General features: G+C 40.5%; 4 protein-coding genes across 19 annotated transcripts in view; 2 read left to right on the forward strand and 2 right to left on the reverse strand.

Annotated features, from left to right (window-relative positions):
• Positions 1 to 15,022: 15,022 nt before the first annotated feature.
• Positions 15,023 to 147,296, forward strand: LOC126483719 (membrane-bound transcription factor site-1 protease). 4 transcript variants are annotated; one of them, XM_050106818.1, is made up of 17 exons: positions 15,023 to 15,693; positions 28,128 to 28,279; positions 59,607 to 59,816; positions 81,681 to 81,798; positions 94,216 to 94,436; positions 94,882 to 95,066; positions 98,278 to 98,394; positions 98,632 to 98,769; positions 106,682 to 106,858; positions 117,563 to 117,952; positions 143,301 to 143,427; positions 143,655 to 143,896; positions 144,054 to 144,256; positions 144,339 to 144,482; positions 144,885 to 145,023; positions 145,096 to 145,206; positions 145,329 to 146,011. In XM_050106818.1, exons 1-17 carry the CDS (start codon positions 15,480 to 15,482, stop codon positions 145,663 to 145,665), a joined length of 3,225 nt encoding a protein of 1,074 aa, XP_049962775.1. In that variant the 5' UTR covers positions 15,023 to 15,479; the 3' UTR covers positions 145,666 to 146,011. The 4 variants fall into 4 exon arrangements, with proteins under 4 accessions (XP_049962775.1, XP_049962778.1, XP_049962777.1 ...); XM_050106821.1 differs by lacking the exon at positions 145,329 to 146,011 and adding an exon at positions 146,039 to 147,296 and having other exon boundaries at positions 15,026 to 15,693; positions 145,096 to 145,210; XM_050106820.1 differs by lacking the exon at positions 145,329 to 146,011 and adding an exon at positions 146,039 to 147,296 and having other exon boundaries at positions 15,026 to 15,693.
• A 27,207-nt stretch (positions 147,297 to 174,503) lies between these two features.
• On the reverse strand, positions 174,504 to 255,338 carry LOC126483674 (acyl-coenzyme A diphosphatase NUDT19). 7 transcript variants are annotated; one of them, XM_050106747.1, is made up of 7 exons: positions 255,194 to 255,338; positions 245,658 to 245,717; positions 239,797 to 239,972; positions 208,693 to 209,327; positions 208,391 to 208,598; positions 175,329 to 175,530; positions 174,504 to 174,875 (listed from the first exon to the last, which is right to left on the reverse strand). In XM_050106747.1, the coding sequence occupies exons 4-7, from the start codon at positions 209,323 to 209,325 to the stop codon at positions 174,863 to 174,865; spliced, it is 1,056 nt and encodes a 351-aa protein (XP_049962704.1). In that variant the 5' UTR covers positions 209,326 to 209,327; positions 239,797 to 239,972; positions 245,658 to 245,717; positions 255,194 to 255,338; the 3' UTR covers positions 174,504 to 174,862. The 7 variants fall into 7 exon arrangements, with proteins under 7 accessions (XP_049962704.1, XP_049962705.1, XP_049962702.1 ...); XM_050106748.1 differs by lacking the exon at positions 255,194 to 255,338 and adding an exon at positions 254,920 to 255,021; XM_050106745.1 differs by lacking the exon at positions 255,194 to 255,338 and adding an exon at positions 254,920 to 255,021 and having other exon boundaries at positions 239,797 to 240,023.
• Positions 254,488 to 266,646, forward strand: LOC126483673 (homocysteine-responsive endoplasmic reticulum-resident ubiquitin-like domain member 2 protein). 5 transcript variants are annotated; one of them, XM_050106740.1, is made up of 7 exons: positions 254,488 to 254,628; positions 261,541 to 261,726; positions 261,839 to 262,037; positions 262,301 to 262,628; positions 264,738 to 264,889; positions 265,071 to 265,218; positions 265,374 to 266,646. In XM_050106740.1, exons 2-7 carry the CDS (start codon positions 261,586 to 261,588, stop codon positions 265,672 to 265,674), a joined length of 1,269 nt encoding a protein of 422 aa, XP_049962697.1. In that variant the 5' UTR covers positions 254,488 to 254,628; positions 261,541 to 261,585; the 3' UTR covers positions 265,675 to 266,646. The 5 variants fall into 5 exon arrangements, with proteins under 5 accessions (XP_049962697.1, XP_049962694.1, XP_049962698.1 ...); XM_050106737.1 differs by lacking the exon at positions 254,488 to 254,628 and adding an exon at positions 255,398 to 255,600; XM_050106741.1 differs by lacking the exon at positions 254,488 to 254,628 and adding an exon at positions 255,665 to 255,798.
• A 15,301-nt stretch (positions 266,647 to 281,947) lies between these two features.
• LOC126484468 (uncharacterized) overlaps positions 281,948 to 288,358 on the reverse strand; it is a 17,318-nt gene continuing 10,907 nt past the window's right edge. For all 3 annotated transcript variants that reach the window (XM_050107994.1, XM_050107993.1, XM_050107995.1), the window contains one exon: positions 281,948 to 282,708. In XM_050107994.1, coding sequence (XP_049963951.1) covers positions 282,591 to 282,708 — 118 coding nt within the window. In that variant the 3' untranslated portion in view covers positions 281,948 to 282,590. The remainder of the gene's footprint in view (positions 282,709 to 288,358) is intronic.

Below are 288,358 nucleotides of genomic sequence, written 5' to 3' on the forward strand. Positions count from 1 at the left end.
ACTGTATAGCTCTGCAGTGAATTATATCAAATCTGGTAATTAAATAATCTTAAGGGCTCAAATAATTATTTTTTTGGTGGGTCAGCAGTTTAGTTACGAACAATTTCTTAGTTAATGTGTTTTTGGAAAATGTAAACTGGTGCCTGTTAAGAGTGACATTACGGCTATTCAGTAAGACAGGTCTCTTTATGGATAAACTGTTGTTATCTCCCCATATTTTCACAGTCAGGTAGCATGGGAACAACTTCATCTACATTTTAATCTTAAAAAGAAAGTATTTTATGGAAAAATAACTATGCCATTTATGGAAAAATAACTATGCAGCTTGTAAACTATAATGTGAATAATAAGATTACATAAAATACTTCTTGGCATCTGTCCATCCACAAAGGATGATGACATAGCACACTTGGTTCAGAGTTTGCAACATCTGCTGTAGCTGAAAAGTCCCATTCGAGAGTGGCAGTCCCTACTGCAGATTGGGCACATGAAATGTGAGGATTTTTTAACAGAAACTGCTCTCCCTTTATCATCTGACCTCTTCCTGATTTGTACTTGTGCATGTTCAATCTCTGCAAACTTGACCCCAATTCGCACAATTTGTCGCCACTTGACAAAGTCATCAACAGTACTTTCTCAGTGACTTGGATTAATACTGGCTTTGGTCAGGTCTCTCTCACAGACATCCTGGAAGTGAAGGTGTGGACTTCCCACTGGCCTTGCACCCTCCTGAAGTTCTCCGTGTAGTAGTATTTTCAGTATTCACACAGGATCCATGTGTTTGGCCTCTCCCAGCCACCTTAGCTGTTGGTGACCCAGGAGTGCATGAATTTTGGTTGTGCTTGCAAGCTGTAAGACTTCGGTGTTGGGTACCCTATCTCTCCAAGAGATGTGAAGGATCTTCCAGAGATAGCGCAGATGCTGTTCAGTCGAGATTCATGCTTAGCAATTGTTGTCCATGTCTTACAGCTATAGAGAAAGTTGCTAATAACTCAAACATCATATACTTAGTAATTTAATTTCGTGAACAGTCCATTGTTCCATACATTGTTTTTCAATCTAGTCAAGATAGGTGATGGTTTTGTGATTCTGTTAGTGATCTTAGTGTCCACAAACATGTTACTACATAAAATGGTTATAATAGAGGGAAACATTCCACGTAGGAAATATATATCTAAAAACAAAGATGATGTGACTTACCAAATGAAAGTGCTGGCAGGTCGACAGACACACAAACAAACACAAACATACACACAAAATTCAAGCTTTTGCAACAAACTGTTGCCTCATCAGGAAAGAGGGAAGGAGAGGGAAAGACGAAGGGATGTGGGTTTTAAGGGAGAGGGTAAGGAGTCATTCCAATCCCGGGAGCGGAAAGACTTACCTTAGGGGGAAAAAAGGACGGGTATACACTCGCACACACCCACATATTCATCCACACATATACAGACACAAGCAGACTTATTTAAAGACATATGTGCGAGTGTATACCCGTCCTTTTTTCCCCCCTAAGGTAAGTCTTTCCGCTCCCGGGATTGGAATGACTCCTTACCCTCTCCCTTAAAACCCACATCCTTTCGTCTTTCCCTCTCCTTGCCTCTTTCCTGATGAGGCAACAGTTTGTTGCGAAAGCTTGAATTTTGTGTGTATGTTTGTGTTTGTTTGTGTGTCTGTCGACCTGCCAGCGCTTTCATTTGGTAAGTCGCATCATCTTTGTTTTTACTGCATAAAATATTACATAAATAAGAATTTAGCAATTTTGCATTATGAATGTAGTGGAAAGCAGAAGACAGAGGAAAAATCTATTGTCTAAAGGAGCAGAGTGATAGCAGATGGTGTAAATCCATCCTGCTGCATTTCATTAGCCAACCCCCTCCACTCCCCCCCCCCCCCCCCCCCCCCAATACACATACACACTGAATTACACACAAAAGTAATGAATATAATGTACTGTGGAACATGGCCACTAAGCGGTGACACCTCGTGCATCTGACACTGCATGGTGACCGCGCATACACAGCCCAGTGCCACCTGCAACTCACTGTCTATGTATGCAATTGTGTCCCGACGATTGTCCTGATTCTGTTCTCACTCCACATGCTATTCACTACATTTGCTGAGCTGTTGTGTATTTGTCCATCATGTGGCATTTCCAGCATTTTGTCTGTGGGTCGTGATGTACTGTATACGTGTTAACTACATTTGTTCTGGAAGTTGTGTCTCACGTTTTTATGCGAGTTACAACATAATTGACGATGATCTCGGGCATTTTTTTCGTGTTTCTCTCATAACTATGGACCTTGTGCCAGAAGCTACCTTACTGGATGCATCGATGGAACTCAAGTTTCAGCATTTCCTCCATCAGCAGTTAAAAGGACTGGAATGTCGTGACGCTTTGATGTTCACTTTGCCCTTCTGGCAGTCAGCTGCATATCCACTATCATTTCCTCCATATGATAAATCAGTTGACGGTTAGGAGGCATATAAGAAAGCCTCCAGCAGCATCTCGTCATGTTCCAGGTGATGGATCCAGCTGTGGTCAAATCATTTTTCCTGTCATGGATATTGCCTAGTACATACCATTTTTTCTGCAAACTGGCCCCTCTTACAGAACTGGCACACCTGAATTTTGACAAAATGTGTGCTCTGTTAACCACCTACTTTCATTGCTACTACCTTGACATTGAATCCTGTGTGTTTTACTAGTGACATAAACAGTCAACCAGCCCTATCACACATGGGCAGCTGAAATGCACGGACTCGGTAGGAATTTCCATTTTGTGACTCATGCCACTAAAGAATCATATGCAGAAGTGATGATTAGGGATGTCATCATTCAGGCAGTCTGGATAAGGAGTTGCATCAAAAAGATCTACAATTCGAGAACCCTTCTTTGGAGGACATTTTAAAATGGACCCAGTCTTTGAAAGCTCCCCAGCCTTTGGTTAGAGTCCTTGGGCAAGGTGGCAGCAGTTACATCAGACCTGGGAGAGGGGTTCACTACGGCTGCCACAGCCAGTGTGACACTGGTAGGGTGCAAACACCATCACCCTCTTTTGGAAGCTTACTTACATCTACCCATGGACGAAGAACCACAGAAGATCTCAGTGCTCAACACTCACATGGATTGTATAGGTTCAAATGCTTAGTTTTCAGAGTGATCAGTCCCCCAGCTACTTTTCAAAGATTTCTTGAGCAACTGCTACAGGACATTGTGGACTCCATTAATTATCTGGACGACACAGTGGTAGCAGGAGCCACAACTGCGCAGCGCTTAGAGAACTTGCGGAAGCTTTTCCACACCCTCCAGTCCACGAGGCTGAAATGCAGTCTTGTGAAATCTCTCTTTTTTCATCCATCAGTGGAATACCTGGGTAACATCTTTTCCTGCAATGGTATTAAGCAGGTAATACACACATCCGACCATAACTACCAAAGAAAACTCTTGATCATATGGTTCTCTTTGGCAAATATTTATGCAAACACAGAGATTGAAGCTGCTTAGAGACTATTACAGAAAGCGCAGGGAAAACTATCTTTTAACATGTCCAACTAACACTAGAAAAGGCTATTATGATAGATACATTTATGATAATATAAGGCATAACAATGTTAGCTTCCTTTGTTGCCTGCATGCTGCTCTGGCATCACTCTCCCTCCCACTTGCGGCAGGTATTTAGTGCATCGATTCTTACAAGAAATAAATGTAAAAGGAATTAAACCTGCAATAAATTATAATTATTAGCCAGTAATCACTGTTCTTAGTACAAGGCAGTTTGACACTTTGTCCATTCACTACGGCTGTTGGCCAGCATAAATATCAGTACACATACCAGTAACTGCTAGTTATTCACATAATTGCAGCTTGGATTCAGAAAACAGCAAGCAGGAATGTCAGCACCCAAAGAAACACTCTGTATGCTTTAATACAGGGACATAGTTCTTTGGTGGACTCAATACAACCCATTGCCATCCAAGACAGAACTCAGCAAATATAACAATACCTTTTAGCACAAAGAGCAAGTGCAACCCAGGCTACATATACCACAAATGCACACTCTTCCGTTGAACAGACCTGGAAAAATATGCACATCCAACAGCCAATCTTTCAGAGCATAAAATTAAGGACACATGCCAAACCAGCTGTAACGTCTGTTTACATAAAAAGCCATCACAACTGTCTGCCTCCTCCTTCCACCGATCTTGTAAGTGACAGATGGTGGAAGTATTGCCAACTTAGGTCATATGTTGGAACTGTGCCAACCATAATGTGTACTCCCCCGCCTTTATTTCAGTGATCAGCAGAAGCAACCCATTTAACTGTCTTTAGCACCTGGCTTAATTTGAGTCAGTTGAGCTCTTAGGTCCTTACCCACTCATCAGTTACTTAACAACACTGTAATGGCAGTAAGAAATTTCCTTATTTGAAACAGATCTTTATACATTGGTAACAACTTACTAGTAACCCTCTCAGAAGCCTTGTTCTTAGTGTAGACCTCATCCTCAACTCTGTAAAAACTTGGCTGGTGCTCTTTATTATACTGCATTGCTTCTCTCCTGTGTGTCTCTCAAATGTTTTCTCACCTAATCTACACTGAGCAATCACCTGACACTTATTCTTGCCTGCAGGCAAAATATCCTCTATTCAACATAAATTGCAAACTGGAGTGGCTGCCTCATACTTGAGAAGTAACCTGGCTGGTGTCGATTTATGACTCTCAGTGTGAGCAGTGTAATAGCCATGGTCAACCAGGGAATCAAATGGTCCCAGCCACCCTGCTCCTTACTCTGATAAGCATAAAGCCTGGTCTTAGATTCCAGTTAATTTGTTTGGAATACAATGAATTGGGATAATATAGTGTTATTGCCATATGCCACACTTCCATTACTAAGAAAATTGCTTGAAGTTATTTCAGTGAATCTGCTGGCATTATTTGCCACTCTCAGCTGTGGTGATCCAAAAACCCCGCTCAAGTTCTGTATTACTATTTGCACTGTTCCTCCCCGGGTGGTTGGTGGAAGTGGGGTAGAAGGGTGTCCCCAAACAGGAGTACTGTGCTCCCCACATGGTTGCTGCAGCGTTCAACAGATTTAAAACAAAAACACAATTTTATTAAGAACAATAGCTAACAAATACTATTTAAACAGTTGGTGAGCACCCCTGCAAGCCTCAACAGGTTGAAGGCTATTACTGAACAAGGAGGAGGAAGAACCACACACAGACCAAGACATGAAACAACCAATAATAATGCTAACTACAGACAAAGAGGAAATATGCTACACTTACTTTTCTGCTTCTTCCTAGTCTGCTCAGCTGTGCTGGATCTCAAATGCTGCTGCTGATGCTTCATGACTCATCTTCCACTGCTGCTAGCTGACTGAGTAAGACTGAGGCTGAGGAAGTGCTGAGTCTACTTTATACCACCTCTGATGACGTCACCAAATACTGCATTACGTCATCAGAGGGGTGTGGGGAGGGCTAGAAGAGCCCTCTGGATGGGGGTGTTGTGAACTAGCCTAGTCGGTATCCAAACCTCAAGATGAACACACAAAATTTGATATTCCCAACATAAATTTGAATTTCCCGCCATTTTATTTACTACCACGCCAAAAATTCAATTTCCCGCATTGTCCAGTGTGCAGGGGGGGGGGGTAGTTAATTGATCAGTTTAATTAATTTGACATCAAAAGTGGCGCAAAACAGGCTTTGTTGTACTACTTGTATGCTCCTCTATACACCCATCCAGTGACGCATATCAGCTCAGGATAACACTGGGGTCCGTCAGTACCATTGGGCTTTCTGAAGTCCGTTCAGATAGGGATTAGTTTCAGTTATTTATTGACAAGCCTCCTCTTTTTTGCCTTGCTAGAACAATATTTAGCAATATGACCAGGTTCATTGGACTTGTAGCATTTAATAATACACATTTTATGACTTTATTTGTGTGTAACGCCAGTTCTTCATTTCCATTTGCATCTTCAGGTCTGACATAGTACTTTTACTTTAAGGGGCTCCGGAACGCCCTATACTTGCAATGTTAAAATAACGCTTATAAATTACATCTTTCCTCACAAAGTATTTGAGGTAGGAAGTTGAACTTTTTACAGATTATTTATTGGAATATGGGCTACAACTTAACACAGGGAATTTACAAAATTTTAGTTCAGTTATTAAAGATGATTTTTTTTCAATTGTAATGAAAATTCACAACTTTTTTTGCAATTTTTTATTTATATATTCAAAAATATACAGTTTTTTGGAAAAAGGCTGTGTTAAATTATGCAGAAGGTACTGTGTAACATTTACTGAAAGTTTGAAACAAATATGTTTGGAAGATCCTTAGAAAATATGTAATTAGTATGAGAAACTAAAAGTTTCGGGAATCGAGTGACAAAGATTGAATTAACTTTTTAGTGCATTCCAGGTCCATAGGATGGATTATCTTCATCCTCTGCAAACTCCTCCTCCAGCTTCCTCTTGTTCCTCCTCCTGTTTACTCTCGCTTGTATTTCTAGACTCTTTACAGCCCTGTCTGCAGCCTGAAGGCGTTCCTTGTCTAAAGCAAGCATCGCTCGTTGTTGTGTTCGTAGATTTTGCTACCATTTTCTTCAGTTGCAGTTACTGCAACACTGTTCCAAAAGGTGGTCATGTATGAACACTTATCACATTTCAGTTGTATTTCACTAGCAAGTCCTACGTGCTTTATTATGGAGAGTTCCAGACCAACTTCACTACAATGAATACATCTTATACAGTTTGAAAAAATTCCTTTGAGAATCGACATATCAAAAATTTCATTCACATCCGATTCGCCCATAAAACATTCATAGTTTTCACTCATTGAACCACGCTTCTTCTGTGAAGTATTTTCTTTCCCACTTTGACTGCTATGGGCAGGTGTACTTCAGAGGTTAGGTTCACTCACTTGGTTATCGTCCTTTATTATTTACAGTAATAACACATACCTTTGGCTTTCCAACATTTCTCCTTTTCTTAAAAGCCTTCAGAGGATTTCTAATAACTTTACTTTTACTCATTATTATACTTCAACAAAACAGAGACTCAAGAAACATTATTAATTACGAATATTTTCGAGATAACTAAAGAGTAAATAAACAAGAAACAATCGAGAATCACACCAGCGATATATATTGAACCATCACAGGTTAGCCACAACACATACTTAATCTCACATCACTAAAATGTACCTGATGAACACGGACGTTAATAATAACACCATTTGACAGCAGTTGAACAGCGCCACAGTGGGTCACGCCCATGTAGAACACATTTCAAAAAAAAAAATTAAAAATAGTTGTAGTCTTCGGAATTGAATAAATTATATATCTATTAAAAGGTAAGTCTACAGATTCAGAAAACGCAAAAAAGTAAAAATTGAACTTTTCATGATTTTGAGCCTTTCCGGAGCCCCTTAATAGAATCTTCAGTGATGTGCATATCACTGTTTTCGAGTCACATAATCATAGGTTGATAATGATCGGGTAATCCAGCGCAAATTCCTTATCCAGTCTCCACTCATGGGAATTTCATTTCATTTACAACTGGTCATATGATTTCATCAAACTAGTCGTCTACCGATTTGCGTTTTTCTAATTGGGTTCTGGTTAATATTCTAAGAAACCCACACTATGTTTAAGTCCAGAGTCTTCCAAGCTTTTTGCAGGGCCCTCCAAGCTTCTGCTGTAGTCACAAACTATTTTGTATTCCTGGCAAACGCAGCTGTTGAAAAGCATAACGTTAGGAAGGACTCCGCTCACAGGTGGCAAAATTGTTGTTCATTAAAATAGGACTGCTTTCGCGGCTTTAAGTTGCATCATCAGGTGAACAATGTTCAAAGATCATAGGCATACACATAGCTCCTAGTTAAAAGATACTATTCAGAGGATATCGTCAATATTATAGCGATATTACCCGAATATTAACTTTTGACTAGGAGCGATGTGTATGCCTATGATCTTTTAACATTGTTCATCTTATGATGCGGCTTAAAGCTGCGAGAGCAGTTCTATTTTAATGAACAAAAGATTTACCATCTGTGAACAGAGTTCTTCCTAACTTTCTGCTGTAGTATTTGTGTCCTATACATGGGAATAATTCGTCAGATTACAATCTGGGGATGTGCTTTTCAGTCTCTTTTCTTCCGATAATCGTCCAGTTTCGTCGGATCCAAAGGAGAATTCTCTGCAATATTGTACAGTTTCATCGGATCCAAAGGAGAATTTTCTACAATATTGTACAGTCCATTATGAACTAAATACTCCTTCATGGCAAATTTGCATGTCGAATGATTTTCTCGTCCAATCAACTTCTCGAACTAACGAGAGTTCAGATGACGTTGTATCACTCAAGTTTAAACCTGACCTTATAAAATTAATGGCAGTCTCGACTTGCGAACAATGAACTGACGAAAACAAAAGAAAAAAAAAGCTATCAGTACACACGTAACTTACAGACTCCGGATTTTCGCGCACGACATATGCTTTTAACATTTATTAAATGTTGCTTTCATACCTAGTCCTGGGTCCATAAATATTTATTGGGCATTTTAATTTTAGCAATGGTGAAAGCTTTGTGAAAGGACTGTTTCTTTAATGAAAATCTATACGTGCACTGCTGTGACGAAAAACACATGATCACATAACAACCACAGAGTGACTGTAACAAGAACAAGTGAAGAGTAAGCTATGGGTATCAATTTAAATGTCCTAACAAAAAGCACAAAATGCACTACTGCAGCATGAGTGAGCGAGGCGGAAATAAGTTAACTTCCAGTTTTAACAGACGACGGCACTATCAGAACTTTCATCTTGAGAGACGTTGACGTGACGTAACGTAACGACTTGTTTTATGCCGCCATTTGAAATGTATTGTGAAATGTTTTGACGTGACATGACGAGATTGGACAGCCAGTATGTGTTCAACGAAATTGCTCATATCTGTGTGTCAAATCACATCTGTACAGACAAGTTGGAGTATGTGAACAGGAAATCGTCGCAAATCTGGTGCTAAAACGTGTTTGAGTCAGTCGTTTGTTCAGTCAGGGTTTCTCATCTTGCCACAGAATAAATTTTAATAGGCAGATACACGCCAGTGTTCTAGATAGTTCATTGTCGAATTACCCCGAACGGAATAGGAGTTATACATGTTTGTGGAAAACTAAAAGAAGAGAGTATAGCAGTTGCTTACATTTCTTTAACAGAGAAATTACGAGCGGTTGACTCTACAGCAAACAGGGAATGGTACATAATAAAAAGAGTCGTTGCGGGACTGTTTGCCACACAGAGCTAAGGAAAGTAACGAAACCTATTCGATCTGGTGCCAAGGGATTGCTAGCATACTTTCACTCAGTGCTGTCATATGCCATAATTTAATGTGATTAGAGATTAAATAAGATTAGTACTTGTTCCATAGATCATGAAACCGACACTTTGTAATGATGTGGAACGTGTCAGTTGTGACAGCGTAGCAATAAAAAGTAAGCCCTATTTGATCTAAAGAAGAGTGCAGTCAGAATGTTGTGTATAAGCTAATAATGGAAGATCTTGGGGTAGTTTCCAAGAATGATTGCCTATCGAAGTCGCAGGGGTCCAAACGATACATATCGAACGTGAGATCTTAAATCGATCATGTGACTCTGGTGGCGAGAGCTATGAGTCTGTTTCCGGTTGTCACTACAGAAACAACAAAAGAAGAGCGTTACAAAAATACCTGTAATTGCAAAGGAGACGACTTACCTTACTCGTCGTCGGTGTTGTTGTCAAGTGAAAGTCCATGTGATGTGCACGTTACGGGAAGCATTCCCTTTTTGCAGTAACCTAGGTAAACTCTGCCAATATCATGCAAAAATATGAGTAGAGTATCACATTCTTTAACTTTTCCTTGCAAACGCAAGTTGTGGAACTAGAGGTACTGAAACAAGTATAGTTCGTCTCTTTGTAGTGGACGCTCTTCTCTTTTAATGGAAGACTTCACAGATTTCCATAGCCGCTCGATGTTCTACGTGTGCAGAGTAGGGTCATCCGAAAACACCAACTCTACAGCGTGGTTGACGAACTCGTGGTCGAATCCCTCTGCTTTGAGTGTCTTGTAGGACTGAAACCCGCCTGTGATGAGCTTTCTACCAGGCAGTATGAAGTGCTTTATCAGACACACTAAAGTGACCTTGTCTCTGGACAGTATTCTCTCAATAAAACACTTCCAGGTCTCTTGTTCAATTCCACCAAATATCCAAATACGATGGATTTCACTCTTTGAAGGTCATCCTCTCTGGTTCTTCCTTCTTGCTATGTGAGATTCGTCCACTTCCACAACTTCACTCCGTGCACCAATTGGTACACTGTCGCTCCACTACCACATAACACACTTCTCTGCAAAACCCGAAATAGTCGCACACGGTATTAGCAGATAAGTCACTTTCCGATGCTGTTGCTTACAAGGTGTACTCTCGAATCCAGCAAGATAGAAGAATTATGCTGGTCTGTATGAAGAATTTGGAAGAGTCGAATCATGTATTCTTCCTGATACCCGTTCGTTTCCCGCACTATCGGCAATGAAACTGTAACGATGTCACCATCGAAACTCTTCTTACGGAGTTTTATACACTTAGCATCACCACAGTCTACATAGTCCCTCGTTTCCTAGTCCGGTAGTACTCCATATTTGCGACAAAGACTCAAACAATTTTCTACCCTGGAGAAGCATGGAATTAGATTTTTCCATGTCAGAGAAGCAGCTGAAGAAATGTCAAGAACACCAGACATCCCACTCACTACCGACATAAATCGTCTGGGTTTCCCTTGCAACTCACAAATAACTCTCGGAAGTATGTAATTTAGAGCAACTGAGGGAACGACGGAAACAGATGAAAATGACGGTCACAAATAATTGATCATAAGGCCCGCCACCAGAGCTGCATTATCGGTTTATGATCGCACGTTCGATATGTATCGTTTGGAACGCGCGATTTCGATAGGCAGTCATTCTTGGAAATTACCGATCTTGCAACTGTGCCTTCACGGACATACCTATTATTACACTTCTTTATGCAATATGTGGTTTATAAGAAGAGTTAATCAGAGGTGAACTATAGAATTCAATAACATAGTACTACAAGTAAAACTTTCCAGTTATGCTATGAGTCCCAGTGTAGAGTTCAGATTGGAACTTTATATTCTGGAGCAAAAGTTGCTAGTAGACTTTAGACAAGGAAATGAAAATCTCGCATTAAAAACAAACTGATCTATAGGTCACTGGCCACATTTATAACTACAAAGAATATACCTTGTCTCAAACATGACTAAGACAGTAAAAATATTATCCGTAACTTATCAGTATAGAGGTACATTACTTTACTTTGTGAAATCTCCTTCAGGACAGCATAAATAGCTCATGTGTGTTGGGTACGATTTCACTTAATTCTTGGTTTGAAATTGCAGAAGCAAATTCTGGAACCTAGTAGCTCCTATTGCCAGAAATATTAACGTTACCGTCAGCCGCTTGTGTGGACAAATGGCTCTCCTCATACAAGTTCTTTTCCGTATTATACTAGGAGTTATGAGCATCAAAAGATAATTATACTTTTCTAAATTGATTCTCGAATAACTGCGCAAGTCGTCGATTTCGCACTCCAACTCGTGAAGTAAATTTATGTGAGGAAACTACTTTCCCTTAAGTAGACAATTTTGTTCTGTCTTTCTTTTTCTGGCATTTTGTCTGCTTTTTCTTTTTTAAAAACACAATTTGCGAACACAGACCGTAATACATTTTCCTCTGTTTCTGAATAAATGAAATAAACGTTGAGGTTTTTATTTGCGAAATAGTAGTTGAACCTGTTCGTATAAACACACCTCATTTGCAGCGAATCAAGACAATTAGGTAGATGCAGTATTCCTCGATTTCTGAAAAGCATTTGGCTCAGTACCACACCTACGCTTACTCTCGAAAGTACGATCACATGGGTTATTACGTGAAATTTTGACTGGACTGTGGACTTTCGTGGGGAGGATGCAGCGTTCAGATGTAGAAGTAACTTTGGATGTGCCCGTGGAGGTGTGTTGGGATCCTTGCTGTTCATGAAGTACACTCCTGGAAATTGAAATAAGAACACCGTGAATTCATTGTCCCAGGAAGGGGAAACTTTATTGACACATTCCTGGGGTCAGATACATCACATGATCACACTGACAGAACCACAGGCACATAGACACAGGCAACAGAGCATGCACAATGTCGGCACTAGTACAGTGTATATCCACCTTTCGCAGCAATGCAGGCTGCTATTCTCCCATGGAGACGATCGTAGAGATGCTGGATGTAGTCCTGTGGAACGGCTTGCCATGCCATTTCCACCTGGCGCCTCAGTTGGACCAGCGTTCGTGCTGGACGTGCAGACCGCGTGAGACGACGCTTCATCCAGTCCCAAACATGCTCAATGGGGGACAGATCCGGAGATCTTGCTGGCCAGGGTAGTTGACTTACACCTTCTAGAGCACGTTGGGTGGCACGGGATACATGCGGACGTGCATTGTCCTGTTGGAACAGCAAGTTCCCTTGCCGGTCTAGGAGTGGTAGAACGATGGGTTCGATAACGGTTTGGATGTACCGTGCACTATTCAGTGTCCCCTCGACGATCACCAGTGGTGTACGGCCAGTGTAGGAGATCGCTCCCCACACCATGATGCCGGGTGTTGGCCCTGTGTGCCTCGGTCGTATGCAGTCCTGATTGTGGCGCTCACCAGCACGGCGCCAAACACGCATACGACCATCATTGGCACCAAGGCAGAAGCGACTCTCATCGCTGAAGACGACACGTCTCCATTCGTCCCTCCATTCACGCCTGTCGCGACACCACTGGAGGCGGGCTGAACGATGTTGGGGCGTGAGCGGAAGACGGCCTAACGGTGTGCGGACCGTAGCCCAGTTTCATGGAGACAGTTGCGAATGGTCCTCACCGATACCCCAGGAGCAACAGTGTCCCTAATTTGCTGGGAAGTGGCGGTGCGGTCCCCTACGGCACTGCGTAGGATCCTACGGTCTTGGCGTGCATCCGTGCGTCGCTGCGGTCCGGTCCCAGGTCGACGGGCACGTGCACCTTCCGCCGACCACTGGCGACAACATCGATGTACTGTGGAGACCTCACGCCCTACGTGTTGAGCAATTCGGCGGTACGTCCACCCGGCCTCCCGCATGCCCACTATACGCCCTCGCTCAAAGTCCGTCAACTGCACATACGGTTCACGTCCACGCTGTCGCGGCATGCTACCAGTGTTAAAGACTGCGATGGAGCTCCGTATGCCACGGCAAACTGGCTGACACTGACAGCGGCGGTGCACAAATGCTGCGCAGCTAGCGCCATTCGACGGCCAACACCGCGGTTCCTGGTGTGTCCGCTGTGCCGTGCGTGTGATCATTGCTTGTACAGCCCTCTCGCAGTGTCCGGAGCAAGTATGGTGGGTCTGACACACCGGTGTCAATGTGTTCTTTTTTCCATTTCCAGGAGTGTATATTAATGACTTTGCAGACAATATTAATAGTAAAATCAGGCTTCGTGCAGATGATGCAGCTTCTATAATAAAGTCTCTGGATAAACATTGAGTTAGATCTTGACAAGGTTTCAGAATGGAACAAATATTGGCAACTTTTTCTAAATGTTCAGAAATGTAAAATTTTGCACTTCACGAAACGAAAAAATGTAGTATCCTATCGATAAGTAATTGTTGGAATTGGTCAACTCATACAAATACCTGGGAGTAACACTTTGTACGGATATGAAATGGAATGATCACACAGGGTCAGTCGTAGGCAAAGTGGGTGATAGACTTTGCTTCATTGGTAGAATACTGGGGAAGTGCAATCAGTATAGAAAGGAGATTGCTTACAAATCACTTGTGCTACCAGTTCTAGAATGTCGCTCAAGTGTGTAGGATCCATACCAGATAGTACTAGTAGGGGTGTTGAATTTATACCATATACAGAAGAGCAGCACAAATGGTCAAGTGTTTGTTTAATCTGTGGGTGAGTGTCACAGAGATATTGAAGAAACTGAACAGGAACGCTCTTGAAGATACACGTTAACAATCCCGAGAAAGACTATTAAAAAGTTTCAAGAACCGGCTTAAATTACGGCTCTAGTAATATACTACAATCCCCTACGGATCGCTCACATAGGGATTGTGAGGATAAAATTAGAATAATTACTGCGTACACAGAGGCATTCTTCCCACTCTCCATACGTGAATTGAACAGAGAGAAACCCTAGTAACATTTACAATGGGACATATCCTCTGCCATGCACCTTACGGTGATTTGCAGAGTGTAGATGTAGGTGTGGAGCTACTGCATGCATATCCATTTGCACTGAGTTCTGCGCAAACAGATCGTTACGTGCGGACGGGTCTTAATTAGATGTAAAAGTACAATATCCACTGCTGTGAAGGCAGTGAAAATAGATTTATTGCCTATGTTAGTAAACGACGACCCCGTTCCCTACACCAACAACAACTTCAAAACTATATTCCCGAGAAACGTGCCCTGGCCATTACTTTCCGTTCCGTCCCGCTCCATTCCATTGAAGGTTTGTGTGAATGTCCGTCATTTGAAAGTCATTGTAGAATGGTTTGACGTTTCGGTAACTGTAAATCGACATTAACGTATTAGGTGTTCAAAGCTGACCGCAGTGTTTGCAGTGAATATTTCTGCATTCTCAATCATTAATGTACGTATTAAACGGGTGGTCGTCGTTCTCATAACGCACGTGGGCTACTTAATCCTAATAGGAAGGACAGAAATCGCAGAATGATGGCTTCCTCAAGCTCGCTGTAGCTTGCCTCACGTTTGAAAACTCCAATGGACTGGAATTTAATAATATGACTGTAAATAAAAACACTGATGATGAGAAAACATCCCTTTGGCTCATACATAGGGGAACATGTAGTAAGCCCCACTCGACTACGCAAGAAACAGTTGTATGTCTGCACTGTTATATTAATAATCTTCATTGTGTAAAGGAAGAGCGTCGTCGTCGTGATGGAATACAAGCAAACAACAGTAAAAAGAACTGTTATAGTCTGTGGCAAGAGATAATAAAGTGGAGACTAAATTGTGGTCACGTGCCCTGTTTTTTTCCGTACTTGCCTTGTGTTTATAAAACACAAAAACAGTGGATGGACATGGCCGATTGCGTGTGGTAGTGTGAGAGGGTGTGTGTGTCTGAGAAGTGCATTAGTAAAACATGATGGCCCTCGCAAATGTTACAGCATGAATTCCGAGAAGCGTATATTTCTGAAATGTAACTGCAGTTACGCACAAACGACTCGTAAGAAAAGGACGCTATTACCCATATAGACATGACTGCAAGAGGAAAACAGTGATACACATTATCATAGTGCCTTCAAACGACGCCAATAACCCCGTAGAAAACAAGATGTTCTCCAGTCTGTAGCCGAATTGTGATACAAGAATGAAACTGAAAGTGAGGTTAAGGCAGAGACACTTCCGATGTATCCCATTTCTTCTACTTCTCCTTACTCATTTTTGGTCTGTGGAAACGTTTCAAAATAAACAAAACTCAACGATTGGCGAAAAGAGCGAAACCCGTGTTGGTGTCTGCTGCAACGATACGACTCCACCACAGTTGGTTAACATTAAATTTTCGTCACACATTGTACGAAATGGTAAGTTTGAAATTAGTTTATTTACCTTAAATTTAATTCTTTGGTGCTTTCCAAAACTGCCCATTACACTACATTAAACGCCACTCAGACAGTAAAGTTCTACTTAGGCTAATATTTGTTGGATGAAATGAGCATTTGCCGTATATTATAAGTATACTGTGAATTATATAGGCCTAGTCAAATGGGATCAAACAAATATCAGTAAATCACTGTGCTTTCCAAGCTACAGTTTCGAATAGAACGTACTGTGTCAGTCTGTCATTATGGCAGTGAAAGTTATTTTTTTTCTGAAGTATGTACTTTTAATATTGGAGGAAATTTTCATTAATGTTAATAGTTATAGAGTTGTATGCCCAACTTAACTGCAGGTGAATCGTTTACATCTAATTTGCATTAATTGTTCCTTCAATTTTTGTGTAATCTTACATTAATCACAGTTTTCTAGCCAATTCTCTGTCACTAAACTTTGAAAAAACACACTACATGCAGTTCAGAACTTGGAAGGGGTGTCCCACAAGTATGACTAACATATGATAACAAGCAGATAGAAGAAGTTGACAGTGTTAAATTCTTGGGATTACAGCTTCATAATAAAGTCAACTGGGAGGAGCACAGCACAGAACTGCTGAAGCATCTAAACAAATCTCTGTTTGTAATGGAAATTCTGTCAGACATATGGGATATGAAAATGAAAAAGCTAGCATACTATGCTTATTTTCACTGCATAATGTCATATGGTATTATTGTTTGTGGTAATTCATCAAGCCAAGCTAAAGTTTTCTGGGCACAAAAATGCAGTAAGAGTTATATGTGGTGTGAACTTGAGAACAGCCTGCAGAGGCCCTGTTTTAGGAAAGTAGGGATAGTAAGTACTGCTTCCCAATATATTTATTGCTTAGTGAAAATTGTGATTAAAAATATATCACTTTTTGAAACCGACAGCTCAGTTCATGGAATCAATATGAGAAATAAGAGTGATATTCACAAGGATTTAAAGTCACTTACTGTTGTACAAAAAGCTGTACATTATTCAGGAACACACATTATCAATAACTTGCCAGCAGCCATAAAAAGCTTAACAACCAATGAAATTCGGTGTAAGAAAAGCCTTAGGGATTTATTGGTGGTCAACTCTTACTCCATTGATGAATATCTCATTAGAACCAACTGCTTTGTGTGTGTGTGTGTGTGTGTGTGTGTGTGTGTGTGTGTGTATTATTTTCGATTATTCCCTTTTGAGAGAGCGATCGTACTTTGATTTTTTTGCTTCGCTTCATACGTTCACTGTGTTCTCTCTTGCGTTCTTCTGACCATCTTTACCCGTTCTGTTCTCCGTACGTCCTTGTTTAAGTGTGTGTTTCTTTATGATGTTTCTAAACTGTTCTCTATTGTTTATGTTGTCTTGTGTGAACCCCAGTTCTTTAACACACACACACACACACACACACACACACACACACACAATACTCTCTACACCATTTCAGTGCAGTAATGTGTTCATTGTAAATAAGTATTGTAGTAATTCTATTATATTTTTTTACCTTATAAAAAAAAAAAACTTTTTTAAAATTTTAAATTCAGCGCATTAATCCGCTCTTAGTAAATGAGTGCTGTAAAATTATCATTTCATATAGCTCGCATTTATTAAGAAAAAAGGAAAAATGACCATCATTCCACTTGGGACCTGTGGTAGGTACATTAGCTTATTTGTTTTAATTGTAAATATTTGTGATGTATTATTGTTTTTCGGGCATGTTCTACGTCCTGGAGGACCTCCTCACTATGGATCAGTTGGAATGAAGGTAAATCTAATCTAATCTAAAAAGTGGAGTATGTATTCTCATAAGAGCATTTGTCATGACAACAGGTGGGTTCTCTTTCTGGAGTCTTGAGTGACGAACTCCTTCCTAACCTTCCCCAACTTATCCATATTTCATCTCTGAAGAAGGAATTACAGTTTTAAATCTATCAGTAACATTTAGATTTTTGTCTCCTGAATGTGCTGCCCAGGTGTTGCCTCCTTGCAGATTATAGTTTTCCCACGTGAAAGTGTCATTTGATAAAAATCTAATGTTAACTTATGTATATAGGTAAACATAGGAATGTGTCTGTTAGTATTGCTTAGTTGAAAAGTTGAAACACATCATTAATGGACTAACATTTAAGTGGAGCCATGACTTGAATCCGAATTGAACGTTTGCAGTATTTCTCATTATCGAGCTAGACTGTAAAGCTTCACATTAGTGAGTGACCTCATTACAGCTACCCATAAAGAATGAGCTGCTAATCCCAAGGAAATTTTTCACCTTTTAACAGACAGACTTGAAAGAGCTAAGGCTGGAGGACAGTCTTTATCACACAGTTATTCTTTAGTTAGTTTCATGGACCATTTGCTCAATAAATTGCAATGAGGTCATTCCATACTAAGTCATCCAGGGACCCTCGTGTCACACATGTTTATGAAAATTTATAATTGAATTGTATGCATAAAGATAAGAAAATATTCAAAGTTTCATCAAATTCTAACAAGTTGTCTCTGAGTTATCACCGTTTAAAGTTTCGGCCACTTGTATTTCCGAGGGCGATTAAGACGTAACTAAAGCATGCATGCTTTTACAGAATTTGAAGCAAAATAGTTAGTTTTGAAGCTAGAGCCTTGAAATTTTCACTGTTTTGTTCTAAATTAAACACTGAAACTGACAGAGCTACAAAAATTTTTTGAAAACAGCATAAAATTACCTTTCAAATGGTGGTGGGGGGGGGGGGGGGGGGGGGGGGGGAAGAAATTGTTGGGGTTCTGAGTTGTAACAATTTTATATTGAAGTCAAAACAAGTTTTATCTATTCAAAACATATAGAACGGCTGTTTTAAGATTCAGAATGGTTTATAACAGAGGTTATGAGATTATATAGAAGTAAAAGGCTTTAATACTATAATTTGCAAGATCAGCTACTTAAAACAGTAATTTATTAGTACATTTTTTTTGTTATGTATTTTTGAATTAGGACAAAGATTTTTTTATGTAACTGAAGTTAAAGTCAAGAAACATACAACTTTTTTGGAGTCATGATAAGTGTTTTGAAGTTCAGATGAGGCAGTATTACTATGCAAGTATGCACCTTTATGCTGATTGTTTACAAACAGATGTGACTTCGTAATTCCTACCCACTGCCTCTTCCACATTACAATAATGGAAATTCATTTCTGGTGTTGTCAAGGAGGAACTTTTTCAGTTTGTTTCCTAATTTTATTTTGCTGTCTGTCAGAGATTGTATATCACTGGATAAATGGTAAATAATTTTGCTTGCCACATTGTTCACCAGGTTTTGTGCTATAAAGACACTTTAATGTGACGTAATTAATGTCATGTTTTCTTCTGATATTATAAATTATGTACAGCATTATTCCTTTTGAACTGTATTGGATTATTTACAACAAACTTTATGAGGTAATAAATATGCCTTGAAGCAACAGTCAGAGCTGGCCGGTGTGGCAGTGTGGTTCTAGGGGTTTCAATCTGAAACTGGGTGACCGCTACGGTCGCAGGTTCGAATCCTGCCTCGGGCATGGATGTGTGTGATGCCCTTAGGTTAGTTGGGTTAAGTAGTTCTAAGTGACTGATGACCACAGATGTTAAGTCCTGTAGTGCTCAGAGCCAAGCAGCAGTCAGAATGCCTAACTCTTTAAACTGATGTCTACTAAATAATCATGGCTGAGCATTAGTAGTTTCATCACTGTTTTTTACGTGTATGAAGAAATTCCAACAGTGTCAGGTTTGTTCCTTGTTGTCTTAATAATTGAAGGTGGTCCTACGAATATGTTTACTCTCTACTGGAATCATTCAGAAGTGTTGAATTTGCTTATGCAGCACTAGTCATATTTTCTTTTTAAATTTTATTTTAGCGTCAAGGTGGTGTGTTTCTGGTGGTATTTTTTTGTCTTCTCACTATACTTTTGTAAGGAACACTACCTCATGTTGCATTTGCTGTGATGTTTATTATCAGGCCTACTGTTTATAACAGCACGTGGAATTGCTCAGTCCCTGTGTCTCCCCCCCCCCTTCCTGCCCAGCCCCAATTTTTTTCTCTGGTATTGTGCTATAAAGTGTGTCTATTGAGGAAAAATTGAAATTGTTGCAGTTGTTATTATTATCTTCAGCCTGAAGACTGGTTTGATGCAGCCCTCCATGCTGCTCTATCCTGTGTGAGCCTCTTCATCTCTGAATGACTACTACAACCTACAGCTTTCTGAATCTGCTTACAGTATTTGTGTGTTGGTCTCCCTCGAGGACCCCCCCCCCCCCCCCCCCCCCCCCTACTCCCCTGCCCCCCGATGCACATGCACGTTTCCCCCCAGTACTAATGGTGATCTTTTGATGTCTCAGAATGTGTTCTATCAACCGATCCCTTCTTTTGGTCAAGTTATACCACAAATTTCTTGTCTCCCAATTCTGTTCAGCCTCATTAGTTACATGAATTGACCCATCTAATCTTCAACATTCTTCTACAGTATCACATTTCAAAAGCTTCTACTCTCTTTTTGTGTAAGCTGTTTATCATCCGTGTTTCACTTCCGTACGTGGCTACACTCCAGACAAATGTCTTCGGAAAATATTCCCTAACACTTAAATCTATATTTGAAATTAACCTATTTCTCTTCTTCAGAAATGTATTACTTGCCACCGCTAGTTTGCATTTTATATCCTCTCTACAATGGCCATCATCAGTTATTTTGCTGCCCAAATAGCAAAACTCAACTACTACTTTAAGTGGTTTGTTTCCTAATCTGATTCCCTTAGCATCAACTGATCCAATTAGACTACATTCCATCATCATTGTTTTGTTTTTGTTAATGTTTGTCTTACATCCCCCTTTCAAGACATGTCCATTCTCCAAGCAACTGCTCTTCCAAGTCCTTTGCAGTATCTGACAGAATCACAATGTCATCGGCAAACCTCAAAGTTTTTATTTATTCTCCCTGAATTTTAATTCCTACTCCAAATTTGTCTTTGGTTTCCATTATTGCTTGTTCAATGTACATCTTGATTAACATCAGGGATAGGCTCCAACCCTGTCTCACTCCCTTCTGAACCACTGCTTCCCTTTCATACCCTTCAACCTTTATAACTGCTGCCTGTGTTCTGTACAGGTTGTAAATAGCTCTTTGCTCCTGTATTTTAGCCCTGCTACCTTCAGAACTTCAAAGAGAGTGTTTCAGTCAACATTGTCAAACTCTTTCTCTAAGTCTGCAAGTTCTATAAATATAGGTTTGTAGGAAGAAAAGTTGCTACTCATCATATTGTGGAGATGCGTATTACATTCCATCCTGGATTTTCCATTGTTTGATAAATGTAGGTCTGCATTTCCTTCACCTATCTTCTAAGATAAGTTGTAGGGTAAGTACTGCCTCGTGTGCTCTTACATTTCTGCAGTATCCAGACTGGTCATGCCTGAGGTCAGCCTCTAGCAGTTTTTTCCATTCTTCAGTAAAGAATTCATGTTATTATTTTGCGGCCATGACTTATTAAACTGATAGTTCAGTAATTTTCACACCTGTCAGCAATTGCTTTCTTTGGAATGGGAATTACTACATTCTTCTTGAACTCCAACAGTATTTCACCTGTCTGGTACATCTTGCAGACCAGATGGAAGAGTGCTCCATTAAATTTCGGGAATGCAGCCGCATAAATTCTGCTTCTTCTTCTAATATTTCGGCTGTATATCTTTCAGCCATCTTCAGAGAGAGTCGTACGGCTCTCTCTGAAGATGGCTGAAAGATATACAGCCGAAATATTAGAAGAAGAAGCAGAATTTATGCGGCTGCATTCCCGAAATTTAATGGAGCAGTCTTTGCGCTGCGAAAACCTGAAGATTCACATCAGATGGAAGAGTTTTGTCATGGCTGGCTCTCCCAAGGCTATCAGTAGTTCTGATGGAATATCGTCTGCCCAGAGGCCTTGTTTTAACTTAGGTCTTTTAGAGCTTTGTCAGATTCTTCTGTCAGTATCATATCTCTCATCTCATGTTCTTCAATGTCCACTTCCCTTTCTATAATATTGCTTTCAAGTTCATCTCCTTTGTGTACATCCTCTATGTGGTGTCACCGCCAGACACCACACTTGCTAGGTGGTAGCCTTTAAATCGGCCGCGGTCCATTAGTATACGTCGGACCCGCGTGTCGCCACTATCAGTGATTGCAGACCGAGCGCCGCCACACGGCAGGTCTAGAGAGACTAACTAGCACTCGCCCCAGTTGTACAGCCAACTTTGCTAGCGATGGTTCACTGGCAAATTACGCTCTCATTTGCCGAGACGACAGTTAGCATAGCCTTCAGCTACGTCAATTGCTAGGACCTAGCAAGGCGCCATTATCATTTGCTATTTATCTTGTGATGCATGTACCGTCAGACCAATGTTCACAAATTATGGATTAAAGTTAAGTATTCCAGAAGCTCCGTACTTTTTTTTACTAGACTCAATTCCTTTAACTGTTCCAGACCTCACGCCAGCCTGCGTGAGCTTAAACGCGTACCTTTCGGCTATCTCTTAGTGGCTTGGCTGTCTTGCCAAGTCACAACACTCTATATATTCCTTCCACCTTTCAACTTCCCCTTCTTTGCTTTGGACTGGTTTTCCATCTGAGCTCTTGATATTCATACAGCAGTCTCTCTTTTTCCCAAAGGTCTCTAATTAGTTTTTGTACAGGTGGTAACTATTTGACCTCTAGCCATTCCTGCTTAGCCGCTTTACTCTTCTTGTCAGTCTCATTATTTAAATGTTTGTTTTCTCTTTCATCTGCTTCATTTGCTGCATTTTTAAATTTTGCTCCTTTCATCAATTAAATTCAATATCTCTTGTGTTATCTGAGGATTTCTATTAGGCCTTGTGTTTTTACTTATTTGATCCTGTGTTGCCTTCACTATTTTATTTGTTAAAGATACCCATTCATCTTCTAAGTATTCCTTTCCCCTGTTCTAATGAACCGTTGCCTAATGCTCCCTAAATTCCCAACAACCTCTGGTTCTTTCAACTTATCCAACTCCCATCTCCTTAATTCCATTTTTTCCCCCCTCTCAGTTTTAGTCTACACTTCATAACCAATAAAATGTATTCAAAGTCCACATCTGCCCCTAGAAATGTCTCATTTTAAAATCTGGTTGTGCAAAAATACAACAGAATGTAGAGAATGCTCCACCGAACAATTTGAGGTAGGGAACTCGGGATCGGAGAAGCCAGCATAAAGAGATATGGAAGTAAACTTGTCTACTGCTTTGTCTAACGCTACTGTTTTCCAGCTTATTTACAATTAATATGCTTACAAGCTTACACATACTGTGCTGTTTATTTACAAGTGCATCCTTTATTTCCTGCAAGGAAACAAGGAGAGTGAGTCTGATTACCAGGAATCCATGATGCAGATTTTGTTTACTTTCCTCGTCCATAAGGTGGCTCTGTTGTATTGCATTTACATTGTCCCATGACGGAGTGTGTTGTGAATCAACAACTGATCCATTCATTACTCACTACTATTCAGAGACATACACTACAATACAATGGAGCAGTACCACTACAGTTTGTCATAACTCACTGACATGCACCTATGTATGGTGAAGTACGTTGCAATGCTCTTGCTGCTGAAAGGCGTACAGGGAAAAATTCCCTAACAGGCATCATCTGTCGTGACGAGTGTTCATTCCTTTCAATCGACGAATGCAGGACCTGGCAACAGGCCGACCACTCGCACACCCGATTTTGAAGAGGAGGTGATGGAACATTTTGCACTGGACCCCATTACAAGTATTAGTCATATTGCATGTGAAATGGGCACTGCACATACTGGCATGCAGCGATATGGTACGAATAACAGTTACACCCATATCATTCACGAGTCCATGCAATGATTGTGACTGACTTTGCATCTAGGGTTGCTTTGTGTCAGTGGTTGTTCCAACAATGGATTGATCGACCAGATTTCCGCCAAATCGTGCTGTTTACTGATGAGGTCTCATTTATCATGATGGTGTTTCAAGCAGCAGGAACAACTATATGTGGGATGAGTCACATCATCAAGTACGTTTTGCTGTGAATATCTGAACTGGCATTCTACATCTGCATCTACATGGTTTCTCTGCAGTTCACACTTAAGTGCCTGGCAGAGGGTTCATCGAACCATTTTTATGCTACTTCTCTACCATTCCACTCTCAAATGGCTCATGGGAAAAAGGAACACCTAAATCTTTACGGTCGAGCTTTGAGTTCTCATATTTTATTATGATGATCATTTCTCCCTACGTAGGTGGTGTCAACAAAATATTTTCGCATTCGGATGAGAAAGTTGGTGATTGAAATTTCGTAAATAGATCTCGCCACAAAGAAAACCGCCTTTATTTTAGTGACTGCCACCCCAACTCACGTACCATATCTGTGACACTCTCACTCCTATTGCGTGGTAACACGAAACGAGCTGCCCTTCTTTGCACTTTTTCAGTGTCCTCCGTCAATCCTACCTGGTAAGGATCCCACACTGCACAGCAATATTCCAGCAGAGGACGGACAAGAGTAATGTAGGCTGTCTCTTTAGTGGGCTTGTCACATCTTCTAAGTGCTCTGCCAGCAAAGTGCAGTCTTTGTTTCGTCTTCCCCACAATATTTTCTATGAGGTCTTTCCAATTTAAGTTGCTCGTAATTGTAATTCCTAGATATTTAGTCAAACTGACAGCCCTTAGATTGTGCGATTTATCGTATACCCAAAATTTATCGGATTTCTTTTAGTATCCATGCGGATGACATTACACTTTTTTTTGTTTAGTGCCAATTGCCACTTTTCACACCATACAGAAATTCTCTCTAGATCATTTTGTAATTGGAATTGATTGTCTGATGATTTTACTAGACGGTAAATTACAGTGTCATCTGTAAACAATCTAAAGGGGCTGCTTATATTATCACCCAGATCATTTATGTAAATCGGGAACAGCAGAGGTCCTATGACACTACCTTGCAGGACACCAGATATCACTTCTGTTCTACTCGATGATTTACCATCTATCACTATGAATTGTGACCTCTGTGAGAGGAAATCACGAATCCAGTCACACAACTGAGACGATACTTCATATGCATGCAATTTGATTAGTAGTCACTTGCGAGGAACGATATCAAAAGCCTTCTGGAAATCTAGGAATATGGAATCGATCTGAGATTTCTTGTCGACAGTACTCATTACTTCGTGGGAATAAAGAGCTAGATGTGGTGCACAAGAACAATATTTTCAGAATCTGTGTTGTGTATCAATAAGTCATTTTCTTCGAAGTGATTCATAATGTTCGAGTACAGTATGTGCTCCAAAATCCTACTGCAAATTGAGGTCGGTGATATGGGTCTGTAATTCAATGGGTTACTCCTGTTTCCTTTATTGAATATTGGTGTGACCTGTGTTGCTTTCCAGTCTTTAGGAACAGATATTTCGTCAAGTAAGCTGTTGTATATGATTGCTAAGAAAGGCGCTATTGTGTCTGCATGCTCTGAAACGAACCTGATTGGTACCATCTGGACCGGAAGACTTGCCTTTCCTAAGTGATTTGAGTTGTTTCGCAACACCTAAGGTATCTACTTTTATGTCACTCATGCTAACAGCTGTTCTGAGATTTTAGCATTGTAGCCAACAATGTCATTTGGCCATATCTACTACATGGCCATCTGAATGGTCATTTGCACTTAAGGTTCATGCAGAGTTCTCTATATGAGTAGTTGGAAAATGTACCCTCGGCTGTTCATGAGAGGATGTGGATACAACATGATGGTGCACCACCTCACTTCAGTGTGGATGCCCACAATCATCTCAATGTTGTATTCCCTGGTCATTGGATTGGAAGGATAGGTCCTATTCTATGTCCTTGCAAGGTCATCTGACCTAAATCCCCTTGATTATTTCCTATGGGTATATGTAAAGCCACCTGTGTATGAGGCCCCAGTCGATACAGAGATGGAATTAGTTTTCAGAATTGTAGCTGCCTGTGATGTGATACAAAACACAACAGGGATATTTGTCAGTGTGTGTCGGAATATTGTTCACCAGTGTCATGCTTGTATTGAGGTTGATGGTCATCAGTTTCAGCATATTTTGTAAGATGTAGTACAAATGGTATGTTCCTTGTATCATTGATGATATTTACAGTTAACTGTAACTAATGTAGACAAAAAATTACACACTAATGTAATTTTATTCCTATTATCACCTGAAATGGGCATGGGCTTCCCAACCCCTGGTTCTCTACCTCAAATTGTTCAGTGGAGTATTCTCAATGTCCTTTTAAATTTTTGTACGCTCTTACTGAAACACCCTGTATACTCAGTCTGAAACCTTCCAATGTCTCCAGGTCCCTTCCACATATACAGTCTTCTTTTATGATTCTTAAACCATGTGTTAGCGTTGATTGAATTATGCTGTGTGCAAAACTACTAGTCGGCTTCCTCTTTCAATCCTTTCCCTCAGTCCATATTCAGCTAGCCTACTATTTTGCCTTCTCTTCCTTTTCCTACTATTTATTTCCAGTCCCCACTCACAATTAAATTTTCCTCTCGTTTAACTATCTGAATAATTTCTTTTATCTCATCATACATTTCTTCAGTCTCTTCATCATCTGCGGGGCTGGTTGGCATGTAAACATGTAGCTACAATGGTAGGAATAGGCTTCATGTATGTCTAGGCTGTGATAATGTGCTTACTATACTGTCCATAGTAGCTTACCCAAATTCCTATTTTCTTATTCATTATTAAACCCACTCCTGCATTACCTCTGTTGACCATGTATTTATAACCCTGTATTCACCAGACCAGAAGTCTTGTTCTTCCTGCCACCGAACTTCACTAATTTCCACTATATCTAACTTCAGCCTATCCATTTCCCTGTTTAAATTTTCTAACCTACCTCTCCAATTAAGAGATCTAACATTCCACACTCCAATCTGCAGAATATCAGTTTTGTTTCTCCGAAAATAATCTGTTTTTGACAGTATAATATAATTGGATAGATAAAAAGTCTACTCACCAAGCGGCAACAGGGGAACGCAGTATAAAAAAAGGTTTTACTTACTCAAGCTTTTCTAACCATTGGCTCATTCTTCCAACAGAAGGAGTGAAGGGGAAGGAAGAGGAATGAAGGGAAATGAACTGGAGAAGTTTAAGAAAAGGGGTAGAGTCCAAAAAGTTACCCAGCACCCCATGTCAGCTGAGACTTATTGGATGGGATGAGATAACAACATCCTCCTGAGTAGTCTCTTCTCGAAGATCTGAATAGGGACTCTGTTACCTCTGGAATATTTTACCCAGGAGAATGCCAACATTATTTGACCATACAGTAGAGCTGATGTCCTTGGTAAAAATTATGGCTGTAGTTTCTCCTTGCTTTTAGCCGTTCACAGTACCAGCGCAACAGGGCTGTTTTGGATGATGTTACAAGGCCAGATCAGTAATCATCCAGACTGCTGCCCCTGCAACTACTGTAAAGTCTGCCACACCTCTGCAGGAATCGCACAGTTGTCTGGCCTCTCAACAGATTCTCCTTCATTGTGGTTGCAGCTTTGGCATGACTATCTGTATCATAGAGGCATGCAAGTCACCTTGCTGACAGCAAGATCCATGGCTCATGGGGCTTATTACTTCACAAGTATAGTCCAACTGTTGTGCATATTTATCTTTGGAAACTGTAAAAGTTTCTTATTCTGTTTGTGTTTCATACACTCTCTGTCAGTGTTTGTTAATACGAAAAATGCCAATTTCCACTGAGGTTCAGAGTCCATTGTAAACTGTAGGTTCCTTATAAATGAATGAGCATGTCAGTTCGACAGTAGAGTGAGGCAAGGACATACCGCCTCCAATACTACCTTGGCTAGGTAAGCACTGTGGCATTCAAACCAACTTTGGGTTGGTGACAGCTTCACATTCTTAAATAGACGTATGACATTAAAAAAAAAATTCATTTTTTGGTAAAAGTTACAGAATGTACAACCTCTTCCTACTTTGCTCTTCCTTGCATTTTTACTGTTTATGTATGATACTTGTGTATAATATGGATCAAAAGACTTGTTCATTACCTAAAATATGTTTACTGAAACTATGTTGCGCAACAATTTTTTTTTAAGATGAAAAGCATGTTAATATGCCAAAGTGCATTTAACCATTGAACTGACATAAACATTAGGCTATGATATAGGTCAGTATTTTAGCAAACCTTTTTTGGCGTTCACATTCATTGACTTAACCAATTCACAATGAAATATGAAATTCTCACATTTCAACCTAACTTAGACATCAGGCTATACCACTCATCAATCTGTCACCACAAACCAAGATTTCAGGAGGGGGGGATTCTAGTCACACTGAAGTCCATTTTAAGTTGTGTTAAGCAATGTGTAATGCTCTTTTGTTCACAGAATACATTGTGGCATTTGATGGTTACTACAAGACAACTACAAGAGAAAAATTCATAGCTGCTGCACTGAATAATTCTGGCATTGAAAACTGGAAGATACTGCCTCGAAACAACCCAGCAAGTGACTTCCCTAGTGATTTTGATGTAGTATTGGTAAGTGTGTGAATTAATATTGAGTATGTGAAATGTTAGCATTAACCATTTAGGCTAGATTAAACACATCATATTAAACGCGTCATTTTCTTGTAATGTATTCTACTATTCAAAAGTCAGTGGTTCTAATTATTTCGTACTAGGAATTAAATTAGTTTGCATTTTTGAAAAAATGCAGGTTTTAGATGGTTCAGAATTCAAGAGGTCGGCAGGAGAAAGTGTTAATCTTCAATTTAGTAAGGATTAAGCTGATAGCATCTGTTGTGTTCCTGAATTCACCACATTTTGGTGACCAGTATTTCCACATGCACCACTGAAAAGAACTCCTTGCTAAATGAACTGTTTTGTCTTATTGCATCTACATTCTTGTCTTTTATTGCATTTACAGTCTTGTTTTTGAATGTAACAAAACGTATAACATGCAGAGTCTCAAAAATGCTCTTTTGTATTAGTGCCTTCTGCTATAGGAGAATGTTTAGTATAAGTCATTGACTTTGACAAGAGACATAGGAAATATGCGACAAACACTGTAAACAATATGACAACGATAAAATGACGTTATTGGTGATTTTTTTTTTTTTCAAATGGTTAAGCTACAGATCAGTCTGTCAACATAAGCAGTTTTTTCCCTCATATTTGTTGGCTTTGCCAACTAACAACAAAACTGTGAGTATATGCACAAAAAGGTAATTTGACAGTAACCATTAACATTACCTAATTGGCCAAAGCTGATGACTGTTATTGAACTTCCCTCTTGATACGCACCTTGTTCCACTGGTCCCTTCAGTTGCTGTAGGCATTTGCTTATAGTGCAGTATAATTATTTATGTTGATACAATTTCAATGTGGCGCAGAGGGTGGTGACTTGCTTTTAATATCCAGAAATGTAAATTTGTGCTCTTCACGAAATGCAGAAATTGTCATTTGAGTACAACATCAGTGAGTCCCAATCATGATTAGTCACCTCTTATGAATAACAGTGTTTAACAATTTTTGGGGATGTTAAGTGGAATGATTACATAGATTCAGTTGTAGGATAGCAGGTGACAGACTTTCGTTCAGTGGTAGAATACAGGAAAGTAGCAATCAGTCTGCAAGGAGATTGCTTACAAAACTCTCGCATAAGCAGTCCTACAATATTGCTCAAGTTTGCGGGACTCGCCGACTAGGACTAACTGGTAATGTTTAACATATACGAAGAAACAGTACAAATGGTGAATAGTTTCTCATCCATGTGACAGTGTGTTGGAAATTATATATAAATTGAAGGTGGAGAAGGAACGAAAAGAAAAGAAAGGAAAGGAAAGGGATTGCTGCTGTCAGCTGCATCAGGAAATTACATGAAATCAATGACCCTGAATGGAAACGTGTACTGCATCAGGATTCAAACCTGGGATCTCCTGCTTACTGAGCAGGTACATTAACCACTGTGCCATCCATGATGCAGCATTGTCGCAACTGCGCGGACTATCTCAGCACACCTCATGGCCTATTCACATTCCCATCGAGCTCCACGTATCTGCAGTCTGTGCCCATTTCCTCCATGAAGAAGGCGGATCCATTGCTGAGATAGGTGCATTAATTATGTGAATGCAAGGTGTCTGTTCTTTCGGATATGTCTGCCTTCTTCAGTGTGGATGCACAAATACGTCCGACCTCCAGTGGGAATCTCAGAGTAGCGAACATGGAGGAAATAGACAGGGACTGCAGGTAGGTGACGCTTGATGGGAGTGTAAATCGGCCGTGAGGTCTCCTGAAATAGTCTGTGCAGTGGTGATAACGCTGTGTCCCGGATGGTGTGGTGGTTAATGTGCCTGCCTAGTAAGTAGGAGACCCCAGGTTTGAATCCTGGTCTGGTACACATTTTCGTCCCTTGCCACTGATTGTGTGTAATGTCCCGATGCGGCTGACAGCAGTGATCCCCTCCCTTTCCTTTCTTCCCCTCTCCACTTTCAATTTACATATAATGTATCACAGCTGTGGATTGTGTGTGGTGTCTGTTCTTTTGGACATGTTTGAAAGAACAGACAATACGCTTTCATATAATGTCATGGAAATACTAAATAAGTGACTTAGCATACTCTTGCAACCGTATGCCAACTATTCTACGAAAACCTACTTATAAAGTTTCAAGAACTACCATTAAGTGAGGAATCTACGAATTTACTACTTCCTTATACTTACCATTCCCTTATGGACCACAGAGACAAGATTAGACTAATTACAGCATGCACAGAGGTGCTAAAGCAATCATTAATCCCAAGCTCTGTAAATAAATGGAACGTAGAGGGTCACCAATGTATGAATCAATGGAAAGTATCCTCTGTTTTGCACTTCATGTGGCTTTCAGAGTATAAATGTAGATGTAGTTGTTTCGTTGTATATTAGAGGAGAGATTAAAGTTCTAGAAGAGATAATAAAGATGTTGGAAATTTGTGGATGAAACAATTGCATAAAATAAGGAGAAGGCAACCACTCACCTATATGCGTGGAAACACATAACAGAAAACAGAATCCACACTAGTTTTCAAGCTCTTGCTCTTTTTCTAGCAAAAATACACACATTCATGCACACAACCACACAGGCATCCTAATGTATACTCCCTTGGCCATGATGAGACTAATTATTGAAAGCAGTTGCCTGGGCTGATGGAGGTGGAGAGGGGGTATAGACACATGAAGCAAGGAATGGCAGTGAGACAGAGGTAGGTGGACCATTTGGCAGATGAGTCATTGGCTGCACAACAAGACCGGAGAAGTTCACAGGGTGGAGCATTTAAGTGGTGTAGAGGGGAGAATTGAAAAACAGAACAACATCCATTCCCTAAGATGAGGGATCTACTTCCCAAAATCCTACCCATATCTAGTGTCCTACTGCTCACACTACAGAATACCCTTGTCGATCCCCATTCCAGTCCTGCTGCCAATCTTGCACCCCACGGTTCTTCTCCTTTTGGTTGACCCAGGTGCCAGACCTGTCCCATAAATACACCAGTCACTTCCTATCACAGTCCAGTCACAGGGATTTCCTACCCAGTAAAAGGTATGGCCATCTGTGTGATGTATCAGCTACGTTGCAATTCCTGCACAGCATTGCATGTGGACATGACAAGTAACCAACTGTCTTGTGTGTACGAATGACCACTGCCAGGTTGTGGCAAATCACAGACTTGATCCTCCAGTTTCTGAACGTGCTGCACACAACAAAACAAATTACTACAACAGCTACTTGACTATGCGGGCCAGCTGGATACTCCCTTCCAGCACCGGATTCCCTGAACTACACAGGTGGGAATTGGCTCTCCAGCATATCCTGCACTCTCACAGTCCCCTTGGAAAAAGTCCACTAACCTGTTTCCCACTGACTCACCTAACCTTTTCCTTCACTCCTCTGTCCACATCACTCCTTTCCCACCCTCTCCTACCAGTCTTCCCCACCCACATGCGGTCACCCACCATCCCTCCCCCTCTTTCAGTCCCTCCCTTTCTCTCTCCCCTCTGTGTCTCCTTCATCCACTTTCCTGTCATTTTTTCCCCTCTCCTGCTCTCCCTCACTCTATATCCCCTATCCTCTGAACTCCTTTCATCTTGTACAGTACCGAGCCAGGTGGCGCAGTGGTTAGCACACTGGACTCGCATTCGGGAGGACGACGGTTCAATCCCGCGTCCGGCCATCCTGATTTAGGTTTTCCGTGATTTCCCTAGATCACTCCAGGCAAATGCCGGGATGGTTCCTTTCAAAGGGCACGGCCGACTTCCTTCCCCATCCTTCCCTAATCCGAGCTTGTGCTCCGTCTCTAATGACCTCGTTGTCGACGGGACGTTAAACACCAATATCCTCCTCCATCTTGTACAGCCACTGAGTCATCTGTCAAAAGACCTGCATCACTCTACCTTGCTACCCCCTCCTTGCCTCTTGCATACTTCCATACTCTCTCCCCACCTCCTTCATCCCAGGCAGGAGCAGCTTTCAATAATCAGCCTCATTATGGCTGCAGGAGTGTACGTTTGGGTGTCTGTGTAGTTGTGTGTGAAAATGTGTGAAGTTTTACTAGAAAATGGGCAAGAGCTTGAAAGTTGGTCTGAACACTGTTTTCTGCTAATGTGTTTCTATGCTCCACACATCAGTCATCAGTAGGTGAGTTGTTGCCTTTTCCTTATTATACATACTGAATGAAGTTCATGATTGCAGTTAACACATGAGCAATAGAAACAACTGACAAGGAGAAAAGCATACAGAAATTGTTAGATGGGAGATCAAAAAAATATAATTCAATCTGACGGTAAGTTACCAATTGTGAAGTAGAAGGTCCAGAGGTTAGACACATGGAAATACAGACCAATATAATTTACACTAATTTTTGTAGAATTGCGGAATATGTGTTATGTTTACATATGACTTTTCTGAAGAGTGAACAACTGCTCTGTAAGAATAAAGATTAGTTGTGGAAATGCCATTCATCTGAAATGTTTGTTGCAGGGCAGTAATAAATATGTAATTCTCAATGAGAAGTTAGAAACATCAAGTGTAGTGCAAACAAATGTGATCGGGTCATTAGTTTTCACAACATAAATAAACAGTTTGATGAGTAATGTCAGCAACTCTCAGGGACTGTTCATGGACTATGCAATTGCACAATGGGAGGTCTGATCATTAGAAAAGTGTTGGAAAATGCTGAAAGATCTGCAGTTGGTCAGTGGTTGATGCATAGGCCGGGAGATGGTGCAAAACACACACAAATGTAATACCTTGGAAGTACATGATATGTAAGTAATTACCGTATTTACTCGAATCTAAGCCGCACTTTTTTTCTGGTTTTTGTAATCCAAAAAACCGCCTGCGGCTTAGAATCGAGTGCAAAGTAAGGGGAAGTTCTGAAAAATGTTGGTAGGTGCCGCCACAACTAACTTCTGCCGTCGAATATATGTAGTGCTACACAGGCATGCTTCGCAGGCACAAAGATAAATACTGGAGCCAAAACCTCTGCATCAGTAAATAAATTTAAAAAAAAGGTGGAAGACAAGTTTTTTCTCCGCCCCGAGTTTCGACCATTGCATTTTTATACATTATCCAACGAAGTAAGTACAAATTCCGTATTGTTCATCTTCGAATGTGGCAGCATTTCAATGTACTACGAAAATCTGACTGGCAAGACCTGTTTGGGGTGTTTGTCAATATGGCCAACTCTACGTTCTGAATTTTTTCCTACATGTGAGAAGAGATGGTTGCAGATAGGAACTTTTATGAATTGTGAATCACATGCAGTATTCTCTTCACCATAAGAATAATACTAATATAAACATTTTGCCATGTATTCTTTCATGTTTGCTGCTATCTCATTTAAATCCTGTCTGCCTAATAAACTACGAAACTAGAGTGAGACAACAGCAAACGCGGAAGAATATACATATCATGTCATGTTTGTATTCATATTATTCTTATGCCTAATAGTGATACCGTCAGAAATGAAGCACGACAATTGACTAGATTTTTAAATCTAAGACGACTCTAATTTCTGTGCAGAATGTAATGTACGAAGGAGTCGTCTGCAAAGATTTTCAAACGGAGAAAATTTTTCGCTAAACTCTCATTCAGAACATCTTCTATCATATGCAGTCTATTATTTGGTTCTTGTTGATCATTATCAAAGAAAGCAGCAAAGAAAACAAATAGCAGTCTCTTGCCATTGTTTCGCTAATGAGACGATTCCTTTTTTTTTTTTAATTGTAAGCGGCGGTAGCTCGCACAAAAGCAAGCCATGCCGCGAGCTGCGGCAGGTCATAAACACTCATTATCAGAATGCGACAAACAATGCATGACACAGTACAATAATGCATTTTCAGCTTAGAGTGACGTAAACACCTATATAACAAAGAGAACGGCACTTATCAGATCAAAGAAAAATAAGCAATCAATTCAAACCAGACGAAGCACGTGAAAATGGAAGGGTACCCGTATAAATATGGACAGAGCGCCTGACGCATAGCAAACCTGGTAAAGCTTAACTGCTAAGCTTACTACTCGAACCAAACTACTGTAGCTGTATCGTCATTCATTCGACCTAAATTGTGTCTCATATTACTATGGACCAACTTTGTTTCGATTTGGAGGTGCGGCCTAAAACTTTTCTCTCCCCTTGAATTTCGAGTCTCAAATTTCAGGTGTGGCTTAGATTCGGAAAATTTTTTTTTTCCTTGATTTCGAGTCTCATTTTTCAGGTGCGGCATAGATTCGAGTAAATACGGTACTAATATAATGGCACAGGCATCCCAGAACCACCTCTGCTCCCTCCTCAAGATACGACTACTCTGCAGTCCCTACACCATAGTCACATCTTTGACATTGAATCACTTGCTCACCAGCACCTGGAGGGGCATTCCAGATACCACCTCCATAAGTTATCCAATCTGCTGCCTCGGGGCACCACTATTCAACCCCTGTCATACCCACGGTGTTCCTCCTCATCCACCTCTCATAGCAGCTAAACCCTACCTAGCTGACCTTTTCAACTTGCCACATCCCTCAAAAATTCCTAACAACTCTCCATCAAATCTAGAGCCAAAACATTCCCACAGTAATGTTGTTAAGCCGGCCGAAGTGGCCGTGCGGTTAAAGGCGCTGCAGTCTGGAACCGCAAGACCGCTACGGTCGCAGGTTCGAATCCTGCCTCGGGCGTGGATGTTTGTGATGTCCTTAGGTTAGTTAGGTTTAACTAGTTCTAAGTTCTAGGGGACTAATGACCTCAGCAGTTGAGTCCCATAGTGCTCAGAGCCATTTGAACCATTTTTTAATGTTGTTAATCTTTCCACAAAAACCCTCAGCTCTGCAGAAGTTTCTGTCATATCCAAAGACCTCACCTTCTGCTCCACACCCAAATTTAACCATGCTGGACTTGTCAAATACCTACTCTCTTTCTCCCAATCTGTGCAATGGAAGCATTTCTTTGCCACCACCCTAATTCCAACATTGAACCCTGCCTATTCCAGTTCATACCACCATACAGCCATGATTCCCCCCCCCCCCCCCCTCCCCCATCTAACCACCTGCTGGTCACCTCCTAGGAATTCCTTACCTCCAACGTGGTCTCACCATCTCCCCAGGTCCCTTCTTCAGACCACCAACCTTTCAATAGAAGAAAGGACAGCATACACAACCATAAAACAAACCCTTACATAATCATCCTACCTTCAGACAAAGGTTCCACTGTTGCTGTTATGAATCACAGTGATTACCTGGCAAAAGGCCCCTGCCAATTATCTGATTCCTCCACCTATAAACTCTGCCAGAGTGATGCTATCCCAGAAGTACAACACAAACTCCAGTCTCTGCTTAAAGCCTTGGGCACTTCCCCATAACATCTTCCCTGAATCCATTTCCCTCCTCACCCCTATGACACCTCGCATATCCACCTTCTACATGCTCCCCAAAATCCAACAATCTTGGATGTCCCATTGTGGCTGGTTACTGTGCCCCCAATGAAAGAATTTTGGCCATCATTGACCAATACATCCAACCAATTGCCCATAATCTAGCCTCCCTTTCAAGACACCAACCACTTCCTTCACCATCTCTCCACTAACCCCACCCCTTTATCTCCTGGATCCGTGCACAATGCGTTGACACCACCTCCCTATACAGCAGCATTCCTCATGCCCATTGTTTTACCGCTATTGAACACTACCTTTCCGCAATGCCCTTATGACTCCAAACCCACTACGACATTTCTCATAGACCTTACCAACTTTATCCTAATCCACAACTACTAATCATTTGAAGGGGAGGTATATAAACAAATCAGCGGCACAGCTAAGGGCACCCACATGGCACCCTCCTATGCCAACCTTTTTGTGGGGAATCTAGAGGAGACCTTCCTAGCCTCCCAAAACACCAAACCTCTAGTCTGATTCTGGTTCATTGATGATATCTTCATGATCTGGACTCAGGGCCAAGGCACTCTATCTTCGTTACTTCACAATCTCAACACAATCTGTCCCATTCTCTTCACATTGTCCTCCTCAACCCAGTGTGCCACCTTCCCAGATGTTGACCTCCTCCACTCTGATGGCTCCATCTGCACCTCTGTCCACATTAAACCCACCAAACACCAACAGTACCTGAATTTTGACAGCTGTCATCCCTTTCCCACCAATAAGCCCCTCCCATACAACCTGGCCGCCCAGGGATGGTGTATCTGCAGTGACAAGAACTCCCGTGCTCAATATGGTGAGGGTATCACCAAGGCCTTTACAGACAGGCACTGCCCCCCAGATCTAATCTGCAAACAGCCCTATAAGTTCAGGTCCCATTTTGTGGTTTAACTTTCCATTTTACAAATTCTACAGAAGTGCAGGCTATATGGGGAAAGATGCCTTACGTGGTGCATGAGTTATCCATAGTGCCCTTAGATTCAATCTCCAGAACCTCTTGTCATGGCTTTGCATCTCCACTTGCAGTTCAACTATTTGGGCGGGGACACTTTCTGGGGTATGTCATCTTCTTCTGTTGTCCGCTGTCATCTTTTGCCCCCATGACAGTATTGGATTTCTCTGTGCCAGTAGCCATCCATTGGGTGGGGCCGTCATATACCCATTTGGCCATTTGGTGGCAGCCCCCTGAGAAAACAGGGATTGTACTGCTGATGCCTGAGCTGAAAACTCCCCATGTATGCCAAAGAATAGAAGCCTGTCTTCCTGGGGCATCAGGACTCTTGCCAGGTGGCCTTTGCTGTGGCTGGGTGGTGCCAGTGGGGAGAGCCCCTGATCAGAGTCGGTGCCATCAGGGCAGATGACCCGCAATGAAGCAGACTAAGTCCTCTCTTGCTGGTGACTGTATGGCACCAGCAGTCTCTAAAAGGGCAAGATCGAGTACAATGATGACAGATATGACTCTAAATCATTTCCCTCAATCGCTACACCATGGGAGGAACGTAGGGCTACAGAAAGAAGAGAGCCATGTTCGCCTCGGTATTTAGTCTGTAGCAGAATGGACAGGGACTCGCTTTCTGCCTATGAAGCCTCAGTCTGTTGTTGAACATCTTGAGGATAAGTTTGGGGGTGACAGTGTTGTCCAAGATGAGAAGCGGAGCAGTCTTGATTCAGACAGCATCCCCAGCCCAATCCCGGGCGTTACTCACCTGTGACCATTTGGGTGATACTCCTGTTTCTGTCACTCCCCATAAAAGCCTCAACATGGTCCAGGGGATTATTTTCCATCACGACCTCCTCTTGCAGTCTGACGATGAGCTCAGCACCAATCTAGAACGGTGGGGTGTTCATTTCATCCGGCGCGTTTATAGGGGACCCAAAGACATCAGGTTTGCTACTGGTGCCTTCATCTTGATCTTTGAGGGTGATTCATTACCTGAAAGGTCAACGTTATGGATTACCACTGTGACATTAATCCATAGCGGTGCTTTAAGTGCTGGAAACTTGAGCACATGTCTTCCTGCTGCACTTCCAACGCCACCTGTCAAGACTGTGGCCGTGCACTGCATCCAGATACTCCCTGTGCGCCTCCTCCCACTTGTATCAACTGCGGAGAGCAGCCCTCCCCCTGCTTACTAGACTGCACAGTACTCCAAAAGGAGCAGAAAATCGTGGAGTAAAAGACCCTGGTGTGGTTGACTTAGCAAGAGGCTAAACATAAATTTGAATGATTACACCCGGCTCGGTTGACATACACACACACACTGCAGCTACATTACCATCGCCATCACAAGTACCAGTCATACCACATCTATGCCACGAAAAGTGGGCCCTCTGTGCCTCCAGAATACATCTGCTCTTTGGTGGTAAGGGGAAAATCTCCTTCCATTGCTCCCAAAGTAGGTACTTTGGGAGCAAGTCCTCCCCAAATGCAGGGGACATCAGTCCCCTCCCCTCAGCTGGAGAAGCAACACCTTCTCCGGCTCCTCATGTGGAAGAGGTCTCTTGGGACCCTCTCTCCCAAGGTCTCCACTAATGCCACAGCAGACACTCGCCAGTGGCTAAAGGAGCCAAAAGCTGCTGGACGAAGAGCTTCATGGTCTTCCTCCATGCCTGAAGCTACTTCAGAGAAGTCCTCCCAGCAAGCCCCTAAAGAGAAGCAAGAGGACAAGCAAACAAAGAAGTCTGCTAAGAAAAAGAACCCTCCGGTGGTCCCAGTACCACCACTTCCTACCAGTTCTGCACCTGCAGATGAGGTGGAGATCTCAGTGTCCCCTGAGGACCTGGATCTCACTGATGCCTCATCCGCAATAGGAATGGATGCAAATACTCAGTCGGTGGCAGCAGATGACCTTGAGGAATAACCTGCCTCCTTGCATTCTTCATGCCTTCCCAGCCTCATGATAACATCATTCTCCAGTGGAATTGCTGCGGTTTTATCCACCACCTGGCTGAGCTACGGTAACTGTTAAGCTTTACACCTGCTTTCTGCATTGCCCTCCAGGAAACCTGGTTCCTGGCAATGCAGACCCCTGCCCTCCGTGGCTGTAGGGGATATTTCAAGAACCATAGCGACTATAGCAGTGTCAGGTGGAGTTTGTGACTATGTCCTGAACTCAGTATGCAGTGAACCCGTGCCTTCAAACCCCTCTTGAAGCTGTGGCTGTCAGGATAAGGACGACACAGGAAATAACTGTCTCCAACAAATATCTTCCTCCAGATGGTGCACTACCCCTGAACGTATTGTCTGCACCGATTCAACAACTCCCTAAACCTTTCCTACTTTTTGGGAGATTTTAACGCCGATAACCCCTTGTGGGGTGGCACTGTGCTTACTGGCCGAGGTAGAGATGTTGAAACTTTCCTGTCTCAACTTGACCTCTGACTCTTAAATACTGGGGCCCCCACACATTTCAGTGTGGCTCACGGCACTTACTCGGCCATTGATTTATTCCTCTGACCCCTTTCCCATTGTCCTGTCACTCCCCAAGTGCCATTCCCCAGGACGTCTACTAAGATGGGCTTTAAACAAGGCAGACTGGGAAGCTTTCACTTCTGCTTCACCATTGAATCTCCCCTACATGGTACCATTGATATGGTAGTTGAGCAGGTCACTAGATTGATTGTTTCTGCGGTGGAAAACATGATCCCTTGAGTTCTTTAGGGTGCCCCCGGCAAAAGTCAGTACCTTGGTGGTCGCCGGAAATCGCTGAATCCATTAAAGAGCGTCGGCGGGCTCTACAGCGACATAAGCGGCATCCTTCCCTAGAGCAGCTAATAGCTTTTAAATGACTCAAGCATGCCTGCATTCGACAGCTTATAAAAAGATGGAAACAAGCGTGTTGGGAGAGGTACGTCTCGACCATTGGGTACCATGTGTCACTTTCCCAAGTCTCGACGAAGATCAGACGTGTTTGTGGATACCAGACTCCGACTTGTGTTCCTGGCATTAGCCTCAATGGCGTGTTATCTACCAACACAAACACAATTGCCAAGCACTTTGCTGAGCGCTGTGATTGAGCCTCCACATCAGAGAATTATCTCCCAAAATTTTGTACCCTCAAATGGCGGATGGAAAGGAAAGCCCTCTCATTCACTGAATGTCACAGTGAATCCTATAATGCTCCATTTTGTAGAGTAGGAGCTCCTCAGCACCATTGCACATTGCCCCGTCACAGCTCCTGAGTCAGATCGGATCCAGAGCCAGATGATCAAATATCTCTTGTCTGACTACAAGCGTCATCTCCTTGTCATCTTGAACCGGATCTGGTGCAGTGGCGTCTTTCCATCGCAATGGTGGGAGAGCACCATCATTGCAGTGCTCAAACCTGGAAAAAACCTGCTTGATGTGGATAGCTATTGGCCCATCAGCCTCAGCAATGTTCTTTGTAAGCTGTTAGAACGTATGGTAAATCAGCAGTTGTGTTGGGTCCTGGAGTCACGTGGCCTAATGGCTCCATGCCAGGGCAGTTTCTGCCAGGGTCACTCTAACATTGACAATCTAGTTTCCCTCGAATCTGCCATCTGAACAGCCTTTTCCAGACGCCGACACCTGGTTGCCATCTTTTTTGATTTATGGAAAGCTTACAACACGACCTGGCCACATCATATCCTTGCCACGTTATACGGGTGGGGTCTCTGAGGCCCACTCCTGATTTTTATCCAGAATTTCCTGTTGCTCCATACTTTGTGTGTCCAAGTTGGTGCCTCCCATAGTTCCCCCCGTATCCAGGAGAATGGGGTCCAGCAGGGCTCTGTATTGAGTGTATCTCTATTTTTAGTGGCCATTAATGATCTAGCAGCAGCTGTCAGGCCATTGGTCTCACCTTCTCTGTATGCAGACGACTTCTGCATTTCGTACTGCTCCTCCGGTACTGGTGTTGCCGAGTGGCGGCTACAGGGAGCCATCCACAAGGTGCGGTCGTGGGCTCTATTTCACGGCTTCCGGTTTTCAGCCTCGAAGTCGTGTGTCATGCATTTCTGTCGGCGTCGTACCATTCATCCGGAACCAGAACTTTACCTTAATGACGATCCACTTACTGTAGTGGAGACATATCGATTATTTGGGCTGGTTTTCGACACCCGATTGACATGGCTTCCTCATCTTCATCTGCTGAAGCTGAAGTGCTGGCAGCACCTCAATGCCCTCTGCTGCCTGAGCAAACCAATTGGGGTGCAGATCGCTCTATGCTGCTGCCGCTCTACAGAGCCCTTGTTCAATCCTGAATTGACAATGGCAGTGTGGTTTATGGTTGCGCTTACTTGACCCATTGCACCAATGTGGCGTTCAACTGGCAATACCGGGACCAAGAAGTAGTTTACACTGACTGCTCGATGGCTGATATTCACGTTGGCTTCGCGTGTGGAGGACATATTGAACAGCACTCCTTGCCATATGGCTGCAGTGTTTTCACAGCAGAGCTGGTGGCCATTTCTCATGTCCTTGAGTGCATCTGCTCATGTCTTGATGAGTCTTTTCTTCTCTGTACTGACTCCTTGAGCGCCCTACAAGCTATCAACCAGTGATACCCCTGCCATCCTTTGGTAGCAACCATCCAGGAGTCCATGTATGACCTGGAATGGTCCAGCCTTTCATGGTGTTTGTGTGGACCCCAGGCCACGTCAGAATCCCAGGAAATGAACTTGCCGACAGGCTGCCCAAACGCGCTACACGGAAACCGCTTCTGGAGATCGGCATTCCTGTAACTGATGTGCAGTCACTATTATGCCGCAAGGTTTTTCAGCTTTGGGAGACGGAATGGCATAATCTCAGTACGCACAATGAACTGCGTGCCCTTAAGGAGACTACGAATGTGTGGAAGACCTCCATGCAGGTCTCTCACAGGGACTCCGTGGTTCTCTGCCGGCTTCACATTGGCCATACGTGGCTAACACATGGCTACCTCCTCCGCCATGAGGACCCTCCTCGGTGTCACTGTGGCTCATATATTACTGTCGTCCACGTCTTGCTGGTCTGCCCACTTTTAGCCGCTCTGCGATAGACTTTTAACCTTCCCAGCACCCTACCTTCGGTGTTGGGCGCCGCAACAGCAGATTTAGTTTTACATTTTAATTTGTGAGGGGAGGTTTTTTCTTTTCCCTATATGTGTTCATCTCGCCTTGTCTTTTTGGGGTGGACATTTTAATGTGTTGCAGAGTGGCTGGCTCATCCTCTTTCATTATTGTAATCAACCAGCCCAGACCATATGCTCTGTGGTTTTAATACCTTCTTCCACTTTTCCTTGTGTTGTATGTTTTCCCCGTTTTCTGTTTGTTCCATTTGTTTTCTCTTTAGGTGTGGTGTTTGGTGTTTTTATACCTTGCACCTTGCTTGTGCCAGGAAAAAGGGACTGATAACCCTGTAGTTTGGTCCCTTTATACCCCAAACCAACCACTTCCTATTCCAGTCTTGTCCATGTTTATCCTACCCTATCATGGCCCAGGTCACCTGTGAAAGCAGCCATGTCATTTACCAGCTCTGCTGCAATGATTGCACAGCTTTTTATGAGGGTCATTCAAATTAAACCTGGTCAGTGCATCTACCTTTGCCTTACACTTAAGATGGCACGATGTAATTGCGGGTATGATGGGGCGATCTGTTGGTAGAGAGACCGACGCTTGCGCACTGTTTGATGTTGCATAGTGCCAGTGTGGTTTCACGCCGAAGAGCCGAAGAGAAGGTGGTCCACTACTGAATATGCAGGCGAGTAAGCAGGGACAATGAGAATTTTTGGCGGTGGAGGGAATTGGAAGCCGTGAAATGTATCGACGGATGAAGGTTGTGTACGGTGAGTACAGTCAGAGTTGTTAAAGTGTTGTGAAGTGGCGCAAACTATTCCTTGAGGGGCGCGAGTCACTGGAAGACGATTTGCTCGTCCTGGACAGGCTCATCATGGTATCACACCAGAAATGGTTGCAGAAGTGAATACTTTAGTCTTGGACCACCGTGGACGAGATCCATTGGTTACTGGGTATTAGCGTGTGCGCCGCCCACACCATAATGCATCAACACTTGAACTTTCAAAAAATCTGTGCTCATGAGGAGGAATACATCTTTCTGTCGCAAATTGTTTCTGTGACGAAACGTGGTGTCACCATTTTGAACCTATAACGTTCTACTCAGATCGTTATATTTAACTTTACTTTCTGTTGCCTGGAGATCATTTGATGAAGAATATAACAGTTTCCAACTTCACAAAATTTATTGAAACTGAACTGCATACTCGTTACGTTAACAAAACACTGACTGACATAATTCACAGATGTCTTTGACTGACAAAACAACTCAACAACTGACTCTCTTGCAGCATCGCTGCTTTGCTTTATATAGAATTTTAACAGTAAATTTCAAAATAACCCATTATTAAATTTGTTCAATTTCTATGTTACAATTAAAATTTACAAAAAGTAAGGAAACTGATGTTAAAGCCAAATAAGGTATAGAATACAATATTAATTGACATAATTTTTTATAGTATCATCATTAGTTTTAAATACGAAAATCGATGTGAACAGTATTGTCTCTTGTATTATTTATGTAATTAAACAGTTTGGATTTGGTTATAACATTCAATGACTGTAAAACTCTGGTGCTTTATCCAACTAAATACATAAAATTTACAAATAAGGCCTCAAATTCTGAAAATGGGAAAGTTATGTGATGTAAAAAATTGGAGAGATAGTTAGAAATGTAATTACAAAGGATATTAATTCTGTGGAGGACTTAAAAATAGATAACAAATGAAAATACATTGCTTGGTAATAACTTTTAAGCTGTTTCTCAAGATAATGAGGTTCTCTGTGTCAACACATCAATCAACTGCAATTAAGGTAATTAGAGGCACCAGCCGCTTATGCCAGTATTTCCACAGTCTCTTAATATTTGCCGCCAAATATTTAACCCTTCAATTTCTTGATTAAACATCTAGCTCTGCACCTGTACATAATTTTGTTAATGACAACAATCCCCTGACAATCACGATAATATATGTCCTTCCAGAATAGTGTATATGGTTTCACAATGAATATCAAGTGTTATAGCAAATTGGACAGAATGTTATATATAAAGGCACGCATACAAGTCCCTAGGAAGCACTGACTCGTCCGACAGCCACCCAGCTGCATACAAAAAAGGCGGGATCAGTCTCTTCATAAGAGTCTTGGGGAAGGCTGTATTGTTATACACCACCCCAGCCACTCTTCCAAGTATTTCTTGTATGAATGGCTGCTAAATGCATATACATAATTTTTTAAAAAATCAAAAAAGTTTTCTTTTCTTAACTGTTACTCCAGTCACTGGGTCACATTGCGCATCTTAAGGAATTGGCAGCTCACAATCATCAGTCCTTTAGTGCTGTCCATCTTGTGTTTGCAACCTCTCTTTTTTTCTGGCTCTCTACGCTGCTGTAGCACAGTCCAATATTAGTTTTACAGTTTTTAATTTTTTCATCCAGATCGGGTACGGATTTGGATACAGTTCTCTCGATACGAACAGGAATGAACTCATTACTCAAGGTACTCGTGCAGGTTACAATTAAGGTCACATCTGGTATAAATATGTCAAAATCATTCACATAATATCCTATACTATTAGCATATTTATGAACAAAATCACACAAAGATAAGTATCTCTAAACTGTAAAGATTTAGCTATATACAGATTAAAGTCAATGAACAAAAACAAATTGTATATGTATCCTTTCTTTTTGATTAATATTTCAGTATATTCCCCTATACAGTATATTTGACCCCCCCAGATCTCATTTAACTCTTTATCATATCAAACATAAACTTACAGATTGTTCATTATCACGCCGTCTTGTAATGACAAACTTTTCACAAAATGTCTTTTGTCACAGTGCAACTTGTGCATTCAGTAACACGTGTACATCTTTAATATTGTCCATTTGTATATCTCACTAGCAAATTCATAAAATCATGAGGATGCTTCTAATTCTTAAAGAACCACCCATAAAATCAAATACATGCTCTACAGAGTATAGCTACAACAACTGGTCAATTACTGCTGTAGAAAAGGCAAATTCAGTACACAGTTTACATTTTCAAATTATTCCTCAAATAATGTCACTCAATAGTCATATTACGTACAGAAAACTTGTACTACAGAGAATGGGTTTTATTTACAGTAAATAACTTCATTACAGGTTTATAGATGAGTAAAAGATGTAGCATCTGAAAACAATAAGAAGAAAATAGAACGCTGCATAGCTCGGAGACCTAGTGCTCGCCACGCACTTGACACAAAGATGTGTCCTCCTGAGGGCTTTTTCATCATCTCATTTTTTCTTGGTGTTTGACATTTGCTTATAGGGTTGCAGTTCAGTTATGTTATGTAGACCAAATAACATTCCAGACTTTGGATACACTAACCTGTATGCATTTGGGTGTGGCATAGACTGAATTTGAATGGACCAATATAGATATCAAAGAATTTCTTTAATTTGTTACTTATAGCCTTGGATTTTTCATGTGTCTTCACCAGGATCAGATCATCGATTTTAAAATTTGTAGGTTTCAACTTCGTATCATTTTTGTTTTGCCTCAATTTCCCTTGTTCCATTACTTCCTTGACTATTTCTTCTCTTTCCTGTGGACTCATAGCCTTACATGCTGGGAATCCAACTAATTCATTGATCATATTTGGTGGTTTCTTGTGGTAGATTATTTCATGTGGGCAGAACCTTCAAAGCTGTCTACATACTCTTGCATGATTTTTGTTGCAATAAGTTCTAAATAATCTCCCTATTTCTCTCATGTAATGCTCAGCCGGATTGCTTGACGGGTGATAAGCAGATATCAGAATATGGTTTATGTTCTTATCCTCAACAAATGTTTTCCAAAGTTTAGAAGTAAATTGTGCTCCATTGTCAGAAAGTATGCTCTTCGGTTTTCCTACCTTTGTGAAATAGTCTCTTCTAATTTTCAAAATGACTTGTTGCTTTCTTCAACGGATATAGTTTAATGAATTTTGAAAAAAGATCAACCATGACAAATATGTAACAAAATCCTCTTTTAGCCTTAGGCAATGATCCATAAAGATCAACTGCTACAAGTTGTGGTTGTTCTTGTGGCAAGATGTTTTGCATATATCCTTTGCAGGTTTGATTACTAACTTTTACCATCTCTAAGGCTGATTGGGGTGCCTTCTCCTCTGCTCCCATCCCCCCTGTATTGCCACACAACAGTGTTGATGAATTTACACAGACTTTGACTGCCGCCATCCTTTCAGCAGTTCTTTCAGCAATCCCTTCTTCCTTAGGTTCCCCCCGCCGGAAGATGGTCCCTTGGTGGACTCTGTAAATTGCTGCAGCCATAAAAGACCGAAACGGATTTGCTGGGAACAATATGTAGCTGCCATAGGCCCACACACCCCCTTTTCACAAGTCTGGGCAAAACTCTGGTGAATTTTTGGCCACCATCCTCCCACCGGGGATTCAGGAATTTCTGTGCATGGTGTTGTCCTTACCAATCCGGACTTTGTAGTAGAAAATTTCGCTCAACACTTTGCTCAAGCATCAGCATCGACTCAGTATCCACCCACATTCCTTCTGCTGAAGGAGTGCTCAGAACTACTGCCTTTGTCTTTTGTTTCTCGCTGCTTGGAGCCATATCATGCCCCATTCAGCGAGTGGGAATTTGCCAGCACCCTCACCCTTGTCCTGGCACTGCTCCTGGACTGGATCGGATACATAACCAAATGCTCCAACACTTATCGGTGGCTGGCCACCATTGTATACTGACCCTCTTCAACCGTCTGTGAAGTGAGGCAGTCTTTTCTACCTTGTGGCAAGGCAAGCATTGTTGTTCCAGTGTTGAAGCCAGGAAGGCACCTCTTCAGTTGGATAGCTACTGTTCAATTAGCCTTACTAACATCCTCTGCAAGCTCCTTGAACGCATGGTGAGTCAACGGCTGTTTTGGATCCTTGAATCACGCGGCCTTTGGTCATCGACTCAAAAGTTGCTTTTGCAGTGGCCGCTCTATGATGTATAACTTGATCCACCTGGAGTCTGCTATCTGGTCAGCTTTTGCCCATCGGCAACACCTCCTTGCAGTCTTCTTTGATCTGCATAAATCCTATAACACCACCTTGCACCACCACATCCTCACCGCCCTTCACAAATGGGACCTTCGTGGCACTCTGCCAATTTTCACCTGTAATTTCCTTTCTTGTCGCTCTTTTCGGGTCCAAGTTGGCTCCTCCTACAGCACTCCCCATCGGCAAGAAAATGGGGTTCCACAGTGTTCTGTGCTGAGTGTCTCTCTCTTTCTCGTAGCCATTAATGGTCTGGTGACAGCTATTGGGCCAACAGTATCCCCCTCTTTGTATGCTGACAATTTTTGTATCTACGTCGCTTCCTCCATAATGGACGCTGTAGGACGCCGTCTAAAGGGGGGGGGGGGGGGGCGGCGCAATCTACCGGGGTTCTCTCCCATGGCTTTCAGTTTTCGGCAGCCAAGTCATGTGTCATGCATTTCTGCCATTGCTGCACAGTCGATCCCCTTCCCCACTCCATCCCCATTCCATGGCCAGCCCCTTGAGGTGGTGCACACCCATCGCTTCTTGGGGCTGGTCTTCTCCAGCTGAAGAGGACATGCTGGTCCAATCTCAATGTTCTTAGGTGTTTGTGCAATACCCTCTGAGGTGCCAACCGCTCTGTTCTCCTGTGATTGTATCGGGTGTTGGGCCGGTCTCGTTTAGACTATGGAAGTCCTGTCTATGGTTCTGCGTCGCCTTTGACATTGCAGATACTAGACACCATCGACCACTGTGGGATCCGACTTGCGACTGGTGCCTTCCAGATTAGCCCCGTACTTAGCCTTCTGGCAAAGGCAGGGATTCCACCACTGCGAGTTTTTCGCCAACAACAGCTAATATCTTATGCACTCTGCATTCGCTGCACCCCAAAGCACCCTAATTATGGTCTCCTTTATCCAGACATGGTGATCACCCTGCCGCGGCAGCAGCCACGATGTGGGCTTACCATGGCTGTCCCCATTCAGTCTCTCTTTTCTGAGCTCCAGCAATTCCCTTTACCACCTCTTTTCTCCCCTCACACACGTGCCCTTCCATAGTGTGTCTCTTGGCCGCAGTTCTGTCTTGATCTCTCACTCGATTCAAAGGATTCCGCCCCTCCGATGGCTTTTCGCCACCAGTTCTACTGTCTCCTCAGTTCTCTTCAGAGTTCAGAAGTGATCTATACTGATGGCTCCATGGTTGCTGGTCACACTGGTTTTGCTTACACCTATGTGCGATGCACGGAACTCCATTCCTTGCCAGATGGCTGTAGTGTCTTTACTGCAGAATTGGTAGCCGTTTTGCACACACTGGACCATAATCGCTCTTGCTTCATTATCTGTAGTGACTCGTTGAGCGGTTTTCACGCTATCGGCCAGTGCTTCCCCCGCTGGTCATTGCTATCCAGGACTCCCTTTCTCTCCTTCCTCAACGTGGATGTTCAGTGGTTTTCATTTGGACCCCAGGCCATGTTGGGATTCCCGTCAATGAACTTGCTGATTGACTGGCTAAATTAGCTACTACCAGGCCATCTCCTGCTATTGGCATTCCAGAAATAGACCTTTGCTCAGCATTACGTTGTCAGGTTTTGGGCCTTTGGGATGCAGAAAGGCACACTCTTTCTTCGCCGAACAAGCTCAGAACGATTTAGGATTCTACAATTCCGTGGCGGTCCTCCTTCCAGGCCTCTCGTAAGGCCTCTGTCGTACTGTGCCATCTCCGTATCAGCCATACTTGGCTAACTCATAGTTATCTGCTCCGTCGTGAGGACCCCCCTCTTTGTCATTGTGGATTGATGTTGACTGTGGCTCACATCTTATTGGACTGCCCCAACTTAGTCACCGTGCGGACTTTTAGCCTTCTAGACTTGTTACTCCTGGTGTTGGCTGACAATGCCTCAGGGTGGATCTCGTTTTACGTTTTATTTGTGATGGGGCTTTTTATCGCTTTATTTAAGGGAGGGACCTTCCACCCTAGCGGTGAGTGGAGGGGCTGGCGGGCTCTCTTGCTCCCCCCTTCGCCCTGAATGGATTGGCTTCAACTGGGTTTGGTGGTTCACCGTGGCCCTCTGCCTTTCCACTTCTTTCCTTATGGGGTCTGTTATGTCTTGATCATCTCTCTTGTCTCCTGTGTGTCTTCCTTCACACCCCTGTCATTAGTCACTGTCTTTCCCTCACCTTTTCTTCCACCCTTTTCCTTCCTTCCCTGTCAATAGTTTATCATTTTATGGACATTGTAGTTCCCTTTTCTAATGTGGGATTTTATCAGTTTTAGCTAATCCAAGGTCGGAGGGACTGATGACCACGTAGCTTGGTCCCTTCTACACCCTACCACCCAACTAACTTTTACCCTCTGGCACCTGTCACATGTAGATAATTGCTTCATCTTTCTCCTGGCAATGTTGTAAAAGTACACATTTTCTTGGATCTTTTGGGTACATTTCAGTGTCCCACAATGTCCGAAACTCTCACGTACATACTTTATCAATTTCAATATACTGCTCTTGCCAACACAATCTCCAAGCATCATTGTCTGCACTGTATCTCCTGAAAGTATACCCTTGTGCACTTTATAATACTGCTCTACTTTTTCATATGCTCTCTTATCCAGATAACTTTTAACTAATTTCCAATTGGAATCATGATTCCAATATCTACAGAGGTCATTACAAATTTTCCTGATTTCATTCTTATCTTTCACCCCTTTTTGATACATAATCCGAAATTCCCTTTCACACTCATCACTGTTATTTTCACCTTCTCAACCCACTGGCAATCTTGATAGAGCATCAGGAATTAGATTTTCTTCACCTTTTATATACTTTACTGTATAGTTGAACTGCTGGAGGAATAGCACCCACCTGGTTATCCTGCTGCGATGCAAAGTACACTTTTGTATATAGATCAAAGCCTTATGGTCTGTGTGTACTACTACTTGATGTCCTAATAAGTAATTCTTGAACGTGGTGAAAGCCCATATACTGCTAACAATTCTTTTTCAGTTACGGTATATGACTTCTCATGTTTTGTAAAGTTCTACTGGCAAAAGCTATTGATATATGCTCCATAACACCATCTACAATCTTTTCTTGGAACAAATGAACTCGCGGTCCATAGTCACTGCTTTCGGTCATAATGCAAAATGGCTCTGTAAGATCAAATCTGTATAAAATTTTGCTATTGCACCTCTGTTTCTTGATGTTGTCCAATGCTTCCTGACAATCCTTGTCTGATAACCAAATGGTGTTCTTTTTCAACAAGTTGTTCAAACATGGTGCATTTAAAGCTTGATTGCTGACAAACTTCCGGTAGTAGCCACAAATTCCATAGAACGAATTAAGTTGTTTCCTAGTCTTGGGCGCAGGAAATTTTGCAATGTCTTCAAGTTTTTCTTCATCAGGCAAGATTCCTTCTTCTGAGATGGTATGGCCTCAAAATTTGAGCTGTTTAACTTCAAATTTGCACTTTTCTAGTTTTAATGACATGACTCCCTGTCTCAATCTGTAACACACTTCACCCAACAAACGTATATGTTCTCCCCAAATCTTTCCTGTTACAAGTATGTCATCAACATAATGGATTAGTTTGCTGAACAGTTCTTTTCCTAGAACAGAATCCAATGCTCGGATAAATTCTGCATCTGATATATTAAGGCCAAATGGTACAACACAATAGCAATAACATCTTCCTCCATACAAAAATGCAGTATATTTTCTAGGCTGAATCTCCGATGGTACCTGATGGAAACCTGCTGTTAAGTCTAAACTAGACATGTACTTCATATGTTCAAACTTATATAATAACTCGTCTATGTTCTCAGGGTGATCAGTTTCCCTCTCAAGGTATTTTTTAAATGTCTTGAATCGAGCACAAGTCTTATTCCACCATCACGTTTGGAGACTACCAGCAACGAGTTATTGTGTGCACTATTGCACCTTTCAATTATTTCCCACTCTTCCATCTTTTGTAGTTATTTCTCCACAGCTTTTCTTTTTGAGATGGCTACTCCATATGGTTTGATGAAAAATGGTTTTAGATTAAGTCTACATTCACAGTTTTTCACTTTTCCAGGTTTCTCACTAAACACATATTTGCATTCCACAACAAACTACCTAATTGACCTGTCTGTTCTTTATCTAGACTTTACCAGCTTCTTTTAGTTTGAGTGGCCACTAATTCAGCATACTTGTCCTCACTGCATTCTTCTTCATTGTCTTCCTTGTTAACATCAATCTTTTCATTTGCACAAATCACTGTTCTCTAGGCAATTTTGGATGATTAGTTCAGTTATATGTGTTACATCTGTCTTTGGGTTCGTAAGCCTTAACTTTTTTGTTGTTCCAGTCAAAATCTGCATTTACTCCGTGTATCCAATTCATTCCAAACAAAATATTTTCATTGAGGTCAGGTACTACAAAATATCCTTGGTTATACTGTACATCATTAATGGCGAAAGACATTAAGGCTTGGCTGTTTACAACTTTGCTGTGCCTACCAGTTGCTCCATTAATTTTGATTTCAATAACAGGATATTCTTCAAAGTCAGCACTGTGTCTTATCTGGTCTCTAAATTTTTCAGAAATGGCACAAACAGGACTACCTGTGTCTAAGGGGCAAACTCCCTCATAATTTACAACTTTTATATGTATATACGGGCAACCTAAAACTGTTTTCTTCCTCCTTTCCTCATCTTCATGCAACAGATCATCCTCAATATCTATAAAGTCGAAGTCGTTTATACCATTTTTGCGTGCACAATTCCTCTTACTTGTCTGAATTTTACTTAGAGCTACATCAGATGATTGCTTGATTTCATGTCCCTCTTTTACACATTGTCTGATTTTCCTGGAACTGATCTCACTGTAAGCTTGCTGATTGGCTCTACCTTCCCAGTTGGAATACAGTTCTTCACAAATAATCTTGATGACCCTTTTTACTCTGTCATTGTCACTATAATCCTTGTAAGTATCCCATAAAGTTTCTAGCATCACATCTAAATCATAATGGCTGTCCACATGTTCCTTATCTGATGAACCTTCCCAGTTTTCATTGGCACAATCTGGTTCTCATATTCTTCACCAATAGTACTGACATCATCTTCTTCACTGTTAATTAAATCTTCTTTAACCTCCGTATACACCATGCCACAATTCTTCTTCCCATTCATCATTACTACTGACACTTTCACTATCAATATTACCACACATGCTATCATCTCCAATACTAGACACTTCTACAACATCTTTACAAGGTTCATTGGAATTGTTGACAAGTACACTAGTACAAGTATCATCACTTAAGTGCTTAACACGCATAGATTCTTCCTCCATTAATTTACTTTATCCAAACTCATCAAGACTACCATCAGAACCAACATTTTCTTCGCAAACTTCTTCACCACATTGATTATATAGACTTTAGATAGTTTCCTCATGTAATGGAACTTCAACATTCTTGCAGATGCTAATACATTCGATCTTCCACACTTTCATTCATACTTTTCCAGTATTTATTGTCAAACTGTAATTTGCTAATCTGATGTGCTCTTCTTACATTAGTTCTGTCATTTCCACTCCAATATCTTCGATTACTCTGTCTTGTGTAATTATTTTCAGTGTCTCTAGGCCAGTGGTGTTTAGCCTGATTTCGGTACTTATTTCTCGCCCCAAACTGACAGGCTTCCGATGAGGCGTCCATCAGTTTAAATTGCCTCATCTTGATTGGTGATTATCTAATTGTCTGTAACTATTTTCCCAAGGTCTCTCCCTGTCCTCTGTTCCCATTCCCATTACTATGGTTGATCCATCTGTTATCACTTCTATTGTAACCACTATTATTATTATGATTTTCATTATCATCCTGCCTTGATTCCTGCACTGATTCCACCTCCCAGATGGTTGATTGCCAAATCTGCCATTATTTAACCTCTCATTTCTCTCAAAGGCTCTATCCAATGTATCTACTTATCTCAAGAACTGATCTACAGAGTCGTCTGATCCTTAAATCAACTCCCACTGTACTCTTTTCGGCAATCTCCTTTTTAAGGCATCTATTTGTATTAGTTCATCAAAAGGTTTGTCTAAGTATACTAATTTCCTCAAATGGCTTTCACAAAAACACTTCAAGCTACCATCACCTTCCCTATACATTCGACCATTCAAAAACTCACTTTTAATCCTAGCTTGCTCAGATTCTGACCAAAACTTATTTAAGAACTTTCTTTCAAATTCATTATATGACTTGGTAGAATTTACATTGTGATTGGCCCATGAGATTGCCTCACTGTCTAAAAATTGCTTAACAGATTTAATTTTAACATTTTCTGTCATGTCATTACTAAAATTGTCCTGACATCGCTATAAAAAAATCAACAGGGTGCAATTTCCCATCTCCTGGAAAGCATTTGAAAAGTATGCCTCCCCATACACAATTACTATTGCTAACAAAATTTCTTTGGGCCACACCCTCTTGCAGTTCTACAACTTTCTCACTTAAATCTACAACATTATTTTTACACAAATCTATTTTTTCATCACACTTCAGTTCTACATAACTTATTTGATTAGAAATGTCTGTAAGTTTTAACTAAGAGTTCCCTTTGTAAGTTTCTACTTTTTCTTCTAAGATTCTCCTAGTCTGAACAACCTCTACTTTAAGTTTAGAATTTTCTACTTCTACATATTCATCCAGTTTTCTGAATCTCTCCTCATTTTTGGACAACTTTTGTGTAAAATTAGTTTCCAATACATCAGCCTGTTCCTCCACTGCTCCTACATGAATACTGAGTTCACCCTGCCCTGTCTCAACAGTCATTTTTAGTGCTGCCAAACCCTCTTGGATTTTCCTTATCAGAATGGTATTTTCAGTAACAGTATCCTTTAATCCCGTCATTTGTTCAATTAATTCCTGTCTTAACTGTAGATTTTGCTGACTCAACTGTTAACCTTGCTGACCAATATCCTGCCTAATCTGTCCCATTTGTTCCTTCACTTCTTTCATATGCTGCGTTAATAACATTAATAAACCATCTCCGCCTACTCTTCCTTATGCAATTGGAGTACTCATGGTGACATTTTCACTGAAACCATCTCCACCAAAACTTTGATCTACACTTGGATTACTGTTGGACGATAGTTCACTGATACATGATCCTAGGTCCGAAGTGTTTTCTACAGATTCACCACCTACATGCTTCTCTTCGTTCATTTTCGTAGTCTCATTGTTGATCATAAAAAAAATCACACAACACTATTTAAAATTAGAAAATTAAAAGCACAGTTACTCATCTGAATTCCAGTGGCACAGTCTGAGAATCTGGTCCATTATCATCAGGTAATTATATTCAACAGATGATTGCGATCTTCCCACAGCAGTCTTACCCCTTCAGTCTTACCATAGACTGTCACCACAAATAATTAAAGTTGGCATCATTTATCTCTTGCATTGGTTTTCTACATAGCCAGAAACAGTCATTCATTAAACACAGTTCCAATTTCAATCATCGAATCCCAGCTCAACTCCACCAAATATAATGTTCCGCTCAGATCATTACATTTAACTTAACTTTCTATTGCCTGGAGATCATTTGATGAAAGAATATAACAGTTTCCAACTTCATAAAACTTATTGACAACTGAACTGCATACTCGTCACATTAACAAAACATCGACTGACATACTTCACAGATCTCTTTGACTGACAAAACAACAACTGACTCCATCACAGCATCGGTGCTTTGCTTTATATAGATTTTTAACAATAATTTTCAAAATAACCTGATGTTACAATTAAAATTTACAAAATATAAGGGAATTGATGTTAAAGCCAAATAAGGTATAAAATACAATATTAATTGACATAATTTTTTATAGTATCATCATTAGTTTTAAATATGTAAATTGATGTGAACAATATTGCCTTGTATTATTTATGTAATTAAACAGTTTGGATTTGGTTACTAACATTCAATGACAGTAATAATCTGGTACTTTATCCGACTAAATACATAAAATTTACAAATAAGGCTTCAAATTCTGTAAATGGGAAAGTTATGTGATGTAAACAAGTGGAGACTTAATTAGAAATGTGATTACAAAGGATATTAATTACAGAGGAGGACATAAAAATAGATAACAAATGAAAATACATTGCTTGGTAATAACTTTTAAGCTGTTTCTCAAGATAATGAGGTTCTCTGTGTCAACACATCAATCAACTGCAATTAAGGTAATTAGAGGCACCAGCTTATGCCAGTATTTCCACAGCCTCTTAATATTTGCTGCCAAATATGTAACACTTCAATTTCTTGTTAAATATCTTACTCTGCACCTGTACATAATTTTGTTAATGACAACAATCCCCTGACAATCACGATAATATACATCCTTCCAGAACATTCTATATGGTTTCACAATGAATATCAAGTGTTTCAGCAAATTGGACGGAATGATAGATATAAAGACACACAAACAAGTCCCTAGGAAGCACCGACTCGTCCGACAGCCACCTGGATGCATGCAAAAAAGGCAGTATCATTCTCTTCATTAGAATCTTGGGGAAGGCTGTATCGTTATAAACCAGAAAGCAAACGTGAGAGCATGCAGTGGAAACATGCGACTTCGCCACCTCCAAAGAAATCAAAAATCAAAGGTCATGCACACCAGTTCTAGTAAAGTCATGATATCATTCTTTTTTCACCACAAGGGCCCACTACCTCTTGAGTTCCTGAAATGGGGAACCGCCACCAATGTCCAACGTTATCAAGCCACTTTACAAAACCTTAGATGGGACATCAAGTTGAAACACCAAGGCATGTTGTCCAATGGCGTTATCCTCCTGCATGATAATGCCCACCCACACACAGCCAATGCGGTGAAGACAACATTGAAGCACTTTTGGTGGGAAATGCTGGGACATCCAGCACACAGTCCCGACCTTTCACTGTGTGACTTTCATGTGTTTGGACCTCTAAAACAAGCTGTTCGAGGATATCGATTCGCAACAGACGACGAAGTGTTTGACTGGGTCCAGACCTGGATCCAACAGCAGCCTACTACCTTCTTCAAGGATGGAATTGACTGGCTAGCGTCGCAATGAGATAAATGTGCCAACAGTTTTGATGACTATTTTTGAGTGTGTACTGTGTATAACTACATTTTTAAGTTAATAAAATTGTTACCCTTACTCTAGTGAGCGGGTTTCGTTTGAACGCCCTTAACATATTTGTATGACTACCAACCAGCTTTCCACCAAGATGAAAGGCCTCTGCCACACTGTGACCAATAGCAAAGTAGACCATCCTGTGGCACAACATGCTGCTGAACTTAACACACTTGATTTCAGTGGCTGCTTCACTGTCCGAGCCATCTGGATCGTTCCCTCCAACACCAGCTTTTCTGAACTGTGCACATGGGAATTATCCTTACAGTATGTTGAGGGTCACTGCCCCCATAATTATCCCGGCATCAGCCTATGGTAACATACTGTCTTCACATCCTCGACCCAACAGTTTCCACCTCCTCTGTCCTGTCATCTCCCTATTCTCATCTCCCATACTGTTTATTTGCAGCCCTCTGCCAAAGCATTTGCCCATCTTTCCCTGCTCCTCTCTTTCGTTGCTCCTTTTCTCCACCTCCCTGCTCCACAACCTCCCGATACTGCACCTCTTAGCAATCTAGTCTATGCACACTCCACCAGACAGCATTCGTCTCTCTCCCCATCTGTACACTATCATCCCTTCCCCTTCCCCACCCCTTCCAGATTGCCGCTTGCATCCCATGTGATAGTTGCATTCCAGCTCAAGAAGCTGGAGTTAGCAGCCTGTGTGTGTGTGTGTGTGTGTGTGTGTGTGTGTCGTTTTTCTTTACAGTAATCTGTCTTTTCCTACAGTGTTGATATTCCTTCCGGGAGTTTCCATTGCTTGTAATTAAAATTGTGTGTGTCGTGACTACATTTATAGGATGGAAACTGTCTACAGATGTATTAATGCATAAGTATTGTTTAATCATACCATTGCTGAGCCCTTACTGGCATCAGTTACAGGTGTCAAATATTTGATGTATTCCTCCATGGTAATTGAATGTGGTATGATAACATAGTTCCAGATTAAAGTCAGTAAGTTTCTCCTCCTCCTCCTCCTCCTCCTCCTCCTCCAGTACTGCTTACCAACCAAATACTCTCACCAAGTTTTATTAATCAAAGAAATGGAGAAAATTCAAGGAAGTTCTATACAATGTTCCGGGGGGTTTGTTTAGACAATGCAAGAGCACATCAAAAAATACTCAACAGCTTCCATTGTGATATACTAGAAAAAAGCTACAGTGTCTCACGTAAGAGCTTGTCTGATGGTTCCTTGCACATGCCTGGGATGTTCCCTATAAATCAATCCCTTCATTTTGTCAAGTTGTGCAATAAATTTCTTTTTTTCCCCAATTCAGTTCAGTACATCTTGATTGGTTATTCGATCTACCCATCTAATCTTAAGCATTCCTCTGTAGCACCCATTTCAAGACCTTCTAACCCCAGACAAGTACTTGCAGAAAATGACTTTACACTCTGTGTTAACACATTCTTATTTTTCAGGAGTTCTTTCTTGCTGTTGACAGTTTGCATTTTATATCCTCTCTCCTAATGCTGTCATCAGTTATTTTACTAGCCATATAGTGTCTCATTTCAGAATCTAAATCCCTCCACATCATCTGATTTGAGAGCACTTTGCTTTTTTGAGTGTTTGTAGCTGTTCAGATTGTTAACATGTGTTTGTGAAACAGTTGACAGGCAGTTCTAGCTGTTAAAATGTATGAGCTAGAGAATCATTGTAATATGAGTATTGTGCCCTTGTTATTTGGGTGCACTAAATTATCCTTTTGAATGGAGTCTGGTTTAATTAAAAAAAACTACTCCTAAAGAGGCACCTAATTTCCACACTGTCATTTTTTAGATGTTATCTTGTGAAGCATGGCCATCAAGTACAAGGCAAAGAGTGTGGGTGCCAGCAAAAAACCTTGGTTAAGCCTGTTTTTAGTTGGAAATTTTTGGAGCTGTCATTTTAGTACAGAGCATGACTAGTGACATCACTGTGGAGTGAGTTGATCATGTATACAAAATGTACAGTGCAGCCAAAACACCTTGGAATCATCCTTGTGGCATCTCTAGGTATGGCATCAAAGACCTTCTCTAGGTCATAGGATTTTGTGAAGAGAGATCAGAGTTGTTGTTCTACATTTCTCTTACAAGTGACTGGTGTAGAAGGTCCTGTCAGTGGTACCTCAAGTGGCACAAAAGCCACAGTTAAATCCAAGGAGAATTTAGTTGAGGCAGTCTGAAGCCTAAATTCTAGCAAACATTTTTTCTATGGTTAAGATCACAGATACGCCACAATAATTTCCACTGATGCTACAACCACATTTCTCGAAGCTGGTGGCTTATGATATTTTTCATGCCAGTGGTTACTGTCTGAGTTTCCCAAAAAGGAAAAAAGAATTAGAATAAAGGTTCTGATGTGAAGGTGTAATCCTCCAATTTGTTCGAATGCTATAGGAATGTTGACAGGGCCAGGGGTATTTTTCGATTTCTGACTTTGTTACCCTCTGTGAATGATGGTGGTCCAGCCACTCGAAATTGTGAAGGTTGTTACATTTATTCTTTTATAAAAAAAAAAATACCACTGTCACTGCCTACAACTGTTTTCGTGGAATCCAGTTTGGCTAACCAGCAGCAGAGGAGTTGTAGTTCAGTTATGAGTTAAGTTTCTTTCCAGAAACTCGGGACATCTTTGGTGTGAATTTGAATGAGAGTGGTTGTTGATTTCCATTATTTTGATCTGGCTTTTGTGTCTCAGTTTCTGAAAAACATTAAACTCTTAATCTTTAAATAGAGCCATGGCAGTCAGGTGGATTACACTGCATTCATCTCAATTCTTGTACACGGCACTTATAAAGCTCAATGTATGAACAAAACTGCAGTAAACCACTAGATCTGACAATGTCTGTTTATGCTGTTGTAACATTCAATATAAATAACACAAAATGAAGGTCCACAAGAAAACTTTCTGAGTACAATTTGTGGCACTGCTGCCAGCTGTTTCTTATTGCCTTTGCTGTGGCTTCCCGTTCATTGTTTTGTGTCTGTGGAAGGACCCTTGCTCCACCCTGTTGCTCTTTACTTCTGTTTCCTTAACCTAATCATGAATATTTTCTTCTCAGTACTCTCTATGGCATTGAGCAGTAGGAACTAACTGTCAGTATTATTTCATGGCTGTTTTCCATTCACGCAAGGAACATCAGCCTTTAACTTTTTGTAGCAGTTAATAATACCAATATTTTGTAAACAATGTCTTCTGGCATTTTCGTTGACTCTAATTGCAGGGAGCAGCAAAAGAGCTTTTATCCAGTCTCTGTATTTCTGTCAAACAAAAACTTCTGTCACATGAATTCTTAGGTTATTCCAGTTACCAATCTCATATAGTACACTTACAAAAGATTGGGAATATTTACTTTTAGAATCATACCGTTTTGTTAAAGACTAACAGCAAGAAGGAAGAAAAAGTATATAGTACTCTACCTGCATCTGAATATCAAAATTTATAGCACAAGTATGACAGAGATTGAGCTTGGACACTTCTTATCTTTTCACCATCACATTGCTCTGCTATCTTATGTGCCACTTAAAACAGTCAGTTGCACATTATTTTTTTTTGTTTACTTTGTTTCTATTTAGCATTTTTATTTAAGGTAGCAATAAAGGATAAGAATTACGACCCTGCGAAGCAAAGTCAGTACTTCATACCGATACAGAATGTATATACATATAGAGCTGTTGTGACCAAAGCTGTACTATAGGATTTATGTTTTACTTTTTAATTTTCAGCTAGATGAAACAGAGAAACTTAATGGATTGGAAGCTCTCAGTGACCATCCATCTGTGAGACGTGTAACACCACAGAGAGTAGTTCACCGTACTCTCAAATATGTGAATCTCACAGATGATCAACAGCGTAAATCTGAATGCACGGGATCAAACTGCCTTCAACCGACGTGGCAATCATCTCGTCATATGCGAAGATCAAGTCTGGCCATTGTAAGTAAAAATATAATCACAGACAACTGTTAGTAGCAGGTTTTAATGATATACAAGTCACAAACTATTTTTGTCATAAATCTACCAATGTAACATTGATGATTCATGTTTATGAAATTTCTGATGCCACTGTGAAAAGGACTCCATGTTTGAAACTGTTGACTAAACAAAATCCTGTTTGCTGCAGGGGTACATTTAGGACCACAGTTATATTTGGTGTGCACACACAATGATGCGGTGCAGATGCCCGATTAAATAATAAATTAATAAAGATAATTGTACATGGTAACAGTTTATTTATTTTGAGGAAATTCTAACATAAAATTAATTCTAGAAATGTGGCTACTAATGACATTTGTGAGGTCTTAATATAAGCACACCACACAAGAAATTAGTCACCCCAAGGAGATGTTAATACCACATAACACAACCTCTAGCCTTGACAATGGTATCAGTTTAACAGTGAAGAGTGTCCACCAATTTCTCAGGTGTCTCATGTGTCTCTGAAGACTCCTCCATGATGATAAGATCCTGTAGAGCTACCAGATTGCAAGTATGTTGCTTGCTACGTTTCACTCACTGTTCCAAATAGTCTCAGACATTTTTTATGAATTTAGGATTTGGTGATTAAGCAGACCAGTTGAGGTGCAATAGTGTGTCTGTTACTCAAACCAGGAATGTATACATGCAGGCCCACGAACATACCTCGGAAAATGGGAGTGCTCAGAGCATACTAATCCTGAAGATGTAGAACAAAGGACAACACATGATCTGCAAGGCTGCTGAAACAAACATCCTACTTGATGTTCACAGTAACATGAATGAGATGATCCAAATCATGGTACAATAAACACCCTCCAAACACCAAACAACCTCTTCTGGCATGAAGTACACACTCCAGGTTAAATGACTCATTTAGCTGCCAGGCTGTCAGTGTATTTGATAACATGCATCTATGGAAATGAGGTGAAATTGTGACTTGCCAGACAAGGTAACTTCTTAATTAATAGAACCCAGTTTGTTGTTCTCAATGGTGAGTGTTCAACAGAGATGAAGGTATTGTCAGGAGCATGCCAATGAGGTGTGATAGGACAGCTATTATTTTCGGTATAGTCTGCCTCAATAGCTGAGTGATCAGTGCGATGGAATGCCATGCAAGGGGGCTCGGGTTTGATTCCTGGTTGGGTCAGAGATTTTCTTCGCTCAGGAACTGGGTGTTGTGTTGTCGTCATCATCATCATCATCATCATCATCATCATCATCATCATCATCCGCATCAATGCCCAAGTCACCGAAGTGGCGTCAACTAAAAAGACTTGCACCAGGTGATCCAGCCGGCCGCGGTGGTCTAGTGGTTCTAGGCACGCAGTCCGGAACCGCGCGACTGCTACGGTCGCAGGTTCGAATCCTGCCTCGGGCATGGATGCGTGTGATGTCCTTAGGTTAGTTAGGTAGTTCTTAGTTCTAGGGGACTGATGACCACAGTAGTTAAGTCCCATAGTGCTCAGAGCCATTTGAACCAGGTGACCCATATACCGAACGGGAGGCCCTAGCCACATGACATTTCATTTCATTTTCTGTATACATAAATGATGTGGCAGACAGTGTAGGCAGAAGTCTGCGGTTGTTTGCCAATGATGCTGTGGTGTACAGGAAGGCGTTGAAGTTAAGTGATTGTAGGAGAATACGAGATGACACAAAATTTCCAGTTTGTGTGATGAATGGCAGCTAGCTCTAAATGTAGAAAAATGTAAGTTAATGCTGGTGAGTAGAAAAACAAACCCATAATGTTTGGTTATAGCAGTTTTAGGTTGCAGCTTGACACAGTCACATCAATTAAATATCCAGGCATAACATTGGAGAGCACATAGTCAACTTTGATTTATTGGGAGAATTTTGGGAAAGTGTGGTTCATCTGTAAAGGAGACCATATATAGGACAATAGTGTGAAATATTCTTTAGTTCTGCTCGAATGTTTGGGATCCACACCAGGTTGGATTAAAGGAAATATCGAAGCAATTCAGTGGTGAGTACTAGATTTGTTACCAATAGGTTCAAAAACCAGGCAAGTATTATGGAGATGCTTCAGGAAGTCAAATAGGTGTCCCTTGAGGGAAGACAGTGTTGTGTCTGAAGAATAATGTTGAGAAAATGTAGAGAACCGGTGTTTGAAAGTGACTGCAGAATGATTCTACTGCTATCAACATACATTTGGCATAAGGATCAGGAGGATAAGATATGAGAAATTTGGGCTTATATGAAGGCAAGCCCCATTTGTGAGTGGAACAGCAAAGGAAATGACTAGTAATGGTACAGTGTACCCTCCACCTTGCACTATATGGTGGCTTGAGGAGTCTGTATGTATGTAGATGTAGATATGTATATATACTATATGCTTCCAGTCATCTACTGTCCAGTTCCTATGTTGTTTGGTCAATTGAAGAGATACAGCTTTGTATGTTGCTGTTAGCAGTGGTCATATGCAAGGCACCCAACTTCAGAGGTCCATTGCGTGCAGTTCCCTGTGTAGTGTTTGCTCAAAAACTGGTTGAGTTTGGCTAACATTCACTGACATCCTCTCAGATTTAAAACCAATCATCATTGCAACGCAAGGCACTCATTTCCTGTCCCCCTGTAACTAGGCTCTGTTTTTAACCACTGTTCTTAAGCCATTTTACGTGGCTGGGAATGGTGTACCATTCATTAGTGGCATGTGGGACAATCTGCATGGATAGGCCAACAAATCTGGCCAGGGACACGTCCAAACACGGTAGCTCCTTCTTGACATTCTGTCATGTCTCCCCACTGGCCCAGCTTACTGTGATGATTCCATACTACCGGCCTGCACATATATGCTACTTAATTGTTACAAACATTACTTAACTGTTACAACTTATGTCAGTGGTGGAGGGTTACATGACCACCTGGTAGCAGTTCTACACCATCTGTAATGCTCAAAAGTGACCAATGTGCTATGTGAAGAGGGGGGGGGGGGGGGTGAGCATATTTGTCATACTATTTGCTAATGCACATAAGCACCGCAAATAACAGATTTTATTATGGGGGGGGGGGGGAACCTTTGTGTAATTGCCAGAGCAGCACTTAACTTCATTTTGCTCACCTTAGGAGGCCACTGAACAAATTATGAGCTTTATGAGTCTTAAGATTACAGAAGACTGATGGTACTGGCACAGTTCAGAACTCCCTCAGTTTCAACCTTTCATTTTTATTCTAAAGGTGATAACCACACTCAGTTAGCTTTAGAGTAACAGTACCTGTTAAATGTAGAAAATTCTAATAATCTGATGTTCATATTAGAGGACAAAAATCTTACATTTGTTGCTAAAATGGTGTGTAAAACTTCGCAGACTGAATGTCCTCGAATGTGAGTCTAACCTAACTGATTTATTTTTCTCAAGAATCAAATTTTGGTCTCCCTTCTTTCTGCAAGTACCTCACAAGTGACTGTGTATGCGAATGACCAATTGAATGAGAGAAATTCCCAAGGTCCATGTTGCACTCCTCTTTCCATGATGACAGCATTGACGATCTAAAACAGTAGTTGTTTAGCATAGTTTTCAGTGTGGTACCATAGATGTATGCAGAAAGGTTGAAGTCGGGTGACCTTATGTGCAAGTCTTTCTATCATTCTGACAGTATATGAGAATAATACAATGGTATTATATCTTGCTGAATGTACATATCTACTATGGGTCATTGTAAATGCATATCGATTTGCAGCAAGCTCTTTTATATTTCCCCTTGCGGGACATGACCAGATTTACCAGGTGTTCCATTCTGCTTCTGTGTACTAGTCCTTCATCATGGCTTGTCAGTCCCAGCTACCTTTTTTATTGTTCAGCTATGTGATTGTTGTTTTCTCATGCTTACTTCAAATTAAGGTTGCCAACTTTTTTGTCAAAGTAATGAAGACTTTGACCCTGCAAAATGAATAGTCCTAATGCAATTTTTTAAATTGTAAAAAAGGTTTATTGCATCAATGAACCAAAAAACTTTTTCATAACAATTATGAAGTGAATGTGTACAGAATTCTTTATTTAAAACTGTATTTGTTTACAGTTTTGCCAGTAACTTGAAGTTTGCAATCATTCTGTACAATTAACAAATTCTTCATATGTGTAACCAAAATTAACAATTATTTTTAATTCCATTTTCATTGAATCTACATTATAATGGTTCATATCATCGGACCATTTACTGTTCATCAAAGCAAAAAATACTTTGTGTGTGAGCATTAGATGGTGGTATACTGAGAACGAAGACAAGAGTCTTATTTATCTCCTGGGCATTAATACCTTTAGCACTGCCTCGGTCATCACAGATACCAACTTTTCCACTGTGATACTATCAGTGGAAGATTTTTTACTTGTCATATCTTTCAAAGAACAAAGTTCTTTGTAGGTTATCCTCATTTTTGTCAAGCTGAATGTGAGTAAGCTTGTTCTGAAAATCATTAAAATTAACAGAATTCATTAAGGATAGTGGGAACAAGGACTGAACTGTAGCATTGGCAGAAATGTTTACATTTTTTTACAATGTAAGTATGAAAGGTATCATAGAACTCAAAAGTATTGTTTTGACTTCTCCTCTTTTTGACAGGATTTTATTTATTTAAAACTTCATTTATATTGCTTCCAAAAAGAGTAATCTTTTCTTTGCAAAATTTTCTTCAACATAGCTTCAATAACATTGCAGGACTCCATTATAGTAAATCTGAGATTTTCAGATACTTTGAGGTTTCCATTAGGATATTTTCAACATAAGACAAAATTGAAGATATGCTTCAAGAATTAACATTTTGCCCAGATCTGCACCCCTAAAAACAAGAAAAATAAGAACAGGAGATGAATTTAGGCTTAAAAATTCAGAACAACATGGAAGCTCTCGGTAATACGGGAGAGTTAGCAACCCTACTTCAAAACCCATGATGTGCCGTTAGTAGTAATATGATCCTCTCAGTATATCAAAATAAGGGAAAAAGTGTTTTTGATCAAAATATTTGTGGGGAGAAAAATGAACAAGGTGAATGATAGAATTTTGAAGAGACTTTACTACATTGTTTCCTTCCTCTGTAGCTGTAAGGTACTTTCAGGTGTACACAAATGGTGACAGAGTTGTAAATCTGTCACTTTGAGACTTCTGTGTAATATGAAACGTCCACATCTGCAAGCAGTAAACCTTCATCTGGTGGCCATCATCAGCTTTCAGTTGTTTCACACCCTTACTTGGCAACAACTTGTAGATGTCATCACATTCAATGAAACACATTCCCTGTACGCAGGTGGTCCCAGACACACGTAATCCATTGCTATTACGGTTTAACAAACATGTCTGTGTTGGTGAAAGTAAAGTTCAGCATCTCCATTGCAGGAAAAGCATGATTTTTTCGAGTAACTTTTATTACTATTATTTTCCTGAAACATACGAAAGCCAGGTCTATGTGAGAAACATGTAACCACGTAAATTCCTTCAGACAAGCTTTTCTGTTTATTTTCTTTTGTGTTCATGGCTAAGTGGAAACATCACACTTCTATGTATGAGCCCAGGTAGCCCGAACAATAGAACTTGTTAAGTAAATAAACAACACAGCAATAATCTTTTGGTGCATAACTTGGTGCAAGCTTAGAGCCAGTCACTGTACACTGGGCTGTCATAGTAATGGTTGTGGGAGGCTAGTCAATGGTAGAATGAAGCAAGGCAGAGAGCTTGGAGACACTGTAAGAAGTGACGTCTCCTGAAAGCGGTGTGATGAGGCACTCGATGAGGGGCCAGCTGTGTGACACTAGGAGGGCAAAGTGCTCCTTGATCTTCAGTGGTGGACTCCGAATGAAGGGGTTGCAGTTGTGGCCATTGTTGATCCTGGAGTGAGTGGTGTGCTGGTAGAAGGAGACCCGTATTGGGGTGAGCGGACAGTCGGGACTTGAACACGGAACATCCACCAGTGTCAGCTGCTGTTGATTGACCAAGCAGTGACCTATGTAGCCAGGTTGTGCGTGGGTACATGGACCAGCACTTGGAAGCACATGACTGATGGCAATGATGTAGTGATAGTAATACAGCACCACGTCTAACAAGACTCGCACCACCAAAAATAATTTTGACTGCTGGTGACTCAGAGGAAGACAATCCTGATGTTAATGTGTATGTTGTACTTCCTGTGATTGCCAGAGCCTGTTTAGCGAACAGGTTAGTAAGCCAGCCACTTGTGGTACAGTGCTGTATGAGTGGCAAGTGGATCACAGGCATTAGTCATGCAATACAACATCCCTGCCCCCATAGAGAGAGCTGACACATAATGACACCATCTCAGAGATGATGTGGCCTTGCAAGAGAGTAGGTGCCCTGGAGTGTCGATGTGGTCCTTGGGAGGGGTAAGCATATCAGAGATGACGGAGGTCCGGTCGCAGGGAGTGGGGGCCAGAGTCAGGCTGCATGGAGGCAGCTGCGGTGGAAGGAGAGGCATGCTGGGTTGTAGTCATCGTGGAAAAATTGTCATGCTGCCAAAGGGGCTGCAGAGTCAGGCCCTAGGTTTGCAATGAAAATTCTATGAGAGTAGCACCGAAAGTGCAGGGAAAGCCAGCTGGCAGCCTGTTGGGGGCAGCTGGACATGGAAAAGTGGCTCCCCAGTGAGACGAGGAGGGCCTGGGAGGCCAGATGTGGCAGCCCCAATGAGAAATGGCTGAGAACAGCAACAAAGTTAGGGCAGTACGGGGTGTGGACCTACAGAAGCGAGTGAGTGCTGGAGACTTGCTTGTCAAACAAGAGAAACCATTAGGTACATCAGGCCCACATGGATGAAAAGACAACGGGCCTACATGAGAGAGAGAGATGTTGCCAGCATCGAGAGGGCCAGCACTGACAGGACAGATGTCCACAGGTGTTAGAGCCTGCTGTGAGGGTGTCCAGAGTAATAGCATCTGGGGTTATGGAGTACGCAACAGTTTGTCCAGGAGGAGAGGATAGATTGGAGCACCCAGTCAGGAGTCTCCAGGGGCAGAGAAGATGCCCCTTAAGAGGAAGTGGGTGCAGAAGCTAGAGATCCAGTCAGCAACATGGTAGGTCATAAGCTCATCCCTCATGGGGGCATAGGAGATTGGAAAGTTTGAACCCAAGGTTAACAAATGGAAGAATGCTATAGGCCAAATCGCCAGACCAAAAGAGGAGAAACTCTTGTCAGGAAGAGTCCTCATGAATTGCGGAGCTTGCAAAATCCTTCCACCTGGACAAGGAAGGCTGCAAGGACTCATTAAAGACCTGAAGCAGCTGGTGCAGAAGCAACCATTTCTGCGGTGAGTACTGCAGCAGAAGCTAGGTGTTGTGCTGCCTGGGCTTGGTGTTGTGCTGCATGGTCTGTCACTGGCGTAACTTTATTGAAATAACCAAAGCTGCTGTGGCTGGTCAAAAAAAAAAAAAAAAGGGGGGGGGGGGGCCATAGTCCGAAATAGTGCACCAAAACGAGGCTACCCGGAGTGCACACCAAGTGTGTCACTGCAGCCAGTTTTCTTTTCGTGACCACATGACAGTGACACACCACTAGGTATGAACCCTATTAGCCAGAAAAAAAGAACATTATTAAGTCATTTATTGACTTAACAATAGTCTTTAGGCATGTAAGTGGGTGCAAGCTTAGAGTCAATCACTGGTCGTAGGTGGTTGCAATCAGTGGCAGAATGAAGTACTTCAAGGAGGAGAGCTTGTAGACAATGATGGAGTTGATGTCCCAGAAGTGGAATGGAGGAGGCACTCAGCAAGAACTCAGTGATTTCGCACATGGCATGGCCTGTGATGTGCTCCTAGGTCTTCGGTTGTGGATAAAGTTTCTTATAAGTGGTATCCCATGAGGCAGTAGCTCGGAGACAATTACAGAGACAATGTACCACGAAGCAGTGGGGAGGAGGCATCCTATGATGTGCTCCTCAGTCTTCAGCTGTGGGGAAGGTCTGTAGTAAGCATTGTCCCATGAGGTGATAGTTCAGAGAATGAGCTGATGACAAATGCAATGTCCCATCAAGCAGTGTGGAGGAGGCACTTGGCGAGGACCCAGCAGCCCCTGAATTACTCTGTGATCTTTGGTCATGGACTGAGACTGGAGGCTCTGTGAGGTGTGGCCAGTGTTGATCATGGAGTGATCAGTGCGCTTGGTGAATGGAGTTCCATATTGATGCATCATGGATCATCAACACTTGGCCACAGAGTAACTCCCGATGTCAATTGTCACCCGAGCAGCGACCTAATATAGCTGGCTCACGGATTGATACAGGGGCCAATGTTTGAAGGCTTGTGACTGGCGGCCACCTATGGCGAGGCTCGCACCACTAGAAACGGTGGTGACTGCTGGAGACTCGGAAGAAAATAATCCCACATGTTTATGAATATGGCAGATTGTTTTCCTGTGACCACCAGAGCCCATGTAGCAAGCATGCGAGCAACATGGACTCTTGCAGTACGTTGCTGTATGGGTGGTAGTTGGATTGCAAGCACTAGTTGTACAATACAATACATACTTTAGTAGTCTGTTGTGTTTTGCATTTTCCCCTCAGCTGCACTGAGTAATAATCAGAAATTATCTGTTGACATAGAGCTATTGGGAAATTGAGGATGAATGCTAAAAAAGGTGGGAATCACAGTTCTTCAGATATATTCCAGCATTGTGTCTCCGACATTTGTCCGACAGTTAAAACAAACAGTTTCCTTTTTCTTCTTGTACGTGGCTGTATTTGCTTCATGAGTGAAACAAATTCTCTCCATCCAAGTTGTCTGCTGCTCTTTAGTGCTTAGCATTTTCATAGCAAGATCAGTGTTAAAGCAAAACTGTACTCTCCATGTTTGGAAGTGTCCATGTGAAGAAATACTCAATCTATTGTGTTGCTTCCCATTTGCTCCAGTGAACACACTCAGAGAGAACATAAACTAACAAGAGTGAAAGGCGGAGAGCACTAAATTGTATTGTAATGCAGTCTATCGAAAGCTGAGTAGGTAACAAGGTAATAAGTCATTAACTGAATACAAAATGACTTTATGATCCAAAATGATGTGTTTCAGTGTATACCACCATCAGATAATGTATCAGAAATGTAGCATTACTTATAACTATACATGAATAAAAAGTTACAAAACCAATATGCACAATTCTTCTTGACGTGTAAACATAAAGCACATACCCTGGCACTGAAGGTAACCAATGATATTAATGTAACCAACAGGAACAGACTGAACAAGAATCCTGAGTGTGTACAAAGTAAATAAATTTTAATGCCAGATGGCATTACATGAGTGGCTATGGGATATTACAGTGCCATCAAGCTTGGTGAAGATCTTATTATCAATAGCAATAATTCAGTACAATATTTCGAATTTATAATAGAAAGAGAGAATAATATTCACACACACACACACACACACACACACACACACACACACACACACACACACACGTTGCTTACAAGATGAGTTCTTATTTCTGGTAATAAAGAAGTAAACTGTGTTTTGTACACAAAGTAGCCAGAGTAGCTTTGCTCTGTGGTGTGACATTTTTTATGTGTAGCGCATATCAAATGTAAAAGACTGGAACATATTATTCCAAAGAATGCCATGTCCCACCACAACCCTAATATTTATAGCTTATTTATAATGTGTGCAAGTGCCAAATAAAAAGAATCTTTTTTACACTACACTAATCTATATCATTGTCTCTTTCCTTCACCACACTTCTTCTGTGTAACTGCTGAAAGGAAACATTTTAAACTTATTGTAATGAGATGCAAAAGAGGTTGTGGTTAAAGTGGTTATGCACAATTAATTTCAAAGGAATCAAAAATTTTCTCTTAAATTTTTTAATAAGGATGATAATTCCCTCAACCTCTAACATACACTGTGCATAATGTAAAAGTACGTCCATAGTGGCAGCACATGAGAGCCGATGCTACTCAAGTTTTATTTGTTAGTTATATTCAGATCAAGTTTTATTTGTTAGTTATATTCAGATCACCCCCCCCCCCCCTCCCCCGTGAACCATAGACCTTGCCATTGGTGGGGAGGCTTGCGCGCTTCAGCGATACAGATAGCCGTACCATAGGTGCAACCACAACGGAAGGGTATCTGTTGAGAGGCCAGACAAACGTATGGTTCCTGAAGAGGGGCAGCAGCCTTTTCAGTAGTTGCAGGGGCAACAGTGTGGATCATTGACTGATCTGGCCTTGTAACATTAACCAAAACGGCCTTGCTGTGCTGGTACTGCGAATGGCTGAAAGCAAGGGGAAACTACAGCCGTAATTTTTCCCGAGGGCATGCAGCTTTACTGTATGGATAAATGATGGTAGTAGATTAAAACTGAAGAAACTGCAGAATGGTGGGAATTTAGGGGATGGGACCTGGATAAACTGACTAAACCAGCGGTTGTACAGATTTTCAGGAAGAGCATAAGGGAACAATTGACAAGAATGGGGGAAAGAAATACAGTGGAAGAAGAATGGGTAGCTTTGAGTGATGAAGTAGTGAAGGCAGCAGAGGATCAAGTAGGTAAAAAGACAAGGGCTAGTAGAAATCCTTGGGTGACAGATGAAATACTGAATTTAATTGATGAAAGGAGAAAATATAAAAATGCAGTAAATGAAGCAGGCAAAAAGGAATACAAACGTCTCAAAAATGAGATTGACAGGAAGTGCAAAATGTTACATGAATTCCATGAAATAATCGAGGTACCAAGTTGTTTTATAGTGGTTTATTTATGACAAACTGCACCACTTCTTCTTAGCGGGAGCCCACTCCACATAACAGGCTACATAGTCACAACACTGTATTATAACAATTATATTATTGCACAGACGTACGATACAGTGGTTGAATCTCAAAACTGTCTCCAACTGACCTCCTCTTCTGAGCCTTGTGCTCCTCCTATTTATACATTTTTAACAGTGAAGACAACAAAACTACATTCCAAGTTTCTAAAATTAACAATTAAAAGTTTTACATAAATATGAATAACTATTCACATAACCTTGCTTATTTTATGCTGAAACTGGCGTCTACAATAAAAAAGATTTTTACATAGGAAACACATAATATTTTATAAAATACTGAAAAACAACAATGCTAACCTATAATCATCGTGGGGTTGAAGCTCTTTTTTTCCGTGTTTGCTTTAACAATACATATGTTTTTGTGTTTTGCTAAAGGCGGAACATTCATAATGTTAACCTAACTTTTCTGGTTTTCTTAATTATGGCTTCATTACTGAAAGCAAAATATTGTGAACATATATTTGACAAACATTACACACAAGTAAACAAGTGAAGTAATAAATTTTATGAGATATAATGTATAACGTGAAATCACTTATTAGATACAATTGGAATTACGGAACTTTCAATGAATTGTCTCTTCGGAGAGTATTTTGTTAGGGTATTGAAACAGGAATGTGAACATGGGGTTGTTTTATTTCAACATATCATGTAAACTGACTCATTCCACATCATTTAGATAAAAGAATTGTTCACATGATGTATAGAACAGTAACTAACCAAGTAAGCAACCCACGACACCTTCTAATGGTTTTCGGACAAGTGATAGTGTGGTACTGGGGTGCAAGACTCGCACGTCTCTTGCAGTTGACTCACATATTGTGTGCAGCCGATCTTCTTCTCAGGTCAGATGGCTGCATCGATCTTCACAAACTCTTCTTTTCTGAAGAGTATAGCTGGTTAAGAGAATTTATTAAAATACTCCTTTTCTACTCTTGAAATTATTCTGTGCTCTCAGGATACTTTTGATACAAATGTAAGTGTCTTTTGTTCAATACATAATTCATTTGTTCACAACAATGCAGTCATTACACCATCAAGGAATAGAGTATGCCTTCTCCTTGTACTGGACCTACTGCTTCTATGGTGTGCGCTGCAAACACTTGTCCGCACCGATCAGCTATCACTGTTGCAATATTCTCCTGATACACGTCCATCCTGCACACACAGAAATCAGCAGTGAGGTAGACACATATCCACTCTCTCACCCTCGTACTTAAAATATCGAGTGTTCGAGACAGTGTCTATAGAATTTACACCGAAATTCTTGAGGCACTACAACCTGCGGAGAAAATGTTGAGCATGTGTAAGCAAGAGGATGATGTGTTTCTCAGCTATCAGATCACAGTGGATGAATATTAATGTGAGCTCTTTAATCCAAAACTGAAAGGTACAAACAGTGGAAACAGAAATCTTCCCACCAAAGATGAAGTCCTCATATGGGAAGGTTATTCTGTCTGTCTTATAGGATAGTTGAAAAATCATTGTCAAGAAACATGCAGGAGGAACAGACAATTATAGCATTGTATTACCAAAATCTTCTGACCCATCTATGACCTGAGATGAAGCAATAGTGATGAATGACTGCAAAAGTGTACGACTCCTGCATGACAGCACCCTCAGTAATGCCTCTCAAGGTAGAGTGAATCTTTGTTCATGCCCAGGCTACAAAATTTTACCATATTCGCCCTATGTGCTTGTTCTGGGACCCATTGATTTCTTCCTCTTCTGAGAACTGAAGGAATCACTGCAAACATTTCACCAGTGATGACACAGTAAATGGCTATATGCTCCCGTTCTCGCTCCTCAACCCCATCCAAAGGTATGAACTTTATGAGTGCCACTTGTGTATGCAGTTTGAAAATCTGCACTGTTGGATTAACCCACAAATTGGCTCATTACAGAGCTAACAATAGTAATAGAATGTAACTCTATAAAAGAAATAAAAGTTCACATCAGACAGACATGTTTGCAGCAATCAGACAAGGAGAAGGTAAAGAGCACATTGGTAATGCAGTCTACCATCATCTCCAAAACCAAAGACCAAGATTAGGGACATAGAAAATCTGGTGCAAAGTTATCAGATAAGGTGACCTTCGTTTGGCTGTGTGGATTACATGATAACTATACTACTGCGCCTATCACGACTCGATACCTCCGCTATATGGTGAGTAGCAACTTTCCTTCCCTTGTATTGTATATTACTGAAGAAATGGACGTAAATGTTTGCCTAAGTAAACCAGAAAGTGATAATTCCGTCTCCCTTCCCATGTGCCAAAACTTCATATAATGGTGAAAAGACAAGTGAAAAGAAATGGAAAATCCCCACCACCAGGACATCTTTCATACTACATATGGCAGATCATCAACAGATTGAAGATGCTTGTGGGGGGGGGGGGAGAATGAAAATTATAGTTAATTGAAGACCCTTGAGTGTATATCTCCTGTACAAACAATTTAATGACATCCTTGTGCTAAAGGAGTATGTCATCTGCAAAAGAACAATCTCCCTCATGTGGCATGGCCCTTTTTTTCCCATCAGTTTTCTGACTGGTTTGATGTGGCCTGCCACAGATTACTCTCCTGTGCCAACTGCTTCATCTCAGAATAGCACTAATACTCAATGCATTCAATTATTTGTTAGATATATTCCAATCTCTGTCTTCCCCTACAGTTTTTATCCTCTACAGATCCCTATAGTACCATGGAGGTTATTCCCTGAGGTCCTGAGACATGTCCTGTCATCCAGTCCCTTCTTCTTGTCAATATTTTAGATATTTCTTTCGTCACCGATTCTGCGAGGAACTTCATCATTTCTTATCTTATCAGTCCACCTAATTTTCAACATACGTTTTTAGCACCACATCTCAGATGCTTTGACACTCTTCCTTCTCAGTATTTACAACCCTTCCTACTTGTCAGTAGCTTACAAGCAGTCACTGTATCTGTGCATGTGCATTGTAGGATTGCATATGTCCCCACATGAAGACTTAGGCTATGAGGCACTTGCTAAATTATCACACAGGTCCTCAACCCTACAACGTGCTATGGAACTAAGAGATGATCTGCTCCAGGGTATGAGCAGTTGATGACAGCCTCTTGTTACTATCAGAGGCATGTTTATTGCATAGAAGGCAGAGCATCCAATTTGGTACTGCTACAGGCTTGTTCTCACCTATTAGCCTCTCAATATTTTCACCTGTAGTGTTCAAAAGCGTGTGCTCCAGTGTTCACTCCCCCAACAGGTTATACCAAGCGGATTATACAGCTCCCAAAAGTAAGCTGCTAAATGGATGCTCAATAGGGCAAACTGGATGCTGTACAACCAATTGCTATAATGGGACATTACGACAGAATCTTGGAATGAGTAGATCATGTTACCAATATGATGGTGAAGCATCCATCCCACAAAGGGGTAGCATATCACCTAAAGGAATGACGAGTGATGCTCCACAACCAGTGACACTCTAACGTTTCCTACTTAGTGTGTGTGTGAATCTGGGTTATTTCGGTTTATTCCCCCAAGCCACCTTCCACTTCTTTACGAGTTGACTTTCTTGGAATCTGCAGCCACTCTTTTTTACTGGATAACCGGCTGCTAGAAACCCTCTTGTCTTCTTCTCCGTCAAATAACACCAGGTACAGGAATTTTTAGATTCATTGTACTTATGATATAAATAGACATACAGACTTTGCTTTTCATCAATTAACGATGTATTTGACTTTCATACACAATAAAACTCTCACTTTCAACATAAATATATAACTTCTGGTAACTCCCTCGTACAGTCGAACATCAGAAACAAAAGAAAGTTCTTCCCCCCATAAACCATGGACCTTGCCGTTGGTGGGGACACTTGCGTGCCTCAGGGATACAGATAGCCGTACCGTAGGTGCAACCACAGTGGAGGAGTATCTGTTGAGAGGCCAGACAAACGTGTGGTTCCTGGAGAGGGGCAGCAGCCTTTTCAGCAGTTGCAGGGGCAACGGTCTGGATGATTGACTGACCTGGCCTTGTAACACTAACCAAAATGGCCTTGCTGTGCTGGTACTGTGAATGGCTGAAAGCAAGGGGAAACTACAGCCGTAATTTTTCCCGTTAGTATGCAGCTTTACTGTATGGTTAAATGATGATGGCGTCCTCTTGGGTAAAATAGTCCCCCATTCGGATCTCTGGGCGGGGACTACTCAGGAGGACATTGTTATCAGGAGAAAGAAAACTGGCGTTCTAGGGGTTGGAGCATGGAATGTCAGATCCCTTAATTTGGCAGGTAGGTTACAAAATTTAAAAAGGGAAATGGATAGGTTATTAAAGTTAGATATAGTGGGAATTAGTGAAGTTCGGTGGCAGGAGAAACAAGACTTCTGTCAGGTGAATACAGGGTTATAAATAGAAAATCAAATAGGGGTAATGCAGGAGTAGGTTTAATAGTGAATTAAAAAATAGGAATGTGGGTAAGCTACTACAAACAGCATAGTGAATGAATGCATTATTGTGGCCAAAATAGATAGGAAGCCCACGCCTACCACAGTAGTACAAGTTTCCAACTAGCTCCGCATATGACGGAGAGATTGATGAAATGTATGATGAGATAAAAGAAATTGTTCAGATAGTGAAGGAAGACGAAAATTTAATAGTCATGGGTGACTGGAATTTGATAGTAGGAAAAGGAAGAGAAGGAAATGTAGTAGGTGAATATGGAATGGGGGTAAGGAATGAAAGAGGAAGCTGCCTGGTAGAATTTTGCACAGAGCATAACTTAATCATAGCTAACAATTGGTTCAAGAATCATGATAGAAGGTTGTATACATGGCAGAAGCCTGGACGTACTGGAACGTGTCAGATAGATAAGACAGAGATTTAGGGACCAAGTTTTAAACTGCAAGATGTGGACTCTGACCACAATCTGTTGATTATGAACTGTAGATTAAAACTGAAGAAACTGCAAAAAGGTGGGAATTTAGGGGGTGGGATCTGGATAAACTGACAGAACCAGAGGTTGTGGAGAGTTTCAGGAAGAGCATTAGGGAAAGATTGACAAGAATTGTGGAAAGAAATACAGTAGAAGAAGAATGGGTAGCTTTGAGAGATGAAATAATGAAAGCAGCAGAGGATCAAGTAGGTAAAAAGATGAGGGCTAATAGAAATCCATGGGTAACAGAAGAGATATTGAATTTAATTGATGAAACAAGAAAATACAAAAATGCAGTCAATGAAGCAGGCAAAAAGGAATACAAATGTCTCAAAAATGAGATCAACAGGAATTGCAAAATGGATAAGCAGGGATGGCTAGAGGACAAATGTAAGGATGTAGAGGCGTATATCACTAGGGGTAAGATAGATACTGCCTACAGGAAAATTAGAGAGACCTTTGGAGAGAAGAGAACCACTTGTATGAACATCAAGAGCTCAGAAGGAAACCCAATTCTAAGCAAAGAAGGGAAAACAGAAAGGTGGAAGGAGTATATAGAGGGTCTATACGAGGGTGGTGTTCTTGAGGACAATATTATGGAAATGGAAGAGGATGTACACTCCTGGAAATTGAAATAAGAACACCGTGAATTCATTGTCCCAGGAAGGGGAAACTTTATTGACACATTCCTGGGGTCAGATACATCACATGATCACACTGACAGAACCACAGGCACATAGACACAGGCAACAGAGCATGCACAATGTCGGCATTAGTACAGTGTATATCCACCTTTCGCAGCAATGCAGGCTGCTATTCTCCCATGGAGACAATCGTAGAGATGCTGGATGTAGTCCTGTGGAACGGCTTGCCATGCCATTTCCACCTGGCGCCTCAGTTGGACCAGCGATCGTGCTGGACGTGCAGACCGCGTGAGACGACGCTTCATCCAGTCCCAAACATGCTCAATGGGGGACAGATCCGGAGATCTTGCTGGCCAGGGTAGTTGACTTACACCTTCTAGAGTACGTTGGGTGGCACGGGATACATGCGGACGTGCATTGTCCTGTTGGAACAGCAAGTTCCCTTGCCGGTCTAGGAATGGTAGAACGATGGGTTCGATGATGGTTTGGATGTACCGTGCGCTATTCAGTGTCCCCTCGACGATCACCAGTGGTGTACGGCCAGTGTAGGAGATCGCTCCCCACACCATGATGCCGGGTGTTGGCCCTGTGTGCCTCGGTCGTATGCAGTCCTGATTGTGGCGCTCACCTGCACGGCGCCAAAGACGCATACAACCATCATTGGCACCAAGGCAGAAGCGACTCTCATCGCTGAAGACGACACGTCTCCATTCGTCCCTCCATTCACGCCTGTCGCGACACCACTGGAGGCGGGCTGCACGATGTTGGGGCGTGAGCGGAAGACGGCCTAACGGTGTGCGGGACCGTAGCCCAGCTTCATGGAGACGGTTGCGAATGGTCCTCGCCGATACCCCAGGAGCAACAGTGTCCCTAATTTGCTGGGAAGTGGCGGTGCGGTCCCCTACGGCACTGCGTAGGATCCTACGGTCTTGGCGTGCATCCGTGCGTCGCTGCGGTCCGGTCCCAGGTCGACGGGCACGTGCACCTTCCGCCGACCATTGGCGACAACATCGATGTACTGTGGAGACCTCACGCCCCACGTGTTGAGCAATTCGGCGGTACGTCCACCCGGCCTCCCCCATGCCCACTATACGCCCTCGCTCAAAGTCCGTCAACTGCACATACGGTTCACGTCCACGCTGTCGCGGCATGCTACCAGTGTTAAAGACTGCGATGGAGCTCCGTATGCCACGGCAAACTGGCTGACACTGACGGCGGCGGTGCTCAAATGCTGCGCAGCTAGCGCCATTCGACGGCCAACACTGTGGTTCCTGGTGTGTCCGGTGTGCCGTGCGTGTGATCATTGCTTGTACAGCCCTTTCGCAGTGTCCGGAGCAAGTATGGTGGGTCTGACACACCGGTGTCAATGTGTTCTTTTTTCCATTTCCAGGAGTGTAGATGAAGCTGAAATGGGAGATATGATACTGCGTGAAGAGTTTGACAGAGCACTGAAAGACCTGAGTCGAAACAAGGCCCCGGGAGTAGATAACATTCCATTAGAAGTACTGACAGCCTTGGGAGAGCCAGTCCTGACAAAACTCTACCATCTGGTGAGCAAGATGTATGAGACAGGCGAAATACCCTCAGACGTCAAGAAGAATAAAATAATTCCAATCCCAAAGAAAGCAGGTGTTGACAGATATGAAAATTACCAAACTATCAGTTTAATAAGCCACGGCTGCAAAATAATAACACGAATTCTTTACAGACAAATGGAAAAACTGGTAGAAGCCGACCTCAGGGAAGATCAGTTTGCATTCTGTAGAAATGTTGGAACACGTGAGGCAATACTGACCCTACAACTTATCATAGAAAATAGATTAAGGAAAGGCAAACGCACATTTCTAGCATTTGTAGACTCAGAGAAAGCTTTTGAAAATGTTGACTGGAATACTCTCTTTCAAATGCTTAAGGTGGCAGGGGTAAAATACAGGGAGCGAAAGACTATTTACATTTTGTACAGAAACCAGATGGCAGTTATAAGAGTCGACGGACATAAAAGGGAAGCAGTGGTTGGGAAGGGAGTGAGACAGGGCTGTAGCCTCTCCCAGATGTTATTCAATCTGTATATTGAGCAAGCAGTAAAGGAAATAAAAGAAAAATTTGGAGTAGGTATTAAAATCCATGGAGAAGAAATAAAAACTATGAGGTTCGCCGATGACATTGTAATTCTGTTAGAGACAGCAAAGGACCTGGAAGAACACCTGAACGGAATGGACAGTGTCTTGAAAGGAGCATGGAATGTAGTTGAATTAAATCAGGTGATGCTGAAGGAATTAGATTAGGAAATGAGACGCTTAAAGTAGTAAATGAGTTTTGTTATTTGGGGACCAAAATAACTGATGATGGTCGAAGTAGAGGGGATATAATATGTAGACTGGCAATAGCATGGAAAGCGTTTCTGAAGAAGAGAAATTTGTTAACATCGAGTATAGATTTAAGTGTCAGGAATTTGTTTTTGAAAGTATTTGTATGGAGTGTAGCCATGTATGGAAGGAAAATGTGGACGATAAATAGTTTGGACAAGAAGAGAATAGAAGCTTTTGAAATGTGGTGCTACAGAAGAATGCTGAAGATTAAATGGGTAGATCACATAACTAATGAGGAGGTATTGAATAGGATTGGGGAGAAGAGGAGCATGTGGCACAACTTGACTAGAAGAAGGGATCGATGGGTAGGACATTTTCTGAGGCATCAAGGGATCACCAATTTAGTATTGGAGGGCAGCGTGGAGGGTAAAAATCGTAGAGGGAGACCAAGAGATGAGTACACTAAACAGATTCAGAAGGATGTAGGTTGCAGTAGGTACTGGGAGACGAAGAAGCTTGCACAGGATAAAGTAGCATGGAGAGCTGTATCAAACCAGTCTCAGGACTGAAGACCACAACAACAACAAAAGAAAGTTGGCTTTGTTACCATAACTTTTATTAACATAAATCAGAAAATAAGTTTTGTCTATAGCAAGATTACATCAAGAGTTTTCAAGAGTTCTTTTTCAACTGCCTTTGTTTTAATAACAATAGTCAATGACCCAATAAGCACAGAGCTGCATATAAACTCCATGGTTCTTCCTTACACACTCACTAAAACATCTATGGATTGCCCGACATGTACTTGTCGGTGCCGTTCGTCCGCCGTGTGTATTTTCTTCCTGCGGCTGATTTTAAATCTGCACACACACAAACTTGAGACGCGCAGTAGGAAGGATTCTACCACCATCCCACACTCATATCTAGAGTATTGTATGTTCAAAACGGTAGAAGGCTGAGTAGTTATAGAATTTACTCAGAAATTCTCAAATCAGTACTACACATGGGTGGCTCTGTGTAGCTTGAAGTACCAGCCAACTGCAGAGAACCTTTAAGCTTGTCACATAATGAGAGAAAAATGTTATTCAGTTAGCAGTGCAAACTGGGAAAGATCATAGCAATATTTTGTGAACAGTGTTAATGTCCCACAGAGACTAAAGGAATGCGGCAGACTATTAAAAGCACTACTGAGAGAGATGTGGGGATCCAGTGCCCAGTTGTACTGTAATGTGAAACTGAAATCTCTCATCACCCCAAGACACACAACCTTGACAATAGCGGAACATTTTGCCGTGGCTACGGCTACTGGCAGTCAGGATTTAAGTTTCCAGTATCGCACAATTATCATCGAGAGGGGCTGTTGGGACCAAAGTTCGACCAACAGTGAAGCACATCTAAATTATGGATCAAAACAACAAACATAAACCAATGATATAATAATGAAGAGTTTATTTATTCTTCATCTACCTTTCCTGCATGTAGGAGTTGGATTCTGCAGTTTGTGCTCGTTCACCTGATCAAGGTTAAATCCACTACATCGTGCTGTATCACCTCACTGAAAGAAGTAAAACAAAAGCCTCCTTGTTTTGTTAAATTTTAACTGCATGGCGAGAGTTGCCTGAATTTTGTTGTGATGCTATTTTAGTCTCTCAGAATGTTCATTGCTACTGGTTTCTTTTGCTGCATGTACTTCAAGTTTGAAGTTATTCAGTCCATTCTTTTGGATTTGGCACTTTTCATGTGTACTAATGTATTTCAGCTTTTCATGGTGGCAGTTGAGAGACATGTATAGTAATGATAATTGTGATAGAAAGTTGTCAGATGTGGCATAAAAAGCATCAGATGGCAAGGAAGGCTCGTTATTTTATCATACTAAATAAGCATTTGTAATGTGGAAGTGGTTCTTATGGCTACATACTGTACTGCTTTCTAAATCTGAGTAATGGATTATGTAAGTCATCATTACTTATAGTATTGTGTTTATGAACAGTCCTGTTGTTTTTATCTGTGATCTCTTGACAGAGTGAGCTCCAAGAGGAAGAAGATGTACTGTGAGACTGTTTAAAGGGTTGTATACAAGTGTTTAGAGGATGAGCGCCACATATTATTCTCATTACACATTTCTATGTTTTTAATGCTGTCTGTATGCAGCTCTTGTTAGTGTAACTGCCTCTAGCTTGTGGGTTCCCGGGTTCGATTCCCAGTTGGGTCAGAGATTTCCTTCCCTTGGGACTGGGTCTTTGTGTTGTCATAATCATTTCATCTTGTACTCATCACAGAGTTGCACAAGTTGCCAAAGTGGTGTGAAATAGGACAACTTGTACCAGGTGGCTGACAACCCCAGTCAGGGTCTCCCAGCCAGTAACACTATACAATCATTTCATTACCATCAGTGAAGAGTTGCCCCAGGACAGTAGGCCATAAAACATCACTTGGTGGAAAAATGCAAATGTAATTAAATTGTTAACATATTACATCTTCAAAATTTGCTATTATAAACAGCACAGGAATTGCATTGCGTAGACAGTTGAGACTGACGTTATCAATAGCACAGTAGTAGCAGAAATTAAGCATTTAAGAAACTTGAAAAAGTATAGCCATCAGTTCCATTCTTCCTTGTTGTGTGCAGATTTTTTGTAATGTACACCACATTAATTAGCTGGCAAAAAGTTCTCTTTTCTTTTTAACTTTTTTTTCAGCAGCTCCATTTATACAGATCTTTGTTGATCAGTATGTGACATTCTTATAATATGTCTGTGAAAACTATTGATCTTTCTGTGATCCATTTTCACTCAAACCCTGGTCTAGTGTTTATAGTACACTGTTGTCATCAGTAGCTATCATTTTTAGAACAACTTATCTTTACTAGTAATTATATGCACTGTACTTAATGTTATATAAGCAAATTTCCTGTCAGAGTCTTTTTTTATACCTCAGTCACCCATACTGTGTTTCTCAAAATATTCTGTTCCTTATTATTTTTAATTTAATTTGATGTACTTTAATCCCAGCTTTTTTCGTTTTTGTGATGTAACTGTATACAGTCTAATTTTACTACATTTATGCCTTTTCACATTTTAATATTAAGTTGAACAAAAACTGAGCCTCTCTTTCTACCTTGTTCTGTACCCATATTTAGCATGAAACTGTTTTGCATCTTTGTTTACTTTTGTTACAGAATAATCAATTTTGGCAATCTACAGGCAGGCACACCAGTAGGAGATTATTACGAGCTGTTCCAAGACAGATTACAAGTATTCTTCAAGCTGATGCTCTTTGGAGTATGGGAATAACAGGTGAATAAAATTAAAAAGGAAACAGATTGTATCACTAACATCTGTTTGTAACAAAATTCTAAATCTGTAGTTACACTCCACAAGCCATCTTACAGTGTGTAGCAGAGGGCACAAATAGTATCACTATTAATCCCCCTCCGTTCCCCATCTCCTGGATCCTTTACGTATGCAAAGTATGTCCACCTCCACAATGCCCCAGAATGTGTCCTGAATTCACTCGTAATGACCCACATGGAAACAATTAGTTTTAATTGCTACCAGCATGCATTCCTAAACAACAAATAATGTGTAACCCAACTCATGGTCTTTAAATGTGAAATTCTCTCAGCAGTTCTTAGAGGTAGCCATATACAGGTTCCCAGATGTTTGAAAAACTTTTGATTCAGTCCCATTCTGTGCGATCAAGTACCGTAAACTGCTTTCTGTTTGATAGTATATACCTACAACATCCTTGGAATTATTGAGTGCACTTCAGTGATATACATTTATATACCTGTGGAAAATCAGTTGGTAATTTTTAAATGAAAATATGTTTAAAATTTTTGAATTATATCAAATCCTTGAGGACTATTTCATTTAGGAACTGTTAAAGAAACATTAGCATCTACCTTTCTTTATAAAAATGTGGATTATGCATTTTTTGTGTTTTTTACATTTTCCATCCTTGAGGATCTCATCGCTGTGGATCTTGGAAATAGACAGTATATCTATCAGTCTATCTATTGTCAGCATAATGTATGAGTTATCTCTCCAAGTTTGTAACTGTGTTGCAAATGCCTTGACAGGCAGAATGCCGTTTGTTGTCCTCAGTGAGTAGTCACCTTCAGACAGAAATAATCTGCATAGGCCCAACAGAAGTTCATATTACGTATTAATGACTTAACTGATAGTATTAGTTGTAAACTTATGTTTTTGAAAAATAATTTAGATTTTTGTAAGGCAGTGTTACCTGATGAACATTGTGGATTTAGCTTGGCCAAGCAAAGTGTGTGGATGACGACAACAATGACAGCAGCACAATGGCATTTTGTGGTACGGTATGAGAGCAGGTGGCTGTTAGATTACTCAGAGCAAAGGGAGAAGGCAACGGTTGAAAAGGTTCATATTGATATTATTCTACTGTTTTAAGTGATTTTTTTTCCCACCATGCACAAACTCTATGGATTGATCGTTGAGAGGGAACAAAATAGGCCTAACGAACTTATGTCCAGAAATGCATGGTTTCTATGCTAGAAACCATTTATTCAGTTATACGTCTTTACAGAGAGTGTGGTGTAATACGCACTGGACCATGCAGCCACAGTTACAGTATGTGTTAAAAGCGGTTTCAATGTACCTCAACACATGTGTATACGCGTCGTAGCATATTCTGCCTCCCACATTCACATTGGCCAGACTGCATCCAAATAGTGCCAAAGGCAACATGAATACAGTGCTCCATTGTCTCCGCATCTGGACTGGGCTCTGCATACACGATACTTTTGAGATGGTCCCATAACCAGAAATCACATAGGTTGAGATCTGGTGAACAAGCAGGCCATGCAACTGGATCCCTTCAACTGATCCATTGACCAGGGAAGACACGGTTGAGATGCGTCCCGACATTAATGGTGAAGTGGGCAGAGCACCATCCTGTAGCAGCCACATTACCTTTTGAATCATCAATGGTACTTCTTCCAGCAGGTGAGACAAAGGCCCCACAAGAAATACTGATAGTTCTGGCCTATTAGGTGATGGGAAGGAAGACTGGTCCCAAAATACAGTTGCCAATTATCCTGGCCCACACATTCCGGGTACACCAATGCTGATGATTTGCTGTCACTGTACCATGGACGTTCTGCATACTATCCCCAAGATGGCTGTTATGGTAATGGAAGATACCATTCTGCGTAAAGGCGGCCTCATCTTTGAATAGGATTGATGACACAAATGCTGAAATCGTGGTGAAGAAACCAGTGACAAAATTGCTCCCAATGTGGAAAGTCTGTCATTAGTAAGCCCTCCATGCATTGTAAGTGATAAGGGTAAAGTATTTAAAAGACCATAAATATGTCTGCTTGTGTCTGTATGTGTGGATGGATATGTGCGTGAGTGCGAGTGTATACCTGTCCTTTTTTCCCCCTAAGGTAAGTCTTTCCGCTCGCGGGATTGGAATGACTCCTTACCCTCTCCCTTAAAACCCACTTCCTTTCGTCTTCCCCTCTCCTTCCCTCTTTCCTGATGAGGCAACAGTTTGTTGCGAAAACTTGAATTTTGTGTGTATGTTTGTGTTTGTTTGTGTGTCTATCGACCTGCCAGCGCTTTCGTTCGGTAAGTCACCTCATCTTTGTTTTTATATATAATATGAGGGAATAAATATACTGTAAAGCAGTAGTTAGAAAACCCAACTCCTTTAACAGATGCCTACAAAATCATTATGGGCAGGTAGGCTGCTAGATTTGTTAATGGTAGGTTAAAACAACATGCAGGTATTATGGAGCTTCAGGAACTCAAAAATGAATCTCTGGATGGATTCTTTTAAGGAACACTACTGAGAAAATGTAGAGAACAGGCATTTGAGGCTGCCTACAGAATGATTCTGCTGCCAATAACGTACATTTCACGTGAGGACCATGAAAATAAGATTAGAGAAGTTAGGGCTCATGCAGAGGCATATAAGACAGTCTTTTTCCCTTGCTCTATTTGTGAGTGGAACAGGAAACAAAATAACTAGTAGTGAGTGGTACAGGGTACCCTTTGCCGCACAGTGTACGGTGGCTTGCGGATTGTATATGTAGATGTAGATGAAGATGAGTGAGCACTACATATTATTCTTGCAGCACATTTCTCAGCAACAGAGACTTTCTTTCTTAAAGATGAGTTACCCCAGAACATTATAGCCTATGATATTATTAAATGAAAATATGCAAAATATATCAACTTACTGATTTGTCTCTCCCCATTATTTGCAATGATTCTTAGTGCAAATGTGACGGAACTAAGTTGTTTTAGGAGTTTCAAAACACTATCTTGAGTTTAAATTCTCATCAATATGGACACCTAAGAATTTTGAAGTTTGTGCCCTATTTATTATTTCCTCACTATGTGTTGCTCTTACCATTGAAGTAGTACCCCTAGATGTGCAGAACTGAATATGTTGCACCTTTTCAAAACTGAAGATGAGACCATTTACAGAAAACCAGTCAGTGATACTTTGAAGAACATTGTTTACCATCTCTTCTGTTTCTTTATGTATGCTTGGATGGATTACAAGACTAGTGTCATCTGCAAAAGAACTAATTCTGCATCTTGTGTATTAGGCAGAAGATCATTTACACATACGAGGAACAATAGTGGAACTAAGTTTGAACTTTTGGGAACCCCATACATGATTTCTCCCCTGTCAGAATTACGTCCCCGCATTATATTAGTTGAATTACTAAGTACAACATTATGTATTCTTTTTGTTAGGTATGACACCATTCATTGGTTGTCTTTACCACTAGTGCCATAAAATCTCAGTTTATGAAGGAGACTGTTGGGATTCACACAGTCAAATGCCTTAGACAGGTCGCGGAAAATACCAACTGGCACTGTTTTATTAGTTAATGCCAGTAAAATAAGGTGAATGGACGGTAATTGGCATTCTCAATAGAGCAACTCTTCTGAAACTCAAACTGTAATTTGCTGAGGATATTATGGTTGGTAAGGTGAGATACTATTCTAGACTACATTACCTTCTCAAAAATTTTATAACTGAAGTCAGCAGTGAAACAAGTTGGTAATTATTGACATCTCTCATATCACCTTTCTTATTAAAGAGGGGTTTATTAACAGCATATTTCAATCCCTCTGGAAAAATAACTTGAATTAGTGACACATTGCATATTTGACATAATATCAGACTTAATACATTGGAACAAATCTTTAGTACTCTATTGGAAACACCATCAAAATAAGATGAGTTTTATTTTTGAGAGAATGTATGGTTTTCATCATTTCAGAAAGAGAAGTTGGTAACACATTCATACGATTGAATTTATGAAAATAGCTTTTTCCGAATGCTGCTGTGATTTTTCTCATGAACTGGTTTTCCCTATGCTTTCTACTACATTTAAGAATTGATTATTAAACGTTCATGTTAGCTGTGATTCATCATTTATAGCCCTTCCATTCAGTTCTGTAGTGATGTTATCCTGTTCTTTGGCTTGTTGTCCCGTCTCTCATTTCACTACATTTCATATAGCCTTAGGTCTGTTGTCAGAATTACTGGTTTCTGATGTTACATGCATGTTCCTTGATTTTTTAATGACAATTCTTAGTAATTTTGAGTAATTTTTGTAGTGTGCAACTGCTGCAGGATCTCTGTTTGTTCTTGCCAACAAATACATTGCCCTTATCCTTCCACAGTTTCTTTAATCTCTCTGATGAACCATGGTTTTTTATGTGACTGTTTAATGTCCTTTCTGATTAGCTTATGCAGAAAGCTGTTTTCAAATAATAATGTGGATCAGTCAAGGAATAGGTTAAATTTTATTTTAGCATTTGGTTCACTATAAATTTCATCCCAGGTCATCTCTTGTAATCTTTCTTAAAAAAGTTGTCCTGGACTTGTCAATTATTTTAACTGATTTCCACTGAGGACTATCCATACTGTAAGGCACTATACTATTTGTCATAACTAACTGTGCGTAATGATCATAGAGAGCATTTGTTACCAGGTAAACAGTTACTTTCTTGCTCTGAGATTCACCAAGAAAAATGTTATCAATTGGAGTCATACTGTCTTCATCCACCCATGTTGGAAAGTTAATTACTGAGTTCAAATTGTAGGGTCCAAATAAGTTTTAAACTCCATTTTTCATATCAGAATCCTTTAGAAAATCTACATTGAAGTCACCACAGGCTATTAATTACTTGCTGCTGTCTGACAGAAAGCACAGTTAGAAATCCAGATTTTGCATAAACAGTTCAAAACTTCCCAGTGGGGATATACACGGTTACAATTAAAAGTGAACTGTTTTTCAGTATTAATTCAAAAGTACACACTTCTATGTGCCGATGACTACGAAACTTACTTGTCTCAATAGTTTTGAACTTGTATTCTCTCTTCATATATGGAATGAACTCCTCCTTTTCCCATATTAATTCTGCATGAGTAAGCTGCTAGAGTCTATATGGAAGAGATTGCTTACAAAACACTTGTAAGACCCATACTAATGTAATTGGATTAATTCGCTTTTACACATAGAAGGGCCATATGAATAGCCATAGCTTTGCTTCCAATGTTAAGCGTGTAACAGAAATTCGAAAAAATCTCAAAAAGCAGAAAGTTGAAGGAAAACACGTATCATTTCACAAAAACTTCCTTAAGAAGTTCCAAGAGCCAATTTGTGTTGGAACTTACATGTACTCAGCCTTTGCGTTATATCCTTTGAGGCAAGCAGTCAGTTTCCTTCTGTTCCATTCCAGAATGAAATGAGGAGTTATCTTAATGGATGGGATAATTAAATTTATAGTAGTTTGTTGTAGTGTCCTTTAGAGACAAGTAATGTCCTGTATACTTCCTTTCTTCCATTATTTTAGTCAGCTGTCCTTGGAGTAGCTTAAGATGCCCACAGCGATGGTCCACACCTCGCCAAACTGTCACAGTGGGAACCGGAGGTCTTACAGAGGAAATTCATTGCCACTACTACTGCATAAAAAAGGAATGTCATGAATAACGGGTCACCTACAGTGTATTGCTCTCCCCTCTTTGACTATGCTGTATGTGTTCTGTATCAGACTGCAACTTAATGTTTCTCCAACGCCTGTTTCTCTGTGCTCTTTAGACAATTGTTTCTCTGGCTGCTTTTGGTCTGCACTGATTTGTCCAAGTATAAGATGACTCCCCTGTCCCTCTCCCCCTCCTTTTTTATATATATATATATATATATATATATATATATATATATATATATATATATATATAAAAAGAAAGGGCATCTGAGAAAATCTTATTTTTAGTTTATTCTGACTTATTAAAATTACAAACTGTTTTATTGATGTAAAGGATCTGCCTAAACAGGTTAACATTAATTCTAAACTTATGCCATTTACTGACTGTACATTTTGATAATACAAGGAGAAATAAAATAAACAAAAAGACATGGTTTACATAAAATTTTATCTTTTTTTTTTCCTTTCCAGCTTACTATCCAAGCCAGTTATCTGTGGTATCACTGTTTTTAATAATAATCACCGGTATTATATCTGAGATGATAGTATCACCTAACCAATGAGAGGTGAGAAAATAGGTGATGTATTTCTGCATATGAACAGCAAAGAAATTTATAACCTTGGTTTTTACAAATATTTATGTTTCTTCCAAATATATCACAATTTTTGGGGTGGAGATTAGTGTTGGACCTGAGAACAAAGCTTTTTTTTTTTTTTTCTGAATACACAGTGGGTTTCACACCTATATTGAAGTGAGTGTGTGGCAGCATTCCTTTGGCTCTTGCTAGCAAACGTTGTCTGCCTGCAGACCTTTCATTGGCTACATAGAACCAGCAACTGACAAACCCTCTTTCATTCTCACCAAATCTCATGGTGAACGTTGACATTGCTGCATGAAACATATAAATACGCCTCTGGCCCCTACTTAACTTCTGTCTCCTGCAGAAATGTGTATTATTATTGAATATTTATTCCAGTTGTAAACTCAGTTCTGTTCCGATTACAAATGGGATTTGGACAGACTGCTGTTTCAACAAGATTAATATTCATAAAAAGCCAAGGTATGCAACAGACATTCCCTTGGTTGGCAGCATGATGAAATTTGCTGTCCACACATCACTGACGTTGCCACATTTGACCTAATTCTCAGCCAAGCTGGTGTCACTGTCCCACTCCAACCCTTCTGAATTCTTCAAAATGAATGTGCACATGACCTCAGTTGCTAAAGCTTCATATGCTAATGTAAGAGAACCTCCTACATTAATCTGTTACACAACATAAAAACATTCACCTCAGCAGCAACAGTTTAATCTGCAAATGTAAGACAACCCTGTATTTTTTTTTAAATGATGAGTTTGGGGGGGAAAATTTTAATAATTGGGTAAATAAGGTAGTTTTGCCCATGTGTGTATTGGTTACCTCCTATGATACATTTGACCAAGCTTCTGACAACTCTGTGACTTGGACTTTACAAACACCCAATTTACAATAGCTTTAAAGGTGCATTATGATTGTGTCTAAACAGCATTAAGGCTACATCCCAATGTTTGTGGGATCCTGATTTCCAACTGTCCATAGACATGGAATTAGAAAAAGAAAAGTGAAAATTGACATACTATTTGTTCTCGGTTGGTATCTGCATTTGCTATTTTGTGTGAACAGTGCCTACACCATAAGCTACACGTTATCATGGATGACAAGGCAAGAACACATACAAAATTTGCACACCCTCTCTTCATATCTCCATAACTCCCATCAGCCTGGCTGAAATGCAGCCAACCACATTGTAATTTTTTCCAACCTTCCTTAAAGAAACTGTGATTTACCCAACAGCATCTTATTTAAGTTGGTGGTCTTGCCAAAATCCTCATATCTAAGAGCTGCAGCACTGCTGGGGAAAATAAATTATTATGCATGAGTTTTCCCAAGTAGTGGAGATTTCCCTTCCGATCAGTACACTACAAATAAAAGGAATTCAGTCCAAACGGACACCAGAATGTGACTGTGCCATCTACAGGGTGTTCCATTTATCTGCCTGTGTAGTGCAGTAGACGCCAGGCAGTGAGCACTCCATTGCCCATCGATCAGATGCCATGTCGCCCATCTACTGCTGCGGTAGAACATGACTACATTTAAAATATAGGCAAATAAATTTTGTCTCCACACATGTCATGTGAGGAGATTCGGGAACAGCCTGCCATTATTTTCTACACATTTCTGACATATGCACAAGAAATTATTGATCACAAGATGTAATTGTCTCTGAGATATTGAATTAATTGATTCATGGATATTATCCTTAAGTTCCTCTATCATGTGAGGATTTGTTGTGTACACTTTGTCCTTCAGTGCACTCCACAAATAAAAATCACACGAGAATTAAATCAGGACTTCTAGCAGGCCAGATATTGTTACTAATCATTCTTTCATCGAACACATCTTGAATTGCATGCAAAGAAACATTGGTCATATGAGCCCTTACCGAATCCTGTTGAAAAAATGTGATGCTTCATTCTCTTTCACTCAGTTCATTAAAAAAACAGTTGTTAAATGTTATGCACATTTCTTTCACTTGTAACTGTGTCATTAAAAAGAACTGGGCCTATTATTCTGTCCCCACTAACTGCACACCTCTTTGTATAGAGGTGCACGACATTTGTGTTGATGCAAAAGACGTCTAAAAGACATGTTAAGGGAATTTTCCAGATGGAATGCAATGTCATAGAGACAAGCTTCTGTGAGCACTGTATGCTGTTGTTTATGCTTCTTGTCTTGAACACTTCCCCTTTCATGAAATTTATTCACTAATTTGTGGACAGCATCATGACTCGGAGCTCGAACACCTGGAAACTTCTGTTCAAACAATCTCCTAACAGTACAAGCAAACTCTGTATGCACATATAACTTCACTGTTACTCTCGTGATGCCTGTTTCACTGCTCTAGTGACACTGGCCAACAAGGCGCATATCTCCATACGGCTTTCAGTGTAAAACCCACAAATAAGAGGGGCAGGGGGCCTAGTGCAGTCCTGAGGGACCCATTTGACCGCTAGGCGTGGCTTCTGTGGTCGGCCTGCAATGCCTCAGGCAGGCAGTCATCAGATAAATGGAACACCCTGTAGTTAGTTAAAGAGAAACTCAAATCTTACCTCTGCCTGCCCCCCGATAGCGCAGACAAAATGTCTTGGCCACCACCCCGTCACAAGAAGTTACAGGCAGACTGAAACAAATTTTTTTCTTTACAGCCAGAACTCTTCTGCTGCATGATCATCAATCTGCAAATTGAAAAAGAGATCGTATCTATATTAATGTTATCCACATGTTAGGTTTTCTTCTATGGCACTATATTACATCTCATTACTGCCAATAAGTTGATGTTGACCCATGCCCAAGAAGAAAGGTCAGAGGTTGCATCGCTAGGTATTGCCTTTAAGTAGGTATAGTTTTATGAGATTAATTTTTGTTCTTTCCAAAATGCGAATTCAGACATTCTTCCCCACCTCTCAACAGGATGGGATACTAACTCCAACTTCCCAGGAGGTCATCTATATCTATCCTTTGCATCTACCGTATTTACTCGAGTCTAAGCCGCACTCGAATCTAAGCCACACCTGAAAAATGAGACTCGAAATCAAGGAAAAAAAATTTCCCGAATCGAAGCCGCACCTGAAATTTAAGACTCGACATTCAAGGGGAGAGAAAAGTTTTAGGCCGCATCTCCAAATCGAAACAAAGTTGGTCCACTGTAATATGAGACAATTTAGGTCGAATGAATGACGATACAGCTACAGTAGTTTGGTTCGAGTCGTAAGCTTAGCAGTTAAGCTTTACCAGGTAGCCATTGCTATGCTTCAGGCGCTCCGTCCGTATTTATACGGGTACCCTTCCTTTTTCACGTGCTTCGTCTGGTTTGAATTGATTGCTTATTTTTCTTTGATCTGATAAGCGCAGTTTTCTTTGTTATAGGTGTTTACGTCACTCTACGCTGAAAATGAATTACTGTACTGTGTCATGCATTGTTTGTCGTACTCTGATACTGCGTATTTACGGCCTGTCGCCGATCGCGGCATGGCTTGCTTTTGTGCGCGCTACCGCCGCTTACAAATAAAAAAAAGAAAAAGAAAAAGAGAGAGAGAGAGAGAGAGAGGAATCGTCTCATTAGCGAAACAATGTCAAGAGACTGCTACTTCTTGTTACTTACACTGCTGCTTCCTTTCATAATGATCAACAAGAACCAAATAATAGACTGCGTATGATAGAAGATGTTCTGAACGAGAGTTTAGCGAAAATTTTTCTCCGTTTGAAAATCTTTGCAGGCGCCTCTTCAGTACATTACATTCTGCACAGAAATTAGAGTCATCTTAGATTTAAAAATCTAGTCAATTGCCTCGCTTCATTTCTGACTGTATCACTGTTTAGCATAAGAATAATACGAATATAAACATGACATGATATGTATATTCTTCCGCGTTGGCTGTTGTCTCACTCTAGTTTTGTGGTTTATTACGCAGACAGGATTTAAATGAGATAGCAGCAAACACGAAACAATACATGGCAAAATGTTTATATTCGTATTATTCTTATGGTGACGAGAATACTGCATGTGACTCGCAATTTATAAAAGTTCCTATTAGCAACCATCTCTTCTCACAGATAGGAAAAAATTCAGAACAGAGAGTTGACCATATTGACAAACATCCTAAACATTCTTGCCAGTCGGGTTTTCGTAGTACATTGAAATGCTGCTACATTCGAAGATGAACAATACGGAATTTGTATTTACTTCGTTGGATAATGTATGAAAATGCAGTGGTCGAAACTCGGTGCGGAGAAAAAAAAATTGTCTTCCACCTTTTTTTTTTTTTTTTAATTTATTTACTGACGCAGAGGTTTTGGCGCCAGTATTTATCTTTGTGCCTACAAAGCATGCCTGTGTAGCGCTACATATATTCGATGGCAGAACTAAGTTGTGGCGCCACCCACCGACATTTTTAAGAACTTCCGCTTGCTTTGCACTCGATTCTAAGCCGCAGGCGGTTTTTTGGATTACAAAAACCGGAAAAAAAGTGCGGCTTAGATTCGTGTAAATACGGTATTATTATGATGTGCAAGAAGTGGTGTTGCAATCATGTCTCAACAATCATAAATTATTTCATTTCTCTATGTGGTAATTGTCTATAAAAAAAGACTCACAGCCTTAGCTGTCTTTGCCGTGTCTTCCCTTTACTGGTTTTCCTTGGCACATCACACGGAATTAATAAGAAGAATGTTTCCTGACTAGAAATTACAATTTCGGAATTTATCATCCATTTTTACAAGAATTTGAAATGTGGCCCATAAATGAAGGACAAATTCCAAGAAAAAATAATCTGTGGGACATCTGCAGGAACCTTTCTTGGAAACGGTCCCCATAGTTTTACAGAAATGTTCTTCCATTGCTCGGTTTGCTTGATCCTCCATGCAAATGTCATCATTCTTGTCCATAATGAAAATATGGGAATCACGACAGCAGTTTTATATCAAATCATAATTTAAAGTTTGTTTTGCAATCGTGTAATACTAATCATTGCTTAATGTACCTACCAAACACTGGGGGATTTTAGGAAGGCAAAGTACAAAAAATCCTAATAAATGTGAAATTATTAAGAAATTTTGCATTACTGTGTATTAACATGTTTGTATACCAGTCAGTTCTCAACATATAGCAGAGTTGCTGAGTTGCAGACAGGCACAACAAAAAGACTGTCAGAAAGTGAGCTTTCAGCCAACGAGGTCTTCGTCGTAAATAGACAAAACACACACACGACAAGACAAGATTGAATCTGATGTCAGCAGCCACAGACAGTACTCGTGTGTTGTGTGTATAAATCTTGTCTATTTCCGACAAAGGCCTTGTTGGCAGAAAGCCCACTTTCTGACAGTTTTTTGTTTTGCCTATCTATGACTCAGCATCTCTGCTATATGGTGAGTAGCAACTGTCCTTTTCCTAATATTGTTACATTCCATCCTGGATTTTCCATTGTTTGGATTTGGTCAATTCTCGAGGTAATAAACGTTTTGTGATGCATTTAGTGCTTATTAATAATAACTTTTCTTTCTTGATGTGGACATGTGTTGTGTTATGAGGATAGGGGAGGAAAGGGTCGACAGTCTCAAGGCAGTTTACGTCGCCACAGAACAATGTATTAAGCTCACCAGGTGTCTTCCTGTTCTCGAAGGGAGCTGTTGGGTGAATGTGGGCAAACTGCAAATAAATTGTGCTCTGGGAATTGCTCTGGTGGACAACTCTGGTAAATTAGATAAAAAGAGGTGAAAGTGAAGGAAACCCATCAAAATAGATAGGTGAAGGTTGGATGTACAACTAGACAGGGGAGAATGGAATAATATTCAAATGTGTAAGTGCTCTGAAGCTTTTGGTCAGCAGTTTACTTCCATTTACAGTACTTCTGTAAATCAGTCACATTGTGCTGATACAAGGTGGTCCTGTTAATGAAACAATACCAAAGTCATTTGCATTATGAAATGCCGGAGCAAATCAGTAAGCTGCTGGAATAGTTTTACGCTCCAGCATTCATGAATTAGGCAGCTTTTTCCCGTGTCTGTTGAAAGAAAACTCATCTTTTTGAAAATGGTACACCTATCTTCCAGTTTTTTGTTTTTGGTTTGTGTGTGTGTTTTTATTTTGTTAGTTAAATTGAAATTTTTGCATTTTCACTGCAGGTACCGGAGTAAAAGTAGCTGTTTTTGATACTGGACTGGCCAAAACACATCCACACTTTCGGAAAATCAAAGAACGTACCAACTGGACTAATGAGAAGACCTTAGATGATGGCCTAGGTCATGGAACTTTTGTTGCTGGTGTAATTGCCTCAAGTCAAGATTGCCTGGGGTTTGCACCTGATTCTGAGTTACATGTTTTCAGAGTGTTTACAAACAATCAGGTATCAATATGGCTGCTTGTTATATTAAGATAATGTTGACAGTGTTTTACTGTTCACATATTGTTGCGTTGTCAATTTGCTACTCCTCCTTCACCCTTAATTTTTATTTCTTGCCTTATTTGTGATTCAATTATCAGTAAGTCCATTGATTTACACTTTTCCCATTTGTTTAATGTACTGCCCTTATTTCCTCAGCCTTTGCTGCTTTCAGATCTCAGTATTTGTAAATACTGCAGAGCAAGAGTACTTATTAATGCTTAAAATCAGAAGTCACATGATCACACTGAAAACGTTATGTTAAGGCATGCATCTATTTAATGATCAGGTGTGCCTGCTTCAACTGTCTTTGGAAATTTAGTATAACATTTTAATTTTTCTGTTAATAAGTTACAGCCTTGTTTCATTTTGCTATTTTTCTGTTGATAAGTTCCAACAATATTTTCAGGTGTCCTATACATCTTGGTTTCTGGATGCTTTTAACTATGCAATTCTAAAAAAGATTAATGTGCTGAACCTTAGCATAGGTGGACCAGATTTCATGGACCACCCATTTGTTGATAAAGTGTGGGAACTCACTGCCAACAAAGTAATTATGGTTTCTGCCATTGGAAATGATGGACCATTGTATGGGTTAGTACTGACGTATTTTGTTGTCATTGTTATCTACCTGGAGCCACTGGAAAAAGCCATGTATATGAAGAACTTTGTGAAAACATGAGAGTCTGCAATTATTTAGAGAAATACTCATTTTTACAACAAGAAAAGAAAATATTTAGCATAATGTAAATGGTTGTTTCTGAGACAGTGATGGTACAAAATCCAGATTAAATGTGCATGCAAGTAAAATGATAAGATATCAGCTTAATGATTCACGTTCAAAGCAGTTTCTTTGATTTCATATGAATTTTTGTAATCCCAGAAATCTTGTTGTGTGTTGTTAAACATTCATACTCTCTCTCTCTCTCTCTCTCTCTCTCTCTCTCTCTCTCTCTCTCTCTCTCTGATTATATGTGATTTGTATGTATACAGTATAAGTTTAAAGTGGAACATTCCCCATAAAACTGCTTTTAGGAGAGACAGATGCTAGACTGATCTCCATTGGGGAGGGAAAAAACCTAAATAAAGTAAATGTGTCATGAACATGGAGGTTGATTTGAACACCACAATGCTTCACTAGGCAATATCCCCTTGGAGTTGGTATGCCCTTACCGTCCTCTGACCTTTGAACTGGCTTACCCAAGGCAGTTATGGTGAGACCCACAGTTTAACATGGATTCCAAACCACTGTTCGACTTAGCATGTTTCATGTCGACAAACATTGCAAGAGATGGAAGAATCACTGTGACATAAAAAATTCTGTAAGTGACTGGACTGAACTCCATACCTTCGGCTCCATGGTCTGACACTCACTTACTGAACCACTGAGGGAAAAAAAATTGTATGGAATGTAACTGACACACACAAAAGAGGTAGCTTACAATGTGTAATAAGTACAAATTTTCCACAATTTTTTCTGCTGATTGAACACCTTGTTCTAAGGAATTGTTTGAACATATGTGACCATGATGTAACCATCACCATCCCTACTCTGCCATCCCTCCCCCTCCCTGCCCCAGCCTCCTCCTTACCCCCACCTGGTTGCCTCTCCCATAATGCCCTGCTGCTTGCAGTCTGGCTCTAGCTGCCAGAGACTGCAGTTGTGTGTGTGTGTGTGTGTGTGTGTGTGTGTGTGGGGGGGGGGGGGGGGTGTTTGCCTGAGTGTGTGCATGTGTGTATGTTGTCTACTTTTGACAAAGGTCGTGTTGGCCAGAAGCTAACACTCGAACTGTCTTTTTTGTTGTGCCTTTCTGCAACTCAGCATCTCACTATGTGGTGAGTAGCAACTATTCTTTTCATTATGTTGTTACCCATTAGGTTTCAGAGTTTGTTGTAATTCTGCTACAAAAATGTTATGTTTGTTGAGTGAGCAAGAAGTTTTGGAAGCTCAAGTGCAAGAAATTGCTCAGTAACTCTCATCACTCTTTTGTCTTGGTGGGAGGATGATTATACTTCCCATCATCATTATGTTAAAAGTTGTAATCTATCAAAGATCTAAAGTGAAGATCAAAAATAAATCTTGAAGCTTGGCCCTTTTTTAATATGTATTACTCTTGAAGCTACATCGTTTACATATGTGCCAGTAACACTTAAAATAACACCAGAAATGGCCAGTTTCCTAGACCCAATATGCTTCTAAGAGGCCAGTCTCCAAAGTGTTAAAGAAACAATGACATTTCTCCCTGTCACATTTTACTTACAGCCTACTCGATTGCCACACTAAAAAAAGTTGGAAGTACAGTCCCTAAAAGCACTAAACGTTTTAAAATGTGTTAGCCACAGTTCAAAGGAGTGGGTTGAACCTGTTTGCTCCAGTCTTACAGAGCCTTCATGCAATCCCACCTTTATTATGAGAGCACTGTACATGGATCTGCAAGACAGTCTTGTTTAAAAATTTTAGGTATGGTGCACTACGAGGAAATTAGTCTGACCAGTGGGCCTTTAGGACCAAATCTTTTCTGAACCTCTGTGCTGATGCTAGTAAACTGCCACTTAACATTCAGTGTCAATTCCTTATGGTGTGTTAAGCTTCTAAAATAATATTGACACCACTGACAGCTGCACTTCCACCATGGATCGACTGTAAGCAATGACACCTTTTGAAGTCTGAACAAAGGGCTGCCTCTTAGACTTAGGTGTAGTTCATATCATGTCTTCTTAAGAGGCTCAGAAGTATTTTAGATTTGACAAACTTTGAGGAGGAAAGCACTCCAGATACAACTTTTAAGTTCTTATTTAATACATTTCAGGTAAGCACTACAAATTTCGTATAGTATACACTGATGGCCCAAAGCAAGGGAACTCTCTTGGCCATTCAGTCATTTTTTCCAGTCATGTCTTCAGGATTTGCCTTCATAGTGAATACACTGCATTTAACACAGCACAAAATTTTATGTGCTGTTCTGGAGGTATAGCGAAAATATGTTTTCATTTCTCTTCTGTTCTGATTTCCTAAGTGCCATACAAGTATCATAGCAGATTTCAGTAAGGACAGTAAAGACACGACTATTATGTACACAACCCTGTATACCGTCATAAACATCACTAACACTTACAGCCACCCTGATTATTTCACTTACAGAATCTGTAATAACTCCTGTAGATGTTATTAGGTTCTTCACTGTAATGAATAAACCACCACCATCAGTGTCCAACAGAACCTTGTGACAGCTGTCTGCTCCTCTATTTGAATACAGCATGTAATTGATCATGGATGTTTTCCCTAACCATAGAAACCTACATGTACACAATGTAAGTAATCTGCTACCCAGGTGACACCTTGTGTATAGTGCACATCTGATCCATTGTCGAGGGAGGGAGCTGTATTTCCCCACTTTGCAGCAGGGGGGAGGAGGGGGTGGTGAAGAAATCCACATTTGAGATTGTCATAGAATCATCCAAGCCTCTGATTTAAACTCTCCATCCAACTCCAAACTGGAGTGATTTATTGTCAAGAAATACACATTTGATATTGTTACCGAATCACCAAGTCTCTGATTTAAGCCCTTCACCCACTTCCTATCCAAAGTCTAAGAATGACCTCTTGCCTGTATTCAAACAAATCTGATATTTAGAAAACAAATCTAATTTGAACATTACATAGCAATTAGAATATTATGTTTTCTGTTTGGTGTTTTGTTCATTAGCTCCAGTAAATGTATTGTTTTCTCACTTTTAGTATTATTTTCCAATCATTTTAATCATAATCAGACAAAGTTGTTAACCCATTGTGTGTTTCTGCTAGGACATTGAACAATCCTGCTGATCAGATGGATGTGATTGGTGTTGGTGGTATAAACTTTGAAGACCAGATAGCAAAATTTTCCTCTCGAGGAATGACAACTTGGGAATTACCACAAGGGTAATTATAAATATGCTACTTTCATATTTCTTCTTTTGAGAATTTATTGCCTTTCTTAGTACATTTGCAAGCACTGAATGTGAAGATGGAGCAGTTGTAGAAAAAGGAATTAATCATGTGCCAACACTCCCAAGGTTAATTTCAATGAAGTATATGTATCAAAGTTATTCATAAAAATTAACTGCACCACACAATATTTAGACATTGAACTGTAAATGTTAATTAAACTTTTTTTAGGTATGGACGTGTAAAACCAGACATTGTAACGTATGGATCAACTGTTCGTGGATCAAGCATCAAGGGAGGATGTCGCACTCTTTCAGGAACTAGTGTTGCCTCTCCAGTTGTAGCTGGAGCTGTAACGCTTCTCATGAGGTATTAACTCACTAGCAGTGTATTCATGTATTCTAATTATGCAATATAGGAACAGACTGTTTTAAAAAAAATGCATCATATTGGGAAAAAGTATACTAATAAGTGATATATGCTGCACATTTTCTGTTATGAAAACAGTCATGTAAGTGTAATAATTTGATACTCTCATTTACATGGTTTCATTTGGCAAGTTATTCTATTGTGAAAGAAGAAGAAAGAAAGAAAAGAGAGTGCTTGCAACCTCAAGGAAGTATACGTTGTTGCTTATTAGTGTATGACTGTTGAAATGTGTCCTTTATGCTGTGACATTTTTTTTTAATTGATTAACTAATTACTACAGATTTGCTCATGCATTCTGACGGAATGCGAATACAGTGGAGCTCCTGAGCAGCCTGACAGAAAACAACATGTTTTGAGCTGTGGAAGGAATAAATGCAGCATTTGTACTAAGAGTCTTTCCAGCCGTATTCTCATTTTTGTGTGTTATTCCTCACATATGACATTCACAGATGGAACACAAGAGCACACGTTTAGTGACTGCTCATCTATTACCACTGAGCTGCTCAGTTTAATCAAACTTTCCACAATGAAAGGTCATTGTTCAACGTAAAAATAAATCACTTTTCAGTATGCCTCAACAAATAGTTTCATTGAAATGGATTTATTGTTGATGGTAACTCACTGTCTCCATTTTGACAGCTACCACCGATTTCAGACCAAGAAGTCCCTTCCATATGCTATCTAGCCACTTGCAGTGATTGCATCTACAGTGATAAGCAGTCCTATCCAAATTTGCCGGAGCATCTTGCTGAGGACTTCACAGATTGAAATAACCCTCCATGTCCAGAAACAGACCTCCCACAACTTGTCTCCACAATCACCCACCATACACACTGACTGGCCACAAAGGAATGCCCCTTCCGCTCCCCTTTTGACTCACTAGATATCCAGGACTGATAGCAGTCATGGTGTGCTGGTCTGCAACTCATTGTGTCATCCTTCTAGTGAGGCAAGCTATCCTATTCATAACATTGTTGATATTCCATTACATATAAATACACTCCTGGAAATTGAAATAAGAACACCGTGAATTCATTGTCCCAGGAAGGGGAAACTTTATTGACACATTCCTGGGGTCAGATACATCACATGATCACACTGACAGACCCACAGGCACATAGACACAGGCAACAGAGCATGCACAATGTCGGCACTAGTACAGTGTATATCCACCTTTCGCAGGAATGCAGGCTGCTATTCTCCCATGGAGACGATCGTAGAGATGCTGGATGTAGTCCTGTGGAACGGCTTGCCATGCCATTTCCACCTGGCGCCTCAGTTGGACCAGCGTTCGTGCTGGACGTGCAGACCGCGTGAGACGACGCTTCATCCAGTCCCAAACATGCTCAATGGGGGACAGATCCGGAGATCTTGCTGGCCAGGGTAGTTGACTTACACCTTCTAGAGCACGTTGGGTGGCACGGGATACATGCGGACGTGCATTGTCCTGTTGGAACAGCAAGTTCCCTTGCCGGTCTAGGAATGGTAGAACGATGGGTTCGATGACGGTTTGGATGTACCGTGCACTATTCAGTGTCCCCTCGACGATGACCAGTGGTGTACGGCCAGTGTAGGAGATCGCTCCCCACACCATGATGCCGGGTGTTGGCCCTGTGTGCCTCGGTCGTATGCAGTCCTGATTGTGGCGCTCACCTGCACGGCGCCAAACACGCATACGACCATCATTGGCACCAAGGCAGAAGCGACTCTCATCGCTGAAGACGACACGTCTCCATTCGTCCCTCCATTCACGCCTGTCGCGACACCACTGGAGGCGGGCTGCACGATGTTGGGGCGTGAGCGGAAGACGGCCTGACGGTGTGCGGGACCGTAGCCCAGCTTCATGGAGACGGTTGCGAATGGTCCTCGCCGATACCCCAGGAGCAACAGTGTCCCTAATTTGCTGGGAAGTGGCGGTGCGGTCCCCTACGGCACTGCGTAGGATCCTACGGTCTTGGCGTGCATCCGTGCGTCGCTGCGGTCCGGTCCCAGGTCGACGGGCACGTGCACCTTCCGCCGACCACTGGCGACAACATCGATGTACTGTGGAGACCTTACGCCCCACGTGTTGAGCAATTCGGCGGTACGTCCACACGGCCTCCCGCATGCCCACTATACGCCCTCGCTCAAAGTCCGTCAACTGCACATACGGTTCACATCCACGCTGTCGCGGCATGCTACCAGTGTTAAAGACTGCGATGGAGCCCCGTATGCCACGGCAAACTGGCTGACACTGACGGCGGCGGTGCACAAATGCTGCGCAGCTAGCGCCATTCGACGGCCAACACTGTGGTTCCTGGTGTGTCCGCTGTGCCGTGCGTGTGATCATTGCTTGTACAGCCCTCTCGCAGTGTCCGGAGCAAGTATGGTGGGTCTGACACACCGGTGTCAATGTGTTCTTTTTTCCATTTCCAGGAGTGTAATATTGTCGATATCCAACTGATTCATGTTCTCAGCCTGGGTTTTGACAACTTCTTATTGTGTTCTGAAATGAGAAATATCCTCCTGTGAGTGCACCAGTGGTGTTATTTGCCATTATCATTGTTGGCTTGACTAGTTATGACGTCATAGGGGCTAGTCAAGCACCATCACTTAAAAGCCAATAAATTTAATACAGAATTGATCCTTAAACCTTCTTTAGTAAGTAGATAACTTAGTGAATATATAGATGGGTGAAATAACTGGATAAATCGATAGGGTTAATGAATCTGATGCAATCAGAGGATTGTCGTTTAAACCAAGTATATCTTTCTTGAATAATATTCACACCTACATGAATCTATAGCTGCACACACATTCCGCAAGCCACTGTATGCTGCATGGCGGAGGGTAACAGTCATTTCATTTCCTGTTCTACTTGCAAATGGAGCAAGGAAAAAATGACTGTCTAAAAGCCCCAGTATGATCCCTATTCCTTCTAACATATCCCCACGGTCTTTACGTGAAATGTACAATGATAGCAGTAGTATTGTTTTACAGTCAACTTCAAATGCTGGTCCTCTGAATTTTTTTCAGTTGTGTCACGAAAAGAACGCCATCCTCCCTCAAGGGATTCCCATTTGAGTTCACGAAACATTTCAGTAATACTCGCTTGTTGATTGAACCTACCAGTACAAATCTATTAACCCGCTTGTGAATTGCTAAACAATTACACATAATTAATGTATGTAGTGTGAGAAGAGTATGAAATGCAGAAACATTTTTGAACAAGTTCATTAAACTGCACATTGAATCATTAAAATAAACAGCAAACACTCAAAATTCACAATATCACTTGTGACATACAATAAAGTTTGTTGTGCTGATTAACCACTGTGAAAATATGCGAAAAGTCCATCACTCAGGAATATAAGTATCAGCTGCAGCAAACAGTTACAGTTTGCAGCTTCCGAAAATCCCGTAAACAAAGCTAAAGTTTGTAAAGTTGCAAAAAATCAATCACCAAAAACACAGTCAAATAATATAATTCCAGTGAAACATTAATGTACATAACTCATATTCACAAAACTATTCCAAGTCCAATGAAGTTAAAGTAGAGGGTGTATCAAATAGAATCGTCAGACTTTATAAAAATCATAACTATTATGTTACTTGAGATAGGAGCATGAACAATGTACTGTTGGAAAGAGAAAACTCTCAAGTTTCACCAGGTTCCAACTAGGTCGCAGCAGTGTGTGCCCACTTCAGTTCTAGTAAAAATGGTGTCGGGATAACAAAGCATTTTGTGTTCGACGTTTTGCACAATGCAGGTGGGTAATAACTGTTCAGCGTGACTTTCATACTAGGTGTGGTGTGATGTTCCTACAGCACAGAGTATTAGATGATGTCATGAACAGTTCCAAGAAACTGGTTGTTTGTATATAGACAAATTGCCAGGCTGCCCCCCCCGAGCGTCTGACAACCACGTCGAACACATCTGCCATAGTTTCACAAGGAGTCCGCAGAAAACCATTCGCTGTGCAGCTCGACAGCACAACATACCCTCGATGTCCATCTGGTGTGTGTTGCGTCGATGTTTACATGTGGAACCATACAAAATTCAGCTACTGCAAGCTCTTCATGACGGTGATAAATAACGACCTGTGGAGTTCTGTAATTTTGTTCTTGGCAAGATGGAGGATGACAGTTTTCTTCCATGCTTCGTGTTTAGTGACAAGGTAACAGTCCATTTAAATTGAAAGGTGAACCATCACAATGTGAGAATAAGTGGTACAGAACAACCACATGAAGTTGAACAACATGAGAGGTACTCTCCAAAATTTAATGCGTTTTGTGCAGTTTGACAGGAAAAGGTGTATGGTCAATTTTTCTTTGCTGAGAATCCGTGTCTCGATATACTTGAGAACTTTCTTTTCCCACAGTTGGAGACCGATTCAAACGACTTCATTTATCAACAGGATGGGGCACAGCCATGCGGGTATTTGGATGTGCATGAATTTTTAAATCAAAGGATTACTGAACAATGGATTGGTCGCACTGGACCAAATGATTCAGCCGTACATTACTGGCCTTCAAGGTCACTGGGCCTGACTGTATGTGATTATTTCTTGTGGGGGTTTATAAAAGATTCTGTTTATGTGCATCCATTACCATCAACAGTGAATGAACTGAGATATCACATAACAGCAGCTGTGGAAGCTGTAACTCCAGACATGCTCGCTGCAGTGTGGGAACAATTCGAATACCGCTTCGACATATGCTGTGCATCTCAAGGTGGGGCATATTAAATACTTACAAAGAGGTATGAAACAAACTATTAAACACCTACGAAAAGGTATGAAAAAATCTTTTTGTTTCCCATTCATCAAAAGACAAAATTCATTGAATATGTTTATTAGTTTCAGGGATATAGACACGCCAAATCGGAAAATTCTTTTTGATGCATTCTGTGTATAACTCGTGCAGCTTCTAAGACACACAGCCGTTTTGAACACAGCACCATGGCCACCAAGCAGCAAAAAATTACTCAAGACAAAAGACTGCCTGTGTCCTACAGCTCACTCCTAAATAACATTACTATATGTGACGTCAAACACTACTGAATCCTTGCAGGGTGCTTAAATACTGGTCACCTATTATGTCTAAAGCTTTTTGCACATATTTGTAAGATATTAGGATACAGTTAAAATGATTGCGGTCAGTATGTATCCTCTTATTAAAATAACAACACATTATTAAACAAATTATTAAAAATTTTGTAGTGTACTTCATTTTTCCTGTATCATGTTTGTAGGGTCTGTAATGTAGTTTCATTGAAAATGTAATATGCACACTTGGCCTTGGGAAAATCCCTGCATCCAGCATTTGGCAACTAGCCTGCCAGCATTTCCCAGCTCGTCAGTCGACCATCGCAAGCTATCAAAGCATTTACCACTGCCTGTACCCCCACGAGCTGACTTCTCGTCATGTCACACTCCCTACCCCTCCCACTGTGGTATTCAGCTGCCCTCCTAACCTACACAATACTATTATTCTTCCCTGTCCCATCCCTGCTCCCAGTCTGTTGCTCAAGGGGTAGTATCCTTACACATGACCAAGATGCAAGACCTGTCACAGGTGTTTCCTGTCCCATCAAAGAAAAGGCTGCCTGTGAAAGCGGCCATAGAGTCAACCAACTTAGCTGCAACTGCTGTGCAGCATTCTGTATGAACATGACCACTAGTATGTCTGTCCCCACAAAAGACCATCGCCAATTTTGCCCAAGAGACTGCCAGACCACATAGTTGCCAAGCATCCCATTCTATATTATGTGTTTGACTTCAGTGACTGCTTCACAGCCCATGCTATTTGGATTCTTCTCACCAACACCAGCTTTTCTGAATTGCACAGTTGGGAACTCTCCCTGCAACACATCCTTCATTCCCATAACCGTCTTGGCTGCAACCTGTGGTAGTCACTGCCTCTGTCGCCTTTCCTTCTCTCACTTTAGCTTCACACAAACATACATCCTTGTCCCCCTCTCCCATCTCCCCTATCTGTGCTTTCCTTATCCCCATTCTCTCCCCCCACCAGCATAGCTCTCCCGATGCTCCACCCAGCAGCCCACCATGTGTACACTCATACATGTAGTACAACAGTATCTTTCCTCACTCCCTCCTTGCCATCTCTCCTGCCACCCACCCCATGCCTCTTCTGTTCCCCCACTATCTACCCCAACTGAGATAACCACTCACTGCTGTGGTGCTACAGGGCCCAGAGACAACAGTGATAATGTATTTTGAGTTGTGCTTGTATGAATATGTGTGTTTGTCTCTCATCTGATGAAGGGCTTTATCCGAAAGCCGGTATTTTCCAACAGTCTACCTTCAAATGTGCCTGTCTGCTACTCAGTGCCTTCTGTTTGGTGAATAGCGATCTGTTATAATTCAAGGGCATAGTTTCAGTTTTAATTCTCTTGTTCTTTCTGTTTTGGCAAAATACACTAAATACTCACATGGATGACTGAACAGTAACGAACTGCAGTAGCTCAAATTACATACTCAGTGCTTGGAAAGACCCTGTAAGACAGTAGTAAAAGGGTAAGGCATTGAGTCCCCCAACAAATTTCAGTCCTCTGTACATATGCATATGAAACTTCAATTTTTGTTTTGCTGTCCTGTATCCCCTACTCAGTACTGATCTTTGTACCAATTTGTATTCCTTTGTGCTCTTCACCCTGCCTGTAATCCTGTGTTTGTTACTTCCCTATTTCTTTCATACTTACCTGCAAGTTAGTTTCCATAATCTCTACTTGCATATTTCCAAAGCTTTATTTACTAACTGGCATGACATTGTGATGAAACATTGATGGTATTTTGGTCAACTACCCTGGTTTAGGCTTTCTAATCCAAGAACATAATCAGAACAACTCCTTTAATAAAATCTGCCAGTTTTCCCTAGTCCTAGACTGAATACACTAGTGTATCACCTCATCATACCTTTCCTTTTTGTTCCTGCTACACTACTTTCCCCAAGCTTTCATTTTTCCTGCTTTTCTGTGCATTCAAGATGGAAAAAACTATCTCAGCTAACTAATTACATGTTCCGTAGATAAAAGTAGAATTTCTGTCAAAATGATGTGGAATCAATTAGTTTACAGGCTGTGTATACATGATTTGTTTGTTTGTATGAATGGTTATGTACAAATACTAATAAGCCCAGTGGCTTAAATTGACTGAAAATGTACATATTAGTTTTGTCACTTCTGATGTTAAAACTAAAACACAGATTTAAAAATAAACATATTTTTCTCTACTATACTACACATGCTACCATTGCTTAATTAAATGGCTGTCAGGTGAATATGAGTTGTCCAGAAGAAATGATTTTATTTTAGATTTATTAGACAAATGATAAAAGACTTGTAGGTGCATATTGAACTCATTTCTGAACCACTGTCAGCTTTAGTAAAGAGTAAAAAATGTCATTTTTCTTATGGTGCTGTAGCTGTATATGTTAATATTCTCCTTCTCAAATTGCAGTGGACTGCTTATGACAAATTTCGTGCAATCAATACTCTATTCTGATCTGATGAGTTACCCACATGAAATTTTACCATGAGATGTTACTGGAAATATGCAAAATATGTTAATATGTTGATTCATTTATTTTTCATACTAGTAATTATGTGAAAATCAGAAGCTGCAAAGATGAGCTGTTTGACAAGCTCAGTAACAAGTTTCTTCCAGTTCAAATTCCATCAGTGTGCAATCCGCAAAATAAAGATTAATTCATCTGTCAGCCCTATTCCCATTTTTCCCCAACTGTACAGATTGGTAACTAGGTACTTTTACTGTTTAGTTTCTGCTGTTTCATTTCTGAATTTAGAAGTACCATAATTCAGTTGAAAACATGTTTGTTCTGATTATTTCAGTGGTGTCTTACATCGAGGAAATGTAATAAACCCAGCCAGTATGAAGCAGGCGCTAATGGCATCTGCTCGTAGATTACCTGGTGTGAATATGTTCGAGCAAGGACATGGGAAGCTTGACTTGTTGAAGGCATTTCACATACTCAACAGTTACAAGCCACAGGCTAGCTTGAGTCCAAGGTATGATCTTTGTGTGACTGTGATAGTAAGAATGTTGTGATATGCTTACAATATGAAAAACTTATCAACTCAATTGTGTGTAGAATCATCCAAATGTACCTACTGGCTATACAGAAACTCTATTGAAGTTTTATTTGTTTCATTTCATGTTTATAACAATGAAAATAATCAGTTTCTGATTATATAATGTAATTGGATACATCAAATATCTACTCACCAAGTGACAGCAGAACACACACACAAAAAGGCTTAACATATGCAGACATTTGGAGCCACTGACTCCGGAAGCTTGTGTAAGTTACACCTTTTTGTGTGTGTATTTTCTTGCTGCTGCTGGGTGAGTAGAATTCCCCCCCTCCTCCCCCAAGGCAGCTACAGGTACAGATCGATAATATGCAGCATGAGACCAAATGGTCTTAACTGTATTATTTACATTTATTAACAGTGAGTGCTTATATTGATTAAATTGATGTTCAGATGTGTTCTCTCTCTCTCTCTCTCTCTCTCTCTCTCTCTCTCTCCCCCCCCCCTCTCTCCCTCTCTCTCTCTCTCTCTCTCTCTCTCACACACACACACACACACACACACACACACACACAAACACACACACGAGCACAATTTTAGTCTGTTCTTCTTCCAATGCCATATCAATTTTTGTCCATGATAATGGATTCCACACTCTAAAACAGGTCACAAATACTCCGTAACTTTGAAGGAAGGTAGAAGTCAGTGTGGGCCACACAGTCTGTTCACAAGAAGAGCGAATTGTGACGGTGGTGTGGGGAGTGGAGTAAGCTCACTTAGGTTCTCGATGAGTGAAGAACAATGAGAAAGGGAAAAGCTGTGCTAGCATCAAGCTGTGTTGGCAATGCTGTCGTAGCAGATGTCAACTGCTATGTATTGCATGTTTACGAAAGTAAATGCTGAGGCAAGGGTGTAATAAAAGTTGAATCAGAATCGATAGTTCCATGTTGAATGATGGTGCTTGTTGCTACTAATTCCATATCATTTCTCATAGGCAATTTGAAATTACGAAGAACCAGTAGTAGAACATATGTTTTGGCATTAGAAATAGTTTATTCAGATATGTAATGCTGAGTAGTAAGTACTCATGAATCACTCAGAATCAGTCTCATTATGCCCCTCATCTGTGCATGAGACATTATTGTTGTTACTGTCAGACTCAACGGTATTAATAACTTTTTGTTTGTTGCAAATTCGACAACACCCTCATGCCTCCAGTAGTATTCTTCCAGTTGTTATACCTTCCTACAGTATATTTTCCAGCTGTCAGCAGTTACCAATGGAAGAGATTCACATGCAGTCTTAAACAGAGTGTTTTTGGACATGTCACCTATAGTGTTGCACTTTATACACAAGGGTTTTATTTTTGCCCATGCAAGCTCTACTGCACTCACATCATAATTATAGGGTGGAAAGCAGACAACTGTGTGTCCTTTCTATTTTGCCATTTTGTCAATCACATTTTTTTAGCAGGTCTGTGTTCTTGACAAACCACCTTTCAGAGTTTTCAGAATACATTTAACCATGAAACTTCCTGGCAGATTAAAACTGTGTGCCGGACTGAGACTCGAACTCGGGACCTCTGCCTTTCGCAGGCAAGTGCTCTACCAACTGAGCTACCCAAGCACAACTCACGACCCATCCTCACAGCTTTAATTCCGCCAGTACCTCGTCTCCTACCTTCCAAACCTTGCAGAAGCTCTTCTGCGAACCTTGCAGAACTAGCACTCCTGGAAGAAAGGATATTGCGGAGACATGGCTTAGCCACAGCCTAGGGATGTTTCCAGACTGAGATTTTCACTCTGCAGCAGAGTGTGCACTGATATGAAACTTCCTGGCAGATTAAAATTGTGTGATGGACCGAAACTCGAACTCGGAACCTGTGCCTTTCGCGGGCAAGTACTCCACCAACTGAGCCACCCAAGCACAACTCGCGACCCGTCCTCACAGCTTTAATTCTGCCAGTACCTCATCTCCTACCTTCCAAAATTCTCAGAAACTCTTCTGTGAACCTGCAGAACTAGCACTCCTGGAAGAAAGGATATTGTGGAAACATGGCTTAGTCACAGCCTAGGGGATGTTTCCAGGATGAGATTTTCACTCTGCAGCGGAGTGTGCGCTGATATGAAACTTCCTGGCAGATTGAAACAGTGTGCCGGACCGAGACTCGAACTCGGGACCTTTGCCGTTAACCATTTGCATTTAACCATGGTAATCACTTTCTAGTAGATTCGGACTAGAATTTTAAATGAACCTCCCTGATGAACCCCTTCCATGAGCCAACATTTCCAATAATAACAACATTATGAAAAGTATAGATTGCTATTCACTGTAAAGATGACATGTTAAGTTGCAAACAGGCACTACAAAAAGACTGTTACATGTTGAACTTTCGACCAAAGCCTTCTTTAGAAAAGAAAACCGCCATTCACATAAAGAAGCACATCTCATTCGCACACGACCACTCTCTCTGACCGCTCCAGCCAGATTGCAACTGTTGTGTTGATCAAAAGCAGCAATCTGGAGATTCGGGTGGAGAAGGGGGAGAGATAACAGGCAACGGGTGGGGGAAGAGGTGTCAGCAACACCTGGTGGAGCATTCAGGGACTAGATGGCAGCAGGGGACAAGGCGGCCAGGTGCAGTGGGGCGGGGGGGGCAGTAAAAGAGAGGAACAGAGAAGAGAAAAAGACCAGTGGATTCATTGTCAGAGAGAAGTGCACAATAAGGGTGAGGGGTTGTGAATTGGAACAAGGTGATAGGGTAGAGGAAGTGGAAACTGTTTGGTGGAGGCTGTGGAGACATTAGGTTACGGTAGGTTGAGGAGAGAGAATTTTGGGAGTGGAAAATGTGTTGTGAAGATAATTCCGACCTGTGCAGGTCAGAAAAGCTAGCGGTTGAGGGGAGGATCCAGACGGCCTGGGTAGTGAAACAGAAATTTAAATCAAGCAGATTATGTTCATCCTGGTAGACTGCTGGTTGGTAGTTATGCCATTATAAAAAGTTGTGCAATGATTGGAGCAGAGTTGTTATATGACACAGCTGCTTTCACATGTGGTCTGCCCTCTGATTGGGTAGGATAAGCCTCTGACAGGACTGGAATAAGGGATACTGGGTGGGTGGATCGGGTAGTTCTTGCACCTGGGTCTTCCAAAAGAATGTGATCCTAGTGCCAAGCGGTCGAGATTGGGATTAGGAGTAGCAAAAGGATAGAGTAGGATGATGTGGATGTTGGGTGGGTGACAGAACACAACTTTTGGAGGGGAGGGAAGGATCTTAGGTAGAATGTCCTTCATTTCAAGGCATGATGATAGATAACCAAAGCCTTGATGAAGGATGTAGTTCAATTTTTCCAGTGTCTTGGTCTCAGAGAAAGTGCCTGTCTGTGAAGGCCTTTGTGAGACCTTCAGCATACTGGACAAGGGAGTTCTATTCATGGCAGATACACTGTCCCTTCATGACCAGGCTGTACAAGAGGGAATTTTTGGCGTGGAAGGGATAGCAGCTGTCAAAATGTAGGTACTGTTGATGGTAGGTGTAGGAAGGTACACAAACAAATTCACAGTAAGCCGTGGGTTGTCACATGACACCCTCCTATGCCAACCTGATCATGGGCTGTCTAGAGGAAACATTTCTAGCCTCTCAAAACCTCAAACCCCTGGTCTGGTTCAGGTTCATTGATGATATCTTCATGATCCGGACTCGGGGCCAAGACGTACTATCGTCATACCTTTACAACCTCAACACCTTCTCTCCCATCCACTTCACCTGGTCCTCCTCAACCCAGCATGCCACCTTCCTGGACGTCAGTATCCTCCTCTCTCATGGCTCCATCCACACCTCTGTCCACATTAAACCCACCAACCACAAATAGTATTTGCATTTTGACTGCTGTCCTCCCTTCCACATGAAAAAATTCCTCCATATGATATGGCCACGTGGGGATGGCATATCAACTATCTTGCCCAGTATGCTGAAGGTCTCACAAAGGCCTTTACAGACAGGCGCTATCCTACAGACCTGGTCTGCAAATAGATTTCCTGTGCCATATCCCGACCCCCCCCCCCCCCCCCCCCCAATCTTCCCATCACCCGAAGAACTAGCTGCAAAGGAGCTCCTCTTTGTCACCTGTACCATCCCAGACTGGAACAACTGAAACACATCCTTCATCTGGGCTTTGATTATCTGTAATGATGCTCTGAAATGGGGAACATCCTACCCAAGATTCTATCCTCCCCTCCTAAAGTGGTGTTCCATTTCCCATCCAACCTCCACAACATCCTAGTCCATCCCTCTCCCACTCCCATCCCAACCCCTTGCCAAGGGGATTGTATCTCTGTGAAAGGCCCAGGAGCAAGACCTGTTAAATCCACCCACCCAGTACCTATTATTCCAGTCCTGTTACAGGCTTATCCAACCCCATTAGAGGTCAAACCACCTGTGAAAGCAGCCACGTGATATACCACCTCTGCTCCAGTCATTGCACAGCTGTTTGTACATTGGTATGACTACCAAGCAGATGTCCACCAGGATGAACGGCCAGTACCGAACTATGGCCAAGAGCAGAGTGGACCACCCTGTGGCACAACATGCAGCTGAACACAACATAGGTGATTTCAATACCTGATTCACAACCTGGGCCATCTGGATCCTCCCCTCCACCACCAACTTTCCTGAACTGCGCAGATTGGTATTACCCTCACAACACACTCTCTGCTCCCAAAATTGTCACTGCTCAACCTACAGTAACCTACTGTCCCCACAACCTCCACCCAACAGTTTTTGCCCTATGTGTCCTATCACCTCCTTCTGACTCAAGTCCTCTTGCCCTCTTTGTGCGCCACTCTCTGCCAATGCCCACACCAGGCTTTCTCTCTTCTCTGCTCTCTCCTTTTCCACACCTCATTCCTCTCCCCTAAATGGTAAACTCGGTCAGTGCAGAAGCCTTACACATTGCCAAAAAATCTTATGCTCTAAGTTCTTTCAGGATAGGAACTGGACCGATGCTGCAAATTTGTGTACTTATCAAATATGTTGGTTTAGTGTTCACCATCTTCAAAGTAGAACCCATTGAACTTCATAGTAGATAGATAGCAGCTTTATTATAAAACTGAAAAGCCAGCAACTTTTCAAAGTATCAGCTTTCTTTTTGATGTAATTAGTTAAATGTAGATGGCAGAATCATAGTAACAATAAGCAATAGAGTGATAGTGTATTATTATTATTGTGTACAGATTAAGTTTCTGTGGTACCTATGCCTTACCTTGTATACCTTTACTCATTCCACATCCCCGTTGTTATGAGAGGCCCTAGCCACATGACATTTCATTTCATCCATGGAACATGATGAATGAATGAATGAATGAATGAATGTGTGTGTGTGTGTGTGTGTGTGTGTGTGTGTGTGTGTGTGTGTGTGTGTGTGAATGAACTTGTGTCCATTCCTCATACTGTTTGAAACATTCTGAGAGTCCTTTTCTGTGAGGCTGCACAGTTTTGACTTATTAGCAAGCTGTCATCAGATGATTTGAAGATGCAGACAAGTTGCTATCTGATATATTCAAATTATCTGATGACGATTTGGTAACAAGTCAAAACTGGTGTATTATACCAATAGTGCAATGTGAAGCTGAAAAACATAATAAAAAGTTCAGTAAGGTTCATTTGAACAGTTCAAGAGATCAATCAGAAACCCAAATACTTAATAACAAAAATCTGACTTTGCATGTTTTTAGCATATCTGTGCATGTTTCTGTGTGTCTTTACGTATTTTTTATTTGTCTTTCTTCTTATCCAGGGCCTCACACAACTGTCAACACCTGTTTTGCTCATTTCTGCATCATTCCCATTTCCCTTACACCATTCCTGCCACAATGGACTCCCTGCTCTGTCTTTTTGTACTAGTTCAGAAAAGTATCACTTTCCCTGGCTAAAACCCAGTCCCACATAATAACATTCTGCCAGTCCCTGGCCCTCACAAACCTGGTACTGCAAAAACACATCTCCATGGCACAGGCATCCCAGAACCACTTCTGCTTCCTTCGCAAGGTACTTTTACTGTGCAGTCCGTGCTCCATACATCACATCTCTGAAATAGAATCTGTTGTTCTCCACCACCTGGAGGAGTGTTCCAGACACCACCTCCATAAGTTACCCAACCTGCTAAACGTCCTACCTCGATGCACCACTATCCAATTCTTATCCTACCCACAGTGTTCCTCCTCATCCACCCCTCATAGCATCTAAAGCCTGCCTAGCCTACCTTTTCAACTCGTCATGTCCCCCAAAGCTCCCTACCAACACTCTACCAAGTCTGGAGCCGAAACATTCCCATAACACTTTTCACCAAAACTGTCAGCTCCACAAACTATGCAAAGGCTTCACCTTCAGCCCTGCACCCAAATTTGATCTCACTGTACTTTTCAAAGACCCACTCCCCTTCTCCTGATACCTGCAATAGAATAAATTCTTTGCCACGAATCCCTCCAACCAAACCAATGTAATTCCGGCATTGAACCCACCTCTCCCAGTTCATACCACCATCCAACCATGATCCTCCTCCCTCCCCCCTACCACCGAACCACCTGCTGTCACCTTCCAGGAATTCCTTATCTCCAAGTTGGCTTAGGCATCCTTCCCCAGGCCCATCCTTTGAATACCAACATTTCAGCAGAGGAAAGAATGGCCATAGACAACCTCAAAACAAATCCTGACCTGATCATACTATCTGCAGACAAACTTTCCACCACTGTTGTTATAAATCACAGTCACTACCTGGCAGAAGGCCTCTGCCAATTATCTGATTCCTCCACCCTTAAACTCTGCCAAAGTGATCCCATCCCAGAAGTCCATCACAAACTCCAACCTGCTTAATGCCTTAGTCCCTTCTCAGAACTCTCCACTAAATCCATTTCCCCACTCACCCCCATGACACCCTGCACATCCATCTTCTACTCCCAAATAATCCACAAACCTGACAATCCCGAATGCCCCATTGTGGCTGCTTATTGTCGCCCCACTGAAAGAATTGTAGCCCTTATTGACCAGCATCTCCAACTAGTTACCCATCTTTTAGCCTCCCACGTCATAGGTATCAACCATTTCTTTCACCATCCCCACCCCTTTACCACCTGGATCCCTACTTGTCACTGTTGATGCCATCTCCCTATACACCAACATTCCTCACGCCCGTGATCTTACCACTACTGAAACTACCTTTCCCAACATCCTTCAGAATCTAAATCCACTACCTCATTCACCTTACTAACTTTATCGTAACCCACAACTACTTCTCCTTTGAAGGGAAGGTATACAAACAAATCTGCAGCACAGCCTGGGCACCCACATGGCACTCTCCTATGCTAACCTGTTCATAGGCCATCTAAGGAGGCCCTCCTAGCCTCCCAGAACACCAAATGCTTAGCCTGGTTCAGGTTCATTTATGATATCTCCATGATCTGGGCTTGGGGCAGGAGACCCTATCTTCATTCCTTCACATCCTCAACATCTTCTCACCCACCCACTTCACCTGTGAGAGTCTTACCAAGGCCTTCACAGACAGGCACCAACTGGAACAACTGAACCACATCCTTCAACACAGCTTTGATTACCCATCATCATGCCATGAAATAAGGGACATCCTACCCAAAATCCTTCCCACCCCTCCTAAATTGGTGTTCTGTTACCCACCCTATCTCCACAACATCCTAGTCCATCCCTATGGCACTCCCAATCCCAAACCCTTGCCACAAGGATCATATACCTGTGGAAGACTCAGATACAAGACCTGCTCAAGCACTTTCTATTCCAGTCCTGTCACAGGTTCATCCTACCCCATCACAGACTGGACCACTTGCAAAAACAACCATGTCATTTACCAGCTCTGCTGCAATCATTGTACTGGTTTTTATATTTGTATGAGTACCAACCAGCTGTCTGCCGTGAGGACCAGCCACTGCCAAACTGTGTCCAAGAGCAAAGTAGATCACCCTGTGGCACAACATGCAGCTGAGCATAACACACTTGATTCCAGTGGATGCTTCACTGCCCATGTCATCTGAACCTTTCTGAACTGCGCATATGGAAGTTATCCTTACAACACATTCTCTGCTTCCACAATTACCCCAGCCTCAATCTATGTCCCCACACCCTCCACTCAACAGTTTCCATGCCCTCTATCCTGTCATCTCCTTCCCATCATAGTCTCCCAGCCTCTTTGTTTGCCACCCTCTGCCAGTGCAACCGCCCATCTTTCCCTGCTCCTTTCCTTTTCACTCTTTTTTTCCCCACCTCCCTGCCCCACAGCCTCCTGAAGCTGTACCTGTTGGCATTCTAGTCCCTGCTGGCATTCTAGTCCCTGCAAACTCTGCCAGGCAGCATTCTTCTGTCCTTTCACCCATACACTAAATCCTTTCCCCTTCCCCGCCCCCTCCAGATTGCTGCTGCCATCCCACGTAATAGTTGCATTCTGGTCTGAGCTGCCATAGTTGGCAATCATGTGGGTGTGAGGTGTGCTTGCTTGCATTTGTGAATGGTGTGTGTTTCTCTTCTGCTAATGAGGGCTGTCACCAAAATCTATTTGTAAGTGTCTTTTGACTGTGCCAGTCTGCAACTTAATGTGTCTTCTTTACAGTAAATAACAGTCTATCTTTTCCTAGATTGTTGACATTATGGATGCTGTTTAAAGAAATTTGAGCTATGAGGTAAGAAAGGTGTCATAGATGTTAGTGTTTAAGTATAAATGGCTGACTTTAGAGGCAAAGTAATTCAAATGGAATTGCCAGAATTGTTTATAGGATGTCTTTCTCTAAAGATAGTTATAAAAAAACTGGAAGAATACTTGTAATTATTCTTCAGAAGAGAAGAGACTAACAAGACACAAAAAAACTTCAACTCTTCAGTTTCCTGTCCATGATGTATAAGATATTCTCTAAAATTATCACCAAGCTAATAGAAAGAGAAATGCATTTTAATCAGGTGTAGGGACAAGCTCACTTTAGAGGTTGACAATCTGCAAGTTGTGAATGAAATCATAGAAATTGAGCAGTGACTATGAATTACTGCTTTTCCTGCCCTTTAGAGGTTTAGAGAAAGCTTTTTGACTCATTTTTGACCAAATCTGTACACACAAACCTTGTAAAACAATGCACTGATTCAACCTATGTTAGTAAACTGTGGAATATATATGTGAGTACTACAGCTTTGGTTAGACATCATCGAGATAGTAAGAAATTCAAAATTGAAATAGCAATTAGGTGGGTAGTTTCTATATCACCAAAACAATTCTCAGCAGTAGTAAAAAAAATCTTTCAGATTATTGCATTGGGAGAACACGGGACATATACAAATCGCTTTCATTTTGCTTATGTTAGTGTACTGTTTGTCTGAATACAGATGAACTTCAATGATGAGTGGTTGGACTTCATAGACCAAATATGAAAGTAGACCTGGAAAACAAGTATGACAAAATTAGATTATTATGTTGAAAAGAAGAAAGCAGAGAAAAAGTGACCTAGACTGTGTTTTATAAGCCAAATAGGGTTTTAAAAATGTAAGTTTCACTTGTTCTAAACTGAAAAGTGTACAGTTGGTATGCATTACTATTTCTGATATGTCAGTGAATCATGGACTTTGTCAGGAAACCATTCAAAACTTGAGAGTTGCTCAGAAAGAAGTGTAGATATATGATGGGAAATGGAGAAAGAGTAAAATGACCAGATGGACTAGAGAACAGATGGATGTGGAAGACATAATTATGATTGCAGTCAAAACTATATGGATGTGGGTGAGCCTTCTGTGAAGCCGAATTGATGGTGAAAAGAAAAGACAGTGACAGAATCTAAAGGAAGATACACAGATCAGATTGGAAAAAGTATGGTAGGAATATGATAAATGTAGCTGAGGGATGTAAATAAGTTTTGTAATACTTTCCTTTACTGTTCCCATCTCTTTATGTTGTGCTGTTAATCATATTCAGATGGCACAAATGGATGACACCTGTGTGCAGTACAGAGACAAGTTGGCAGTGGCTCCAGTATACTCTGGGGAACATTCACACGGACATCCACAGATCCAGTGGATCTCATGCAAGGCAACATGACGGCCAAGGAGTATCGTACACTGGTTGCAGACACCATGTAGACCCCTTCATGACAACCATTTTTCCTGACAGCAGCAGCATTTTTCAACAAGATAATGCACCATGTCACAAGGCAAGGAGTGTGATGGAATGGTTTGAGGAAAACAGTGGTGAGTTCCAATTGATGTTCTGACTCTCCAACTCACCAGATCTGAACGCAGTTGAACACATCTGGGATGTGATTGAATGTGGTGTCAGAGCTCATCGCCGCCACCCCCCCCCCCCCCCCCCCCCTCCCCAGAATTTATGGGAATTAGGTGATTTGTGTGTGCAGATGTGGTGCCAGCTCCCTCCTACCAAGGCCTCACTGCTTGCATGCCATGACACATCACTGCTGTTATTTGTACCAAAGGTGGACATACCAGCTATTAGGTAGGTGGTCATAATATTCTGGCTGATTAGTGTATAAACCATCTGAATGTTTTATGATTTTAGTCTTTCTTACTCTGTTTTTGGTACATAATTTGCTATCTGAAGAATGTCTTTCGCATCCCTAATATTGTCACAAACAAAAGTTTCCATAGATTTTGTATCTTTTTTGCAGCTACATAGATCTCAGTGAGTGCCAGTACATGTGGCCATACTGCACACAACCGCTCTACTACGGGGCCATGCCAACCATTGTAAATGTGACCATTCTTAATGGTCTGGGTGTCTCAGGTCGGGTGACAGAGGTACGGTGGCATCCGTATACTCCACAGTTTGGACACCACCTTGATGTGTCATTAACACACTCTGAACTTCTGTGGCCATGGTCCGGCTGGCTGGCAATCAGTATTTCTGTCGCAAGAGCAGCTGCAGGTTGGGAAGGAATTGCACAGGGACATATAACAGTCTCAGTAGAGTCACCACCTGAAGATGGAGAGACAGATTCTCGACATTCTTCTGTTAACCTGTCCATCAAGGCTAAAATTGTGCCAACACCACCACGTCAGTAAGTACTAAAATTCAGTAAAGAAATTACATAGATTAATTATGACATACTAAAGTCCACTGCATGTCTGAAAATACATTTCATTGTTCTTCCTGATGCTTAAGACATACCAAATCCTTTACTATACGGGAGGAGGTGCCATTGATATCAACCCAGTTTGGTTGTAGAAACATGTTCACACATGTTGCATAATAGTGTAAGTCAAGTCCACAGTTTGATACCCAGAATATTTGTTTATACAGCTAGTTAAAATAGTTCCAATAGATGAACTTGTATACAGTGCTATGATAAAATTGTTTGTTTTGGATTCATAATCACCAATGGCAGTACATCCAAAGTTCTTAAAGGCTTACAAAGAATGAACTCCATCATTTGGAACAGTTAAGAAACAGGCAGCTAAATTTAGATGTGTTAAACTTTCTCTTGGAGTAGACCCATGTGAAGGACGTCCCAAAAATTCAACCATAATGGAAAATTAATGAAGGCTGACTGTCAGAGAGTATACAGTAGTCTTAATATAATTTATTAATTTTCTTTTTAATTTAAAAAGAAATTAGTGCCTGGACCACAATTTTCCCCCCTTATGCAATTAAATCATAATAACTAGTTTCAGTTGCTTTCTGAAACCATCTTCAGTTTGCAAAAAGCAGAGGAAAATTAGCGCAAGAAAATTTTGTACAATAAAGTAGGATATAAAACAATGTATAACAGCTGAACGAAATTCATAAGGAGAGCCAATGCCAATAGCAAAAGTGAACTTGTAACAAATCCACTTAATAATATTGTATAAGTAACATGTTGTTGCTTTTACTGCTAAGTAACATATGACTTATACAATACTGTTAAATGGATTTGTTATATGTGTGGTTGATTTTCCTCTATTTGTTTAAGATCTGAAGGTGGTTTTGCAGAATGCAACTGAAACTAGTTATTGTGCTTTAACAATATTAAGGGAAAAAATTGCATCTAGGCATTAATTTTTTTTTAAATTAGAAAAATTTATTTAGTAAACAACGGAAAATATTGTGGCATCTCTACAACTGAATTAATTGAGCTTGTAATGTGACAGTCTTCTTTCTCTTTTGTACAGGCAATGTATGCTTAGTTTACTTTTTATATACACACTTGCATCAGATTTTGACTGCTATTATTAATGCCATTGTTGCTGTTGTGCCTGTGTCATTGAGCAGAGACCCACCACTTGAACCTCACCACTGAGTATTGGCAATTGGATGAGGCTGGGCTGAGGGTAATTTACTGAAAGTCATAAAAGTAATAAGTATTTCATTAAGATTGGCATAAACTAGGTGAAGAGGAAAAAAAAACCTTGAATGAATCACACTGGGAATAATTATAAAACTGTATTCACAATGCAGCTGAACTTCATTACCAAGTAGCTGCAATTGAAAGAATCATGTTTCAGTACTTGCATACCATATTCACATGCATGCAAATGGAATCATGTGAGTTAAGCTACTCATTACTAATACAAAACTTACTATTCAGTCTCTACAGCACAAAGTGGCTTTTAAGTTAAATAATGCAATGCTACTCTCATGTAATGCAGCAATACAAAACATTTAAATGATGTGGTGAAATGTTCAGCTTTATTGATGATTTTTATATTAATTTAGTTGTGACCACATTTGTTTTTTGACAGCACAGCACAGAAAGACGTATTTATGGCTCAGGTAAAATGAAAAACCATGTACACATAATTTCACTATCTTCGTTGCTTTAACTTTAAATATACAGACAAGGTTTGGGCTTGCACAGTTTGTGATTGCCCTCATAGCAGCAGTAACAATATAGACATGTTATCAAAATGCATGTAATGCAGATTTTGTGGTCATCATCTTCCTTCCTTACATTATTAACCAAGCCTGTGCTATATAGGTAAATAGGCATGTTTACATCACTGTGGACATGGTTGAAGACCAGTGAATTTAGATTTTAGGTTAACCTCAGCTTCTTATCCTGCTAGCTATACACTTGCTATACAGTTTGTAGTTTGGGGTAGGACAGTCTGCAGACTAGCAGTCAGTGGTATCGGTCCAGTAACAATGTTTTCTAGCTACAGTAAATAATGCCTTCCTGACCACTCACTTCAAGCAGGCACATTTATCATAGTTCCTTGCAAACAGTGTAAGTTTTGAATTTATAATGTTTCTGTCTACGTTGACTGTAGTAAATTTTTACACTTAACCCATTGCGGCTGCTATGTCCAAGTTTCTAGTCTGCCCGACCGGCTCTGTCTTTCTGACCAGCTAAAGGGGTGAAGGTATTGTGCACCTCACTGGCAGATGGCTGACTCAGCCCTACTACCGCTGCAGGCTTCGGCCACTGTCAGCTAATCGCATGTTCCAGTGCACATAGAACCACTCTTCAATAATATTCTTTAAATCAGTGTCACACTGTACAGTCACAGTGGTTGCTGTTTTTTATAACCAAAAAAGAGAGCTTCAAAACTAATCCAGGGTTTCTATTATAAGTTTTTTCTAGGCTAGGAAAAAGTTTGTTTAGAAAAATGGTAAGAACTTTTTTTCTTGTGATAGGAAAATTATGTAACTTAGGGTTTACACTAGAAATGTACATGCCTGCAACCCATAAAAAGCTCATTAACATTGGACCAATACTTTTCAAGATATTAAGTTTTAAAGTGACCAGTTCCTAGAGAAGTCGCCAAAAACTCAAACCGTCTTCTGTTCTGTTTAGCTGTGAGTGTTGCAGAGAAACTGCACATATTTTGCTGCACTGCTAGCCTTTTGCAACATCTGATGCATGAGATGTGTAGGATAGCTCATGCCCTTTTCCGTTATCTATGTTTGTATCACATGTACACTCGACAGAAAAAAAGTGAGTCAAGCCTGAATTCCAACGTGTAGGCTGCACCTGAATGTATGCAACCAACATAGCATATCTGTGTTGCACATCGTCGCAACCCTCAACAGTACAGTCATTGTAAGATACACAATGGGTACCGCTAGAGACTACTAGAGAACACCGGTCTTTATGACAGTCCATCCAGATGTTAAGTAACACCACGATAGTACAGAAGAGATCAGACAGTCCTTAACATTTGTAAACTAAACTTAATTACAGTAAGTGGCATTTCAAACGTTATGGGATAACTAACTTTGTCACAAATCGTTCAGTAATCCTTAGGCACAATTAAATATTTGAGACAGTATATGGATTTATAAAGTTGTGTGGCAATTGGAAACAAGTTCTTTGCTGTCTAAAAGGTTTACCCAACATATGCTGAATGTCGTTCAACATTCAACAGGGAGTGGTTTCGCATCAACTTTATGTAATACTAAGAGTTAAAAGAAAACGTGATTCACGGCGGCAAGCACTCTACGGAAATCTCAACACTAACAGCGAATCACAAGTAATATCATTGTTCACATTACTCATCAACAGTTACTTTTACAGAAAGTTGTACTTCAAATGACATGTCCAACATCTTCATTCTGGATCCGGATGCAAATCCAGAACGTAAAGCCATTGTTTACCAAGCAAAGCTTTGTGCCTTATCGAGACTCGTTCACTAGGCAGAAAGAGACGTCAAATATTGACGTTTGCAGCAGTATCAGTTATCAATTCTCAACTTGAACGTAAATGACCATATTGTTTGTACAAACCAGGAACCCTAACATGACAATTACCTTCTTGGTAATTAACCTCAAAAGACGACATATATTGTTGCATTGTCAAGGAACAAAGGATGCACATGTTTAAAGTTGAAATGCCATTATGTAATGCTGGTGACAAGGATGCGAACCCAGCACCTAATCGGATTGTTGAATAAGTACATAAAATCAGAATGTAGATATGACAGTTTGTCACCAGTAGTGAGGTTGGAACCTTAAATAACGACTGAAGTTGTATTGCCTGATCAGGATTCGAACCCAGCGCCTACCACCGTCGTTGTCTAACCAGGAACAGACGAGAAGTGTCCAATGTTGGTCCACCATTAGCGAGATGTGCACACATTTAACTAGAAATAAGGCGACGAAAACGTCTATGCTGACTGAGAGGCTGACTGAGAGTCGAACGCCACACGAGGTTATGAAGACACGTTAATAATCAAATTCTTATTCAGTAGTAGCTAGGAGTATCATGTTTTGTTGCAAACCTTTAGGCTTTTCTCATCCCTAGTAACGTGTTGCCTAATATCTGCGATATCATGGTGTTTACAAGTGGATTGACTACCGTAAAGAGCAATGTTCTCTAGTAGTCATGTATCATTGAGATGTAAATGAAGTGCCTCAGCAGAAAGTAATTTCTGTCGTGCAGCACATATTGTTTCAGAGACACTGAGTACATGTTATATGTGCACAAAACGTATATTATATACTACGTATATACTATTATTTGGAGAAGCTGCCGCCAAACCTATTTATTTTTACATTCCGCTTAGTTGTCGTGGTTGAATACATGTTTTCTTAAGGCTACATCTAATGTAGAGCGTTTACAAGAAAGAATAGTTTCCTGCATCATGCTATTGCCTGCTAGGTGAAATATTTTGTGGTAGCTATGTTTAAAATGAATGTATTTGTGAACATATTGTTCGTCAAATATTTTAATGAATCGTCATCTGTAAGTGTGCCTGCACATGTTATAGCATAATAGCTGTAGCTGTGTTAGTTTATACTACAGACTTGGGTAGGTTAGGTGTAACTCTTGATCCTTCAAGGGGTGGTCGTGGCCTTGTGGCCCGGGTCTGTACTATCCGCGGCTCACGAGCTGTGGGTCAGCCAGGCTGGCTGAGGCGAGACAGAAGTGAGCGAGCTGGCTGTGGCGTTGGTGGGCCAACAGCCCAGGACAAGCCAGCACAGTTGCGCTGCATGCCTCTGTCTGTGCCGCTCCGTTTGACATAAATATGTTTACCTCTTCTCCTGGCATCAGTACAAGAGCGGCAAGCAGAAATACACATCAGGCTTTCTGCCGTAATGGCTCACTGGGAGAGGTCTATTCGAGACAGAGTCGTCGCTCTCATTGAAGGAGGAGGATGTTCCGACAGAGAAACTGGCAGACGGTATGGTGTACCACATACCCCTGCAACGAGGTGGTGGAGGATCTGCCTTGAGAGGCACCACCAACAGGGCTCCTGGCTCAGGCAGGAAGAGAGTGAGCTCACAGCAGGAAGACAGGGACCTAGTGTCTAGGAGCAGAGAAAACCCCTTTCTGAACGCGAAGAAGTTGTGGCGGGAGACCAACTTCCCCAGCTCCAGTGACATTAGAGGGGTGCTGGACTGCATGCACGACGATCCGCCTTGAAACAAGAGCTCAGCGAAGACAACGTTTTATACCGGCTAGCATTTGCGGAGCTCCATCTGAGGGCATTGTGGGACAATGTCATTTTCACTGATGAGAAGGTGTTTTCCACCAATAACGATGGTCCACGAATCGTTTACAGGTCGCAAGGGACTCACCATCGACGCAAATATGTAACCACGACGAGAAGAAGTGGCCGGCTATCTGTTACCTGCTGAGGTTGGATTTCTGTGAGAGGGGCAGGAATTCTTCACAGGACAGAAGGAACTCTGGACAGCCTGCAGTATGCCCACATATTGGAAAATGTGATGCTTCCGTCAGTGCGAATGCTCTACGCAGAAGGGGACGTCACATTGGAAGAGCACCATTCTCCCATTCACAAGTCCGCATTTGTTGAGCAGCGGCTCTCCACGAGTGGCGTTAATGTCATGGACCGGCCGCCACGGGCGGCTCATATGAACCCCATGGAAAACATGTGGGCTGAGGTCACCAGAACATTAACAGAGAACTGGCCATGAAACCAACCAACTACTGCTTACGCTGTTTGGGATTGCATCCTGGAAGCCTGGGAGGAAGTTGTTTTTCTGGCTGTTATGTCCGATGGCTTATACATTCTATGCCAAGACGCATTATAGAAGTACAAAATAATGAAGGATTCTGAATAAAATATTAGAGTCGTTAAAATGTTTTGTTATGTCTTCTTTTTTGTCATTTTTCGTCATTGGGAGCTATTGGAAGATCACGTGGCAACAGAAAAGATACAATATGGGTTAGTTTTCCTTTGAGTTGCCTTTTTAATTCAAGTGGGTTTCTTTTGAACATGCAGTTTGTTAAATATTCTATTTTGATTTCATTTATACCCTGTCTAGATACTTCAAAACTAATCTGTGGAGATGGACTCTGCCACAGTAGTTTTCGTTATTTCACATACATCTCTCTCTTCCCCTCCATCCATGAATACACCCTCCGTCCTCCACACAATACCCAAACGATTTCATATTATGTTTACTCATTGTTAATATCTCCTTTATTCTCTCACACACTCTCTCTCTCTCTCTCTCTCTCTCTCTGACACTATCGCCGCAAGTGCCCTTCTATTCCATTCTCCCAAAACTTTATAAAGAAATCTAGCGGTTTCCATTGATGGTAAATTTCCTCTTTTAATTGCTGCTGTCTTTACTATAATTCCTCTCAACACCTATGAAACTGTATTCTTTGATCTCCCCTTCCCTATAATCCATTCTTTGTTCTGAAAACAGTCCTTCCTTATCTCTCAGTCCTAAGATAAAACAAACTGTGGCACACATCTAAGTAAGCAATACTTTGCAAGCATTTCACACTTATATTTTGCACTTCTGCTCTTCTGTCCATTCCTAGATCCCACCCTCCTTCCTGTTACCCGTCCCTTGACATCAGCATCTACATCTAAATGAATACTCTGCAATTCATAATTATGTGCTTGGCAGGGGGTTCTGTCGTCTGGTGGATTAATCTTGTATTGATGTGTAAAATGTGTGGGTTCACATCTCACGTCAGGTGGTAGATTTTTAACACACACAAGTAACTCTCCTTCACCCCTAGTAACGCCAAGTGCAGAACAGCAGCAACCTCTGTAGCTCAATATCCGCAGTAAAGACAACATCGCTTCGCTGCCGACTGGGGCAGAGTGGCATTCGTTTGAGCTGTGACAGATGGAGAAACCTCGGAAGGCAGAGACTCTGTCACCAGCAAGCCGTCGTAAACTAGAAAACATATTTCATTTAATGAACCAATGGCCATGTACGTTCACAAGGCTTTTACTTTATTTGAAACTGAGACGTTGAAAATTGTGGTGCTGGACTGGGATTCGAATTCGATTTCACTGTGTTCCCCAAGATTGCAAACTCTTCTAGGTCTCCTCGAAAGGCACCTACATGGTTTCGAATCCTGATCAGCACAAAATATTCATTATTTCATTTCAAGCCCTAGCATGTGCAGTCCGAACTACTAGTGAAAAATAGTTGCATTTTCAATGTCTCTTCGTGCGTTGTCAGCTGTAACGTGTTCGTTTCAGCTCACAGCCACATGATGAGCTTTTTATCACAACATTACAAGATCAAACGTTATCTTACTTCTTTTCAAGTTCAAACATTCCTCTCCATCCTATTGGCGAAAACAGATTTGGGTTTGATGTTGTGTTCATTGTGATCACCAACGACAATATGTTGTGGATTCAACTTCTAGCCAGCAGAGTATTTTCCATCACATCATTGTAAGTACAAACATGCCACTCCTAGCTATTATTGGAAAAGAATTTGATAGTTAAAGTGTCTTCATGACCACGTGTGCGGGGTTTGAATTCCATTCAGCACAGAACTTTTCGTCGCCTGATGTCTAGTTAAACATGCGCACATCTCGCTACTGGTGAACCAACAATAGCTATTTATCGTCTGTTCCTGGCTAGAAAACAACGGCGCTAGATGCTGGGTTCGAATCCTAGTCAGGCAAAAACAATTCTATCGTCATTTAAGGTTCCGACATCTTGCTATTGGTGAAAACATTTGATATTTAACTTCTGATTTTACGTACTTCGTTAACAGATCAATTAGGTGCTGGGTTCGCATCCTTGTCACAAGCTTTACATGATGGCATTTCTATTTTAAACATGAGCATACCTTGTTCCTTGTGAATGGCACCATATTAAACGTCGTTTGGGGGTAGTTCCCAGGAAGGTAACTGTTATGACAGGATTCCCAGTTCGGAACAAACATTTTCGTCATTTATTTTCAGTGTCTGAATTGATAACTGACATTGGTGCAAACATCTATACTTCATGTCTCTTTATGCCTAGTGATTGGGTCTCAATAAGGCACAAACAAAGCTTAGCTTAATTAGCAATGGCTATAGGTGCTGGGTTTGAATCCAGGTCCAGAACGACGATGTTGGTCATGTTATTTGAAGTTCAAATTTGTGTACACGTAGCTGTTGAGGTGTTACGAGAACAATGATATTACTGGCGATTCGCTGTTAATGTTGAGATTTCCGTAGAGTGCTTGTTGCCGTTAATCGCGATTTTTCACTGGTTCGTCCAATATCCAGTTTCAAGAGCCGCTCGCTGTTGAATGACGTTCAGCACATGGATGGAAAACCTTTTCGAGAGCGAAAAAGTTTTTTTCCAATTGTCATACAGCTTTGTAACTCCATATATTGTCTCAAGTATTTAATTTTGACTAAGGATTACTGGACGATATATGTAAAATAATCTGTTTTCTCAGAACTTTTGGAATGTCACTTGTATAATTAAAGTTAGTTTATGAGTGTTATGGGGTGTCTTATCGCTAAGAACGTGTTTTTTAATATGCTTTGTATGATGATATTAGTTGACACTGACTGCCATAAAGACCTTTGGTCTCTAGTAGTCTCTTGTGGTACCCATTGTGTGTAGTCAAACGACTGTAACCCACGGGGTTTTGGTGTTTAGAGGACCTGCAACACAGCTACATTATGTTGGTTGTATTCGGCAGTGACCCACTTTTTTTGCTGTCAAGTGTACTTTGCAGATTAGGAAATCAAATTACAGCCACTTGGCCATATGTGCCGTTGCTTGTTCTGTGTGACCGTGAGACTTGCTGAGAAACTGCAAGTATTTAACTACAGTGTTTGCCTTTTAAAACAACTGATATGCATTTCTGGGGGCAATTTCATGCCCTTTCACTTTATATGAAACCGAATTACAGTTAAAATTTTGTGGAACATTGTTCCAGGAAACAGCTCTCTAATAATATTACAATTTATTTAGTAAACACAGTCTTACTTTTATTTGTATAAGTTGTTACTTTTTATTTGCAGATGACCAGTTTTGATATCATCATCCTATCTACATTCCTTGGTTGTAGCCGGAATTGCTGGCATGGAGCCAGCCCATCCATGCTATGTTCTCAGTGCCAGCACAGATGGACCTGCTGCATGCCAGCAATTCCTACTGTCACCAAGGAATGATGATGATCTCTGTAATGTGTGCCATTTTCTGTTCCACACAGCTGCGAGAGCTGTTGAGAAACTGCAAGTATTTTGCTACTCTGTTCGTCTTTTGAAACATCTGATATGCCAGTTCTGAGGATAACTCAAGGTCTTTCAGCTTATAATACGAGGTGTGGCTAGAAAAAAACCGGACTAGTACTGGTGAAACAATAAAACGAATGCAATAAGGCTGAAAGTCGCGTGGCCTGTCACGTGACTCTCGCTCCGCCTACTGCTCGAGTTTCATCTGCCTCCTGCACTCAGTCTGCCCGTGGCGTCTGTTTTAAGTAGTTGACGTTTTGTCTGTGCGTCGGAAAATGTTGAGTGTACAGAAAGAACAGCGTGTTAACATCAAATATTGTTTCAAACTAGGAAAATCTGCAAGTGAAACGTTTGTAATGTTACAACAAGTGTACGGCGATGATTGTTTATCGCGAACACAAGTGTTTGAGTGGTTTAAACGATTTAAAGATGGCCGCGAAGACACCAGTGATGACACTCGCACTGGCAGACCATTGTCAGCAAAAACTGGTGCAAACATTGAAAAAATCGGTAAACTTGTTCGACAAGATCGCCGTTTAACAATCAGAGCAGTGTCTGAGTTAACAGGAGTTGACAAGGAAAGTGTTAGGCAGATTCTTCATGAAAGTTTCAACATGAACAAAGTGTGTTCAAAAATGGTTCCAAAGTGTCTCACAATTGAACAGAAGGAACGCCGAAGAATGATTTGTTCTGACATCGTGGAAAACATTGAAAGTGATCCCACCTTCTTACAAAATGTTATTACTTGCGATGAATCGTGGTTTTTTACTTACGATCCCGAAACTAAACGCCAATCGATGCATTGGAAAACTCCTGGTTCTCCACGACAAAAAAAAGCACGAATGTCAAAATCGAAATTCAAGGCAATGATGATTGTTTTTTTTTTTTTGACATCAAAGGGATTGTGCACATTGATTGGGTACCAGAGGGACAAACAGTGAATCAGCATTACTACATTAGCGTCCTGGCTACCCTACGTGAGAGAGTACGGAGAAAGCGGAACGATTTGTGGAGAAAAAAGTCATGGATCCTTCACCAAGACAATGCCCCAGCTCACAGTGCGTTGTCAGTGAAGACGTTTTTGGCAAAACACAACATTCCCATCTTAGATCATCCACCCTACTCACCTGATTCGGCCCCCTGTGACTTTTTTCTTTTCCCTAAAGTCAAGTCAGCTTTGAAAGGAACTAGATTTGAGACTGTTGAAGCAGTAAAAGAAAAAGCGACGGAAGTAATGTATGGACTTACCGAAAATGATCTGCAGCATTGCTATGAACAGTGGAAAATTCGTATGGAGCGGTGTAGAGACCGAGGAGGAGAGTACATTGAAGGAGATAACATGAAATTGTAAATAAATGTTTTTTCCAGCATCAGTCCGGTTTTTTTCTAGCCGCACCTCGTATATGTATGCGTCGTGTACTTTATAGATTAGGAAATCAGATTACAGTTACTTGGCCTTGCATGCTGTTTGCCGTTCCACATGATTTTGTGTTGCTGAGAATCAGCAAGTATATGCTGTACTGCTCTCATTTCATTAGGATAATTCATGCCCTTCAGATTATGTATGTTTGTGTCATTTGCTGTCTGTACATTAGGAAAGGCTGGTATTACACTGTCATATTTCTTTGACAAAGAAATACAGGGTGTACATAAAGTCTGGAACATTTTCAATTACTTATTGCACAAGAATTAAACATTGTACAGACATCATACATATTGGATTTTGAAGAGAAACTCTGAATGTTTTTTTTTTTTCAAACATTCGATATGCGAACCATGAGTTACCCAGCGGATGTCAGTAGGGTAATCAGATTCTTGCCATACCCGTCCCAGCATGGCATCGTCAGCTGTGGCAGTCACTTCCCGTATTCTCTCCCGAAGCTCTGCTACATCATGTGGTATAGGCGGTACATACACCAGATCTTTAATATGTCCCCACAGAAATAAGTCACACGGTGTGAAGTCTGGTGATTGGGGAGGTATTTAATGAAACAGCTCGCTCCACACCTGAACTCACAAATGTTTGCGACTAGCGCTGACTATCAGCAAATTACCAAACTACGCCGTAGCAGTATACATGGGAAAAAAAAAACAACTTTCATGGTTTCTCTTGAAAATGACATATGTATGATATGTGTACAATGTTTGGTTCTTGTGCAATAAATAATTGAAAGTGATCCCGGACTTCATGTACATCCTGTATGATCAAATATTTGTCAGATTTCTTTGACAAAGATCTTTGATGTGGTACTAAAAAGGGGTATTACACTGTCAACATACACAATGCTATCAAAAGTATCCAGACACCTGGCTGAAAATGACTAAAAAGTTCGTGGCACCCTCCATTGGTAATGCTGGAATTCAATGTGGTGTTGGCCCACTCTCGCAGGTATACATTCAGTCAGGTGCTGGAAGGTTTCTTGAGGAATGGCAGCCCATTCTTCATGGTATCGACATCGGTCGGTGAGGCCTGTTACAAAGTCGGTGTTCCAAAACATCCCAAAGGTGTTCTTTAGGATTCAGGTCAGGACTCTGTGCAGGCCAGTCCATAACAGGGATGTTATTGTCATTTAACCACTCCGCCATAGGCAGTGCATTATGAACAGGTGCTCGATCGTGTTGAAAGATGCAGTTGCCATCCCCAAATTGCTCTTCAATAGTGGGAAGCAAGAAAGTGCTTAAAACGTCAGTGTAGGCCTGTGCTGTGATAGTGTCATGCAAAACAATAAGGGGTGCAAGCCCCCTTCATGAAAATTACAGCCACACCATAACACCGCCACCTCAAAATTTTACTGTGGGCACTACACACACTGGCAGATGACGTTCACCAGGCATTCGCCATACCCTCACCCTGCCATCAGATCCCCACATTGCGTACCATAATTTGTCACTTCACACAACGTTTTTCCATTGTTCAATCGTCCAATGTTTACACTCCTTACACCAGGCGAGATGTCGTGTGGCATTTATCAGCGTGATGTGTGGCTTATGAGTAGCCGCTCAACCATGAAATCCTAGTTTTCTCACCTCTCGCCTAACTGTCATAGTACTTGCGGTGGAGTCTGCTGCAATTTGGAATTCATGTGTGATGGCCTGGATAGAAGTCTGCATATTCCACGTTATGACCATCTTCAACTGTCGGTGGTCTTTGTCAGTAAACAGACAAGGTCGGCTTGTATGCCTTTGTGCTGTACATGTCCCTTCACATTGGAAACAGTGGACCTAGGGATGTTTAGGAGTGTGGAAACCTCGCATGCAGATGTATGACACAAGTGACACCGAATCACCTGACCATGTTTGAAGTCTGTGAGTTCCGCGGAGCGCTTTATTCTTCTCTCTCACGATGCCTAATGACTACTGAGGCCACTGATATGGAGTATCTGGCAGTAGATGGCAGCACAAAGCACCCAATATGAAAAATGTATATTTTCGGGGGTGTCCAGATACTTTTGATCACATAGTGTAGTTTTCATCAAAGTTCAAGGTGGTGGTCAATAACAACTTATTAAGTGCTGCAGTTGCTTGTACAGCAATTGCTTTGTGTGTGCCTGTGGAAGAGAAGTGGCTAAAGAAAGGGGAACATATTTGAGTGAAGCCATGTGATTTATGTTGTGATAATTTGGTATAAGAACTGCAAGTGGAGGATGTCAGGTCTTATCTAAATTACTTATGAATGGATGAGAGTGTGTTTTAGTATTTGCTCAGTAAAGTTTCTCCTTGTATTAAAAATCCGAGTACTCACTTGAGGAAAGCTACATAACCAGAAAACATTGTCCCCATAAACACTCCGTTTTCTTACTACAGGAGAGAGCTACTCAAGCTAACAATACAGTGCACATCAACCAAAATAATTCCATAAATGTCTGAAGCGATGTATAAAGCATTGAAAGTGAAATATCTGAAGGTAAATAAATGCTTAGTACACTGTATGGGCATTAAGTACTATTTTTATTTTTGAATAAATTAATTAATAAAAATAGTGTTCCAGCAACTGGAAAATTAATTAAAAGTATGAAACAGATGAGACACTTTTTTACTTGTGCATCCATAAATCAAAATTAGACAACGTAGAATGGAAAACTCCAAGATGTTTCCAGATGCAGAGGTGGATGGATATAGCTGAAGTCACCTTTAGCATATCCCATCTGCCTATCAGCACATGATTAAAATAGCATGCACTGTGACCCTATCTCACCCCCCCCCCCCCCCCCCCCCCACACACACACACACACACACACACACACACATCAGTCACAGCAAAGTTACTAAGAAGAGACAAAGGAACACACCAACTAAACTTTTCAACCATGTTTACAAACACACTACAGATATCAAATAGCTGTAACAATGTCAGCACTCCAAGTGGTTACATTCCGCATTGCAGTGAACAGGAGACGAATGAGGCTTATGATCAAATCTACGGTGACCCCCTGGATTTGTTCGTATTTCTTTGAAGAAAGGTGAAATTTGACAAAGTTCCCTCTTACACTATCAAATTTGTGTAACATAAATATTTGATATATCAGGTTGGACTGATAAATATGATAGTGTAATACCAGCCAAATCAAACTGTATGTATTCGATCAACTTGTAAGCAAACAGGAACCAGGAGCAGGTAAAAGTTGTAGCACTTTCCGACATCACCAAGAGGAGTAGTTAATAATGGCATTGGCAGGAATGTTGGATTGTCGCCATTCCTTTGTGCACGTTTACCTCTTCCTGCGCCCAGTTGTCAGGGCTTCCTGTCTGCCAGGTGTAAATGAATGCCCGTAGCCATCTGGCTGTTCTACCTGCAGGGTGTCCATGTATGCCTGTAGCCGTCTGGGCACTCTACCTGCTTGGCATATACATATGCCCATAGCCAGAAAAGGGTTAAATAAGTAATTATGGCATTCTGTATATTAATTATTATGTGTATATTATCTAGTTCATAAATTTGATTTTAAAAATCTCATATGTTGTGTCTCACTCCTGATAGAGCAGTTAGTGTGAAGGCTTTATAGTCAGCTGATTTAATTAGGAGCATTATGTTGTGGTGGTGTTTCTGGTGGTGGTAAACTGTATTGTCACATTTATGTGACCACCTGTTGAAGGCCTGAATAACCAGTGCAGACTCCTGCGAGACTTGCAGGAAGAGAGTCAATAAGGTTCTGGAAGGTACCACCTTGGATATGGAGCCATAGTGACTCCAGTGTCATGGCCAGCTGCACTAGATTTCTTGGCTGAGAATCCATGGCACCATGGCACAAGCAGTCCTATCGAGGTGGTCACTCAGGTTCTTGATTGGGTTTTAATCCTGGGCATTTGGTGGCCATGGAAGTACAGTAAACTCATCCTGGTGCTCTTCGAACCACACACGTACGCTGCAAGCTTAACAGAGGTACGAGCATACAGAATAGGTTGCCAGATATGAGAGTGGCTCAAAGGCTCCTTAAGTAACAGAACCCAGTATGTTGTCCTCTACGCCAAGTGTTCATCAGAGACGATGATACTGTCAGGAGTGCTCAATAGAGGTGTGATAAAACCACTGTTATTTTCGTTTCAGCACAGGCTTAACATTGCTGATGGTGTCATATTGTTAGCTATGGATGATTCTGAATGCCGGATGGTAGTTCCTTCCGTGCTCTGTCCCCACATACTGGAGTTCCTCCACATAGCACATTCAGGAACATGCAGAACGGAGGCCATAGCACGGCATCGTGCGTACTGTCCTGATGTTGAACCACTGCTAGGCATGCGCCCCCCATTTAGTCCACCCCAGCACAACATTTCGAACTTGTGGCCACACCTTGACCAAACACTATCAAAGAGTGCATTCATGGAGCAATGTGATTGCTTTGGTTGCTAATTGTCGACATCCTCTGTAACCTTCCAATTGTGCCACAGGTGGCTACCTCCACCACAGCAGCTGACATTCGTGCCCTCTTCCACCATATTTCCAATAGAGGGGCATCTTCCACCCTGAGGCATTTGCTTTTCAGGATTTTTGTCACTGCAGTGGCAGTGAGCACCCAACCACCACCCATTGCTATCCCGCGACATTCGAAACACAGGTGCACAAGATAATGACTTCAGCCGACTCTGGGGAAGCATTCACCAGCTTCTTCACCATGTACCGTTTCACCTTGTAAATGGACATAGCCCAGTCAAAATTCACACCAGCACAGACCCCGCACTATCTTCAACCTGTTGCATCTTATTCGGTAGGTCCACCACCCATGACCCCATCATTATTACTCCCTGAACTTCCATTTCTTGGCTGGCACTTTCAGCTGGGGCCTGGATGGGCCCAAGATGCCACCATCAGCAAAATGGAGGGGCAAATGTTTGAGGTTGCGGGCAGCCAGGAGCATCTGATCAGGCATCAAAATCAGCTCCAACCACAACAAGACATACCGCCCCCTTCTTCCCTTCAGCTGTCGACTGGGCAAGATCTACACAACAGTGCTCAGGACAAGCCTGCTGAGCAGCCTGCCTGCTACCACTACAAACTCCGCCCTCATGATACATGTCAAAAAGAGATCGACATTGACTGGCAGTGAGAGCCAAAGGAGCTGGAACCACTTCCACTCCTGAGCCACTTTAGGCTCCCACCAACACCAGTGAACCTATTACCACATAGTCGACGAAGGTGGAGATTTTTCAGACTAAGTTGACCAGGGAGGCCGAACCATTCTTCCCATCTCCACACGTGCGGCATCCACTACCTGCAGGCAAGACCAGAATCTGTCAATTGGTCAGAAGTCCCACTGTCTGTATCTGACCTAGCCAATCACATCATGGAACTACCATGGGAGCTTTTGGCTAGGATTCTGGCAATTCTCTCTCTACTTCCTTGCTGAAGCTGGCATAAGCTGGGCAATTTTCGATCCTACATGCCAGTTAAAGGGGGGAAGGGGTTTAATATTCAATAGTGATTCCGATTCCTGGGCCAGGCTAAGTAGTGGCATGAAGGATAGGTCAGGCATTCAGGTTAGGACTACATGTTCCAACCTACATGAGCCGTGCCGCAGCAGCCACAAGCAAGCCACTGACATGACAGAGCCTGTAAATACTGCAGCCCCACTCTCGTCAGTTAGTTTCATTAGTTCCTTGAAGCCTTAGATATTTGCCATTTTTTAGTAGAGTGGTTGATCTTGCCTGTATTACATTTTCAATTCAGATTGGTCCCTGGGCTTTTTGTGAATGCTTACAGTGACTTGATATGTTCTGAACTTTGTGTTGGCCTCGGGAACTGCCTGATTGTTCCACCATTTGTTACAGCCAGTGTGAGTGATCGTAGACTGTGTTCTACCTATACACAGAGTGAGATAGAACAAATAGTGTACATACTGAAAAGATTGTCTTCACTTACACGTTAGCTTCTTGGCTGGAGGTCTGTCTGTGGGTCGCACCATGTGATCCAGTACAATGAGTCCATCATATAGCAAAATGTAACTTTGATTTAATAGAAAATCTGGAGAAAATAAGCTTACAAAGCAGGCATATAAGAGGAAAAACTGTACAGAGCTGGTAGAAGGGCCCAAGCGACAGAATCAGCTGCTTGGAGTGCCACGCTGAGAGGGGTGCCAAAGGCAAAACTAGTGAAAAATTTGTACGTAGGGTGTATCATAATTATTACCGAAAACAATCTGTTAGCACACTCACTACATTTCGATTTGTTCTTAAAGGTCATACCAAGAACCCAAGGAACAGTGACTGCAGTTAGAGGGAAGAATTGGGAGGAGGTGGGGGGGGGGGGGGGATATGCCGCTTGCATGGAAAAATGAAGGGGGAGGGGCAAATGATATTTCATGTGTGTGCAAGAATGTTCCCAAACTGATCCTGAGACTATGACACATTTTACATGAGAAAGTTTCATACCTCCTAAATTGGTAAGAGATGGAACTGATCCCCCATGGTACACAAAACAGGTCCGAATGCTGTTGCAGAGGCAACGGAAAAAGCATGCGAAGTTCAGAAGAACGCGAAATCCCGAAGGTTGGCTAAAATTTACAGGCGCGCGAACTTTGGCACAACGAAACATTGTCTCGAAATTTGGTAGAAAATCCGAAGAAATTCTGGTCGTATGTAAAGTACACAAGCGGCAAGACACAGTCGATACCTTCGCTGCGCAGTGCTGATGGTACTGTTGCCAACGACTGTGCCGCTAAAGCGGAGTTATTGAACACAGTTTTCCGAAATTCCTTCACCAGGGAAGACGAATGGAATATTCCAGAATTTGAAACATGAACAGCTTCTAGCATGAGTTTCTTAGAAGTAGATACCTTAGGGGTTGCGAAGCAACTCAAATCGCTTGATACGGGCAAGTCTTCAGGTCCAGATTGTGTACCGATTAGGTTCCTTTCAGATTACGCTGATACAATAGCTCCCTACTTAGCAATCATATACAACCGCTCGCTCACCGATAGATCTGTACCTACAGACTGGAAAATTGCGCAGGTCGCACCAGTGTTTAAGAAGGGTAGTAGGAGTAGTCCATCGAACTACAGACCTATATCATTGACGTCAGTTTGCAGTGGGGTTTTGGAGCATATACTGTATTCAAACATTATGAATCACCTCGAAGGGAACGATCTATTGATATGTAATCAGCATGGTTTCAGAAAACATCGTTCTTGTGCAACGCAGCTAGCTCTTTATTTGCATGAAGTAATGGCCACTATCGACAGAAGATCTCAGGTTGATTCGGTATTTCTGGATTTCAGGAAAGCTTTTGACACCGTTCCTCACAAGCGACTTCTAATCAAGCTGCGGGCCTATGGGGTATCGTCTCAGTTGTGCGACTGGATTCGTGATTTCCTGTCAGGAAGGCCGCACTTTGTAGTAATAGACGGCAAATCATCGAGTAAAACTGAAGTGATATCAGGTGTTCCCCAGGGAACCGTCCTGGGACCTCTGCTGTTCCTGATCTATATAAATGACCTGGGTGACAATCTGAGCAGTTCTCTTAGGTTGTTCGCAGATGATGCTGTAATTTACCGTCTAGTAAGGTCATCCAAAGACCAGTATCAGTTTCAAAGCGATTTAGAAAAGATTGCTATATGGTGTGGCAGGTGCCAGTTGACGCTAAATAACGAAAAGTGTGAGGTGATCCACATGAGTTCCAAAAGAAATCCGTTGGAATTCAATTACTCGATAAATAGTACAATCCTCAAGGCTGTCAATTCAACTAAATACCTGGGTGTTTTAAAATCACAAACAACTTCAGTTGGAAAGACCACATAGATAATATTGTGGGGAAGACGAGCCAAAGGTTGCGTTTCATTGGCAGGACACTTAGAAGATGCAACAAGTCCACTAAAGAGACAGCGTACACTACACTCGTTCGTCCTCTGTTAGAATATTGCTGTGCGGTGTGGGATCCTTACCAGGTGGGATTGACGGAGGACGTCGAAATGGTGCAAAAAAGGGCAGCTTGTTTTGTATCATCATGTAATAGGGGAGAGAGTGTGGCAGATATGGTACGCAGGTTGGGATGGAAGTCATTAAAGCAAAGATGTTTTTTGTCGCTGCGAGATCTATTTAAAAAAATTTCAGTCACCAACTTTCTCTTCCGAATGCAAAAATATTTTGTTGAGCCCAACCTACGTAGGTAGGAATGATCATCAAAATAAAATAAGAGAAATCAGAGATCAAACAGAAAGGTTTAGGTGTTCGTTTTTCCCGCGCGCTGTTCGGGAGTGGAATGGTAGAGAGATAGTATGATTGTGGTTCGATGAACCCTCTGCCAAGCACTTAAATGTGAATTGCAGAGTAGTCATGTAGATGTAGATGTAAAGTTGGTGTTCCATACTGGCCCAAAGCAAATGTTTATTTATTAGCAATATTTGAACAGTTTATTACAGAATATCTGATTCTGTGCACTGTGGATTATACTCGAGGCCACCATATCACACCAGAAATACCGTAACATTCCAAGCTGTGGATTGAAGCCAGTGACTTTCTAACTTTTCAGTTAAATGTCTTTCTATATCTTCATAGTGATGAAAATTGCTATATGTTGTTTGAAATACTAGTACTTCTTGTCTAATGTAAACATTTTGTGGCCGCCATTCCTGGGACAGTTTTGTAGAATACTGTCACCCACCTATAATGAATGAAAGTTAAATGCAGCTACAAGATAAACAGAAAACTTGCTGTCTGGTAATTAAAACTAAAAGATTGAAAGAGCCTAAAAGCTTTTTCCGACTCAAGATGAATTTGTTCTGATATTATATGTGCTACTGTATTAGATTGGAAGCTGCACTGTTACATCGTGGAGATTGTCATGATGCACGTGAACAAAGAACTACCACATATTCCATTACTATACACTGAGGTGACAGATGTCATGGGATAGCAATATATACATATACAAGTGGTAATAGTGTCGCATACACAAGGTATAAAAGAGCAGTGCATTGGCAGAGCTGTCATTTGTACTCAGGTGATACATATGAAAAGGTGTCCAAAGTGATTATGGCTGCACGATGCAAATAAACAGACTTAGAACACGGAATGGTAGTTGGATATAGATGCATGGGACATTCCATTTTGAAAATCATTAGGGAATTCAATATTCCAAGATGTTAAGAGAGTGCTGAGAATGCCAAATTTCAGGCATTACTTCCCACCACAAACAGCACAGTGGCCAACAACCTCCACTTAACGACTGAGAGCAGCATTGTTTGCATAGAGTTCTCAGTGCTAAGAGACAAGCAACACCGCATGAAATAACTGAGAAAATCGGTGTGGGGTGTACAACAAATGTACCTGTTTGGACAGCGCAGTGAAATTTGGCATTAGTGGGCAATGGCAGCAGACCGACACAACATCGCTGCAGCACCTCTTCTGGACTTGTGACAATATTGGTTGGACCCTAGATAAATGAAAAATGGTGGCCTGGTCAGATGAATCCCAATTTCAGTTGGCAAGAGTTGATGGTAGGGTTCGAGTGTGGCATACACCCCATGAAGCCATAGACCCAAGTTGTCAACAAGACACTGTAAGCTAATGGTGGCTCCATAATGGTGTGGGCTGTGTGTACATGGAGTGTACTGGGTCCTCTGTTCTAACCGACCGATTGTTGATGGAAATGATAATGTTCAGTTACTTGGAAGACCATTTGCAGCCATTCATGGACTTCATGTTCCCAGCAAACAATGGAATTTGTATGGATGACAGTGCACCATGTAACCAGGTCACAGTTGTTCGTGATTGGTTTTAAGAACATTCTGGAAAGTTTAGGCAAATAATTTGGCCATCCAGATCACATGACATGAATCCCATCGAATATTTATGGGACATAAAATCCTGCACTGGCAACAGTTTCGAAATTCTGAATGGGTAAGGAGGCAGCAATATTTCTGCAGGGGCTTCCAACAACTTGTTGTGTCCATTTCATATTGAGTTGCTGTACTAAACCAGGTGAAAGGAAGTCTGACACGATATTAGAAGGTATCCCATAACTTTTGTCACCTCTGTGTATAGTACTGTGTTCACCAAACATCAGTGCTGTGAATTGTTTTAATTGTACAATCAATTCCCTGCCAGATAAGAGGACTGAAATTAAGTCCAGCTGTCTTCTGACAATTCACAGTTGGAGGATGTTGTGGTATATGTCATTTTAGTACATGATGCCTGAAATGTCCTTTGCTGAGTGGTGGTGTACCTGGCAGTATTAAAAGACACACATTGCAGAAACAACTGTTCATTTATTAACATGAACTAACTTAAGTACAATTTTTGAGAATGAATGTACGAACAATTAGATAGCAACTGAAACATTGATCCTTGATGGCGCCTAACCGTTGCTCGCTAAGACAAAGTCCATGCACTTATGGTGAGGAGCAGGGAGGATAAATGACAACATGGTCCTACAAAGCTTGGAGCTTGTAGGCAGTCAACAGATGAGCAGCAAGGTGCCATAACAATACAGTTCCAGGAGACGGTGAGCTTGTGGACTCAGCTTCTCTGAAGCGGTGCTCTTAGGAGTAGTGGGTGGAAGTCAAGTCTCAGTACCTGTCTGATGGAAGTCTACATGCTCAGTGTCACATGGACACGTGACAGTGCCAACACGAATAGGTGCTTGTGACTGCAACACTTTGGCAACTGCAGGACCTTTGATGGTAAACAGCTCAGTCGCTCTTCTCCAGGGTGAGACAAGAGACATATCTGGTCCACAAAACACATACATAAGTATGGTGGCTAAATATGTGGGGACGCAACCACACATATACCACTCTCCTCTCCCCTTAAAATGAGATGGTGCAACCATCTCGGAGAAGTGCAGCATCCAAGTCAGGAGGCAAAACACAGCTACCAGTGCAGACTGTTGCAAAAACTGAAATGAAACGACAGTACAGCCATTGTGGAAACTTGCCTTAAAAGTTACCAAGATGCCATATACTGTAACATACCTTGCATCCCACAAGCATTGAATAAGACCAAAACAGTATCCAGAAAAAGAAACCCCAGAATTGACATGAACATCTGAATAAGACTGTAAGGTACAGCAAACAAGACTGCCAAGCATGTCGTGCTGGAGGATTGACATCTGAGACAAGAATAGAAAAAGCACATAAAAATTTCACATAGGCAGATGAATATACTGAGCTAAACTACTAAACAACACAAGAAAACGATCCCAGCGAAAGAAACATCGTGCCCTCGTAGGGGAACAGCAGCTGGCCGTCACAGATGACATAGAAGGCTGGGTGCAGGCAGTGTTTGTGGTGAAATTTCCACAAAGGCACAACCCAAGACCCAGAAGAGCAGGGGATCAGTGACACCAGTGCCGATGATGAGACCAGCAATAACGGGGAAAGTGGTGGTGGTGGTGGTGGTGGCATTGGCATCGGCATCGAGAGTGCCGCCTCTGGAGGAGTTGGTTTGATTGTCGAGAGGCCGGCTGTCACGGGACCAGCGACAACTACATAGATGAGAGAGCTGGCATCAGTGTCGACAAGGCTGCTGATGACAGGAGGGCCAGCCATAACAAGGCTGGTGACAATAGGACTGACAAGGAGTAAGTTGACATCATCAGTGACATGGTTGGTGATAACAAAAGGGCCGACTGCAACACAACTGGTAATGACAAGAGTGACGCCAAGAGAGTCAGTGTCCGATGGCATCACATGCAAGGGCAGTGCTTTTGGCATAGGAACTTCTGCCATAAAACTCTGTGAATATGAAACCGAGTGCTGCACAACACAGCAACATTGTAAACAACTCTATTGAAAGTGGCCCGTCAGGCCCCACACAAAACATGTTGACACCCAGTCTGGACTCTGTCTATGATCAAGCTCACTTGAAAACTGAGGGGAAGACTGTTTGTCAGGAACCAAGAATGTGGTGTGCGAATGGCCCAGACAGAGGGGACTGTTACTACAAAAATGCTCATCTAACTGTTCCACTAATAAATCAAAGTCTGCTGACAAGAGTCTGGAAAAAACTGACAACACAAATGAAAGATTTCCGTTCTCGCACTTCCTATAAAGTGAGTACTGTGCTGCAGACCTTGGATGTCGTATATTCTAAGTGCATCTCCAGTTGTTGACAGCGTGTGGCCCAGTTCTCTGTCTGGCTGTCAGACATCTAAAAAATTCAGTAGGAATGCTGGAGCAGCAGGCTGAGATGAAGCCTTTGTATTCAAAAACTGAGTAAGCTGAGTTACATTCTGCAACAGTTTCTGAATTTGCCGCTCCTGTAACTGAATAATGTGAGTCAGAGACAGCTCTGATGATTGGACAGACACAATAATACTAAGTGACATTTAAACCTGATGCGAATGTACACTACCAGCAAACCCAAACTTTTAGATACTGAAGACAGCCCAGACTAACAGCATTAGTGAGGGGAATCAAACTTGTACAACACATGAATGGACTGCCTAAACTGTGTAAAAAGTAGAACAGCTACTAAAATCAACTTTCACAAATTTGCAACAATTGAGAAACTATAACACCATTTGTAAAATGAACACCAGCCAAAATCGGATCAGTCAAATTGACAATGATACAATAAGCACAAATATGCCACCCCATCAAAGTGAACTAGCACACACACAAATTACCAGTGACTGGAAAAACCCTCAAACATCTTGAAAACGAAACTGCACTCCAGCAGAACTAACAAATACACTTTGAGAAACATGAAAATGCACATGAGAAACAGCTTAATCGCCATAACTGATAATGGCAGATGAGAGAAGAGCACTGATAACCACACGAAACCATTATTCTCGTCGACATTATCAAAGTGTCTTTTTGCCAAAGGTCTAGCTGGCAGTATTTAAATACACACCTTGCGATAACAATTGTTTATTTATTAACATGAACCAAGTACAACTTCCAAGAGCCAATGTCCACACTACTAGATAGTAACTGAAATGTCGATCCTTGATGATGCCTTATAGGTCCTCACTAGATGAAGTCCATGCACATAGTGGCGAGGAGCATGGAGTATAGACACTGACATGGTCCTATGAAGGTGGGAGCTTGTAGGTAGTCAACTGATGAGCAGCAAGATGCCATAAAAACACGGTCCCATGAGGCGATGAGCTCGTGGGCAGTATACATGCAGCTTCTGCAACTGATGCCCTCGGAAGCAGCAGACGGAAGTCCAGCAATGTATGGTGTTCATGGCAAGGCCAAGCCATTTTTTTTTTTTTTTTTTTTTTTTTTTTTTTTTTTTAAAGTACACTCCAAGCCCAAAGCAGAGCATCTGAGTCTCTGTGCAAAAGCATCTTAAATAAAACTTTTGAGTTTTGTTGTTGTAAACTTGTACCTTAGCTGCTTTTATTTTTAAGATTTTCTCGAAAGACAGAGTATGAGCTAATTATTATTCTTAAATACTTGTGGTGCTGTGTTGTGCCTTGGACCATTGACATTAAAAGGCATCTGGAAGACAGTGTTGTCCATCTTGTTGTTTATATGAAAGCATCTACATTCATACTCTGCAAACTACTGTGAAGTGTGCGGCAAAGTGTACTTCCCACTGTACCAGTTATTAGGGCTTCTTTCCACTCCACTCACATATGGATCATGGGAAAGATGACTGTTTAAATGCCTTGTGTGTGGTTTTATTAATCTACTCTTGTTCTCTCAAAGCCTAGAGAAATTATACATAGGAGATAGTAGTACATTTCTAGAATCATTATTTAAAGCCAGTTGCTGAAACTTTATAATTAGGCTTTCTCAGGATAGTTTGCATCTATCTTCAAGTGTGTTCCTGGTCAAATCAGTGTTTCTGTTACTTAGTTGTTGTCTTCATTTCCAAAAATAATTATTTAAAAGAGTATAATGTTCAGTTAGTATAGTCCCAATTTGCTGAAGGCTTATAGGTGTTATTGCAAATGTAGGTCTCATGATGATTACAGAACTCTATAGATGGCAAGGCAGATATGTATAGGTTTAAAGGAAGGGGTGTCAGTGCAAATCGTTGTAGAAATCAATAATTAGTTGTCTTTCTTATGAAAGTGGCAGGGAACAACCTTGTTCATGTACTGTATGACTTCTATGAGTCCCATCTCTATAAATTTGTAAATGAGCCTCTCTCTCCTCTTCAGACTGTATCATTAGCACCATTAAGGTTGTAGAAAACTGACAAAGTCTCAGTGTTTGAGTCCTCTTGCAACAAATGTTATTAGCTCAAGCAGCTGGCTACAGCAGCTGTTTGAGTAATACTAGATGTGAAAGTGCTAGATCAAATAGACATACAAATACACCATTGGTAAAATCATACCAGTGGAGGAGATTAATTGATGGAATTTGTCAGAAAACATCCAGAATTTAATAACAGAAATAATAAAGGGCAAATAATTTAATGGACATGAAGACCAATATATACAAAATACAGTATTTAAATTTTATTTGTAAACTATTTGAGGATGAAGTAATTAGCAAAAGCTTAAAATGGTGTAAGACCACACCAAATCTGTGAAAGAAAAAGAAATAGAAATGACTGAAAAACTGTATTTGCTCTTTTCAAATTTTGATCTATATCTGGTCTGGTAAAATTTAGCAAGTCATTTTTTTCTTTCCAGCAAACGTATATTGTGGGATCAGTATCATAACTTACGGTATCCCTCAGGATATTTTCCTCGTGATAATCTACGCATGAAGAATGATCCATTAGATTGGAATGGTGATCATATTCACACAAATTTCAAGGTAACTCACATAAACATTGCTTCCATTTACATATTAATGGGCTTCCTGTGTTTATAGATTTCTATACTTCATGAGAGCTATGATATTTCTCAACTTCTTAATTAAAAATAAAAACAAGACAAAAATTTTATTAAAGTTCCATTTGCACTGGATGAGCACCAGCTGTGGTACAAAATACAATATAATTCAGCTTTGTCTGGCTAAATGTGAATTATTATTGTTTTTAGGATATGTATCAACATTTACGCAACAATGGATACTATGTGGAAGTATTAGGGTCTCCTTTTACATGTTTTGATGCATCTCAGTATGGTACAGTCTTACTAGTTGATGCAGAAGAAGAATATTTCCCTGAAGAATTTGCTAAACTAAAAAGAGACGTGGATAATGGGCTTTCTCTCATTGTATTTGCAGATTGGTACAATGTTACAGTAATGAAGAAAGTAAAGTTCTATGATGAAAATACAAGGTAAGATTTTGCTTCAGGTTGTGTGCCTCATGAGTTTAATTTACAGTGAGATGTAGTTACTGTACTATTAAAGTACACGGGGATTCTAATCGTTTTCAGAATATGTTAGTAGGATACTGATTGTTCTGTTATAGTCTACTTTTCTCATTTTTCTCAGACAGTGGTGGATGCCAGACACAGGTGGAGCAAATATACCTGCAATTAATGACCTGCTGTCTTCGTGGGGAATTGCCCTTGGAGACAGAGTCTTTGAAGGCCAGTACACCATTGGTGACCATGACATGTACTATGCTTCTGGTACATCCATTATTAGGTTTCCAGAAAATGGAACTGTTGTATTTCAAAAGCTGAAAGACCAAGGTTTGTTGTTTTAATTAAACATGAATGTTTGAGCTACTATAAAAATATTTTATTATTAACTTATTATCACATTATATCATAGGGCATGAAGTACTTGTAGAAGATTCCAGTGTGTCAGAGAATGTGCCAATTCTGGGATTGCTTCAAACAAAGGCTTCAGAAAAAAGTGGCCGCATTGTGATCTACGGAGATTCAAACTGTTTAGATAACAGTCACTTGGAGAAAGGTATGCTTTTTTTTTTACATTAAATTGCACTGCTCAACCATCATTCTGTTGGTACATTTCTGTTGTGGTTTGATGTTTTTGTTGAACTTCCTTTAATAATGATTATGCTCAGCTTTGTAGATGCTGTAACAGAAGAGGTGGCTTTTATATTTGTAAATGGGCCAGATAAATATATATTTCTGGCTTCGACATACATTCCAATGTTGCATTTGAAAAAAATATTTCATCATAACTGCGTAGTAATGCTTGACATTTGCAGTAAATAAATAATGAAAAATGAGTCTTTAGCAGACACAGCTAACTCCTCAAAATGTTAAAACTTACGAGCACTAAGTTCATTTTTTTTTTTTAAAGAAAATTGTTAGAATTACATTTGAAATAAATATTTGTACTTCCATACAGATTGTTTTTGGATGTTAAGTGCTCTTCTGGAATTTACATCAACTGGGCACCTTCCCACAGTTTTCAAAGAACGCCAAACAGAATTCAGAAATAAGGCAACAGACCTTCCACAGAGAATGGAGGGAAACCATCTCCACAGGTAATAATTTGATTTATTATAATGTTCTGTGCTGGTGTGATATTTAGTTATTGATAGCAAAATTTTGTACAGGTATTCCAAAGTTCTGGAAAATCGTATGGGAAGCCTACAAACAAGAGACCTGCCACCTTGCCCAACTCTTGTTTGGGCACAGCCAGTTCCACTGAATCAATCTGCTCCAACGTACGTAAGTTCAGATATAGTTTGAATGTCGGTGCCCAAGTTTATAACAAAAAATACATAGCAATAAATTATGAGTTTGAATCAATGGATTATTGGATGTTTTATTATTCTCCTCCTCATAGCAATCTGTATAAGTCACAGAAGCTCCTCTCTTTGGCCCATGAGGACCAGCAACAGTTGTGGAACTTTGGGTTACCTCCAAGAGGTGGTCCAGGTGTTCTGTCAGACATCCTTTCTGAAGAACAAGGGGGGTGGCGAAACGACCTTTCAGGCCTTGGCAACTACGAGGAAGATGGCCTGTCATTACTGCCACCTCTTGCACTGATGTTCATGTCTTGTACAGTAGTGTTCCTAGCATTCCGATTTTACCGTCAGCGCACAAGATCTAGAAGGAAACGTCCTCTACGTCTTAGAAAATTTGCAACAGCCCTGAGTGTGAACCGTGTGCCAGCTGTATGATATGTGTAGGCAAGCAGTTAGTCTTCCAAACTGTAGTATTTTTATGACTTAAAAGTATTCTTTTGTACATACATACATATATATTTTTTAATTTGTCACGTGGAGGAAGTTTTTGATGTATATTTAACAGGCAGGATTTTTGTTAGTTATTTGGTAGGTCTCTTCTCAGTATTACTTGCCTGTGTAGGTTATTATATTAGCATAATGATATCTAGACTTCATAACATTTTCCCAAAACTCTTCTTTTTTGTGATTGCGAAATGCATACGTGTGAACTCCAAATGTATATCCTACATACATTTTTTTCGTTTTTTTCCCCCACCTATTGAATGTGTTCAGTAAAACTGATCTCGTGTTTCTTTTATTATTGCAGTAAATGAAAGTTAAGTTGGCAGAATACTTATACTGGAATGTGAGAGTAACAGTGTTCAAACCGAATGGAAAAAAAAAATAATAAAAAAAAAAAATCGTCTCCTGTGTCTGGACAAATGCAACATGAAATGGATGGAAATTAACTAAAATTGGTTACAAAACTTTGTTTGCTATGTCACAATGAAGCTTTTAGAATCAGTTTTAATAATATTGCTGAAATGGCACTGTGAAGGGAAAAATAACAAAGGTGATCTTTCCAAATAACATAAACTACACAAATATTGTAATACAAAATAAATGGAAATACACTGAAAAAGCTAAAACGTTTTGTTCATTAATGTAGTTAGTTTGGAGTCCCAGAGCTGACTATTGTATGAATCGTACACAGACTCCCCTTCGTAAATCAATCGACATCAAGAATTTATATTGTTATATTACTGCTCGACTGTAACAATCACGCATTGATGTGAAACTGATTTCATTTTATCATTAATGAGTTCCTTATAGTATTGTGTCTGTGTTTTATTCATTACTTGGTGCAAAACAGTTTTACTGTGTTTTGTGTAATAGTAACTATTGATGATAATCTTTCCTGAAGTCTGCTGAAACTTGTGAGAGAGAAATATTAGCCTTTGCTGGTATGAACATGAACATGTCCATTGGTGTTAATGCTTTGCTGGATATTTTTATTTAAGGAATATAATTTTATGCAGAAAGCTCATCAGATTTCACTTGAACTGTTTTAGACACACTAGAATTAAACTTCAGTTCTGTATTATTATTAGTTTTGAATGTTTTAATAGAAAGAAAGTTCCTATTTTTAATAGACTAATTTGCTAACTGTTCACTCAGAATAGGTTGTAAATAAATGTTTCTGTTCTTTCTTGTGTACAATGTTTTATCATCTTTAAGTGTGAAATTGTGTGCCATTATAAATCATAGCTGTCATAAGTCACCAGGAAACGTGCTTCACATCAGATGTAACAATAATTCGAAATGGAGAAAGAAGTTTTGTACAAACAATTTGTATTACATTATGTGTGAAGTTAATTCAAAAGAAGTGTTTTAGTAGAATTTTAAATGATGAAAGTTCAAGAAATTTAATCGAGAGAGTATTACCTTTAATCATACTTTTTTGTACCTCAGAACATTCCTTTACTGTACATTACAAGTTGCAAAACATCCCAGTTTTTAATGTACATTTTGGGTGATTGGGTGCTATTTCATTCTACAATATAATCATGGTTGAGCAAAATGAATTTTGCTTACCATAGCTTGGTCTGTTGTCTGGCTTGTGTTAACATACGATATATAGGATAAAATTGTGTTCTTCGTGAACATTAAAATGAATGAAACTTCCTGGCAGAATAAAACTGTGTGCCGGACTGAGACTTGAACTCGGGACCTTTGTCTTTCAATCAATTGGTAGAGCACTTGCCCGCGAAAGGCAAAGGTCCCATGTTTGAGTCTCGGTCCGGCACACAGTTTTAATCTGCCAGGAAGTTTCGTATCAGCGCACACTCTGCTGCGGAGTGAAAATCTCATTCTGCATTAAAATGAATGCTTTGAAAGTTTGGCTTAACCATTGTCAATATTTACAATATTGCATTTTTTATTAATACATATTTTCCCATAGCAACATATTTAATATAAAAGGATGATCGTTATTCATTTTACTTTTGGGTAGTGAGAGAAGAGGGCCCAGCTGTTCAAACAAAACACATATATCCTTAAGATCATTTAGGTTACTGAACATAAAATACAGTAATTTTTTTTTCTTTTAATGTCATTAGTAATGTGTTATCATTGGCTGCCAGTGACAGTTACACTGTTGCAAGTCTGAAGATACACTACTATTGATTTTGTGGCTTGTTTTTGTCACCTTTGTGGTTGAATTCTGGTTTGAGCAGGTCAGAAATCATGACAGTGGACAGTTAGTAGTATTGATGAGGAATAATTGTGAAGTGTGGTGCAACAGAGGTTTCAGGACTACTTTGCCTCACAAAATTATGTTCAGGTATGTCAAGTAATGCATTTATCAGTACAACTTTTCTTGTTGTTATAATTCAACAAATTTCCTTTGCTTTTCAGTAGTAATATAAGTACAAGAAATTCATTTTCCAATGCCCTTATTAACATGTTGTACCAAACGATTGACTTAGGTGGGAAACTTACTTTTTTTAAAAAAATATTGCTTTAAATCTCAAGAGAGACAGTCTTCAGTGTAGTTGAAGAAGGTGAATTTGGAAATTACACGTATCTAATTCCTTCAGAAGTTTTATACTGGTATTTACCATTTCATATTTTTACTTGTTATATGAAATTGGTGTCTTTATGTTTAGTTACAGCTTTTGTAACAGATTAAACAGAAGAAACAATTTATACCAACAAATGTAAAGTCCGAATGAAATACACGAGCCAAACACTATGACCACATGCTGAAAAGTGCATGGGTCCACCTTTGGAAAGTAATACAACAATGATTCTGTATGGCATGTATTTGATGAGGTTGATAGATTGCTGAAGGGATGTGGCACCAGAATGCCTGTGCACAGACCACACAATTTCTATGAATTACAGGTCAGTGGTTAGTGGGTGTGGAACTGATACCCAATAGTATCCCAGATATCTTCCATAGGTTTCAGGTCAGGTGAATTTGGTGGCCAAGACACCAACACGAGTTAAGTATCATGCTCCTCAAACTACTGTAGCATGATTCTGGCCTTGTGACACAGAGGTTATCCTGCTGGTAGTGCCCTTGCTGTTGGGGAAGACATCAGGCATGAAGGGATGCTGGTGGTCCACAATGATATTCACGTAGACCACAACTGCTATGGTTCCTTTGATTACTAATACAGATCCTGTGGAAGCCCAGACATCTCCCACAGTATAACATAGTCGACCCCCCACCCCTCCCATCCCCTACCAGCCTACATCTTTGAAGCAGTGCATGTTTCGAGCAGCCTTACACCTATATGATGGGGTATCCAGAGACAGCCATCAACCTGGTGTGTCAAGAAACATGATTCATCTTACCATGAAACACATTTATGTTGATATGTGGTCCATTTTGATGATCCCATGACCTCTGCAGTTATGAATGACGATGCTGTTGGGTCAACATGGGAACATGAAGGAGATCTGCTTTAAAGCCCCAAATTCAACAATGGGAGCTAACACCAGCATTGTACTCCATTAGTGAATCTGCCTCACATTACTGCCTGCTCTGCTTTACAGGTGATCCTGTGATCTGGTGTGGACATCCAACACCTTGTTGTCCAAGGTTTCACAGTTCTATAACTACTTTCCATGTGTGTTCACAGCAGTAGCTCGCAAACAAACAACCAGCTTCATCATTTCTGAGATGCTTGTTGCTAGGCACCAGACTATAGCAACTTGCTCTTTGTCAGTGTCACTTACATCAATAGATCTCCCTATTTGCAATCTCGGTTGTCATTAGAATGATTCTGTATTTCTCTCTGTTCCCCTTATATACTTCCCTTACCATGTTTCAAAATGTAAACAGGGTACTTGACAGTTTTTAAAAACAACAGGAGACCAAAAACAATGTACATTTATCTAGATTGGACAGTCCTGTGGTACAAGCAGATGCTCCTTTAATCTTCACAATAATTTAAAACAATCTGCAAAGATTATTATAACGATAAGGAGCCAAATGATAAGATAGTCTTGAAGTACAAAAAGGATAGCATGAACATAAGAAATGTGGAGTGAGAGGGGGAGAGTTATCTTGTAGTGGCTTGAAATCCACCACAAATTTAAGTTTCTCCCAACGCTAAAATGTTTTGTGAAGATAGTAAATACTCATTTAATTGTGTATTGTCCTTCTGAAGATATAACTGAAGTAGAATGGAACCAAAGTCTGCATATATCAGTCATATTGAGACATAATTATTCATTTAATTTATGTTGCTCATAAGAAATTTAAGTATCATAATGTTATTGATGTGTAAATGATTTTTATTAATGACTAATTAGCTGGCAGTGTACTAACTTAATGGAGAATGCGTAAAGAGCAGCAGAACTCATCTACAATTACGATTCTGGTACCAATGAAAGTATATTGTCATTTGAAAAAATGAATTTGATACTTGCATCTCTGTGGTTTGTAAGGTTACAGTAATACAGTATTTTACAAGGCAATATTGACTATTCATCAAAATGAAAACAGAACACCAGTATCTTAACATATCAAAAAGTATTTTAAGTGAAACAGATCCCACACCCTATATGGTGGGATTTGAGGAAGTGATGCTATTTTGGGACTACAGAGGCAGGGACTCTGAAATTATGTCACTCCCCGTTCAGCCAGAGCTACTCTAGGGCTCCAATTGAAATGGTGCAAAAGCTTCAGCTCTGGAAAAACCACACTGTGACAAGCAATATTAATGTATCCAGTTCCACGGAGACATCCACTAAAGAGATCCACAACGTGAACAAAATCCTCAATGTATTACGGACGTAAAATTCTTTAACTCTGAAATCAAACAAAATTATTCCAAAAGGGAACAAAGAAATAATAGTTCTTCTGTGACAAACAGACTTTAAGTGTCTGATTCCCAAAAACAAAAAATTAAGTTCCTCAACACATGGAATTTAGTATCTTGAATTCTGAATAAAGTTAACTTCAGCATGAAGCAAGTTCCTCATTTCTTGGATTTTGTAAACAAAAGTCCACAGCCTAGCTTAAGCCATGGAAACAAACACTTTCAAAGTATCTTACTGTAGTACGTCACAGTAGGAGCATTGACGGTCACACAGTTTTGAAAACTTTTTGAGTCCACCCAAGGATAGATTGGCAAAGTAAAGTCTTGGCATTATCCTGTCAGATAAGAAAACAAACATTAAAAGTTATACCAAGTCCCAGCTAGCACGTTGCTACTCATTAAGTTGAGATGGAAGAGGCAGTGTACTGTCCTGGGTGATAATGGCAAAGTCCAGAGTGAGGTATAGCTAGAAAACTTTTGTCATCATCTGCTGGTCTGGCCACCGAGTTCAAGAGTTCCCATAGCATTTGCTCCATAAAGGCAGAACTCACAGCAACCCAAATGGCTTAGAAGTTGTGCAGGGTGCTGTCGGTGCCAGATGTCTAAGGTGCTACAAATATGAGTGTGTTATTGGGATTTTCAACCATGACAATGTGTGTTGGAGACAGGCATCAAGATCCCCATCTTGAAGAGCAAACGGCACCCTCTGTGCTTTACAAAATGTAGGGACAGCTCCCCCCCCCCCCCCCCCCCCCCCCCCCCCCCCCCCCCCCCCCCCCCCCCCCATGAACCATGGATCTTGCCGTTGGTGGGGAGGCTTCTGTGCCTCAGCGATACAGATAGCCGTACCGTAGGTGCAACCACAACGGAGGGGTATCTGTTGAGAGGCCAGACAAACGTGTGGTTCCTGAAGAGGGGCAGCAGCCTTTTCAGTAGTTGCAAGGGCAACAGTCTGGATGATTGACTGATCTGGCCTCGTAACAATAACCAAAACGGCCATGCTGTGCTGGTACTGCGAACGGCTGAAAGCAAGAGGAAACTACAGCCGTAATTTATCCCGAGGGCATGCAGCTTTACTGTATGATTACATGATGATGGCGTCCTCTTGGGTAAAATATTCCGGAGGTAAAATAGTCCCCCATTCGGATCTCCGGGCAGGGACTACTCAAGAAGATGTCGTTATCAGGAGAAAGAAAACTGGTGTTCTACGGATCGGAGCAGGTAGGTTAGAAAATTTAAAAAGGGAAATGGATAGGTTGAAGTTAGATATAGTGGGAATTAGTGAAGTTCGGTGGCAGGAGGAACAAGACTTCTGGTCAGGTGACTACAGGGTTATAAACACAAAATCAAATAGGAGTAATGCAGGAGTAGGTTTAATAATGAATAGGAAAATAGGAATGCGGGTAAGCTACTACAAACAGCATAGTGAACACATTATTGTGGCCAAGATAGATACGAAGCCCACACCTACTACAGTAGTACAAGTTTATATGCCAACTAGCTCTGCAGATGACGAAGAAATTGAAGAAATGTATGATGAAATAAAAGAAATTATTCAGATTGTGAAGGGAGACGAAAATTTAATAGTCATGGGTGACTGGAATTCGAGTGTAGGAAAAGGGAGAGAAGGAAACATAGTACGTGAATATGGATTGGGGCTAAGAAATGAAAGAGGAAGCCGCCTGGTAGAATTTTGCACAGAGCACAACATAATCATAACTAACACTTGGTTTAAGAATCATAAAAGAAGGTTGTATACATGGAAGAACCCTGGAGATACTAAAAGGTATCAGATAGATTATATAATGGTAAGACAGAGATTTAGGAACCGGGTTTTAAATTGTAAGACATTTCCAGGGGCAGATGTGGACTCTGACCACAATCTATTGGTTATGACCTGTAGATTAAAACTGAAGAAACTGCAAAAAGGTGGGAATTTAAGGAGATGGGACCTGGATAAACTAAAAGAACCAGAGGTTGTACAGAGATTCAGGGAGAGCATAAGGGAGCAATTGACAGGAATGGGGGAAATAAATACAGTAGAAGAAGAATGGGTAGCTTTGAGGGATGAAGTAGTGAAGGCTGCAGAGGATCAAGTAGGTAAAAAGACGAGGGCTAGTAGAAATCCTTGGGTAACAGAAGAAATATTGAATTTAATTGATGAAAGGAGAAAATATAAAAATGCAGTAAGTGAAACAGGCAAAAAGGAATACAAACGTCTCAAAAATGAGATTGACAGGAAGTGCAAAATGGCTAAGCAGGGATGGCTGGAGGACAAATGTAAGGATGTAGAGGCCTATCTCACTAGGGGTAAGATAGATACCGCCTACAGGAAAATTAAAGAGACCTTTGGAGATAAGAGATCGACTTGTATGAATATCGAGATCTCAGATGGAAACCCAGTTCTAAGCAAAGAAGGGAAAGCAGAAAGGTGGAAGGAGTATATAGAGGGTCTATACAAGGGCGATGTACTTGAGGACAATATTATGGAAATGGAAGAGGATGCAGATGAAGATGAAATGGGAGATATGATACTGCGTGAAGAGTTTGACAGAGCACTGAAAGACCTGAGTCGAAACAAGGCCCCCGTAGTAGACAATATTCCATTGGAACTACTGACGGCCGTGGGAGAGCCAGTCCTGACAAAACTCTACCATCTGGTGAGCAAGATGTATGAAACAGGCGAAATACCCTCAGACTTCAAGAAGAATATAATTATTCCAATCCCAAAGAAAGCAGATGTTGACAGATGTGAAAATTACCGAAGTATCAGTTTAATAAGTCACAGCTGCAAAATACTAACACGAATTCTTTACAGACGAATGGAAAAAACTAGTAGAAGCCAACCTCGGGGAAGATCAGTTTGGATTCCGTAGAAACACTGGAACACGTGAGGCAATACTGACCTTACGACTTATCTTAGAAGAAAGATTAAGGAAAGGCAAACCTACGTTTCTAGCATTTGTAGACTTAGAGATAGCTTTTGACAATGTTGACTGGAATACTTTCTTTCAAATTCTAAAGGTGGCAGGGGTAAAATACAGGGAGCGAAAGGCTATTTACAATTTGTACAGAAACCAGATGGCAGTTATAAGAGTCGAGGGACATGAAAGGGAAGCAGTGGTTGGGAAGGGAGTAAGACAGGGGTTGTAGCCTCTCCCCGATGTTGTTCAATCTGTATATTGAGCAAGCAGTAAAGGAAACAAAAGAAAAATTCGGAGTAAGTATTAAGAAAGTGTATTTTTAACTGGGAAATCTGGAAAAATCCGGGATCTTTTTTTTTTTTCCCCCTTGTCCATGTGTTAGCAGTTTGCAGTAGTGTATTATTGCATCAACACATGATACATTTCTTCTCGGGTCATTGATTTTCATCTTCAATACCTGCAAAGGTGTTGGAGTATTTCTGCAATAAATGTCAGTTGTTACAGATAGCCATTTCTTCATGCACAATACTTTGTTTGGTCTATCCCATGCATGTCAACATGTGTGGAGCAAAGAAAACTTTTGTAGGATTCTGGCAGTTCACAAAATTTCACCTTCAGTAATGCTTTTTATATGTGAAGATCACATTGTATGTGGCATATTTGAAAAATAAGATGCACCATTCATTAAAAACTGGCAGTATTTATGAGTTTCAAACCCACTATTGTTTGCTTTCACCCACAGTCAAACTAATGAATCAAAACATTGACTTCTGTGACTTCATAAACATTCAATAGATGTTAGTCCTTTGGTGCAACTTTGTTCTGAGCTGCCAATATTTAAATATAAGAAACAGCCTTTAGTATTTGCATACGTATCATACTATGGCTTAGATTACTGCAGGTTCCCCAGTAACAGTGAGCCGAATCTCTAGTTACAAAAATTGTGGACACTACCTACTGATGATCTCTGGTCTTCTAATAAATTAGAGCCCAGCCATTGGCCAATGTTTTTAATGAGTTGATTCACAATAATTGAGCACAGAATCACAAGTGGTGTTACCCAACGAGTTTTGTAATTTTCACTTAAAGGCATGAAGTGCCCACTTACAGATTTTTTAAACCTTGGTAATGGGAGGCAGATATTACATGACGATTTACTGGTCACGGGTAATCACAGGTACCAATTTTTAGATTGACATCATTTTCCATAGACTTCTTAACTATGACAAATTGCTGCTCACTTCAACTCAACAAAATAGTGAAACCATTATCTTGTGCCTCCGAACACGTGCATTCTCATAAATGGCATTTATGTATTTGAACTCCCTCTGGTCCTATATTAAGATCAACAAGAATAACACCATTGTCAGTGGTATATGTAGCTCATAAATAGCTTGACATCCCACCCAAGATCCTACTCACCCCTGCTAAATTGGTGTTCCATCATCCACCCAACCTCCACATCATCCTAGTTCATCTGTCTGCTGCTTCCAGTCCCAACCCATTTCCTTGCCACAGGGCTAATATCACTGTGAAAGACATAGGTGCAAGACCTGGCCAATCCACCCACCCAGCACATCCTACTCCATGTCATATACTAGCTCTGCTGAAATCATTGCAAAAGCTTTTCATATTGGCATGACCATCAACGAGCTGTCTACCAGGATGAATGGTAATGACCAAACTGTGACACAACATGCAGCTGAACGTAACATGCTAGATTTCAATGGCTGCTTCACAACCCAAGCCAGCTGGATCCTCCGCTTTGCCACCAGCTTCCCTGTACTGCACAGATGAGAGTTATTCTTACAACACATTCTCTTCTCTCAAAAGTACCTCAGCCTTATCTATGGTAACTTACAATTCCTCCACCCTCTGCCCAAAAGCTTCTGCTATTTATGCCCTATCACGTCCTCTTAGTTCATGTTCCGTCGGCCTCATTGTGCGGTGCTCTCTGCTGACACATCCACCATTCCTCTCTTTTTCTGCTCCCTGTTTCCCTCACTCCCTCCCTTCACCACAGCCTCCTGACACTGCGCCTGGGAGCCTTGTCCTGTCACCGTCCAGTCCCTGCATGCTCCACCAGACAGTGCTAATTTCTCTTCCTCCCCTTCACCCGTAGCCTGTTATCCCCCTCCTTCCTTCACTCCACTCCACTCTGGATTGCTGCTTTCTTTAGATATGACACAGTTGCGTTATGGCCAATCATGTGTGCATGAGGTGTTCTTGCTTGTGTGAACATGTGTGTGTGTGTGTGTGTGTGTGTGTGTGTGTGTGTGTGTGTGTGGGCACGCGCGCACGTTGTGGTGGTTTCTTTTCTGAAGAAGGTTTTGTCCAAAAGTCAATGTATAACAGTCTTTTTGTTGTGCCTTTCTGCAACTCGATGTGTCATCTAAAAGGTGAGTAGCAATTTTTCCTTTTCATAATATTGTTGATATTCCAACCTGGATGTTCAATTGTTTCGTAAATAGCTTGACTTCAGCGTTCGTCTCAAGTACCCCAAATACATTTGGCAGGTAGTAAACAGTAGCACAAGAACACACGTTGTGTGGGAATAAACAAAAACCTACCGGACTTATATGTGAACCTGATATCACAAGAACACTTATGACTAGAATATTATCTTTCAATTATGTAATATATTGTTACCACCATTGGGTTATAACACATCTGCTAATTTGAGGATGTGGATAGCACTGCGTAAGCTTCAAAGATATTTTACAAACTTGTTTATTTTGCCAAAAATGAAGGTGTTGAATAATCAATGTACTGAACTCTTCAGACAGGAAATAAACATTAGAATGGTTCAAAGGGCAACTTCACAGAGCTGAAGTAAATTTGGCATTAATTCTGGTGATGTGTGCACCCTCGATATTACCTATATAATCCTCCAGAACTTACTTTGCTTTCACGAGAAATTTTCTTCAGTTGTCATGTCTACAAAATATTCTGACATCCCCCACCCCCCTCTCTCTCTCTCTCTCTCTCTCTCTCTCTCTCTCTCTCTCGACTGACTTGCAGTAAAGCAGAAATGATATTCTATGAGTAGTTTCTTTGTTGTGTCCCTCTTCTCGCATACCTGACGTACAGTTAAAAGCACTAGTGTTAGAGAGCTTCCAAGGCAAAGTTTGGATAATTTATCATGCATTACAAAAAATTCAAGCATTCTAATGTATAGAAAAGAGTATTTGTTCGTGCGCACACCCATATAGGTTTCGATGAAGATAAGAATCTCCTACCACGCATAGGGCTGGGGATGAAAAAGGTGGTGATATTGAAGCTTAATTCAGGAATTTATGGAGCGATTTCAATTAAATTTTGTATATATGTGATACATTATTTGTGTTATCATCTGTATAAAAATATTGTGTGGTGAGTATACCCCAACCGTCCCTTGGAATGGGGATGAGAAGACATGACATGGCATGTAAAAAATCTTGTAACAATCCATATTACTATCAAATTCATAGTTTTGAAGTCACTAGACTTATTACTGACAGTCACAATAACATTTCAGCTCCTAGATTTTTGTGTGTGTGTGTGTGTGTGTGTGTGTGTGTGTGTGTGTGTGTGCAGGGGGGGGGGGGGGGGGGGGGGAGCGGCACAAAAACAGTAACATATCGGCATATAGTTCTGTAACATCTGAAGGAATCTACCAAAATTGGCATAGGAGCATCATTTGCTATCTAAAACAAATTTAGTGTGACATTAAGATATCCCTAGCACTCCTATGGCTGAATGTTCCGAGATGGTAGTGTGACAAGAATGTGCAATGAACCTAGGTTCACCATCAAGAAACTGATGCCAAACATCATTGAAGTGACTGTTCTGAATGTCAAGTCAAAAGAAGCAGATGTGCTAATTCTATGTACTCCCTTCATTGACACCAATATGCCAATTGATTTCAAACAACTGCAGTTCCCTGTTTGCCTTGTTTGTTGTAATCTGAAAATGTAATCTAAGATTTCTAAACATAATTAAATCTTCCGTGGGAATGCCATTTATACTGCCCTCATGATGACAATAATTTACCAAGTGTCATTTACTTTCATACAAAATAATGCAATACTTCTAAGATAGTTCATTTTATATTCTTTGGTAACGTCAAGTATCTGCCAGGAAACAAGTACAAGTGGATGTATTAATGGTATTGTGCAATCCCTGTTACATACATTACATCTCTCAAATTGAATCCCTTGTTCTCCAGCAGTTGGAAGAGGATTCTCGACACCACCTCCATAAGTTACCCAACCTGCTAACGTCCTACTGCTGCCTTGGAGCACCACTATCCAACCCCTTATCCTACCCACAGTGTTCCTCCTTGTCAACCCCTCACAGCACCCAGACACCTTTTCAACTTCCCACTTCCCCCAAACTTCCTACCAACACTCCATTAAACACAGAGCTGAAACATTCATTGAACACTGTTGTTAACCTTTCACCAAAATCCTCTGTGCTGCAGAAGTTTCAGTCCTGTCCAAAGACCTCACCTTCAGCCCTACACCCAAATTTTACAATGTTGAACTTGTCGAAGACCTACTCTGCTTCTCTCAATCCTTACAAGGGATACCCTTGTTTGCCACAAATCTCTCCAACCTTAACCAACCTAATCGCAACATTGACTCCTGTCTCTCGCAGTTCACACCACCGTCCAACCACGACCCTCATCCACCTAACTACACCCTGGTCCTACCAAGACTCCACTAAACACAGAGCTGAAACATTCATTGAACACTATTGTTAACCTTTCACCAAAATCCTCTGTCCTGCAGAAGTTTCAGTCCTGTCCAAAGGCCTCACCTTCAGCCCTACATCCAAATTTTACAATGTTGGACTTGTTGAAGACCTACTCTGCCTCTCTCAATCCTTGCAAGTGATACACTTGTTTGCCACAAATCCCTCCAAACAAATCCAACCTAATCGCAACATTGAATCCTGCCTCTCGCAGTTCACACCACCATCCAACCACAACCCTCACCCACCTAACTATACATTGGTCACCTTCCAGGAATTTCTTACTTCCAACCAGGTCTCACCATCCTTCCCCAAGTGCATTCTTAAGAATGTCAACCTTTCAGCTGATGACAGAGTGGCCACACACAGCCTCAAAACCAATCCTGAACTAATCATCCTACCTGCAGACAAAGGTTCTAATGTTCTCATTGTGAATTGCAGTGACTGCTTGGCAGAAGTCCTCTGCCAATTGTCTGACTCCTCCACCTACAGACTCTGACAGAGTTATCCCATTTCAGAAGTCCAAGATAACCTTTAATCCCTGCTTAAGTCTTTAGCCTTTGCAGAACCTCTCCCCTGTATCCATTTCCCTTCAACACTCTGCATACCCACCTTCTTCATGCTTTCCAAAATGCACAAACCCAGCAATCCTGGACACCCCATTGTAGCTGCTTATTGTGCCCCCACCGAAAGAATTTCGGTCCTCATTGATCAGCATCTCCAACCAACTGCCCACAATTTGGCCTCCCACATTAAATATACCAACCACTTCCTTCACCGACTCTCCACCATCCCTGCCCCTCCATCTCCTTCCACCATCCCTGCCCCTGCATCTCCTAGATCTCTAATTGTCATCGTTGACACCACTGTGGTGTTGGTGATCTTTTACATATAACAAAATTTGAGTAGACCCAGTGTTGATTTGATCCTTGTGGTATACCCTTAGTGATTATTCCCCTTCTGAAGATGATGTTTCATTGTGTACACTCCTCTCTCTCTCTCTCTCTCTCTCTCTCTCTCTCTCTCTCTCTCTCTCTCTCTCTGTGACGTTCTGCATCTGTTTGGTTGGAAAGGATGAGGACCAGTAATCAGCAAGTTTTTGAATACTACTATATTTGTACTACTCTAGGGGTACTGCACAATCAGATACCTTTGATAAGTCACATAAAATTATTTTGGGATAGGTGTGTTATTAATATCTCTCGTACCACTTTTTTATAAATGGGTCACACAATGACATTTCAGTCTGCCTGACAATACATCTTGTGATAGTGGTGTCTCACATGTATGACTGAATACACTGCATATATGAGAAGAACAGGACTGTAGTAATTTACTTGACATATTATCATCCCAGTGAGACATTTTGCTTTTGAGGGATTTAATTACATTCTTAATCTCTTTGTCATAGTATGGAGTAATTGGATTTGGCTGCACATATGTTGTTTTGACATTGCTTACTGCATGTACAGGGTAAGTATAATTCCACAAAACATTTTAAAAAATCACTATAGGTAAATGGCAAAACATACATAATGAATGATACAGAACATTAAATACATGCATTATGTGATCAAAAGTATCTGGCCACCTGGCTGACAGCGACTTAAAAGTCTGTGGCGCCTTCCATCAGTAATGCTGGAATTCAATATGGTGTCGGCCCACACTTAGCCTTGATGACAGCTTCCACTCTTGCAGGCATATGTTCAATCAGGTGCTGGAAGGTTTGTTGGGAAATGGCAGCCCATGCTTCATGAAGAGCTGCACTAAGGAGAGATATCGATGTCGTTTGGGAGGCCTGGCACAAAGTCGGTGTTCCAAAACATCCCAGAGGTGTTCTGTAGGATTCAGGTCAGGACTCTGTGCAGGCCAGTCCATTACAGAGACGTTATTGTCATGTAAGCACTCCACCACAGGCCATGCATTATGAACAGGTGCTCGATAGTGTTGAAAGATGTAACTGCCATCCCTGAATGGCTCTTCAACAGTGGGAAGCAAGAAGGTGCTTAAAATGTCACTGTGATAGAGCCACACAAAACAAGGGGTGCAAGCCCCTTCCATGAAACACAAGACCACTCCATAACACCACCACCTCCGAATTTTACTGTTGGCGCTACACACACCAGCAGATGACGTTCACTGGGCGTTCGCCATACCCTGCCGTCAGATCACCACATTGTGAATCGTAATTTGTCACTCCTCACAATGTTTTTCCACTGTTCAGTTGTCCAATGTTTATGTTCCTTACACCAAGCGAGGTGTCGTTTGGCATTTACCGGCATGATGTGTGGCTTATGAGCAGCTGCTCAACCATGAAATCCAAGTTTTCTCACATCCCACCTAACTGTCATAGTACTTGCAGTGGAATTCCTGTGTGATGGTCCAGACACATGTCTGCCTATTATTCATTATGACCCTCTTCAACTATCAGCAGGCAAGGTCAGCCTGTAAGTTTCTATGCTGTATGTGTCCCTTCACATTTCCACTTCACTATCAAATTGGAAACAGTGGAACTAGGGATGTTTGGGAGTGTGAAAATCTCACATACAGATGTTTGACACAAGGGACACCCAATCACCTCACCACATTCGTAGTCCGTGAGTTCCGCGGAACGCCCTATTCTGCTCTCTCATGATGTCTAATGACTACTGGCAGTATGTGGCAGCACAATGCACCTAATATGAAAAACATTTTTTTTTAATGCTGCTGAAAAATTAGTTTGAAAAAACCCTGACAGGGGCAACACCAACTGTAGTTGTTGGAAATAGCAGTAAACCAGACAGAGAAAGCATTTTGTGTGCTACAATTTGGCTCTTGCCAATTGGTAGTGGGTTGGAAAGAGCTTTCCACAGCAGGATCACAAGGCATCACCATTACAACAATGTAGTGAAATGGTAAAAGAAATTTGAAGATGTTTGGTTGTGTGATGGAAAATATTTGGGATGATTGTTTGTGCCATAACAGACAGCAGACTGTGTGAGGAATGTGTTGTTGTGAAGTCCCACAAAGTCAAAAATATTTGAAAAGATTGTGTTCAAGTGTCTCCTTAAGCATCTGACTGGAAATGATATATTGTCCAAGTCACAGTTTGGATTTCTGAAGGGTTCTGATATAGAGAAAGCTATTTACACTTGCAGTGAGAATGTACTTAATTCATTAGATAATAAATTACAGGCTACTGGCATTTTCTGTGACCTGTCAAAAGCCTTTGACTGTGTGAACCACAGCATTCTCCTAAGTAAATTAGAGTATTATGGTGTCACCGTCCATGCTACGAAATGGTTTAAGTCTTACTTATCTAACAGGAAACAAAGGGTGTTGTTGCGAAATACCTGTGCGGTAAGCAGTCAGTCTTCATCTGACTGGGAATTAATTACATGTGTAATTAAGCACCTAAACAAGTCTGTATTTGCTGTGTAAATGATGTCAGATGTAGGAGATATAAATATAAAAAAACTTGCATTCTTTGCTTACTTTCATTCTATTATGTCATATGGGTTCATATTCTGGGACAACTCATCAAACCGAGCAAAGGTTTTTAGGATGCAAAAGCATGTGATACGAATCATTTGTGGTGTAAATTCAAGAACATCTTGTAGAAACCTGTTCAAGGAACTTTGTATTCTAACCACTGCTTCTCAGTATATTTATTCCTTAATGCAATTTGTTGCAAGTAATACATCTCTATTTCCAATCAATAGCTCAGTTTACAGTATCAATACTAGGAATAAGAAGAATCTACATTAATGCCTAAAATCGCTTACCTTGGTCCAAAAAGGGGTCCAACATTCAGGAACACACATTTTTAATAAATTGCCAGCAACCATTAAAAACTTGGTTTCAGATAAAGCACGGTTTAAACAGAATTTGAAAGACTTTTTAATAGGCAACTCCTTCTACTCCATAGTTGAATATCTTAACAGAGACTGTTAAGTCAGCTTAAGTAAAAATATCTGTTAGATTTCAGTTTTGACAACACTTCGTCACAACAGTCAAGATTAGGTATTTTACATATGATAAATTTATTAATAGTGGATAACAGTGTTTCATTCTGACAGTGTGTTAATTCTGTAAATATTAGCTGTCCCAGTTTACTGCATTGTATTAGCTTATTTTCAACTATCTCCTGACAAATGATCGGGGTAGTAAGTATTATATTCAAATGTTTTATATTTTTATGTCATACTTTCTGACATGTTCCAAACCCACGAGAATCATCTCATTTTTTGGGTCTGTGGAATGAAAACTGAATCTAATCTAATCATTGAGCTTGTGCAGAATTGGACGTCCCTCAGCCTTTGTAAACAATTGCGTGTGAAGCCATACAAATTGCAGCTCCTTCTAGCCATACGCCATGAGGACAAATTGCACTATTTTTGCATATAATAAATCTGCAACCATGAAGACACTTTTCATTTCTTGGGAAAGATCAACTGTCACAACATCCGTATATGAAGGACATGAATCCATATGCACCTGTCGAACACACCTGGGATTCTGGAAAGTTATTGTGTTCTGTGACATGTCCAACAAGACAGTCCATGGACACTTTTTCTTCACTGAGGGAACTATCAATAGTATCACCTAGCAGTCATGGCTCATGCCACAACTCAAAAATGACAGAGATTTCATCTTTCAAAAAGGAGGTGCTCCTGAACACTTCCACACTTGTGTATGAGTTTACCTGAATGGAATGTTGCCACATTGCTGGAAAGGCCGTATTGTGCCCGCTGTTTTGGTGCTATTCACATGGTCACCACAGTTGCCAGATTTGCAACCTTGCAATTTTTTTTCTTATGGGGGTTACATCAAGGATAGTGTTTATGTTCCACCCCTATCACAGATCGTCAAAGGCTTGCAACACAGGATTGCAGCAGCGGAGCTTTTTTACCGGAAATGATTATTAAATAGGTTAGCTGCTTAACTGCTATAATGTATTGTTTTACTATTTCCTTTGATTACAAAACACTCATACTCCATAACGCTTTTCCCAGTTTCCCTTTTTAATTATTTTCCATGTAGATTTAGTTTTATTATCTGAATTATTAATTTCAGTATTATACATTGTTTTTTTATAAGTACTTTTAGCCACTCTCCTTATGACAGCACAGTATTTCCTTGCAATATGCAATCAGTCCTACTTATCTATTTCTGCTAACCATTTCATATAATATTTTTTCCTGCTCATAGCAGTTTGTGTATACTCATAGATACATGTAAAGAAATGTATTTAAAACCTATTCCAAGAAATACTAACTCCACCTGAGATATAAGTCTTGTGTACAGAAGCAACATGCCATATCAAAATCTGTAATTCTAGCAGTGTATCTTAAGACAACATTCATTGATTCATGATAGTGAATCTTCCTTGAGAGCATAATGTAGATGCACACAGTTTGCTTTTTGAGCTGTGTACATTTGGCATAATTAGATTAAGGCATCTATAGGCTCTGTTGCACGTATAGTGTTTACCAAAGTATAACATCGTTAAAATGTGGCCGTTGGTCCATTCATCTCTTGCTTAGCAGGTAACCAGTTGCTGATGGTACTGCTGAGTGTTATATTTGGACTTGATGTTGTCATGCTTAGTGTTTCTGCTGACCTATGACTCAAAATGTAACAAATTATTTTCCAGTCCTGCTTAGTGAAACCCTATGAAGGGGTCTTAATAGTTATCAGATCCAACATCCAGTATCAGTGGCATCTCCAGGACATGCTTCACAGCATCATTATAATGTGGCTGCTCATCAACATTAGAAAAGTTCTAAAAGTGCATATTGATGCAGCAAGCCAAGGAGCCAAGTAGGTGACACAGAGGCTATAACAGTAGTGGATTCACATTCTTGAAGGAAACTTTTTGGATCACAGTCTAGTCACTTGGATTTAAGTTTTCCATGGCTTCCTTAGATTACTTCGGGTGAATTCTGGAATGGTTTCTTTGAAGAGGCTTCCTTTCCTATCATTACCTAACCAACTATTATTACTTCTTCAATTATCTCAAAGAAAATTCCCATTTGCTGGTTTAGAAGTTATCAAGTCCACCTGTGCCTTTACAGACTGTTACCACTGCATGTACTATCATACAGCCGTCATTTATTAATTCCTTACATAAAGCCCCTAAGTTCTCTGTCACGTGGCAGTGCCCCACACCACACTACACTATGCTGGTACACTGTGTGTAGCACTTCTTGGAACTGAAGTTGTACCTAGAAATAGTGCAGTCTGCTTCCTAACACTTTTTCTACTTTGTTCCTCCTAATTATATAGAAGCAGTCTGCTACATGTTTCCTTAGACTGCTTCTAACACAGGTTCCTCTCCACTCAATCCTAACAGCTAGTAAAATCTGGGTTCAGAATCCTAGGTAAAACTAACAGTGCAGGTTCTCTTTCCCCTTACATTGGTACTAGCTATCAGTTCACAGCCTCCATCATAATCATATGTCGTTTTTTCTACATTTTCTTTAACTTTGCCTCAATGATACAGATACCTCTTTCATGGACTTACATCATTGTAGTGTGTCCTCTACTGTTCTGGGACAGTGAGTCTGATTCCCTCACTGATCTCCTGTACATTTTTTTCAGTGAAATTACCTGTTTACGCAGTTCAGAGCATTGAAACATAACTAAACAAAGCAGCAATAACATTTTTATACTTCTTGGCTGGAGAAGTAATTTATTAAGAACATATATTAAAAGAAAACAAACATTGGAAAGTCCAGGTTGAAATATCAAGAATTATGGAATGAATAGATTGCTGCTCACTATAAAGATGACACATTGAGTTGCTGACAGACACAACAAAAAGACTATCACACATTATGCTTTCGGCCAAAACCTTCATCAGAAAAGAAAAACACACATGCATTCACATAAGCAGGTACACCTCACACATACAATCACTATTTCTGGCTGCCCTGACCAGACTGAAACTGAACGCGTCAAATGGGAGAAACAATCTGAGGTGGATGTTCAGGTTAGTTACACCAAACAACACCCATTTAACAGCAGTTCGTTTATTCACCTAAACACAAAGGCTCACAAAGAACTGACATGGCGGAACAGCCCAAAGACAATGCTCAGCATCCAAAGACGATGCTCGGAGTCTAGAGACATACATATATCGATGCTGGTGTTGACCTCATCGGCGCCACATAGCCCCCCCACAGTACTGAGTACTCTTGAGAGGCGGGGGCGGGGGGTGGGGGATGACTAAGGTGTCGGCAAGGCGGGAACCGGACCATGGTCAGCTCGACAGCATCGTCGGGGAGCTGCGTGGGTAGATGTCGTGAAGGAAGGTTCGGCCACCGAACCTGGAAGTCGTTGAAGCGCGCCGGGTGTCGTGCTGGTCGTACAGCGACAGGTAGGCCAGCAGTTTGCGGGTGGAACGGAGCGACGACGACGATGTCTCCGGTGGGCGTCGCGAACACACGAAGCATGTCCAGGTCAACGTCGGGCGAGAGGGGAACACGTTTCACCAGGTGGCAGGGAATGGCGGAGGTTGTGTCATGAGCACTGGATGAAGGTCGAAGGGCCTGGCAGCGAGGGCATGATCATAGGTAAGTTCGACGTGGGGAGCATGTGGTCACTCGACGAAGTGCGTGAGACTGGAGTAGGGGGGCGAGGTCGGAGGAGAGCTCGACGATTGAAGCTGGAAGTCACTCGACTGAGTGTGTTAAGTCCGATGTGGAGGGACTGGTCGGAGCGTCGTGAGCCACGACAGTGAATTGGGCTGTCGTGGCTGGAAGGGGAGTAGAAGAAGGCTTGACATAAGCAGGCTTAAGTCTGCTGAGAGAGACTGTGACAGCCTCGACCCAGCATAACGAAAGCCATTAGAGGGGGGGAGAGAGCCGACAATGTCAATATGAATATGCTGGAAACGCCCAGGAGGGATCGAAAAGGCGCCGAGGGGGGTGAAGTGTGCTTGTGTACTTTGCAGCGTTGGCACGCGACGCAGGAGCGTGCCCATTGCTGGCAGTCCTTGTTGACATTTCTCCACACAAAGCACTCCGCTACGAGGCGGGCGGACGCACGAACACCGGGGTGGGCTAAATTAAATTACACAATGCATTGAAGACAGCTCGATGGAGCGTGGTTGGGATGAGGGGGCGTAACATGCCTGTACTGTCGTCACACCAGATCTCACCAGAAATGCCAGGGAAGGTGGTGCGGACAAAGTGTAGTGAAGAGGTAGAGTCTGAAATCAGGTTTTGTGTTTCCTAATCGGCGGGTTGGAGGTTAGGCAGTTCAAAGAGGTCTAACAGCGAATGGACGGCGTTGACTCGTGAAAGGAAATCAGCAACTACATTGTCAGCACCCTTTATGTGTCTGACATCGGTGGTGAACTGAGGTATGAAGTCCATGTATCTGAAGCGGTGAGGAGGTGGGTCATCTGGCGGGTTTGTAATGGCCGCAGCCAGGAGTTTGTGGTCTGTTAAAACATAGAAAAGGTGTCCCTCAACGTCAGTCTTAAAATGCTTGATCGCTTCGTAGACCGTGAGCAACTCCCTGTCAAACGCAGAATATTTCCATTGTGCATTGGTGAGCTTGCGCGAGAAGAACTGCAGAGGCGAAGTCTGGCCACCGATCGTCTGGCTATGGACAGCATCAATGGCAGTATCGCTCGCATCTGTGGTGATGAAAAGCTGCGCATTGGGATGAGGATGCGCAATGATGCACGCCTCGGCAAGAAGATTTTTGAGGGCAGTCACAGATTCAGTCATAGCAGGGGTCCATGGAACGGGCCGAGATCCAGAAGTGTTGGTGCCTGCCAAGGTGCCCGTCAGTGGAGCCTGAATCTCCGCAGCCCGAGGTATATGTCGACGATAGTAATTAACCGTCCCCAGAAAGCACCGGAGCTCTTTGAATGACAAAGGTCTGGGTAGATTTAGTATTGTTTGTACTTTCTCAGGGGGCGGCGAAATGCCGTCGGCAGAGATCCAAAAACCAAGAAAAGTGACAGCGGGTTGATGTAGCTGAATTTGTCCTGGTTGGTTTCAATGCCTGCTGCCGCGAGAGTGTTCATAACAGTTTGCACATGTCGAATGTTGTCTTCGACGGAGGAGCTGAACACAAGAATGTCATCAAGATACGCAAAGCAAAATTTTAGGTCGAATAGCACTTCGTTGATGAGGCGTTGCCAGGCCTAGGTTGTGTTTTTCAGACCGAAGGGCATGAATCGAAACTAAAATAACCCGATCCGGGTGGTGATTGCTGTCTTCTCAATGTCTTCAGGTGCCATGGGGATCTGGTGGTAGGCCCGTTTGCAATCAATGACAGAGAACGTGGTCGCACCTGCGACGGAACTGGTAAAGTCGGCAATGTTGGTTATGGGGTAGGTATCCATAATTGTTATTGCATTTAGTCGACGGTAGCCTCCGCATATGCGCCAGGACCCGTCTTTCTTGAGTGTCATATGTATGGGCGTAGACCATCTACTGGCAGAGGGTTCAGTGACGCCGGAGCTCAGTAGATCAGAAATCTGATTTTTAAGGTCGGAGAGGCGCTCGGGACAAAGTCGACGTGGTTTACTGGAGATCCGGGGACCTGGCATGAGGCGAAGCTTGTGAACCGTGCCATTGGTGCCAATGGAAATGTTGCCAGCAGTGCGGGAGGCGGTCTGTTTACAATGTGCGATGGGTGGGGCAGGCAAGGTGTGGTCATGGTGTTCAGAGCCACTCGGCCAATCGAATGGGAGCCGAGGCGACAAAGTGTCCCAGGAGTTAACGTGATAAGATGGCCGCCGGCCCGAAGCAGTGGCACTGTGGTTGGGTGAGCTCGTGAGCCATTAGTGAGTCCATCGTCCGAGGGCGCGTCCTGTGGCAGCACGGTTGCGGGCGAAACGCTTGGCGCAAGTGCACTGTTTGTGTTGTCAGTGGCAGTCGCACAGCGGCACACAGGAGCCAAAGTTGCATAGTTTGAGGTGCTGTCCACGAGGGGCGCGGTAGGAGCCGTCAGTTCGGGAACACATGATGCTTGTCACGCATGCACACTTGTGTCCGGCCGAGTGTCAAACGCTGCCATGTTAGGAGGGTGTGGCCCTGCGGAGCTGTCAGTACATGTTATGGCAGTCTTGATAGCACAGTTGCGAGGGGTAGCAGGAGGTAAACACATGGAGGCTCAATTGCTGGGACTGCAAGCAGATTCGGTGCACTTACTGACCTTGCTGTAGTGTCTGTAATTCCTTTGCTGCATCAGAGAGCTGAAGCTGAGTTTCGTGGAGCTGGAGGGAGAGCTCGAAGTTTTCCTTGTGTAGGCAAGTGATGTTTTAAGCTCGATAAGGCACTTGTCCATTGTTTCTTGTAATGTCATCAACAGAGACGAGCTTGTACGGATGAGATGAGCCCGGACCGATGTGTCACGGGGGAGACGGATCTCAGGGGACGTGAGTCTTGGACGGGTGATGAAACACGGTGTTTCGCACTAGGTTCGGTGAAAGTTTGTGGTGTCTCAAGAAGTCAGTGCCTAGTATAGGTTCATTAATTTCGCACATTAAAAAAGTCCACTAGAGTTTGCAGTTTGCTGAGAGTGAGATGAAGTGGGAAGTTGAACCCGGGCATTGTAGTTTAGTTGACTTCACGGCTTGCAGTGAAGTAAGATGAGGGCAGATGTTCAACGACACTAAGGACGTAGGCAGCAGCGAAACATTGGCACCTGTGTCCACTAGGAAAAAGTATCCCGACGAAATGTCTTTAATATAAAGTTGTCCGCAATTATCCGGTCGTTCCTGGACAGAATGGAGCACTGGGGGGGTGCCTGTCATGTTGTGCACAGGAGGCGGCACCAGGACCTACCTGCGATTGGCGTTTGGGAAGTAGCAGGGTGGTCTGCAGTTCCGTGCTGCCTCACCAAACCGTGTGTGGAAGTAACAGTATGGGTAGTGCAGTTGCATTTCCTGTGGGAAGTTCGTTGCCAGAGGCAGTGGCCGAGGTTCGGTGGCTGCAGCATGTTCGGTTGCAGGAGAGAGCATGACCGTGAGTGGAGCCGGTGACATCCCAGTTGCTTGTTTACTGCTTCCCGGAGCGAGCGGAACAGTCGGTACTGTGCGGCTCCAGCCACGTCCAGCACAGGACGATGAGCCTGAACCTGAGACTTGTCAGGTAGGCAGTGGCTGGCGAAATAGAGCAGTGATGCATCATCTAGCTTGTCAGCAATTGTCATTCTTTGCTCGACAGGCTTGGGAGACCTCTGAGCCAGAGCAAAGCGGATGTGAGGAGATAGTTTATCTGACCAGATGGCGAGGAGAGCTGTGTCAGAGAGTAGATCGACGCTGACCAGGGCATGTAGCCGTCTCCAGAGCTGCGAAGGTTTGTCGTTGCCTAGTTCCTCAACGTGGAGCACTTGCCATATTGCTGCCTCAGTTGAGCGTGCAAGCCGACATAGAACTGCCTTTTTGGCTTGAGTGTACCGGGTAGCTGAGTCTGGGGCGTCGACCAGGTCGTGCAGGTGGGTGATTAGGCACAGAAACCTGGTTGACTCATCAAGTTTGTAATGGTTGAACACTTCGTCCACAATTTTGAACCAGGTTGTTGCTCTGTCGGGATTAAACGGCGGCAGCATCGGTAAGCGTTGTAGAACGTTCGTAAGAACAGGTTGAGTTGAGTTCATCAGGGCACTGCCTGAAACGAGCTTTGTTGCTTTATTATTCCAGGAGAGTGTGCATCCAGGGGATGTGGCGATGACGGCTGTTCGATGGCAGCGTGAAGGTGATGTGTTGTGGTTGAGAGCGATCCGTCACGACACAGAAGGCCGACGCGGGTGAGACACCGTAATGTGTCGATTGCAGTTGCAGAAGCTCAACATGTTGCGGGTGTGTTCAGATTGACACGGCACAGAAGACCGACGCGGATGGGGCACCGAGATGTGCCGAGAATGGTAGCGGAAGCTCAACTGGAGCTGGTGCGGGGGCGACAGGTGAGAAAAAGTTCAAAGTTTGAGAACGCATGTTAGTCCACGGAATGCTCGACATATGATCAGAGCCGGGGTCACCTGTGTTGCAGGGAGGCTGCGGAGGTGCGGGCTGTCCAGAAGCACAGCGTTGGAAATGATGTCGAACGTGGGACGGAATGTGTGAATGCTCACTGTTCATAGTCACTCCACTCAAAACGGTGTGCGGATAATGTGAATGTCGTGGCACAAAACACTGAGGCGTAGCAGTGGGACAGAGATGGAGGTCAGGCACAGATAACAAGTTATTGTTCCTGTTGCAGGCCGAGGTATCGAAGTAGGAAGGCATGTGCTGATGCTGAACTGAGGCAGGGGCGGGCGTGGTCCGATGCTGAGGAGGTTGAACTGTGAACGAAGCAGTTCCGGCCAAGTGGCAGGAATCCGCGTGGTACTGCACGGATTGCGGCATGGCAAATCATTGTCCTGGTGGTGGTACGTTGTCCAACGAAGCATTTTCAGAAATCAGCATTGGTCCCGCACTGCACGGAGATCCATAAGAGGTAACTGCACCGTCGATGAGGGAGGGCACATGTGGTGGGAACAAAGGCGTCTGATATCCGGAGTCATGCACACTCCTAACCTCACTTATTGTTGCAGACTCAAAAACGTCCAGCAAAATCAGCGTAATCGTTGAGTGAGAGGCATCATGTTGCAGTCCTGGCAGGTGTACATCGCCTGCAACATGATGCATGTCGATCACAAAATCCGGCGTTAGGCACTGGGCCGAAGCCATGTTCGAATGCTGTGTCGATGTAATACATGCGGAAATAACTGACGCGGAGGTTGCGGGTTGCGGACACAGTAAAGCAGTGAAAATGAAAGATGTTACAACTCAGGGTCACCAGTGAGGTGGGTGTTCGGGTTAGTTACACCAAACAACACCCATTTAACAGTAGTTCATTTATTCACCTAAACACATCAAAGGCTCACAAAGAACTGACATGGCGGAACAGCCCAAAGACAATGCTCAGCGTCCAAAATCGATGCTCAGAGTCTAGAGACAAACCTTATATCGATGCTGGTGTCAACCTCATCGGTGCCACAAATCCATAATGGAGTGGTGAAGAGGGAACAGTGCTGCCTGGCAAAGCATATGAGGACTATAGTTGGCAGACAAGGCTGCCTGGTGTAGCACTGGGAGGCTGATGGGGAGGGAAGGAAGGGAAAAAAGAGGAAGCAGAAAGGAGAGGAGCAGAGAATGGGAAAAGATCAGTGGGTGCATAGCGAGGGTGAGGGGATGTGAGTTGGAAGGAGGAAGTTGTTAAAGAATTTGCTCTTTATAGTCAATTTAATTAGAATTTTCAGTATTTATACACTGTAAAAATTTGGCCTAAACTGTTTCTAAGCATGCTCCAGTAATAAATATAGACTTTGAACAGAAGTCTGTAGCTAAGGTAGAATTTTCAAAATTTTTAGGTGTGTCCATTGATGAGAGGTTAAACTGGAAGCAACACATTGATGGTCTGCTGAGACGTCTGAGTTCAGCTACGTATGCTATTAGGGTTATAAGAATCTTCAGTAAATTAGCTTACTACGCCTACTTCCATTCACTGCTTTCGTATGGCATCATATTCTGGGGTAATTCATTGTTGAGTAGAAAAGTATTCATTGCTCAAAAACATGTAATCAGAATAACTGCTGGAGCCCACCCACAGTCATCCCACAGACATCTATTTTAGGATCTAGGGATCCTCACAGTAACCTCACAGTATATATATTCACTTATGAAATTTGTTGTTAATAATCCAACCCAGTTCAAAAGTAATAGCAGTGTGCATAGCTATAACACTAGGAGAAAGGATGATCTTCACTATGCAGGGTTAAATCTGACTTTGGCACAGAAAGGGGTAAATTATGCTGCCACAAAAGTCTTTGGTCACCTACCAAACAGGATCAAAAGCCTGACAGATAACCAACTAACATTTAAAAGTAAATTAAAAGAATTTCTAGATGACAACTCCTTCTACTCATTGGCTGAATTTTTAGATATAAATTAAGGGCCGGGGGGGGGGGGGGGGGGGGGGGGGGGCGTGGACAGCAACAACAACTTAAACATTAGTGTCATGCAACATTTTGTGTAATGTAATATCTTGTACAGACATCTTTTATTAACCTGACATGTTCCACATCATTACGAAGTGTCGTATTCATGATCTATGGAACAAGTATTAATCTAACCTAATCTAATCTACAACCTCCTTCCTGGTCACCATGGCCAACGACATTATTACCCACAATTACTTCTCCTTTAAAGAGATTATGTACAAGCAAATCCATATACAGCAATGGGCCACGCCAGCCTATTGATGGGCCACTTAGAGGATCCTTCTTAACCACTCAGAGTCCCAAACCTCTGACCTGGCTCATGTAATAGTCCTAATTTTATGGTTTAAATGTCCTTCTCTTAGAATTATACAATTATTAATTTTAAGAATTTGAACATATTAGCTTTGTGCCTAAATCCTTAAATGTATAATTGTAAAATGTGAGTATTTCTGAATACTTGTTGTTGTCACCGAACGATAAATAAACCTGATTCAGACTCATTGATGACATCTTCGTGATGTGGGCTTTCAACAGCTGCCTCCCATTCCGTACCGAGAAGTCCCTTCCATACAGCCTAATCACCCATGGTTGCACATCTGTAGTGACAAGCAGTCCCTCTCCAATTATATCAAGGGTCTCACCTTCACAGACAGAAATTGCCCTCCCAACCTTGACGAGAAACAGATGTCCTGTGCCTTGTCTTTCCAGTCACCAGTCACCTCCCACATACCCAATGTCCAGCCACAAAGGAGCACTCCTCTCATTACTTAGCACTACCTGGAACTGGAGAAACTGAATCACATTATCAGCCAGCATTTCCAATACCTTTCATTGTGTTCTGAAATGAGGGATATCTTCCCCATCCATCCTACAGCTGTATTCTGCCACCCACAGTAACTACACAATATCCTTGTCCATCACTACTCCACCACTTTTCTCAACCCCTTGCCTCATGGCTCATATCCCTGCAATAGACATATATGCAATTCCTGACCCATACATGCTCCTACTGTACTCCAATCCCATCACAGGCAACTCTTCAAAGGCAGGGCACCTGTAAAAGCAACCATGTGATCTACAAAATAAACTGTAACCACTGCCTCACTTTCTATGTGGACATGACAACTAACAAGCTGTCTGTCTGCATGAATATCCACCAACAAACTGAGGTCAAGCTGATGAACATGCCACCCAACACAATGTTTACTTTAATGACTGCTTCACAGTGTGTGCCATATGGATTCTTCTCATCAACAATAGGTTTTCTGAACTGCATAGATGGGAACTCTCCCTACAACATGTACTTCTTTGCCAGAACCCCCTGGCATCAACCTTCACTAGTCCCTGTTCTCCACCTACCTATCCTCTTCCCTGCTCCCACTCCAGGACTATATACTACACTTTCCCACCAACACACCTACATAGTCATTTCCCCTTCTCCACTTCTCTGCTCCCCCCCCCCCCCCCCCCCTTCTGCCCAGCACAACCTCCCAGGACTGCAGCAAACCTCCCGAAACTGCACCTAGGAGCCCTATCCTGTACCCATAACAGCCCTGCATGCTCCCACAGGCATCATCTTCCTCTACCCCTCCCCTGCTATCCCTTCACCCCAGCCCATGCCACGTCCTTACCACCACAACCTCCCCCAGCAGATTGCTGCTCATGTCAGATGCAGATGCAGTCCACAATCAATCTTCAGCACCTGGAGACAGTGGCCTTGCGTATGTCAATTGTGTTTCTGTGAGTGTGTGTGCGTTTTCTATTTTGGAAGGAGGACTTTTTTGCAAAAAAGCTTAAATGTTTTGTACTTTTTTTTTTAAGTGTGCATGTTTGTGACTCAACACCTCTTCTATGTGGTGAATAGCAATCTATTCTTTCCATGTCATCATTATTCTCTACTGGACTTTTTATTGTTAGAAAGTGCTAAACAGTGCATATGAATATCCATTAGTGATGCTGTGACAGATGTTAGTGGCACTCTGTACTGTTTGACACAGCAGCTGTGTTCTGTGCAATAACAAAGGAAGGAAAGGAAGATTTGAATTTAACATCCCAGTGATGGTGAGATCATAAGAGACAAAGCACAATCTCAGATTGGCGAGAGAAGCTGCCTGTGTTATTTTAAAGGAACCATCCCAGCATTTTCTTTAAGCAATTTAGAGAAATTAAGGAGATGGACAGATGGAGATTTGAACCTGTGTACTCGTTAGTACGAGTCCATTGTCTCAGCACTGTGTCACCTTGCTCAGTACACATCATCACATGTGCCCTTTATTGTCATAGGTATGGCAGATTAATAAAAAATAACCCATTAAAACTTTAGAATCCATATCTGATTAAAAAATTTTCATTACAAAAACAGTGCGTTATAAATAACAGTGACACATTATCTACTTTGTGGAATCATCTTGTCTCTAAATCCTTGTTGACACAATGCTAAACTCTTGATATTCCACTTCATCCTTTGTTAAATTGTCAATTTATGGAAGATAAAAAGCATATCACATGAATGAATTGCAGTCAGCTGGAATCCAAAAATTGTCCATTATTAATGCCTTTTAAAACAGGATACCACTGTCACAGGCAGTTTTGTCCTGTAGCATCTGTATGTTTCATTTATAGGTGTTGTTTTTGTCCGTTTCAAATATTGTACAGTCCCTTCTTTTCCAATCACAGGTTGTTCCTGAAAAAATTGGACATAACAAGGTGCTTTAGGAATATTGAAATCACTTGGAAACAAGTTTGTCTTACTAGTTTCACCTTTAAACTGTATTATTGGATCATTTTAATGATGATGATGCCCGGTCTCGATAATTTAAGTTGGGCAAATGCTCCATCTTATATGCTGAGAAAAATTATATATTAAAAAAAAAAGAAAAAAAAGGAAGGCTGGCAAGTAGGAAGCAAAAATTCCAGCACTGGTATTAGAAACCTCAAAATGGAACACTGTACTCATAGTTTTCAGAAAATAAATACCTCCTTCAAAGAAGGAAGAAAAACTGGTTAAGGAGGAGGGAGGAAGATCACTGATTCATTTTTTGGGAACTACTTAATAATGTAAAATATGTGACAAAAGTATAAAAAATCAATTATTACGAAAGTTACTTTCCTCATATCCAATAGATCTCTAGCTTACCTGTCAAATAAGAGCAGTGGCAATTTGTGTCCATAACTAGGAAGTATGTTTCGAAGAACAATGTTAGTTTTAGCATTTTCAATGTATTCAATACGGTGCAGATTATCACATCCAGTCCGCATTTCTTCTGCTGTCTTTTGTACCTCAGAAAGTTTTGTACCAACCTGAAATATATCTGGCTTTTCTGGGTATAGATCATCACCTGTTAAGAAGTTTAGTATTAATTAATTACATTAGTTATTTGCTTTTAGACAATCACACCAGAAAAATGATAACCCCTGTATTCAAATTTTCAGATTAATCACAATCAATTGTTGGCTCAGTGCCATGTGCAGATCGCTTTCAAGTCAACTGCTTCTCTTCATTTGTTCACGTTTAGTATAAGAACTAACTGTGAACCTAATAAAATGTTCAGCTTGTGTAATCTACAGAAATTGTACAAGACCTTTTTTTATCACTTATGTGTAATTATAATAAGCATTTGTTTTTAAAGGTAACAAAAATATTGCTGAGACTTAGCCTATTAGTCACTAGCATTTGACAAGATAGCAACAGCCTTGCCGCAGTGGATACAGCGGTTCCTATGAGATCACCGAAGACGAGCACTGTTGGGCATGGCTGGCACTTGGGTGGGTGACCATCCGGGCCACCATGCGCTGTTGCCATTTTTCTCATGATGCCAATTGAGGAGCTAATTGACTAAATAGTAGTGGCTCCAGTCAAAGAAAACCATCATAACGACTAAGAGAGTGATGTGCTGACCGCACACTCCTCCTATCCACATCCTCAGCTGTGGCTGACACAGTGGTCGGATGGTCCCAATGGGCCACTTGTGACCTGAAGACAGAGTTTATATTATATACAGGGTGGTCCATTGATAGTGACTAGGCCAAATATCTCACAAAATAAGCATCAAACGAAAAAACTACAAAGAACAAAACTCGTCTAGCTTGAAGGGGGAAACCAGTTGGCGCTATGGTTGACCCGCTAAATGGCGCTGCCATAGGTCAAATGGATATCAACAGCATTTTTTAAAAATAGGAACCCCCCTTTTTTATCACATATTCGTGTAGTACGTAAAGAAATATGAATGTTTTAGTTGAACCACTTTTTTAGCTTTGTGATGGATGGTGCTGTAATCGTCACAAACGTATAAGTACATGGTATCACGTAACATTCTGCCAGTGTGGACGGTATTTGCTATGCGATACATTGTTGTTTGTTTGTTGTTGTCTTCAGTCCTGAGACTGGTTTGATGCAGCTCTCCATGCTACTCTATTCTGTGCAAGCTTCTTCATCTCCCAGTACTTACTGCAACCTACATCCTTCTGAATCTGCTTAGTGTATTCATCTCTTTGTCTCCCTCTACGATTTTTATGCTCCACGCTGCCCTCCAATGCTAAATTTGTGATCCCTTGATGCCTCAGAACGTGTCCTACCAACCGGTCCCTTCTTCTTGTCAAGTTGTGCCACAAACTCCTCTTCTCCCCAATTCTATTCAATACCTCCTCATTAGTTATGTGATCTACCCATCTAATCTTCAGCATTCTTCTGTAGCACCACATTTCGAAAGCTTCTATTCTCTTCTTGTCCAAACTATTTATCGCCCATGTTTCACTTCCATACATGGCTACACTCCATACAAATACTTTCAGAAACGACTTCCTGACACTTAAATCTGTACTCGATGTTAACAAATTTCTCTTCTTCAGAAACGCCTTCCTTGCCACTGCCCGTCTACATTTTATATCCTCTCTACTTCAACCATCATCAGTTATTTTGCTCCCCAAATAGCAAAACTCCTTTACTACTTTAAGTGTCTCATTTCCTAATCTAATTCCCTCAGCATCAGCCGACTTAATTCGACTACATTCCATTATCCTCGTTTTGCTTTTGTTGATGTGCATCTTATATCCTCCTTTCAAGATACTGTCCATTCCATTCAACACCTCTTCCAAGTCCTTTGATGTCTCTGACAGAATTACAATGTCATCGGCGAACCTCAACGTTTTTATTTATTCTCCATGGACTTTAATACCTACTCCGAATTTTTCTTTTGTTTCCTTCACTGCTTGCTCAATATACAGATTGAATAACATCGGGGACAGGCTACAACCCTGTCTCACTGCCTTCCCAACCACTGCTTTCCTTTCATACCCCTCGACTCTTATAACTGCCATCTGCTTTCTGTACAAATTGTAAATAGCCTTTCGCTCTCTGTATTTTACCCCTGCCACCTTTAAAATTTGAAAGAGAGTATTCCAGTCAACATTGTCAAAACCTTTCTCTAAGTCTACAAATGCTAAAAACATAGGCTTGTCTTTCCTTAATCTATTTTCTAAGATACGTCGTAGGGTCAGTATTGCCTCACGTGTTCCAACATTTCTGCGGAATCCAAACTGATCTTCGCTGAGGTTGGCTTCTACCAGTTTTTCCATTCGTCTGTAAAGAATTCGCGTTAGTATTTTGCAGCTGTGACTTATTAAACTGATATTTCGGTAATTTTCACATCTGTCAACACCTGCTTTCTTTGGGATTGGAATTATTATATTCTTCTTGAAGTCTGAGGGTATTTCGCCTGTCTCATACATCTTGCTCACCAGATGGTAGAGTTTTGTCAGGACTGGTTCTCCCAAGGCTGTCAGTAGTTCTAATGGAATGTTGTCTACTCCTGGCACCTTGTTTCGACTCAGGTCTTTCAGTGCTCTGTCAAACTCTTCACGTATCTCCCATTTCATCTCTATCTACATCCTATTCCATTTCCATAATACTGTCCTCAAGTACATCGCCCTTGTATAGACCCTCTATATACTCCTTCTGCCTTTCTGCTTTCCCTGCTTTGCTTAGAACTGGGTTTCCATCTGAGCTCTTGATATTCATACAAGTGGTTCTCTTTTCTCCAAAGGTCTCTTTAATTTTCCTGTAGGCAGTATCTATCTTACCCCTAGTCAGATAAGCCTCTACATCTTTACATTTGTACTCTAGCCATCCCTGCTTAGCCATTTTGCACTTCCTGTTGATCTCATTTCTGAGACGTTTGTATTCATTTTTGCCTGCTTCATTTACTGCATTTTTATATTTTCTCCTTTCATCAATTAAGTTCAGTATTGATCCTCTGCTGCCTTCACTACTTCATCCCTCAGAGCTACCCATTCTTCTTCTACTGTATTTCTTTCCCCCATTCCTGTCAATTGTTCCCTTATGCTCTCCCTGAAACTCTGTACAACCTCTGGTTCTTTCAGTTTATCCAGGTCCCATCTCCTTAAATTCCCGCCTTTTTGCAGTTTCTTCAGTTTTAATCTACAGTTCATAACCAATAGATTGTGGTCAGAGTCCAAGTCTGCCCCTGGAAATGTCTTACAATTTAAAACGTGGTTCCTAAATCTCTATCTTACCATTACCTAATCTATCTGAAACCTTTTGGTATCTCCAGGGTTCTTCCATGTATACAACCTTCTTTTATGATTCTTGAACCAAGTGTCAGCTATGATTAAGTTATGCTCTGTGCAAAATTCTACCAGACGGCTTCCTCTTTCATTTCTTTCCCCCAATCCATATTCACCCACTATGTTTCCTTCTCTCCCTTTTCCTACTACCGAATTCCAGTCACCCATGACTATTAAATTTTCGTCTCCCTTCACTACCTGAATAATTTCTTTTATCTCATCATACATTTCATCAATTTCTTCATCATCTGCAGAGCTAGTTGGCATATAAACTTGTACTACTGTAGTAGGCATGGGCTTCGTGTCTATCTTGGCCACAGTAATGCATTCACTATGCTGTTGGTAGTAGCTTACCCGCACTTCTATTTTTTTATTCATTATTAAACCTGTGGTGTCACCGCCAGACACCACACTTGCTAGGTGGTAGCCTTTAAATCGGCCGCGGTCCTTTAGTATACGTCGGACCCGTGTGTCGCCACTGTCAGTGATTGCAGACCGAGCGCCACCACACGGCAGGTCTAGAGAGACGTCCTAGCACTTGCCCCAGTTGTACAGCCGACTTTGCTAGCGATGCTACACTGACAAATACGCTCTCATTTGCCGAGACGATAGTTAGCTTAGCCTTCAGCTACGTCATTTGCTACGACCTAGCAAGGCACCATTACCAGTTTATATTGAGATTGTAATTATGTATCAAGAGTGATGTTCTCCAATTATGGATTAAAGTTAAGTATTCCAAGATCTTTGTACTTTATGTGCAATTCTCAAGTCCTGTTCCATACCTCACGCCAGTCTGCGTGAGCTTTAACGCGTGCCTTTCGGCTACCTCCAAGTGGCTTGGCTGTCTTGCCAAGTCACTACAAAACCTACTCCTGCATTACCCCTATTTTATTTTGTATTTATAACCCTGTATTCACCTGACCAAAAGTCTTGTTCCTCCTGCCACCGAACTTCACTAATTCCCACTATATCTAACTTCAACCTATCCATTTCCCTTTTTAAATTTTCTAACCTACCTGCCCAATTAAGGGATCTGACATTCCACGCGCCAATCCGTAGAACACCAGTTCTCTTTCTCCTGATAACGATGTCCTCTTGAGTAGTCCCCGCCCGGAGATCCAAATGGGGGACTATTTTACCTCCGGAATATTCTACCCAAGAGGAAGCCATCATCATTTAACCATACAGTAAAGCTGCATGCCCTCGGGAAAAATTACGGCTGTAGTTTCCGCTTGCTTTCAGCCGTTTGCAGTACCAGCACAGCAAGGCCGTTTTGGTTAGTGTTGCAAGGCCAGATCAGTTAATCATCCAGACTGTTGCCCCTGCAACTACTGAAAAGGCTGCTGCCCCTCTTCAGGAACCACACGTTTGTCTGGCCTCTCAACAGATATCACCCCCCCCCCTCCCCACGTTGTGGTTGCACCTACGGTACGGCCATCTGTATCGCTGAGGCACAGAAGCCTTCCCACCAACGGCAAGGTCCATGGTTCATGGGAGTAGGATGCGATACATTACTCATGTTAAAATGGACCATTTACCAATTGCGGAAAAGGTCGATACCGTGTTGATGTATGGCTATTGTGATCAAAATGCCCAATGGGCATGTGCTATGTATGCTGCTTGGTATCCTGGACGACATCATCCAAGTGTCTGGACCGTTTGCTGGATAGTTACGTTATTTAAGGAAACAAGAAGCATTCACCCACATATGAAACGTCAATCACGACCTGCCGCACATCAGTAGTAGACAAACTGCGCAAGAATCAGGAATCTCAAAAACGTTGGTGTTGAGAATGCTACATCAACATCGATTGCACCCGTATCATATTTCTATGCGCCAGGAATTGCATGGCGATGACTTTGAACGTTGTGTACAGTTCTGCCACTGGGCACAAGGAAAATTACGGGGGACTGACAGATTTTTTGCATGCATTCTATTTAGCGACAAAGCGTCATTCACCAACAGCGGTAACATAAACCAGCATAATATGCACTATTGTGCAACGGAAAATCCACAATGGCTGCGACAAATGGAACATCAGCGACCTTGGTGGGTTAATGTATGGTGCGGCATTATGGGAGGAAGGATAATTGGCCCCCATTTAATCGATGGCAATCTAAATGGTGCAATGTATGCTCATTTCCTACGTAATGTTCTACCGATGTACTACAAGATGTTTCACTGCATGACAGTATGGTGATGTACTTCCAACATGATGGATGTCCCGCACATAACTCACATGCGGTTGAAGCGGTATTGAATAGCATATTTCATGACATGTGGATTGGTCATTGAAGCACCATACGCATTGTCAATGCATGTGCAAACATTATGGAAGGCGAACTACTCGCTGTTGAGAGGAATGTCGTTACATGTATTGCCAAATGCTTTGAGGTTGACGGACATCATTTTGAGCATTTATTGCATTAATGTGGTATTTACAGGTAATCACGCTGTAACAGCATGTGTTCTCAGAAATGATAAGTTCACAAAGGTACATGTATCACATTGGAACAACCGAAATAAAATGTTCAAACATACCTACGTTCAGTATTTTAATTTAAAAAACCTACCTGTTACCAACTGTTCGTCTAAAATTGTGAGTCATATGTTTGTGACTATTACAGCGCCATCTATCACAAAGCGAAAAAAGTGGTCCAACTAAAACAAATATTTCTTTATGTACTACATGAATATGTAATAAAAAATGGGGGTTCCTATTTTAAAAAAAACGTAGTTGATATCCGTTTTACCTATGGCAGCGCCATCTAGCGGGCCAACCATAGCACCATCTGGTTTCCCCCTTCAAGCTAGACAAGTTTCGTTCTTTGTAGTTTTTTCGTTTGATGCTTATTTCATGAGATATTTGGCCCAGTCATGATCAATGGACCTCCTTGTATATATTATATTTGATAAGATAAATGGTCCATTCATATCACATGTATATGAGAATTAGGTCACCAACCACCAAGCTGAGGAGATGCTGATTAGCAAGCAGGCACATATAAGTTATGGAATACTGTATACCTTTTGGACAAAGTCCTTCAGAGTTAACAAAAAAACACATGTAACCACTTTCATCCTACTTATATGATGACTGCTTAACACCTCTACTGTTTGGCGAGTACTGAGATAACTTCATTTGCATATTCTCTTTCACCTTGGCTTTTCTTTCCCTAATAATGCAAGTGCATCTGAAAAGTTTGGTGGATGGTCCAATATACTAAAAACTGTGTGGGTTACGATAAGGCACCCTCACAAACACATTGAGAAACATCTCAACGAGCACACCCTACTGTGCTTCTGAAATGAAGCTAACTAGTAAATATGAGAACTCGTGTCATTGCAAAATTGAGCAATGTGTTAACATTAAGCTTTAGTTCAAATTAGGTAAAATGGTGACAGAGACTCATGGAATGTTAGCACAAGTGTACAGTGTTGAAGCTGTGAGTAAAAAGTGCATGGTTGAGGGGTTTAAATGCTTTAGAGATGGAAAAAAAGTATCAAGGATGCCCTACATTCAAATAAGCTGTCAACAAGTACAATCCTAGACAACATCAGATGAGTGTGACAGGAGCTTGTGGCTAACTGATAGTTGCTTTGAGAATGATAGCAGAGGACAATGTAAGCACTACTGTATATGAACAGTAGAAAAAGCAGAAGAATTATACCCGGTTTGTACCGCACACACTGACAAGATGAGCATAAGCAAATTTGGAGGAAATGAATGGAGATTTCATTAACATGTCCTACTGGAATCTGCAATTTTTGTAAACCATCATTACAGAAGATGAGACCTAGTGCCACTGATACTATCTGGAGACCAATCAAACAGTCAATGGCATGGTGTTTGTCGCCATTCCTGCCTCCCAAAACAAATCAGTTGACAAAAATTCAAGACTAAAACAATGTTGATTGCCTTTTTCCAATTGCAGAGGTGTGATCCATCAGGAATTCCAAACTGAGGGTCAAGCTGTCAGCACAGAAGTTTACGAGAGAGTTTTGAAATGACTGCTACAATGCATCTGGCAGTTTTGGCCATAATTGTACTGGTGCAAACAGTGGAATTTCCTCCATGATAATGACCATTTGCACACTGCAATCCACATGCTCAACATTCTCACTCATTGCAAGACGACTGTTTATCAGCACCCTCCTTATTCTCCAGATTTGGCACTCACAGACTTCCTCTTCTTCTTCTTTTTTTGTTCCGTTCCATTCCCCCACCTTTAAATTATCTAAAAGGCCTATGCTTTGCAGACATCTAAAAGGCCTATGCTTTACAGACATTGCAGAAATCCAACAATGTATGACAACGATACTTGGAGCAATTCCTTCCACAAGAAGTGTCTGAGGATGTTTTTAACAGCTTTGCAACAAATTTCAGAAGTGTGTTGTAGCTAATAGTGATTACTTTGAAGGCTAATAAAGATTTTCTTTTGTAACCCTTGTTTATTTATTTTTTGTGATCCCTCGCCAAAATTTTCAGACACACCTAGTATACTATAAAAAGTAAAAAACATGTAAATGTAATATGTTATCCTAGAAGTAAGGTATATTTATGATTGGCGATAAGACCATTGCACGACTACTACATTGCACATCAATTGCTGAAAGGATGCTATTTTTATTAAGAGTATTTGACATTTGCATTGATTTATGACGTGTGATAGATCTTTGTAAAGGTAAGCATAAATGAAATAATGATTGCTGGAAATGAAATTCAGGCAGTGACTTTAAGTTTAAAACGTAATGGCAGAAGATGTTCAATGCCAAGTTTCATTAGGACAAGACAGGGACTGAACCACTGGTTTCTTGATTCCTGCAAGTACTAAGGAGATGAAAATGTTTGTGGTGAAAAGTGAAGTTGATTGTAGTAAAAACATTGATATTGTTGGAGAGAACAGAAGTTTCCATTTGACAAAAGTGCTCCTTAGTTACCAGAAACTGCACAAACAATTTGCTGGTTATCACCACAATTGCAGGTATCTACAAGGGTTTACACATGAAGAGGTGTAACATTACAAAATATGTACTAGCTGTCAGATAATTATTTAGGAAATAATGATGGATAGATACTTGCAATAAGAACACTCACCACTATAACTGCTCGTTCTGTGTGAGTGCATTTGTGTTCATGAACAGTACACTATCATAAGTGCATTTGTTACATGCATTAGCCTTTGTGTCAGAGAAATGTATCCCCATCTCATGAGACAAGAGCATATTAGGGTATGCGACTTCATTTGGTCTCAATGTCTGGAATGTTTTATGCTGTCATTTGCTTTCTGTTTTCTGCTGTTCTTTTCATCACTGGGTATGTACTGCATCTGGCATCTCCTTTAATCTGTTTCACATATTCTATTGTTTGTCTGTCCCCTACAATTTTTACCCTCTATTGCTCCCTCTGGCAGCAAGTTAGTTTTCATGAATGCCATATCAGATTACCAAGCAACTTGCCCAATAATTTTTATACTTGCTGAATTAATGTCTTTCCTATAACTCTTACAGATTCCAGTTGCTCTGAAGGTGCATCAGTGATTCCTGCTGACTCATTTGACCTCAGATCATTGAATGCTCTTCTCACACTCCGCAAAATGGCAAGAGTATAACTTACAAGTATTTTTGCTTAGAGCTTCAGCTGCTCCATTATACATGGACGTGTACTCTATAGAGTGTAGACCTTGGTGTAGTAGCAGAAATATCAAGTAAAGGGCCTGAAGAATCTGGAAGCTGCAACTACAGCACACGAATAACTCGAACTCATTGGTCATATTATATTTATTGCAGTGCTGTCAGAATTTTAATCAAATGCACAGTGGATGCTATTGGAAAATGCACCATAAAACCTGACTAAACAAAGCAGCCACTTGTAGTCATACTTAAAACAACATTTTTGTTTATAAGCGACATCTGAAGTACAAAACTTCCTGCAGATTTGAAGTATGGTAAAAACATCATTTTAAGTACAGAAGACATGATTTAATTTATAGTCACAGAAACCTAAAAATAATTCTTGTCTTGTTAATAACCAAGTTGTAAATCTGCCACAGCCTTGTGTTCTAAAGTTACACTGATAAACACCGCTTCAAATCTGGTGCTCCAGTGATGTCTCAGATACTCCATAGTGGGAGATTCTTGACAGCTTGAATTAGAAAATTCAGATGACTGATAGGCTGACCAGAATTTGTTGGGGTTTTGCAATATGAAGAGTTTTCATCAGACAGACAAGGGCAGCTTTGTGCCTGATGAATGACTCTCTCTCTCTCTCTCTCTCTCTCTCTCTCTCTCTCTCTCTCTCTCCCTCCAGCAGCTGTGAGTGCCAGTGTGTCACCCCCATCATTGACGAGCAGGTAAGTAGCTGTTTCCCTTCATTTTTTTTTGTTATTTTTGTCTTGTTGCAATTCTTATTTTCTTTTCTTCTCTAGGCTCTTGCCAATCCCTTCTTCTATTCCAATCCAGTCTTCCCTTACCTCTGATTTACAATGTAATTGAATAGATATCTACTCACCCAGCAGCAGTAAGAGAAAACTTATACAAAGATTAAGAAAATGTGCAAGCTTTTAGAGACAGTGGCTCCTTCTGGCAGAAGGGTTGAAGGGGAAGGAAGAAGGATGAAGGAAAAGGACTAGAGTTCAAAAAAGTTGCCCAAAATCCCAGGTCAGGGGAGACTTCACCAGACAGGATGATAAGGAAGGACTGATTGTTTGGTACTACACTGTAAGAGGTCTTGCCCTTGACTCTGAAAGCTTGCACACTCTCTTAAGCTTTATATATGTTTTCTCCTGCCACCACTTGGTGAGTAGATCATTTATCTATCCATTTACATAATATTTTCAAAAACTGATTATTTTTGTTGATATCCTACCTCTGATTTGTCAACTGTCATCTCACCCACTTCAAAAATTTTCAAATCTCAACTGCTATTAGAACTTCACTGTTGATTTACAGATAGTCTTACCTACTGTTTTTCTTTAACCCTTTCACTAAAAACGTCAACTATTTCATTCATAGAATGCTTTCTTCTCTTTTAACAGGTATTTTTCAAGATATTAAAATTTTTTTTTTTTTTTTTTTTTTAAAAAAAAAGTAGATAGATGTGCACTTTACTTTGACTCCTTCATTAATTTAATTAATAAGAAGGTAAATGATTTGTCAAATGATCATCAGTGACTTTATATCAAGGAACTGAATGTCACTGTTTCATAAATTGTTGAATTGACAGGTTCGATATTTAGACTCATATATGATCACTCATGAACCACTCCAAGATACAACTCAAGGCCAACTCAGCTCAGCTAAGCAGAATTCCCTGTTAATTACATTTCTGCACTATGAGGTATGCTTCTAGGGTCAGTTAATGTCTCTTTTACTCTGAATTCATTGTGAATGGTGCTTCCTTAAAAGTTAGTATTATGCAGGTTTTTAACAGGGTTGGAACTGTAACTTTTTCTATGGCTACTTACAGGTTGCCATTCATCTTCCAAAGCATTAAAGATAAACAATAACCCCAGGTCCAGGCACTCCCCCCCTCCCCCCTTTATAAACTATTGTATGGGAACCCTTGGAGTTTGGGCATTAGTTAGTGTCACAACCAGAGCACCTGCCACTGATTGTTTGCTGCTGCAGTGCCCCCTGGACTGTGGAACCCTCAAATGTAACAAACAAATAGTTTCATTAATGTAGGGATACAAAAACTTGTAGCTATCTATTCTTGTCCTTGATTAAGTCATTAAATAACAACCTAAACATATTTACTACATGTGCTGTTAAAGTACATGCAACTTTAATCTTAATAAGAATTCTGCACACTCACAATATGTGCCCATATATGGTGAAATGAGACTTGAAATTCAGTTGGTCTGTTGCACATGTTCCTACCACCGATATCATGACCATTCATACATGGCAACCTTCACCTCGTGGTCTACTGAAAACAGTTTTCCTCTGCTCACCTGTTCTTTCAGAACTGTGTAATGCTAGGTAGGACAGCAGGCGAGTTGGTTCAGAATACCCCAATGAAAACTGTTGATGAATTCGACATTTTGAGGATGCCATAAACTGTTGCATTTTGAATATTTTTTACAATTGACTGCTGCCAATACACTGATTGCCTGTTTGATTCCAGTGCATAATGGACCATCCAGATTTTATCCCCCATTACAAATCCCCAAATTGGCTGAACACAGTTTATTTTTTGCTCATCATTGGCTGGCGTTTTCAGCAACCACCAACTGCGGAATTTCCAGAAATGCAATTGTTCAGTTATCCTTGCATACAGCACAGTTTAACTGTTGACCATCTTCTGGACATATTTTAGACATTAACAGTTGAAGGACAGTCTTTATCAATCATCCATTTGAGTTTCTCTGTGAGCACTTTAGTCACAATTGACAGTCTCACACTCCCAGATGACTGAATGCAACTTATTTTGTGCTTATCACATTATCAGCACCAAACAACAACAGAAATTCAGAGCAGTTAACTGTGCATAAAATAAAGTTTGGCTGATTTTGTAGACACATTTTACACAGTTCATTCATTGACATATAGCACTGTTCATGAATCAACTAGTTTGTTCACAAACAGTCACAACTTATAGTCTCACACTTGTCCATTCATCTAGGTTGTTTTTCCACAATCTGTAACCTGTTGTTGTTGTCTTCAGTCCAGAGACTGGTTTGCTGCATCTCTTCATGCTACTCTAACTTGTGCAAGCTTCTTCATTTACAAGTAACTACTCCACCCTACATCCTTCTGAATCGGCTTAGTGTATTCATCTCTTGGTCTCCCTCTATGATTTTTACCCTCCATGCTGCCCTCCAGTACTAAATTGGTGATCCCTTGATGCCTCAGAACATGTCCTACCAACTGATCCCTTCTTCTAGTCAAGTTGTGCCACAAACTTCTCTTCTCCCCAATTCTATTCAATACCTCCTCATTAGTTATGTGATCTACCCATTTAATCTTCAGCATTCTTCTGTAGCACCACATTTCGAAAGCTTCCATTCTCTTTTTGTCTGAACTATTTATCATCCATGTTTCACTTCCATACATGGCTACACTCCATACAAATACTATCAGAGAAGAATTCCCGAGACTTAAATCTATACTCAGTGTTAACAAATTTCTCTTCTTCAGAAACGCATTCCTTGCCATTGCCAGTCTACATTTTATATCCTCCTCTGTAACCAATATACACTAATTTACCATTTTTTGATGTTATATCACATCACTTTAAACAGCCACAAGTTTACGGCAGATGTCAGCAATCTTCTTTGTTGTGCAATAACAAATGAAGAGTTTTGCGACACACTGGATACAAACACATATTGTTCTTTATGTGCATGATAGACAAGTTCTGTTATTTGATAGTCAGAGTGAAGTTCAAACTGATGTGAAACACTTTCACAAACAGTACAAGCTAGGCAAAGGCATTAGTTCACCCAGGAAGTTGCAAGCTGATAAATTCTAGAAAAGATGCCAAGTCCATTGTAGATTACGTACAAATAATTTCAGTTATATCCTAATCAAAATTCAAGTCTGTAGTGTGGTAGTCAACACAATATTATAATGGTGCATGCAGGAGCGTTTCATATACAGTATGTGAATGGTTTCTCGGTTGCATTGCACACTTATTTTAAGTGGCCAGAAACCAAAGGAATTTCTCATCTACATCATACCTCCTGCTGCTGCTCATCTCAGTATCCATGCTCTTCACCCTGTTGAGGCAACTAATTGATGCCACTTCCACCTTCACTGCCTGCTGGTGGGATATCCTTCTCACTACTTGGTGGAAATACAGTACTCCTCTGCCCTTTAAATGACCCATAAGGCCTCTGTTGATGACTCAGTGTGGTATTGGGTATGGGACCGAATCCAGAGCTACATTTTCGCAGAGTTGGCATAGCAGGGGGCCATGGCACTGTACTGGTTCAGCCAAAGCTGATTTTTATGACAACACAGCTCATTTGCTCCGACCATGACATCATACATGTGATGCCCATTACAGCTAACAATAATGCCTGCCATCCACCCTGGTTTTCTACTGAATTTGTGAGTCCAGACAAGGGAGCCTGAGCGATAATAAGGGTGCACTTGGTCAGGTTGAGTTCATGATGCTGGGTGCCACAGGTCATTAATGCTCATGCTCACCACCCATGTCATAATACAGCCAGGCATTGACTGCCAATCAGAGTGGACCTATAAGATGCCAGGAAACAGGAAATGGCCCCCTCGGAGAGTGCTGTTAGCATGGTGTTTGCACCTGAAGTTTGAGAGTCCCTACCAGGAGCTGAATTTCCAAGTTTGATGCCAGATGTTAGGGAGTGATGGTGAGATGATCAGTTCAGTTATGTTCTCAAAACTGGTGGAATCCTGATGTTCCAAACTCAAGACCATAGTTGGAGACTATCCTATGTGGCACATATTTTATTTCAAAAGTATTAGACGGAGCCCAGATTGTTGCAGCAGTGGTTGTGGATGATATCCAGGCCACAAGAGAAAAATGTAGATAGGGTCTACCATCAGAAGCCGTATTATGCCTTTGAACAGTCTGGCAAAGTCTAGATGTGCCTCTTCTCATGGGTGTTCCGGAGTGGGCCGTGGCAGCAAACACTGTGCTTGGACAGACTGATTTTGCAGGCATGCACTACAGTGTTAGACTGTCCATTTTAGCTGTGCATCTATCTGCAGCTAGTAAACATGATGTTTTTACACACCATTCATATGAGTCATTTGCCAGTACTAACAATGCAGCAGGCAGGGGATATGAACTCAAAACGTGTGGCTTGACGACTCTGCGCTCTGCTTCATTGGCAGCAGCAGCAGTAAGGCAAGGAGAAATAAGTTTTAAAAGCAGTGTCTGAGCCTCTGAAAGTATGATCTGGGCAACTCAGCTGAACTGGTAATTACACCCTGCAAAGAAGCAGATCTGTGTGTGTTGCTCTCACTAAGGGTATGCCTTATGTTTTCATTGAAGACAAAGTAAACAACCTCCTCCTTATTGAAATCCACACTGGGCTCCATCAGCAGACAGAATAAGGTATCATAGTTGGCACATCATGAGATGGGCCTGTAACGAATGTCATAATTACAACTGCTCAGAACGAGCCATCTCTGAAGCCACTGTGCTGTTCACGCTGGAGTTTTGATTTTAGATGAAACAGGGTGATCAGCAGCCTGTGGACTGATAGTAAATGGAACATGGTACTACACTGAAATATGTGGGACTTTATTATCCCATAAATTATGGCAAAGGCTTCTTTCTCTATATGTGAACAGTTTAATAGCTGCTCTGCACCAGGGAGAAAATTTCGGACATGAATGTTATAGGATGCTCTGTCCCATCAGTGTCTGTATGTGACAGCACAACATCAGTATCATACCGCAGTGTCTCTGAGGCCTATATAATTCATTTTTGGGGTATAAAAGTCTATAACATAGAGTGGATTTGAAGCAGTCTTAAAGTAGTAAAGGCTTCTTGGACAGACTTGAGAACATACAGATTTAGTGCCCTTTGTTTAGCAAATGATTTAGTGGATGACATATGTGGACTGCTATGAGTATGAATTTTATTTAATCAGTTTTCCTGAGAATAGCTTGGAGTTATTCAAGGTTCCAGGGAACTGCCATTGGTCGAAGATCATCTTTGTTTAATACATGTCCCAAGTATTTGACAGTGGGTTCAAAGAAAGTGCATTTAATACCATCAGCCTGGAACCCAGGGCCCGATTTAGAGGTGTGGAGGTGCTGGGCCAACAAAGGAATGGAGACCCTTATCATTTTTTAAATAGGTTAAATAATTTTTATGAACTTGTAGCATGCTGCAGGGGAAAAATAGGTCCACGACTTGTTTTATAATTGAAATAAATGATTATAACTCTGTCATAAGTAGCATTAAGAAAATCTTTTTTTATTTCTTGATGGTGACTAGTTTTGGACACCTATCGCCATTTTCAAACCATCCATATTGTAATAATAGAGGGAAACATTCCACGTAGGAAAAATATATCTAAAAACAAAGATGATGCGACTTACCAAATGAAAGTGCTGGCAGGTCAACAGACACACAAACAAACACAAACATACACACAAAATTCAAGCTCTCGCAACAAACTGTTGCCTCATCAGGAAAGAAGGAAGGAGAGGGAAAGACGAAAGGATGTGGGTTTTACAAAAAAAAAAAGAAACCTTGCTGTAGAGCAAAGACAAGTCTTTTACGTAGGGTGAAGCACTAAAGAACTTTTACTGAGAACTGATCAACATGTATATCTAGAACCCAATAGAATTGAATCTGTTAATAGCTCTCTGTATCGGAATCCACATCCTTTCGTCTTCCCCTCTCCTTCCTTCGTTCTTTCCTGATACCCACATCCTTTTGTCTTTCCCTCTCCTTCCTTCTTTCCTGATGAGGCAACAGTTTGTTGCGAAAGCTTGAATTTTGTGTGTATGTTTGTGTTTATTTGTGTGTCCGTCGACCTGCCAGCACTTTCATTTGGTAAGTCACATCATCTTTGTTTTTAGATACATCCATATTGTAAGTGTGACAATACAGATGAAAGCCTATGTAAAGAGTTTGCCCCCACAGTGATGATCAAAGTGGCACTATTGTCGACTCAACAACAGTAAACAGACCATGTAGGAAAGACACTGAATGGACATAGGTGTCCAGAACTAGTCACCACCAGGAAATAAAAAAGATATTTCTTAATGCAACTTATGATGGAGCTACAATCATTTGTTTCAATTAAATAATTTTGTCTCTTGACTGTTTCAATAATTTATTATGAGAAAAAATAATAAAATGTACAAAATAAAATACAAGAAATAAATCAAATTATGACATACTGAGCTTTTTTCAATGAAAAATTATTAGTGATTTTACTGAAATCCACCTTCTGATATGACATACTGAGCTTTTTTCAATGAAAAATTATTGGTGATTTTACTGAAACCCACCTTCTGCAGTAAAACACTCTCAATGCTGAGTAGTGACAATTCTGATATGCAGTTTTGCTTCATTGTTGTTCTCAGCCCATTTTATACAATTTTCATGTTTGAAAATGAACATTCTCCAGTGCAATTTGAGCCCATCAAAACCAAGTATGTTCTCTGTGTAATTTCAGTGTTTGGGAATGTAGCTCTGAAATATTGACTGTCAAGAATTTGATAGTAGAACAGCTCTTTAAATTGGTCTTTTTGATACTCCTTTTCATAAAAATATTTTGACGATGTTCTAAATTGTCTTTGTAAACTTTTACCCATTCTTCTGCAGCAGCATACAACTTTGCAGCATCCATGACCTCTAAATGATTCAGAAATCCAAATCTTGAATGGACAACACTGTATGCATGAAATCTTTCAGTGAGAGAAACACATAGCAGATCAATCATTGGGCTAAACCATGACACTTTAAATATCTCTTCTGGTGACAGGGTAGCATTAGCCTCATTTGCTTTCATATTATTGAGCAGATTCAACCTCACATTTCTTGTTCTGCTGCATTATTTTATGTACTGGTCAGTATTTGATAATCCTTTAGCTGCTGCTTTGTATTTAGCAAACTTGTCTCTCTTGTAATCAATGAATGGTTTCAATGATCACAATGTACAGCTGAGAGATTCTACAATCATTTTCGAGTCCTGCAACTCTTGTTTGTAGCATTGAATTGCTCCAAAAAATGGCAAATAAAGTAGTTTTGAGGCCAGTCATATTTCCAAAAAAAATGTATTGCTTCACTTATCACAATGCCTTTTTGCTCTATATTGGAAGATATGCTTATTAGAGCTGCTTTGATTTCAGAATAACCATTGACCATGGCTTTCACAGCTTGACAAGACCAGCAATACTGCTAAGCTTTTTCAATGCATAAAACTGTCTGTCTTTTTTTTCCTGCAATAATTCTGCTTGCTCTTGATTCTTATTACAAATTTTCAATAATTCTGTGATGCCGCCTGATGCAAAAGCTGCATTATATTGAATACTATACACCAAATCCCCATTTACTGTCTAATGTCCTCTCATGTTTTTAGGATCTTATGGACTTCTTGCTTGGTTGACATGATAAAATAATTGGTAAATTTGGGTATTTTATCTAAAGTTTCTTCAGTTTTCTTCTCACATGCTGCCTGCAATTTCCTCTTCTGGGAACCACTAGTGAATACTCAAGAGTTTAGCAATGATCACCCATGATTCCACCATAAAACAAAGATTAATATTGGCCATTAAGAAAACATGCAAATGCAAAAGGAAAGCCATTAACCAGTACAGAAATAGTTGGGGAAAATCAATAACTGAGCAGAAACCAAAAATTAGCAAAATTAAACAAGATGATATATGAGATTGTGAGAACACACAAAGGTGTTATGAGTGCACATAGAAAATGAAAAGAATAGAAAAGCTGTGTACTAAAACCTGTTCCATTATGGGATTTATATTAGAGACCACAATATGAATATGAAAATACTTAAGTGTGTCCATACAAATTTAGAAGGATGTGATTGGTTGCACAATGTTCATAGACTCTTAGACTTAAAACAATGCAATGTGAAGGTCTCAGATTTTGGGTATTCACTGCTACAAGCACACCACAAGGCAGACACTTAATGCCACAACTGAACGTACAGGCATAAATGGCGAAAAGCAGGTGTAGACAGGCATTCAGTGTTTGATTCCTCATTGTGATTTTTTTCTCTCATTATAAAATGATGGACACTTATAAATAATAATATTTGATCAACTGATATTCTTGGATTATTAAAGAAATAATTTATTTTGTATTTATTTTATGCAGTAAGATACATGAATAATGGTTTGAATTCAATTGGTTCAAAAAAATAATTATTTGCATATCTACAAAGTAGATTCATATTCCTTTCAACATTACCTTCGAGCTGGGAGTAGAGTGCTATACCAATTTGCCACTGGCATACTCATGGAAATGTCAGTGGAAAATGGAGCCTGCTTATCAGGGCTACTTGGCATACTAAAGGTTTATGGAGTACATTAGTTAGACAACTGTAGTTAAATTGTTTTTTCATCTGATCTGAGTCACACTTACAATAAACTATAAAATGAAAAACCAAACAATGGAAATTCCAGGTTGGTATATCAATAATGTAAGGAAAAAATAGATTGCTACTTACCATAAAGATGACACGTTAAGTTACAGAAAGGCACAACTAAAAGACACTTACACATTAGCTTTGGCCACAGCCTTCATCAGATAAGGTAACACACACACACACACACACACACACACAAGCAAGCACACGTCATGCACACAACTGTCATCTCCAGCAGCTCGGACTGGGATCTGGTGTGTGTTTCCTTTTCTGACAAAGGCTGTGGCTAAAAGCTATGTGTAAGTGTCTTTTTAGTTGTGCCTGTCTGCAACTTAACGTGTCATCTTTTTGGTAAATAGCAATTTATCTTTTCTTTACACAGTTTGTAAAATAAAACTTTATTAGTCGTATTAATATAAAAATTGATGAAGTAGCTGTAGTATTAATGCAGTGGTGTAGGTCAAATGAATAAAGAGTTTTTTTTTTTTTCATTAGAATATGTGTGTGTTGTGGGGGGGTCCTCTCTTGTGCAGGCCCCTGGGCTGTAGCCCCAGTTGCCCTCCCCTAAATGCAGCCATTCTGGAGCCTATCAACCAATTCATATACTTTGGCAAGGTGTTGCCCCTTGATGGCTTTTATCATGATTATGTCACCTAACAAGATAAACTCCCCATCAAAACATCCTCAGATTGAGTGGTAAGATAACCCAGAGGATAGCCCGTCAAAAACTGAGCACACATCAAGCATAAAAACAGGAAGAAGGTGAACTGAACTGAACTGTGAAAAAGAAAACAAAATCGAAACAGTGAATGGTCCAAGCTCATGATGTGCAACATTGCACAAGCTTGAGTAACAAAGGCATGGTGATTATGTGGTCATGGTGTTGGACTGCGAAGAGGAGATCCATGTTCAAATCGCCCTCATTCGCATTCCATTTTGGAAGTTTTGACTCATGAATTCCTTTGTTGTAACATAGTTCACACCCCTTTATTTGTTGCTTTTATTTCTGTGAGAGGTCTATGCGGCATCTCGCCTGCTCTCACTATTCATCACCTTTACTTGTGATGGTAATATATTCTTACCACAAGACTCATATTCTATAACCAATGTGCAGTATGACAATTGCCAAGATTACAGAAGGAGAACAGACAGGTCAGTGATCAGATAGAAAACTCATAATTTTGTGAAGAAAAGGGGTGGGGGTGGAGGGCCATGAGGGGGATATGAACACATATCTCCTGCTTTGCAATCCAACACTGTGACCACACAACCACAACACCGTGATTCTTGCAGTGCACTCAGTGTTGCACATCATGAGCTTGGACCAATCACTGTTTTTATTTTGCTTCTTTTTTGACAGTTCAGTACACCTTCTTCCTTTTTTCACGCTTGATCTGTGTTCAGTTTTTGACAGGCTATCTGTTGGGTCATTTTACCACTAAATCTGAGGGTTGTGTGGTGGGTAATTTCCCTTGTAAGTAGTTAATGCATCATGGAATAATGTGCACGTGATGTTGCAAATACTGTTGGAAAATCATACACGCACTTGCGATGCTGAATGGTAATCAGTTGTAATGATTTAATCCAACACACATGTTTATCACTAGCATACCTGCTGTTCTGGCATCTAAGGGTCTGGTATGAATCAGAAAGGTCTATTTTAGAAAAAAACAGTGACCACCTGCTAAATTTACCAGTAGTCCAACCAGGTGTGATATAGGATACTGAGCAGTTAATGGTGACCTTCAAATTTTGATATATACTTATGGCTCCAGAGGGTTAACCAACAATGATAATTGCCATGGCCCATTAACTTGATGTGATTGGAGTGACTAACCCTGACTCCTGTAAATTGTCATGTTGTGATTTTATCACTTCTTTTGTGGCAAACATGATTGGACAAGTTCTGCTAAAATGTAGACTTGCCTATTGCTTGAGCAAGATGTGTGCATGGAAGTCAGTTATCCAACGTAATCCTAGTTCAAATAATTGCTATAGTTCTTGCACAATTGTTCCAACTCCCTATATCGAGTGCTTTAAAACAACAGGGTAATATTGTCTTGGATAATGAACTCATAACTAGTGAACATATCAAGACCAAAACTGTTAGTAGCTCTCAATGATGATACTGCTAAAAATGTTAGAACACAAGCTACATTTTTGTTCCTCACTTGAAGTGTTGCCTACATCCATAGTGGTATGACTTCTTTACTATGCATGACAGCCTGCTGCTGGAAAAGTTGCAGCAGTAGCACCCCAATATGCCTGTAGGTGTCCCTATCTATCGGTAACACCACAGCCTTGATGTCTGTTTTGGTTGGCAGGAGAGCCAACACCGTGTTACTAGAGGAGGTCGAAAGGCACGCGTTTTAGCTCACGCAGGCTGGCGTGAGGTCTGGAACAGGACAAGGAAATTAGAATTTATAAAAATGGACGTAGTTGGTGGAATACTTAACTTTAATCCATTAATGGTGAACATTGGTCTGACGGTACATGATTCAAAAGATCCATAGTAACTGGCAATGGCGCCTTACTAGGTCGTAGCAAGTGATGTAGCTGAAGGCTATGTTAAACTATCGTCTCGGTAAATAAGAGCGTAATTTGTCAGTGAACCATCGCTAGCAAAGTCGGTTGTACAACTGGGGCGAGTGCTAGGAAGTCTCTCTAGACCTTCCGTGTGGCGGTGCTCGGTCTGCAATCACTGATAGTGGCAACACGTGGGTCCGACGTATACTAACGGACCGCGGCCGATTTAAAGGCTACCACCTAGCAAGTGTGGTGTCTGGCGGTGACACCACAATGTCAATTTTGAACAGCATAAACACACCATATGCACAGCTTGTTTGGTGAATTTCATGTTGGTACAGCCCTCAGTGATATGGCAAGAACCGGTGTGTTGCCACCTGGGGCTGCAGACCAATGGCTCACGTAGACTGCTGCCAGGCAGCCTGACTTATTTTGTGTATACTACAGCTTGTCCCAATGCATCTGCTGAGCTACATGTGGCATTTAGCACATGACTTGTTTCACTTAAACTACAGGTCTTTGATGGTAATGTTGATGACTTTGAGTTAATGTTCACTGGCTAGAATGGGAGCAATGTTGTTCTACCCACTCCTTAATTGGAACAGCAACTAACAATGTGGGTCTTTTTTTACATTTGGAAGACAGGGAGTGACTGTCCTCAGCTATCTGCAACCTGCAACAGAAACTATTCACCCCACAAACCTCACCATCAGATGCCTGTTGTGTTGATGGCCAGTATGAAAAGATGTTAACAAATGGGATCTAAAACGCTTAAAGCTTCAGTGCATATGTCTTCATCCAGAGCTGCACTAAAAGTCTTGAATCAACACATGCATATGAAACCTTACAGCTGGGACACACGAGCTGGCATTTTCCACTGAGGCTCTGCACATCTGCAATTTAGGCTGCTTAAGATTGATCAGGGTATTTTTTACACTGATTTAGCTGCAGTCAAGTCTCTAAGACGTGCATTTGTTGTGCATAATGTGCGGACAACAAATTGCTGATGTTAGAGAAATGTAGCTCAGAAGTGTCTAGTAATGGATGAAATTTTTGTACTATTCCATAAATAGCAGTACTTGAAGAGAGCAGTAATGCTGGTTGATGAGTTGACTCAATAATATCGTTAAAATAAAATAAAATGGAAGATCACTTAATTGCAGCAAATTCATTGTTAGTCTCAAACATCTGTATGTATTACTTTCTAGTAAGACTATCTACACTGAACTTTATTTCCTAAGGTAAGGGAAAATACAGTGGAGGTGACAGAATTGTTTCAGATGTTTTCTGAGGTATGTGCTCTTAAAATCTTTTGCTCTGTTCAATTTTGTGCACTGAAAAAAAAAGTTATATTATTGCAAATATTAAATTATTTAATTACAGACTTAAGAGTGTATTATCTTTTTAATCCTTTTCTTTCATCCAATTTGAGATGGATCCCGCGTGTCTGAACATTATTTCCAAGTTTTAGAAACAGTATTAATTACGTTTAAGCTGTATGTGCACAACCTTTTCAATGAACCTGGCATCTGATTTCCTACAACTTATTTTGTGTATCCCTTCCACTTTTTGATCCAACTAGTAGTTATATTTGTGTAGCCATAGTGATTTAGGTTTTATGTGCTATCACTTTAAAATGCTTGAACAGTTTGTTAACAAGGTCACATCTGATTTCTTGCCCATTTTTCTGCAAAGGTCTGTCTCTAAAGATTTCATTGTAACAGTATCTTAATCTCAAATATTCTATTTTCTCACAATTTCGAATTTTAAAAGAAGCTGATTTTCCTACTTTTCATTTATGTACTGTTTATCTGCTAGTGAAAGTTAATAAATATTTTTTGAAGCAAAGTACAAAGAATATTTGTCAAAGCAAAATTTATATTCTTAGATAAAGGGGAAATGTCTGTTGCACAGAAAAAGTAGCAGCAAATGTCAGTGGATTGAGTGACTGTGCAAAGGTAATGCCTAAACATGAAATCAGTAATTTATGATCTCATCAGGCAAGAAGGGTACATTTTTTTATTGTATATCTGCATAGTAGTGACAAGGATATCCCACCAGTGGACTTCAACATATAGGTGGAATCAGTTAGTCACCTCCATAGAGGGCAGCACATGGACATTGAGCCACACAGCACCAGAGGATAGCAGGAGGCACTACATAGATGGGCAAACCCTTTGGTTTCTCGGCCACTTTAAAAAAGTGCTCAATGTGGCTGAGAAACAATTCACATATTGTGCATGGAGCACTCCTTCACACACCATTATAGTGCTGTGTTGATTACCACTTTGTGGATGAGGACTTTGATTTGGATACAACTGAAACAATTTGTGCATTGATTATGATGGAGTTGGAATTTGTTAGCTTTCAAATCGCCGTGTGAGCTCACGCATTGCTGTACCCCAATTTATAATGTTTGTAAAGATATTCCACACCAGTTTGCACTTTAATCTGAGCACTGCATGGCTAGACTCACATATCGTGGGCATAAAGAGCAACCTGTGTTTGTATCCAGTGGCATACACAACTCTCATTTGCTATTGTAAATACAAGCATCTGCTATGAAATTGTAGCTATTAACAATTATCTGTCTTGAAAGTCTCTTCGGGTTTGCTGCCGGATCCTACAATCAACTTGACTCGATATTTTGGCGATCCAACTGTTCACCATCTTCAGGAAATGCTGCTTCTGCTGATGAGTCCTGCTGACGCCAGGTTGCAAATCAACGTCCTATATAGGCCACCGTTCAGTACACGGCGCATGCGCCGCCCATCACAGTTTCTGCCTTCCAAAACAGGGAGGTGGCGCCACCCTTAGTGAAACACTGCTGACAACGATATATCGCAATCAAGGCCGCACCGAAGAACGTTCAGTTTTGATGTGAGATAATACAGGATTCCATGTTTTGCTAAGAGGAAACCCATTGTCTCTGTTGATTAAATTATCAGCCAACCTAATTTCAATCACCTCTTTATAGACACTGTTCCAAAAACCGAAAATGTTGGCAACCACAACAGTTTCCTGAAATTTCATTTTGTGTCCCTCATTTAGGCAGCGTTCTGCTACCACCGATTTTTCCGGCTGTTGTAGCCTCATGTGACGGCGATGTTCCACATACCTATCATGCACTGTACGAATAGAACGGCCAACGTAAGCTTTCCCACATTGACACGGGATTTTGTACACAGTGACGTACAGATAACAGGACCCAAAGGAGTCACCTCCACGAAAAAATATGGGCCTATGATAAAGGATGCCATTAACCTGCACCACAAGTCACCTTTGCAGAATGAAGTGGTATCAGTTGATGTCAGTGCAGATTTTCCATTGCTCATATTCTGCAATTCTGCACATTGATATGTCCTTGGAGATGTAAATGGGCTCTGTCTGTCTGCAGAATGTTGCTTATGGGCCATTCATTGTCCACTTCCATGTAAGCAAGAAATTCCAGAGCGAACTATTGTCTTGCTGGCAGGTCAGCAGGAAGCAACTCCTTAACATGGGTGGCATCGATAGCAATGCAGGGTGTTTCACAGGATTTTATACACTGTGCTCACAAGCATGTCCAATGTTCTGGAAATTTCCTGTGCATTGCATGTGAGCACATCGCTGATTGATACCTCCTGCAATGTGAGATCTACTGTTTTCCTCTCACAGTCACATAGCACTTCAAAAGGAACTGCATTTTCAAATTTTGCAATCATCTTTTCCATACCCTTAGCAGACATTCGACCAATGCCTTTTTTCATATCCTCGAGTGTCTAGAACTTCTGCAGGGCTACTAGCACATGGTCACTGTTCTTGTTAAAGAGTTTTACTAGCTGTGTGTAATCCTTCGTGGAGACAATCATTTTGGGCATCTCAGATGCAAACTGAGGAACAGCCATGTGCTGTGCATCTATTGGTGTGCATATTCTGACATTTACAGTGCCATTGACTGGTAAAATTTTTGTAAAACTTTTTTGTTGCTTGGTATTTCCCCCTTGCATCAATAATATGCTGTTCAAATCTGGTGTCATTCTGAGCAGTGGTTCTCTTTCTATAGCATTTTGAAACTGGAATTTTAATTACGGATACCTTGTATTTGTTTCAGGCACAGCTGAAGATGAGGCTAGAAATCTTGAAATCAGTCATGTTGAAGTAAAACTGAAGATCATATAATTGCAGTCTGAGGCAACTCTGTCCTTACTCTTGATTTATCATACGATTTTGTTCTCATGGTTCTGTTGGTGATTAATAGTTTGTATGCTAACTGTTTCTTCTAAATTTCAGCACTGTATGCTCATCTGATTCCTTGTCTATATAAAAGGTAGATATGTTAACAGGGTATTCCACAATAGTTACTATTAATAAATGAGCTTCAGTCCTTCATTGATAAAGTCCCAGAGCATGGATCCAAAGGCCTCAGGTTCAATCCCTGGCTAATTGTATGATTTTTATCTATCACTTCGCTTCTGCTAATTTTTTTTATGTGAAAAATACTGAACTGCACCACCATCTGGGGTCCATATTAAACTGTAGTTTAATATGGTTCAAAGGGTCAGACGAAGGCAACAACATACCACCTCACAGCACTTTGCCTAGTAAAGAACCATTGTGTTCAAACCAACTTTTGGGTTGATGACAGGTTTACGTATTAATAGTAGAAAGTTTGTGGTGTCTAAATTATATTAAAGTTAAAGCTCTAGCGTTCAATAGCCATAGACACGCTCGTTGTGATACTCAAAAGCTTGGGTTTTAATTTCACATAGCTTATGGGCTAAGAATGTTGTATTAGATATAACCTACCATCTTTTAATAATTCCAAAGATTAACTGATTGCATCTGTTTAGGTGAATTGATTATTTTGTTGGTTTCCATGTTTATACTTACCTTGATTCTAATGTCTTTCATTACCTTACAAACAACAGATGGAAAAACGTTAAATATAGGGTGCACCTGCAGTTGCATAAAGCTAACTACTATGCAGTAATATCTGGTATCCCACCCCCCACACACAATAGGCTTCTTCACATAATACTTTGAACTTAACTGTATTGCTGACTGTTAATTCTCATGTCAGAGTATAAAGAAGTTTGGAATAGTGTTTACGTAGCATATACAGGGTGTAACTGGTATAAGCATATATATTTCTGTTTGTGACTGAGGATGCTGAGCTGAATATTTACATCATTTTCAGATTAATAATTATAGCTCTTACGAGCTGTGTGTTTTTAGGCTGGTTAGTACCTCCAAGTACGTGACAGAGAAAGTTGTTAATGCTTATTTTCCTCTGAGCAGCAGGTCAGGTGTTGAAGTATGAATGCAGGGACACAATATGATTAGTCTATGTTGACAGGCACAGTCCACTTAGTGGTGAAGTTACGGACATGCAGAAAACATCAAGTCATTACGTTTTTGACGTGTTTGTGGGGAGACTGATGTGTGTACATATTAAGATATCACATATAAAAATATCTGTACTTATACCCATTACAACCCTATATAAAACTAAACAAAACTCCATCCAAATGGGCCTCGGAAGGCCCAACAGTACTGACTGACCGCCATGTCATCCTCAACCTATAGGCATCACTGGATGCAGATATGGAGGAGTGTGTGCTCAGCACACTGATCTCCCAGCCATTGTCAGTTTACAAGACCAGAGCCACTATTTCTCAGTCAAGTAGCTCCTCAATTTGCCTCTCAAGGGCTGAGTGCACCCAACTTGCCAACAGCACTTGGTAGACTGGATGGCCACCCATCCAAATGCTACCCAAGCCAGACAGCCTTCACTTTGGTGATATAACAGGAACCGGTGTTACTACTATGGCAAGGCCATTATTGGCCACACCCTGTATTTCATTTGATAAGCTCCATGAATAAAGCAGTAAAGGTCTTTCTGTCGAAAGGCAAACACCAATATTAAGTCAGGAAACACACTGTACTGGCACAAGTCTATCAACTGTTTCTCACTTGGCATGCTAAGAATAGAATTAGTGACACTACAACAGAGATTAAATTAAAAATTAAAAATCTGGGATGAAATAACAACAACAATATGAATTTGGATAGATTGCTACTCACCACATAGAGAAGGCATGGAATGATGGACAGGCACATTTAAAAGTAGAAGTGTGGGATGTTATTTAGCTATCAGACAAACTCCATCATCAGAGGAAGAAACACAATACACATCTCCTTCTCTATGTGGTCAATGGCAATCTGTCCTAATTCATATTGATATTCCATAATGTCATACACTATACCACATAAAATCTTTGTGTCAGAAGAACAAATGATAAACATTAACTTGATATTTCCTTTTCTTTCTTTCTTTTTCTCAGCTTATGATATATTTCCTTCATCAAGATTATTTTTCCAGAAACTAGACACTTAAGTACCAACATCAGACACACTGTAACCTGTAGATATTTTGAAGCACTGTGATAAATAATTGAAAACTTGAAACCATTGTCAATAAATAAACAGCAAACTATAGCATTCATTCCACATTTTCCAAAATGTTCTCTGATAAGTATGTCAATAAATGGGGACCACTAACAATGTGCTTTTAATATGAATAATATTATGAAAATAATAGATTGACACTCTGGGTTGCAGACAAGCACAACAAAAACTCTGTTACACACTGAGCTTCCAGCCAAAGCCATCTTCAGAAATAACACCACACACACACATTCACACAAACAAGCACACTTCACACAAACATGGCCACTGTTTCCGGCCGCTGCATCCAGAATGCAGCTATCACATTGAATGAAAGCAGCAGTCCAGAGTGAGGTAGGGAAGAGAGATGGACAGCAAGGTACAGATGGGAGCAGAGAAGAGCACTGTCTGATGGAGTGTGCAGGGATTATATGATGGCAGGACAAGACTGCCAGGTGCAACATTGGGAATCTGTGAGGGAGGGAAGGGGTAGAGGAAACATGGAGCACAAAAGGAGAGGAGCAGAGAAAGGAAAAGGACCAGTGGGTGCATTGGCAGACAGTGGGGCACAGTAAGAGGGAGGAGACATGAACTGGGAGGAGGGGCAGAAACTGTTGGGTGGAGGGTGTGGGGACAGTATGTAGAGACCGGGGTAATTTCAGATGTGGAGAATGTGTTGTAAGGATAACTTTCATCTGCACAGTTCCAAAAAGCTGGTAGTGGAAGGGAGGATCCAGATGATCTAGTCTGTGAATCAGCCATTGAAATAAAGCATGTTATATTCAGTTACATATTGTGCCACAGGATGGTCCACTTTGCTTTTGGTCACAGTACGACAGTGGCTGTTCATCCTCATGGACAGCTGGGTCGTAGTTGTAACAACATAAAAAGCTATGGAATGATTACAGCAGAACTGGTATACGACACAGCTGCTTTCACATGTGGCCTGGTCTCTGATTGATTAGGTTAATCCTGTGACAGGCCAGACTGGAACAGGAAGTGCTGGATGGATGGACTAGTAGGTCTTGCATCCCAATCTTGCACAGGGATATGATTCCTGTGGCAAGCCATTGCAATTGTAAGTGGCATAGAGATGGACTGGGATGTCATGGAGGTTCGGTGGGCAATGAAAGACCACTTTAGGAGGGGGGGTGGTGGAATGAATTTGGGTAGGATAATTCTTCATTACATGTAATGGTGATAGATAATCAAAGTCTTCACAAAGGATGTACTTGAGATGTTCTAGTTTGGGGTGGTATTTGGTGATGAAGGGGGATACTCCTTTGTAGCTGGTTCTTGGGGGTGTTGGAAGGATTGGGGGGGGGGGGGAGGGGGAGGGGGGGGGGGGGAGTATACTGCACAGGAAATCTGTCCGCTGACTAAGTCTGGGGGGTAGTGCCCATCTTGAAGGCCTTTGTGAGACCTTCAGCATATGGGGTGAGGAATTTCTTGTCACTGCAAATTCACTATCCCTTGGAGGGATTTTTTGGTGTGGAAGTGATAGCAGCCATCAAAATGCATGTAATGTTAATGATGGGTGGGTTTAATGTGGACAGAGGTGTCAGAGAAGAGGAAGTCAACATCCAGAAAGGTGGCACGTTACACTGTGGAGGACCAGGTGAAATGGATGCAAGAGAAGGTTTTGAAGGAATGATGATAAGGTGTTTTGTCCCTGAGTCCAGATCATGAAGATATCATCAGTGAAACTAAATCCAACCAGGGGTTTGGGGTTTTGTGAGGCTAGGAAGGTCTCTAGATAACTCATAAACAGGTTGGCAAAGAAGGCTACCATGCAGGTGCTCATGGCTGTTCTGTGGATTTGTTTGCATACTTTCCCTTCAAAGGAGCGGTAGTTTAGTGCTAGTATAAGTTTAATAAGGTGCCTAAGGAATAAGGTTGTGGGTTTGGAGTCTGAAAGATGTTGGGGGAAGTAGTGTTCTATGCAAGGAAGATCATGGGCATGAGGGATGTTGGTGTGTAGGGTAGTGGTGTCAACAGTCAGAGTGACTGTATCAGTGGTCGCATCCATGCACAACACAGAGCTATGTGCCTGTGCGTATTGTTGCTGCAGCATCTCATACCCCAAATTCTTCCCACTGATAATGTAATTATTCCTATCAATCACATTTCCTTCCTTATTCTCGCATATTTTCACTCATTATTTTCCACACCTCCCTGTACCACATTAACTTGTGAACCTTGACCACCTCCGCTTCCTTCTCTCTCTCATCACTTATCCCAACAAACACATACTCCCATACCTCATTTGTTTTATTCTTTTTTCCAACATTTTGGTACATTTTTTACCTGTTTGTGCATGTTTGTGTGTAATTTTACATATTTTAAAGTATTTGTGCAATTTTACATATTTGTGTGTATTTTTGCATGTATGTATGTCTTTTTACACTTCCTTTTCTATTATCCAGCTCCCCTCACAATCACCTAATGCTTTCATTTGCCAATTTCCTGCATGATTTCCTGTTTCCCCAAAGCCACCTTTGCATAATTAGAATCCTGCTCCATCTTTCTGCACCAGTTCAAAAAAGTATTTCTTTCCCTGGCTGAAACCCTGTCCCACATCCTACTCCTTAAATGCTGCCTAAAACATGGAATCTATCCCCCCTCCCTCCTCCCTCCCTTCTCACTAAAATTCCTTTCTCTGGATCACACCATCACCTCTTCAGATTCTGCCAGACCCTGTCCCTCACAAACCTCGTACTGCTAAAACACATCTCCATCACAGAGGTATCACAGAACCAACTCTGTACCCTCCACAAGATACTGTTATTGTGCACTCCCTGCAACAAACATAACATTTCTGAAACTGAATCCCTTTCCCTTCAGCAAGTGGAAGAGCTTACCAGACACAACCTCCATAAGTTATATAATCTGCTGACGTCTTACAATTGCCTTGGGGCACCATTGTCCAGTCCCTACTTCCCACAGTGTTCCACTGTGCCAACACCTCATAGCACCCAGGCCTTACCTAGCTGGCTTTTTCAATTGGCCACAGCCCCCGAAACTCCCTTCCAATACTCCACTAAATCCAGAGCCAAAACAATCCCAGAATACTGTTGATAAACTTTTCACCAAAATCCTCAGGTTTAAAATATAATCTAACCTCCAATATGAAAGGTAGCATGTTTAGGAATGTAACTGTCAACTGTAAAATTGCCTTAGACATTGTAAATCCATATTTAAAGTCTCCATCTCACTTTTGGTAAAAACAATGCCAGTCAATCTGCCATATACATGGCCTAGTTACCTCTCTTATAACAGACTAGAGCCACAGTTAAAGTTGCAAAGATTATTGGTGCTCATATAAACCGAGAGAGAGAGAGAATAACAACCACACAAGCTCAAAAAACCAGACAGCTCACAAAATTAACAAGACATTAATTGAGAACAATGCCATCGCTTTCAAGGTAGATAAAGGGAACAGTTTGGTTTTTATCAATCGAGACAATTACATTAACAAAGTACATGATTTTTTTCTGCCAATGGTACTGTAAATTTAAATAATGATCCAAGTAACAAATTTAATACCTTAATTAGAAAAACAGTAAAGAAGTGTGATTTCATATTTTCTCAAAAAGATGTACAACAAATTTCTGTTATGAACCTGTGCATCTGTGTCTTACATACTCAACCCAAGATCCATAAAAGTGGTATCCTGATTTGTACAATTGTCAATTATATAGATAGCCTTGCCTGTAAAGTCAGTAAAAATTAGATATACTATATAAAGAATATTACATTTTAAAGAAAACTATACTGTTAAAACTTCAGTTGAACTAACAGCCAAAATTAAAGACATCTCCTTTCCTACTAATGCTAAATTTGTATCTTTTGATATAGATAATTTATTTACTAACTTTCTGATTGAAGACAATATTGATCTCATTGAACAGAATCTTCTCAAACACCAGAAAGTCAGTGTACAAGAAATTAATAAGATCATTAGCTTATTATGTCTAATACTCTCCTATAAGTATTCCAAGTTCAATGATGAAATTTTTTCACAACTGAAGGGCATCGCTATGGGTAGTTGTATAATGAGTGCACTAGCTGACATTTTTGTTAACCACCTTGAAAGTCAATTCTTTAAGAAATTACCCACCACAGTTAATAAAATTTAATTCTATAATAGATACATGGATGACACATTAGTACTGTTTACAGGATCACTCAGTGGTACTGACATCATGTTAGCACAACACAGTAGTATGCACACTAACATTAATTTCAACTATGGAGTTAGAAAAACAACACACTATGAAGGTTTTGGATCTGACTATAAAAAACAACAATGGTGCTCATAGATTTAGCATCTATTGTAAGCCCATTTCCACTGAAAATGTCATCCACAATAATTCCTGCACAAATGATTGACAAAATGTTTGGTGCAAAATTATGCTGTCACAGTGCTACTGATGACATAATGCTGCAGAAAGAGGAAGAAGCTAAAACTAAATATTTATCCCTACCACATAGCAGATCTGTCTCTGAAAGATTTCATAACACCAAAGTAAGAATACATTCACATGCAACTGCTCATACACAGCATGTCACACCTGTATATTATTGGAAGGGTTACAACATTCCACATCAGTAACCTAAAAATTTTGTTTTCAGAATGCTTGAAAAAGACCACATGTTGAAACTGCAGTTGCAACAAATAATGTTTTAACAGCAAGAAGCAGAATGATTTAATTTCAAAAGCTGCATTCTGGGTGCAGTGGCTGGAGATAGCAATAATGTGCACATGAGATGTGTTTACTTGCACGAATGTGAGTGTGTTTCTTTTTTTTTTCTGAAGAAGGCCCTGGCTCGATGTGTAACAGTGTTTTTGTTGTGCTTGTCTGCGACTCAACATGTTATCTTTATGGTGAGTAGCAATTTATCCTTTTCATAATATTATTGATTTCCAACCTAGAATTTCCATTATTTTTTTTTAATATGACATATAAGTAAGGTGGCTGGAATGAAAGTTTAAGCTCAGTCCTCTGAAATAAACTCCAGTTTCTAGACTGTGAAAGAACCAATTTTCTCCCTGATAAATTTAATTTCATTTACTGGTCAAGGTAGAATAGTGCTGAAGCTATATAAAAATATGGAGCAATATTATTGTACAATAAAATGGTGAGATTCCTTATCCATGCAATGACCCATCTCGCTGTAAGTACGACAGGCTTAAAAGGTATCCATGCACAAGGAAAAAAGTAAAGGATTTTGCCACCCTGCTCCAAAGAAGTGAATATCTTACTGAAAACAAAAGCAGTAAGTATTTATATCCTCCAGAAGCTGCTGATGGTTTGCTTTCAATAATCACACACAGGAAAAAAAATGTTTTTTAAAGTGTTACAAATTATATCTACAAAACTGCAGCTAGTGGTATAGAAAGTTATAATTTCTTACAAATGAGGCCTGTCTGGCAGTTTTCTACATTTAGCTGGCTACATCAACAACCTTATAACTTTCTAAAATGTAACTTTTCTTTTCTACCTGTTCTAGTTCTCATATTGCTGTCTTGCTACATATTTGTTTTAGCAAATGTGGGAAGTACAGTTGAAGATAAAATGTAAAAACAAGTACCTGGAAGTATGAAGAGTAGTCCATCTGTTGTTTTCATGTGCACAGGCATCCAGAAAGGACATCCAAATTTGACTCTTTCGTGTGCAAAATTAACTAAAGTTTCCACATCATTAAAATTGTATAGTCTAGCTAGTTCATAAACCTGAGGGGGTGGCAACCATATTTTGCAGATGTTGCTCATAGACAGCAACTCACTCACAGATGACCACTGGTAATAAAGAACATGCAAATACTTTATGCTGCTCTTTGGAAATAAATTCAGACACTATAAGTTACAGCAGTAAAAAATTTATATAAAATACCTGCATTTCGTCCATTTCAGTTTTATCACATATTGCGGGAGGCATCTGGTCTAAGACTGCTAAGAGAAAGGTTGTATTAAATCTTCGTGTATTGTGTGTTGGTGTGAGCCAGTTGCTCCACAGATGAAGTGCCCAAATATCTGGAACACATTCAAAATGTTTACACAGGTCCAAAAACTGACTTGGATCTTTTTTCACCTTATTCTGCCAGGTTTCTGTTTCATAGCTTGAAATATATGAAGCCCAGTATGACACTGGAGACTGAAAATGGACATGCTTATTTTTGCACAAAAGAATTCCTGCTTCTTCAAATGTTTCTCTGATAGCTGCAATCTTTAGTGGCAGAATCTCTGGGATATATTGTGAAATGTTCATGTTTTGTGTTCTACCTCCTGCGTTTTCTTCTGTGATGGTGTATCCATTATCTTTATACAACTGCAACCACTCCTTAGAACCATCTGAAGACTCTGCTACTCCACCAGGAAACACATAACTTCCTGGCATGAAAGGACTGGTCTTACCCCTTTTTAGCATAAGGATCTTGTAGTTGGCAGTGGATTTAGGGATTTGCTGGAATGAAGTTCGTGCAGCTATCATAATACTTGCTGCTTCTCTCCAGCTTTTTGTAGACATCTCTGGAACACGGTGAGAAAAAAGAGAAATCAGGATTTTCTTTATATAAACTATATCATAACATATAAAGACCTGTTAATTTCCATATAGATGAGATGTTGAGTCGCAGATAGACACAACAAAAGGATGGCCATACAAGTTGAGGTTTTGGCCAAAAGCCCTTTTTCTATAGTAGACAACATAAACACACATTCACACAAGTACAACTCACACACATATGACCACTGTCTTTGTCTTTGTCTTTGACTTGTGCTTGCATGAATGTGTGTGTTGTCTACTTTATAAAAAGAGATGTTTTGACCAAAAAATGTATGGCATTTTTTTCATTGTTATATGTCTGTGATTCAGTATCTCCTCCATATGAGGAGTAGCAATCTTTCCTTTTCATAATTTTGTCGTCATTCCAGCGCAGATTTTCCATTGTTTGATTAAACATGTTAATTTGGGTATTATGAGTGTTGAATGACTGCAGTTACTAGTTGGCAGATTGGAAACATTTCTAAGCATTAAAGATGTGATCTGCATGATACTTCACTCACCACGATTATGAGAATTTTCTATGTTAATTGCTTAGTATAAGCACATTATCAATAATGAGTGAGAGAGCTCATAATATAAATATGTTACAGTTGGCTGATGTAGAGAGAATATTTTTCAATTGCATTAAAAAGAAGACCACAATGTTTGTACAGCAACAAAACTGAAACTGCTTAGATTCTATAAATGTCATGGCTTTTAGTGGAAAAGTGTTGTTGATTATATACGCAGAAATACTGCTAATTAAAAATGGGTAGAATGGTATATTTAATATACGAAAGGGTCAAAAAATTATTGACAGTGACTATTATATTATTATCATTATCTAAATCTTGTTATGTTCACACACATACACAGTAGACAAAGATAATATTGGGGTTGCTTGTGTGTTTTGGCCCAGTATACACTGTGTGAATGCTAGGGCAGTGAGACACTGTTCAGTTAGTACCAGATGTATGACAAGCATGACAGTTTAATTTAACCAGAAAAGGAAATCCAAGGCAGCTGTAACTCTTGAAGTTAGTCTGCAAACCATCTGCTCAACTGTGTACTTAGTTTCTGAACACACTCGGAGATGTCTTGTAGTCTTCTTAGTTTTTGTATATTGTCAGACATAGTGCTGACTTCTGGTCACATAGTTTTCTTAGCACCACAGAAGTGAGGAGTTATTCTTTACTAATTTTATCAGAATTTGTAAGTCACCAAGTTCCACATTTTAAAAAAGAAAAAAATGGCAGTCAGTTAGCTTTCCCATTATCCTCTGATATGAACAGCCACCACAGTTCTGTTACTTAACGTCCAGACTACCTACAGACACAACAGTCAGTTATTAAATTTTTGTGCCAGGCGTGAGGTACAAATTATCTTGGTGTCACTAATTTGAATAGCAGAAAAAGTGCAGAGCCCCTGAACTTAGGACTTATTGAATCTGATGTGAAGCTGTAATGGCACATCTTTGACATTCCTTCTGCAAGACACTAGACGAACAAGAAGGGGAGGGAGGGAGGGAGGGAGAGAGAGAGAGAGAGAGAGAGAGAGAGAGAGAGAGAGAGAGACAAGAAGAATGGGGAAGAAGGCAAACATGCTCACACAAGTCAAATGGAACAGCAAACAGGCCACCACACAAGTCAGATGAAATCTGACATGTCTGCAGCTGGCCAAGGTAGCAATGTTGTGGACAGAATGGGGTTGGCAACCAATGAGGCAGGGCAGCAACTGCAGCAGAGTGAAGGAGAAAGAAGCAGCAAATAAAACTGAAATGGAAGGTACTATGGGTAGCAGCAATGCACGGTAATCATCACCAGTAGGCAGCACATCAGTTTATAAGCCAGCTTTTGGTAGTAATAAAGCACATGTAAGTGAATTTCTACATAACTGTGAAACTGCCTTTAAATTTGTTGCTTCAGTACAGCAGGAGACACCACTCAAGTTTGTGAAGACTAGAGTATTGGCTTCAGCCTGCAGTATATTACTAGTGATGGATTTGTTGCCTACTTAGAAGAATGGATGGGCAATTTTAGTTGACAATTGTGAAGCTAAAATAACACGCAAGATTTCAAAGGCCAGCAGGAGTAAGACAAGCTCATTGTGGAATGGAACTCTTAAGCATCATTCTGGGATAGCAATATGGGATATAATAACAGAACTGACAGCATGTTATGAAAATTAAGCAGTGCAATATTTATTCAGGGATCTCTCTGATGGCAGAACAGAAATGATAGTTCACTCTCAGGGTAAATAATTAATGTTAGCCAAAATTATAGAGATGGCTGTAGAAGAAGCGAGTGTCACAGTTTCTGCAAGGAAAAGATGCTATTAAAAATGGGAATACAACATTATAGCATGAGTGTCAATAAGAATGAAAAAATGTTAGAAGTCAGCAAGTTCAATTCCATACCAAGAAAGTCAATAAAAACTATGGAAATACAACACAGCAATTTTTAAGGAAGATGTAGAGACAGGTTGGTCATGGCTTGCAAATTGAAATTGTACAGTGTGTAATCTAGTGGTACACACAGGACCCTGCAGGCAGAGTAAAGTGGTGACATTTTTCAAATGCAAGTTGCTGGGCATTACATTATAGACTGCAATGAGTGCAAGTTGCTGGCATAGCACTCGAGTAATGCAGTGGGAGACTAAGCTGATGCGTAATCAGGCAGTTGCATTATGTCTCAGAGGGAAAGATTTGGAAAGATGACCACAAGATTAAAAATGAGTGTATCAAATACAGGAGCCAAGAACGAAAATGGAATACAATGCAGCCTCAATAGAAAGTGGCAAGCTAATAAGACTGACTTGACTGGGAATTCAAAAGAATCCATGAAAATGCAATCCATCAGAAAGTATTAGGACTTGGGCAATTGAAAAACAGAGAAGATAGTGACCATTTTGATGCAAATCATTAAGGATTTGCGAGTTTGGCAATGGTTCCACATTATCAGGAGACCTTTAGATCTTTTGTTTGACAGTTTGGTTGGTCATGAATTCTTCACAAAACACAGAGCTGTGATAAATTACGCTATTGATTTATAATGATAAAGGATAAGTGTACTTCCATACAAACAGATTGAGAAAAAAGGTTGCACAAATATTTTTGAGTCTTTCTGAAACAAAAGTGAAAAGGTACAGAGTAAGCTGTAGGGTTCACAGGAAAATCTGTATGTGGCAAGTCAAAACAGAACAGTCCAGGAATTGTAAAAGAAGTAAAGATGCTGAGAATCAAAACAGACTCTCATCAATAAAGAACACTACAAGTAAAAGTTGATGCTAAAGATCTAAAAGAGGTTATAGTACCAAGACAGGAATTGAGACAAAGCTCGGTGACTACAGAACAGAGAATGTGTGTAATGAGCATGTCAAATACAATGAGCAAGTTTATTTCCATGGACTGCCTGATGCTTACAGTAGAGGTGAGGCTGATGCCAGTAACGTGCAATTAACATACTCTGGAACAGGCTTTTCCTATGGATCATACATCCTATTATGTCATTTTTCATTCTCATTTCTGAAAGACACAGAAATATTTGTGCAAACTTTTTTCCTCATTATGTTGCATCGCCAGAGGTCAATCTGTAAATTAAAAGAGAAAATTATAAATTTAAAGAGAGTAAATTAAAAGAGAATTTCCAGATGAGACATTTGAATTTTATATGTGATATGTAGTGAACCCCGCCCACGAACCATGGACCTTGCCGTTGATGGGGAGACTTGCATACTGTAGATGTAACCACAATGGAGGGGCATCTGTTGAGAGGCCAGACAAACGTGTGGTTCCTGAAGAGGGGCAGGAGCCTTATCAGTAGTTGCAGGGGCAACAGTCTGGATGATTGACTGATCTGGCCATGTTACACTAACCAAAACGACCTTGCTGTGCTGGTACTGTGAATAGCTGAAAGCAAGGGGAAACTACAGCCATGATTTTTCCTGAGGCCATGCAGCTTTACTGTATGGTTAAATGATGATGGTGTCCTCTTGGATAAAATATTACGGAGGTAAAATAGTATACCATTCAGATCTCGGGGTGAGGACTACTCAGCAGAATGTTGTTTTCAGGAAAAAGAAAAATGATATTCTACGGGTCGGAGCGTGGAATGTCAGATCCCATAATCAGGCAGGTAGGTTAGAAAATTTTAAAAGGGAAATGGATAGGTTAAAGTTAGATATAGTGGAATTAGTGAAGTTCGGTGGCAAGAGGAACAAGACTTCTGATCAGGTGAATACAGGGTTATAAATGGAAAATCAAATAGGGGTAATGCTGGAGAAGGTTTAATAATGAATAACAAAATAGGAATGTGGGTAAGCTACTACAAACAGCATAGTGAACACATTACTGTGGCCAAGATAGATATGAAGCCCACGCCTACCACAGTAGTACAAGTTTATATGCCAATTAGCTCCACAGATGACAAAGAGATTGATGAAATATGTTGTGACAGTGCCACGAGATTTAAAAGTGCCGCTACGTCAGTACGCGAACACGGCTATAGAGGCGCTCCGCAGCTCGGCCGAGCGCGGGAGCGCCACCTGGCTATGAACGGCGCCGGCCGCATGTCACAGCATGGCAGTTGAGTGACAGATTCGGAGTTGGAAGCATGTAACTCGCTATTGCTCTACGTCGTATATCCACGCAATTTATTAGGATTAAAGGTTATAACAAAATATATGATGAGATAAAATAAATTATTCAGATAATGAAGGGAGACGAAAATTTAATAGTTATGGGTGATTGGAATTTAATTGTAGGGAAAAGAAGAGAAGGAAACATGTTATGTGAATATGGAATGGTGGTAAAGAATGAAAGAGGAAACCGCCTGGTAGCATTTTGCACAGAGCATAACTTAATCATAGCTAACACCTGGTTCAAAAATCATGAAAGAAGGTTGTATACATGGAAGAAGCCTGGAAATACTGGAAGGTTTCAGATAGATTATATAATGGTAAGACAGAGATTTAGGGACCAGGTTTTAAATTGTAAGAAATTTCCAGGGGCAGATGTGGATTCTGACCACAGTCTATTGGTTATGAACTGTAGATTAAAACTGAAGAAATTGCAAAAAGGTGGGAATTTAAGGAGATGGGACCTGGATAAACTGACAGAACCAGAGGTTGTAGAGAGTTTCAGGGAGAGCATTAGGGAACGATTGACAAGAATGGGGGAAAGAAATAGAGTAGAAGAAGAATGGGTAGCTTTGAGAGATGAAATAGTGAAGGCAGCACAGGATCAAGTGGGTAAAAAGATGAAGGCCAATAGAAATCCTTAGATAACAAAAGAGATATTGAATTTAATTGATGAAAGGAGAAAATATAAAAATGCGGTAAATGAAGCAGGCAAAAAGGAATACAAACGTATCAAAAATGAGATTGACAGGAAGTGCAAAATGGCTAAGAAGGGATGGCTAGAGGACAAATGTAAGCATGTAGAGATGTATATCACTAGGGGTAAGATAGATACTGCCTACAGGAAAATTAAAGAGACCTTTGGAGAAAAGAGAACCACTTGCATGAATATTAAGAGCTGAAAATGAAAGCCCAGTTCTAAGCAAAGATGGGAAAGCAGAAAGGTGGAAGGAGTATATAGAGGGTCTATACAAGGGTGATGTTCTTGAGGACAGTATTATGGAAATGGAAGAGGATGTAGATAAAGATGAAATGGGAGATATGATACTGCGTAAAGAGTTTAACAGAGCACTGAAAGACCTAAGTCGAAACAAGGCCCCAGGAGTAGACAACATTCCATTAGAACTACTGATAGCCTTTGGAGAGCCAGCCCTGACAAAACTCTTTCATCTGGTGAGCAAGATATATGAGATAGGTGAAATACCCTTAAACTTCAAGAAGAATATAATGATTCCAATCCCAAAGAAAGCAGGTGCTGACAGATGTGAAAATTACCGAACTATCAGTTTAATAAGCCATGGCTGCAAAATACGAATTCTTTACAGACAAATGGAAAAACTGGTAGAAGCCGACCTCGGGGAACATTAATTTGGATTCCGTGGAAATGGTGGAACACGTGAGGCAATACTGACCCTATGACTTATCTTAGAAAATAGATTAAGGAAAGGCAAACCCACATTTCTAGCATTTGTAGACTTAGAGAAAGCTTTTGACAATGTTGACTGGAATACTGTCTTTCAAATTCTGAAGGTGGCAGGGGTAAAATACAGGGAGCGAAAGGCTATTTACAATTTGTACAGAAACCAGATGGCAATTATAAGAGAAGAGGGGCTTGAAAGGGAAGCAGTGGTTGGGAGGGTGTGAGACAGGGTTGTAGCCTATTCCCGATGTTATTCAATCTGTGTATTGAGCAAGCAGTAAAGGAAACAAAAGAAAAATTTGGAGTAGGTATTAAAATTCATGGAGAAGAAATAAAAACTTTGAGGTTCGCCAATGACATTGTAAATCTGTTAGAGGCAGCAAAATACCTGGAAGAGCAGCTGAACGGAATGGACAGTGTCTTGAAAGGAGCATGGAATGTTGTCGAATTAAATCAGGTGATGCTGAGGGAATTGGATTAGGAAATGAGACGCTTAAAGTAGTAAATGAGTTTTGCTATTTGGGGAGCAAAATAACTGATGATGATCAAAGTAGAGAGGATATAAAATGTAGACGGGCAGTGGCAAGGAAAGCGTTTCTGAAGAAGAGAAATTTGTTAACATCGAGTATAGATTTAAGTGTCAGGAATTCTTTTCTGAAAGTATTTGTATGGAGTGTAGCTATGTATGGAAGTGAAATGTGGATGATAAGTAGTTTAAACAAGAAGAGAATAGAAGCTTTTGAAATGTGGTGCTACAGAAGAATGCTGAAAATTAGATGGGTAGATCACAAACAAATGAGGAGGTATTGAACAGAATTGGGGAGAAGAGAAATTTGTGGCACAACTTGACTAGAAGAAGGGATCACTTGGTAGGACATATTCTGAGGCATCAAGGGATCACCAATTTAGTATCGGATGGCAGCGTGGAGGGTAAAAATCGTAGAGGGAGACCAAGAGATGAGTACACTAAACAGATTCAGAAGGATGTAGGTTGCAGTAAGTACTGGGAGATGATGAAGCTTGAACAGGATGGAGGAGTAGCATGGAGAGCTGCATCAAACCAGTCTCTGGACTGAATACCACAACAACAACATAGTGACACGTTCCATCTGCCAGGATATAAACTATGACACACTCATAGTTTAATGCCTGAAATAAAATTTTTACTGAAATCAGAGGGATGAGCAATTTGTTCATGGCCCAATTGGATTCCATACAAACAGAAATCAGTCCTGCAACATAAATTAGACACATTAGAAGATCATGTTATAGTAACAAATACAAACGAAAGGAACTTTCCACTATTAATCATTCTCATGAAAATGGATGCTAGCAGCAGAATGAAGTAGCACATACCATTGCCTAAATGAACTCTCCCTTAATTCAGTTTACCCTTTGCCACAGTTAGATGAGGTCTCAGATGACTTTCAGAAAGCAAAATATTCCTTACCTTGGATTTATACAAGAGCTGTTACAAGTGCCACTTAGATGAGAAGGACTGAGAAAAGTCAGCTTCAAGCAAGTTCAACAGACATTAAGGGTACAAAAGAATGTCAATTGCATGAAAGTCAGCACTGATCATGTTTAAGAAGCTCATCAGCTTGGTTCTGACAGATCTGCAGACAGATAACTGTTCAATTATCTTAATGGTGTGGTGACACACAATTGTCACTAGAAGAGCCCAATATGAGACTGGCCAAATTCCTGGAGAGACTTGAAATGCATAATTTTTAGTTGCAAGTTGACAAATGCGTTTAAGCACAAAGAGGTGACTTGTTCAGGCCATGATCTGTCAATTAATGAATTAAAAGTATACACCTCAAAGTGATCAAACTTGCAGTTTGTAATGTAAGTCTTAAATTTCATGTAGGAGTATGCGATACACAGATTTTAAGGTATTACTCAACACATTGTATCAAGCATTGTGTTATCATCTGAATACATTTAGTTGGTTATTCTTTCATGTTCCATCTACATCTATACTCTGCAGTGTGTAATGGAGGGTACTTTGTGCAACACTGATACATCCCAATTTTGTTGTTTCAGTTGCATATGTTTTGGGGGAAGAATAACTGCTGGTAAGGCTAATTTTATCTTGATGGTTCTTTCGTGGGATATTCTTTGGTTTGAAGCAATATATTTGCTGACTCTTCTAGCAGAACTTTTAACAGCAGACCACAACATTATGCAGAACGTCTCTCTTGCACATCAGCCACTGGTGTCAGCTGAGCATCTCCATAGATTAGTTGAATGATACATTTACTGAAATGATGTGTAATGAATCAGTTTATACAATATGTAAGCATGATTAGTGTCAACATTAATTAACATATTATTTCAAGTCCTACTCATGCAACTACATTTGATGTGGTGTAACAACGCTTCAGGGAAAGTGATGTGTTGCATCATGGCTATATGAGCAATGAATTATGATTGTGACCTTTGGGGGAATCTGCATGTTAGTTAAGTAGCCAACTGCAGTCTACATATTGTGGGAAGAATTTTTATTTCTATGTGCTTGTCCACAAATTGGAATATGGGCATAGCGTATATGCCAGATTGGGTGATGATGGCAGTCCTTCCATCAGTTGCAGCACTTGCTTATTTGGCAGTTGCTCAATAGCACCGTCATCCTGTGTAGAAGTGCACTGCGGGCCATAGAAGAGAAAATCATGACATCTTGTACGTCTACATCTGTACTCTGCAAACCACCGTGAGGTGCATGGCAGGGGTATGTCTCATTGTACCTGTTATTAGGGTTTCTTCCTTTTCCATTCATATGCGGAGTGCAGTAAGAATGATTGTTTGAATGCCTCTGTGTGTGCAGTAATTATTCTTATCTTATCCTTGCAATCCCTATGTGAGTGATATGTAGGGTGTTGCGGTATATTCCTAGAGTAATCATTTAAAGGAGGTTCTTGAAACTTTATTAGTAGACTTTCTGAGAATAGTTGTTTTCTATCTTCAAGAATTTTCCAGTTCAGTCCTTTCAGTATCTCTGTGAGACTCTCCTACAGAGTAAACAAGCTTATTAACATTCATGCTATCCTCCTCTGTATATGTTCGATATCCCCAGTTAATCCTATCTGGTACAGATCCCACACACATGAGCAATGTTCTAGAATTGGTCACACAAGTGATTTGTAAGCAATCTCCTTTGTAGACTGGTTGCGCTTCCCCATTATTGTACCAATACACTGAAGTCTACCATCTGCTTTACCAGTGATTGAACCTATGTGATCATTCCATTTCACATCCTTACAAAGTGTTACAACCAGGTATTTGCATGAGCTGGCCAATTCAAATAGTGACTCATTAATATTATGGTCATAGGCTAATACTTTTTTTCTTTTTTTTTTCATTTTGTGACGTGCAAAATTTTACATTTCTGAACATGTAAAGCAAATTGCCAATCTCTGCGCTATGTTGACATCTCATCAAGATGTTAAAGATTATTTATGCAGCTTCTTTCAGATAATATTTCATTATAGATAAATGCATCATCCCCAAAGAGCCTGATTTTACTGTTAATATTGTCTGCAAGGTCATTAATATACGACATGAACAGCAAGGGTCCCAACACACTTCCCTGGAGCACACTCGAAGTTACTTCTGCAGCTGATGATGGCTCCCCATCCAAGATAACATGCTGTGTCCTCCCTGCCAAAAAGTCCTCAATCCAGTCACAAATTTCACTTGATACCCCATATGATCGTACTTTTGACACTAAACATAGGTGCAGCACTGAGTCAAATGCTTTTCAGAAATCATAAAATACTGCACATAACTGGCTGCATTGATCCAAAGCTTTCAGTATGTCATGTGAGAAAAATGTGAGTTGGGTTTCATATGATTGATGTTTTTGAAATCCATGCTCATTGGCACTGAGGATGTCATTCTGTTCAAGATACCTCATTATGTAGCCAGAATACACTTATCAGGCAGAAAATTATGACCACTGACCTACTATCAATATAAACCCATCCAGACAATAGCAACGTCACCTGGCGAGGAATGATTGCTAGTGAGACACGTGCGTTGTGTGTTTAGTATCAATAAGTGTAGAATGTGTGTAGAATAGGGAAGGCGGGCAATCAATCCAAGTTTGACCGAGGGCAGATTTTCATGACCTGGAGGCTCAGCGCAAGCATTTCAGAAACTGCATGACTTAGCTGGTGTTTGAGGAGTGCTGTGGTGAGTGTCTTCAACACTTGGTGAACCCATGTCCAGATGTCGTGGGGTTGGGTAGCAACCCCTCATTACTTATGTTTGACATCACAGGCTGGGCACACTGGTAAAACAGGACAGGTGGTGAACTGTGGCGGAACTACAATTAGACTTTAATCCTGCGCAGAGTAAAAGTGTGGGCAGAGTAAAAGTGTGTCTCAACACACAGTGAACCAACACTCCTAATGATCGGCCTGCGCAGCCGATGACCCATGCATGTGCCAATGTTAACACCACGACATCGGCAACTATGACTGAAATGGTCACATGACTATTATTGGACAAGGAATGCAGTGGCAAGTTCCAATTGATGTGCTGATTCCCCAACTCTCCAGATCTGAATCTGATTGAACACATCTCGGATGTGATTGAACGTAGCACCTGACCTCTTCAGCCTGTCCCAGCAATTTACGGGCATTAGGTGACTTGTGTGTGCAGATGTCAACTCCCTCCAGTGCCCTACCAAGGCCTCACTGCTTCCATACCATGATGCGTGACTGCCATTACCTGTGCCAATATGGACATACTGGCTACTAGATATGAAGTCATAATGTTGTGGCTGATCAGTGTAGATGATGTTTGTTTGGTTAAGTCTGACAACTATGTATTGAGGCAGATGATTTGTACAGATGAGCACCATCAAAGAAAGTTCTGTAAATGTATAATATATGGTGTGATTCTGTGTTGTATTCAAAAGCATACTTTATGCATACCTTATTTAGAAACAAGAACTGGTATTGGTAGAACTTGGTTTCTCAAAAAAGTTGCAACAGAGGGAGTCTGAAGATACATGGTAAAATTGAAGGTTAATTTTGTTGGTGAAATGCAATACATTCAGCCAGAGTAAATTAACAATAGTGACCAAAAATGTATTTCACAAATGGTATATCAAACGTAACACTGAACTTTTCATTAAAAACTAAATTTTTACAGGCTACAAGTTTTTAAATAAAAATTCATCCATGGATTAGGAGGAGTTGCCCTGGAGAAGTGATTTTAGATTAGATTTAACACTTGTTTTGCTACCTGTGAGACATTTTAGGTTACTGGTCAAATAATCAAAAACTTTTGTTGGTGCATATTGAACCCCTTTCTGACTCATTGACAGCTTCAGTAATGTGTAATACAGGCCTTTTTTCCTCTAGAGTTGTACATGTGGACATCACTATTCTTTTCAAAGTATTATGGATTCCTTATGGTAAAAATTTGTCGTGTGACTAGGGCCTCCCGTTGGGTAGACCGTTCGCCAGGTACAAGTCTTTGGATTTGATGCCACTTCAGCGACTTGCGCGTCGATGTGGATGAAATGATGATGATTAGGACAACATAACACCCAGTACCTGAGTGGAGAAAATCTCTGACCCAGACGGGAATCAAACCTGAGGCCTTAGGATTGACATTCTGTCGCACTAACCAGTCAGCTACTGGGGGCAGACATTCCTTATATAGAATATTATTAGCAAATGCATGTAATGTGCTGGTGCAGCAGTTCAATACTGTTTGCGTTTTTGCAATCTGTGCTTTCTAAGTGACAAGCTGCCCCAGAAAATTATTACATTAGACATTACTGAGTGGAAATATGTAAAATATGTCAGAAGGTTAATTCATTTCTTTCCAAAACTATCAATTATGCGAAGAGCAAAAGTAGTTAAACTTAACTGATTGAGCAGCTCAGTAACATGTTTTCCAATTAAAGCTTTCATCAGTAGGTACACCCAAAAATTTGGAGCATTCAACAATGTGTACTGACTTCTGTTCATGTGCTATACATTTACATACAGAACTGAATATAGTGTGTCGTCTCAAAATTTTGAGAGAAATCATTTTAAGAGAACTTAATAATGCCTTGAAAAATGTCAGCAACAATGTCTTCTGCTGCTTTCTCTTTAATGGGATTTATTATAGCACTAATATCACACATTTAATAAGTTACACCTGCAAAATACTAACACAAATTCTTTACAGACGAATGGAAAAACTGGTAGAAGCCGACCTCAAGGAAGATCAGTTTATTCCGTAGAAACACGTGAGGCAAAACTGACCCTCCAAATTACCTTAGAAGATAGACTGAGGAAAGGCAAACCTATGTTTCTAGCATTTGTAGACTTAGAGAAAGCTTTTGACAATGTTGACTGGAATACTCACTTTCAAATTCTGAAGTTGGCAGGGGTCAAATACAGGGAGCAAAAGGGTATTTACAATTTGTACAGAAACCAGATGGCAGTTATAAGAGTCAAAGGGCATGAAAGGGAAACAGTGTTTGAGAGGGGAGTGAGACAGGGTTGTAGCCTATCTCCAAAGTTATTCAATCTGTATATTGAATAAGGACTAAAGGAAACAAAAGAAAAATTTGTAGTAGGAATTAAAATCCATGGAGAAGAAATAAAAACTTTGAGGTTTGCCGATGACATTGTAATTCTGTCAAAGACAGCAAAGGACCTGGAAGAGCAGTTGAACAGAATCGACAGTGTCTTGAAAGGAGGATATAAGATGAACATCAACAAAAGCAAAACGAGGATAGTGGAATGTATTCTAAATAAATCAGGTGATGCTGAGGGAATTAGATTAGGAAATGAGACACTTAAAGTAGTAAATGAATTTTGCTGTTTGGGGAGCAAAATAATTGATGATGGTTGAAGTAGAGAGGAACTAAAATGTAGACTGGCAATGGCAAGGAAAGCATTTCTGAAGAAGAGAGATTTGTTAACATCAAAGTCAGGAAGTCTTTTCTGAAAGTATTTGTATGCAGTGTAGCTATGTATGGAAGTGAAACATGAGCGATAACTAGTTTAGACAAGAAGAGAGCAGAAGCTTTCAAAATATGGTGCAACAGAAGAATGCTGAAGATTAGATGAGTAGAGCACATAACTAATGAGGAGGTACTAAATATAATTGCAGAAAACAGGAATTTGTGGCACAACTTGACTAGAAGAAGGTATCGGTCGGTAGGACACATTCTGAGGCATCAAGGGATCATCAATTTAGTAATGAAGGGAAGCAAAGAGGGTAAAAATCATAGAGGGAGACCAAGGCATGAATACACTAAACAGATTCAGAAGGATGTAGGTTGCAGTAGTTACTCAGAGATGAAGAAGGTTGCACAGGATGGAGTAGCATGGAGAGCTGCATCAAACCAGTCTCTGGACTGAAGACCACAACAACAACGTCATCTGCAAAAAGTACCATTTCTGTTTGATGAATTTTAACTGGAAAGTCATTAACATATATAAGGAATAGTAGAAGATCCAAAATTGAACACTCTAGGACTTCCTTCATGATTTCTCCTCAGTTGCTAAAATTTTCTCTCTTTTCAACATTGTTTGAATTATTCACCATAATGTTTCACATTCTGTTTGTTATGTATGAGTTAAACCAATTGTGTGTAAAGCCATTAGTTCCATAAAACTTAAGTTCTTCTAAAAGAGTAGCATGACCATGCAATCAAATGCCTTTGAAAGATCCCAAAAATACCAGCTGGCAATATTTTATTATTTAAGGCTTGTAATATTTGGTGAGTAAATGTATAAATAGCAATCTCAGTCAAGCAACCCTTCTGGAATCTAAGTGTGGTATGCTAAGTAAATTGCTTCTACTTAAATGTGAGACTAGTCATAAGTACATTACTTTTTCAAATATTTTGAAGAAAGATTATGGATAATAATTGTTGAGTGTGCAATTTAAATGATTATATCTACGATTCACGTAAAATAACTTCAAAGATAGAAAAAGCACATCTGCTGCTGTCATTATTCTGTACTCAGCTGTCTTCAGTTATTTTTTAATTTAATAAAACTAACTAATAATAGTCTTTAACATTTTGTGAGTGTTATTTAAGGGTGAGAAACTGAAAATTTATCAGGTTGTGGGCCCAGGTTTGTTTTAAAATGGAATTTGTAATAAAATATCTGGCTATGAGTGGACGCTCATGTAAACTTTTCAAGATGGCAGCTGAAGTGGTGAAATATCATATTCCTTTATTTGAGGGAACAAATTTCAACAACTGAGAATTCATGATGGAAACTCTTCCTGAGGAATGGGAACTTTTACTGTTTGTGCAAGCAAATTATCTCACAAAGTGGGCGGTGAGGCAGATACACAGCATGTCGCAAAGGAAACACGACTGGCTGAATTGACTAAATAAGATTGGAAATGTAAGTCTCACCTTATTCAACAGATAGCCAACAGTCACTTGAAATATGCAACAGATAAGGTAACCTCTTTTGATTTAGGGACATCTCTGTGCAATACATTTGAGAGACAACTTCCGCTGAGAAAACAGTTGTTAAGTATGAAATTCAATGCAACAAATGATATGTTAGTTTATCACTTTCTTAAGTTTGATGAACTGATTAGAGATTTACTTTCGACTGGAGTTACTGTCGAAGAAACTGGCATTGTATGCCATCTACTTTTAACAATGCCTGCAGAATACAATGTAGTGGTCGCTGCAATCAAAACACTCTCAATGAAAGACTTGAAGCTGGACTTTGTGAAAAACAGGTTACTGGATGAAGAGTCAAAGTGGAAGGGAGTCATGAGGAAAAACACAAATGAAGATACATCGCCTCCTACAGCTTTCCAAACTAAATGGTATCAGAAAAAAGGTTCTTCAGACACCAGTAAAACAAGAAATCAGCAAGTACTTCCAGGAATTCATTCAATTTTACTTGTCATTAGTGTGGAAAGCCTGGTCATAAAAAAAGGGCTAACTACAAAATTAAATTTCCAAACAGGAACTTGGAAACCAGAAATTCAGAGGTTGTGGCTAATGTCACAGATGAAGGTGGTTTTTGTTTTGCAGCAGCAAGTCAAGCTCAATCAGTGAACAACTTGAACTGGTCCTTGGACTCTGGAGCAACAGAACATTTCATTTACAGTAAGACACCTCTCACTGATTTAAAGAAACTGGAACCACCGATTAAAGTTAGAATAACTAAGTCAGGCATTTTTCATGAGGCTAAAGTAAAAGGAGAAATTAAAGTCACTAGAGTTGTAAAAGGAAAGGAAATTCAGACAATGATCAAAAATTTTTTATCTGTGCCTGATCTTAAATATAATTTGCTGTCAGTTGGAAAATTGGAAATGAATGGTTTTAGTATCACATTTGAACAGCTCAAGGTTTAATTAAAAAGGGAAAATAAATCATTGCCACTGCAAATAGGAATGAATCTCAGCTATATGTTTTAAATTTTTTGCAACATAAAGCCCTGTCAGCAGCTTCAACTGAAGCTAATGTGATGCTGTAGCACAGCAGATTAGGCCATTTGAGTTACGATAGTGTTAAATGCCGTCAGTCACAAGCTGACGGTTAGGACTGGACACTGCAACAATCTCCACAGATGCTCAGAATGTGTCAAAAGAAAACAATTATAGCTGCCTTATAATCACACTAGGAAACACGCCACCAGACCACGTGAGTTGACCCACAGTGACCTGTATGAGCCAATCTTACCAGTATGTGCTCATGTTCGTCAATGACTTTACACGTTTCACAGTGACCTATGCACTGGAATCAAAATCAGAGATAATTCACTACCTCAAGATGTTTCACATCATGGCACAGCTCATTTCAACTTGAAGATCAGCATGTTGCAGCATGATAATAGTCATGAATACGCGTCGAAAGAGTTGAACTAATTTTTTGAAGAAGACAGAATCCAGTTTGAGTTTACAATTAGGTATACTCCACAGCAAAATGGTGTCTTGGAGCGATTGAACAGAACTCATATTGAGAAAGCTCATTGTATGGTACTTCAATGTAAATTTAATGAAACATTCTGGTCAGAAGCTGCTCGTACTGCTGTGTACCTACTATATAGAAGTTCTACTGCAGCTTTGGAAGGAACAGCTTTGTGTTACAATGAGAAACCTAACTTGAGTAAGCTGAGAGTATTTGGATGTATTGCTTATCTACTGGTACAAAAGGAATTGAGAACAGGGTAGTTTGACAGAAAATCTTTGAAGTGCTACTTCACTGGCTACTGTAGCCATTAGGCTACAGACTTCGGTGTGCAGAGGAAGGCAAAATAATCACAGGGAGGAACATTGTTTCCTACAAAGGAAGATTTGACTTTGAACATATACCAATTGAGGACTGGATTCCGGAATCTGCACAGGAATCATCAGAGAAGGAACACAAAGATGATAATGAAGAAGAACTCACTGAAGACAATGTTAAATCAAATGATGGAGGTCATGAAAGAATTCTCATAGCAGAATTGACCAGTGATGAAGTGGAAACTGAAAATGAAGCTGTTTGACATCCTACCAGGAAGGGCAACCCTCCCAAATACATATATGACTATGCTGTTCTCGCACTGAATGCTGAATCATTTGTCAATAATACACTGAAAAGCTACAAGGAAATTGCAACTCTTGAGGATAAGGAATACTGGTATAAAGCTGTGCTGGATGAAACTGACTCTATAAAGGCAAACAAGACTAGGATTTTTGTTAAATTACCCCCTGGAAGGAAGGCCATCGGCAGTAAGTCAGTATTCAAATTGAAGGAGGACAAGAATGGAAATATCATAAGATACAAGGCTAGACTTCGGACTAAAGGACGTTCACAGACAAAAGGATCTGACTACGAAGAAGCATATGCACCAGTGGCTTGACTTGCAACTGTTAGAATAATGCTAGTTATTGCAATCTAACAAGGACTGGGTCTGGAAAAATTTAATGTTGCCAGAGCTTTTCTTCATGGATTACTCAAGGAAGAAATATAGGTAGTTATTGCTGAAGGAATAGCTATTCCTGAAGAATTGAAAGATACAGCTGGTTTGGTTTGCAGGTCACAAAAGTCTTTATATGGCTTAAAGTAAGCACCACTATTCATATATTTCTTATCTCTATAAGATTCACTCAGTCAGAAGCAGATAAATGTCTTTATTACATGATTTTAAAGGAAGTTGTCATTTATGTTATGTTCTATGTTGATGACATTCTGATAGGAGGAAATAATAGAGATGTAATGAACAGAGTGAAATTTAAGTTAAAGAAGAGTTTAAAGTAAAGGACCTAGGAGAGTGCTGTGGTCAACTTCTTACGTAGACACCAAAACAATCCATCAGAAGAACTCTGGGATGCTTGAAAAGAGTTTTGAGATTTATCAAAGGAACCACTGATATGAAACTGCATTATCAAAAAGGGAATCAAGAAGCTCTACTGGCCTATGTTGAAACAAACTGGAACAAAAAGGAAGACCCAAGATCTACCTCTGGTTATCTGTTACAATTGTTTAGAAATACTGTCTGTTGGGCAATGAAAAGACAGACTAGTATTGCATTGTCTTCTACAGAGGCAGAAAATGTAGCTGCTGCTGTGTCACTTGTGCTGAAATATTTGCTGCAGGATATTCAAATTCCACTCTGCAGGTACAAGTTCGTATATTCGAGGACAGTCAGTCCTCTATGCGCTTACTGAAGAAATGGAAACATCATCGGCTGAGGCAAGTTAATGTTAAATATAACTTTGTGCATCAGCTTCACCACCACAAAATAATCACTGCCGAGCATTTATGTTTGGAGGACAGGATTGCAGACATCTTTACTAAAGGCTTACCAGCTCCTAGACTCATTGCTTTGAGAAACTTGTTGGGTCAATATGAATATTTGTTAATGTTAAATGTAAAACTCTGAATTGAGGAAGGGTACTGAGAGTGCAATTTCAATAATTATATCTATGATTTATGTAAAATAGATAAAAGATAAAAAAAAGGTGCTGCCATTGTTATTCTGTGCTCAGTTATCTTTAGTTATTTTTCAATGTAATAAAACTGACTAATAATAGTCTGTAAGTGTTATTTAAGGGTGAAAAATTGATAATTTAAGTCATTCTTGTAACCTTATTACATATGGTTATCTATCCAGAAAAATACCTCATGCCAGTGATGCATTACATACAACACTAAGAACATTACTTATTAAGGCAGAACAACTTTGCAGAATTCTGTAAGAAATTTCATCAGTACCACAAGAGCTTTTTTTTTAAAAAAAATAATAATAATAATTCTATTAAAAAGGATGTTAGTTCTACTTACTGCAGCTTAAAATTTCAGGGAATAGCATTTTTAATACATTCTCTTGCTCCTACAGCTAAACAATTTAATCCTATTTTTGCTGCTACTTTTACAAAGTGATTGTAAAACATATTCACAACTTGTGAATTATGAGTCACAACACCTAGGGAGTAGACAACATTCCACTAGAACTACTGATGGCCTTGGGAGAGCCAGTCATGACAAAACTCTACCATCTGGTGAGCAAGATGTATGAGACAGGCGGACTACCCTCAGACTTCAAGAAGAATATAATAATTCCAATCCCAAAGAAAGCAGGTGTTGACAGATGTGAAAATTACCGAACTATCAGTTTAATAAGTCACAGCTGCAAAATACTAACGCGAATTCTTTACCGACGAATGGAAAAACTGGTAGAAGCGGACCTCGGGGAAGATCAGTTTGGATTCCATAGAAATGTTGGAACACGTGAGGCAATACTAACCTTACGACTTATCTTAGAAGAAAGATTAAGAAAAGGCAAACCTACGTTTCTAGCATTTGTAGACTTAGAGAAAGCTTTTGACAATGTTGACTGGAATACTCTCTTTCAAATTCTGAAGGTGGCAGGGGTAAAATACAGGGAGCGAAAGGCTATTTACAATTTGTACAGAAACCAGATGGCAGTTATAAGAGTCGAGGGGCATGAAAGGGAAGCAGTGGTTGGGAAAGGAGTGAGACAGGGTTGTAGCCTCTCCCCGATGTTATTCAATCTGTATATAGAGCAGGCAGTAAAGGAAACAAAAGAAAAATTCGGAGTAGGTATTAAAATTCATGGAGAAGAAGTAAAAACTTTGAGGTTCGCCGATGACATTGCAATTCTGACAGAGACAGCAAAGGACTTGGAAGAGCTGTTGAACGGAATGGACAGTGTCTTGAAAGGAGGATATAAGATGAACATCAACAAAAGCAAAACGAGGATAATGGAATGTAGTCAAATTAAATTGGGTGATGCTGAGGGAATTAGATTAGGAAATGAGACACTTAAAGTAGTAAAGGAGTTTTGCTATTTAGGGAGTAAAATAACTGATGATGGTCGAAGTAGAGAGGATATAAAATGTAGACTGGCAATGGGAAGGAAAGCATCTCTGAAGAAGAGAAATTTGTTAACATCGAGTATAGATTTAAGTGTCAGGAAGTTGTTTCTGAAAGTATTTGTATGGAGTGTAGCCATGTATGGAGGTGAAACATGGACGATAAATAGTTTAGACAAGAAGAGAATAGAAGCTTTCGAAATGTGGTGCTACAGAAGAATGCTGAAGATTAGATGGGTAGATCACGTCACTAATGAGGAGGTATTGAATAGGATTGGGGAGAAGAGAAGTTTGTGGCACAACTTGAGTAGAAGAAGGGATCGGTTGGTAGGACATGTTTTGAGGCATCAAGGAATCACAAATTTGGCATTGGAGGGCAGCGTGGAAGGTAAAAATCGTAGAGGGAGACCAAGAGATGAATACACTAAGCAGATTCAGAAGGATGTAGGTTGCAGTAAGTACTGGGAGATGAAGAAGCTTGCACAGGATAGAGTAGCATGGAGAGCTGCACCAAACCAGTCTCAGGACTGAAGACCACAACAACAACAACAACAAAGCATAATTGTTCCTATACACAGAACGTAAGTGATGTAATTCCTATCTACCTTGTGTTGTTGCTATGAAACATATTTGCTTATACAAACATGTAGTACACTTCATGTCAGCTTGATGTTTGTTGCATGTTGTGTTCATGGTGTTGCAATATTAACTGCCAGCTGTGCAGATAATTAAAACTGGAACATTATTGAGATGAAGTTGAGGCTTCCTAAAGAACACATGGTGTGACAACTAATGGTTATAGGCACAAACTAGATGAGTTAGAAAACAGAGCAAACTAACAGCAAAGAAATGCAGATGAAAAATTTTACATGAACAATTTTTCAGTTATTAGTTGATGGGATCCGGCACTGTGATTGTGATTAATGTTCTGCCCCTGAAGATATTGTAAAGATTTCTAGATCTTGTTCAGAAGTATGGGTAATGAGTTACATAGACAAATTTTTTTTGAGAAACAGAGTACCACTCCAATTCCTGGGCATGGAGTTGACACAAGTGAAAAAGTAACAGTTCAAGCAAAGGCTGTCACAATCAAGTAATGAAATTATTTTTGAGACAGGAAACTCGGTCATCATTTATGTGGAAAGCAAAGGAAAATTCCACTCGCCTGCCACAGTATTATGAACAGTTGCATAGAGGGTTATAAAAAGAAGACAGTAATCAGTAGAACACTTTCACGAACAATATTTGGTGGGCAGAGCACTAGACTCCAGCCCTGGAGATCCTGAGTTCAATCCCAGATAGGACTGCCCAAGTCCACTCAACCTGTATCAAATGAGCACCAGGGATCTTTCCTGAGGGTAAAAGGCAGTCGGGCCACTGGACTTACACCCTATCCCCTTCTAGTGCTGTGGCAAAGAAAGGCTGTACACATTACTTACACTCAAGCCAACAGCCCGGTCAGGCTTGTGCCAGACTTTAATTTTAGTGCGTTCTATTTCAGGAATAATAATATAAACATGGTAGAAGTATTAAAAAATCAACTGCAAGTATATGTGGTTTGCTTTGGGAACAATACTATAATCAGGGTGGCAGAGGTATTAATAGCATGTGTAAGTGTATATAAGTGTTCTGTTTCAGGAACAATATTATAATATTGTAACATTCCTATCAAGAGCAATTTGAAGTAAATACGTCCTCTTTCAGGAATAATACTGTGTTCATGTGGGAGTGCTCAACATAGTTTAAAACATTGCTTTTCCTTTAGTTTGAGAGTAGTATTAACAGTTATGACAGACAGTTAGGCAGACATATTTATTCAACTGTTCACCATGTACCATGGACCCCAACATGAAGATGAACCTTCAGGGATGTAAAATGACTCAAGCTATACATTAACAAAAGACAATGCAGTCATAGAAACTTAATCTATTCACTGTATTAAAAGTAAGCTATCACTATTCTCCTTAATGCTATTCACACATATTGGGTAATATTAAGCAAGTACAGAAAACGATATTTTGACAAATGCTGCTGCATCTTCAGTTATCTTAAATTGTTGCTGTTTATCTGCTGTTGGTAACTTAATAGTTACTTGATTACACAAAATAGGTAACTTCACTTGTAAATAGTGAGTGTTAACTACACAACAAAATCCACTACTTACCATGTAGTTAAAAGAACTTTTCAATCCTTGAATCTATGTATTCAGATAATTTTTGGAAAGAGCAGTTAACAGAGAGTGTTTTTTATTTTCTTCTAAAATTAGTTGGTAGTCCCAGTTTTCTTTTGTTTTACATCAAGAACCTGACAAATACATTTGTACCAGAGTGCATACCTCTACTCTGTACCAAGAGGAGGAGGCAAAGGCTACTAGAAAATTATTTACGCCTTAGATCACAGATGATTTGAAACTGATTTTTATTGTCATTTACATAAACCATTAAGGGGAGTCAGATGGTTGTTGGGTTCAAAATTTTTGATTTTTATTTTTTGCACCTTTTTTGTTACACATATATTTGGGTTTAAATTGATACCAAATTTATTAATTTATGTTGAGTGGTTTCATTTTACAAGCATTTTAGTAACGCCCTACAACACACACTTTTCATAAACTCAACCTTCTTTTTACTTGCTAGTGACTACTTGTTATAGTACAGCTGTTTGAAATCATAGTTGGTAACACTGATTAAATACTGTTGGCAACAATGATGAAAACAGCTGCCAGTCTACTTTGCTGTTTTCAGTTCTTTGTTTCGTGAAGTTTGTTTACGATATTCATATTTCAGTGTTTAGATCCCAGCAAATAAGTTTATATTATGTAAAAATGCCATGAATACAAAACAAGAAAAGAAAACGTGAGTTCAGTGGGGGTGGGGGGGGGGGGGGGGGGGGTGGGGGGGGGGAGATGTAACCAAAAACAGTTTTTTGTGGGGGGAGATGTAGCCAAAAACAGTTTTTGCATCGTGGTGAATCTGAAGTGGAAGTTCATTGTGAAGGTGAGCCTAGGCCTAGTACTAGTACTGAAGCTGCTTGTGCTTCTAAAACAAGCTCTTCTTCTAAGAAGCTTACCCATAACTTGGCTAAATATGTGATATATGGAAAAGAAGAAGGTTGCTATGATATCTTTAATATCAACAGATTAGGTAGCCTAGTTAGCCAAATTGCGGTGTGCGTAAAATGTAAAGGATCCCTTACCATCTCTACTGGAACCAGGCTAGGCTTACAAGTACCAATAGTAATAATGTGCAGTGACTGTTCTTTCGAAGTGTCCACTACTATTTCTCCATGCTTACCAGACACTAAACAATCAGAAGTGAGTGTTCGATTAGCCTACACATCCTGATATATTGGAAAAGGTGAAGAAGCGGCGAAACTTTCTGCGGTGTAATGAACTTTCCGACTCCGCCAGCTTTCAAATATTACAATAAGATGCTTTGAGATGCTGCAAAGGAGGTCTGTGAAGAGAGTATGAAGGCTGCTGTTGAAGAAAGTGTTGGTGAAAACAATGGTAATAGAGACTTGACAGCAATATTTGATGGACCGTGGCAATGTAGGGGCCACACTTCACTCAATGGAATTGTAACTGCAACAGCAGAAAATACAGGCAAGGTAATTGGTGTTTAAATTTTATCCAAGTATTGCAGATGCGAAAATAGAATGACCAACAATCATGATGCTGATTGCCTAGCTAACTACTCTGGAGTAAGTGGAGGAATGGAGGTAAAAGGATTGTGGAAATGTTCCAATAATCGCTGCCGAAATACGGAGTGCGGTACAAGTATTATTTAGGAGACAGGGACAGTGCTTCTTACCCCAAGGTTTGTGAGGCCAAACCATATGGTCACAACTTCTCAATTGAGAAATTGGAATGTTACGGTCACGTCCAGTAGCGGATTGGTAGTCGCCTCAGGAAATTGAAACAGAAACTTGGGAAAACAAAACTTCTGAATGGCAAAACCATCGGGGGTCGTGGCTGCCTTACTGGTGAGGCTATAAATCAAATACAATTATATTATGGCCTAGCTATAAGAAGGAATGCTACAAAAACTCTAAAGGACATGAAGGCAGCGGTCTGGGCAGAATTTTTTTATTTGATGGCTACCAACGAAGACACATCTGGACACAGACTATGCCTCACAGGTGAGACAAGTAGATGCAAATTCCAAAAAGCCCAAGAGAAAAATGAGCCTTATGACCACAATGACCACACTCATCTTCCTTTCGCTGTCATGGAACAAATAAAAACCATATTTAGAGACTTGGCCCATCCTGACCTCTTGAGAAAGTGCCTACATGGTGGAAAGCAAAATCCGTCAGAGTCGTTCAACAATGTTGTATGGTCAGGGCTACCAAAAGCAACTTTTATTTTGATGACTACATTTCAGTTGGGAGTGTACAAAGCTATTACAAGTTTCAATGAAAGAAATTTAGCAAAGTGTAAAATTTTGAGTCATCTAGACATATCTCCAGGCAAGAACTGTGTCAAGTTTTTGAAAAAGGAAGACGAACTTCGGATTAAAAAAGCGGACAAATCTGTCACAGAAATTGAGAAAAAGTGTTGCCAGGCCACACAGCAAGCAAGAAGAAAGATTGAGGACCAGTTTGAAGAACTAGAAGATCCAGGTAGACCTTCATACGAAGCTGGAATGCAATAAAGTAATAATAAAATCATTGTTTAATAGTCTTATCTTTATTTGCATTTCCCCGACAACTGTGTTTTTCAATGGTTAGGAACATTTTTCTTGGCTACTATTAATGTTATCAACATGATTTTTTAAAAATTGTTCCTTATTTGTTAGTTGTTGATTTAAATTGAGGAAATATGAATATCTTTTAAAGAACTATGGTATAAATTTAATTAAAGTAAAAAAAATTGCAGTTTTTATGGCTACTTTAAAAAAAACATTTTTTTTAAATATAAATTTTTGCTATTTTTAAGACTTATCAGTTTAAAATGAAGATAAAGATATAAGGAACACAACAAAACAAATCATGTAGTATGTCAGTTGGTTAGAGAGAAAAATGTTCCTACAATCATATAATTTAACATGGCCGAGATAGAACCATCCAACTCCCCTTAATGAGAAAATGTACTGTGAAGTGAGTATAAGAATTTGAAGCTGCTTGAAAAGGCATTTGCAAGGTTTATGATTGTCCTTTTTTACACAGGTTTTTTTACATCTTACTTCTGCTGTACAAACACTTTATTTATTTTAGTTTCACTGCCTCAGAATATCATTCCATGGGACAAAAACTTGTGAAAATATACAAAATAAATCAACATTCTTGTCTTTGGTTCAACAAAATGAGAGATGCTTCTAAGGGCAAAACATGTTGAACTGAGCTTCTCTATTAGTTTAAATTCATGTTGACTCCATTTTAACTTGTTACCGGTTTAAACCTCAAGACATTTAACACACAGTGTTTCATTTAGTGTGTGGCCATTAGTGTCTGCTTCTGATGCTAGCCCTCAGTTTTGTTCATTTCAAATCATATACTAAGAGTTGTTATGAGATTAAGATGTTAACTGTTAGCTGTGGACCACTTATAGGCTTGTTCAGTTATCATCTGAGCTGTATCTGATCAGCGAACATTACAGTTTTTTAACTCCCTTCGCAATCATTGGATAATCATTAACATAAGTGAAGAACAAGAGTGGAACCATTAGTCATTCTTCTCTCTAATGTCTTGACCCCTTCCATCCCCCTCCAAAGCCTTTCAACTCCCCCCCTCCACCCAGATTTGATGTTATTTTCATGACAGTTTTTCAATAAGATGCACTGCTTCCTGTTAAGAAAGTAAGATTTCACCCATGCAAGACAGATGTTATTAATAACGAAACCTTTAGTTTGCCATTTACAGTTTTGTGGTCTAGCCAATTAAAGGCTTAGGTAATGTTACAAAATATATCATCAGTTTAGCTCCACTAGGATTCTGTTTATGAGATATTGCATGTCTTTCTCTGTAGTTAAAACTTTACAAAATCTAATGCGAGAGGGAGTTAACAAATTCATGTGAAAAAGTTGGTCAGTATTTCATCTTAGCCTACTTTCTTAGAACATTTTGAAAAGATTGGAAGGAGTGTAATGCGTCTGAAATTAGAGGCACAGTAGCAGGATACCTACAGAATCAGTTAGTACAAATATGATTCAAATACTGTTCAGTTTGGTCCATACTGGAAGTACAGATAACTATTCTTTTAGTGTATTAAATGAAGAGATACAAAAACTCTCATAAGTAAAAAGGGCGAATTGTTAATCCCATTGCAATGCTGTGAAATATCAGACTGGTACATTTAGTATTTCTAACAGAACAGAGTATGTCTCCACAGATACAAGCTGAACCAGCCCAAGGAGGTAGGGAGTGACTACACATCCAAAACACTCAAATAGTAAGACAAAAACAATTTGAAACATTGTTAAATAAGAAACAAATAAAAATAGCAACCCAAATGAAACTGGACCCCAGAAAATAGCTCTAGTTGAAATTGTGGCACTTTCATATTATTGGCCACTTCCTCACAATGGCAGCAAATGTTGCATCCATTAATAAACAACTAAATACAGATGCATTAGATTTAGTTGTGCAAACACTACATGCACTATCAATATTAGTTTGCAAAATACAACCCCCTGGGCAGGCTGTCCAGTGCTGTCCCATGGGATACAGGTGCCCACAAATGCTCATCAGCTCTCCCATGGACAGGTGCAGGTGGGCTAGGCTAACCACCACATAGTCTGGTTTCACTATGTTCTGTTGTGCACAAGCCACTTGGTCTCCTCTGCCTGTGGGCACTTAGCCAGGGCAATAGGATCACACAGTCTACAGCTTGGTTCATTGACTGCCCTCATGTCAGCTGTTTGTCTGTGTCTGCAGGCATTTGAATGCCCACAGGTGGTTACTTGAGCTGGAACAGCCTGCCCTAAGGAGATTACAAACTTCATCAGGTAACAAAACATTCTGCTGGTTGTTTCTAGTAGAATATTTAAAACGTGTGCTGACTTGATACCATTATCCTTAAGCTATCTTTGTAACCAATCGATGACTCGGGCCATATTTCCTGACATTAAATTACCAAATATGCAGCAATCAGTCACAAAATCATGTTTTATTTATTCACTTTTGCAAATCATGTTTGACCTCTGCTTAAGACAGTATTACTACTCAGGGCACATATTGGTTGAAAGCACCAATGATGGCTGTTAATCAGTTGAAATCGATTTGCAAAAGTGAATTTGCAACTGATTGCTGCTTATTTGGTAATTTTATGGTTTATGGTCACTGCACAACTTGGGAACCACATGGAACCTACCATTCATATTTCCTGACACTCTTAAATATGCTGTAGTAACACCGATCTATAAAATTGAAGTAAACAAACCATTTATAGTTACAGAACTACTCCATTCTTTCCAGTTGTGTCACAAGCACTTGAGAATATGGTCTATGAAGTAACACTGATGCATTTAGATTAAATTAGAATCAGTTTTTGTTCCATAGACCCAAAAATGAGATGATTTTCATGGGTGTGGAGCATACCAGACAGGAAATTTAGCTGACTTTGTCAACTGCCTCTCAGATTGGTTTTCATAAGGAATTCTCCACAGAGAAAGCAGTACAAAACTTCACAAATGTAGTCCTGGCACACTTAAACAACAAAAATTATCCTACTAGTGTATTTTGTCACTCACCAAAGCCTTCGACTGTGTGGACCACAAAATTCTACTTTGCAAACAATGGCATTAATGGCAACCCTCCTGCATGGATGGAGTCATACCTTCATAACAGAAAGTATATGGTCTCACTGTCAGACTGTTTGACAGGTATGAAAGTAACCTCAACATGCACGCCCAGCTAGAAGTGCAGTCTAACGCGCTGCTTCCTGAGTGGGAAGGCATGCCGGTCCCCAGCACGAATCCACCTGGCGGATTTCTGTCGAGGTCCAGTCAGTGTGCCGGCCAGCCTGTGGATGGTTTTTAAAGTGGTTTTCCATCTGCCTTCACAAATGTGGGCTGGGTCCCCTTATTCTGCCTTAGTTACACAAGTCGGCGATTGCTGCGCAAACACTGTCTCCATGTAAGCGTACACTATAATTACTCTACCAAGCAAACACTGACACTGGGGTTACACCCATCTGGAATGAGATGTTCCTTCCTTGGGGGGGGGGGGGGGCTGTCCACTGGGGTCCGAACTACACAATAACCCTGTGTTCGGTGTGGGGCGGCGATGGGGTGAGTGGACTGCTGTAGACTGTTGTGGGGTTGTATACCACTGAGGGCTACAGTGGGCACAAAGCCTCTCCATCATTGCTAGGTCCCCAGTTCAATACATACATACAACTACAACATGGGGGAACAAAGTATGTGGGATCAATACTGGGTCTACTCTTCTTCCAGTGACTTTAAAAAGTTCAATAATTTTAATATTTGCTGATGGAACATGGGTTCAAACTCAACCTTGCCAAAGACTTCCTAGCAGATTAAAAATGGCTGTTGAACTGGTACTCAAATTCACCAACTTGCCTTTCACAGTTGCCCTGACTGACAGAACTACACAGACATGACCTGCCCTCACAGCTCTACCACAACAGTACCTCCTCTCTTGCCTCCCAAATTTCACAGAAGCTCTCCTGCATACCTTACTGGACTAACACTCCTGGAAGAAAGGATACTACAGAGGAATGGCTTAGCCACAACCTAAAAGATTTTTTTTTCTAATAAGAATTTTTCACTCGGTGTGGGAATGTGCCACGTTTTAAAACTTCTGGTAGCTTCTGTGAAGTTTCAAAACAATTCACACGCTACTACAGGATGAAAGATTCATTCCGAACAACTCTGATAATGGCTACACAGACCTGATAGTGCCAGAAGTAGACATTAATGGTATGCTGTGTATAAACTCCTTTTGAGATCTAACTAGACAGTAAGTTGAAATGCAGTCAATACCAATATAAGCTAATCAAGAATACAGTTCAGTATTTTTAGCTCTTAGAAGCATCTCTCATTTTTCTGACTTAAAGACAAGAGTGTTAGCTTATTCTGCATATTTTCACTCCTTGTCATTTAGAATGATCTTCTGGGGCAGTGCAATAAAGTAAATAAAGTGTTCATTCATTTGAAATGAACTGTGAGAATATTGTGTACTGTATATAACTTTACATCTCACATAAGCATCTTTAAGGCTCTTGGGATTCTTAAGCACACTTCTCAACACATATACAATTTGATGATTTTTGTCACTGATCTGTAGTTGACTACACAACCACAATACAATTAAATAACAATAATTTTCATGTGGATGTTGCCTTCTTGTTTAGGATTCAGAGTGATGGAAAGGTAGTCAACAATATTGCATTTAACACATTGTGAATTGTGGTTTATTCATCTCATAACAAGCATATGCTAATCATTTAATTAGAGTACAGAAGACTTGTCAAAATATGGTTAATACAATTTCACTGATTAGTGAGATTATAGTGATGAGATGGAGCAGTATTTAAACATTAAGCAACTTTTTTTTGAAAAGATACCTTTACATATTTACATAACAAGACAATTGATAAACTACATCCTCCTCAAATTTCAGATAATGTTTCATGAAATCTTCAACTGAATATTAGCATTGCTGAAGTAGCATATTATGTAGCTTTCATTAAAGTGAATATAGGTTCAGACTTAGAATGTTCTTTGCTTTTAGTTTGTTGTAAATTTTCATTCCTATATACTGGAGAGCCTGAGGCTATAAGTTTAAACAACAAGCAAGAGCATAAAATATCATAGATATACAGGGAGGGCAGTGTTAATAATTTAAGATTTTTAATGGATACACAGCACACATGTTTCTAATAATTCTTTTCTATAATTTCAGTATGTGCATTAAGCTGTTCAAACTTCATTAAAAAACTATATTGTACCTTATAATTGACTAGTGTGCTATTTTCCCTATGGCCATGTTTTAACTAGACATCTCACATGTTTACTTCAATTTAAATTCTTGTCTAGGTTTAATCCTAAAAGTTTCATAGAATCCACTTCTTCTAGAATTTGATTTTTATGTTTCTTTTAATTTCCTGGGGTGTTGACTGTTTTGTTCTGAAATGGATCACATGGGTTTTGGGATGTTCTGGGTTAATATATTTCTAAATGATCTATTGTACTAATGACGCACACAGGATAGTTTCTGGTTCATGCTCCTCAATCAATACAGGTGTTTCATCTGCAGATAAAACCAGTGGGGCATTTATATTGATTGACAGGTCATTAATTTAGAACAGAAACAATATAGGTCCTAGCACAGAACCTTGAAGGACATATTGTGTTACTGTCTTCTATTTAGAAGAATAATTTCCTGCATTTGCAGAGACACCGCTCTTTGTTTCCTATTGTGCAGGTACACAGTAAATCAATACAGAACACTGCCACTAATTCTATGACTGTCAAGTTTATGGTTATGAAGTGCATGATTTACTGAGTCAAAGGCTTTTGCGAGGTCGCAAAATATCCCTGCAACTCCATTCTGATTGTCTAATGATGTACTAATCTTGTCAACAAACTTATTAATTGAATCTATAGAGTTTTTTCTATATTGGAAGCCAAATTGATTCTTCAAAATAATCCCGTATTTTTCAATAAAATTTTGAATCTGGATGGCAGAGCTTTTTTGAATACTTTTGACAGGACTGGAAGAACAGATAAGGGACAACAATTTCCATGTCCTCTCTTGACTCTTATTTGAACAGCAGTATAGCACCTCTGGGAAATGTCCACGTTCAAAAGAATGGTTTATTATTATAAATTGTGGGTTTCCTATTATTTTAAGCACAAACTTGAGACTTTTTTGGGCATCCCACCCCAACCTGCAGACTTTGTGTTTTTTGGTGTTAATATAATATTCCCTACCTCTGTTTCTGACACCCTTTTATTTTGTGGAGCATTGAGACATTTTATCTAGTCTGAAACGAACATTTTGCTACGTGTTTTGGAACCAAATCTCTTAGGATGTAAATCCTCTTTCTCCATTACTACTTTCTCCATTTACTACTTAAGAATTTATCAGGGTCTCTGGATACAGATCCTTACCTATTGCAATGCTGCTTGATACTGGAATTTATTCTTGCCATGTACATTTTGCTTTCTGACCGTCTGTATATAATGCCTCTTTTTATAATCCTGGAAGCTTCTGGAAGATTTTGTACAAGTGTCTTGCCATTCAAATCATGTTTCTTATCTCACTGACAATTCCTTCTTCACTGCTCCTTCAAAGAGACTTTGCCCCATTTGTATTCTGGATTTGTCTCTTGAATTTTCTTCCAAGCACAACATAAATTAAGAAACTGTTAATCCCAACCTTTCCAAAAAAATTAAAACATACAACAAGAGCCATTTTTCTACAGATTAACCATTCAGTTAGATTCAAGGAATAAAAAGTTCTGTTAGATGCGTGGCAAGAAAAGCTGTATGACCAGCAGTAATGTACTGCATACAGAAGCAGATAGCTATATGCTCTGAAAAATTCTAGTATAATCAAGTTGTAGGAAGTGTTACACTACACTGGTAGTAAACCACTAATAGAGATGACACACTTTGATCAAAAGAACACTCCTCATTAAACAGAGCACTAGTACAGAGCATCTAGTCAATTGTGTGTCCAGCTTGCACTGAAGTCATGTAGCACTGTTACAAAGACTCTCACACCGCCAAAGATGTTTGATCGCTATTGAACAGATGTCCACACAGAGAGTCCACTGGAAGTATGGAGCACAGTGAGGTGTGGTGGACAGTTTGCATCAATAGGAATGGGAGGACTGTGTACTACTGTTGTTTACAGTAGCACAGATGTGTGGGACCAGTCGGGCTATTTGTAATGTCTGCAGAGGGCCTGACCGGTCCATTTGTCATGGAGCATGCAGGAATATATGTGACCAATCACATCGTGGCTAGTGCTTGAGCTTGGCATGATCGGACCATTTCTCACAGAGGAAGAAGTAGCGCAGCAGATGCTGTACAGGTGACAGGAGATGAGGTGTTGTGGTGGTCATCTGGTGCAACAGTACCATGACATTGGAGGTATGGATGGGTCAGTCAGCTTGTGTGGAGATGCAACACCATTTCATAACTCTTGTGGCAGCTGAAGTGTTGTGTAGTATGTGTTGGTGTAGTGGTTGCTGAGGTGAGGATCATCATCATCCAGCGACAATGCAGGAGGTCCATCTTCCAGTATCTGTGCCAGTCTGAGGCAGTCAAGGAGGACAATGGTAAGTTTCATGCTAATCAAAATGTCAGAGGTATACATTCCAGATTTGAGCACTTTTTATGGTCCCAAGTAAGGAGGTTGCAATATGGGACGTATTGTGTCATTAGGCAAGATCACCCAGTCACAGTGTTTGAGATCTCTTTGATGACTATCTTTAGTGCAGAATGTGGCATCAACAGGGCGATCTGTATGTGTGGATGTGATTTTTGATGCACTTACCCATTGTGAAATACTAAACTCGCTGATGTCAGCTGTGCGCAGAGTATAATCTGCAAGGAGTACAAGGGTTCTCCATACACTGCTTTGTCAAGCGAAACCTGAAGGTCTTCTTCATATGCAGCCCACATGCCTATTAGGAGCCATGGAAGTGCCTCAGTCCATGAGACCCTATGGCACATGAAGCTGCTTTCATTGCTCTATGCCAGCTCTGCACCAGGCCACTGCTTTATGAGTGGTAAGCAGTGGTGTGCATATGGTCGATACCACAGAGGCAGCAAAGAGTGTTGAAAAGGGCTGACTCAAACTGTCTGTCCTGCTCAGTCATAATATGGTCAGGTACACAAAAGCATACAATCTATTGTCTGACAAAAGTCTCTGCGAGGATGTCTGCCCTGATATCATAGGAGGAGGCCACCTCCCCCAGTGAGTCTTTCTATCAATGGTAAAGAGAATGTAACGAACTCCTTTTAACTCGGGAGTTGCCTGACAATGTCAATGTGGACATGTTTGTAATGTCCTGTTGACATGAGAAAGTTACCTAATAGAGGTTAAGCATTATGCCCTGCTTTGTTCTGTTCGCAGGGTAAACAGCATCATGCCTAGAGTCAACAGTCCTGTTTTACTATGCCACACAAAACAGTCTGTAATCAGCCATTTCTTGCCCTGGCATCAGGGTGACTAAAGTTGTGAAATCCACCAAATACCACGTGTCGCATGTTGAGGGAGACCGATGGTCATAGTTTCCCCACAGGGACGGACGTCACACAGTAATATGGTGATTGTCGAAGGCAAAGTACTTCCATCAGTGAGTAGCTGAGTGATGGCAGGATCATTTGTTTATTCTTGTGCTATATATTAATATTCATATTGTAGGGAGATTGCAGAACCACATGAGAAATAATAGGCAATGGTATTACCACCACCATGCATGTTTAATTTGTCAGTTGTGTATTGGCCGGTAAGATTGAAATGATGGAAACATCAGGGGCTGGTGTCTGTTGTGAGTTACAAATGGCATTGATCAAGGGCTTATGATCTGTAAATATTGTTACCTGGCAGCCTTCAGTGACTTCATTGAAAAAACCCACAGTTGAGTAAATTATGAGCAGCTTACGGATTAATTCTGACTATTTCCATTGCATGGCTGATAGTTTCTTGAAGGAAAAGTAAAGTGATTATGGCACACTATTAACAATCTGTTGAAGAACTGCTCCAATTGCAGTGCACTCATATCATTTTAAGTATCAGTTGTGCAGTCATTTGTCGGTGTGCCAATACAACAGCTTGAATGAGGCAATTATCAGAGTGGCGAAACGTTTCCATCATTTCTGGGGTCCAAGGTAATTTCCTTTTCTCGTGTTTATCACTGCCTTTCGAAACATTTATTACTGGGATCTGCAACTTGGCTGCCAGTGGGAGGTGTTGGCAGTAAAAGTTGAGAATCCCAAGGACTCACCATAGGTTGTGGTATGTTTCCAGGCAAGGAAGGTCTGGCACAACCAGCATACATTTAGTTGTCAGTTTGATACCAGGAGTGTTAAAGAGTGTGCCTGAGAATGATGACTTCCATCTGCTGAAGTTGTTATCTCACCTCATTAATGACTTCTTCACCCTTCTACAGCATGATAAGAACTCCGGAATGTGAAAAGTGAGTATGTCATCAAGATAACTATAGCAGAAGGGGAAGCAGAAGAGGAGACAATCAATGAACCACTGCTAAGTCTGCGCAACATTTTTTATGCCCATATGGCATAAAGAGATGCCCAATAGTGCAAACAGAGTTATAATGGCAGTCTTTTGGATGTCATTGGGGTGAATCGGTATTTGTGGGTAGGCATGCTTGAAATCGACTGTGCTGAAAATTGTAGTGCTGTGAGGGTGTGCATGAGATCCTGTGCCTTGAGAAGGGGGTAGCTGTCATGAGCTGTTTGAGAAGTGAGAACCTGAACCACCACACAATCTGGTAGAGCCATCTTCCTAGGAATAAGCTTGATTTCTGGAGGCCCAGGGATAATCTGAAGGGCAAACAATTCCACTTGAAGGAATTCATTAACTACAGATTTGGGAAGTTTTAGATCTACAGTGGCTAACTGTCATAGTTTTTTTTAACTGGGGTCCATCTGTGGTTGCTATGAGATGCATTTTTCTGTCACAAACAGCACAGATGTGCATGCATGTATGCATGAGGGTGGCGAGGTCACGAGCATTGTTAATAGACACAGCACACTGCAGTTGTCTGACCTTGAGGTGGCTGTTCAGTGGTTGGTGCCATCTGTGTTGGCATGGTGTATGCTGGTTTGATGCTTTATCCGAGAAGATATCCAAGAGCAGCAGCTGAGACAGGCATGTGTGTGTTAGATATTCTGATGGGCTGAAAGTGATTTGGTGAGGTGTTGTGGGTCGGAGTGCTTATTGCGACCTGCTCATGGAATTTTGGTACCCGCAAGGGTCCTGATATTTGTGTGCAGCATTGCCAAATTGCATATGATACCAGCAGACAGCAGGACCTGGAGTCAGTGCAGAATGCATGACACTTTTACGTTTATAACTTCAGGTGCTGGTGAACATTGCTGCGTAGGCAGCAGGGAGCACTGTGGTTTGTAGTGATTGTGTCTCTTTATGTCCGGCTGGCTGCATTCATGCAGTGCAAGGTGTGGGATCTGCCACATGCGTCACTGAGTCGAATCTTGGGACACTGTTACTTTTTGCTGTGGCGAATGAGAGTGAATATTCTGTCAGCCATAACCAAGCCCCATCCAATTGGCTCTGTCTTATTCACGATCATGGTGAGCTGTAGGTCTGTTGGTAGCTTGATCAACTACATGGCATCTGATATAAGAGCTGGATCAGCAGGGGTGTGCAGGTGCTGCCAGAGATGTGACTGTCTATATTCTGCCAGAGGAAACTTGATGATATCATAAATTAGTTCCAAGTGGCCCACCAGGCGTCTGATGGTTGCTCGTCAAAAATGCTCATTGTCTGAAAAATGCACTCAATGATTGTGAACCACAAGCTCGGATTCTTGGAATTGAAGAGTGGCAGTTTGAGCTGAGTGCCACCCAAACATGTCAATTTACTGATGGTCGCACTGTTTCTGTGAAGTGTGTGAGGCAAGATGGCTGCCAATTGTTCATGCTAAGTTGGTTGTCGCGTGACAAATTGCAAACGTTGAAATAAATTGTGAGTCATGGAAGCCATGGGTGATGCAAACATGGTGTTGAGAGATGATTACAATTGAGAAGGTACTCTAAGGAGTCTGTCAAATTCACTGGATTTAAGTCAATTAACAGGTTCATCATATGCCACCATTGTTGCTGCAGTGCCATGCCACTGCTTGCTAGCCATAATGAAAACAGATTATTCGCACACTCAGTTTTCACAGTCGGATTCACACACTGTCCATATTGCTCCTGCACTGCATTCGTGTGGGTGGCATCCATTGGTGTGGGTATGGTGCCTGGTGATGTGATGTGATGTGATGTACAACAGCTACATTGTCAGAACATAGCAAGCACAACTGAGTTCGGAGACAAATTCACAACTGAGTTCGGAGACAAATTTGCACATATTCATGGTTGATGTGGGGTCACCAATGGAGGAAGTGGGACACTATGATGGTAGTAAGCTACCGATAGAGATGAACACTTGAATGACAAGAATCCTCTTAAAACGGAGAATCAGCAAAAAGCATCTAGTCAATCGCACTGTCCAGATAAGCACTTAAGTCTCATTCTACTGCCCCAAAGAGTGTCCACACTGCTCGTGACATATATGTTTGGTCACTCTAGGACAAATGTCCCAACAAAGTAAATGTTAAGCTACCAATAGGAGGCAATAGCCAGGTACTTCGTAAACTGAGGAGGCAGCAGTTTTTTAAAGTATCAGATTCCTTTCTAATTTACTTGATTCAGTTTTGCTGACGTAAGCATGAATAGCAAAAGTGATGTAAAGATAGTTTATTGTCATTACATTAAACAAATTATGTTTTTAAGGTTTGCTCCTCTTTGTTAAAGTATACATTGACTGGTTCCACATCCTTGAAGGTCCTCTTTCTTGTTGTGATCTACAGAACAAGGTGAATGAATGAAAAGAGAATCATTTGGAATTCGTGTAACTTGAAAATATATACTTAAATCATTAACAGTCAAGCTTATAATACATTAAAAAGCTGAAATATGAGGAAAGTTGGCAGTTTGTATTTTAACATCTCACTGACTATCAAGCCACCAGCAATGGAGCACCAGCTCAGTTGGAGAGGACAGAAAGAAGGAATCAGTCATAGTTTCTTCTTTTTTTGCATTCATCTGTAGAGATTTGGAGAATTCACAAAAAACTTAAAACAGGGTGCGGTAGAGGGATTCAAACACTACCTCCAATGTCAAGATCATTAAGGTGGGGATAAATGATTGTATAAAAGCAGAATGAATAACAAGCTGCTCCTTTCTAACAGATAAATAATTGCACAAACCTTTGTCTAATTTCCGTCAGTTTAAAATGCAACAAACGAGTGGTTCTGCAAGTGTGCAACCTGAAACAGAAAATATTTAAGGCTTTATGAAACAGCTGCAAAATTTTTCACAATATTTCACTACTGGAAATTCCTGGATGAAAACAATAAACAAAATTTATGAAAGGCAATCACTCACCTGTAGCCGACTGTTATGCACCATGTAGATGCATCTGAAGAACATATCAAATATAAATATAGTGTTGTTTTCATTACTTGTAGTTGTTTAAAATATGTCCAAAATCCAAAATAAATGTGCAGAAAATACTGTCACTTATGTGAGGTATTCCCTCAGAATATTATCTCGCAAGGTATCGGTAAATGAAAATATGTAAAATATGTTAACTTATTGACTTCTAGAACACCAAAGTTGGCAATTATTTCTTATGGCAAATGTATCTAAACCTAAATATTTTAGCTCTTCTATTAAATGGTTTTTCCAGTTTAATTTTTCATCAATATGCACACTTTGAGCTTAGAACTTTCTACCCTTTTTATTTATTTGTCAAAGTGTGAGGCTCCCCTTGTAGTTTTTCCCCAAGCAGATGATGTGGCATCCTCCTTTGCATTACTCAAATGGCCAAGGGTAACTTTCTGCATTCTGTTTCTTAAATAAAAACTAAGCCAGGGATGTGCTGAACTGCAAATTCTTTAAAAACCTTAACTACCTTAATAGAATAATATGACTGACACAATCAAATGCCTTCCATAAGCCACAAGAGATCTCAATAGGTGTTATTTTATCATTTCAAGATGTTGTTAGTGCTCAGTAAATGTATAAACAGCTGTCTCAGTAGAGTGGCCTTTTGAAATCCACACTGTAATTGACTAAGTATCCCGTAGCTGCACAGGTGGGTGATGGCCCTGGAGTAAACTGGCTTCTCAAAAGAAGTAAGGAACATAAGGATTTAATGCCCCACTAATGAGGTCATTAGAGATGGAGAACAAACTCAGATTAGGGAAGGAAATTGGCCGAGCCCTGTTACAGGAACCAGCCTGCCATTTACTTTTAGCAATTTAGGAAAATCATGGAAAACCTAAATCTCGATGACCAGAGGTTGATCTGAGCAGTCACCCTCCCAAATGTTTTCATACCATGAAGTGCAGAGAAAAAATATCATGTCTCTTAAAGGAGTTTGAAATACGAGCTTTACAAATCATGTTGGAGGCGATTCCTAATTAGTCACTCAGTGTCTGCCAGAACTGACACAAATTCTGGTTAATGCCTCTCATGGGGAAGAGACTAAACCGGGATTCAATAGAATGATAAACATTCTTCACATGAGCATACTGACCGTGATGGGCAGGAGCTCGAATCTCACTAGTATCCACATGAGCATATGCACTAGACAGTCGTAGAGAATGTCTTGCAGTGTGGAGCACTGTTTTATGTAACATGCTGCTTTTGAGGATGGACTTGGTCCAATTTATAGCACTATTTGAGACTTGAAGTCCGTAGCCATGTGGTATATCCATTACGGTGCATTCACAGGATCAAATTCCCACAAAAGCGGAGGAGGAGCCAGGTTGTGATAACGGAGGCTGATACTGGTGGAAGAACGTGTTGCATCAGCAGTGACGCTGAGTGCAGTGGCATCGACATTGCGGTTACTGGTCAAGGAAGTGAGTGATGTGAGGCGGATGACTATCAGTTGTGCCAAGCCATTGCATGACAAGGTAGGTCAGCGAGATGCTGGCAGTGAGTGCACGCAATGTGTCAGCCGACAGTGCACTGGGTGATGGATGCAGAGCCAGATCAGCTGGAGCAATGCAACAAGGGTAAGGTGGCTGGAGTGCGGCATGTGTCTGGGGCTGTGCACACAGTGAGCAGTTTCTGGGTGAGTTTGCCAGTGCAGTGCAGCAGAGGCAGGAGCCAAATGGCTATATCTGACAACTGAAAATGCATGCTCTGGACAGTGTGAGAGTGAATCACTGGTGTCTCTGGTGTGAGGATTGGTGGTGGCAGGTCTGGGGCAAACTGCTGTGAAATAGCACATTGCAGATATGGTGAAGGCATCAAGTAGTGGTGCAACTTCAGGGTTTAATCGGTTATTGGAGCAATGGAGGTTAATTTGCTCCATTGGGCATATGCTGCAGGAGAGGTAGAGGGGCAGGGGTGTGAGCATCCCAGACCTCTGGGATACTGGAACCTGTGTTGTTGGCAGCTGATGGTGCAGGGGAAGCATCGTGTGCAGCACCTGGGCACTTTGGTGAGTTTCTGGAGGTGTCCTCAGCATTGGTGTGGTTGGCTGGTGTCTCAGGGGAGTTGGCTGTGGAGTGCTTCAAGCGATGTAGCAGTGGCGCCAGCTTCACCAGTGACGGGCGCCTGTGTGATGTTGACAAGGATGGTGGTTGGGCTACATGGTGTGTAGTCAGGCACCATATATGTGGGCCTCATCCTATCGATCAATATGCTGGTAAGGGTGTTGTAAAGATGTAGGGTGAAGGTCCGAGTGGGGGATAGAGTAGTGCTGGCAAAGCAGGGGTTGATTGAATGTTGATATGAAGTATGACATGAGTGCATGAAGTGAGGTCGAAGAATGTCCTGCATATGCCATGTTGCTGGGGGGAGGGATGGGATGGAGGGAGGGGGCAGGGGGGCAAAGGGAGGACGTTGCAGGAGAGCCGTGCAGGCCTGCAAGCCAGCAACAAACTCGAGCATGACATCATGCGGGAGGGTCAGCGGGTTCCAGGAAGTTGCTCAGTACAGCAAGTGGCTGGCTTTAGACAAGGTCATCAGCCAACATCCAGATCAGCCTCGTGAGGGACACTGAGGCCGAAAAGTACCAGAGGCAGGACAGTGGTCCACCTGTTGTTGGGGCAGGTGATGGTGGCCTTCAAGATATGGTGGAGTTGTTCCACCACACCGTTTGCAACTGGATGGTACATCAATGTCAAGTGCAGGTCAGCCCCATAGAGGCATGTCAATGTGTGAAGGAGGGCAGATGTAAATTGGTGCCCACAGTCCATTGTGACAGGGTATGGACAACTAAAATGGGAAATCCACTTGGAGACGAAGACAATGGCTACTGTGGTGGCAGTGATGTCAGTTGTTGACATTGTCTCAGGCCAGTAGGTGAATCTGTCCACAATGGTGAGAAGATAGTGGCAGATGTCAGAGTATGGTAGAGAGCCAACAATATCCACGTGAATGTAGGTGAAGCAATACCTGACATCTGGAAGATGGTGACAGGGGTGACAGGGGCATGTATATGGCAGCCAATCTTGGCACACCAACAGTTGAGGCATGTGCAGACCCAGGTCTTGCAGTCCCTCTGAATACCTGGCCAAACGAATTGTCACATTACCAGTGTGGAGGTAGCGCACATGCTGGGATGCTTCAGGATGTGTTTCATCCAACCACTGTACCCCTTGCACTGGCTTCTATGTGGCTACAGGCAGAATACAAACCACAACTCTTGTAATAATAAAATAAAATTTCCATGTAGTGATAGTTGCAGGCACACCTGCCACAGATACACGCACAAATCCTGTAAACACTTGCATGCTCACTGAAATCAGGCACCCCAATGCTGAGAGGCAAAAGGAATCACCAAATTCAAGTACCTCAATGGTAAGAGGCAAGGGTAGCCACCAATATCGAGCATCCAAATGGGAGCAGAAAACTATTACCTCCATTCCGTTGTATCTGGATCATGCTAAACATAGTTTCTAACCAGACATTAAAACAGTTAACCATATTGTACAGTAAAATCAGATTTGCAACACTCAAGTAAACTTCAAACATGAATATCAAAGGTTTACAATTACATCATAAATGAAATTTAGAATCAAATGTGTCGGTTCTTAATTGCAAAAACAGGCACACTTGATACTTTCTGACTACAGTACCATCTACCAGGAACAGAAAACAATGGTTTGAGTTTATCATATGCAGTTTTTGGCGCAAAATCCAAATATGCAGTAAAAATGGTGGGGTTTCCATTTGAAAATACAATGCAGGAGGGATGGTTAGGAGTTGGCCAGTTGTAGCACAGACTAATATTAACTTTTCACCTAAAACACATTTTTTTCCTACAATGAGTCATTTTTGAGATACTTTGTCATCTCAATTTAAAATGAACATCATGCATAATAAAGTACAATTTGAAAGGAACTCCCACAAATATTCAGTCAGATCTCGATAAGATTTCAAAGTGGTGCCAATATTGGAAACATGCTTTAAATTTCAGAAATGTTAAATTGCACACTTCACAAAACACAAAAAGTATTATATCCTATGACTATAATATCAGTCAGACACAACTGGAATTAGTAAACTCATACAAATAGCTGGGGGTAACATTTTGTATGGACATGAAATTGAACAATCACATAGGCTTAGTCGTGGGTGAAGTAAGTAACAGACTTTGGTTTATTGGTAAAATATTAGGGAAATGCAATCAGACTATAAAGAAGGTTGCTTAAAAGTCACTCGTATGACTCATTTTAGAATATTGCTCAAGTATGTGAAACCCATACCAGATAGGACTGACTGCGGATACTGAACGTATACAGTGAAGGGTAGCATGAATGGTCACGTTTGTTTGTATTCAGGAGAGTCACAAAGATGCTGAAAGAACCGAGCTGGTAGACTCTTGAAGATAGATGTACACTATCATGAGAAAGCTTGCTTACAAAGTTTCAGGGACCGCGATTGAACAATGACCCTAGGAATATACAGGGCTATTACAAATGATTGAAGCGATTTCATAAATTCACTGTAGCTCCATTCATTGACATATGGTCACGACACACTACAGATACGTAGAAAAACTCATAAAGTTTTGTTCGGCTGAAGCCGCACTTCAGGTTTCTGTCACCAGAGCGCTCGAGAGCGCAGTGAGGCAAAATGGCGACAGTAGCCGAGAAAGCGTATGTCGTGCTTGAAATGCACTCACATCAGTCAGTCATAACAGTGCAACGACACTTCAGGACGAAGTTCAACAAAGATCCACCAACTGCTAACTCCATTCGGCGATGGCATGCACAGTTTAAAGTTTCTGGATGCCTCTGTAAGGGGAAATCAACGGGTCGGCCTGCAGTGAGCGAAGAAACGGTTGAACGCGTGCGGGCAAGTTTCACGCGTAGCCGCGAAAGTCGACAAATAAAGCAAGCAGGGAGCTAAACGTACCACAGCCAACGGTTTGGAAAATCTTATGGAAAAGGCTAAAGCAGAAGCATTTCTTAAACAAGAAATTGGAAAACCGATGGATCGGTCGTGGTGGAGATCATGATCAACAATTCATGTCATGGCCTCCACGCTCTCCCGACTTAACCCCATGCGATTTCTTTCTGTGGGGTTATGTGAAAGATTCAGTGTTTAAACCTCCTCTACCAACAAACGTGTCAGAACTGTGAGCTCGCATCAACGATGCTTTCGAACTCATTGGTGGGGACATGCTGTGCCGAGTGTGGGAGGAACTTGATTATCGGCTTGATGTCTGCCGAATCACTAAAGGGGCACATATCGAACATTTGTGAATGCCTAAAAAAACTTTTTGAGTTTTTGTATGTGTGTGCACAGCATTGTGAAAATATCTCAAATAATAAAGTTATTGTAGAGCTGTGAAATCGCTTCAATAATTTGTAATAACCCTGTACTACGACCCCATACATATCGCTTCCACAGGAATTGTGAGGACAAGATTGGACTAAATATGGCGCGCACAGAGGCAGTTAAACAATCATCCTTCCAGTACTCCATAAGTGAAAGGAATGGAAAAAAGCCCTAACAACTGGTGCAATGGGATGTACTTTCTGCCATGCACTTCACAGTGGTTTGCAGAGTATGCATGTAGACGTAGATAAAGCCACTCTCATGCTGAATCATGTGATGATGGTAGTCTTCTGGATGTCCTCAGCTGTGACAGGACTCTGGGTGAAAGACTTGGCACATTCGATCATCCTAGATACTGTAGCTCCAGCCAGTGCATTGTTATAGCTGCGTAGTAATGGTACCAGGTACTGGTCAGGTATGGTTGGAGCATTTAATGCCCAGTAATCATGCTAGGAGTCTTCCTACTTCTTGACAAGATGAACGACAGATGCCCATGGGCTCTTCGACGGATGCAGCATGCAAGAGGTTGCAAGGTGAGTTCAATCCAGGGCTAGTGCACCTCCCACATTGCAGAAGTGAACGCCGTAACTTAACGTACTCAGCTACCTGGGCAGGTTTACTGGAGATATTACTCATTTCATAATATAATATTTAATGATCTTCCTTATTTCAGACAAGGAGATTAATTTTTATTTCACTAAATGTCCTCTGTATCCCTTCTTTGGTGTACTGTTTTATCTTCTGAAATTATTTGTTCTAATTTTCTCACCTCTCTCTCCTTTTTTTTCTTTTTTTACAATATTCCATGTGAGCTTTTTTTTTTTTTTTTTTTTTTTTTTTTTTTTTTTTTTTTTGAGAAGACTGTCTGATACTTATAGCAATTCCAGGTTCTTCTGAGTATTGAATTAAATTACCTTCTTAAAAATATTGCTTTAAAAATTGGATACAAACAAATTGTTGAATATCAATCTAGCATTAGGCTAGAATTGTCTTTAAAATCTTCAGTGTTTTTTTTTTTTTCATTAATAGACCTAACTGTTTTATTTGAGTATTTTTGAACTGTTTATGGAACTAAGTTACATATTGTGACTAACTGTGCATTGCGATCTTACAATCCATTAGAAATGTATTTAAACTTCTACTTGTTGCGTGGAAACATTATCTATAAGGGTATTACTACTTGAGCAACTCGAGTAGGGAAATTTATGACTGGTACTGAATTATAAGTCAGATCCCTTCAAAAAATTTAAATTAAAATCATTACAAATTAATAATCTCATCTTTCTGTCTGGCAGAGAACATAATAAACTATCAAACTGTGTACTGTAACAAGCGCATGCTTGAGCTTTACTGAATTTAATTATTTTGTACATTTTTGTATTCACACTCCTTTTTTATGGATATTTGTCCTTATGGCAAGAACTCAGCACAGTACCATATGGTCTTGAGGATGAAACAGGATAATTGGTTTTGAAAACATTACTACCTATTAAGCAAAGAACATAATCTCTCATATCATCTCACTTTGCAAAGCTCATTGTGATGGGTAGTTAGAAAAATAATAGTTAAATGTTTTGCGAGTTGCCACTTGCAGTAAATGCTCCTCCTCAATGTTTACATGGTGTTACCAGATTCATAATGTAGAGTTATACCTTTAATTTTTGTGTTCCATAGTTGATTATTTGCTAAACTGTAAAATCCCTTCTGTTTCCTCCAAATTATTCAGTTAGTGTGCTACCACATACAAAACATGTTACTCTACAATGTGGAAGAACGCTGTTTCAATAACTATTCTGCATATCATTTAAGCTATATGGCAGAGTATGTTGAAACCTTCTTTATTTCATATTATATTTTGTTCCTCTGTTGTGGTAGTGGTGGTGCTGCCTGCAGTGCTGTTGCCGACAATGATACACATGGTTTCAACATAATTTCTCCCCATATAGTATGTCTGTGTTTCAAAATCTGTTTTCAACAAGTTGCAAACATTGGTCACCACATGAAAGCCAGTAAAATTGTTGGAAATGTGTTGCAAACTCAATGTGTTGATTGTGCGTGGGTGAAATAGGGGCAGTGTTGATATATGGGTGCTGATCTGTGGGAAAAATTGTGTACGTGGATGCTTTAGAGGTGGCTGTTACAATTGTTGGAGACTATGTTAAGGAACAGTATGGCCAATAAGGAGTTAGTTATTTACATGTTCCACGGCTCATATTGCACAATAGATCATGATGGTGTGAAATGAGTCATTTTGTATTCACATCACAGGTTAACTTGTACATATGGTTACATTCTGAACATTTCTCTGTTTTTTTTATGTTACAAAAAAAAACATATAGATTTGAGTTAGCAATTCATGCCTCCTTTTAAAAATTGCAGTAATAAAAATTCCTACTACGGAAAGAAGGAATTGTCAAGGAGAAACATTCTCAGTTCGTTTTCAAATTTTACTTTCCTGTCAGACACAAATTTTATGTCACTGCATAGGTGATCAAAAATTTTTGTTGAAGCATTATGCACCCCTTTTTGTGTTGAAGACAACCTTAATGTGGAGTAATGAATGTAATTTTCCATTCTGTTATTGTAATTAAGTTATCATTGTTTCTTTCGAAGGGTAGTGGATTATTTACAACAAACTTTACATATACTGTGAAGCAATAGTTGGACTGCCCAATTCCCTTAAACAGATCGTAGGATTGCAATAGCAGAGACTATTTGCTGCTTTATCATCATCAAGAAGTTAATGAAGGGCAATGAGTCACCAGATTAGTTAAGGGGATGGACTGATAACCGGTGTGTCTGTAGTTAGATGTGCTTCACCATATGGCTAGAATGCTGCTAACGTGGTTTGATGGAGAGAATGGATAATTGCAAAGCGGTGGATGTTTTATTGGGCAGTGATATTAAAGCAGATAATACATTTTAAGTTTGGGATAAAAAAAATCAATTTAACATCAAAGTCATTACAAGCGCAGATTGCCAATGATGTGCGGTAAATGGGCCGTGCCCTTTCTAAAGTAACATTTGATCATTCGTCTTAACTGATTTACGAGGAAAAAATGGTCTACAAGGTGGAAAGCGGAGCACCTGACGCGTTAAGTTCTAGAGAGAGAGAGAGAGAGAGAGAGAGAGAGAGAGAGTCATTTTTTTCCGATTTATGAAGTCTAGGGCTTATAAGTTGTCTAGGGGGGGAAACCTAATGTAATCAAAAGAATAAAAGTGGATTAAAAGTCTCAAGTTATTAACTGGGGCAAATAACTTACATAGCTGCTTTGCTAAATGGAATATTGGTGCTGTCCCTCGCATAAGAGTTCATAAATTCTGAAACGGAGTAGCCTCGTCAGTAGCATGTACTTTGCGCTGGAAAAAGTAGTAAGTTACATTTTTTAACGTATTTCGTAAGTCTGAACAACACTGCTTTCGTCAATACGATAAATGTACGTTGATGTTAGAATAGCAGTTTCTATATTCTGTTCCATTCATGCTGCAATAAAAAGGTTAGGTCTTAAGTTTCCGACCAGCGTATCGCTCTTGTGTAACGTTACAATATGATAAAATTTCATAGTTTTATGCATTTCCTTTACATATAACTGGCATTAAAGGTTAAAGGAATTGGCATTTGCTCGGAAATATCAGATTTTGATAAATCCATATGATACCTACCAATAAGTCCTAACTTCTGAACTAGAATAAATTAATCTGCATCTTACTCAGCAGATGACACCAATCATTTCAATGTCGAGATAGGGAAGTTAAGCGGATAAACGTGTTAGTAACGAACAAAGTCATATTTTTATTCGTTCTTCTATGCAGATTATTCTTTTGACATTTTTAAATTGCCCATATTACATCAAGCTGATGAAATTTCTGTCATGTAACACATTTGACCTTGGCAATAGACAATAGCTTTCATGTAAATTCGTATTAATTATAATACCAAATAGCTTATCAGATGGGACGATCTTAGGATTGTCTATAAATCAAAGAGAGAAACCGACAAGTTCATGTGCCAATAATATGCACCCTGAATATTAAAACTTTGGAACCGCTTCTTTCTCGCCTCTTGCACACGAATTGTTCTGTTTCTCTCTAGTACAACCTACTATTATTTACGTCAGTCAGCTGTTCCTACATATCAACCAATAGCAAGTGAAGAAGTGTTGTGCAGCAGCCAATGAAATACCGCCAAATAGTTGGAGAGAGACTATCAAGTAGTACGTCGTATTTGGTGTATAAATTTGCGAGTGAGCTTGACAGTTCTGGTATTTCATCGATACTGTGATTTGACATGAAAACTGGCATCAATAGCGAGTTCCCATAAGGAAGAAAATTTCATCTTTTGTGGTAAGTTAATCTCACGGAAGAACTTCAGTTAATGAGACGCCCATTTGCCTTTTGCAATAGTAATTATTATCGGTTTAACTTTATGCACATTTTCTCATATGAAGCTATTCAGTGATTGTCGTGATTACATATCCAGGAAACCACTGCCGTCTGATTACAATTGCCTACCGTAATTTGCCTGATTGTTGATGTTTTAAAGTAAGTGACGGTAAATAGTAAACAACTCAAAGTTATTGTATTGTAGAAAACGTTTGCTGTTTGGTTCTAGCCCGTCGAAGAAACAGATTTTTTACTCATTAATGAATATTTGTAAAACTAACTGCCTAGTCTTGAGATAGTAGCATCCCGTAGTGGCTATCTTTGCTGTGCGTAGTTAAGCGTACAGCTCGAGTTTGTTTAAAACAACCTTTCATCATCCGTCACCGACAGTGTTTGTCAAGTCGTCATCTGATGTCTTTGTTGTGGTAAGTGACAGCTTTCAGACCAGCCCTGCAGTTTCATTTGTGCCAAGGTACATGGTTAGTAATTTAATTCCAAAGGCGTCCTATAGGGTCACTGTCCCAAATTCAGGAATTTAGATCCTATTTTTACATTGCATTAACGTCTCATAAAAATACCTGCAGTTACGTTTTATCTCATACCACACTTTGTACGGTGTGTAGACTATTTATCTGTAGATACATGAATCACTTTGATTTCCTGACACTGTACTAGTTGCCCCTACTGCAGTAGATGTCAAGCACAAGTAGAACTGCTTAACAAATTTATTTTAAAAGTAGACTGTTAAATCGTTTATAAGAAGTGCAAAATAATGCATGATCGACATGCACAGAAAATTGTAAAAATTTACAATGAAGTATAGTAGAAGTTCTGTGTTTAAGACTCAAACAAATGAGTGGATAGCAAAATGAATAAACAAGTGGAAAACTTGCCTCAAGTGCTTTCGGGAAGCTAAATTGGGATTCAAGTTATGATGTGTATGGAGCAAAGGGTGTACAACCTGTGTGTGTTATCAGTTTTGAATTCAGTACGAAAGATTCAGAAGTTTAGGGTTTGTCAGGAGCAATTGAAAGATAAATTTATTTAGTACGAGGGGAGAGAGGGGAAAAAAATGGACTAGGGAGTAAACTGGATTATCACAAACCCCAAGTGAAACTATCCTCATGAATATAGTGTAAGTTGAATGATAATAAAACATAGTTTCATTTAAGAGGTGATAACAAACTTGTCACCAAACACACAAATGTACAATAAACTGAGTGCACATAATAATTCTCAAGCTATATCAAACAGTGAAAAATCCAGGATAGAATAACGATAATGCTGAAGATTAGATGGGTAAATCGCATAACTAATGAGGAGGTATTGAATAGAATTGGGGAGAACAGGAGTTTGTGGCACAACTGGACTAGAAGATAGGATCGGTTGGCAGGACATGTTGTGAGGCATCAAGGGATCACCAATTTAGTATTGGAGGGCAGCGTGGAGCGTAAAAATCGTAGAGGGAGACAAAGATATGAATACACTAAGCAGATTCAGAAGGCTGTAGGTTGCTACGGGGAGATGAAGCAGCTTGCACAGGATAGAGATAGACGATAACAACAACAACAACAACAACAGAATAACGATAATATTATGAAAGGGATTGATTGCTACTCATCGTATAGAGGAGACGCTGAGTCGCAGGCGAGCACTACAAAAAGTTTGCTGTACTTGAGCTGTCAACCAAAAGGCTGAAAGCTTACATGCATAGCAGTCCGTTTTTTTGTGTCTGTCTAATGCTCACTGTCTCTTGTATACAGTGAACAGCAATCTATCCTTTTCATAATATTGTCATGATTCTTAGGCTATTGAAGCCATACATCATCAGAGACAAACCTGTTGAAAAGTTATTTACATTGATCACATCACTGCACAGATGATCTGCAGAAGTCAGATTTTTTTTTTTAAACATTAACTGTATATGATATTTATTGATGATAATTTGAGATTATTTGGTGAACAAAAAACAGATGTCTGAAAATGAAAAACAAAACGAGGAAACAAAAAAAAAAAGATTTTATAAGATAATGACATTCCAGAATTTGCTTATGAAGTGAATTGTGGATGTAAGTAAACATCAAGAAAGTCACATGCAGGCAACAGAGATGAGGTTTTTAAGAGTAGTAAAGGGATGCACAAGAGTCAACAGATTCAGAAATGTATTTAATATCCTCAATAAAACATAAGAAAATAGGAGGAACTGGAATGGAAATCTTGAAAGAATGAGTGGAGAAAGATTACCTCTCCAGATAGAGATTTAAGCCAGTTGAGAGAAGTCAGGGAATACGGGAGAAGTGACAAGTATCTTGTTTTAGAATTGATTAATTTAGCAGGAATATTTGCCAATAGATGGTTTAATCTCCTCTTAAAGTGAACTTTACTAGTATAAGTTGTTAAAATTTTTTGGCTGCTGGGAAGTTATTGAAAACGTGTGTTTCTGTGTGATGGACACCTTTCCGTACCATAGTAAGTGACTTAAAATCTTTGGGAGGATCAATTTATTGTTAATTCCATCACATGAGCTGGTGGTATGTAAACATTTGAAATTAGTATCCACAATTCCTTGAACAGGCCTCTACAGGACTTAGTTGGAATCCCGCAAAAATAATTCATGTTACACACTATTGGACTCTGAAAAGTTTAGGTTGCCTAGATAAGTTACTCCAAAGAAATGATCCCATACTACATTTTGGAAATTAAGTAAGCCGAGAAATAGAATGAGGAGGCTATTTCTTATATTCCAAGAGATTAAGAAAGACCAAGACAGTGTCCTGGTCATGGGTGGGGGGAAACCATGCTGAAACAGACAATGTGTGGAGGAGCCCTTTCCCCATCAATTAGGATGACAATAATGATGGTGATATGTTAATGTAAGAACTGGTTAACTCTCATAATTTTACCAAGTATCAGACTAAAGAGGTATTGAATGCACAACATATGGGTAATCTGCAACACTATCTTTCAATGCTTGCTGGATTGCTTTTCATCTGTATTTACATCACATACGCTATCTGTAAATGGAACTAAGCAAGTAAATTGCTGTAACTATTGCTAGTCAGGTCTGGATTGTCATTTTGACACTATTGTTTAAAGAGAAGAGTGAATGAGCAGAAGACTGTGACAGGTTGAAGCTTTCCCATTAGCAGTGCCGCATAATAGAACTGATAGTGTACTACCCCCTAAAGGCAATGGTACTGGTTAAAGTCTGTTTCTACTTCACAGTTTTAACTTATCACTACAACCAGTTGATTAAAGTTCACTTTAGTCATTTTAATTCCAGGTTTTAAAGTATAAATGAGTTGTTCCCCAAAACCTGCCCTTCCAGTGCTCAGTTCTCTCGAGACACATTGAGAGAAATGTCCTGAAAAAATAATGGGCTGAGTTAGGAATCTCAGATTTTCATTTGTTTTCCTACTGGTTGGATTACTCACATCATAACTAAAACATGGATTTTATAGTCAAGTCAGATACAAGTTCATCATGAAATTCATTGTACGATTTAGTAAGGAAAGTTATATATATATATATATATATATATATATATATATATATATATAAAAATAATGGAAGGAAACATTCCACGTGGGAAAAATTATATATAAAAACAAAGATGAGGTGACTTACCGAACAAAAGCGCTGGCAGGTCGATAGACACACAAACATACACACAAAATTCAAGCTTTCGCAACAAACTGTTGCCTCATCAGGAAAGAGGGAAGGAGAGGGGAAGACGAAAGGAAGTGGGTTTTAAGGGAGAGGGTAAGGAGTCATTCCAATCCCGGGAGCGGAAAGACTTACCTTAGGGGGAAAAAAGGACAGGTATACACTCGCACACACGCACATATCCATCCACACATACAGACACAAGCAGACATATTTAAAGACCATTTCGGCCAGTTCTAATAACTTTCGCTTTATTTCCATTTCCGTTTTTCCCACATCACTGATCATTTTTAGCCGCTTCCCACGGGTTTTAACGCCATTATTTCTTCGTCAAACAATTGTTAGCCTCATTTTCATAATCTGCCACCACAATACCACTCCTTTTAATATACTACACGCAGTTTTTTCGAAATTTTCCCGAATTTCTCCGTCCTTTAACGTGTTTTGGCGGCAACACAACCACCTAACCTTTATGCACATCGTTGTCTACCAACCCAAGTCCAACATAGCCCAGCTGTAACCAACACCTTTTCGCCTTTTTTCATTCCAGATCTCCAGTTTCTTTACGGTTCACCTTTATCTCTCCCCATATATTTTTATTTTCATTTTCATTTCACCTCGTGTTACACTTTCCACCTTCTAATACCATGTCACACTCACAACACCACCACAATGACCCCATTAAGTTTTATTTACATTCCCTCCGCAAACATGCCTTCGCCCTAGCCAGATTACGCTCGCATATTTTATTTTCTCAGGCTTGTCTGACATTTGGCATTACCCCCAAAGGCCTCACACTGGTCTTTAAATATGTCTGCTTGTGTCTGTATGTGTGGATGGATATGTGCGTGTGTGCGAGTGTATACCTGTCCTTTTTTCCCCCTAAGGTAAGTCTTTCCGCTCCCGGGATTGGAATGACTCCTTACCCTCTCCCTTAAAACCCACTTCCTTTCGTCTTCCCCTCTCCTTCCCTCTTTCCTGATGAGGCAACAGTTTGTTGCGAAAGCTTGAATTTTGTGTGTATGTTTGTGTTTGTTTGTGTGTCTATCGACCTGCCAGCGCTTTTGTTCGGTAAGTCACCTCATCTTTGTTTTTATATATAATTTTTCCCACGTGGAATGTTTACTTCCATTATATGTGTGTGTGTGTGTGTGTGTGTGTGTGTGTGTGTGTGTGTGTGTGTGTGTGTGTGTGTGACTCAATGCTTCTTTTGATAGGCGGGCTCCTCTACTCCTAAATTATTTATAGTTATGACACTCTTAGAAATAGCTGCTGCGAGAGTTTTCTCTCTGTAAGAATAGAATGATTTTGTAGTCAGTGAGAACTTTGTATAAATAGCCGGAGATAAAATTTTCAAGTGGTGATTTTTCCTTTCACCTAACTTTGCAATGTTTATATACCACCAACACCAGACTAAGAAAAGCTAAGATTTATTGGTTTCTTCTTCTCATTCTAGGTTGTCAAAATTAATGAAGTAAAATGGAACCTTGTAATTAAAAAACGAAAGGGGTTTAACAGTATGATAGTGATGAGAGTAAAAAAAGATTTTAATTGCATGCTAGTCTTATGGACATAATAGTCTAATAAGAGTTGAAAATATTGTCAGTTAACTCCAAGAACAGTTATTATCTTTTTGAGTAGGCAAAATAAATGGACTGAGTGAAAATGGAGAGTTATAAAAATATGAAGGTAAGTAAAAAGTAACTGCAGTGTGGATAACATTCAGTTGTGTATTATTACTTGTAGCTGCATTTTCTCCAAACTCTCTCTCTCTTACGTTGTAGAGATATTTAATATTTCACTAGACACTGGAGCAATGTTTCAGTGGATTAATTTTATTGTCATTGTGCTAAAATGAAAATGTTATGGTATGAGGCTTCAGGTTTCCAGTACCTTGTTGTTAATATGTAAAAAAAAATTAATGAACTCACACTGCAAAACAAATGTTGTCTTATTATTATTACTATTATTATTATACGTGCTTCTTCTTCCTTAAAGGTCCATTTGACTGAAATTCTTTGGATGCTACAGAGAGTTTCATTAGTGGGGATAGTAGACATCCAGACTTCTGTTTTGGAGTGCAACTGGTTGCCTTGTTGTAAAATATAAAATTCTGGAGGGCTGTAGTTTGTTTAGGACAGTGGGAGGGCCTATTAGTCAATCCTATACAGTGATAATGTCTATACCTACCTGTATTATATGATCATTGTTACAAACAACTGAAAAACATTTCAGGTGGCTCTACCAGATAACTTCAGCTGTCGGAGCAGTTGAACAGCGATGGACATGCTTGATATGCCAGTCACATTGATAGTTAAAGCACCCAATCAGCAGATAGAAGATCAGACAATAAAGTGCGAACCAACTTGGACAATAAAACGATTGAAAGGCTATCTTTCAGAAGTTTACCCTAGTAAACCAGTAAGTATGGTAATCAAAAATAAGTCTCATAGCCAGATAATATCGACCAGTAATTAAACGTCAGGCTTATGAATTGACTATGGTGACTATAATGATGATGTTATATTTTTAGCGAACTGAAGACCAGAAACTAATCTATTCGGGCCAGCTGCTGTCTGATAGTGTTGTCTTGAGGGACATCCTTAGATGGTATGAGGGACAAGAAGCTCATACAGTTCACTTAGTGTGTACCCCATCAAAAGAACAGAATAGTAAAACACAATCTAAAATGAGTGATTGTGGTAGTAAACAAGCAACTGTTCCTAGTTCAGGTAAATAAACATTAGAAAAAAATGATTGTGAATTATTAAGAGACCAGTTAATATTTTCTTTCAAAGATTCTCCCTGTCTTCTTCTTCTTCTTCTTCTTCCCCCCTTCCCCCCCCCCCCCCCCCTCTCGATTAGATTTTAAATGCTGCTGGCGTACTGTTAAGCACATACAATCCTTGAGACAGCCAACAGATAATATGCTATTGAAAGGGGCAATAAGAAAGTATTAAATTTAGGATTTGTATCTTCTTTCATTCAATTATAGGTTCTGAAGATGTGAGAACCAGTGCGAGCAGTACCATGGTAGAACCAGATGGCTTAAGGCAGAGATCAGTTGGATCCGCGTCTAACACTTCGTTGCCTCAAGCTGCTACCTCTTCAAGCAACTCAGGTCTAGCAGCGCATGACAGGGGTCATGTTCAAATTCCAACACCGGATCCACGTGCTGCTTGGGCTGCTGCCATGGCACAACCTTATGTCAGTACAGCTCCATTCAGTGCAACAGGTGGTGCACTTGACCCTAATAATATGGTTCAACAGATGGCTTGGGTACAGCAGGCATATGCGTACTACATGAGTCAGTACATGCAGATGTAAGTATCCGTGAACAAAAACTGGTAGGAATTATTATTATTATTATTATTATTATTATTATTATTATTATTATTATTATTATTATTTACATTAATGATTTATTCCAAATTGGTTCCAGAGGTAAGGGCAAACACGTGATGAAGGTGCAGAAGAGTGGTAGTTTCTCTATTCAGTTGCATATTCTGTAGTTAATACGTACGGAGAATGTTATTGTATGGAGTATGCTACTTCTGCAAAAGTCAGACAAATAGAGTAAAATTGCAACACCAGGAAAGATAAGGAAACATTGTTTTTTGTGCATATACAGTAAAGTAGCAAGGATATCTGCTTTAACTCTGACGGAGTTCATTAATCAGAGTGGATGGTAAGTGGTAATGTGCCAGGCTCACAGCAACCAGTGACCAGATGTTTCCAATGAATGAGGGATCTGTAAGACATGCTGGTGAAGGCAATGGCATAACACCCTCTGTTGCAAGGGGGGAGGGGGTGGTCAGGACTGCATGGCAACACATTGTCTTGCTAAAAGGTAACATCATGGTGATCTCGAAGGTGCAGAACAGCTACAGACCATAACACCTTTGAACTGTTACACCTGCTGTCCAAAATATCTGCAATGTGAGCCAGAGGTGGTTGTGTTGTATACCTAATGGCACCCCATACCATCACACCAGTTGCTGGGCCCATATGATGATGACAAATGTAATCTGGCAACACTTGTTCTCCTCGGAGTCATTACAAACAGGTACATTGGTTTTGATGCAGTACACAGAACTGGAATTTGTCTGAAAAGTCGAATTAGCACTGCTCCTGTGTTCAATGTTCTCATTGGTTACACTACTGACTGTGTGCCTCTCTCTTCTTCTGCGTCAATGGAAACTACAAAAATGGTTGCCATTTTGACAGTCCGTGGTGCTACAGATGTCGCCAAGCTGTGTGTGTGAAATTGGTATCTTGCTGAAAACAAGGCCATTGCCTGACAGGCTACATTATGTTGAGTAAGATTCTCTATTGAATGAATAGTGTGTCTGCCCTCTCAACTGTTGAGACCCTGCATGGTATTGAGTATGGCTCTCCTGAGCCTATCAATTCCATATTCGCACAGCAGTCGGGAGCTCAACCAATGCGAGCAACAATATCAGAGAACGATAACCCACAATCTAGGTAGGCAATGATCCTACCATTGTTGAATTCAGATGTGCTGGTAGACATTTCTCCTTGTAAAGGAATAACATCTGTTTTTCACAATCTTTTATCATTCAAATGTGATTTCTGAATAAGAAACCTGCTGTGTAATCTTTCATTACATACTTAATGTAGATGATGATCTCTTATCTTCTTTGTGTGGTGGCATCAAAATCCTCATTATTTGTATATTCAGGCATGCATTACACTTAAAGGCAGTCTGATGTTTGGTGCATGGTAGTCTGATGTTTAGTAGCTGGCAGTGTACACAAATTGCTACATTTTGGAGACTTACTAATAGATAACTTACTAATTACTGTTTTCAAATAAATGTTCAATGCTGTGATGAAAGGACCAAGATGTGCATGCATTCACTATTTGACAAATTAAATATAATTTTATGACATTGGTGAAGCACAGCACAGTAAAATTACTTAACCAGATGTCATTATGCTGTTAACACAAAATGATAAGACTTCCAATGGTTTTCAATCTTTTTTCCTTTTTGAGTGGAACGAGCATTGTGTACATTGATTTACCAGATGGTATTAATCATTGTATCAAATACTCAGTCATGTTATACCAGTTCGTGCAAAAGAGCCTTGAAAAAGTCTTTGACATAATAACAATACCAATAGTAATCTTTGCCACAACTTACAGGTGGCTCACAGAGTGTGGTTGTAGATGTAAACGAAGCAGCAGTTGAATGTCGAGGCACTTGATATGAAAAACTTTTTTTTTGGGGGGGGGGGGGGGGTGTTATGTGTGTCTTTAACACACTAACAATTATTTGAGTCGTGAAAGGGATTCTGTCTAAACTGAGATTCCACTAGTCATTTCTGGGTAACAGATGACCATGAAAATGACGAATTGGGAAAAAAAATATTGTTTGTACTAAATGCAATAAATTTTGTGTTCATCTGTAGGCTGGCGTCTGGTCCTGCTGTACAGAATAATTATGGACAGGCTCCTAACGGAATACAGACTGACGCTTACACACAACCTGTTGCGGAAGAGCCAGCAGCAGCAGCAGTGCCCAATAACCAACAGGAGCAAGCCATCGACGGTAATCTGATAGGTAGAAGCATTGTTTTTATACTTAAACTGACTTCTTCTTCAGATGTACCAAAAAGTATATTTGTTTCCCATCAAGTGCAGAAAAATTATATTTGACTATTGGTATTAATATTTCATCTAGAAGCTGTTAATTATCTTCCATTTCTGGCTGCTCACTTTATTTGCATCCTTGTGCATTCCAGGTGGTGATGATGATGACAGAGCAAACAGAGACTGGTTATATTGGATATATTTCTTGAGTAGAGTGATGGTCCTCTTTAGCATAGTTTATTTCTATTCCTCGCCCACTAGATTCATCATAGTGTCTGCATTGGGAATAATAATGTACCTGTGAGTATGAGCTCCATAATTAACAGCAATATGTATAATAATTCAATGTCCTTGAGAGATTAGCGCACACCAGAAATATTTTTAATTAATCTAATTTAAATTACATTCCAGGATCTGTTGGTTTGTAAAATTTTATGTCTTGTGTGTGTGTGCAGCTACCAGATTGGATTCTTTCGTGTACAAGCTCCTGCAGCGATACCACAGCCAGCGCCACCACCAGCACCTGTACCTGAGAATAACAATGTAGTGCATGCAGGGCGTGATATAGTGAGGCATGGGAATGTCCACCAGTTTGGAGAAGAAGCTGCAGCCCCTGCTCCTCAAAGGGATGGGGATAGCGACACAGACGAGCGTGCTGTTCAAGAACCCGAGAGGCCGTCTCTCCTTGCCATCACATGGACATTCTTCTCAAGCTTCTTTGCCTCCCTTATACCTGAACAGCCTGGACCTCTGTGAGGCAGTCCTAATCAGATCCTTTCTGCGGTGACCTGACCTAACCCGGTGTACTATTGCGCATATAGAATGATTCTATATGATGAAAACTTTAATTATTAAGGAGTCGGTGTGACTTCGTGGCTTGAAAAGATAAGAATTACACATGAATACTGGCTTCATATTTGTGTGTATGTGGGCAGTCACTTTAGACATGTTCCACTGTATCTTGATCTGTGATTGTAGAATGTCTACTGATAGAACCCCAGGGGATGGCTTTAAATCCCACGTTGAAATGATGCAGGAAATCACAGTGAAATTGTGTACAAATGAAATTTATGCATGGCGTACATACCTAGGAAATTTGTAATACATAGATATGCAAGAAAGGTAATGATCTATTATGGTGAAACTGCAATGTCTTAAATTCATTGCAATTTCAAATAGCCATGCCTTTAATGGGGATTTTACACCTTTCCTTGGCTTACACTGTGAAAGATAGTATGCTGTTTGAAGAAGATCTAATTGTGATTATACCACTCAACCAAAGAGTATTTTATATGTGTGATACTTTGCTTCATGCATGTGGTAGAAAGACGAACTTTAGTCATTCATTTTTATGATACATACCTGGTATAATAAACTGTAAGCTACTAGCTCTTAAATGGAGATTTACGTTGTCCAGTCTGTCATTGCATTTAATAACAGTGCTTCTGACAAGATCTGCCACAGTATCCTTAATCCATTTGAAATTTCTGTTCCTTTAGCGACTTGTGTTGAGAAACCAACAGATTTAAAACCCAATGTATGAATATGCATACATGCAACAATTTTTTTTCTCCTAACAAGATGTAGGGCTGTTGAAATTGTGCCAGGATACATCTTTGTACGTACATACATACATAGTGACGTAAATAGGTTTATCAGGCCTTTAAATGTTGATATTTGTACAACATATACATTGTTTATAAATATATACTTATCTTATTATTGAAATTTGTGGCTTTTCTCATTGTTATTTGCCTTTTTAAATTGAAGTCATTCTGACACAACAAGAAACTTCTTTTCTCAAATCTGTCTTACTGTTTTAAAAGTATGTTCTCAGTTCTGGGAATCAATAAAACAACAATCTGACCATGGCACACAGAATCGCTCACTTTGTGCTTATTCAGAATGACAGGTGGAGCTGATCAGAATTAATAAACTGACTGCAACTGAAATAAATACCAATTTGGAGAGAATGAATGTAAATTAAAACACAGAAGAAATATTTTACATGTGTACTTTTACATTTCCGTAGAAGAGATTTAACAAAATACAGTAAAAAATCCATTATAGGTAACTGTCTCAAGAAGCAGGAAACTCTTGTTTATTGTAAGCGCTCTGCGTATTATTCAGTCTGGGGGGGGAAAAAAAGAGAGAATATTCATCCTGTACTTAAACGAAAGAAAACAATGCAGTTTTATGGTAAATTTGCCAAATAATTATGTGTAATTAAAATGTCATTTGATTTTTGAGCACCAATTTTCACTGAATCAACAAATCGTGCACAACTGAAATCACGTTCTGCCGAGGCATTATGTGTACAGGATTACTCTGCAGTTCATACTTATGTGTTTGGTAGAGGGTTCACGGAATCGTGTTATGATTGTTTCTCAACTATTGCACTCTCAAATAGCACATGGGAGTTGTGATTTCTCTTACTTTATTACAATGATCGTTCTCCTTGTGTAAGTAGTAGGCAACACAAAATATTCAGAGGAGGAAGTTGGTGATTTAAATTTTGTGAAAAAGATCTTGCCTCAACAAAAACACCTTAGTTTTAACAATTGACACCCCAAATCATTTACCTTATGTTCATTTCTTGCACCTCTTTAGCAACAGTACAAAACGAGCTGCTCTTGTTTTGAGCTTTTTTGATGTATTCCCTGTCTTCTCGAGCAAGGATTCCATACCATTCAGCAACATTCCAGGAGAAGACTGACAGATGTAGTTGAGGCAGTCTCTTTAGTAGATTTGTGCTAATCCTGCCAATAATATGCTGTCTCTAGTTCACCTCTTATCACAACAGTTTCCATGTGATGATCCCAGTTTCACTTGTTTGTAATTGCAGTACCTCCGTATTTAGTTGAATCTGCTATCTTTCAATTTGTGTAATTTATTGCGTAACCAGACTTAGGAATTTTTTTAGTACTGATGTTGAGGACCTCTCTTTTTTTTTTTTTTTTTAATTGCTTATCGTCAGTTGCTACTTTTCACACCATGCAGATATCTTGAAGCCTCTTCGTATTGTGTGCTAAATAGTTTGCATAGATTAAGAATAGCAGAAGATCTATAAGATTTCCTTGAGAAACCCTATACATTACTTGGATTTCATTAGATGACAAACTGTTACCTTTCTGACAATCATGAATCTAGTCTCACAACTGAGACAATACACCATATGCACACAATATGATTAGAAGTTGCTTGTGAGGAAAAGTGTCAAAAGCCTTCCAGTAATCTAGAACTGTGGAATCAATTTTGAATCCCCAGTTGATAGCTTTCATTACCTCATATGGATAAAGATCCAGTTGTGTTTACCAAGAATGATATTTTCTGAATCCATACTGGTTATTTGTCAGTAGAGCAGTTTCTTCGACGTATTTCATAATTTTGGAACACAGTTTATGTTGCAATTTGATGTCACTGGTATGGTTCTGTATTTCAACATATTACTTTTACTTTAGTGTGACCTGTGCAGTCTTTAGATATAGGTTTTTTTTTCTATCAAGTGATTGTATATAATTGCTCAAAATGGAGCTATTTCATCTGCATACTCTGAAAGGAACCCAATCTGGAACAGAAGACTTAACAATATTAAGTAAATTATGTTGCTTCACTCCACTAAGGGTATCTACTTCCAAAGTACTTACTTTGGCAGCTCTTCTTGATTCGAATTCTGAAATACTTTCTGCATTGTCTTTGGTCAAGAAAGTTTGGAAAACTGTGTTTAGTAGCTCCACTTTATGGTGCTGTTATCGGTAGAATTGCTATCTTGCAGTGATGGTATTGACTGTGTCTTGCCATTGTTATAATTTACATTTGACCAGAATCTCTCTCGAGATTATCAGATTTTGAGACAGGGTTTCGTTGTGGAAACCATTGTAAGCCTTTTATCCATTCTGGATTTTGAACACTGCGACTGTCTTGTTAAAGGTTTCGGGAATTACTGCAACCTGTCGCCGTTTTTTCTTCAATTTTTATTTTTTTCATGACCAGTTTCGAATCGCCTGGCGATTCATCATCAGATGATACAATTTTGTTTGGAGTATTGTGGAGGTTGTGCATTGTTCTTATTCTTGTGGCAGGCACTGATCTGGATGTTACAAAATATAAACATACCAAAGACACTCTGGTTTGTTTATATTTTGTAAAGTATGTGGGAGTCGCTATCAGTGGAAAAGTGCCTGTTTCACTTGATATTTAACAATACTGGTAAGCACACATTATGTTTTCCAGAGTAGTGCCTGCCACAAGAATAAAAACAATGCACAACCTCCACAATGCTCCAAATTAAATGTATCATCTGATGATGAATCGCCAGGCGATTCAAAACCGATCATGGATAAATAAAAATTGAAGAAAAAATGGTGTTTGGTTGTAGTAATTCATGAAACCAGTTTAAGCTTCTCACATTGAAGTCTGCACTGAGTTTCTACTCTGCTTTCCTCAGTCTTTCGTGACACTGCTCGGCACGGCGCGACATTAGACTAGCTGTGCGATGTGACATCTTTTCATCCGGCATATGGTGTGTTAGTTGATTCGCAGTGGCAGCGGTGTTTATTCCTCGCTATTTGTTAGGCATTCGTAGGAAGTTTATAAGTACTGTACAGTGGCTGTTGCAATGGAACACACGCTCACAAAGAGGCGGGGTAGTGACACAACGTCATGAGCTTTCAGAGGTGAATGGGAATTGCAATATTTTTCCGAAGAGAAGGATGATAATTCTCAATGTCTAGAATGCAGTCTCATACTCGCCAGGCACCACAAATTTGCAATAGAATGGAATTATAACACCACACACAAAGAACTTAATGATGTAGTTGGGGGTGATAGATTAAACAAGTTGGCGAAATTAAGAAGACATAGTGTTATGCAGCAAGACGGACCGAATGTGAGTACCCCTTACAAATCTTTGTGTTTCTGATGTTTGTATTTGTACATATTTGTTATTAGAATTCGAATTTAGATTCACTCAGTTTTTGTTTCCTTTTTTTAGCCTGCAACCGAACGTAGCGACCTGTCTTTAAGAGCAAGCTACAGAATAGCGCTCAAAATTGTAAGAGCGAATAAGTCTTTCAGTGATGGTGATTTCATCAAGGAGTGTATTGTTGTGGTGGCAGAACTCTTGACGCCACTGGAAGTAAAGAAGTTTAGTGAAATTAGTCTTTCCAGACAGACAATAGCTCACTGCATAGCTGGTATGGTAGCGGATGTCTACAGGCGGTTAATTGATAGTGCCTGCAAGTTTATTGCATTCTCGATTGCTTTGGACGAGTCGACCGACATTTCGGACACGGCAAAACTAGTGATTTATGTTCGTGGAGTCGACATAAATTTGCACGTGACGGAAGAACTGTTAGATTTAGTACCAATGAAAGACACAACGAGGGGTACCGACTTGCTAAAAGCAGTTGAAGAGGCAGTTGATAGCCATTGGCCTGAATTGGAAAATGTTGGTTTCAGTCACCACGGATGGAGTGCCAGCAATGCGAGGGGCCCAAAATGGGCTTCTAGCATTGTTGCGTAAAAAACTAGGATAATTGACAGAAGATTTGTACGGAATTCATTGTTTTGTACACCAAGAATCTCTTTGTGCTAAATATGCAAATTTGGAGCACGTGATGAAGTTGGTAGTCACCATAGTAAATTTTTTGAAGTCTCATGGCTTAGTACACCGTCAGTTTCAACAGTTTCTCATGAAACTGAATGAAGAGTATGGAGATGTTATTTACCACTGCAAAATATGTTGGTTAAGTCGAGGTGCATGCCTCGAAAGATTTTTCAATTTAAGACGCGTTATTGTTGAGTTCCTGAAGGAAAAAGGAAAGGCAGAGCCAAAATTAGAAGATCTGAAATGGATTGCAGACCTTGCCTTTTTAGTTGATCTGACTGCACACTTGAATGCTCTCAATAAGACTTTGCAAGGTGAGAAGCAGCTTATTTCTGATCTGATGGAAAAAGTGGATGCATTTAATAAGAATCTCGCATGTGTTTCACTTAGAGATGACACACAAAATGAAATACTCACTGGATCGCCACATCTTCTTTGTCATAAGAAACTGCAAGAAAAAAAAGTGTGATAACAGATTATAATAAAGAAACAAAGAAAACAATTTTTGATTATCAGTTATTTGTATTTCTTATAAATTTGAGCCAAATGACACTACGATCCAGTACACTTGTTAAAGATCACGCCATTTGGAGGTGATGGGTACTGTTGCTTTGTAGGCTAGAGGCCCGATTGGTGAGTTCATCCTGGACTACAATATGTGAGGTATTGACAGCCCAGTCCATTACAGCAGAGCCCAGCAGGGCAGGGAGAGTGAGATGTGGCAACATCAGGTCAGACTAAGCCTACTATGCGGACCAGTCTGGCTGAGACGGATAGGCTAACACAGACTGGCAACACGCGATGAGTGCCTGTGTGGATTCAAAACGAGTTGGCAAGTAAGGTGATCAAATGAACCAAACAATGACACCATGCCAACAGGCTGGGTAATATGGGACACCACTGATGGTAGTATAATGTAACTGGAAAATATTGCATTAAGTACGCTTTTAGATAAGAGAGTTCATGGTATTGTTTACTTTCCTTTGAAAGTATTTCTGCTTCAACCTAGACTTATTTTCATAATGTGGAGGTGAAGACAAGCTCTGTTATGTTCTAAGGAAACTTAGTGTTTCCAGTAAAGGAAAAGAAACAAAATTTAACCAGTGTTAAACTTAACTTTTTTCAGTAACATAATTTAACTTTTTTAGTACCTTTGCAGCTCACTGTTTTGAACAGGATAAACCAGTGCTACAGTTTTCATCCTTGGTGTACTTGTGCACAAGTTGTTGCTAAATCAGCTAAGTGCGAACTGCCCATTTCACATATTTATTTGCATTTACCTCTGTACTCTGCAAACCACTGTGAACTGAATGGCAAAGGGTATGTTCCATTGTACAGTTATTAGGGTTTCATCCCATTCCAGTCACATATGGAATGTGGGAAGAATGATTGATTAAATACTTCTGTGAGTATGTTGTAATTAATCTAATCATGTATTTGTGATTCCTATGTGAGTGATAATTATGGGTTGCAGTATATTCTTAGTCATAATTCAAAGGCATTTTTTTTGGAACTTTGTAATAGGCTTCCTTTATCTATCTTCAAGAACCTGCCAGTTCAGTTTCTTCAGCATCTCTGTGACAATCTTCCATCGGTTGAACAAACCAGTGACGGTTTGTGCTGGCTTTCTCTATATTTTCAATAACCTCTGTTAGTCTTTATTTAGCACGGGTCCCACACACTTGAACAATATTACAGAATGGGTTGCACAAGTGATTTGTAAGCAATTCCTTTTAGAATAATTGCATTTTCCCAGTGTTCTACCAATAAACTGATGTGATCGTTCCGTTTCATATCCCTACAAATTGTTATGCCCTGGTATTTGTAAGACTTGGCTGAATCCAACAGAGACACTCTGATAGTAGAGTCATAGGATACTATCTTTTTTTCCTTTTTTGACGTGCGCAAATTTACATTTATTAACTTTAAAGCAAATTTCCAATCTTTTCGCCACTCTGAAATCTTATTAAAATCTGACTGAATATTCATCCAGCTTCTTTCAGACATTACTTCACTATAGACAATTGTGTCCTCTGCAAAAAGTTTGAGGTCATTAATATACAACATGAGCTGCGAGGGTCCAAACACACTTTTTGGGGCACACCTGAAGTTACTTCTGAGCCGTTAAACACAAGATGAGTGTCACTTTTCAGTGTAAGCTTTTATGGATCATTGGGGATGACGGTGATCTGATCTTAAAGAAGGTAATGTGTAATAAACGAAAAAGTGCAGAGTCAGTTGCCAAGTGAGGAAAATGATTAAAAGGGATGTTCCGTCACATAGAATACGAAGATCATCAACATAGATCATAGTCCAGAAACGAATTGCTGCCAAAGTAAGGGGTGTACGAAAAGTGTTGACTAGGTCATATAGAAAGAGGTGAAGTGAGGAGGAATAAATGTTTCTAAGTAATGAAAGCACAGAGAATACTCATTGTATGCAACTTGTCACTGATATAGTCACTATTATGGTTGTGTCAGAGGTTAGGCTGTTTGACAGGACTGCTCATTTGAAGCACTGATAGATCAACAGACTCTGAAAGCCTTCTACAGAGTTCAGTTTCTATTTTCAAATATTATATTATTTCCAAACAGATATTTCTGTGACCAGTGAGGCTCAACTTAGTTTATTACTGTATACTGTACTTGGCAGAAAATACTATACATCACTTTAAGGTCAATGTGTAACAGTGTTTTTGTTGTTCCTGTCTGCAGCTAAACATGTCATGTTTATGGCAAGTATCAATCTACCTTTTATATAGAATGTCCAGATGTGTCATTTAATCCTGGTCTCACAGTCTACTGGTGGTTGGGATCCTAAATTAAAAATGTACAATGGAAGGGCAGTTCTAGGACCTTGAGTTAAAATGTGTTGTAAACAAATAACAAATACATTTTTGTTGCAGCTGTCTAGTAAAGGCCAGCTGCTCTCAATAAATGCTAAATAATATTATTCGCACTTCGTATGAGATTTTAATTGGACACAACCAGGGCTGGTTTAAGGCCTAAGTGACACATACCACTGCTTGGGGTGCCAAGCTGAGAGGGGCACCAGAGGCACCACAGGTGTACAATTTCTATACAGTATCTATCACAAAAATTGCGGCCAACTGGGGTGCCAAGCTGAGAGGGGCATCCAAGTGCAAGATTATATACAGTGTGTGTCACAATGAGTAGCAAAAACTGCCACAGGTGAACATATATAGAGGAGAGAGGGGGGGGGGGTGTAGAAGGGGGGAGTGCCAAATGACCAGTTATTTGTCCGGAATATTGTTCTCAAACTGGCCAAGGAAGAACGTCTAGAAGAGTACACAGTAGGTAAGAAGGTGGCCGATGGCTAGACGTACAGCAGCGAGAGACAGAGCCCCCTGTAATGCACCATAGCAGCATCCTACGATATCTGTCTGTATTACTAAGTATGAGGTGTGTATCAAACATTTAATGATATTTCACATTAGTGTATGTACAGTGTCAGCTCTTTCGCTTTTTCAATGTTCATGTTGCTAATAAAGTACACACAACAAATATTACAGTAGAGCCCCAGTATTCAAGCTAACTGTGGCTGAGGCTACCTCGAATTACTAAAAAACTCGGATAATATGGAAATATCACTGAATCAATGGGTAAATCATGATTAAATGTTCAATCAGCACAATAATGATTTAAAAACAAATAAAAAAATATAGTACATACCTGTGTTATATTTTCATACATGGGCAGACATTTCCAAGTTACAAAAATATAAATTACATTTTAAAGACATTGTCCATAGTCCTTTGTTTCAAAATATAACCTAATTTTTTAGCAGTAATGTCATATTGTCTTCTAAGAAGCGTAGTGTCAGCTGGAGTAGCTACCACTTGCTGCTTGATATAATGCAACGCCGCACCTAGCACTGCCGAACCCTCGGTGTGAGTGATCATTAGTACAATTTTTTCAGCCAATTCCTCATTGTCACTGTCTTTAGCAGTTTCACGAACCATTTCAACAATTGCAAGACCAGTCACTTCAAACTGTTCATCCATTCTGGAACATCACTCGCATTCACTTTTTCACATCCAGCAACAATTTTCCACAGTTCTGCCAATGTAAGTCATCTTTGTGTGTACTGTAGGCATCCGTTTCATTCTGTGAAATCTGGTCCAAAAACTTTTTTAGTGTCTCCAGCTTTATTTCAGACTATGAATTGGCTATCCAGTAAGCTACATCTTTTTATTGTAGTTCTTTGTAGAAACTCTTTAATGGTTCCTTCACTTTCTGTTGATTTCAGAAGCATCTGAATCAAATGTTTGTAGAACCATCTGAAGCAAACAATACCCTTTTTTCTTACTAGCATTGTAAAACACTTTGGTCCATAGACTATATTGAACTTTTCAGATTTGGCGTTGCGGGAATACCAGCACATTGCAATTGCGTTGTCAAGCGTTAAGATTGCTTTGGAAGCATTTTTTCGTTAGGTATCTTTTGGTGCCTGCAACAAAATCTTCAAATAACTACTACTTCTTTTTTGTCCATTCAAGCAGATTTTTTTCAAGAAGCAGATCTCCACTTGCAAGAACTGTTAACCTCTCTTTAAGTTTTTTGCAGCCTGGGGCAGCCATTTCTTCTTTTGACGCTAGAGTTTTAGGAGAAAGCATCTTATACTAGGGTGGTTTGAAGGGTTCTCGGAACAGAATAGAAAAAAAGTACTTACATCAGTGAAACTCTTTATTTTTCATTTTAGTCACCTTGTAGATTAATGCACTTGGTCCAACAATGTTCCAATGCCTTGATCCCATCTCGAAAATGAGTTTCCTCCAGGCCTGCAAAATAGTTGTCAACTCCGGCTATCAGTTCTTCGTTTGAAGTGAATCTTCACCCACCAAGAAAAATTTTCAGTTGGGAAGAGATGGAAGTCTGACCAAGCCATATCAGATGAATAAGGTGGTAGTGGCAACAATTCATACTTTAGTTCTTGTAATTTTGCCATGGCGACGGCACGTGTGCGGGCGCGCGTCATCTTGATGGAAGATGACTTTGTTCCATGCTAAACCTGGCCTTTTTTCGCGTATCTTTTGTTGCAATTTGTTTAGAGGTTAGCATAGTATTCTCCAGTAATTGTTTGCCCAGTGGGGAGATAATCTACAAACAGAATCCCCTTCACATCCCAGAACACTCGTGCCATGACCTTTCCCACTTAAGGAATTTTCTTTGCATTCTTTGGTGGCAGAGAATCGGCATGTTTCTAGTGCTTTGACTGTTGTTTTGTCTTTGGAGCATAGTAGTGCACCAAAGTTTCATCTGTGGTCACAAACCGGTGCAAAAAATCTTGTTTGTTTCTTCTAAAACGGGCCAAACATTGTCCCGATATGTCCATTCTTGTACGTCTCTGATCCAGCGTCAAGAGTCGGGGCACCCATCTTGCAGATAGTTTTTTCATTTCCAATTCTTCGGTTAAAAAGTGATTTACCTTGCGATATGATGCCTGGCAAGCATGAGCAATTTCATGCACTTTCAATCAGCAATCCTCCATGACCATTTTGTGCACTTTTGCAATGATTTCTGGAGTAGTGACACATCTTGACCGACCACTGTGTGGATCATCATCTTAGCTGTCCCGACCAAATTTAAATTCATTTGTCCACTTGGCAATAGTTGAATATGAAGGAGCAGAGTCCCCCAGTGTATTCTGGGAATCAGCATGAAAGTCCTTTGCTTTCATACCTTTCTTTACAAAGTACGTAATCAGTGCTCAAATCTTGATTTTCCCCCCCACCATTTTCGCAAATCACTACGCGGAAACAACAAAAGAGCCAGTCACTGCCAAAGCTCTCTTCCAAGAGGAGTGACGTGGCACCTGTTTACAGGCAACAGTGCAACGAATACCACGGGAACAACTTGTTTCGCTAGTGCTGACCTCTCGTGGTGATTCCGAGAACTTTTCAAACCAGCCTCATAATTTAGCCCTGTTTCATCACAGTTATACAGCTGATCAGGAGTAAGATTTTCTTTTTGTATAATTTTTTTTTTAATTTCTCACAAAAGTGTGTTACAACTTGAGAAACAGCGGAAAGTTTTTCATCACAAATTTCAAGCTGCCTTACACTGTACCGCTCCTTCCACCTACCCAATCATCCTGAACTTGCAGTAAAATTGTCCTCACCTTCCTGTAACTCATTTCTAAAAAATACAGCTTTTTATTGCAGAATAGGCCCTGAAATTGGATTTCCCTTTTGTCTTTGTTGACTAAACCAAAGGAAGCTTCACTCCTTTTTTCATAGTCAGATTTCTTCACTGGCTTCTGTTCAAATGATGAAACAGAACACTTGTTAATGAAAACTTCTCAATTTTGTCTCTGTTTTTATGCCACTCTCCAACTCTCACTTCATGCACTCCATTCTCAGCAGCAAGCTTTTTTTTTTAATGTTTCTCCTTTGTCCAGTCTTTTCAAAGCCTCCAGTTTCACATTGAATGCCACAAATTTTCTCTACTCCTACCACTCATTGTAACATTTTAATTAAAACATTAAGAAACACAGAGTTAAGTAATGTACAGTACACTGTACATACATAAAACACTTCAAAATTAATGTAACACCGGTGGGCTCACTACAGCACAGATGTAACTAAACAAGCAACTACAGTACATAAAACAGTGGACAGCCAATGTTGTAAAATGTGCACTGTATTGTTACTTAGGAATACTGTATTTTAATGACCACTGTTGCTGAGTAGCCACAACAATAGGGGTAACAATCTACAACTGATTGTCAGTCGTCCCAATTAGTGAAGGGCCGACAAGAAAGAACACGTGCACACCTCCTCGAAACACCTGTCCCTGTGGAATAGGAATGCATTAGTAGTCTGAAGCTAAGGTTATTTCTGAGCATTATGAACGAAAACCCTAAGTGGGACAGCTTTACCTGTATTGTGCATGGGAAATTGAAAGAAAATTTAAAATGTAACACATTTGAAAGTGCACAAAATGTACAAACAGATAACATATGAAAATGGGTTTTTACTCTAGTTTTATGTAAAATTTTAATTTTCTTAAGACCAGTTCAAATTATGTGGAACCTTGAAATAGAAGGGCTCTACTGTATATATGGTGATGCATCAAAAACCAGTCCTGAGCACAGGCTGCTCACCAATTACACACAAATTGTTGCCCGCCACAAGCAGATACAACAACAGCAACAACAACAACAACAGCAAAAAATTGAAAAACACATAATAATTAGACTTTCATACTGACAACACAAACCATAGTTGCAATAGCTTCAAACAGTAGATGACAATTGGTGGGTGACAATGAGCAGCCTGGTACACAGGGCTGGTTTCTCATGGGCCACCCTGTTTAACAAGCAATAGAGTATACAAATGTTCAAAAGAGGCAGAAGCAAAACTGATTCCCTCTGCGGCACATACCTCAGCAGTGCCACTTCCTTAGAAAGAGAACAATTGGAGTGTGTTGTGTAGTACACAGGCAGAATGTAAACTGTGATACTTCAACTTCTCCCTTTGTTGCTCCGGAACAATCAGCAACTGCTATGGAATGCCCGACCAGTGATAATAAAAGGAAATGTAGAGGGCAGTATGTCGATTGCAGAGAAACCTGTGCACAAATGCCCTGTATGCATTTGACAGTTCATGCAGTATGTTGTTTGATGACAGATGTGGAACTGATTAGTGCGACATTCCATGTGGTATGGCAACATGTGCTTACGATCACGAACAAGCAGTTGGACGGCTCGAAGCTTGTCAGAGTGTCACCACTGTGGCCACAGTAATGGATGTGTCCAAAAGTTCCACCTTGTGATTAAAAGACGCTGCTGAAGTTGGGTATGCTGTGCAAAAGCAAGCCGTTGGGCATAAATGGCCCGCCACACTGCAAGAGGATCAATACATAGCCCGAGTGGTGAAAAGGGGCAGACTTCTCAGTCCCAGGCAGGTCGCTAGAGACCTTGGAACCACTACTGGTACATGTGCCTCTACCAGAACTATTTCACAGCAGTAAATCAGGCTGGTTTGTATGGGTATAGGACTGTTAAATGCACCTCACTTCAACCAAATCATCATTGAGTATGAGATCATTGGTGTAGGGAGCATATTGGTTGGGGTCAACAACAGTGATCCACAATGATGTTCTCTGACAAATGTTGTTTCACTATGGCAACTGAATCTGGCCAGCGGCTAGTGTGGAGAGAGGGGAACACATTAAATATCACAGAATGTTCATGAACGTCTCCATTATGGTGTGGGCAGGCATTATCCACAATAACTGAACACAACTGCTTATCTTTGTGTGAGGTACCATTACAGCACAGCGGTATTGCAGGGAGATTATTCTGGATCATGTACACCTGTTTAGGGGTGTGGTAGGCCCAAACATTCTGTCTGTGGATGAGAATGCCCACCCACACAGCCAACTGAGGTGTCAGACACGCTCCTAAGTGAAGATATTGAACGTACGGAATAGCCTGTGTACTCCCCGGACCTAAACCCTATAGGTCATGCCTGAGATGCTCTCATCAGACATGTTTCTCAACAAACACTCGCTCCCCAAACTGTGCAAGAACTGAAAACCACCCCGAGAGAGGAATGGGACACTGTCCCCAAAAGACTTCTCAACAGTTTGGTAGCTAGCATAAATAACAAGTGTAAAATGTGCATTAGTGCCTGAGGAGGGAGTATTCCATATTGAGAGCCCAATATAGACCTTTATATTAGCTGTCTGACCTGTATCGAACATGAACGTTATTTATTTTTAATACTTTCTTTCCCATGTGGTGAAGGCTTCACCATTTTTCAATATAAGTAAACTGCTCCACCTTTATTACATACTTACTGATTTTCATGTCACCCATCATTGCTTGTGATTATTCCTGTCCAACAGTGTGTCTGTTCCTTACAGTCAAGCAGGTAGTTGACTGGTGAATGGCCAGATGTCAGTATCCAACAGCACAGTAGTTTGGCAAGTGACCATGTTGCCATTTTCGGGTGCACTTAAGAATTGATTGCCTAGGAGCTCATGCAGGGCTTTTACCTCATAGCCCCCCCCCCCCCCCCCACCCTCCTTCCTCAATCCGATTTGGCACTTTGTCCATGGTCCATGCCCTGGTGCAGTTTGTGTCCAGCATCTCCTACTGACACATTGCATCATCCACGGTTCGCACCCATAGACGAGTGCTGGTAGCATCTCTGCTGTTGCTCTGCTTGCCCCTGAAGTCAATTCATTGTGGGATATCTCCTTTTTCTTCTTCTTAACCAGACTAAGTGTAGGTTCCCAGGCCTTATTAAGGATGTGGCCACTATCATTATTGTTGAGCAGTTATCGTACTCAAATCTCGATAGATTCTTTAATGACAATCCCAGATGTTAGACATCTGTGTCTGATCCTCAGTATAGTGGTAATCCATTGTGTGTAATTCTGATAGGCAATGTTCCACTACTGCTGACTTGTTGGGCTGGTGCAGTGTGGTGTGCCATTGGTGTTCTTGGCAGTGATCTTTGACAGTCTGCACTCTCCGACCTTTGTATGTCATGTCACTTTGACAGGGGATCTGATAGACCTCAGACTTCAGAAGTTCAAGGTCATACTTGACATTACCAAGCAGTGCCTGTGTTTTAGCTAGTGGGCAGAAGACCATCTTCACTTTATGTATTTAGAAATGTTGCTTATCCCAGTTCCACACAATAGAACATTGATTTTACTATGGAAGTGGATGGAGTGTGCCCCTTTCTGGATGTTTTGGTAAAAAGAAAGCATTAGGCCACAGCATGTACTGTAAGACGACACATGTTACGCTTGCACCATCTCCAACAATGAGAGTCTCTAGGCTTGCACCATCTCCAACAATGAGAGTCTCAACCAAGAACATCACCACTTGAGAATGGTGTTCCAGAAGAACAGCTACACAAAGTGGCACATTCAGAGAGCCCTACATTCTACTCCGACTGTACAACCAGTAGAAATTGAAGATGAACCTCAGAAGCATGTAACCACTATATTTATTTCACTTTGTGGCACATTATTTGTAAAGATAGGATAAATTATCTGAAAACACAAAGCAGCAGCAGTCATCCCCCCCCCCCCCCAGCTAGAACAGGAGCCCTATTTGGTACATGGATAACCTTGGACTATGGAAGTCTGGAACCGTATCACGTGTCCTGCCAGTGTGGCATGACATATATAGGTCAGACAGTGTGTAATGTCGAAGATCATTTCTGAGAACGCCAAACTGCAGCAGCTTAGCAAGTTGTCAGTCATGGAACAGTGCATATTGGAATTACTTGAAATGGGTTAGGATCGTCGTAAGCTTCTGACATAGGGGTATAACTTCTAGGACTGTGTCATTAAAGAATCTATCAAGATTCAAGTGGATACATCCTTAGTAAGGCCTGGGAACACACACTTAGTTTGATTAAGAAGAGGAAGGAGATACCCCAGAATGAACTGACTTCTGGGACAGGCAGACCAACAGCAGAGACGCAGCGAGCGTGTGTACCTGGGCACAAACTGTGGACAGTGAAGTGTTGGTGAGACGTGTGTGGACAAGCGCCTCTGCCTGAGCACAGACCGCGTACAAAGCACCAGGTCGGAGGAAGGGAGAGGGAGAAGAGGGGGGGGGGCAAGGTGAAAGCCCCTCCTAGGCAATCAGTTCATCAGCTCACCTGGTATACTGATGCAGATGCAAAATTTTCTCTTTCTGGCCCCACCTTAGCTCATCACAGAACTGTTTTCTTAGGTCTACATCACTCTAGAGAGTTATTTCTCTAAATTGAATCACTGTGTCCTTAAAATCTCAAAGGCACAACTAAGATAATGTATGGCTCTCTTTTGATCTTTTATTCTTTTAATGGAAGAAGAAAATTTCTTCAGAATTCAGTCAAATTCCATAAAACTTTTGTACAGAAATGTATACAAAATTCGTTCTTATTTTTATTAGGTTTCAGTACAAGAAATAAATTGTTTCTATTGTGAAAATTACTGTGTACCTTGATCAGAACAAGAAAGTGATTGACAGCTGAATATGGGAGCATATGGTGCCGTTGGTTCATATTTGTCTTCACTCACAATATCATTGCGGCAGCAATGACTCGGCCTTTCTATTCTAAACACATGCACATGCTGCTCGTTGATGGGGTGTATTAGGTTTGCGTTTAGGATATTCCTTCGTGTAAAAGCAACATGCCATGAGAAAAAAATCCAAAAATGAAAATGAATCAACCCGGTTAACAAAATAGAAAGCATGTCTAAGCTCATTCTCTGATTGCTGCTATCATTACTGTTTTGTAAACAATTAACTGGGCAATCACTTTGTTATTCTGAGCCAGGTAAATGGTCTAGCTACTACTTACAATAATACTGGGTTTGGCAAAAACTGAGCAGCGTATGTTTTGAATGACTCTTCACAACGGAATGGAGTGATAACATACTGAAGTGTTGTATTATTATGTTAGTCTTTAATATTCAGTTAAAAGTTATTGCTTCACTGATTTCTTGGTTGCTAATGGAATTTGCAATCCTTAGTCAACTTGGAACTGAACAGTACCATCTACAAGCACTGAAAATCACCTTACAATGTTGCTTACAAATATGTTAGTATGAAGAAGTGACCATTAGGTAACAGTAGTTTCAAAAGATACACAGTTTGTGTCTCAATCTGTAATATATTGTATACAAAATTATGTCAATTTTTTTTCTAGTTATATTCTGACCAGTAATTTAACATAGCTGTAAAGTGAACATAAAAAATAATATTGATGCAACATGAAAGCTTGTGGACAGAGTACAATTATTTTGATTTGTCTAGTAAGAATTGTGCAAGAAATGCTTGTAATTTACATTTATATACAGAACAAAATTCAGGTCCACATGGCAGAAACAATGCTGACAGTTGCACACGCATAATGGAGAATCGTGTCTCTTTACAATTGTCCTGGATTGCAGTATTACTGTATGTGCAGCAAACTACAGTACACTTTTGAAAAGAAACTACTGATGATGGGTTTAACACAATGCCTATTATCTGTCTTAAACACACAACTTATTTCTTGCATTATTGATATAATCTGTAGCATAAATTAATGAATTCCTTCAAGTGGGGAATAGGCTTTATACTGATACAAGTCTGACCCTCCATATCCATACAAAAGACGTCCTCTTCCTTGTTCATCATAATATGGGTATCGATACTTTGGCCTGAAAATAAAAAAAAAAAAAAGTATGTAATATGCAGGAAAAAGTTATTTCCATTACATTAATTACCTATACAAATTAACAGCTTTAGGAATTTGAGAACTCTTCAAAAACTGTGACGTTTTCTGGTGTCATAAATATAAACATGTCTATAGCAGACAAAGTGAAGGGAATAACAGGATTACAACTGATTCATAGAAATCAGCTCAACCATTAATCTTACAAATACCTGTAGTATGCATTTCCAAACACACAAAAATAACTTGCAGATACCGGAAATAGAGATTAATGGACACACTCTGAATGAGGCTCCATGTGTGAAATCCTTGGCATCTACATGAGTAATAAGCTGAGGTCCAACATGTGTGTGCAGTTTTATTGTCAGACATGAATATAAAAATTTTAATTAGATTGTATTACACAACATGGATGCTTTTGAAATTTTACACTCAACACAAAGACATAGTCAGGAGAGCCTCACTTGACCCATAAAGAAATACACTCCTGGAAATGGAAAAAAGAACACATTGACACCAGTGTGTCAGACCCACCATACTTGCTCCGGACACTGCGAGAGGGCTGTACAAGCAATGATCACACGCACGGCACAGCGGACACACCAGGAACCGTGGTGTTGGCCGTCGAATGGCGCTAGCTGCGCAGCATTTGTGCACCGCCGCCGTCAGTGTCAGCCAGTTTGCCGTGGCATACGGAGCTCCATCGCAGTCTTTAACACTGGTAGCATGCCGCGACAGCGTGGACGTGAACCGTATGTGCAGTTGACGGACTTTGAGCGAGGGCGTATAGTGGGCATGCGGGAGGCCGGGTGGACGTACCGCCGAATTGCTCAACACGTGGGGCGTGAGGTCTCCACAGTACATCGATGTTGTCGCCAGTGGTCGGCGGAAGGTGCACGTGCCCGTCGACCTGGGACCGGACCGCAGCGACGCACGGATGCACGCCAAGACCGTAGGATCCTACGCAGTGCCGTAGGGGACCGCACCGCCAATTCCCAGCAAATTAGGGACACTGTTGCTCCTGGGGTATCGGCGAGGACCATTCGCAACCGTCTCCATGAAGCTGGGCTACGGTCCCGCACACCGTTAGGCCGTCTTCCGCTCACGCCCCAACATCGTGCAGCCCGCCTCCAGTGGTGTCGCGACAGGCGTGAATGGAGGGACGAATGGAGACGTGTCGTCTTCAGCGATGAGAGTCGCTTCTGCCTTGGTGCCAATGATGGTCGTATGCGTGTTTGGCGCCGTGCAGGTGAGCGCCACAATCAGGACTGCATACGACCGAGGCACACAGGGCCAACACCCGGCATCATGGTGTGGGGAGCGATCTCCTACACTGGCCGTACACCACTGGTGATCGTCGAGGGGACACTGAATAGTGCACGGTACATCCAAACCGTCGTCGAACCCATCGTTCCACCATTCCTAGACCGGCAAGGGAACTTGCTGTTCCAACAGGACAATGCACGTCCGCATGTATCCTGTGCCACCCAACGTGCTCTAGAAGGTGTAAGTCAACTACCCTGGCCAGCAAGATCTCCGGATCTGTCCCCCATTGAGCATGTTTGGGACTGGATGAAGCGTCGTCTCACGCGGTCTGCACGTCCAGCACGAACGCTGGTCCAACTGAGGCGCCACGTGGAAATGGCATGGCAAGCCGTTCCACAGGACTACATCCAGCATCTCTACGATCGTCTCCATGATAGAATAGCAGCCTGCATTGCTGCGAAAGGTGGAGATACACTGTACTAGTGCCGACATTGTGCATGCTCTGTTGCCTGTGTCTATGTGCCTGTGGTTCTGTCAGTGTGATCATGTGATGTATCTGACCCCAGGAATGTGTCAATCAAGTTTCCCCTTCCTGGGACAATGAATTCACGGTGTTCTTATTTCAATTTCCAGGAGTGTATAACACTGGGACACAAATTTAAAATTTTAACCAATGTTAACATTTTGATAATCAAAACTATTTAAACTTCAATGACAAATTATATGCAAAGGAATGACATAGTTAAAAGTGAGGCAGAGTCATGGTGGAGCTAGTGTCACAGAACAATTTTTAGCCAGTCGCTTTTGAGTTTTGGACTAGGCAGGGAGCAGGTATGTGTCTGTCTACTGTTGGATGGTACTGTCAATAGTCACAGCCATACCAGGCTGTGTTCTCCAAGACTTCAGCTAAAACTACGAGTGTCTAAGGCATGTGTCATCTGAGGTACTGCTTGTCGGTCAGACATCGGTCTCAATTATAGCTGCCTGCCATATAGAGGCCAGCAAAGAAAATATAATTCCTTATGGCTCATTTGCCTAGTGCAAACTTTATTTTCATTTTTTTTACCACTAAATTTTCACATAAATATAACAGTGGAATTTTAATTTATTGATTTCCTGCTGCAAATGCAAAGTTCAATATTAACACTCGTTTTTTGAACTTTCTTTAAAAAGGAATTAGTTGATGATAATCAGTTAACAGATGGGGTATCTACTGAAATTCACTTGCTAAACTGGGTATTGAGAAGCTATCACAAGTAAGCAGTTTTCAACACCACCATCACAGAACTTTGACCAGCGCAGTGTATAAGCCCTGAAATATTTATGACTGCCTTTAATGGTTAAAGTACAAGGTGTTTCAAAAAGAACAACCTATTAAAAATATATATATATACAAACATGGGATGAATTGCAAAATGTTTCAGCTATGCTGTTATAAATGTTTTGCATGTCCACCAGCCGCAGCATGAACAACGTTTAGGCAATAGCGAAATTCGTCATAAACTTTACTTAATGTGTCTGCTTTTAGAGAAGTTATGGTGGCTGTTAATCTGTTCTTCACTTCTTCTATGTCACGAGGTGAAGGGAGAGACGAACACACTTTCCTTCACAAGAAAAAATTGCATGGGGTCACATGTGATGATCTAGGAGTCCAAGAATGCATGACAATGTCTTGGGAAAAGTGTGCCCTATTCAGCAGGCAGAGTATCATTAAGAAACTGATATCTGTTGTTGTTCCAATGTGGTGGAGCTCCATCCTGTTGGAAAATGAAATGATTGGAGTCCTACTGAAGTTGTGGAAAAAGCCAATTCTGCAGCATTTGAAGACAGCTGGTTCCAGTCACTGTCTTTTCATTTTTTTTAAAAAAAAGAGAGAGAAAGAGAAAAGAAGGGACCATATACTTTTTTGCGCGTAATAGCACAAAAAATGTTTCTTTACTTGAGTGTCTTTCATGCTCATTAATGTCATGAGGGTTCTGGAGTCCCCATATGCATATGTTATGTTGGTTTACTTTACTGCTGACATGAAATGTTGCTTCATCTCTGAAAATTAACTATGGTAAATTTGTATTGTCTTCCAGTCCTCTACCAGAGCACTGTTGAAGTTAACCTGTTTCCTTTTATCACCAACCCAAAGAGCTTGCACTAATTGCAACCTGTATGGTTTATAGACCAAACGACACCTCAACACTTGACAACTGTCGTATGAGGTGCTGCCAGTTCTCTGTTATGTGTCCAGTAGACTTTTGTGAACTCCTCTCAAATGTTTGCCGAATTCTTTCCACCTCGCCATGAGATTCCAGCCCCAGATGCTGGAGCTGGTGTGTGTGTGTGTGTGTGTGTGTGTGTGTGTGTGTGTGTGTGTGTTTTACTGATGAAGGCTGTGGCCGAAAGCTTTATTTATGTAAGTGTCTTTTAATTGTACCTGTCTGGAACTTGACATGTCTTCTTTACAGTAAATAGCAATCTGTCTTTTCCTATATTGTTGATATTCCTACCTGGAGTTTCCATTGTTTGAAGAATACCTTATTAACTACTCCTGCTATAGTTGATACAAATATTCGGTCTTGGTTGTATAAATTTCAAATAAAGCTAATGTTTGTATTAAACATATCTTGACATTGCTAGTATATAGGATATGCTCCGTGTGAAGCTACATAAATGATTTGCTTGAAGTGTTAGATAAAAATGGCAGCATATTAGTTAAAGACAGGGTTCAGTGGCTTGTATTTCAAAATAGCTGTTCTTATACTGCACACACACCTAGAAGTATTTCCCATAATTACCGGTGCGAGTAGAGTAGCACTAGTCATAATATCTTGTTAGTGTACTTAACAGAAGTAGCCTAATGTGGCTACTTCTGCTTGCAGATGTGTAACTTGACTCTTAACACATCACTGAAGACTGCCCTTCATGATGAGATTCACAGATTCTAATGTGCAAATTAATTAATGAATGTGTGTGGGCTATGTATGCTTGCTGTGGAGCTCATGTGTGATGTGGAGGAGGCTCTACTGGCAGTGCAGTGCTGAATGAACTGAGATGCAGCTAGCTGTAAGTCATGGCTCATGTCAGGTTTTAACAACATTGGATTTAACTTCCAAATTCCTATTGGTGTGCTTGGTTTAAATTACCTTAAAATATCTGTCAAGTTTAGTGCTGGATCTCCTATACTTCCCATACTGGTACATTGTAATTTCTAGTGTTGCACCTCTGGCAGCTTTCATTAGAATCTCTCACTGTTTCTACAGGAAAAGGAGAAAAATATCATTAAGCTGGCCCAAACAGGTCTAAAGAAACAGGCAGCATGTTACTGCCTGCACACCTTTTGGGAATGGAACTGGGAAAGGATGAAGTGACTGCAGTATTGAAATTACCCTCTGCTACACAACGTAAAGTGGCTTGGATAGGATGGATGTAGATGTAAAAGAGAGGAACTGTGGACATGTCTAAGCCCTAAGAGTAATTGATCTTCCGTGCCAATGCTCAGTTTTTTGAGTTAAGGTGGTTGAATCTCTCAGTCACAGGAATTCATAACATTATGTTTCTCTGGAAGTAACAGAAAGGATAGAAACTGATTATTTTCACCGAGAGTTATGAAATGCCATTAGAATGCCTTAAAGTGTGTTTTTCATTATGGATTGGCTTTCAAACAAAGGAGTCCTTTCAGAAAGATGAAGGCCAGGCCAGACATCATAATTACCTCTCTCTTACAGCCAATCGGAATGGGCAGCAAAGTTTTATTTAACTGCAACGAAGCTTGCAAACAACAACAGTAGACAAAACAACCACCCAAATGGTCAACAATGATTTTTGTGAAAGCAGTCTCTAAGTATGTTGTCTCATTGTGTCCCTCCCATCAACTACAGTTCACAAAGAAAACACATTCAACAGACTTGCTTTGTAGCCAGAGAAGTTGCAGTTTAGTGTGTAACCTTACAACCAGCATTACTGTAATCTTCAGTGGTCATAACGTGAGCAGGAATACTGTCACATGGAAATTCTTAGAGATTTTCTAATTATCATCTATGCCCAAAGATGCTTTACACTTTGAGAGTCACATATGTTATAATCAAAGAAGGTTTTATCTGTGAATTCTGGCAAGAGGACCTGCAATCTTAGATATAAAAGCAAAGCTGTTTCATCAACAGTAGAGACTGTGGAATTTAAAATTGCCCCAAATTCGTTTGTGAAATATATCAGTATTATGGTGCTAAACAGCTGGTATGGACAGAAATCAGCATTGGCAGATATATGGATGTTTGTGACATTTGAATCACTTTTCTACCATTTGAATATACAGAGACAAGAGCCTTCAATATATTAATCTGTGATGTCATTGACAACTGTTTTCATTTTGTGGGAGATAA

This window comes from Schistocerca serialis, chromosome 6 (assembly GCF_023864345.2).
Source record: "Schistocerca serialis cubense isolate TAMUIC-IGC-003099 chromosome 6, iqSchSeri2.2, whole genome shotgun sequence".
NCBI lineage: Eukaryota > Metazoa > Arthropoda > Insecta > Orthoptera > Acrididae > Schistocerca > Schistocerca serialis.

Coding starts and splice junctions, on each gene's coding strand:
- LOC126483719 (XM_050106818.1), top strand. CDS start 15,480: ATGAAACTGAAAGTGAGGTTAAGGCAGAGACACTTCCGATGTATCCCA. Junction 81,799..94,215: donor TTGGAGTATGGGAATAACAG/GTGAATAAAATT, acceptor TTTTCACTGCAG/GTACCGGAGTAAAAGTAGCT. Junction 143,428..143,654: donor ATATTCACACAAATTTCAAG/GTAACTCACATA, acceptor TATTGTTTTTAG/GATATGTATCAACATTTACG.
- LOC126483673 (XM_050106740.1), top strand. CDS start 261,586: ATGGACATGCTTGATATGCCAGTCACATTGATAGTTAAAGCACCCAAT. Junction 261,727..261,838: donor AAGTTTACCCTAGTAAACCA/GTAAGTATGGTA, acceptor TTATATTTTTAG/CGAACTGAAGACCAGAAACT. Junction 265,219..265,373: donor TTGGGAATAATAATGTACCT/GTGAGTATGAGC, acceptor GTGTGTGTGCAG/CTACCAGATTGGATTCTTTC.
- LOC126483674 (XM_050106744.1), bottom strand. CDS start 209,325: ATGTCTACAAAAAGCTGGAGAGAAGCAGCAAGTATTATGATAGCTGCA. Junction 208,599..208,692: donor CTGAAATGGACGAAATGCAG/GTATTTTATATA, acceptor CTTTATTACCAG/TGGTCATCTGTGAGTGAGTT. Junction 175,531..208,390: donor ACTACTCTTCATACTTCCAG/GTACTTGTTTTT, acceptor ACTTCTTAACAG/GTGATGATCTATACCCAGAA.